General features: G+C 48.9%; 1 protein-coding gene and 2 long non-coding RNA genes across 10 annotated transcripts; 2 read left to right on the top strand and 1 right to left on the bottom strand.

Moving 5' to 3' along the window:
* The first annotated feature begins 2,741 nt into the window (after positions 1-2,741).
* Positions 2,742-131,307, top strand: LOC149859099 (uncharacterized). Of its 7 annotated transcripts, none has more exons than XR_016443768.1 (5): positions 48,181-48,821; positions 53,417-53,665; positions 123,862-123,948; positions 124,723-124,787; positions 125,632-131,307. It is a non-coding gene; the product is annotated as an uncharacterized LOC149859099 (long non-coding RNA). The 7 variants fall into 7 exon arrangements; XR_016443765.1 differs by lacking the exons at positions 48,181-48,821; positions 53,417-53,665 and adding exons at positions 122,082-122,240; positions 123,649-123,738; XR_016443763.1 differs by lacking the exons at positions 48,181-48,821; positions 53,417-53,665 and adding an exon at positions 2,742-2,893.
* SOX9 (SRY-box transcription factor 9) lies at positions 117,893-121,944 on the bottom strand. The gene is made up of 3 exons (XM_090059491.1): positions 120,981-121,944; positions 119,564-119,817; positions 117,893-118,872 (listed from the first exon to the last, which is right to left on the bottom strand). Exons 1-3 carry the CDS (start codon positions 121,409-121,411, stop codon positions 118,073-118,075), a joined length of 1,485 nt encoding a protein of 494 aa, XP_089915617.1. The 5' UTR covers positions 121,412-121,944; the 3' UTR covers positions 117,893-118,072.
* A 52,021-nt stretch (positions 131,308-183,328) lies between the features above and the next one.
* Positions 183,329-194,330, top strand: LOC149859098 (uncharacterized). 2 transcript variants are annotated; one of them, XR_016444040.1, is made up of 3 exons: positions 183,329-183,435; positions 183,949-184,198; positions 194,255-194,330. It is a non-coding gene; the product is annotated as an uncharacterized LOC149859098 (long non-coding RNA). The 2 variants fall into 2 exon arrangements; XR_016444039.1 differs by lacking the exon at positions 194,255-194,330 and adding an exon at positions 187,871-188,322.
* The last annotated feature ends 49,463 nt before the right edge of the window (positions 194,331-243,793 follow it).

Below are 243,793 nucleotides of genomic sequence, written 5' to 3'. Positions count from 1 at the left end.
GGGCACAGAAGAGACCCCTCGCAGGGTAGGACTGGACCTCCCCTACCCAGAAACATTCAGGGGTCCTTCTGGAGCCTGTGGCTTGGCTACCCTGACCCACAGTCTAATCCTTTGCCGCCTCAATCGATCGGATTTGGCGTGTTACATCTCATTGCCATGCAAAATGGCCCAGCTCTGCTGTGTGGGTCCATGCTGCCTGGACTGGAGCCAGTTTGGGACAGTTTGCCTAGGAAAGGCATTATTAAAGTACCAGTCTCTGGGTTTTGTCTCGGCGGGTTCTCGTGCGGACACCCAGGTGTGCTCCTAGTGCTCCCGCCATCGGTCCCATAGAAATCTCAAACTATTTGCAGCAAGAGACGGCCAGCTCCTTGGGGCATGGGGTTCGTCTTCCCTCTCCCACACCAACCCAGGCCCAGGGGAATTTTTCCTCCTGATTTCTGTTTATAGCCCACAAGTGCCACGGCTCAGGATCCAGAATTGAGTCATGGCTTGAATGTGACTCCAACTCCTGGATCCCTGGGCCACGACACTTGCGGGATGCGCAGATCCTTGGGGAGGGAGCAAGAATTGCTTTTGGCCGCTCCTCTCTGACAGCAGTTCATCTGCGTTTCGGCCTCCAGCCGATACGTTTTAGTTCACCCGTGTGGGCACCCGTACAGGCCCAGGGTCCCAGCAGGCGGCATGGCCCCTTACTGATGGTCGCTGATGAGGGCACAGAGCTAGAAAGAGGATTTTGAAGGAGTCTCTTCCGATCTCCTGCCCTTGGCTGGAACCACCCGACCAAGCTCTCCCCAAAGAGTTAACAGGCCGGAGGGGAAAGATGCCGAATTCCCCCTTTTCGCAGTCCCATTAACCGGCGCTTGCAAAAAAACACGCTCCCCCCATCACCCTTGAAAATAATCACAGAGCATAAGCCGGCTGCTCCGTTGCCACGGCGACGGCCCTAATTTATTTTAATCCTAATGTGCCTTCCTAGGGAGACGCTCCCCCGTAATGTTTTTAATTGTAATAACTACCGGGTTTTAGAGCACTAACTACCATGTGCGCGGAGCCGAATTGGACGCCCTCCATCCCCTGGGCTGCCCTGCGCCGCGGCGCCAGGCGCCTGGAGGAGCGCTGCGGCGATGCCGTGGGGTCGGGCGCGGATTGCCGGGAGGCGATGCCCAGCCGTCCCGGGCCCAGAGGCCAGCAGCTGCGACGTCCGTGATGGGCTGGGGCGTTCCTGCAACGGAGGAGAGCAGAGCTGCTAGGCCCCCGCCGCCTTTCCTCCCCTTGGGACCCGACTAGACCAGTCCCAGCTGAATAGTCATAAACCACGACGCGTCTAGCAGAGGGGCTTCGAAGGCCTTCTGCCACATGCCCGATAAAGGGGTGCAGCCCAGTCCGAAGCGCCCTGGTGTCAAGGGGAGTTTTCTGACCGACTTCCCTGGGCTTCTGGTCCCAGCCAGGGAAGACAAGCAGATCCTGGGGGTTCACGATACAGACGTAGCCTCCTCTCTGGCGCCATGAACTGTGCCCCCGCGAGCTGGCATCTCCCCAGCTGACCTCGGGCTGGCGTTTGGCTGCTTGCTGCAGATTGCGGGAAGTAGTGATTTTGCTCCTGTTGCACCCGCCATCGGTCCCTTCTGCACCGCTGGATCCCGCGGCACTCGGAAGCCGGGTGATGCCCACGACGCTGTGCGTTAGGGCGGATGTCTCCCTTTCCCTTCCCTTCTCTCCTTGGCGCCTACAGATTTCAGCGCCGACCTTGCAATTTGTAAAATCCCTCTGCCGACCCACGCGGCTGCAGGACAGCCCCGGCTTGTCGCCGCAGGATTTTGGTCGGCTTCGGGAGCGCGTTTTGGCGGTCGCGTGCATGCTGCCCTGTGCCTCCTGGCTGGGAATGGAGGCCAGGGCCCCGCAGGGCGCTACAGCAAGCTCCAAAATGCCGATGAGCTGACAAGCAGGTCGGCAAGGAAGGGTTTGAAGGCTGTTGCTTGTTCTTCCCCGTTTGCCCGGAAAGAAGCAAATTCCCTTCCCCTGGGAAAACCTCGGCTCCATCCCCGGGCCGTGTTTGGGGCCCATCTTCAGTTAGCAGAAGCCAAACCCTCTGGCTCCAACGAGGGCAGGTTGGAGAGCCGATGCCTTGCCCCTTTGCACCGGAGCACGGGGGTTTCTTCGCGCTGCGCCGGCTGCCCAACATTAGACGTGTGCTTCTAACAGCAAAACATTTCTGAAATTTAGGCTTCGTTTTCCCTGGTCTAATTTAATGTGCCAGACATGTCTCGCCCTAATTAAAACCAGCAAGGAGGACCAGACCGGGTTCCAGCTTTGGAGGCTGTAAAAATTCAAGGACAGTTTTATGTTGAGCAAATTAAAAAGGAGGTAAAAAAAAATTGTTGAAAAATTAAACGCTAATTACTTTTTCTTTTTCTTTCTCTCTCTTTTTTTTTTTTAACCCTGGCCGAGCTCTTTTGGCAGCGGGGCTGCGAGCGAGATGTCAGAGCAGCGAAGGTCATGCTTTGCGGCCGTAAATCATGTTGAGCAAATGTTCCCTTGCTTTCTTGCAGCGTAACTCATCTGCTGTCAATTAGCCTAAATCACGTTTTTTCAATTAAACAGGCTTAGAGGCTCAGAGGAGAAGTCTGGTAGCAAGCGGGAGGGAGCGGGGGAAGGGCCGAAGCCTGGTTGCAGGCAGCAAAGTGGAAATATCTTTTTAAAAGGTGTTACCCCATTTTAGTGTTTTCCATATAAAACGCGGTATTATTGTCTGCACTGTGGGGAGCAATAAGAGATGGAAACTGCGTGGAGGGGGAGATCCTGGGAAGCCAAGGTGGATGAAATGGCGAGCGCTGAGCTGCGGCAGTGAGACCCGTGGCCGTGTCCTTCCCCGTATAGCATGAGTGGGGCACAGGTGGGTACCAGTTCTCCTACGGGGCTCCAGGGCTGTGGGTCTGGGCCCTTGCTGATGCTGCAGCATTTGATGAAGGGATTTGCCTTTCTGGGCAGTGGCCCGTCTCACTGTCTTGCTTGTCAGGCACTTAACACAGTGGGGTCTTAGGCCGCGCGGGGCTTCAAGGTGCATCCTCAATACAAGCAGCTCCTAGTGAAACAAGATTCATATTATTTCTGGACATCATCTTAGATACCCAGGTTTTCTTTATGAACTAGCCCTGCGGGATATAGAGAGATGCAATGCAGAGTATAGAGAGATGCGATGCAGAAGTATCAAGCCTTTGATATAGAGAGATGCGATGCAGAAGTATCAAGCCTTTGATATAGAGAGATGCGATGCGGAATATAGAGATGCAATGCAGAAGTATCAAGCCAGCGTCCAGGAATTGAGCAAGTCTAATCCTACGGGGCTGCCTCAAAACAGGGTCTAGAAAGACTCTAGGCTGGGAAGTTTGAAGGAGGGGGCATCTCTATCTCATTAAATTCACTTGCAATTAAATTTTTAATTAAATTTTTGAGGCTCTCGTGAAAAACTCCAGCCTCAATTCTCTCTTGAATTCTCTTAATGCTTGGGATCCTTTCTACAGGACCTCAGCTGTTTCACATATCAGCTCACAGAAGACTTTTCCATATTGGCCTTCAAGGAATAGAGTGGAGGGGAAGAGCTGTGGCCTATCCAGCTCTTCTTTCTCCCACATAATGATTTCCAGTGGCAGATGTGGTTAAACCTGTTGTGTCCTGGCTACCAAAGGAATAGCATCTCACTTGTGCTCCTTGGGATTTAATCAGCTCGTCATTTCTACAACCCAGGGGTGGGCATAGATTCAGAGATTATCCGGGGCCAGAAGGGACCTTGTCGATCATGGGGTCCAGCCCCCTGCACTAGGCAGGAAAAGCCACCTGGGGTCAAGTGACCACAGCGGTGGCTGTCCAGTCTCCTTTAGAAGACTTCCAGGGTATGCGACTGCACCAGCCCTGGAGGGGGTTTATTGCACAGTCCAGACACCCTGACTGAAGGAGTTTTTCCTGGTATTAAGCCTGAAGCCGCTTTGCAGGCGTTTGTACCCGTTGCTCCTGGTCTTGCCCGGGGTGCCCTGGTGAACAGCTGTTCACCGAGCCCTTGATGCACTCCTCTGATGCAGCGGGAGGCTGCTACCGAGTCCCCTCTCAGCCTGCTCTTCTGTAGGCTGAAGTCTTTGCTGAAACGCGGCGCGCAGAACTGGACGCGGTACTCCCGCTGCGGTCTCACCAGCACGGAGGACAGCGGGCGTATCGCTGCCTTAGTTTTGCATGAGATGCAACGGTTGATGCATGCCAGAGTGCCACCGCCTCGCCCTGCCAGCTCGTGCTCAGGCGATGGTTGATCATTACCCCTAGGTCCCTTTGGGCCGGGGTGCAAGTCAACTTGTTGCCACCGCACCTGCAGGTATGCCGGGGGCTGTTTGCACCCAGATGGAGCACCTTACACTTCTGAGCGCCGAACTTCATCTGGGTCTGCCCAGCTCTCCCAGCCTATCCAGGGCCACCTGTATCTGCAACCTCTCTTCTGGCATGGCCGTGCTCCCCCATAACTTGGCCAGCTTGCTCATGTTGTGTTTGCACCACATTTTCCTGCTTCTTCTCCTTTGCCTTGCAGTCTCGTTTGTTCCTTCTGGTTTTCTCTCTGTGCCTTTCATGGGGTTCTGGAAAATTGTGTCTTGGAAGGAAAATGGGCCATACGCATATGTAAAGGGGGCATGAAGAAAGGAGGTATTTTGCGTGGAGCCCTTTCCTTCGTTGCCCTGTGCCTTGGGGGAGAAAAAAATGTTTCTGGGATGGGAAGGAGATGCCCAGTGGTGGATGGAGTTTGGAGAGGTGGATCTAGCTGTGGGAGGAGGATCAGCTGAGGCGTGTGTGGCCTGCTGATTAGTGTTTTAGTTTATTAAAGAGATAACTCTTCTCCCCTCCTTCCTCCTTGCTTCTTAACTGCAGTCTGGAGCAGGCTCCCCATGCAAACAGCCTTCCCTAGAGGAGGTGCTGCGACTGCAGCTGAGAAGCAGCCCTCTCTGAAAGGCAAGGAGTGCCAAATGCTGAGAGCACAGGGTGCTCACCGAACAAGCCAGGGCCTTAAAAAAAAAAAAAAAAAAGACCTTGCAAGTATTTGCCTGTTAAATTTGCAGTTTCATCTCTCTTCAGCTTATGCCTGTCTTAGTTATTTATTGCCAGGCTTTGTAGGAGGTGATGAGTTTCCCGTGGTCTTTTTGGGCACTGCTTTCCCTTCCTGTCCTCATCAAAGAGCACACAGCAACTGCAGATGCTTCCTCTCTGCCTGAAGAAGGGTGTTTGCACCCGAAAGCTTGTGAAGAAGAATTTTTCCAACTATTTTAGTTGGTCTCATAAAAGAGATTGCATTTATGCAAAAAACCTTGTCTGCCTATATCCTCATCAAAGCAATGCGAGCCATTTCCTCCATGAAGCAGCCTGCCAGCTCTCTGCACACCACAGCAAGCTGGGCCGGACTCTCGGGGCTTTGCGAGGTCCCCCCATCTGGGGTTTGAAGTGCTGGTGGATGATTACCTGCCTTGAAAGGAAAAGGTCAGGGCTCTCCATTCTGGCACCATCATTGTGCAACGAGCTCTTGCAGGCTATCCTGCTGGGAAAAGCAAGCTGCTTGTTGTGCGTGCTGTACCTTGGAGGTTGACTTCCCGTGCCTAGCAGGGTGTGTGCACAGCGCCGGTGGGGAAATGCAGCCGGTATCATTTTCCAGATGACGGCTTCCGCCACTCTCCATGTGTTGGGATGTGTTGCAATTGTAGTGACGATGCCCTGTTTATGTGGAATATTTGGACTTGTCCAAATGCCACCAAAGAGCATCTGATCCATGTGCTGTAGGAGACCAGGATACTTAAAAGCACAATGAAATGAGTACAGCTGACCTTAAAAGTACAACAAAATGAATATCCAACTAAAACGAGTTCTTCAGTGCAATCCCCTATCAGTGCCCCTGGCAGCACCAAAGGCCACACAACAGCTCTCCTCACCCTGACCTTAATAAAACAATAAAAAGGTTCAGAGCATCCTGAAGAGTGAAGGTTTGAGCTGCTCTTGAGCAGAAGACAGCGAGGGGCTATGTCCAAAGATTATTTAATAGTCTTGCATTTAATACCTGGAGGATGGGACATATTTGAGCTTTGCCAGAATACTAGCACTGGTTGGGGAGTGACAGAAAATCACTTCTCCACAATTATTGTTGCTTTATGCTAGCAGATACCTTCATAGAGATGCATGTATACCAGCAAAAACCTTGTGCCTTGTACAGGGAGCTGTTTCAAGCTGTACAGTTAAAAAACAAACGAACAAACAGAAAAAGCAAAGCAAAAACCCTAATTGACCACTATAATCGGTACTCCTGCTCTTAGAGATTCCCAGGATCTCTCTAACCCATGATGTAGTTATACCAGCACACCTGAAAAGTCGATTAACTCTAGCTGGGGTTGTGATTCCTGTCCTGCAGGTTACAACCCATCCAGCTCGCTGTCAAGGAAGTGTAATGAATCTGGGCCTCAGATCATTTCAGCTGGATGCAAGCAAGACATGGTGTTTGAAAGGCTTTGTGTCTTATTAACCACCAAAGCCACAAGCCAGCCAAAGTTTCAGGGGGGTGCTATTATCAATTGGGAGATCCAAGAGGATATTAGTAGATCCAAAAAAGTGACCCCGCAACCCCGCTGCTCTTTTTCTCCGTATTTGTTTGCAAAATAATTCTTATTCCTTTGGGTGTTTTTCTGCACCTCTACCCCAAAATACCGGATTATGAAAGAATACGTGCAACCAACTTGCAGTTCTGGCAGTTTATAACCCAACATGAATGTCCATGCTCAGTCATGTAGCCCTACAAGTATAATCACGTGCGCGTGTGAAATTAGAGGTGAAATCCAAATGAGGGCTCTGGAAATGGTCTGAGAGCTCACCTTCCGTGTGGGGCTTGTTTTTTGTAAGCTGTGAATAAAATGATGACTTCCTTGGTTTGTGCCCCTTGACTAGACGGGCAGAAGGCTAAGGGACCCCCCACCCTTCCTGCCAACCTCCGCAGACATTAGAATTTCTTTGGGGAACAGCAAGGCTGGGGAGAAAAAGTATAAATCTGATTTAATTGCAATGCCACAACCTGCATGGCCCCAGCCACTCCGGGGTTTTAATCTGATTTGCAAAGTGGAGGGGGGGTCGCAGCGGCGGATGCTGCTGGCTTTAATGCCTGTTGCACATGATAGGCTTAGGGGAGAGCCAGGCGCCGGCTATCACAGCGTCCTCCAGCTGGGAAGGATCTGGAGAGCCGTGTCGCAGCCTGGCCAGGCACGGGTGGCAGCTTGCAGGGAGGTGAAATGAAGGGAACTAATTCCTCAGCTTTCTGCTGAGCTTGGCAGTCAGCGGCCTCTAGCTGTGCGTGAGCATCCAGGGTTCAGATGCTCAGTGCAGTGGACTGTGCTTTGGGTCCCTATGTCTTTTGAACTGAGCTCCCGCAGGGAGATGGGAAAACCCATGGGTGAACAAATGGCTTGTCAGACAGGCATGTTGTACAGCAAGCTAGATGAGCTACCTGGAGGGAAAAGCCTGTAGTCAGAAAGGCTGTCACCAGACACAGGTCCTGCGGCAACACCCAGGGCCCCAGCCCCGGTGAAACCCAAGGAAAGGAGGTGGCACTGGCTTTTCAAATATGTGCTTTGGGACCTGTTTCTGGAGTGGGGCTGAACCAAGCCCCGGGCTTCTGGATCCAAATACCTCAGCTCAGGTCCATCTTTAGTAACAAATTGTTCTCTGCAAATATGCTCAGCAGGGCTCTTTGTCCCGGAGCGTAGCAGACTGCCTGTGGCTTTTATTTGGTTTTGCTAGGCAAAGGGGACTAGAAAGTCAAACAGGACCTTAGTTCAGGGAACTCCTAACCAACTGCTTGGATGACATGAACACAGTCACGCAGAGGCATGCGTCATCAGCGCGGGGGACTCATCCCTGCAACAAAGGTCGATCTCTCACCCCATGCCCCCATGTCATGGGGCCTAGCAAAATGCACAAAGCAACCAGCTTCCTTTGAGGAAAGGCGTCCAAGCCTGGAAACAGTGGGCTAATTAACTCCCCTAATGACCAGCAGCACACGAACCTGGTCCAGGTGCTTCTGGTCCAGGAGGTAGCTTGTGGTAACTGCCCGAAATGGAAGCCACGTTCACACAGCACCAGGTAGTGGCACGGTGGGCATATGTACACACCACGTTTTTTGCCCTTTCATTCGCTGCAACCGCGTGTCTATTTCCAGATGCTTTAAAAGTCTTTCTTATGCATTGAAGTAAGGTGTGCCCTCTCAGCAGACAGTGTGGGATGCTGTTTTGCACCCTGGGAGTAGGGGCTTTGGCCAGTCTGGGCCCATTTTTACAAATTCACAACAAAATGTCTGTGTTTCCTTGTTCTCCAGCACACCCCTGATTTCAGACCTGTCTCGAGACATTTGGGACAGACAGGATCTTCCAGGTGCTACTGCCGTGGACATGATAATTGGTCTGACTTTCCAGGCAATACACAGCCACTCAGCTCTGTAGCCTGGAGAGCTAAATCAGGTCGAGGCTGATGAGAAACTTCCCTTTTCCTTCCCTGCATGGACGGTTATCTTTACTTTGTGGGTTGCATTTATTTCAAGGCTGGCATTGCAGATATTTTGGGCAGAGGAAGGGATGGGGAGCAGCTGCAGCTAGTGAGCGTTGTTTCCCACGTGGAGCTCCACTGGAGACATCTAATAGAGCCCCTGCCCACAGGCTGAGCCCCTGGTAACACACGGGATGTGCACGTGCTCGGTCTCGCTCCCTGCTACCAGGATACAAAAAGTGGGAGAAAGAGAGAGAGCTGCAGAGACTCACGTGAAGCCTCCCTGAACCCACTGGTCTCTGCAAGGGGCATCCAACCCCATCAGAAGCACAAGCATCTTGCTGTAGTATTGCAGGGCCTAATATATTCTGGACTAGGACTAGATCCCTTGTCCAGTCTTCCCACACCTCCTGCTGCTCAGCCACCCGGTTGCTATTGCTCTCTGTCATCTGTGGGTAAAAGGAGGCCTGCAGCAGCTGGACGCCGGGCGGAGGTGTCACCGCCCACCCCGTCTGAGGCTTTGGCAACACCATGGGAGCAAACACACCCTCCTGGGGGCGGAGGGGAGGCCAGGGCCAAGCCCAGATTCTGCGAAGTAAGGGCTGGCAAGAGGCAGCGGGATAAGGGCAGGCGTGTAGGAGGAGGCTACAAATCCTGGTGAGGGATCTGGTGCAAGATGATGCACTGACAGCTTTGGAGCCCAGCGGCTTCCCTCCGCGGGTCCCCCAGCCTTTGATGTGCAGCGTTTGCTTGGCCGCCGACATCCTCTGCTACCAACGCCTGTTTGACGTTGCATCCCTCATTTGAGGGTGTTTTCCCCTTCCGCAGAAACTCCCATCGCAGCGGCCGTCTGCATCGTGCTCACCAGGCTCAAGCCGCTCGCTCTCTCCACTTGGCCGTGTTTCATCTTGGCCCGCGCTGCCTCTGAGCTGTGCGTGGGTCAGTGGCGTGCAGGGCCTAGTGACAGCAGCCCGTCTCCATGCTGGGGGGGCGAGCTGATCATCTACGACCGGGTTTTCAGGAATAAAGGTGGACTTGTCCTTAGTAACACACCAAAGCAGCTTGTCCCAGCAAGTTGGCTCTTGCGGTGGGGAACAACTATTCACCGCCCAGTTGTATCCTTCGAGGAGCAGGCGCTTCCTTGTCTTCTCGACACATCTCGCAGCTCGGGGGGGTCCACCGAGAAAGCCGCAGTAAGAAGGGGCATGGTATTTGAGTCCAGCCCTGTGCAAATCTCCTAGAGTGGTTTGCATCTTCATTGCAAGGGCAAAGCAAAGCTGGACTTTCTTCTGAGGTCACGCAGCAGCCGTGCGAGAGTCTCAGCTCTGGCAGCGTGCAGAGCACGCATGCAAGCACCCGAGGCAGGAAGCCGTGTCTTTTGGCTGCAGCCAAAAGTATCTGCCATTTGGGAAGCAGTAATTTTGGAGGGAGCCCAGCCAGTGGACCTCAGGGCAGAATGGGTCTGCTAATTGCCTGGCAGTTGCTATTAGCTTTACCCACCCTTGTGGTGTTGACATCTTTGCCCAAACCGAGTGCCTCTCCACACCTGTTGGCATCTCCCCAGCTGTTCATTTGAAAAAAAGAAAAGAAAAGAAACAACCCTCTGGAGTCTTTTCATCCTCCGTCATTGAGGTTTCTCTCCGGTGCCCTGCCCTCTTCTCCTGGCTTTCCTTTCCCAGCTCTCTGTTGGCAAGTCGTGACTTTCTGCCGTAACAATATCTGTGCAGAGACAAGCTAGCATTAGTGCTCAGATGCGAGTCTTGTGCAGTGTTTCCCTGATCACTCGCTCGAATCCAGGTTGCTCCTGGCTAATACTCCAAGTCGTCTCCAAGGGGGCAACAATCCTGAGTCAGGTCCCAGGACACTTAGCTAATAGCTGTGAGATGAAAAACAACAGCAGCAACAATAAAACCCATATTGAAGGTGCTTGGTATTGAATTATTGGCCTTTAAGCCATGAGGCTGGGCTTGTTTCATGTTTTCAGGCTTTCCTCTGCTACTGGGAGGGGGCAGAAGCTTTTGTGCCTGAAAAGAAAGCTGACGTGTTCACGTCTCCACGTGACTCCAGAAACTGGGGCTTTCTTAAACACACAAACACCTAAAGCTGGCAGCTCCTTGTTTCAGGAACCAAGTCTCACACCAGCCTCTTGCACAGGGGAGACTCTTCTCTTTGCTGGGTACCACAGCCACATCTATCACCCGAGAGGAGAAGATGCTGGGAGGATGTGGCGTGGGATATTTTTGCACTGCTGTATTGCAACCAAGGCGATGCTCAGCAGAGATCTGCTTCTCTGCACTAAGACTTCCTAACTTTTTTAGCTTCAGCTTTGCGCATAATAGAAACTAGCTTGGGAATCGCGAGCCAGGCGCCTTCACTTAGAGAAGGAAGCATTTAGGGGCAGCCAGAGGCCCGAATTCAGCCGTGGAGTACCCTGGATATAGTGATGTACCCAGGCCCAACAGTAACATGGATCACCAGCGCTGGTTTATAAACTGGAGCCATCTTAGGTGTCGTAGTTTCACTAAGGAATCACTAATGTAGCCTGGTGCAGGATTTCTAAAGGGAAGGGGGCTGGGAGCTTTGGCCTCTTCAGAAGCATCAGGTTTTGAGTCATCAGGATGCAGCGGTCAAATCTGGGGTGCTGGTTGTAGCCATGCTGGTCTAAAGACATAGGCAGACAAGGGTCTTTGGGTAAATCCGATATCTTTTATTACACCAACTCAAGTAGTCGGAAAAATTCTTCTTTGCGAGCTTTTGGGCAGACGTCTCCGTTTTCTCACCTGGGAAACAATGGATAATTTCACCTCTCCCTCCCACGCCATCACCACTGAAAAGTGGTTTAGGATGAAGAGCGCTTAGTGCTGGCACTTTGTGGGTATATATTTACTCATCAGATGGAAATGTCTTTAACATGTCTCTGCATTGGATGGATCCCTACCAGGAAACAAGCTTTCCTTAGTCTCCGTTGAGAGCCCTGCGAAGCAGAGACTTCCTGCATGGACACGGTCACCATCTGCTTTAATTGTGCATTGTTGCAAACACTTCTATTTGAAGAAACCAGCCCCTCATTCCTGTGCAAGTCCCAGACCCTCTTTCTTACAAAAGGCGTGTTGTGTCTCTTACCTTTTTCACATGCCCTTTAATTTTCGGCGTGCAGAGCTCGCTATGTAATCTCAAGGCGGGGGGAGCTTTCAGAGAGCTCTCACTCAATAACTCAGCCCGGCCTCCAGCCCTAGCGAGGTATTTTACACACTGCTAAGGCAGATAATTAATCATTCCTCAAGAATGAGAGGCTTTTTTCCCTCCTCCTTTTTAAGAAAAACAGAGTATTTCCAGGACCCCAATTTTCCTGGACTACGAGGTGGTGTGTTGCCTAACTGAAAAGGCCTCGAAGATGGAGAGGCCAGGCTAGATCACCTACGGGAGAGCGAGCGTAAGGAGTGACGGAGCGAGGCATTTGAGACCGCACAGCAGTGGCAGGACTCTCTTGCCAGGGCACGTGGGCTGTCCCCTCCTTATGCTTGGGTTGATGCACATTTTTTTTGTTAGCTGTGGGATATCCAAAGAAAACGGTTAAAATGCACCGGTGTGCATCTGGGTGAGAGGGTGTTTTAACTGCAAAATGCAGGCAGCAGCCCTGCAAGTAAGCAGAGCTGGGTCTAATCCCTCCTGGCAGCTAAGAGAGATTTCTTTTCACCCCCTTTCCTCAAAACACCCTTCCTCCCTCAGCCAGCGACAAGGTGGCTTCTCCCTGAAGTCACTGGTTGATTTATTCCTCCAGGAGACGCGGCGGCTCACCCAGAAATGCTGTTGGGAAACTCTCCGAGTGGGGATTTCTGGCCTGGGAGATGCTGGAGGTTAGATGGGACCGGGGTGTTTCTGTGCACCTATTGCCACGGTACGCGGGGGAGTCCTCTGTAACCTGGAGCTGTGTATGGTGCAAAGGGGCACTTATTTCTGAATGGAAAGGGAGGCACAGGTGTCCAAGCCCCTCTGTTGACCCAAGTTGTTGGCCACCATGGAGGAACGAATGCAGTGCCGTTCTGTCTCTGAGCAGGAAAGTGCTTTCTGATCTGTTTTGGTATTTTCATTTCTCCCGTTCCTTCCTCCTTCGTTGCCACCTGTCCGTGAACCGAGGTGGAGCCTCGGAGGTGAAAGGCTCCGTCTCCTGGTAACTCGCCCTGTTTATTTCTGTGTGCAACGGCTGCAGCGACTCCCAGGCGAGACCCGCGGTGAGCCTGGCCCTTCCCCAAGCTACGCGGGCACTCCCATTGACATCAGGCGATCCTAGGAACCATCCACCTGGCTTTTTTCTGAAAAAAATCTCCTTTAGTGAATGTGTCTGGTTAGCTCCTTGGGGGACAAGGTGGCTTGTGGTGCCGTTTACCTGACGCCGTCTCGCCCGTCCTGCCGGGGTGTCCGCAGGGAGGCAACGGCGCAGAAGGGCCCTTCTTCACCTGTTACTGTCACCCCTCTGACCCTCGCCTCTCCAGCTTGTGCTCCCCTTTTCTTATTTCCAAGAATAACCCAGGATCCAGAAGAAGGAGGAGAGCTTTTTAGGAGAGCTGCTGGTATTGGACCTGGCTCATAGGACTAATGGGGGAAGTTAGAGAAGCAGAAGTTGACTTTAAAACCTGATAGCATTAAGACTCCTTTGAGCACAGGCACAGATAATTTCCAGGGCTCTGCCTTCATGTTGAAAATGTAATATTTTTTATTAGACCAACTGAGTAGTCGGAAAAAAAGTTCTTAGCACACTTTTGGGCACAATCGCCCTTCTTCAACCAAAAACCCTGCTTTCGCATTCTCATTCTCCCAGCTCGGAGCTTCAGGAAACCCGTCAGGTTACCCCAGTTGTCTTGCAGACCTAAAAAAAAAAAGACCTTATATTCAAAACCAAGGCAAGAGATTCATCAGGTCTTCATTGCTGGCTTTGTCCACCTCTGTTGAAGTCAATAGCAGTCTTTCAGCTGGGCTTGAGATGGGACCAGTAGCCACGGAGTCACTTGCAGCTATGATGAACGGACTGAATACTTGTTACTCTAATCCTTCCTTGAGGGAAAATTTTGGGAATGTAACTAGAGAGAATAAAAGGCTATGAAGACAGAAATTGTTGCCTATAAGAGTGGCAAGTCCGGGGTGTTTATAATCCCTGTTAGTTGTGGGCATGGCGCTGGCTGTTGGCATCACGGGGAGATTTCTCACCTTGCACAGGCTTCTACCCGTACGGAAACCTGTTCCTCCTTTGAGCAGCCAGTGATGTAAACCCAGTGTCCCTAAAGCTACGACTCAAAAGATACAACTGCAAAGGAAAAATGTGCACAACAGATCTGGCTGCTTAGTGAGAAATTTTAGATGGAGACGTGGATCTGGGGACCCGCTCATTTGTGCTTGCTATTTGTGTTGCACGGCATCTGCGCGTGTGGGTGCTAACTTGAATACCAGCTCACTTAATTGCATTTTATGCACTTATCATTGCCCTGACTGTTTAAACAAAGTACCCGACATCCCTCGCTTCCTATCCTAAACTGCTACATCCTTGCACAGCGTGGTCCTTCTGGTACCCCCTGCCCATCTAAAAAAAATCGGTGGGAGGTTGATGTTGGGTCTACAAGACTCAGAAATCCAGTATATGATTTATTGATTTAGCGGCTGGTAACCAGACACCAGTTCTTCAGGTAAATGCAAGCCTAGTTTTTATTCATGTATCTCCTTGAACTTGACACTGTGGCTGGCTTAATTAAAATTCATTGTGCATGGGAATGAGAGTGGACTGCAGAGGTTCGGGTTTGGGAAGGATCATCCAGGCAGAAGGGTGCTGGGCCTCAGAAAACCCCTGTATCAATTCCCAACTCTGCTGCAAACTTTCTTCCTCTCTCCGTGCCTTGCTCCCCATCCGTAAAATGGAGATAATTGCATTTCCCTAGATCTCAGGGGTGTTGCATTGTAGACTGCAAGGCTCTTGGAGACTCCTGCAAGAGGTGCCATCTAAGTGCTGCAGATAGAAAACAGGGATCTCGAGTGGCAAGCCCTGCTGTGCTGATGGAGGAGATGACTCTAGCAAAGCACATTTGGCTTTGCTTGGTGAGGAATGTGAAACTTTGCCTAGAACCAGAACTGGGAGCAGGTTGATGGGAAACCAGTCCTGACCAACCGGCTTCCAAAAAGGGGAGGTTTCAACAGGCAAAGATGATCCTGGTTTAATGCAACGAAGGCGTGAGGACTGGATAGCAGGCGAGATGCTCCCACAGCGTGTGTGCAGTGTTTGCAAGCCCACAATGCTGGCATGGCTGAGCAATGACATGGTTACAAAAAGAGGTGAGATGATCCCTTCTACCTTCTCTCCCCACAAAATAAAGAGGAAGGAAAAAGGTTCCTTGTGTGGCAAGATGCTGCCTGCAGCCTGCACTGGCATCTGCACTGCTAAGCAAAGCTTCGTGTTGTCAGGGACGTCTTCTTTTTAAGTCTTTAGAAGCAAGCGCTGAGCCTGGATCCCATCAGTTGAGCTCCCTCCCGCTGGAAAAGCTCTGGGTTGTATCCAGCCCAGCTGCATTTTCTGGGCAACCGCATTACTGAAAGCTTTGCAACGTTGAGTGCATCCTTGAACATTGGCTAGATGCTGCAGTTGGTTCCTCGTACCTTTTCCCCAGAGGCTGAAGGATTAAAGGGTCCCGTGCCAATGCATATCGAGTCCTGGGGCTTGCCAAAAGAGTACTGCAATGCTTTTTTTCCTTCCCAAGTCTCCAGAGCTGCATCTTAGTTCAGTCAGTTGAACTGAGCAGTTGGAATTGAATCGGACGCTTGATTTCCTGCCTGCTCCAGGGACGCAAAAAACTTGGTTTTATTTGATTATCTGTCTCCAGTGATGGCGCCGACAGCCTACGGCCGTGCGAGGTGGCACAGTTCTCAGCTGCAGGAGTTGCTCCGCGGAGGGATGCATGGCCGATAATGTTGCCAGGGTGTCTTGAGGACAGCGGGATTATCGTTTGATCATTCTCATTTCCAAACCCGCCTAAAGTCCTTGGTATTGTATGAATCATCCCGTCCCTGTGATTCAATTTGAAAAATCCTTCCAAACCAAGACTTGGATTATTTTTTCAAGCATTCTCAGTTAAAAAATAATAATAATAAAAAAATGCTGGGGTTTTTTTTGGTTCATCCACTGTCCTGTCTTTCCAGTAAGTATTTGTCTGGAGCCATCCATCATACAATTATTTCTAGTTGATATTCGCACCTCAGGACCTCCCCCAGTTGGCTAGTGACATAGACCATGTGACACAGCTTCAGTTCTCTTAGTTGGACGAGCCATCTAATTAATGAGCACCCCTTCAATTGTGTTTCTGATGGGGGGAACCAATTCCATGCTGGCTTCAAGCTTAACGGTGCCGCTTGCAAGGATTGATGCTATCATGGGTTGATGATCCCCTGAATACATGTGGGCACAAATGCAACCACTCGACAATGAAACCAGCATGAAAATTGTAGAAATGGTAAAAATGGTATGTTTAAGGTTTTTTTGGGGGGGGAGGGGGGGTTATACTTTTGTTCCCACAGATTGCATTCAGGTCACAGGGCAAAATTCCAGCTGCAAGACCCAGAAACTTTCAGTTTTGAGAAAAAATGAAAGTTGAGAGACTCCTATGGTCCCATGAGTCCAGGAACTGGGGCTTTAAGCAGAAGTAGCGATACAGCCGTGGGAGGCAAGACTCCTGCACGCAGCGGGACTGAACTGAGTCTCCTGATGAATATTCCCAGAAAAACTTCCCACCTCTCCACTCCGGCTCCTTGTTAATAATATTAAGAAAACCCTCGCCTCTGGACCGGTTTCCAACTACGTGATTGAGAACATGTGAATCCACAAGGATTGAACTGCAAATGACCTCCGAGGAGTAAGTGGGTTAATCAAAGCTCTCCTCTTCCCTGCACTTCAGTCACTAAAGCTTCTGCATTTCCTCCTGATGGCTGATAAGAAAGGATTGAATTTATGAAAGAGATGAAGATGTTTGGATAAGCTACAGTACCAAAGCAAGCCTGCCCGACAAGTTAGAGCCTGAAGGAAGCCAGTGGAGTCTGAAAAGATCTTAGCTGGGGGAAGGGGCATGGGAAAAAAAAAAAGCCCCACCAGGAGCTGTTGAACGTGACACTTTGCAGGTGTAGCCTCAGGATTGCACACCATAGGCAGGTCATGTTGAAATGATGTGCTCTGAAAATTGGCTTGGCTCTCCTCTCACATAGTTGTGTGGGGCACAGCTGGGCCACCTGGCAGCTCGAAAAGCCTGGTGCTTGCTTCACTGCCCTTCTTATTGCATTCCTCGGGTGTGTGTACAGTAAGCAGTGCGTGTCGTCATCTCCGCAGCAAGGCGTCCCCAGCAAGGCTAGGTGGAGTTCAGAGCATCTCACCCTGCCACTGATGACTTGTGCCATTGCCTGGGCATTGGGACCATGTCCGTGTGCAGCTGCCCTCTCCTGGGTGAAATGTTGCACCTGCTTCCAGTGTGGTCCCTGGTCTGGCAGGGTATAGTAGCGACCCAATTATTGCTGCTCACGGAGATGCTCTTTGAGCTTGAGCAGCTGGCTGGAGCCCACATGGTGCATTGCTGGGAGGTCATGTGTGACCCAAGAACTGACACAGGGAATGTATTTGAACTCTGCTTCGATGTCTATCGGAGAGAGGCGTACCTAGGGTGCTTCTTATAGGATGTCCGGACTTCTCTACCATATCTTGTCTTGCTCAGCCCAGCTGATGCTGGGAGACACAGGGACACTGGTATAAAGGTGATGACAACCTACTCCATTGCTATGGGACCAGCTCCTTCCCTTCTCACATGAAAATGTGACCCCCTCCCTTCCTTCTTGCATACTATGGGACCACCTCCCTTCCTCCTTGCATGCTGTGGGACCCCCTCCCTTCCTTCTTGCATACTATGGGACCGCCTCCCTTCCTCCTTGCATGCCGTGGGACCGCCTCCCTTCCTCCTTGCATGCCGTGGGACCGCCTCCCTTCCTCCTTGCATGCCGTGGGACCGCCTCCCTTCCTCCTTGCATGCCGTGGGACCGCCTCCCTTCCTCCTTGCATGCCGTGGGACCGCCTCCCTTCCTCCTTGCATGCCGTGGGACCGCCTCCCTTCCTCCTTGCATGCCGTGGGACCGCCTCCCTTCCTCCTTGCATGCTGTGGGACCACCTCCCTTCCTCCTTGCATGCTGTGGGACCCCCTCCCTTCCTTTTTGCATGCTGTGGGATTCCTTCCCTGTTCCTTGCATACTATGGGGCCCCCTCCCTTCCTTCTGGCATGTTGTGGGACCACCTCCTTTTCTTCTGGCATGCTGTGGGACCACCTCCCTTCTTTTCTCCCACCCCCTGCAGCTACAACTCATGAAAGTAAAGCATATTAATATAGGTGCAGACCAGAGCTTTGCTCATTTCCTTGTTCTTGAGGGCTCATTCAGCCGTGACAGGGAGGCCGACACCTGTGTATCTGTGAGATCATTATCTTGGGATGTATTTTTAGACATGTCTTATCAATGCCGAAGGAACGTGGATCATGTTTACTAAATGCAGCGGCCCCTGTTCCAACGATGTTTCTGAAAATAAGTCTCAAATTACAGAGGAGGGATGGAATTGGGACGGGTGAGGTGAAAACATCCTCAAAATGAGACACTGGGTTTTGTGCCTTGGTGAGAGCAGAGGATCCAGGGATGTAAAAGGTCATAGAAGCACCCTGTCTTTGTCTGAATGTGGTGGTTGAACTTTCCAGGCCTGGCCCTGGAAAAGGAGAAGATTCTCGTTTTCGACCAAAAGTCCTTGACCTTTACTGGGGTGTCTGGAAGAAGGTCTGGTATAATGGGATCTCCCCCCACTTCTTTCCAGGCAAAGAAGTAGTGCGTGCGCGTGCATGTGTGTGTGTGCAGGAGCAAAGGGCAAGGGGAAAAGCCCCACCAGCAGCCATCAGGCATGATGCTTCGCAGGCATAGCCTCAATGATGCAAACCTCGGGCTGTTCATGCTGAAATGACGTGCTCTGCAAATTGGCTTCTGCCTTTGCTTGCCTTCCCATACCCCACTTGGCCACATGCATCTTGAAACACCCCTGTATTTCTCAGTGTTGAGGGAACGTGCTTTTTTCTGGGGCCACCCGAGTCTGTCTGATTCCCTTTTACTGAATTTAGTGTTTCTCCCAATCTCACGTGCTGGTGCTAGGGAAGGATGGTAGCATTCAGCTCCCATCCAGCAGTTCTCATCAGCATTATTACTACCTTCTCCCCGACAGGGCCTTGCACACAGCCAGCAGCATATCAGTGTTAGCTGAGCCCAGGTCTCAAGCTGGTTAAAGTCTGGAACAGGCAATTGATTTTTCCATTATGCACCAGAAATTTATGCAGTGAAGTTACAGCCTCTGGCCCTTTTTTTGAGGTTTTGGAGCATACAGATGGGTTCAAGTGCAGGCACAATGGAAGAAGATGTGAGTAGGGGTAAACTGAGGCCCAAGAAGTGGGGTAAGCCCTGATGATGCGTCTCACGGTCTGGGCGGATTATGCATATCAAGATACTATTATGCTAGGGGTTGTGGTCACATGCTATGGGAGAAGTAATGCTAGGGGTAGAGGGGTCTGGGTATACTAGGCATATAAAGAAGAAATGCTAGGGGTTGAGGTCGGAGCCTGACACTTCCCTGGATCTGAATCCTAACTCTGATTTTGTGCTGGTTGGGGTTTCCCATCCCAGAGACTGGAAGCTGGTTTCTGAGGTGGATTCTGCAGGAAATCTCCCCGCCGTCCTGGTGCACAGAGCTCGGGACAGCAATGCGTTTTGCTTTCCGTACAGCGCTATTCCACGTTTCAGAGCACCGTGCACCAGCCATCTTGTGCTGGGAGCTGCCGTAGGTGATGCACACACCCTGCGCTCTCCCACAGAGAAGTCCTTTTTTGTTCTTTCCCCTGTGGTTTTCGTTAATCCTAAAATGGGTCACTCCAGCAGATCTCTTTTATTCACTCCTTGCAAAGGGCACGCACCCCATGGGAATGCGCGGCGAGGGTCTTTGCATCCAGGCAAATTTGCAGGTGTGGACAGGGAAGACGGGAGGATCCTTGGAGCTCTAGAAAGAGTAAAGCCCCCTCTATTTCCCCCCGGGGAGGGGAGAGTGATGTTGGCTGATATCTCCATTAAAAAACCTGCAGCAGTAAATTGGTTGTTTGTGCAGAGGGGAATGCCCACAGGTAATTTATCTTGACATTTATAGAAAGCATAAGGGTTTACTCATTCATAAAATGTAGGAACAGTGTGTTTCTCGGCATTGCCCGGGCTCTGGAGCAGCTCTAACGTTATTGTAGCTGATTGTAATCGTTTCCGGACATGCCCCGAGATGCCTACGGGGGGGTTGCATGGGAACAGTAACCATGTGGGACAGGAGCACAAACCTGCTTGACAGGAACGGGACCGAGCCAGCAAGTCCTCTTCCTCCCTTGGCTTTGCTGAACGGCAGCTAGGGAAGACAGGGCTTCCCAGGATAGCACCCAGGAGCTGGGATGCGCTCAGGTGCCGGCTCGCTTTGTCAGCGGAGCAGGGACGGGGGGTAAAAGTTTCGCTTAAAAAGGAAGAAAAGGCAAAGTCGTTCTCCCTGCTCCTCCCAAGCTGCGTTTCAGAGACCTGGCGAAGCTCTGTGGCCTGGGCAAGCCTTTCCCCTCTCGCATTTTCTGATGGTGGCGGCAACTGCAGCAGCTGGAACATCTGTCCCCAGCAGCTGTTTGGCTACTCCCGAGGGGCTCCAGCTCTTGGCCCCACGGGCGGGATGGGTAGCACGGGACCGGTCCCCGAGCGAAACCCATGAGGTTATCGCGCAGGTCCCACTTCACACCACCCGCGTTGGGTCGTAGCCTGCCCAAATTCTGCCTCACACCACCACAGCCTTGCACACCCCATCTAGCATCCAGGGCCTTGCTTTCTGCCCACAAGTCTAGAAAGTTGGCATTGGGAGTGGGGATTAATGCTGCCACTTCTCTCTCGCTGCCCAGTTTCTGGCCCCGTGGAAAGCTCTGTGGGCCAGGGGCTGAATACCCCTGCATTAATCAGACATACAAAAAGCTAGTCCTCTTTGTTCCAAAATGATACCTTTTCTTAGACCAACTGGGAAATCACAAGAAAATTGTCCTTTTCTGCAGGCTTTCAGGATCAAAGTCAGACTCTGGGAAAAGTGTAGATGGTACAAGATGGTAAAAAGTCCCCATAGGCAGGACATAAACTTCATTTTTGCACAGAGGGAGCTGTCCTCTGGGTCCATGAGTGTAGTTAATCTATTTCCCCCCAAACAGAGGGCCAGATTTTTAGGTCTTGCAAACTAGTGTCTCTGGGAATGAAGCTGCTTTCAACTTATCCCAGCTGAGGATCTGGCTGCAAACGGTTTTGCTGAGTGTGCATCTGAGCTGGATTCAAAGCAGCAATCTTCTCCGTAAAGGGCTCGGTGTGTGACGACCTTTGCTCTGTGCCCTGGGCCCCCGGGAGCTGTTTGGAAGTGGTGCGACTTAGGGACAGGCGAACCAAATCCGCGTGCGCTTCACCTGCACGGAGCTGGGGCCGCATCAATCAAGCCGTTGCTGGCCCTGTCATCCGTGGAGAGGATTTAGGCAGAGATAAGCAAACAGGTCCCTTTGGTTTGTATGAATATCTTTCTTGCAATGCGGTGGTGGGAGCCCGGGTCAAGCTGCTGGAACGGCACCGGGGTGCTGCTGCGAGCGTTAGGGCAAGGAGACGTCCGCTCCTTGTCAATGCAGGAGAGCAAACGTACCGCTGGCATTTAGGGGCTTGTGCATATTAAAGTCAGCAGCCCAACTAGAAGCGTGGCCCCACCACCAAGCTCTCCAGCATGTCCGGCATGCCTGACTCGCCCTCCTGGAGGGGTAAAAGCTGTGGCTGATCCCCTCCGTGGAGGGTCATTTGGGGAAAAGCCACTCAATCCTGCAGACCAAGGGCACAAATTCTGGGACCTGAGCATCTGCCAGCTTCAGTCTCTGCCTCACTGGGATGCCAAATCTTGCAGCAGAGCTGGCTCCTGGGTGTCGTGTGGATGGGCTTTCAGCTGGAAGAGGGGCAGGAGAAGGACCAGGAGTTATTATTGGGTTTGCCATGCAGACCCGATTGTTACTGGGTTTGCTGTGCAGCACCAGGCATCTGGAGCACGGTTGGGTTCCCCCCGTGTTCGTATGCCGACCCCGTATCCGTTTTGTCTGCTGGGCACAGTGCTTGCCAGCCAGTTGGCTGCAGAAGTGCTGAGCTCAGCACGGTTTGGTGGGGCTTGCCTTTCACCAGCTCGCCCGTGTGAATAGCGCTGGCCGAGAGGCGGCCCAGCCGGCGTGCCTTGCCAAAGAGACAGCTGGGTTTCGGCAGGCCCGGCTGGCACCCTGCAGCCCAGCGACACAATCGTCCAGCTCTCCGGAAAGCCCCCGGGAAATGGAGCAAAGCAGGCTCATGCACGCTTTGCCAGGTAGGTACAGCCGGCTCACCGGAGTGTTTAATCAACAGCCGGGCTAATGAGGAGAAACCTGGCTGGAGTTGATTGATGGTGATGAAATGTCTGCCCTGCTCTTTAAAGTTACACTTGAGCACAGCTTTTGATTACCCTTGTCGGGCGACCACCGCACCCCGATGCTGACCCTTTCTCTCTTGCAATGGTTTTCTCTGGTCCTCAGACCCCTTGGGGGTGGGGGCGGGGTCCGTGCACTATGTCTGAGGGGTCTATGAATGATGACTATGATCCATCAGAAGTATGTGAATACCCACACGTACCATTCAAAGCCATCAGCACCTCCCTTTGAACGGTTTTGGGGGTTTGCAACTGCAAAAAGGTTGAAAACCGGTGCACTAGGGCTTGTGTGTTGCTGTATCTCAGTTTTACCACCTGTAGAATGGCGATAATTCATGAGGCCTGTCTTAGGCAGCGGTCGTTGGACCAGGTGCCGGGTGAGGACTGTGGCTAACGTGCTCTTTCCCGATTGCTTGAGCTACTTGTGATCCACGAGGGTCACAAATGGACCTGGCTCAGGCCTGTGGATCCCCAGGAGCTCGTGGGCACCATGATCTGGGACCGGCATTGAACAAAACCGACCTGCGACCTTTTCTCCCCACCGCTGCGTTTTGCAGCGTTGAGACGAGCCTTCGGACTGCATCTCTCTAGCTCTTGGCATTGACAGCAAGTCTCATGATGAAACATGCTGGTGTAAAGCCCCAGCTCCTGGAGTCAGTGAATAAATGCTAGCCTATCTGCCTTCATTAAAGCTGTTTCCAGGCGCCACAATTGCAGGGCAAAGCTGGAAAGTGGGATTAAGTGCGCCGTCGTGTCTCAGAAGGGAAAGGAAAAAAAAGAACCTTATTCTTAAAAGGCGTGAGGTTTTATTTTATTTTTTTATCTCTGTCCCGTGAAATCATGCAGCCTGATTTGGGATTTCTGAGTGTTTGGGGTGGCTGGAAGTACGACGACCCTGAACTTCCCGTTGTTTTAAGCGCTCCACCAGACGGTGGGGCCAGCTGGACCCCACTGGCCAGCTCCATACCCACCCCGGAGATCGAGACCCCCTCTGCACGGCCGCCCGCCCCTTTCTCAGGCCGTCCCTGGCAGAAAGCAAGCGGGAAGTGTTCATTGCCTGGACAACAAGACCCCTCCAGCCCCCCTTCTCCTCTCCGACAATATTGTCCAGCTTTGCGCCAAATATGATCCCCGCAAGGGGAGGCTTTGTGCGTGCTTGCACTTTGCTCCGGTCCAGCAGAAAGCAAACGAGGAGCGGGCGACAGGGGACGCGGCGTGCAGCGGTCCCCCCCTCCCCGCTCGCTTAGCCGCCTGATTCTTCGGGAGGTAACTTTCTGACATTTCATTCACGAGATTTTTTTATGTTTTTTTGGCAGGGGAGGGGAGGATTAAGGATAAATCTCCTCCCCCCCACCCCACAAGCCCTTTCCCATTGTGTTGGGAACCAGGGAGAGCCAAAGCTGATGACATCTTTATGAGGATGCCTCCGGTCAAGACTATTAGCATCTATTCAGGCTGCTGGAGGGGAATTTTTTCCTCTCTTCCACGCCCCTCCACCCCTCGGCCTTTCTCTTCCTTCGTAGGTTGGGGCAATATGACCTTGCTGCTGCTTCAATTCACCACACTTCTATAGTTTTGAATGGGGCCGACTCCGGGAAAGATGGGGGGAGGGAAGGAGATGACCTCACCTTCCCTGCCGCCGATTGGCTGCTTGCCTCCCACAGAGGTGACATCATCTCTGCCCCCTTCTTTATTTTCTGCCCATCTTCCCCTCCCTCCCCCTGGGATGCAAAGTTGCCAAGGAGACAGCAAGTTTTGAAGTTTGCTGTCCAAAGGAATGGCAGTTCATTATAGGCCTGACCCGGAGGGGGAGCCGGACAAGGGGGGTGGTGGGGTGAGATGGGTGGGACGGGTGGTGGGGTCAGACGCAACCCTCCAATAAATACATGTATTATTATGTTTTAAGAAACTGGACCGAGCCAAATGTGCCAAGGAGGGCGATAAACCACAGCATTTAGCAGGGTATTTAGTTACTTGCATGAATTAATTTTCAGCTCGGTGCAGAGATCTCTGCAGAGCTGGAACACTTCTGTGCGAGAAACAAAACTCCCAGCTGACGTTACAAGCAGGCTTTGATCTGATAAGTGGAAGCAGCGTTTCCAGCGCGCCGCCCGCCTTTGGAAAGGGAAGCTCGACTCGTGTAGGCAGCCAAATCACCCTCGCAAGCACAGGACCGGTTCCCCTTCCCAGCCTGGAAGCCATGTGCAATTGCTAAAGCTAAAAATCAAGGGGCACGTTAGCTCGAAATGTGGCCCGGTTTGGGAAGGGGATTCGACGTAGCTCCATCTGCCTCTGTGCTCCTCCTGCAACGAGGAGGCTGTGGGGTCATCTCTGAGCTCATCCAGTCCTGGCATTTTGCAAACTAGTTCAGAGGACCTGGGCAAGACTTACCCGAGCATGCCACTCGGACCTTGCGTTAGCAGGACGAATGCCCCCCAAAGCGGATTTCAAACGGTTAATTGTTTCTGGTTTGATTCCTTTCCTTTTCTGCTCGGCCAGCATTGCCGCCGGGAAAGGGAGAGAAACAAACAAACAAAATGGACCTAATTTTTGTGGGCACCGCTGTGGGGAAGATGACGCAGATGAATGCATCAGTGTTGTTGGAAATGCAGGACAGGGCAGACAATTGGGGCTTTATCTCCTCCCCCCTTTCTTCACAGTTTTGTCTTTACTCATTCTGGCATCTTGTTTTTAAGCTTCCCCTGAGAGGCTGAGCAGAGAAAAGCGGATGAGCTGCTTACAGCCGAAGCCATTAGGTGCATCGGTGAGACACCAGGATATGCACTGCCCCGTCTCCGGTGTTAGGAGCTCATGCCCCACGACAGATACTGCAAAACTGGAGCGTATGCAGGAGCTTTCGCAGCGGTTTGGAGCAGGACAGGGTGCATGTCATGCTCTTTTGCAAGTGTTTGGAAGGGAGGGTCTGAGTTCAGCTCTGCCACAGGCTTCCTATTTAGCCTTGGGTGATTTCCTTCACCTCTTTGTCCTGCTTGGAGCAGGGGGTTGGACTAGATGTGACCTCCTGAGGTCCCTTCCAGCCCTTATCTTTTATGATTTGTGCTGTGCTTGGCCAGCCCTTTAAAAAGGTTGAGCACGATTCTTCCTTTCTCCAACCCGTGCTTACCTAATGGTCTGGCAAAACAGGAGTGCTCTCCCAATCCAGGACAGCAGAGCTGTAGTCCTAAAGAGGGGTCTGCCTCTCTGTAATACCAGGCATACATCTTCTGCAATTCTCTCCAAAAAACTTCTGTTTCTTTCTCATCAAAAGCCAAAACGACGGCAGTTTTTTTTTCATTGAGGCCCCATGCCTTGCAGTAGCTAAAATGGGTCAAGTACATTCACAGACCGTTCCTGCCAACATTTCATCCTATTTAGTGTCCAAAGGGAAAAGAAACAACCTTAGAAACTGCAGTATCTTTTATTAGACCAAGTAAATCGTTGGAAAAATTGTTCTTTGCAAGCTTTCGGGTGCCAGCACCCTTCTTCAGGCAGAGGGAGAGTCTGGGGTTGTGGCATGTACTTTCCTGGGCGCAAGAACAGACCTGTGCTTGGAGAAGGGTGTTTGCACCCAAAAGCTTGCAAAGAACAATTTTCCCAGCGATTTACTTGGTCTAATAAAAGAGATCACATTTACCCAAAGAACCGTGCCTGCCGGTGTCCTTAGGCCAACGTGGCTGCCACCGGCAACCTTAAAAACCTGCAAAATTTCATGCCAGCATCACTCTGCTCACCTGTGCTGAAACCTCATCCGCACGGGGTTGCTACCACCACAATGAGCTACCCCCGGGTGAAAAACACACCTTTCCCCCCACCTTTTAGTGGGGAGCTCAAGCGGGGCTTGTTGTCTCCCCTCAAGCCTTGCTTTCCCTGGCGTGGCTCTCTCTGACGACGGGAATGCGCATTTTTCGCTTGTTATATAACGGGTGAGCATGACTAACAAACAATTAGCCGGGATGTTGTGTGAACCTTAATAAAAAGCTCCTCGGAGCTTCCTGGAGGGGAGGATGATATATCTCAATGACTTCCTATCTCTCCCCTTGCCAAACACCGCCTGGCGTCACCCAGCCAAGAAACATCGAGTGCGTTGTGCTTGCTCGCTGGCCTGAGCTCGCAGGAGCTGATTGATCCCTCGGGATTCGTCGGGAGACGGCGCTGAGTGCCCTCGGTGTCGACCGGCTCCTTCGAGGGGAGTCGAAGGTGTACTGGCCAACAGAGTCAAACATAAGGAAACGTGTTGAGAGAAGAGGATGCCAGCAGGACCCTTGATGATGCAGTGGGGATGCTCACAGCACCCAGCCCCATCTCCGCTGGATTTTTCCCGGGATGGGAAGGGACCCTGTGCCCACCCGTGTCCCCTTCTGCCCCTCTACGTGCCGACAGCAATCCCACATTGGTGACATCCAGCCCTCCTGCACACCTTGCATGAATTAATTTTCAGCCGGCCCTTGCCTGCCACCCTGCCTCGGCCCACTTTGTTCAGCGGCGAGGAGGAGCGGAGAGGAAGGATGCAGACGGTAACAAATCCGCAGGCCTCTTCCTGCAAGGGCTCCGGGGGAAAAAAACACCTGGGAAGCTTTGAAGCCAGCAAGGTCCCCTTTGCAACGGGATCGCCTCAAAACCAAGCATCGGGGTGAAATCCCACTGATCTTATTAGGAAGCGGTGCATGTTGGGCGCACGCTGTCAGACGCCAGTGAACAGCCCCATCGGCTCCTGGTCCACGACCGAGGCTCCGGGGTGCAGAAATCATAATCACTCGGCCCGGGGACTTCGAAAGCGCTGTTGTCTCCCTCCACCCAGCAGCTTTGCCGAGCCCGAGCCGGGGTGAAACCTGCAGGGACTTGTGCAAACCCAGGGAGATGCTCGGGGCTCAGCTCTATTTTGCTTGGCGTTTTGAGGGCTTTGGTCATATCCCAGATGCCTGCTAGGCCACGGGGCAGGGCCCGTGGGGAGAAACACAGGCAGGGAAGGAAAAGCTTGCAGGGGCAACGGAGAGCCCGACCCAGCCGAGATGGGAGGGCCTGCTTGCACCACCGCCCGCCGGGAGTAGCTGCCCTGATGCAAACCAGAGCACATTCAGGAGATTTCAGCTGTTTTTTAAACGTTTTGTATAGACCCCGTGTTATCCGCTGGGAGCCCAGGGGCAGGGGCAGGGGAGGGACAAGCCTCACGGTTTTCATCCCGGCATTACTAAGCAACCGTGCCCTGAAAATTCACAGCCCGACGCAAAGGATGTTGTTTACCAGGAAGAAAACACTTGGAAAAAAAGAGAAATCTTGGGCGGAAGCATGACTGGGATTAGCGCCGGGGTTTCTTTAGGCAGGTTTGTTGTTTTTCAGGACCTGACCCCGGCGCTTGATTCACTCCTGCCAAGCCGCTCGGTCCCTGCCTGGTTTCGGAGGGGTGGCGTGGCGGCGTGGGGCTGGGGAGCGAGGTTTAGCAGTGCAAATACGAGACCGAGATTATCTGGTTTAAGGCAGAGGGAGTTGGTCATTAGATGCCGCGCTCCTGAAAATCCTGCTGTAATTAATTTTCTCCTGAATTAATTAGAGGACTCTCAGAGGGAGGTGGAGGGGGATCAGGTGGCCTCGAGGGAAGGAATTTGGGAAGTTTTCTTCAGGGCTCGGCAGGCATTAAATGCCCCACGGGGGGCTGGAGGGAGATGCTCTTGCTGGGGAGCTGAGACGGCTCCTCCAGGGGCTGCCTGGATTTGCTCCGTCCCTCAAAGAGCGGGGTGGAAATGACAGCCCCCAGCCCCGGGCGAGGGTCCGTCCTGCCCGTGCGCGAAACGGGGACGGGGAGGGCAAGGCAGTAATTGCAATGACAAGGCCGATGCGGCACGGTAATGAGCGCTCGTGGCTCCCAGCTGGGCCTTTTTCGAGCCGCTTGTCCCTTGTTGGGGGGATCATGGACGCGCGTCGTACCCGGCCCAGCGGTAAGCTGACAGGAGAACCAATTAGGCAGAGGAGGTTTCGAGTCCCGCTCCCCCTGCTCTTGCTGGGTGCAAAGGAAAGGGACCAAAAGAGCAGACCGGGCTTTGGGGAAGTGGGTGGTGTTGCCAGGTTCGGTGCAGGAGAACACGCAAGTGGCTCCCTGCCTCAGTTTCCCCGTCCATAAAATGGGCGCTAGCATTTAATCATCTTATAGGAGACTGCGCTTCAAAACCCTCTCATATAATCCCCCAGCCAGGTGGGCAGGTGTGCTGATGGAGGCCAGCAGAGGATACCCACCTGGACGTTACCTGCTTCCCCCCCCCGTCCGAGTGCACCTCCCGCCCCCCCACAGCCACACCCCAGCCCCTGCGGCCCCGGGCTTGCAGCGAGCGGCTAATCCTTCCTCTCCGCTCCTCCTCGCCGCTGAACAAAGTGGGCCGAGGCAGGGTGGCAGGCGAGGGCAGGCTGACAAGCCTGGGAATCCGGACGGCTATTCAGCAGTAATTATCAGCCTCGATATGGAGCGAAGATGGGGAAGGAGGGGGGCGAGAGAGGGGACGGTCCGTGCAGAAAGGCGGCTGGGCCAGGCCTGCAGGAGAGAGCCCCCCTGCAAGGCTGAGAAATAGTTTGGCACGGGGGGGGGAGGCGAAGGGGGAGCGTGCCACCTGGGCGAGATGGGCACAGAGTGACCGAAAACGAGGGTCGAGGCCTTGGATTTGGCTCGGCCTCGGTGCCCACGTGCACAGCGGGCGGGGAGAGGGGGGCTGAGGAAGCAGTGCAAGGCGCTGAAAACTTCGTCTCCTCCCACGTTGGTTGGGAGTGGGAAACCCGCAGTCCTTGTCCTCCTGGTCCAGCGCTCCTGTGGGCGGCGGGGGAAGAACCTCCTCCTGTTGCAGCAGCTAACTGAGCCAGCTCAATTAGGATGGCCCATCATGCCTTCCTCGATGGCCTCTCCTCCGGCAGGCTGAGCCGGATAGTGCGTTTGGGTGAGAACACGTGCAATTCGACATTGGGCCAAACGGCAAGGGTTGGCTCCATCGGGGATAGTCCAGCCTCAGGTTGTGGTATCCCTGGGCAGGCTGTGATATCCTCAGATCATGGTACCCCGAGGCAGGTCGTAGTATCCTTCAGGTCGTGGGACCCCGAGGCAGGTCGTGGGACCCTCAGGTCCTGGGACCCCGAGGCAGAGGCTAAGGGAAACCCCCAGCACTGAAATGCAGCAGCCTCTCGAGCTGTTTGGCAGTGCATAGCAATAATTAGGGAATGGGATTTATGGCACGATAGTGTCTATGGGCTCCAGCTGAGATGGGGATCCTGTTGTGCTCAGTGCTGCACATACACAAAGCAAGAAAAGAGCCCTGCCTTGGAGGGGCAAAAAAGGATGTGCGTACTTCAGGGATGGCAGCAGATTGATGGCAGATTGATGGCAAATTGATGGCAGATAGAAAAATCTATCTGCCTCCAGACATGTGACGTACAGAGGAGCAATATCTCTACTCAGAAGCGCACAAGGTTAGGGAGGGCTGAATTTACTCAGCCGAGTCAGGGTACTCCAGGGAGCAAAACGTGCTGTACAGGTTTTAATGACCTCAAGCATTCAGGGTCTTGACCGTCTCCACCGCCCAGCGCCCCATCGCAGCCTGCCGGAGCATCCGAGCGTCAGGGCGCTCCACTTTCCTGCAGCGATCTGGCATTCGCTGAAGGTTTCTCATGCCAGGAACAAGATGCAGCCTTGTTGAGTGAGTGAGAGTTACTGAAACTTTAAAGCTACGTAACCTGCGTAGCGGTGGGAGAACTTGCAAGGTTCAAAACACGGATGTTTTAGTAGCATTTCATTCAAGTACAGCAGAAAAAAAATCAGCTTTTAGCTGTGCTTTGGCAGCAGTCCAGTCTTATTTTTATAGCAATAGGGGGCAGGCTGGAGGAGTTGTGCATCGTCTTTAAAAATTGCACACAGGCACAAAACTTTTTTGAGGGATTTTACTAAGCCTAAGGGACTTAAATAGTATTTTAGTGAAACCTATGCATCGAACTCCCAAAGTTTCCTTTGATAACCTCAGATGAATGGTCAAACGATCACGGCTTCAAATCGTATTGAAATCCAAGTATTTCAAGACCTCTCGCTTTCAAATGTTAACGTTCAGACGGGCTAAAACAAACGTGTCGCCGAAACGCCACAACGCCGGCAGCACATCGGATATTTCATTTCGCTTCTCCGCACGGACGACGCCTCTCGCCTGGAAAACCTCCTGAAAATGCTGATTTTTCTAATACGTTGTGCCGACTCGGAAAATGCAGAACTCCCTGATGGAAAAGAAGAAGAGCGCATGGCTTGCTTAAACGCTTCACAAAAAAAGCAGGGGTTGGAAATTGTAACAGCCCCCACCCCTCCCAAATCCTGAATGGCAGATAAGTTTCCATTTTGTCAGAGGTGTTTGCAGACCTATACATGTGAGCGGTCATTCAAACCACGTCCACACGAGACCAAACCCACAGGAAGGCTGCAATGCTAACGTGTCAGCTTGCATCGTAGATCATCGCGGCTATGCTTTAGGTCCCGCGGCGTATTCATGAATGGGCGAGAAGGATTGCAGTGACGGTGGCTTGATGACCATGTCCATGTATTCTGGTCGAGTTGGTTCATCTCCTTTCCCACGTGAGGTTTTCAGGACTCTTTGTACTGGGTCTACTGAGCGCCTTTGAAAAGCGCATTTGCCTCGGAGAGGCTTGAGTCACTATTTCTTAAGCACGTAGCTTCCATGCAATCTAATTACAGCGTGGGCACGACTAGTTGAGATGTGCCAAGGAGCTCCGTGTTGTGATTAATTAAGGTGGAGGGGCGATGGGTTTACTTGATACGGAGTTTGCAAACCAATGGCTATAAAAGCCTGTCGTTGAGCTGGCGCCAGGGGATGTTTCTGGGTGTAAAGCCATCACGCGCGTATTGAATCATCGGCCGGCCCTACCTGGGCTGCCTTTTCCCCTGCGCGGCATCGCTCCGACAACTCCGCTCGTGCCAGCCCCTTCCAAGACGCGGCTTCAGGCATTCATTTTTTAACACTTTCTACTTTCAAGTCAGCGAGAGAAACAGGAATTGACCTCCAAATAAGAGCTGTTTTTTTTCCCCTTCCAGACTCGGAAGATTTTCAGAGTTGCTGAAATCTCACTCAGATTTTAGCTTGGGTGTTTATATGGAGGAGGGTCAGGATTTGGGAGCGTCGAATGCCATCATTTCGGTCCTAGAAGGTAGCGAGTGGCCTTAAATTCATTGCATCATGCTTTGTTGTAAAACTACAGCTGCGGCTGTGTTAAGCATTTCAGTCAGGACCTGGATAAACTTCTAAGATCACTTATCTTCCCATCTCATCTTGTGCCCGTGGGTGTGCATGGCAGCTTTTGCAGCTCGGATCACTGCCTTTGCCATCCCGTGTCCATCAGGTAGATCCGGTAACTTCACTGGTGTGTTCTGCATTCGTTTGTCTGTCTTCTTAAGTTGGTGTTTAAATGCCCTTCCTGCCCTGGACAGGTGCCCTGCAAAGTCCCCTTTGTGCAAGGTGATGTGAAAGTCTTGCAGGCTCTTGGGCAAAGAGGCCCTGTTGGGACACTGAAGTGCATAAAGTGGTTTTTGAGGTTGAAGAGAAGGATTTGCAAACCTGGAAACTGTGAAGCGGCCAGTGGTTTACTACCGGTTTGGTGCAGGCTTTCCCTTCCCCGGGACAGGCAGAGAGGAGAAAAAATAATCACAGGCCTCCAGGAATGTTTTTAGGTTCAATTGCTATTTCTTGGACATTGGCAGGTCAGTGAGACCCTAGCAAGGCAAAGCTTGGTGGTTTTGCTGGTCCAAACGCTCTCAGCCGTTACTCAGCCCATCTCACGGTACTCTACGCCTAGCCTTGGCAGGCTATCTCATGGGATGTCTCCCAGGAGCCCACCACTGCCCACGTGCACCTTCCCAAATGACACCCGCTTTTCCCTTTAAATGAAACTCAACTTGGGCAAAGGCCTTGCCCCGCGTCCTTCTTGCCAGATCTGATGGTTTTGGAGGTTTCATGCTCCAAGGCCTAATTTTGTCTTCTGGTTTAAAGCTCAGGAGAAGCAATATCAAATGCTTTGCAGGAGTTTTAGGAACAGGCCCGGAAGGTATCAAACCAGCTCGCTTGGTTCGGACCACCTCCCGCGCGTGGGCTCTCCTTTCTCCCCCTTGTCTTTTTGCTTTACTTTTGTTGCAAAACAGAACGAGGCGCAATCCGGGCTTTCAAAGCTCGGCTCCCTTCCTGCCCAGCTGAGCTGTAAGCATCAGGTGCACGCCGCGTCCAAAGCTGTCATATCAAGCAATGCACCGAGATTTTTTTTTTTCCTCCCCCTACCTCCCTTCGTCTTCAGAGCTACAATGATTAGGGTAATGAAAAACTCTGAGGTCCCTCTTCCCGCTCTGAATAGGTGCTTTGTCTTTGCAAAGAAATGACTTGAAACCTATCCGGGCAAAGGCGATTGTTATCTGAAGGCTCCTGAACTGTTTGGATCCTGACTTTGTTAGAGATCTTGTAATTTAAACTTCAACCTGCTTATTAGAAATTTGAGATAATAGTTTAATAATAAAAAAGCAGAAGTCTTTTTTTTTTTCTCCCCGTGTTCCCTCTGTTCTCATCCTCCTTTTTCTCTCAGCTACTTCGGATGCTCAATCATTCGATACTCTTTTTTTCCTCTCCCCCTCCTCGCTCTGCTTTTTTTATTATTGGGGTTGGTTTTTTTTTTAGATCACCAGCTGAAACGTTTCCATGTTTCTTTTGAGACTTGCCAAAGACTGTTCACTCTGGGCCTGATTTCCAGAGCCCATTGAGGTCATTGCAAATCTTTTCATGACCTTTGGATCAGGCCCATAAAGGCAGGGAAAGGGTCGGGGAGGAACATACAAATTCGGAGTCCCTCTGAGCACCCCCCTGGCTGAAAACCTGCTCGAAAGCTCATGTAAAAAGGAAATAAAAGAAAATTCTCCCAATTTCTAGAGGCGAAGACCGGCTCCCAGCCACCGTCATCCGCTCCAGTTTTTAAAAGCCAAGCAGCTTCTTCCAAGAAATTTTGCTCGGCGAACTCTCCCGACTTGCAGAGCAAGCGTGTTCGGACATGTGCCGTGCGTGTCGGCTCTCTCTGGCTGCTCGTTTTTCAAGGCGAGGCAGTGGTCAGGCACCCTGCCCCACGCTGGGTTCAACCTGAACCCCGGGTGCCCCGGGCAGGTCCGAGACCTGGAGCGGAAGGAGATGGTGGGTGGCATCTAGAGACACTGCAGGACCGCCGGGGATCTCTGCATTATGAGGGTGGGCAGCTCCCCAAAAGCCCGTTTCGCTCCGTCCCGAATCCCTGCGGCTTGCCCTGATTAACACAATCTGCAGTGCGCACGGGGGCTATCGCTGCGAGGAGGGCGGCCCCGGACGGCCTTCTCCGGCGGCTCCCAGGGAGCAAGATGCACAGAGCGGAGCGGGAGGAGGAGGAAGTGCCATCTGGGTGACCCGCGTGGGTGTGGGACCGACGCGGCGGAAGCCAGCCCAGCAGACGCATGTTGCTCTCGGAGCCGTGTGTACCTTTAAGCCGCCCCCTCAGTTGCTCCCAGCAACGAGAACCGTGTTTTGCACTTCCACGGCACCTCCCATGGGAACCTTGCAAAGCACTTTGCACATGTCAGCTGTCTTGCGCAGCGAAGGGCCCCGGAGAGGTGGCTAAGGGTTGGGCCCATTTTACAGCAGGGTGACTGGCAGCACTGATGCAATACGTGGCCAGCGTGGCAGCTGCAAAAATGGAGGAAGTCCTGGTTCTCGTGCTCGCGCTCGCGCCGCCGAATTGGAAAGGCGCTCCTGGGACCCGGCTGTTGCATGCAGCTGTGGCAGATTATCTCGCGCCGAGGGCCGTAGTTTCTCAGATTGGAGGGGTCATCCAAGCCATGGCGGCCTTAGGGGAGGGCAAACCTGGCAGCCCGTGCTTTAGGGGGCCCCAAAATTTTGCAAGAAGTGTCTCACTTGCTTATAGGTCATCAAAATTAGGCCCCTTAGGGGCCCCCAAATGTCTCTCTTGCCCGGTGCCCCAACAACCCAAAGGCCTCCGCTGATTCAAGCATTGCAATCCTCCGAGATTTGCATTTCGGGCTCTTGTAACCCTGCCGGCTGAGTGATCTGAGAAACGAGTGGTCGTCCGTAGGGATTTTCATAGAGAAGGGTGGAATTTGGGTTGGGTTGTCCATATTCAACCAGGTCTTGCCTTGCCTGCGCGGGGGCTCCCAGGAAGCCGTGCTGCCATCGTAGCCAAACCATTTCTGCTATTGCACGAGACATTTCTGTTTGCTTCTGCTTTTTAATCTGCCCTCCTCTTGAATGAATGTGCAGCAGAAATGCCACGTGCTAACAAGGTGCAGAAAGACATGCTGTCATGAAAACAGAGATGATTTTCTTTTATTGAGGCTGCTGGACACCGATGGGTCCAGTGCCTCTGCCTGTGGATAGTAAAGCCTTTGTTTGAGCTGTGGAGTCATGGAAGGGCACTGCTGACCGCATCACGTAGCTCGCTGGCAATTGCCAGAGACCAAAATGTTGGGGTGTGGTGGAAGGAGCTGTTTAAACTCCGTGATCATTTTGGCCCCTTGTTAGTAGAGCAAATGCACCGGTCAAAACGAGCTGGCCTTTCTGGAGGCAGGGGTGCGTGAGTCAGAGCAAAGCATTTGCAGCCTCCCAAGCTTGAGACCCCACCAGGCAACAAAACACCGTCAGGAAATGGGGGAAATTACTGAACACCGAGCCCTGTGCTGCGGTGGCCAGACTGCTACCATCCTCGAAAACAGGCAATTTTACCACACCTCTAACTCTCCCGTGAAATATGAACTTCCATTTCTACCTAGGAGAACTTTCACAGTCTTTTCTCCTATGCCTGATGAAGGGTCTTTGGGCCTGAAAGCTTGCAATTAAAGAATTTTTTTTTGCAAAAATCTCGTTGGTCTAATAAAAGATATCACCTTTACCATGAGCTCTTTTGCACGTAAAGCTGGCACGGCTACCCTTGCACTGCACGATGGGCGCCACCGTCGTGGCCGGAGAGAGTCGATTCTGAGAGTCTTTGCTTGCACACAGCTTGAAAGGTGCAGGCAGGCCCCTGCCGGATGCCAGGAGAGCCCACGAGTTAATTGCTTGTCTGCTGTAGCCGGCATAACGAAGCCTTCGCATGTTTTTCCAGTAGGACAACCCAGGGATGGCTGTAAACCGATGGCACAAATGCCTCTTTTGTATCGAGGATTTGCTGCCCGTGCGTGTTTTTTTCAGAGCTGCTTTTGACAATGATGCACTTCGGCTCCAGAGAGCCCCGGGGACTTGAGGCAGCGATGGGAGAGGAAGCTGGACTCTTGCTCTGCCTCCTGCTGCGCATCGTCACTGATTTGCGCTCCAGACCCGCAGCGCTACTTCCCCAGGGATCATCAGCATGTTTTAATAATGAAAAGCCAGGCTAGCATTACATCATGCTTGAGCAAATATTAAATACCTAAGAGAGAATTAGTGCATGGGCTGCCTTGGTGCTACGAGCTGCTGAATGCTTAGGTTACTGGCTGTACGGAGGCTGCATCTTCCCAGCCCAAAAGGTATTTTTGAGCACAGTAGGATCCCACTGGGTCCCTGGCACATCCATGTGGCTTGGTGAGACCAAACCCCCAAGGATTTTACCTCCTTTCCTTGCTGTAAAACAACAACAGAGCCGCGTCTCCACAGGAAGTAAATCTATCCCATGCTCCTTATCTTACAGTGAAAAGGCCACATAGCTAGCCGTTAGACTGCAACTTTGCAAGGCGGTACAGCCTTCGGGACTGAAGGGCTGCCCTCTCAGGGTCTGAAGACGGCAGATTTGGGGTTTTCTGTCCGATTGCTTGTTTTTTTGGTGTGTGTGGTTATTTTATTGTTTTGCTGGTGAAAATAAACTGGCTGGAAAGCCCAGAGCTGATAGGCCTTGAGAAGGAAGCTGGGAGAGTGACTGGTCTACGCACCTGTTGGGGGCAAGATCGATAGCTTTGTTCTGCGTTGGCGAAGTGCCCGGTGCACGGGGTTTTGGGGTCCTAGGTGCTGCATTGCTAGAAGCATAAATAGCAGTGAACTTAAAACAGTAGCTCTGCCCATCAGAATGAATGGGTTTCTAACTGGCGGCTTACTTCTTGGGCTAACTCTCTACAACAGCTGCTCTCCATACCAGGTTAGCAGGTAAGAGAGGACCGACATGCTTTGTGGAGCTAGCCCAGGGCTTTGCTATGTTCTGGTGCCCCATTTGCAAGGCTACTAGGATTTGTCTTCTTAGCGGCAGCGACAGAGAAGCAATTCTCGTGTGGACCAGAGGATACTCGAACCGAGTTATGCAGATTAACACCAGCTGCATTTTTGGCCTATTGCTGAATTATTGCATTTCTTGTGGTGAAGGCAGATACCTGAAGGACCTCGCCTGCACTTTTCCAGCATGAGAAGTTGTAATTATAATGAAAAGGGAGCCTTTTCTAAAGCAAGGTGCTGCCAAGCTGGAGTCTTAATTAAGGTGATGGTTTTGCAGAGTACGCTTGTCATCGTTTCGCAAGCCTGATCTCGAAAGAGAGCCTCCCAGATACCATTTTAATGTTCCTTTTCCCAGTCTTATTGCACGGTAATGCTCAGCGATTTAATGGGGCTGTGTGTATAGCTCGGCACCCCACATCATAGGATTGAGAGCTTCAAATATGGGTGACGGGTTCAGTTTGATTTGAAGTGTCCCTGTGTTTTCCTATGGGCTTCCCCGGTGCATGCAGGCGCTCTCGGTTCGTATTTGGCTCCGGTGCTTGATGCCTCTTCCATGCCATCGCTCAGCTCCTGTAGTGAGCAGGAGGCGAGGAACTTCTGAGTTTTTATCTAGTGCAAATAGCTCCTGGCAAATAAACTCAACAAAGCATCGACACCAAGGCCACTTTTCTATGCTGTTTCCTGCTTTGCCTACCAGCCAAAGCAAGAGAAAAACCCGGAAGTTCAAGTCCGAATAGATACTTGTTGATAGAGGAGACAAGGTCCCTTTTGGTGGAAGAGTATTCACTTTGGAACATATTTATGGCATGGAGGTAAGCTGAGGCCCCAAAGGCTTGTCAATGGGGGCATGCCGGGCTGTTGTACTGTCTGCAGCTCTGCTCATAATCTCCCCGTGCCAGTTGGCATGAGCTACTGGGACTGGGAGAACTGCATTAAAGACACGGTAGGAGGTGATGATGTGTGCTTGAAATTCGGGGTGTGCTTTGTTCAATGCAGGAGATAAATAGCCATGCACTGGCACCTCATCTGAATTGGCTGTGCTCCTGATGGGGAATGCAGTCCAACCTTTTTTGGGACCTTCGACGTCTACATAGGGCATTTAAGGGTGAATATGACTGACCAGTAAGTGCTTGTGACCAACAAAAGCACTTCTACAGCGAACCGCGTGAGTTTCTACAGCAGCGGTTCTCAGCCAGGATGCCGCAGCACCCCGGGGTGTCTCGAGATCCTTTGAAGGGTGCCGCGGGGTGCCACACCATGCCAGCACTGCGAAGCATGCAAACACAATGTGCAAGTTAAACCCGGAGGTATCAAACCCCTGGTTTTAAAACCATTGACCCTCCGTGGACTTTCTGAGTACTTTGCAGCAGCAGAATTGCTCTTGTATTTTTCTGTAGTCAAGAAACGAATGAAAAACGGCGTTTTCTGGTGGGCGCCTTGGGTCTAGAAAGGTTGGGGCTGCTGTTCTACACCTGGAGTTGGAGAGCCATGCTTAGTAAAAAGGCACCTGCACCTACACATTAATTACCGGGCAATACTAATCTCCTGCCTCGCCGTCTAGCAGTGGTGTTTGGGATAAGGGACCTTACGACAACCTCCCATGGTTTGACCGCATCTTTGCTTTTTTAGGAAAATCCAACAGTGGACAAAAATAGCGGTTGCCTGCTGTCTACGTTGCACTTGGGGAATAGTGTCTCCTTCCCTTTGGCCTGCAGTATATGCATCCACGAGGCCCGCACCTATGTGAGGATTAAGCCAATCTTCTGGGGGGTGTTTTTCTGCACCAAGCCCCGCTTTTTCATGCAAAGTGTTCCTGTTTTTGGCTACAAACTAGGAAAGCCTTGCAGTTACGGCCTCAAGCTCTGGCATGCAGGCAGTGGTTTCTTTCCGAAGCATTGGTCGGCGCTGGGGAGTTTATGGGAGCCGGTCCTGTTCACTCCTTTTCTTGGAGAGAACGACACGGTGCCCTGTCCTCCTCCGCTTTCCGCAGTAAAATCTCTGCTAACCCCTCTGTCTGCCGACGTCTTAGCGAGGTGTGGACTGGTGCCAAAACCTCCTAGCGGGAATTTTCATGGACCTCGAAGGCAAAGACATCCGAAGCGCAAAAGACGGCAATCGTCTCATCAGAGGACTGCGATCTCCCGGCTCTGCGGCCAGATTTAACGCCGTGGATTTTGCAGACAGCTACCTTTGTGGTTTGCTTTGCTTCCCTTCCTTTTGCTTGGGAAGCTCCCCACTTGAGAGCGAGATCGGATTAGGCACGGGGGCTTTGGCCGCGTAGCAAAGAGCAGCCCTGATTCTGCGCACTCGGACAGGCTAACTGGAGCCAGCGGAGACTTCCAGTTGCTCAGGGGCCAGCTGCTGCCTTTGCAGGGCCCTCAGCATCACCTCGGATCACCGAGTTTCTTGCTAACGGCTTGGACGAAACCACGGGGCGCGCAGACCCTTTCGTCGCCTTCTCCCGCGAGCGGTCGCTCGGACACGCCGCCACTCTGCTTCCTTTGTGCAGCCTCCGGCGAGTGCTTTCAGCCTGGCACGGCCGTGGAGCTAAGCCTGTGATAGGTCCCTCTTAATTAAATTTGAAAACTGCTTGGATAAGAGGGCTTTCCGAGCGAGTCAGGCGATGGGCCATGGGCCTGAACAACTGTCGCAGACTAGCACTACCACCCACAGTCCTGATCCCCATGACATGTGTACAGATTATGGAGAAATCCCTCAGCAATGAGGTTGCTTTAACTCCTTAGCGCTCTTGGGTTTCTGAAGGGAGCTGGGAAAGGTCCTTTTAGCTACCCCCAGCCAGAGACGGCATAGCAAGAAAGCATCATGGGTTTCCTCCATTTCATGAGGTGGCACCAAATGGCTTGCATGGGAAACCAGGCGGAGGATTTTAAGCCGCATACTTCACGTGCTTGTAACGTGCAGGCCGGGTCCTGGTGCCGCACCGACCCGTACGGGGCAGCATGAAACCTGCCCTAAAGATAGCACCCACGGGACATAAATGTTTTCCAAGCATTGATCTGCAGGATAGCCATGTGGTTGGAGTGGGACAGAACTTGCTTGTGGACAGTGGTTAAGTGGTTTGCAACACAGGTAGGAGTGTGCAAAGAGGGTAAGGAACATAGTTTTGTGAGATCTTTAGGTCTGGTGGAGGGGCAGCCCTGCATTTTCTTGTGTAACGGGCCAGGCTGTTCCATTTTCCTCTGGAAATCCCTTATTTTAGCCACATCCAGCCTGAGGTCGAGTGGGTCCATCCCCAGCCGGAGTCAAATTCATTAGTGTCCTCAGTGGAGCTGTAAAGTGCCTTTATGGGTTCACTTCAAAGGTGCATGAGACCCACTCCCGTATTAGCCTCTTTTCCCTCATCCGAGGTCCCTCCACCGGGCTCAGACCTCCCGCAGCAGCTCCCGAAAGCATCCATCACTTCCCCTTGCTCGCTGAACCCTGTGCAGACAGGCCAGTATGAAATGCTCTTGGGCAGCTGAACCGGGTGACACCCACGTGTTGCTGGCTGCTGGTTTGGGGGGGCCAGAAGGATGAAGTCAAACCCTCTTGACCCAGCCATCTTTGGGGTTGAACTTGGGGGTCTTTTAGGGACCCCAACCCACCTTACATTTGGATTGCCCGGTCATCCCTTGGATCCTCTTTATGAACTGATCTCAGGGGGGCCTGAATTCGTGGTGGTCATAAAACTGTGTTGGTTTGCACTACCAGCTCGGAGGCGGCCAGCCGATCAGAGCACCCAGTTGGCACCGAAGCACTTGGGTCTCCTTCTTCCCAATTCCTTTCCTCTGTGGTCCACCTGGACACTAATCACCTCTGTGGCTGCCCTTGTAATCCCGCGTTAACTACAGAACCCTTTATTTGCATTTTAGTACCCAGCTGAAATCAGGGCCCCGTTGGGTCAAGCTCATGTTTTGAGACGGTGCTTGCTTCCCACCCACAGTGTTTGGCTAATGCTAGTCGAGTGAATGTATCAAATGGAGGAAAAATAGCCTGTAGTGCAGAAAAGCCTGTTTTTTTCTTCTCTTTTATTAAACATTAGGATCTGTAAAACATGGGGCAGGATTTGATACGCAGGCTATTCTAATAGCATAGCACGTGGGCTTCAGGCTCGCCGTGTCTGTAGGACGGCATCTTTAGGGATCGCTCAGTGCGGACCCATTCACCGTTGAATCGTGACCGGCGTTTCACAAGAGCTCTCGCACCTGGGTGCCAACCAGGCCTGATCCTGCTTGCAGGGAAGGGGGGTGTTGATTGGAGATGGTGTAGCCGTGCCCTACCCTGCTCCTGCCCATAACTTGGTTAGCAGCCCACGTGGCTTCCCGTTTCATCGCACCTCTTGTTTTTAACAAGCTTTAGGCGCGTGGGCATTCGTCGCAGGGGAAAAGGAGGGGTGATGAAGGAGCATTAAAAAGCAGCCACGCAGCTCATCGAACCAAAAAGAAATCACCTTCCAGCTTGCAGGTTGCTTTTCTGTTTGGATGGAGTTGGTTCTGCCTCCCCAGGACCCGTGCCGTCATAAGCCAAAACCAACAACCATCTCCAGTTTCAGGAGATTTAAAGCGGGGGTTAGCGGAGTCTTCTTGAGGACTGACAGATGACACAGGTGGCTCTGTGAGCAGCCAATGCTACACGGGCTTTTTGATGCTATTAATCATCTCGACAGGTCCGCTGCATGGCAAATTGCTGAAGGTGGGTCTCCTATTTAGGAGGTCACGGGTTCAGATCTCCAAGGAGGCTTGTATGAGCCCGGCTTGCAGCCAGCCTTGCTTTGCACCGGGGGACTTGCCATGTGGGATCAAAATGACCGGTGACATTTTTTGTCTTCTAGCATAGCTCCCTGTGTTGCCCTCCCAGTTGAGACCCATCGTGGGGACCTAGTAGAAAATGTTGGGTTATTTTCTTGAAAGCGGCCAAGCTGCATAGAAGCCAGGGTTTTACTGGGAGAGTTTGGCAACTTGGTTTTGCTGGTTTTGCTGGTTTTTCAAGTCTTATGTCAAGTCCTACCTTGACCTAAGCCAACAACAACAATCAGCATGGAGAAACATGCCATGCTCCCAACTTCTCTTTTTTTTTGGTCCCTTCTTTTTCTTTTTCCTCCAGTTACTTCTGGCATTGTCTAAACAAAAAAACCCCCCAGATTCAGAAATTTGGCAGTCTGAATATGAAGGGAGTCTCATCCCCCTCCTCACCTCCCCTGCTGTTCGGGTGGCCGAAAGCACGGGGAAATACCTCCTGAATGCAACTAAAATGAGTCTTCTTTTGCCTCTTTGCTCTAATAACATTAAGCGTGAAGAACCCTTTAGGAATTTAGGAACATAACTTGTGATTCCCTAATAATGAACCGAGGGCCTATCATATGACATTGTTTAACCAATAAATCATGTGTCAGATACGGTTATTTTGCTTCTACAATTATAGAGCTAAAATGCCAGGGCTGGGGCTGTTGGGGTTCATGTGCTGCTGTTGTCCCTTATGTAGTTCCTCTGGACTGGTGATAACCCATTTCCACTGAAACAGGGAAATGAGTGAAGAGAAGGGAGGGTTATAAAGGGGGCAGATAGGAACCACTGCTCTATAGGGTATGTTCGAGATTGAAAAGATCCTTTCCTGCCCGCTTTTCGCACAAGTTTAATGACTTTCCTGGAAATTTTTTGGAGACTGGGAAAGCGAGAATTAATCTCATGGCTGATAAGTAGCTCTTTCCAAAGGCACCTCTGCTCTTTTTGATCGGTGCAATCGTTTCCTGTCACTTTTGCAGATTGAGGCATGGCAGGGGAGGCTTGCTTTGGCAGCAGACAAGGGACATCCGAGTCCTCGCAATAACGCCGTCGCGTCCAGCAAATATCGCTGCATGGTAATAGCCACCCTCCGAGCGGCAATTGTCCGGGCTGCCTTTCTTCACGTCAGGGCTCAAGCATTTGCCGCTGTGTCTCGTCTGCATCCTGCTTGAGTCGCATCTGCCCCCTCGTCTCCTCCTCCACGGCACCTCGCTGCCGTGCTGCATCATGCCCCCCTCGCCCACGCCGCAAGCTGTGCTCTTCTCCATCCCCAATCAGCCTTTTATACACTCCTGCTAGAAACGTATCTTCTGTGATTATCTCCTCCACCTCACCGGAGCAATCCTATTCCGGGACCCGCGTATACCTGAGCAGTCCTCCCTGACCTGTCGCAAATGCCTGGCTGGATTAGGATGCTGAGCAGGGGAGTGCACATCAAGGGCATGGGTTGTGTCTGGGGAAGAGTTGTTACTAAATAGTAAAGCCCTCAGATCAAGGCACGTGGGCAGCGCTGCATGCTTATTCCACTCATGGAGACTTTCAGGACGTCCAGGGACAGGTAGTGGTGTCGCCACTTAAAAATGCGGGTCCGAGCGAACCGACTCTTGCATGCCTAAAGACAGGCATCTAAATGGGCGTCCGTATTTTGAGAGATGCCGACCACCTGAATTGCCCTTGATGTTGTTAGACGACACAAGATGCTCACCCTCCCTGAAAACCAGGGTACCTAACTATAAGCTACCCTAAGCAGGTGCCTAGTAGAAGACCCATGGAAATCATTGGGCTGAACTTGATTTTTATTAGCTTTGGGGCTGACCCACGGATGTAGAAATCTTGGCCTCGGTTCTGCAAAACTAGCTGATTCAGAGCTCATCGCTTTTGTTTCTTTTCCATTTTTTCCTTCTCTTTTCCCCGCTTCCCTGCCCATCTCAGGCTGGCTGGCTTAGCGCTCTGGGAAAATATGCAAAACCTTCCCGAGAGAACGTCGTGGCGTGGCCGCAACTTGTTAAATACGGCACTTAGAATATTTCTCTCATTAACTTGGAAATGATGTTTCTTCTTAAATTACAGCTTAGGGTTGTTTTGCTAATTAAGCTGCCAGTTTCAACAAAACTGCTTCGGACGGTTCTGCGAGCGGGAGCCTTCTTCGGCGGCGGTGCCTGGTGCAGCCACAACTATTTTTCTTTTTTGCAGGAGAGAAGAGAAGAGGTCCCAGAAACCGGGGCCCGATCAGATTTGGCAGTGGCGGCTGCTGGATGCACGGGGGGTGGAGGCAGTAGGTTGCCTCTAGACAAATGATAATGTCTATACTCGCAGAGGCTCTCCAAGTGATTTGCCCCTATGGATGCCTCACGTCTCACCCTCGTGCTTTCTGGAGGAGCATGGAAATACTTTCACTGCCTGCAGAGAGGGGCAAAGCCTCAGGTTTGCAGAAGCACTTGCTGGACTTTGGAGCCCAACTTGCATTGAAATAAAAGCGGCTTCTGGCAATCTCAAGCTAAGAAGCTTATGCAAGATTTATGCGTCGAGCCACTGCGAGACCCCAGAACGGGGCCCGGGGGTGCGAAGCGTTAACCCTGGGTGGGAACGCACGCTCAGACCGGAGCTCTGACTTGTGTCGAAGGCTGGGCTGGTGGCATCCACCTTCTCCAGGACCGTAGCTTTGCCCCACTTATATCAGGACGAGTGTGTGCAAGGGTGCTCCGGCCTCTCCGTAGTACGTCTGCTGCCTCTTCGCCCTGTGCTAGTGACCTATTGTATATCGAGCACCTGAGTTTGGCCTAATGGAAGGATTTGCATTCAACTGTTATCGCTCATTTTTGTTCAATCCCACTAACTATCTGCTGCCGTTCCTCCAGCGCCCGTGAGCAGAAGCTGTCCCAGCACCTGCAGCCAGGGGAGAGTCTCCTGCCCGCCTTGCAGAAGATGTCCAGGGCTGCTACAGTCCAGGCGGTCTAGCTCGGCCAGCTGGCACCTTTCCCCAGGAGGCTCGGCACGTCGTCTCTGATCAGCTTCCAGCGTCGCTGGCCTGTGCTTGAAGCCTGGAGTCATATTCAGAGGCGATACGCAAGGTCGTATCAGATCAATTCCTCCTGGAGCTCGACTTGCACGTTCTGGTGTACAAGGGAGCCCGTGTCCCATCCCCACGCAGATGACCTAGGAGCAGATGCAAGGGGAAGTGGGTGCAAGGGCGCACTTTCATTTCAGCCTCTCTCCCATTATCCACCGGTGATTTGCTGGTAGGAACTGCCCCAAGTTTTGCTCTGTTGCCGTGTCAGGCCAGCCCCGGCAGGTTCAGAGTCGAGGCCCCAATAAGGCTGGTGCCAGGCATGTATGAGAAAGGGCTTGCAGGTCTGGGGTGTGAAAGGGTGGCTCAAAAGCAAGCAGGGATCCCATGAGATCAGGGTCCTGCCCTCTGTTTCTGCCCCGGGCTTGGTGGGAAGGGGCCTGCAGCTGATGTGCACGCTCCCCGTCAGTGTTGCACCCCCAGCGCCGCTCTCCAGCCAGGCGTGCGATGGTGAGATTCCTTTCGAGCCAAGCCTGGGTGCAGCCCCCTGAAGATCATCTGCCTTTACAAGATCTCATCAGCCGCTGACATCACCAGCCACAGACTGAAGAAAGAAATCTTTATTTGCATTTAATTGGAAGGCACCCCTCCGTTCCCTCTCCCCACGCCCTTTTGGTTTTGGAGCCTGTCTCCTCCGAGTCCTTCCGGGCCCGGCAGCTCTGCGGGCAGGGAGGATCTGTGCACAGACCCGGCGGTGCCAGCGAGGCTGTCCCTCGGGCTCTTTCCTAGCTGTGGTTTTTCGTGATTTTTTTTCTTTCCTTCTCGGGGGGGGGAGAGCCTCCGAAGCTCCCCAGACGGGCGCAGCGAGGGAGCCCTCTCGGGTTTCTGCCTGAACAAAACGCCTCGTTGTGCTCCCCCGATGATTAGGTGTCCTTGGATCTCGAATGGGTGTTGTCTGTCAAGTCGGAGATTGCGGTTCAGAGCAAGGACAGACTTATGTACACATTGTCATGGCAACGTTTAGGTAAAAGCTGCTGCAAAGCGCTGAGCTTCCTATTATGGGCTGCTGCCTTTTTTTTTCCCCCCCAACACTAGCCTGAGGTGCTGGGAGCACCTGAGCTGGTTTAATTGGCTTTTGTGCATGTGTGTTTTTCAAATCTCAAACCTTGTATTTCTTCTGTCTCTTTTTTTTTTTTGGCTTAGTTTGGTTGCAGATATGCAAGGCTGGCCGCAGCGGGGTGGGTGTCTCAACTCCAGTTTGCAGGAGTTGACATAGGGTCCTTTAAAAGCACTTTGGGCCCAATCCAGGGCAACCCCTAGGAGTTTTTCCATTGACTTCAACCATCCCTGTGTCCTCTCATAAGCCAGTGCTGGCAGAGCTGCTTGGAAAACAGCGGGGAAATGACTGGTGAGAACCGAGATTTCCAGTTAGTGGTTTCTGCAAGGTGCTTCACCTCTTCCCGATACCCATGGGGTGGCTCGAATGAGTGAGGACTTCAGGGCTGGTTTGAGTCAATGCTTGTCTTTAGGAGAAGTGTCGGTGAGGCCAAGGCTGACTGAGCTGTATGATGCACAGAGATGTCTGATATGTGCTAAGCAGCGTGCACGCTCATAAGAAGGGACCATCCCTGTCCCCCCAAGACTTTATATTGGAAGCAGACAACACCCTCCGTCTGACAGCTCAGTCCCAGTGGGCTAGGAAAACCCCATGTACAGAGACTTAATGGCTGCATGTGTCATACAATGGCTGTAATGAGTGTGGCATCCATTCTTAGCAAGGTGATTTTGAGTATTTAAAGAGCATTGCAGAGTACTGCATCAGCTCTCACGAATGCAGGCATTCAGACCAGGCTTGGAGCAACCTCTGTTCTGCTGGTGAAGGCATTTGCATGGTTCACGGTTATTGCAGAATACACAAATAAACTCATTAACAGGTCTTAATGAAATGAAGCACGCATATGAGACCATCCATAGATTTCAGAGACGTTAGGCCTGGAAGGGACCTCGCAAGCTCATCGGGTCCGGCCCCCCGCCCCAGGGGCAGGGAGTCAGCTGGGGTCAGATCACCCCAGCAGGATAAGCATCCAAGCATTCAATTAAAAGCTATCCATTAAAAGCATTCAATTAAAAACTATCCAGTTATGGATCAAAAACTGATTTTATTTTCCTTAGTAACATTTCAAATCCCCTCATCCTAGAATATGTATAATATGTATACCAAATCTTAGCAATGGGAAATGAAGACTAGTAAAGAGCTAATGAACTGCCAAAAAAAAAAAAAAAAGCACTGGAATTCATGCTTTTTATCCCTACTTTGCTAGCGTGAGCAAGTCACTCGAACTCCTTGTATCTCAATTTCCCTTTCTCAGAAACAGAGGTAATGTCTCCCACATCTAAGCGATGAGTGAAGAACACTTTATTAATATTTGCCCCCAACTCCATACAAATAAAACACCGCATAGGCTTCATGGAGGTGTTATTACTCTCCTTTGTGGATCAGATAAAAGTGCCACCCAAAGAGATTCTTTTAAAAGTACTAGCACATTTCCGAAGAGGAAATGACATGCTCTGTCTTGCCTTGGTGCAAAACATTTTGCTCGCTCCAGCAAGGGGCATGGCATTTTATAGATCCTTGGTGGGGCTGGGAATACAGAAGTTGCCTGAGAATGGAAAGAGAGTGTTAATAATGTGGTGTCCTCCTATAACGCACCTGGAGGACCCCTTCCAAGGAAAATGAAATGCAATCCAATAAAGCCCAGTTTTGCTATTAAGTGTTGGTGATGCATAGGGACTGGGAAAATGCCAATGAAACATGTTGGCTGGTTCCTTGGCTGCTCAGGATATCAGGACGGACCTCTTTCATCTGAATCTCTGAGCAGACTGTTGTATGGGTGGCATTTGATGGATTTTATAAGCGCCGATGGGGTTGTTTCAAGGCAGGCTGTTTTGCTAGCAATATTTCATCTCAAATCCCTGATGTCAATAATTTGTAAGCAAGGGAGCTCTGAAAACCCAACCCTAGATTCAAGGAAATGATAAGCAGCTGTATCCATCCCCAAGCTCTTTCTTCCTTTTTTATTTTTTTATTTTATGTTTTGCTTGGTAAATAAATGTTGGCCTTGCCGGTACAGTGGGTGTGGAGCATCGGCCAGTTCCCTGAAAACAGTATTAGTTCTGTGCTCAGTAGCGAAACGCTGCGGTTTGGTGAGCAAACAGGGCTGACCGTTGTAAATTCCTCCAGCCATTTTTCATTCAAAAGCAAATTCTTTATTGAGCTGTTATGCAGGAATCGATATGGGCCAACAAACACGCTGGCGAGATTACAAGGGGACTGGCCATTAGACAACGCTCTGCTTGGGACGGCAATCGTGTCAGTAGAGGGAAAGGGCCAAATCCACTGTCATGGCAATTGGTGTAATTCCAGTGATCCTATCGTGATTTATCCTATGCCTCATTCAAGGCTGGATCCACCTTTGGATAATGCAAAGGGGAAAGATATCAGGAGATACCTGCTTCCACATGACATAGGAAGTAACTATGGTATCTGCGGTTTCGTGGGGAGGCAGTGATGATTGCAGGATGGGTCTGGGGCAGATTGCAGGTAGGCTATTATCGCTTCCAGTAGGGACTTTTGTCCTCAATGAGCCATGCAGAATTATTTGGACTTTAATAGACATAAAGTCCCCTTGAAATTGGCATTTGCCCTCCAAATGCCATGCTAATGCAACATTATAAGGAGGCTCAGTATGAAACCAGCTGTGCCTAATAGGCCTAATGGGTAGAGATGGCTTGAACAGGCTTGTTTGCCCATGCATAGAAAAGATATTACAAGGCTCCTGGAAGACAAAGGCATAATGAGATCTGCTGACCAGAAACCAAAGTCAGTAAACTTCAGACTGGAAATAAAGCACTTCTAAAAAAACCCAAAAACCCAGGAGCTCACTGGATTGGTTTACCAAGAGATGAGGCAGAGGATCCATCGTTTGGACCTGGAAGTAATGCTGGCAACCCAAGTGGTGAAATGGCCTTTGTTAAGCAGGTCTGGCCGGAGGATCTTTGTCTGGCTGTAACAGCTTTGGAAAACCATCTCTCCTGAAGACTATAGGTTGATCCAGCGGGCCAAATCCTCATCTGGCATTACTCCACCAGGCTTCATTGCTATTAGGGGAGCTTTGCTGCTTTATCATCTGGTCCCATTGTCCTGGGAAGAGAGCTCGTTATATAGAGTAAAGCCATTTACAGCCTAATGACATCTCCAGTCATCTCCTGTCACTGTTTTCACTCCCTTTATTGTCTAGTGACACCATCACTTTTCCTGCCTCCTTGTTTTTAGGGATTTTTTTTCCCCCCCTGACAGTTCCTCTTTATAATTGTGAAATGTTTTTTCTTTCTGTTGCTACCTGTTGGAGCCCCGAGGCAGGGAGCTCTGAAATGCATTTGTTAGGGTTTGCCCTGGCCTGTCACACACGCACGCGCCATACCACAGAAAATGGTGCTCAGCTGCTTGGCACTGTTGCAGCTTGACTTTTGCTTTCCTGCTCCTGTTGTTTTTCTTTGCTCGCAGGACTCGTCCAAACAGCAGAGCCCCTAACGTGACATCCCATTTTTGTGCATCCTCCATCGTTTCCATGCCCAAGCACAAGCCACTCCTTTGGACTATTTTTCCTTTTTGGAGACCCATAAAGACACGCAGAGAGGTAAGGGGAAAAAATACTTATGAGTGGAGGGGCTGCACCACACATAATACAGGATTCATAATCCAGCACGATGTTTCCGTTGATCTAGCCCACCCCCACACTATGGTTATTAGCAGCCAAAGGTGGTTGCCATTCGAGGACGATCCAGCATCCGATTGCTCTTTTCATCAGAGTTCAGCATTCACCAGCGATTTTCTCCCCGTGATTATTTGCTATGGCACTGTTATTTATTCTTGTGACTCCTGGGAAAACAGTGTTCTCAGATGCCCCCATGCGGCGATTGCAAACAGGTATGAACGTCTTAATGGCATGTGGGGAAAAAAAGATATTGTTGGGTTGACTCCAGGTCTAGGCAGAATTATTTCTACAAAACCAAAAAAGTTAAGGGGAAAAAATAAAAAAAGGTATGAGGGCATGCATCTTTGTCAGCGGTCTCAACAGAGAGACCTAGGGCGGGATGGTGCTACGGAGGACGATGACCTCTGGCTCACCTCCATTAAAGCCCCTTTTCATAAGGTTTAAGGATATTGGGGAGATAGCATCAGGAAGTTATTCCACCGCTACCTACGGTGTGCTCCAGTCTCCAGGGCTAGCAAACACTCTTCCTTTCCTTTTCTGGCTTATGTAATGGCCCAGGCACTTGGGTAAACTAGCATAGCTGATAGCACGATGCCTATTTTTACTAGTTGCTGATCTGGCTGGGTGGAGACGATAAAAATACGACATTAATTATTAATATAATGTCTAATATCCGCGGTTGATGAAATAGGAAACGAAGCGGTGGAGGCTCCCTCCAAAGCCTTTGAAATCAAAGAAATGCCTGTTGTCTGGGAAGGTGTTTTGGAGATCCCAAGCCAAGGCCGCCTTTCCCAGAAGCTGGAGGCTTTGCGCAATGGCAGTGTGCCTTCCCATTATAGGTGCAAATTCCCACCCTGCGCTCCTCTTTGGAAACATTGAGCTGTCACCAGCTGAAGGGCAAAAGGAACTGAGTTCACGGGAGATGGTTTTCCAATATAGATAATGATGTCTTAAACTGTATGTAATTAACTCTAAGTGATAGGTCTATAATTACTCCGTGTAAGCCCTGTGAAAAGGATTGCATTAGTCTTTATCTCATAAACTTTATTCGCCGAGGTATGTACTCCGGCAGAGAGCAGTCACCTGGCTGTCTGCAGCCAGCTTTCAATGACTCCAGATAACCTCTGCCGCCGTGGCCATGCGAAGATGTTCGGTGCCACAAAGCGCTTGCATTGTTTGCATCGAACGTCAGCTTTAGGGGGAGGGCGAACGTCTTTTCAGCCTGCTTCAAAGAGGCAGCTTTGCAAGTCCCATCCCCCTGAGAAAAGAATTGAGGCTTCTATTTCTTTTATAACAGCCCTGGAAAGCAAGCGCCCATGGATTCATGTGCTATACAGACAGGTACAGCGAGGCTAAGGAGGCCTCTTGCTGTCTTGCAGGTATGATTTGAGTTCAGAGAAATGGCAATGCACAACTTTTTTCCATGCTTTGAAGCCCAAAAAGCACTGCAGGGACAAATATGAATGCATGGATGGGTAGGAAAAATGGAGAAAGGGCTGCAGCTTGGCTGGAAATGTACTCCCAAATGACAAAACGTAGCACGTTGCGGCAGAACTCAAGCATACGCTCACTAGTCTTGTCTCTGCTTCCTACGGCGTGACTGAAAGCGTCATCCGTGCCGGAAGAAGCATCAAACCTCTTCCCTACATCCTTATTTGGCCAAAGCCCCCGCTAAAACCAAGGGAGTAAAACTGAGCATCAAGTTGGCCAAGGTCTTCAGCAGCCAGCCAGGGATGATATGATTCATTCCTGTATCTGGCTGACTCTTGCTGGCACAGAATAACCCCACCACATTTCGGTGATGGGCAAAGTCTTTAGCAAAACCAGGTGCAACCTTTCCAGGTTGATGCCCTACTGGGGGGGGGCTTATATTGTAAATGGCTTAATGAAGGAAAGTCACGTAACAGGAAAGCCACGCAGCGTCCCCTACAAGATTTTTTCCAGGGTTCCCTTCTGTGGAGTTACCCTACATATGAATTAATTCAGCCCCTTGCTTTCAGCATGATGGGATTAGTACGCAATAGCCGTGCACATATTTGGTTTCCCTACTATTGCATAATGTCTCCTTGGCTAGCACTTGAGTTTAGGATGCTCGAGGGTAATCAGTGTTTGCAAAAGCAAACCTTCACTGCGCTCCGCGTTCCCTTGCTCCTGACCCACTTGCTTTCATCCTCTGCATTGAACCTGAGTGCAAATACAGTGCACGGCTATGCCATGTCCAGATGACAAAATAATACAAGGGATCTGTTCCCCTTTCCCACCCCCCCCTCCTTTGATCACTCCCTGTCAGGGCCACAGAGCATCACATCACTCAGCAGCTTTAATCTTTTCAACACGCTGGCAGGCACATTATTAAGAAGAGATTGTAAGGGGTTGTGATGTGGAATCGATGGAAACTTTCCCTGGATAAAAAGGTCCTTGCCCGGGATTATCTTCACTTCATTTGCAGTAATCCATCTACCTCCTTGGCTTCGCTCGCCATGCTGCTTGGGCAAGGCAGATGCTGAGTTAAGCAAGTCGTGCAGTAATTGAACCTGGCTGCTGGAGCAACTGGTGCCAAGGATGGAGGCCAGTTTGCAAAAGGGTCTGGGAAGCTGGACAGCAGGTTTCCACGTCACCGGTTCTCTCGTGTTTTGGACAAAACGGTTCAGCTTTCATCGGGTGGGCCTGATAGCTGAGGCCCTCTGCGAGGGGTGCTTTTTTTTTCTTTTCTTCCTTTAATTTCTTTGTTTCAGAAAGTTCATTCCTTTTACTTCTTTGGTCCAGATTGTTTAGTTGGCCTCTTTGCATCTTTGTAATGGCATACAGTTGCTTCCACTTCCAGGCCCCATTTCTGCAGCTTCTTTAGCTTATGCCCGAGCAAGCGAGGCGTCTTTGGCCTCAGCGGGATGTCTGGTGCTGGAGTTCCTTGCAGGATCAGGGCCTGTCCTCACGTCCTGCCTCTTGTCCTCAGGTCCTCCTCATAATCTTGGATGACATGATTCAAAGCTAAGTGCAGATCCTGCTATCTGGCCTAGGAAAAGTTCCTTTTTTTTGGTGGTTCAACTTACCAGATCTCTCCTCTGGATCATAATGGTTGTGGTCCACAGCCCTGCTGTGATGATGTGCAGGATTTGACTTGTTAATTTAGTAACCTCATTGAGATAGTATTCATGGAGCATCCCTGGTCTGGTTTGTGGCCACCCACTAGCACGTGTAGAAATGGCTTGGGACGTTTCTGATTCCAGAGTCACATGTATTATTCCTTGTATGCACCGTCTTTTATTCGTATTTCAGTAGCCCTGAGGCATGTGGATCTGGAAGGAGGACTGCATTGGGCTAATCCTTGTCTGAACACAACAGAAAAAGCTTGGTCCCTGCCCTGAGGTATTCCTGGGATAGCATCCCCACCATCCTTCATGCTATTAAGGGCTCTGAGCTGGAAAGCTCAGTAGTCTCCCCCCAGATTCAGAGGGGTGCAGATCTGGAGCTGTGGGCCAGCTCTGAAGCTTGGCTCCAGACTGATGCTTCCAAAGCCTCGGGATGCTCCTATCTGTTGCGTTGGTTCAAAACCATCTCTAACCACCACGTGGTATCTTAATCCAATACGGCCTTGCCCAAATCCTCATTTTCTTTCAGTATATCAGAGATGAACTTGCACATTTGCACTCATTATGGGGATAAGCTTTTGCTGCTTTGCATCACCCAAGGTGCTAAAAGGTTTCTATGACTCATACTTGATGAACGGCTTGTCAAAACCCCTCCATAGGTCAGCCCTGCAAATTTTTTTGCAAGTATAGTAGTATTTCCATTATACAACAAGCCAAAGGGTCAAGACAGCACTCTCCCTTCAAAAGGATGCTGAGCCACACTGTAAGCGCTTCCGCTGTGGTCTTGAACTTGCAACTTCTGGGCTGTTTTCCCCCCTATATAATGCTCATGCTACATGATTTCTCATCCCCAACGCATGGGCAGCCTCAACAGGTAAACCCAGGGTTAGGAGACCACATCCACCCTTTTTCTGCACAAGTCCTTCACATTTGAGTGCCTTAGGATTTGTAAAAGCTGCATGTGTTGGATATTTTTGGGATGCCTTTGTAAACTAAACAGAGCTGTCAAAATGGCAGAAAACGTTGATTCTTTTGTGGATTATAGTCATTTTTTGGGAACACTTTTAGGTGGTTTTTTTGATTTTGAAGATAGGCTTCAGTAGAAAATAATATTTGGTTTTGGGATTGTTGGAAACAAATCCAGAGCATTCGAAATAGAATGAACATTTAAGGCCAGAAAAAAATGAAATCAAGTTGGGAAGGGCATTTCCCAGCAAAAGACTGCAATCAGTTCCAGTGAATACCTAAAAAGAATTAGGAGAAGGAAACGGTTCGATTATTTGCAAAGAGCTGCTTCCTGCTCCGTAGTCATTTGAATATGTTACTTGTGAACAGAGTACACGGGGTCTTTAGCGTGTTTGGGATTGGGTGAATGCTAAATGTTTTTGGTCTGCGCGAAGCCGAAATCACCGTCTCGTTTTATCACAGGAACGAACGTGACAGGGGCCCGACTGTCTCGAGACTGGGAATGAGAGAACAAGCAGGTTGGGAGTTTGTATAAGAGCCAAGATGCTTGATAGCCACCCAAATAGAAGCCACATTTTCAAAAGGACGCTGAGCCACACCGTAAGCACTAATGCTGTGGTCTTGAACTTGCAACTTCTGGGCTGTCTTACCCCCTGTATAATGCTCTCGCTGCATGATTTTTCATCCCCAACGCATGGGCAGCCTCAACAGGTAAACCCAGGGTTAGGAGACCACATCCACCCTTTTTCTGCACAAGCCCTTCACATTTGAGTGCCTGGGGTTTCGGGCTGCCCAAGTGCCCCGCAGGCTGCTGCGAGAGCGCAGCAATGCAAAGATACAGGTTGTACCTGTTCCAGAGGCTGGGGATATCTTTCTTCAGAGGCATCAACCAGAACATCTTCTAAGCACTACCTTCATGTTGACGGCAGTGTTTTGTTTTCTCGTGGGAGGTTTCCGAGCCAACAGCCAAAATACATCCTCATGCAAGGTGCTGCGGGTCACCGTTGTTCAAGCAGCGCTGAGCAAACGCCGCGGGCCTCTGGAGCCCTTTAAATGACTTTTTTTTTTTTTGCAAGTGGAACTGAAGCGTATTTGACTACAGGACTCTTTGATGGGGTGGGGAGTTGAATTCGAAACCAGGCAGTGATGATAAGGGCTTCCTGGTTTTCTGGGGCTGCTCTCCACCAGCAATCTGCTTTCCTGCTCTTTGCGTCTCGAGTTCCCCCTTGGGCTTGCAGATGTGTGCTGCCTTTTGGAGGTTTGTCTGCAATGCCGCTAAGCCAAGCCCCAGGCAGAAATCTGCCGCTGTTGGGTTGCTTTTTAAACAGAAAACTTGCTGTTTCTGGGGGGTTTCATGTATTTTTGGTGGGGAGAGGAGGAATATTGTGTGGGGACTGTGTGATGGAGTCCAGCCATCCCAGCTCCGCACCAGGCTTTCTCTCTCATTCAGGTCCTTGGGGTAGACAAGTTTTCCTATAAAACCCTCTGAATGTAAAAGCAAATCACTTGTAGCTCTGGATTTAGCTAATGAGATTGAGATGGGGGGGTGGGTCTCAGGACTTTGGCCATTCAGCCCTACCACATCTTTGGATGGCATTAAAGGGAGGTTGCCTTTAGCTCTGGGGTCCCTTGCCAAGAATTGGGGAGGGTGTCTCATTATTATCCTTGTCTTTGTTTTATAAACCCCCCTCCCCAAAAAGTGCAAGCAGCACTCCTCTGACCCAGGACAATAGACCTGAAACCTTTTACCTGAAGTCTTACTGGAAGTTCAGCTTCTTAAATGCCATGGGCTCTGCCAGAACACGCTTTGGGTGTTTGCTTTATTAACTTGACCAGTAAAGCTTTAAAAAGGGCTGATGATAGGTGAAGGGACTCGACCCACCCTCTCGATGTTCAGACGTTGATTCAGGAGAGCCACCGGTGTTTACAGTTCCTGGGAAGAGGACACCATGGTGAAAAGCCCGACACACCCTTACTGCAATATTATTACTCATAATTACCACTCTGCTGCTGATTAGCAAGGTGATTTCTCTCCCTTTGGAACCTCACATCTCAGCCTACCTAAGATCAGCCAGAAGCAGGTCGCTATTTTCCAGTGGCACTAGGAAAAGCCTTCTTGACCTTCAGGTCTAGGCACATCTCACTTCATGCTTCTTTCTTGCACAATGGCAGGGACACGGTTCCCCTTGACATCTGCCGTCCTCGATCCCGCGTGCTCTTCTCTATATACGTATTCTGGCAGGTGTGTCTGAATAATTGTCGCGTGTTCTCTGGTGCAAGGAGTGGTTGGTTTGCTGCAGGCCGAAGAATGTCCCCGTGCAATTAAATGAGTGGCTGAACAAGCCCAGGTCCAGGCTCCGGCAGGGTCAACTTGATGTCCAAAGCATCTCATAACTCGCTATCCTGGTGCTGCATTGAGAGTGAGATGTGATTCCTTATGGACCACTGGGATGACCATCCGGCATCTTTGTAGAAAAGACTTGATTAGCTTTTGCTGAACAAATGCTTATTGGTAATACAGCTGGGTGGAGATGGCCCAGGCCCTTTTGCAGGCATGCATTCTTATAAAAAGTACACACAGATCATTTTGGGGTAGGTTAGTGAAACTTTGCATTGGCTTCCTGAGAACATTGTACAGGCTGGTCGCGTTGTTTCCAAGATGCTTGGTGGAGCATAAAAGAGTTGCAACCACCCGGGTGCAAAATGGTTTCACGTGGGTGGTTTTTGTGTTGCCTTCTTGAAATTAGCTGAGATTTCTTGGTTCCCCTCTCCTTTGTAAAAGTTTCACTTATTCAGGGATCAGAAAACATCCCGTGTGACCTATAGGAGAAGTCATAATAAATAATGAATTGTGGGTTGTCAAACAGATCTTGTAAACAGCTCACAGGCTCGGATATGTTCCTGTAGCTTTCATTTAAAAAAAAAAAAAAACACACCCCAAAAAACCTCAGTATATTTTGAGATTACTTATGAATAGGCAAAAGAAAACCCAAGTTAAATGAAATGGATAAAGTCTTTGCTAAGTCTAGTTGGCTTTCTCTAGTCTTCACCATTTCTCTAGTCTTCACCATTGACTTTCTCTTGTCTTCACCATTTTTCAACTCATTTAAAATCCAGGTGTGGCATTATGACCAACTTTGACAAAGTTAGTAGATAGTTCAGCAATTTGGAGTCGAACCTAGAGCTCAGGAAACCAAGTCCCAGCCGTTCCTCTGCAATGGACTTTGTATGTGACCTCAGGTGAGTCACCTGGCTTTTTTGTGCCTCAGTTTCCCTACCGTAAAATGCTGACATGGGACATTTCTGTCTCAGGAGTGTCTTAAAATACGCGAATTAAAAGGCAGCGAGGCACGCTGATAGGGGGATGAGGGCAATACGAGAGAGCTGTTGGTTTGATAAGACACAGGTGCATGGCAGGGCTCGGTGTCAGCCTTATCCAGAAAGCTCAGGTGAAAGAGTTGTTCTGAGTAATAATACCTAGAACTGCTCAGATGTATATTAGCTCATCCGTATGACTCTCCTGTGAAGTCGGGACTCTTGGCACACAGTGCTGGTGCTGACGGTGCTTGTGAGAAGACAGGTGACAGAATAGAGGTGACGTGTGTGTAATTATTGGAGCTATACAGGCTGCCCAATATTCACTCCAATATTCCAGTTAAATGGCTCGTTATATCTTCAAGCCCAATGAGGAGTCAGAGGACTGAGTGGTGACTTCTCATTATAAATGGGAAGGGAAATGAACGCTCGTGCGATCTCGCGGAAGGATCTATCATGATCTCTTTTCTTGCATTTTGCTTTCTTACTGCCTCCGAGGCCTGGATGAAGTGCTTCCACTTCTACATTGGCGCTTCCAACATTTCCAGGTGAGCCCTTCGTGGGACGAGCTCGAGTTGCGAGATCCACCCGGGACTTGATGGGTCTTTCTGAAACGCTGAGGTTTCGCCACCACCTCCACTCATCCTTGTCCCTTCCCTGCCCCCTTGCCTTGGTATCAGTTCTGGAGCCTACGTGCTGAGCAGAAAAGTTAAAAAGGTAAAAGTCTGTAATCTGATGCTGTGGTGACCTGTTTCATCCTGTTCCCCGGTGCAGTAAGAGCTGAAATACCTGTACTGCAAAACAATGTCTTGAGGAGAGTTGAAATCTTCCCCCCTCCCCCTTTTCTTTGTCATTTTTGGCTTTTTCCAACAAAGGCTTGGAGGTAAAAGAGGCCTCGTGGATGGCTGTTAACCACCAGCTAATGCAATAAATGTGTTGACTCCTCTTGCACGTGCATAGCCCAAGACTAAAAGCAACAAGTGACTTGCCTTTGTCTGGCAGAACTGGTGCCTGGGGCTGGACGCAGAAGGATTTCCCCGTCTTGTGGAACTGGGCGAGATTGCAAAAATATATCCGTCTCTGCCCTTGCATCAGGAGAAAATCAAAACCTTTTGCAAGAGAGAGAGGGAGAGAGAGAGAAAAGCCTGGCAATCAGATCACCCATTTGTGACAAGGGAGACCCAGTTGCAAGCCGGACTCAGACTGGGAGTTTGGAGCTACGTGCCGTTGGCGCTATTACAGCTTATATATTTAAATGCATTCCCTCTGTTAGAGATTTGGACCCAAATCTTGCACATCCAATCTTGAACGATGGTGCCACTCTGGCCTAATGAATAGTTAATTATTTATACCTGGCAGGGTCATTCCAATGGGAAATGCCAAAAGAGCTGGGTGCAGTGGTCTTTACTGGTAAAGAGGCACCCCTGAGAAATGGGAAACCCAAGCTCCACATCCCCACTGTGCTACTCTCCCATTTTCCAGACAGCGACTTCTGTCTTCACCAGGCCATGGGCCATCCTGGTTTTTTTCAGATTTCATAGATTTCTAGGGTCAGAAGCGACCCATTAGATCATCGAGTCTGACCCCCTGCTCACGATGATCTTTCTTTTATACGCATTCTGGTTTGGATGAAAAAGACCATCCTGGACCCAAAAACTATTCTTGACGTAAGTTGAAGAAAATGCAGTCTGTTCTCGTAACCAAGTATCAGTTCTGATGAGCTGGTGTTCCCCACTGAAAAACAATTTTGTTGGACATTTTTGCTCTGCTAGAAATGTAGTTTATTGCCAAGAGCAGGCAAAGTTATCTGGGTAAATGTGATACCTGTTATTAAGCCAACTGAATTGCACAGGCATTTAACTGCATCGATGACAAGTGTCCCCCGTTATGATTTCTCTTCCCTCTGAGAAGCTTTCCCTTGAAACCCTTTCTCAGGGGTTTTCCCTGTTCCAGGCTCGCTCTTTTCCTGTCGCCGAAATGTAAAAAGTGAGTTTATTTATAAGAGTGATCAGCTTTTTAAGAACTCACCGTGTCGAGTGAGAAGCGATGGTCTCAGCCCTGCAACAGACCCCCTAAAACTTCTCTTTTTATGTTCTCTTTGAAGGTATTGCACATCATTTTTCCCTTGAAGTTCAGTGTCACCTTAAAAGACAGATGAAGTACGTGGCATTCATGAAAAAAGGGAAAATTAGAATTTTTCACTAGGTTTGAAAATGCCCATGCCGTTTTTCATTTGTCAGCAAATCAAACAAATATGCATTTTTTAAAATTCACAACGAAATGTTTACTTCCATTGGGAAAACTACATTTTTTCTTGCTGTCATTGTAGCGGAAAAAGGGAAATAAGAGAGACCTGGATTTTTGTCCCTCCCATATCAACTAAAAAATGTTGTTAGAAAAACTTTGCAATAGTTTTTCTAAACTGTCAAAAATGGCAAAGTTTCAAGGAAAGTGAGCCCTGTTTTGTAAAATTTAACTCTGTTGGAAAGAGACTTTTTTCCATCATTGGAAAACTGGGTCACCTTCTGCCTTCAAAGTGCCCGAGGGGCAGCAGTGGCATCTGTTGGTATCTTCCTTACAAACTCAGGTCTTTGTTTTAAAAAGGAATAGGATGCTAGGAAGCTCTGGGATGACTCATGAATGTCTGTTGAAAACTCCTGCGGTCTCTCTCCGGGCACTTTCACTAGTTCACTTTCTTTTGGATGGATAGCATTATTTCCTTAAAGGTGCAATACCCATCTATCCTTGTCATGCTGCTAATACATGTATTGCTAGAGTAAAGAGCACTTCAGCTATACGGTAACAGCAATGTTGAGTGGCCAGAGCAGGAACCAGATAATCCAGAAGTACTTTTCTGTGAAAGCCAGTTACTCTGGAGAGAGAGGCAGATTGCAACAATCCCTGGGGATGATCTGGATAGAGAAAGCCTATCCAGAAATATGGTCTCATGCCCTATATCAAGGAGAGAACGTTTCTCAGGGAGATCATGCAAATAGGAGCTTGTCATAGAAAACCTGCCACACCTCCTCTGTTACTGTATTACTCATGGACACCGCACTGGTAATTAGCAGTTAAAGACTAGGTTTGTTACACTTTGACTATAGCCTAATTAATTGGCATATCTGAGAGATGCATCAGAGGCAAGATGTGCTGGTTTCCCACTGTCCGTGAGAAAGGTGACCGTGCTTGGACATGGTGGGAGCTTTTATGGATCTGATGTCGCGTTGGCATGCATTGTGTCACCTACAGCAACCTGCTAAACTGCAGCACAGAGCTGAGGTTACAAGGTGGGGCAGTCTGGGATGAGGAAATAGCAAACATTAAGGGTTTTATTATACCCTACCCTGGTCACCTTGCATTTTATATTTCATCATCTACAAGTAACAGCACAAAAGGGATTAGACCCCAGCCTTTGAGGCCTTGATGGAGACACACAACTCTTGTCTCCATCAAGATATCTTGGAAGATACCACTCGACGGAGACAAGCAACTCAAATCCAGTTCAACAGGGGTTGAACTGCAGTCATGTCCAGGGAGACGTTAGCAAACGGCTGAAGTTAGGCACACGCTTCGATGCTTTGATAAAGTAGGTTGGGCATCAGCATGCACTTGAGTGTTTTTCTGAATCAGGTTGTTAAACAGGATAAGGAAAGTTTCTCTCTGTTCAGTATGGCCAAGAGAAAGTTGTTGCAAAGGACCCTGGCTCAAAAGCAACAAGTGATTTGGGATCCTTGCACTCGTGAGCATGCAACTTGACAGCCACAAGTCTGAGTAACCTTCCTTCTTCAAATCATGCATAAAGGGCATCTGCAGAATCACTCAACTACAGTGCTCCCCACATCTTATTTCTGCAAATGTCATCATTTTAAATGGGGTTGATGGACCCTCAACCTGTTTTTCAGTGCAGAGCTTTGCTAATGGACTTGAGTAGGGATTGCACATCTAGGCATTTGTGACTTCTCAGGTTCAGCCTTTCTAGTTGGCCAAGTGCAAAAGACTGTATAGAAGTTGCCTGCTGGGTGGTGTTTGACTGCGCCACATCAGTGTCTGATGTTTTGTAATGGGTGTTTGATGTATGTGCAGGATGGCCACATAACCCTTGCTCTAAAACCTCTTGGTTGAACCTCTCCCCATACCAGGGAGGGTCTCAGAGCCAGAATTCATGGGAGGAAAATGGGGTCTTAGCTTTCCCCAGAAACTTCAGCCAGATGTTCCCAAGTCTCGGGACTGCGGGGTCGCAGCTGTTTGAGAAAAAAAATGTCTGTTGTGAAGGAAGGCCCAGGGTGGTGAATTCAGAATTTGCCTTCTTTAAAAGCTCATCTCTCTTTTCAGGTTGAGTTTTCCCTTCTCTATTTAAGGAGTTTTTCAAAAGCCGGCTTTCTTCTTTGTGGGAGGTTTTCATGCAACTTGGCAGGTCCCATCGAGAGAGCGCAAGAATGACATTGCATCTCTTCTTTTCCAAGCAGAAACGGATAGTGGGCTCTCTCCTTCCAGATGCTGGAGGCAAGGAAGGAACGGAGTCCTTTTGAAACAAGTCTTCGCCAGCCAGCAAGTGACACTTTGACACCCTCCGTTTGGATAAATGGCAGTCAGCTGAGCTGCGCATTCACTGCTGACGTGCTAATCTCAGGAGGCATCTTACTTAGAAGTGGCTTTGGTTCACATGCGACACTGGGGTTACAATTGTAAGGCACTGAAAATGAGCGTGCACAGAACATAGAAGGGATCATCAGCAGGGTACTTAAAATGCTTTTAACCTCTTGAGTGCCACACTCATTTATCTTTAGCTATGCTTCCCTCTGAAGTCTTATTAGACCTGGGCCTATCCTGCAAAGCTCAGATTTTGATGGTGACCCCCCGCCCCCCTGGGAGCTTGGGGCTGCGGGGATTCAGGTGCGTTGAGTTCAGGAGTAGTGATGAGCCTGAGTGCAAGCAATGGTTTCTGGTCCCCTCCCCTTGTTATTTCCACAGGTGTTTTACGTTGTCATGGCCCCACAATGATGTTAGGAACAAAAGGATGTGAAAGTTTTGGAAATTCAGCAACATTAGAAATGCATGAGTTTTTTTCCCCTTCCATTCTAGCAAGGAATGCATGAGTTATATTGGCAGAAACCAGGGCTTTTAACTAGCACAATCCTCATCTCTCTGCACAGTTTCTGCTCAGGGGAAGTGGTAGTAGTGTCTGTACACAGAACAAAATGCTAGAAAAATACCCAGTGTGGGGAACAATTCCTTGATGGCAGGCAGAGGGTGGACTAAATAATCTGCAGTGACAACTTGAATGCTTCTTACTGATACCCCTCTCACAAATCTGCTCATGTGAACGTTCACTCTTCTTACTGCACGGTAGCATTAACTGCTAAAGGACTTAATGTCTTTTTCCCCTGAGTAGAGAAGAAGGGTGGAAAAGCATCCAAACACTTTGCATAAAAGCCCCCAAGGTCCACATTGCCAGGCAGCAGACTTTGCAAATAGGCCCAATGACAGAAGAGCTCATAAAGGTGAATACCGAGGCAGTCCAACCACGGCTGGGTGTCCCCGTAAGGCTGCACAGCCTACCTTTCTTTTGCACAACGTCAGGGGCTGCACTCACACGATGGCAGCACAGGGAAGGTGGTGGGGGAAGCTCTTTCCCGTCCCTCTAAGTAGATAATTGGCCTTCAAATTGGGGAGTGTTTTTAATTAATTCAGTGGCTGATCATTCCCATCTAGTTTGCAGTTTGAGAGCATTTCACACCCTTGTTTCCTGCCTGTTAGCATGGCCAAGGGCAGAGGGCTCACAGCACGGCCCAGGGCTCGCCTACTTGTGATAGTTAAGGGGAGGCATGGTGTCGTCTTTGTTAAAGGTTCACTCCTTTCTCAGGTACCAGAGTGGAGCCCCGCACTAGTTCTCAGTGAGCATGTCTACATGTGCATTTGCACCAGCTTAAATTTACTGCGCAGTAAGTCAAAATAGTAAGTCAAAATAGGCCGGCATCTACTCGTGCAGGCATTAAAGCACATAAATGCTGTGTGCGAATTGACTTGGGACTAAAGTTAGTCCCAAGTCAATCCACATGCACAGTGTTAGTGTGCAATAAGGCGTCTACTCGTGTGTTACTGCGCAGTAACTAATTGGGCATAAATGTGATACCTGCATGATCCAGGTATCAGATTTACACTCAAGTCAGTATAAATCGCCGTATTTACTGCGCAGTATAGGCATGCATGAGTCGGCGTAAGTCGCCATATTTGCTGTGCAGTATGGGTGTGCACGTGTAGACGTGTGCCCGTTCTGTGCAGTAATTTTGGTTACTGTGCAGTAAATGTGCATAAATAGTATGAATATACACCAAAGTCAGATCGCTCTGCCATCCCTTATGACAGGATACTGGACTGAGTGAGGCATCTGGCCAGATGTATAACAGATAGCTTTAACCTAAGCAGCTGAAGCACCAAGAGCGGTGCCACTGCAGCAGCGCAGGGTCCCCACCTAGGCCCTGGGTTTGTGCGGGGGTCAGCCCGTTGTGGAGTATCGCCTGCTGCACCTTCACTGGTGTTGATAGCTTCAGCCTGGGCAGCCGAGTCGCTGCAGGGGTGTCTGCAAGGGTGGGTGGCACATGTCCTGACTGCAGCGGAGACAGACTCTGCGTGCAAGCTGGGAGCCTTTGCTTTCTCTGCTGGCTGAATCCAAACACTGGCAGCATCTGAAAATGGAGACAGTGGCTTATCCACAAAATAGAGCAGTGATTCATGAGTGTAGCCTGCAGCTGTCTTTGAAAGGAGGTAAGGGGAGGATGTATTCACCTGGTAGTTTGGAAACAAGGCTCTTCGGTTGCTTTTTGGAGCTTTCCTCCTGACTTGTTCCACTTCCTTGTGCCTCAGTTTCTCCAGCTATGAAATGGAAGCCACCATGCCTACCTCTCTGGGCAGTGAGGTGCGGTTAATGCCTGTGTAATAGTTTTATTTGCAGCTTTCGCTAAAACAATGCAACAGAATTAACAAGAAAATGTGTTATGTAATGAGAACATCAAGTCATTTTTGGTGGTCAGTAAAAGCATGCAATGAAATGACCTGGTCTGCTACTTTAAATAAAAGTAAAATCAGACATAATATAGGACAAGATCAAACGAAACCGTATGAGGCGATCATTACAAATCAGGATTTCTGTTTCACTTCTGCCCTTTTTCTTTGTGCAAGTAGTGTAAATACACCTCCGGAGTATAGGCCAGACGTCACGAGAGAAGCCAAACTGGTTTTTAATTCATTCGCCCAGTACTTAGTATTTTCCACTAATGGAGAGATCCGCTTCTTCAAAGAGCCTCCAAGCCCCCGAGAGCGATTGAAGTTGTCTATCTCACTCGGTTAATGTTTGCGGAGAACTTTGCACTTTCTGCTGGAACGTAGATTAGTACAAAGTACTAAGAAGGCGGCGTCCGCAGCACCAGCTGTCTGGAAAATAGGGCAGGCTTTGCTGGATGTTCACCAGCAAGAATCATTAACCCATCTGAGCAAGTATTGCCCTCTTCTCAGTCCTCATCAGTCCATAAAGTCACCAGTGCATCCACACCTCTCAAATCCTATATCCTTATGCATGGCCTTTTGCATCGTATTATTCTTACTACTATGACTGCTATATCAATCCGTAGTGCCTAGGCTAGTGCCAGCGCCCTTGTGCGCTTAGATGTGGGGCAAATGCCAAACAAATGGACTATAATGCCCTTTACGGGAAAGGATAAGTATCTTAATGCTTTATTTTCCCAGAGGTTTGTAGGCTCCTGCCTTCCTTTATAATGACAGGGAAAGCCAGCATTTTAGTGGCAATCAGTCAGCAGGATGCAGTCAGTCTGAACCTCAAACCATGCCTGGAGCAGCTATTGTGTGCCTTTGCCATACCATGCCCATTTGCAATGGGGAAAACACTGCATCCCCTCACGTGAAATGAAAGCTGAAAAGGGGGTGATTTTTTGCTTGTGAGAACAGCATTCCCTCAGCTGATTTATTCATTTTTCCCTCCAGCAGCAAGGCTGTCCCAGTAGGTAGCTCCTCTATTTTAATAAGGGCTTTACCTACCAAATGACTTCATTAAGGTTGTCCTCCCAAGGGGAGGACATGCCTGTCAGTTCAAGTTTATCAGAACATGGAGAGCTGGATGGGCCGGGCTTCGGCACGAACCCTGAAGCAATGCAGAGGGCATCCCGGCAGAGCCGCAGATCCTTCTTTTGTCTGAGCCTGAAGCCTGCCCCTGATTTCCTGGGGGCCGATGAATCTGCTGAACTCCCAACCCCCTTCTTCCCACACCTCCGGCTTTTGCAAGTGTTTGGCAGGCCAAAAATTTTCTAGAAGTCAGCAAAGGTTGGGTTCCTTTGGCCTTTTTGCATTTTGCTTCTGCTTGCATTTCCCGTCCGCTGCCAGAAGCAAAGGGATGCGGCAAGAGAGGCTGCTCTTGTGGCATTTCCCTCCCAAGAAGCAGCTTGAAATGTTCGGAAAATATTGAAAGCTCGCACCCAGAGGATCCCCAGCTCGGTGCTTCACAGGTGGTAGCCAGGCCGTGGGGACTGGTAGCAAGCTCTGCAGCACCGCGCACAACTCGAGCAGCTGAGCTGAAAGAGAACATGAGTAGGCTTTTATCCTCGAATGGATAAGAGGGATGTTATGCCAATAGCATAAGCAGCCAAGTTGCAACAAGGGAGATTTAAGTTGGATATTAGGAAAAACTTTCTCACTAGGAGGGTGGTGAAGCACTGGGTTACCCAGAGAGGCGGTGGACTCTCCATCCTTGGAGGTGTTTAAGACCCGGGTAGACAAAGCCGTGGCTGGGATGATCCTGCTTGGAGGACTAGATGTGACCTCCTGAGGTCCCTTCAACCCCATGATCCGATAAATAAATGAGTGACGCGTGCGTCTGCCATTCACCTACTGCTGCAACCCTTCGCAGTTTGGAAACGATAACCAAAAGGACAGGTTCTGATGTCACTGAGGCCAGTGATGTCACTGCAGTGATGTCACCGGAGGCTGCCATTGAAGTAAGTGAGATGGGTACGTGTCTAGATTTAAACGCTTTACTTGTTCTTCCGCGTGACCCTCGGTAGACTACAGAGGCCAGAATGGGCCGCGGTAATAGCGATCTAGTCTGACGGGGCGTTGCGTTTCGTTTCTTGCTCCTCCGTTGCCCTGCCGGTTGTCCCCTTTCTGTTCACGTGCTGTGGGGCCTGTCGGGCATTTTGTTTTTCGTGTTTCCTTGGTCAGACCATACATAACAGGTTGCCTTCGTCAAAGGGGGAAAAATACAAGATGGATGAGCACAAAAGGACGGTCCGTGTTCCCCCCCAGAGTGAAAATGAAAATGCGTTTGTCCGTGCACGGTTCTGCAGCAAGGAAGCGGCTTGCTTGCAAGATGGTGTTTGACAGTCAAGTGCTGAATTGGAGGCTATTGCATCGCAGCGTGGCAGCGAAACAGGAGACCGAAGCCCATGCAATGAGATCACATTTGAATTTGGGTCACGATATTGGACCAAGCGGAGGAGCTGCTTGAAACTTGATAATGTTGATACTCAAAAACCGAAATCTGTGTAAACCTAAACCCTGCTGAATTGTAGCCTCCACTTTCCCTTCTTCCATGGGGAGAATGGCTGCTATTTCCAGTCGGCAGCGGAGCCACTGGAGGAGCTGGGAGTGGACCCGACTTCCCCGGGGTCACTCTGCAGGGCACGAGCTTGGGCCCTCGGTATAATGCTGTGCCCGGTGATGGCATGGCATTGTGTTTGCCCCCCGCCCATAATAATCATAGCAGAAAAAGAAGGGAGGCTTCTCCCCCTTGCTTTCAGATGCGCTGAATGGGCACAACAGCACGGAGAATAACCCTGCATGGGAATCCCTGCCCTGTGCGTACAGGTCTCCATCCGCTGCATGCGGATGGGCAGCTCCATGTATAGCCAGTCTGGCCCAGTCCAAGTTTTAAGCTCTTCATGGCAGGGACTGGTGCTTACTGGAGGTACAGCACCTCTGCAACCAAGTGATGATGTCAGTGGGCATTATAGTAGTAGAAATAATCCTACTACTAATATTAATACTACTAACATCAATATTACCCTCTTATTCTTTCTCTGCCCCATTGAAAGATGCAGGTCGCAGCAAAATGTTCAGCTCTCCGCTGACGGCTCCCACCCCTCAAGCACACACCAGGAGCAGTTTATTTTTCCAGCTCCAGCTTAGGAAGGATGGAAAGGATCAAGTTTGTCCTAAACTTCTCACTCCCCTTCTCTCCTAACCCCCTGAAGTGGAGGCAGAATTGGCTGATTACAGTAGTTCAACTCCAGCTTCGCTTCCCCCCCCCGCGCCTCCCCACTACCCTTTCCCATCCTCCTCTCCCTCTGCCCCTCCGCCCTGCCTTGCCCTTTTGTGGAGATTTATAGAGCTGAGTGGGCTGAGAACAAATGAGCAGACATTAAGGCGATGTGTCCTGCATACTAATGACAAGATACTGCTTCTGTACCTTGGGGCAAAGCTGGGTCAGGCCACTCGAGCCATAAACTTTATTTATGTGCTTATTACATCGCAGCTGCAGTTGGCTGGCCGGGGCTGCAGGTTGAGAGATCTGTCCAGCAATAAATTTAGCTTGTTTATTTGAAACCATCTACTCCCAGCCTCCAAAAAAAAAAAAAAGCTCCTGGCAGATTTGTGAGCATGGCCGGGAAGGTGAGACAAAGACCGAGACAGGGACCGAGGAAGTGGCGTTCAGAGGAAAGAATGACAGGGTTTTCATTGCAAGGAGATGGAGCTGACTTCATTTTAGTTCAGGTGATATAATAATAATAATAATAATAATAATAGTAATAATAATCATCATCATCATCAAGCCCTACGTGATGCATCAGCCTCACCAGGTCATGGAGAACTGTTTGTTCGTTGCCAGCAGCGTTGCTGCCTCGGTGGAGGAGGAAGGAGCAGTTTTGTGATTAAGGGACTGGACCAGCACTCGGGAGATTTGGGTTTCACCTCCTTTCGCCTCCATCTCTATAGCGAAAAAGATGCTACTGCCTTCGTCTCCTTGGGGAGACGCAGTTGCATCGATGTAAACGGGACATTTTGTTTCGTCTGCGCAGGCCCTTAGATTGCAAGCTCCTTGGGGCACCTGGGCTATAATCTGTGTTGGGCTGAAAGCAAAGGAGCCCAGGTCTGCATGCTCCCGTAATAGGGGGGGTAATAAATAGGTAAGCAAAATGGGGTTGTGCTGTATTCCTGAGGTCACGACTACAGATTGCCTTTGGGTTATGCCCTCAGCCAAGATGTTCTTCTCGCTCAGCCTCTTCTCTCTCCTTGTGCCACCACACTTCATAGGGCTGATGGCATCCAACTAACGAATGCCAATAAAGCCCCCAAATCACCATCGCTTTCCTGACATTATCTCTTTGCTCCACTCTTCGGCCTAAATCCCCTTCTTGCATAAAAATGACGGTGCCTGGTTTTGGGGCTGCACTCCCACACCCCCAAAGGAGAATTTGGGCTGCTTGTTAGTGGTGATTCCTCATGGGGTAGATTCATTGCAGTCCCTGTTTAAAACATACCGCCCCAAAGTAAACCACAAGCAGATCCCCGCTCGTGGGGCTGATGGTGGCCAGGTCGGGGGGCTGAGGTGCAAGGGGTGAAGCTGTGGTTTGAGTATGCAAGGCTGGGGGGAGAAAAGGGCAGAGGGCACAAAGTCCCAAGCAGTGGTTTCTTGCCTGATGCTTTGCAAGGGGCCTGTGAAGGCTTGCACTTAACTCTCTGCACTGTTGTGTAGCCAGATTTAATGCTCACCTCTTTTAAGGACTCAGTCCTGCAGTTTCGGTGCAGCAAAATTTCATTCTGACGTCAGCGGGAGTTTATCCCGTGATAGGGACCATAAGCTTAGTCTGTAAGTACTGTATAGGACCAATAAAAAAAGCTCTAAAAATTTCTCCCTGCATAAAAAGCTCTGTCCCCGCCTTTCTCTCCCCGCCCCCCGTCGCCTCGCATCTTTATTTCAGCCTTCCCCAATGGAAACTGTCCCAGCGGCACTGTGTTGCCATGCAGTAAACCTAAGCCCTAATTGGGATGGATTTGAGTTCCCAGGCCCTCTGGTTTGGCAAGAGCTGCTTAAGTCACAGGGGTGATGGACCAGCTCTGGGGTGGGGCTGGACGGGGAGGAGGGGCACCCTGCCATCCTAGCTGTTGCAGGAGCCTTTGCCATCTGATTCATAGAGGGGCCTTGGCAGGAGCCTTGCTGGAGCTCGTTCCTGGCTAGCATCCTGCTCTCCCAGCTGGAGGTAATGAGCCAGTCTCAAATGGCTATAAAGAGATGGAGAAAGGGGGGAGAGGATGGAGGCAAGAGAGGTATGGAAGAAAGCAGCCTTCAAAAGAACATCCTTTTTATTTTTTTAATGGGGGGAAAGGTACAGTCCTGCTGGAGACTTCTAACTAATGTCCCGCCTGCATTTCAAAGCCCAGGGATGCCAATGCAAAGCTCTCTGTAGTCCCGGCTCAGCCCCGTCCTGAGCAAGCTTGCAAGCAGCAGGGATGACGTGTGTGTGTGTGTCCAAGCATCACGTCGAAGGCATCCCTCCTTCAGGTCCCAAAGCTGCCTCCATTCCCTGCACCTTTTGGTGCTCTTTGCTGAGGACAAATCAAAAGTGAAGAAATTACAAAACAGAGAGTCTAGGCAGAGTCATTGGCACCACGGCAGCTTTATACGTTTCCAGCATGCATGCTTTTAGCCTGTTGCTCATTCCTGGGCCTTCGTCACACGTTGACATCCTGAGTTTGGGCCTTGGTGGCTATGTACTGTAGCCGGAGGTCTGTCCTCAGGGCAGTGTACCAGTCTGACTTTCAACTGACTATTGATTTAACAGGTGACTTGTGATTGAAACCACTTGGGAAGTGCAAAATGTTTCACCGGGTCATTGCAAGAAACTGCCGGACAAACTCACGGCAAACTTCCATATTTGCCACGAGGGCTTTGACCCATCTCGCTTAGCATCTTCTCTGTGGAAGTGGTTTGAGAGGTAAGCATCAAGCTCTGAGATGCACCAGATTGTCTGGTGTGTTTTGCCCCTTGGTTTTATGCCATGAAGCATGAGCACGGGTAGCTCTTAGAAAGCAGATGATCTATGAAGGGTCTTTCAGCTGAGCTCCTGCTCCTGTATAATGTTGTGAAGCAGCCAGGGTTACAGCCTGCGCTAAACACCTTGCAGAGGACACGAAGGCCTTTTTCTAAGTCGAAACACGTGAAACTCTCCATGTCTTTTGCAGCCTATATGACTTAGCAATCACACCGTTGATTTAAATACCCAATTTGGGACAGTTTATCTACAGCAAGCCCCGGACATGCTCTTTACTTAGGCCGCTCTGATCCTTTGTTGTAACGCGTTCCCCAAATGTGTCGCCACTGTATTTCCTGGCAAAGCTCATGTCGTGTCGAGATAAAGCAACCCTCTGGAGACCTTTCATTTGCAAACCTACTCAAAGGCTTGCTGGAGGCTGCTTGCCACCCACCTTCCTGCGTCCCTCTTGCTAAAGGAGGTGCTCTTGTCTTCTGCTGGACGCCTTTAGGGCTTTAACCAATCTCCCCTTATGTCCCAGCAGGCAGCGTTTGGATCTGGAGGGGAAATCAAAGCTTACCCTATGTCGGGAAGGCACAAATGGTCTGTAGAGTGACCTAACCCGGACTAGACAGTTAGCACAGTCAGACTCACCAGTGTAAATCCAGAGTAACTCTACGGCTCTCTTTGCACAGCAGCATCTGGCTCTTGAAACTTCTCGGCTCTGGCTGGCTCTGCCCCAGGGCCTGCATCGGTCCTAAGTCGCAATTTCAAAATGAAACCTTCGTTTACAGCAACTTGAGTCAAACACTGGACTTGCAAAGCTTTCTTAAGGCCCATGCCAGGAGTCATGAGTAACCTGGGCTGAGCTTGATGTGAATCTGAGTTGGGTTTTTAGTTTCGGGTAGAAAGCAAGCAACAAGCGGAGGAGCCTTGTCAGAGTTTCACTTTGAGGTTTGGGGGATTTCTACATTTTAGACACCAAAGCCCATAGGAACCAATCTCGACAGCAAAACAAAACCCCGACCCTCCATGAACTGAAAGTGAGAGCTTCCAGTCCGCTGGGCATGAACATTTTGCCAAATACTTTTCAAGCAATTGCATCTTTTCTCTGGATTTCTATTCCCATCCTGCCTCGTTTTCCAAGATCTCTTTGTGTAAAGGAAGTGTGGGATTTCCACACCCCCCCATTTTTATCTATCCGTTGCTTCCTGAGCACTTTCATTTTGTGGCCTTTTATCTACAACTGGGTGTTGGTCATCAGAGAAGTGATTTTGGAAGATAGAGTAAAGCAATGTGGAGGAAAAGAAAGAAATTTGATGGGTTTTTGGTTGGCATGACAAGAGCTGTGGGTGAAGGCAAAGGCAGATCATTGAATTAATTTGAATTTTTAGGCTGTCGGTCATATGACATGAAAAATTCATTCTAGTGGGCTTGATCTGGGACTGGAAATGGGCTAAAGGAGCACAAATAACTTAGATAAATGACTACATATGGAGCTGCAGGGAGGAAGTTGCTTGCTTTAGGATGGGCAGTCAATGGTAGCTAGCAAACTCCAGCTAAGTCTGAACTGTTTTCCTAGCCTGGACATGGGATCAGGTGAAGTGGATTCCCAAGACCGACTGGTCCAACCTTGACCATTGCAACCCACATGAAAGGTCCAAGACTGGGCAGGAGCTTGACATTATTTACTACCTATTATCTATCCCCCTGCCACTTTTTCTAATGGGAACACGGTCCTGTATAAAAAGGGCAGCTTCCCCCTGACAGGGCTGGGTGGATGTCTGTAATCATCTGGCCGCGTAGGATTTATTACAACCAGCTGGGAAGTGGCCAGGTGTTCCCCAGTGAGGCCTGAGTGGGTTATAGGAAGGAGCTATCAGAGAGAAAGAAATGCTGGACAGGATCGTGAGTCCCCTGTGGACAGCCTTACGTGTGGGGAAGAAGCCACTTACACCATTGTCAAGACTGGTTTTATTTAGACTGTCTAACCAGGGGTCTAATTAGGAGAAGCGGAGGTGAGCGATCAGCTGAATTTGGAGGTGTACATGGAGGACGTGTCTGCATGTGCTCATTTAATGCACATTGGCCCAGTTCAAGGCTCATTACGGGCATGCGTCTACCCTTCATGTGCCTTAAAAATGGTGATTTAAAGTAATTTATTCAAGCCTAAATTTGATACTTGCATAAAGCAGGTATCAAATCAATGCGCGAATGGCTAAATCGTGTTAGCAAACGTGTGGACACGTTAATGAGCATTAATGTGGTGTGTGCCTATTGACTTGGCACTAACTTTAGTTCCAAGTCAGTCTGCACACCCGCATTAATATGCACTAGCACGTCCATGTGTAAACGTGCGCTTAAATCGCCTTAATGCGCATTAGGCTAACGCGCATTAAGTTTAGGCGCACGTAAAAGCACATGTAGACGTGCCCAGAGAGTAGCTATATGAGGTTCTAGTGGGCAAGTACAAAAGCTGGTGTGCTTTGAGTGGGTATTTCCTGGCTTAATGGGAAGTGAGAGGAAAACCTGGGTGGGGGTGGTGGAAGACAGCACGGGGGAAGTGCGTTTGGGATGAACCGGGCTGCTGGAAAGGCAAGTGGTAGCGACGCCATCGCGTGGGAGGAATTGGAGGGTAGTGGGCTTTAGCAATGGGGTAAAACATGTCCAAGCATGGCTGCCTAAAGGTAGGCCTTTCCAGATAAAAGACCTGCTTTTCTGAGGTGCCGGTCACCTCCAGCCCCAGTGGTGTGCCACGCTGAAAGGGATGCAGGCCCTCTGCCTCGAGCTGACCTTGCTTTCAAAGGCTGAAAAGCTTTCCTCTGCAACTGCCTGTGTCAGCACAGCCCATGCCCAAGGCCTGGGTGCAAAGAGCCTCTTGTCTGCTCATGTTCGGAGCCTGAAACTGTGTTTTCCAGGCGAAACCCTACTCTGGAAGATGCATGCCTATCAGGTTCCCCTCCTCCCTCCCTTCTTCCTCTCCTCCCCGCCTGATCAGCTTAATTCTCAGTTTGTGTTTTCTGAACGGATATAGGAGTTTCCTCTTCAAGGCCTTCAGGTAACTTGCCCACCTGCAATATTGGACTCCAACTGAAACCTGTGATTGCAACAAGTAATAAGGAATGAGAATGCATTTTCTGAAACGCGGCTTTCCAGCAAAACCCGCCCTATTCAACCTCCCCCCTTCCCACCCACCAACCCATGACAGGCTACATAGCAGAGGGGGTGAGCAAGTAGCATTTAACTCTTGAACTTCCAAGCCAGCTACAACTTTAGGACTCAAACCCTTGGGGGAAAAAACCCATGCCCTGGCTTAGGAGGGTGCAACTCTCTTGACTTTGATGTTGCTGCACCTGCTTATCCTAGATCTGGATATATCCCTTGGTCGTATACCTGGGGAGGAGGAAGAGGGAAATGAACCCAAGGGTTAATATTTCCCCAGTGGGGAAGTTATCTCCTTTGTTGTTGGAGACAGCCTCGCAGCACTACCGAGGGGAGCTATTAGCATGCAAATGCACTTTGTCTCATGGTTTTTAATGTTTTACTCCTCGTAATTGCAGAGACCGGTTGTAATTTTTGGACGCGGCTGGGATTCAGAAAGCGGTCCCTTCCCCCTCTCCCCAAAGGTGGCTGCCGTTGCTGTTGTCTTGTTGTGCTCTGATATCTCTCCCCTACCTTTTCAGCGATCGGATCAAGTAAAACAAACCAGTTACCTGTTCACGAACAAACCCACACGGGGTGTTCGAGGACGACAAGACGCAGCAGTAAAAAATAGCAAGGGTCTTGACGACAGACCTGAGCCTCTTCTATGAGCCGTCGGTCAAGAACGGACGGGTAGCCCAGATCTTTGGCTTGCGTGAATTGGTGGAGTGCCATTCATGTCAGCGAAGTGAACATCTGGCCCATCCTCTCTTGCAGGTACCCCGAGTCCATACTGGCAATATGTATTGGTTAAACTTTTCAGTGGAAATGAGTCTTCCGGAAAACCCACATCCAAACTCTGGGTTTGAGACACCTCCTCCCCAACAGACAACACAGGTATTGCCACTCTTTGCGGCTTGCACCGGATCGTGGATTTTTGCAAAGCTTCAGCACCTGGAGTCATGCGACATAGGGACTCCTGGCTTTCATGCAACTCTCTAGCCTTGTGGTTACAGAAGTGTGATGACCGTGGACTCAACCCCCTGAAAGCAGCGCCATGGCTGAAGTTCTGGCTGCTGGGATGAAGATGCTTCAAGCTGGGGACTGGGATCCAGACCTGGATGTTTGGACCGGGGCTTATATTCCCCCATGGGTTTTTGTGCTCCTTAGAGCAGCACCAGACCTCTTTTCTCTATACTCCAGCTTTCTCTATGCACACGCCAGGGGTTGCACCTTTCTTCCTCTCTTGGGTTTCCCTTCTGAGTTGAATCCAACTCTCTATCACAGGTACTTGTTCCACGTTGCACAACCTTTCCCATGCATAGTTATGCCACTGAATTTCATGCAGCATCCCCTCAAAGCCAAGGAACAATGACTCATTTGTAGCTCCAGCCTTTTCTATGCAGTGGGTTTTGGACTTGGCCTCTGTTATCTAAAGCCTTTAAAAAATGTTGGGGTATTTTTTTGCATGCATAAACGTAAGCGAGAAGGCTCTAGCCATATCAGAGGGCCGAATCTGTGTTATGCAAACTGGAGTTGTGTGTTATGCAAGCCAGAGGAGGTGCAAAATGAGCTACTGGGAGGTGCAAAAGTGTGCGTGCATGTGCATGGGGTTGGAGAAGGCCAGTTGTGGATATCCTGAACAGCGTGCATGCATCTAGTGCTCCCATGTGCACGTTCAGGGCTGCTGTCCCTTTAGCCCCTGATCTGCATTGAGTAGGGTAAGTGTTGATATCAGTGGAGACACAGCCATCCACCTCCGCGTGCCATGGTAGAGACCTGCTGGCTAAGTCGGGCTGTAGAAGTATTAAACCCCATGGGTACCTTACTTGATGCAGAGAAGTCTGTGCGTGGCTCTGACAAAGCAGAAACACCCAGGACGTTGATCACAGGTTCCTCCTCTTTTGCTGGCCAAGATGCTTACCTGGGGCACGTCCGGGAGCATGACTTGAACCCTGAAACTACGGCGTCCCTCCTGTCTTGCATCCAAAAACCGGAGCTCGATGGCTTCGATGCAGGATGCTGCCCTGTGATCTGTGGGAGGAGCGGCGTAACAGGAAGGAAGAGCAGTCCTACCCGTGGGTGGGTCAGGAGAGGATGAAAGCAGGGACCCAGCAAAGCTGCCATCCCAGAGGAGTTTCTCTTCATTGTGCTGCAGGCAGCCGCATGTGGGCAGCCCCGCTGGGTGCGCAGTTGATCCAGGATGTGGGGGGCTAATTCTTCCCCTCACTTCTCTTACGAATCTCGAGTTTCGAGCTCAGTGGGATAGCGAAACTCAAAGGCAGGGAGGCAGAGGGGTTCATCAAAATGTTTGTTTCAGAATGAAAAAGCAGGGGCTTTTCTGATGGCCGTCTGCCTCGAGCAAGACCGGAGCAGGTGGGTGGCAGCCCTGAAAGCTGTGGTTGCTTTCACCTCCGGGTGCCTCCCACAGGGCTGCACGTGGGGTTTAAAAGGTGATCGAAGCAGGGAGGGTCCCCCTCGGCGGCTGACACTGCAAGAGCAGGGAGCGAGGCCGCACCGAACATCACGATTTCAGAGTTCACGCCAGCAGCGATATTCAGGCATCCTTCGCATGAACTGCAAAGATGCATGCGCGCTGTTCAGGATGTCCACAGCTGGCCTCCTCCAACCCCGTGCACGTGCACGCACACTTTTGCACCAACCAGTAGCTCATTTTGCACCTTCAGATAGCTCCTTGTGTGCCACGATGCAGGTTCAGGTGAAAGCGGGCACGCACCCTGGACGCAGGCCCGGCTGCTCCCGCTCGGCCCTCCCCTCCTCCCTCCCTTCCAACCACCTTCTTCCCTCCCCGACAATTTTAACTTGTTTCCTTTCCTCGGAGGAAACATGACTTTCCCATTGAGGGAATTCACTGGCCAACAATGCCGCGTGACACCATTTCCCGCTCGGAGAATGCCCTAGCTCCAGGACCGGTGCCGCAACACCGAGTAACCCTTTTCTGAGCCATCTGCATGACAATGCCGCGGTCCGTGCTGCCAGGAGCTGCCCTTTCGCTATTAGTGCCTAATGAAAATGTAACCATATTTAACCCCCCACCGTCCTAGATTAGCGCGCAAGGGGCCTAAGTGGATTTAATTCTTTTGTATGATAAGCATCAAACTCTCCATTTTGATTGCTCCGGCTTCTCCTCCTGTCCTGAGAGGGAGAGGGGGAGAGTCAGGAAAGCTGTGTAAGGCTAACTCTATCCTCTCAGCTGTCTACCACACAATGGGCAAAGTATCTTTTGTGGCATTAACGGCTTTGGTTGGGGGGTGGGAGGTAGCTGAAGAGAAGAACAATGTGTGAGAAGCTGAGGCTGTGGGTTTCCCACACGGCCCAAGATGTCTCCCCGCACCCCCCTCTGGGGCAAGCAGATCTGCCGCGGCCCAGCCCACAGCTGATCCCGGCTTGATTGGCTTTTTTCCCCCTCCTCATTGTGCTCTCAAGAGATGAAAATCCTTTCCTGGCGTGAAAGAAGAGGCATGCCTTCACTCCCCTCCCTCGGACTGACTGCCCGTGTCATATGATGGCCAAATCCACCCGGATTAGCTGTGCAACTGCATGGGTGTAGCGGTGGCGGCGGTGGTGGTGCGGGGGGATATCTATATTTTTTCTCCGTGTGGATTTCTGCCCCGATGTTTATTCATTGCACCCGCGGGCCTTTCTGCCGTCCCAGCCGCGAGGGGGAAAGGGCGAGGGGTCTGCCCCCGGGGGCGGAGCAGGGGGTCCCCTCCGTGGGTCATAGTTTCTATAGTTTGGGGTCTGCAGAGTGGGAATCGCTTTGCTCTGAGCAGAGCGGGCTGGAGGAAGGCGAGCCCTGCATTTTTGGGTCGCCTTGCTCCTGGCCGCGATGGGTAAATAGCAGGGGTGGGGGGATTTGGTTAGAGACCCACGTGCGTTGCTGCTCTTAATGCGGACCTGCGATGCTCCAGCACACGCCTGACCTCTCCCCAGGCAGAAGCCCCCAGTTGCCCCAAAGCATCCCAGTGAAAAGCCAGTTGACAGCATCATTACAGCTCAGGCGACCGTCATCTTCTCTTTCCAAGTGGGGAAACTGAGGCACGGGGGACAAAATGATGAAGCCGGTGCCACCGAGGAAGTCCGTATCAGAGCCAGGAATAGAAACCCATACACTTTCATTTCCCATTCTCCCTTTTTTTTTTTTTTTAACTGCAGCAGCTCCAGGTAGTTTGGTTTTGCTTTCACTTCTTTGAATCCTAGGATACCCCCGTTTGGCTCCAGTTGCCCTTTTTCCAAGAAAATTCGAAAAGAGATGTGTGATGCGGAAGGAGCAAATATATAAACCTCCCTGGGTCTGTGTAGGAAGAAGGGAGCAGTTATGAACACATCTGCATAGTCTGATCTCTTTGCCTTTTTCTTCTTTTCTGTTGTGGGTGAGTTTCCACCAAGACTGCGTAGTGCAGGTATCTGCATGCGCCACAGCATGGTTCGGCTAAGAAATGCTGTTGGGAAAGGCAGCCGCACTTCAGGCCTGGACTGAGCTTGAGTTGCACGTGCTAGGCTCAGGGGAAGACGAATGGTGCCAGCGGAGCCCTGGTTAGGATGGAGACCCAGCTCTGACTTCAGGGCTGTTGGCAGACGTTGGTCCCCGGTGACACTGCCACACCCAGGCTGAGCTCGCCGGGGGTGCTGCAGAAAACCAAATGCACGTGAGCGCCTCGTAAAAGAGCCCGGTGTTGTGTGAATGCCTTGTCAAAGCCTCCCGTCTCATTATCTGCAAATGCCACCGAATGCCAGGGAGACAGCCTGTTCCCTGTCTGGAGAGGCGATGCAAAAGGCCTGGGCCGGTTGTGCCGCATCGGGCGGGGGTGTGCATTGCTCGGTGGGGTGCTACCGTGGACAGTGGTCGCTCCTGCTTTGCCCATGAGAGGCGGTGAATGAACACCCCCTCGTGATCATCTGCGACCCGTGGAGTCTGCGCAGCAGATCTGCACCTGCACCCGGCACGTTCGCGGCATGCAAAACGCGCTCCCACCACGTGAAGTTGGCTCGCCCCTAGCAGAACCTGCCAGGGCCGCTCACCTTGGGGGTTGCTTTTCCTCTTCCATCACATGGACTGATTGCCTTAGGGAAAGGAGAAACCAAAGGGGCCAAAAGGCTGCTGTGGGGCAAGAGCAATAGGCAGCGTGCATCTATGAAACTATGAAACCTCGATCGGGACAGTCGCGCTCCAGGTCACAACCGGGAGGTGTGTGAGCTACTGTCCTGCCCTCCCTTTCCCCTCACCCCCCAAAGGATGGAGAGTCCTTAGCCTGCGAGCAATGCCGAGCTTCGGTGCTGCTGTCCAGGGGAGAGAGATGCCGCTCGAGCAATGGGGCCATGCCTAGCCCATGGTGCAGCTTGGAGGTGAAGTGCTGCTAAGGGCTATGGTGGGGGCAAGAGGGAGGGAGGCAGGGGACGGGGTTGCAAGGGGCTGCCAATTGTGTGAATGTGGCCGGCTTATTGTTCTGCAGCTTTATTCTCCGGGCCTTGATGGAGCTGATTTAGAAATCCTAATCAGGGAACAGTCTCAGCGCCTTCCGAGTGTGACACAACTTGAGCTGCTCCAGGGCTCCTTTGTTCTCTAATGACAGCTGACTTCATGCAGCAGTGGGAACAGTTTGAACATAACTCCACACTGCATGGGCTGGCAGCTGCAGACTTAACTCTTTCTCGCCAACCCGCACCGCTCTGGGGAAGGGTGCGGAGAAAGCAGACAGAAAGCAGGAGCTGCTCGGACTTTAGCCGAGGTGGCCGGACACGAAGGCAGGTCCTGGAAACCAGCGCAGGCTGCAGCCAACTTTGCCTTCTGGAAAAGAAAAGGCAAAAAAAAAGTCAGGAGGAAAAGCACAAAGGCGGGTGCCTCTGAAGTCGAACAGGAGTTGGTGAAAGTCTCGTGCCAGGAGGCCGTAAACACAGCTGCGTGGACCTCACGGGCGTCTGCTGCAGGGCGGGTCGTGGGAAGGAGGCACGGCTGGAAAGCAGGACAACGTTCACCTATGCTTTCTAAAATTTTTTTAGCGTTTGGCAATTCACACTTTCGGTGAACAGTTTGAAACAAGGAAAAAATCTCCCCTGAACTGAAATGTCATTAGTTTCTGGGCTTTGCCCAGGTACGTCTTCATGCCAAGCAGCTGGGCTGTTCCAACCTCTCCCAGGCACATATTTCTGGCTCTGCCGTCCAGGTGGTCAAGTGAATCACTTCCTCAGTTTCTCCTCTTGGTAGAAAGGGAAAAATAAAACCAACCTGCCTAGAGCATGGGGCTTAACTGAGCAAAAGTCAATAAAAGTTCATAGAGTCATAGAAAATTAGGGTTGGAAGTGGTTTCTCAGCTGGGAGTCTCTAGGGAAGTGCAAAGAGTTGTTTAGAAGAGGAGGTTTCATCCCCCGGCCTGACCTCCTCCTGGTTTTTAGTTTATGCTGCCACAGATGAACAGCTCCTGCTATCAGGGGCTGCACCATACTGTCCTGGCTGTTATTTGAGAGGAATGATCCTGTCACTAGGCCACTGGCCGGGGGCTTTGCAAATGGACATCCAGCCCTCTCCTCTGCTACCGATGTCCAGCATGACCTTGGGCATGTCATTTAGTCCATCTTTGTGTCTCAATTCCTCACCTTTATTGAGGAGAATGGCACTTAGGAGTGCTATAGGAGTAAATATATAGAAGACCCGAGGAGGTTGGGTCCTGGGGTAGCGGGTGGCACAGATTCAGAGGAGACTTTAGCCGTGCATGAGAACTACCTTGCCCTGTTAGTGCTCAGCTTAGGGTTCATATCCCTTCTTTGATGATGAGCCACAAGGAAAGCCAGGGTCCATGTAGGAGGCTGGGTGGACTCAGTGAACGGGGCAAAGGGATGATTGAGGCAGGTTCTCCCCTTTAATTGCTCTCTGGAAACCCCTTGACTCCAGCGTGCCCTGGCCATTAGTTGAGATGTGCTGGAGGCTGCAAGGGGCAGTGCGGGGCGGGGTGCGGGTGTGTGTGCATGTGTGTGGAGAATGGCTCTGGCAGTTCACTTTCTCCCTCTCCTTTGCTTTGTCATCCAGATAAACGAGCTTTTGCCACTCTTCTGGCTGGCCTTGGCAGGCCCAATTCCCAGATCGATCGGTATTGATTTCCTAGCACCTGTGTCCCCTCGTGCCATCCCTTACTGATGGTCCCCGATCGCCCGGCTATGCTTGGCTGGCGATGCTGTGGCAACAGGGACATGGGATGCTGTGCAGTCCATTTGTCACCAATTGTCACTGTTTTGTTCTGCCTTGTAGGCGCACTGGATTGTCACGAGGGAGCGGAGGAGGAGCAGCGTGGCCTTGTCTAATAGGCAGAGGCGGCCTGCTGCGGGGAAAAGCTGGGGAGCTGGCTGCGGAGGGAAACGAGCACCGGCGACCGTCTCGGTCTGGTCACTCAGCAGGGCATGGTCCCGGGTACCTTGACACCAGCCCCCCCACAGGTCCATGTCCGTGTGTCTGCTCTTGGCTGCTCTCGCAGCCCAAAAAACCCCCATGGATCGCACTGGACCAGGGATGAATTTGATGCATGTGGCTTTGGATATTGGAAGGGGTGGTTTGCTGGCATGAATTTAATATGCATGGCTTTGGATGTTGGAAGAGGTGGTTTGCTGGCATGAATTTGGCGGATGTGGCTTTGGATGTTGGAAGGGGTGGTTTGCTGCCCTGCCTCTGCTCCTATATGGGACTGTGCACGGTGCGGGGAGAGCAGCATACCATACTACATTGCGGGCGCTCAGTGTTCCCATCTAGTATCCCATCTCTAGCTAGTTCCCACTTCAGTGCCTCCTCTTTAGGTTGGTCCAAGCCAAGTTGTGGTGCTGCTAGTCTCCTTTTTCCCAGCCCTCTGTAATTGCAGAAAGATATAAGCTGGGGGGAAAGCGGGGGTGCTCCCTTGATGACTTGAAGACGGTCATTCAGCCAGCGGGTCATTGTGCTCAGAGGTCCCTAAGTAAGCCTGGAGCAGACTTGGGGCTGGGAGATAAGATAGGGGTAAGCAACTCTGCTTTTGGCCCCGTCAGAGTTTTGCCACGATCAGGAAGGAAGGATTTCTTCGCTGCCTTCGGCACTCCTGCTCAATCTGTATTTTTGGTCTTCCTCTGAAGCATTAGGAATAGGAGAAGCTGTGGGATACCGGGCTCGCGGCATGAATAGGACCGCCTGGTATGGCATCTACTTGGCACTTTTTCATTGTTTTCTTCTGGGTCAGAAGATAACCATGAAACTCCAAGGATCCATCTCCTCCTACCCCAGTTGAATGGTTTCCAACTTCAAGGTCTCCCACTCAAGGTGTCAAGCCACAGGCACGATTCATGTTGAGCCACATTGTATTGCTCAGACCGGCTTTTCCAAAGCATTTGCTGAGGAATAGGAGCATATTTAGAGACAGACACAGAGGAGGAGATTGAGGCTGGTCAAACCAAGGCCAGGTAGGGGAAATGTTTTGGGCATCTCTGAAGCTCAGATTGAAGTACTGAGGTGGCAGAGCTTTGCAAATTGTAAATGAATGGAAACTCCCCAGCTTTTTCACAGTGTCAGGAGTTAGGCAGGTCTCTCAGTCTTTACCCTGCTGGTCTTTTGTCCACTTCTTAAAACCATGGTGGGTAGCCATAAGTCTAAAGCAGGGCTGGGTGATACCATAGATATTTAATAACCAGGGACATCTGTACACACCACGGTTTTTGCCCTTTCTTGCACTGCGACAGCGTGACTGTTTGCACGAGCAGGTTTTCTCGCCCTGTCTTCTCGTAAAACCAATGATGTGCTTTGAGCGTGGCTCTCGGACAGAGTTGCAGACCTCCCTCCTCCTGTCTGGCTGTGCTGGTGGGTCACTCTCAGTTATCCTTTGCCACCATGTCCTGCCCACTGAATCTGCCCAGCAGTTTCCACTGCTCGCACAATCATTGCCAGCAAAAATGTGGGAAACAGAGCGCAACATCCCCGTGCAAGAGAGGTTAGGGGAGCTGAGACTGGTGGGGTAGCAAGCCGGCTGCTTGTCTGGCACTTGCTTGTGGGGGTTCAGGGTTAGCTTGACTCAACCTGTTAACAGCTGGTAGATGAAGTCAGGACGGGGTTGGGGGGGGAGGAGGAATGGGAAGGCTCCTTCGATTCTCTGAGCTGCTTTCTGATGCCATCACTCATCAGCTCTTCATTGGGAGTTGCAAAGGTAGCTGCACTGAGGCTGCACAGAGGAATGCCTGGTGCCTTTCTCTCTCCCGCGCCGATCGGGCAGTGGCTTAACCCCAGAGCTGCCAGGTGCGGTGGGGTCTGCTGTGTTAGAGAAAAAGAGTTTCAGGGTCACAGCTCTGGCACAGAGCAGGCATTTCTTTTCTCTTCTCCTGTCTGCATGGGAAGCGACGGGGATCCACAGGGAGGGAGGGGGAAGGGTTCGCCTGCACGTGCAGGCTTTGAGGATGGAGCAACAAAGGGTCCCCACGTGCCTGGGCTGCTGTGGTCTTACATGTTTTCCTCTAGTCACTGGAGCAAACACCCCCTTTCCCTCCCCAAAGTGACGGGAGAGATGTGAACCTGATGGTAGCAGGGCCTGTTGAAAACCTGGGGGACCTTTCGGCAATGGATAGGAAGACTGAAGGGTGACGGTTCCTTGGTTTTGTGAAGGGGCAGCAGACCAGGGGAGACGTGTTAGCTTCTCTTGGCATGGATGCGCATGACTAAAGGAGGCTCAAGGCAAGAGAAAACCAGGCCCAAACACTCCCAGGTGTGCAGGTTATTGACTCATCTGCTCCACGTCTCACAACTCTTCCACCTGACTCATCTGTCAGGTCTGAGAACACAAAATCCCATGACCCTGCTTCAGCCGCTGGAATTAGCGTGGGGTGGGGAGGGCACATGGCATGCAAGGTGCAGGAGGGTTTTACCAGCTGGAAGGAGTCATGCTCAGGGTGTGTCTGTCCCTGAAATGCTTTGGGGATGCCTTGCAGCCGAGGAAGGAAGGGCTGAGGGTGGCTCGGCAGGGGTTGGGAGTGGGTGAGAGCGACACTTATTATCGAGCACTATCCAGAGAGCGGGGCCAGGAGCACGCTTGAAGCTCTTTTCTGGGATCCTGAAGCATCCTCCCATTGTAGCCTGCCGAACCGAGTCAGGACTTGACGGAGGCCGGGGAAATAGGCTGGTGTGCACCCATCCTTGTGGTGCATCTCGCAGGTGTCTCCCTAGCTAGGAGCGGTCCAGCGAGGCAGGCCGGGGATGGTGCAGCGCAGGAGAGGATGTGTGCATTTGTGTGCAGTGCTGGGGTTGAGGACTGTGGGGTTATGGCTATGATTAACTTCAAAAGGGAGGGAACATAATTTATATAGGTCTTTTAAACAGAACGTAGCAATCATGAAAGGTGCCAGCTTTTCAGCCCTGGGTGAGGTTTATTTTCATCTGCTCTGTTTTCCCAGCCCTGTATTTTCCCCAAGTGCACTTCTGGGGACTTTGCTTTCAATTCAAGTCAGGCTACACTCCTGCTATTGCTACTTGGCCTGGTGGCAGAGCTGTTCAGAAATTGCCGCCGCCGCTCTTGATCTTCAGGCACTACCCTCTTTTATGGCCCTGTCCCCATAATATATTATGCACCTTGCAATTTTTATCTTAGCACTTTACCATGCAGCTCATCATTAAAATGCCAAACTCCCACAAAGAAAAAGGGGGTTTTCTTCCTAGTAAGATCCCCATCTGGTAGGAGTAGTTCTAGAACTGTTCAGTTTTTTTAAAATAAAATATTTTGGGGGATGAAAACTTGCTTTCTGTGAGCAAAATCTTTTTTGTGGTGAAAAAAATCCTTCGGATTGAAATGGTATGGGGTACTTCAATTAAAACCTGGGAGCTGAAAATATGTTGGTAGGATCTGGTAATCATTTACAGTGTCCAGAAGCAGCTGCTTGAAAATCGATTCCTGTTTGGATTTTTCAATATTTTTAAAAGGTTTAGTTTTCAAAAAATGGAAACGTTTCATTTCGTGTTTAATTTCCCAGCAAAGCTCCGCCATGGACTGTAGGAAATGATATTATATGGGGAGGTGGTAAGGCATCAGGCATCCTCTAGCTGGTACGGTCTGAGTCGGGATGTGAGAGTCTGTCTCCAGAAGTGAAAGGCCACTATAATAAGGGCATAATGCAATGCAATGCAATGCAATATAATATAAGCTTGCTGAAGCCAAAGACAGAAGCATTTCTACTGACTTTGGATCAGGTCCCCCCAGTGCTGCCTCTAGTAATGTTGGACATTGTTTCATCCCTGGGCTGTTTTTGGTGATGGTTCCTAGCATCCCTGTGTCGTGTGTGTGTCTATCACAGCTGCTCGAAGGGGCTTCCTGGTGATGTATCTGGGCACGTTGACTTATAAGGAGGCCAGTGGCTAGTCCAGTCGCTTCAAAGGGCTCTCTGCCATCTCTGGGTTTCTGAACTGGGTGCACATGGGTTTTTCTTTTGCTGCTTTAATTTCACTTAACAGGACCATAAGGTTCTCAATATGGAATGAATCAAAGCAGAAGAGGCAGCCCTGCAGCTTGTTAGCCCGGCAGGGTACAGGAATGGGCGCCCTTTCACCTCCAATTTCTGCAGACAAGAGCAGAGCAAAGGGTTGGCGTACACAGAGCTGAAAGAAAGGCAGCTGGCAATAGCAAAAGACGTTGGGTGTCCTTACCAGGCCTCTGCGATTCTCAGTCCCTCCTGTTGCAATCTGTTTTACTTAAATGACAGTCGTTTTAAGCTCTTTGCTTCCCCAAATCCAAATCACATTGCATGAATTTGGCTAAACCCTCCACACGAGTGGCTGGATTGCCATCAGCTGGACATAGCAGCAACTTGACCCGTCTTGCCACTGTCATTGATATCCTCAGCTCCTTGGTAGGTGGTTGCTTTTCTTCCATCTTTCCATCCGTACCCCATGCCTGCATTTTATTACCTTCTAGTTGTTTCGGTAGGGCTGTCATTCAGAAATATCACGGCTGTCCTTTTGGTACCTAGAGGCGTGCGAGCCTTTGGATGAGAACAGCTTAAATATCGAAGCGGCACATGTTCGAACTGCAGTGATTGCATTGTGTGCATTAGATTTCCAGCCTAGCGTGCCAAATCTATCCTCCAACATGCATGAAAGAGTTAAATACCCTGCTAATAAGTTTGCTGTGCTAGAGCAAGTATACGGGGCGCACTGTTTCCGTTCCCTGTGTCCATACCCGACGCAGCCTTGGCAAAGCTGAAATGCAGACCTCTGTATCGAGAGGTGAAAGCTGTCAGATGCCTTCAGCAGCTTCTTATTGAGAGGTGAAAGCTGCAGAAGCTGAGCATTGAGAAGTCGTGTTCCCACCCATGCAGCTCTTTCCCCGAACTGCCTTTCTCTGTTTAAATGCACATTTCCTCCTGCAAGATCCCCAAGCACTCTGCAAGTCAGTTCACAAGCGAGTTTCCTCCTGAAATGCAGCTACCTCTGGGGTGGGGCTGTTGAAACCGGGCACAGGGACAGAGCAGTCTCCGGGCAGGAGACATCCACGCTGAATTGCAAGTGCTTGGGCATGGCAGAGCGGTATATTGTCCTGGCTGGCCTGGAGCTAGACTTCCAGAACAAATAACCCCTTTTCAGTCCTGTGACAGGTTGCAGCGAGGGAAGAGGAGCCCATTGGCATTAAGGTGGTGAATCAGATGGATTTGCATTCCCAGCTGTGGGCGCCCAGGCCCTGTCGGATCGCACAGCTGCCTGGCTGTTCAGTCCGTGTCCGAGGCAGGGCCTTTCTCTGATGGCCGGGGAGAGCCGTGGGCGCGCGCACACGTGGCATGCCAGGACACGGTTGGCAGCCTTGTTGTGCAGCTGCTCTCCCGAGAGCCAGCTCCAGGAATCTGTGTTTGCTTTGGCTGCTTGCTTGACATCGAAACAGGAGTATCACCATGACTGGGGAGGAGGGGGAAGAGGGAGCCCGTGCCTTTCCAGCAGTGTCAAAGGTCTGCCTACACGTGGCATCGAGGCTCTTCTGTACGGCGTTGCGACTTGGGCGTGGGAGTCGTCGGTGGTGGGCACCGGCCGTCAGCAAGAAAGACACGGATGCAGAGTGGCTCAAAATCCTTCCTCTCCAACGTTGTTTTTTTTTTCCCCCCGGGGGAAATACAATTCCTAGGGTTTTTTTGTAAAACTAAAAGTTCTTGAAGAATATGTTTGCTTTTCTAAATGGGTTTCCCCATCTAATGACTTATTTCTCCTCCTCCCCCCCTCCTTTTTAATCATCATTGTGCCTTTCTTCTTTGCTTCCCAGCTCAAGAGAGGGGGAAGGTAATGAACAGAGTGGAAAGCTTGAATATTAAAGAAAAAACTTGGGGCTGGGAGATTCTATTTTTGGGGAAAATGTCTTCCCTCCCCATGACATTTAAAAAAAAATAAAGCATTTTGGGGAAACCCACCTCCTTTTTTTTTTAAATTTTTAACACCTCTGTTGTTTGATTGCTCTCCAGGAGAGAAATTTAGTTATTTCTTTAGTTTTCTTAAATATGTCTTTTTATTATTTATTTATTTGTCCCCTCTGACATCCTGCCAAAGTCACCCAGAAGCATGCAGAGTTTTTATGTCGTGCAAAGTGGCAGCGAAGTTGGCTGCAGGTGTGCTTTGAGAAACGCGATTTGCTTCATTTGCCTGACTTAACCCAAAGGAGCCGGATGCCTTCGAGGAGCGAAGCCCGCCGTGTCGCTGTGTTTATCGTTTGTCCCGCGGGGCCCGCGGAATGGTCCCCGCCGTGCAAGGCCCTGGACGTACACGAGCCCCTGCCTCCGATTGCGTAGGGAAGTGGTCTTCGTTCACATGTTTTGCTATATCCCAGATGATTGGACTGGGGTCTAAATAGACAATACGGATATAACAGGCAAGAAAGAAACCCTACGTTTGGGCCTCGACGGAGGACCCAAGACAGAGAATCTAAAAGCCCACGGTTGCAAAAACAGCCCGAGAGATGCAACTAAACGCAGCATAGTTGGGCCCCAGCCTCGTGCCTCCACCCAGGTCCTTCCTCCTCTCTTTCGCCCGTGGGTTGCCGCTGACCTCTCGAAACCCGTTCGCTGTGTTTCGTGCCAAATCTCAGCGACGGACAGAGGAGCACCGGTGGCTTCTCGGCAGTGTTTGTTCCTAATTTTCAGGGGCGTTTTTTATGCACGGCACCCTGGATGAGGTAAGCAAGCAGTGGCCCATCTGTTTCTCGCACCATTAAAGGCGCTTGACTGCATGGAGTCCTCCAAACTGAAATAAAAATAGGAGCTTTTGGTCTGGAAATGTCAGATGCTCTTTCATCTCGGGAGAGCTCCCGCTGGGTCCATATCCTCCCAACGCTGAGAAGCAGGAGCGGGCTCCCATCCGCGAAGGAAGGAAGGAAGGAAGGAGCTGGAAGTTCGCTCCATGCAGTGACCTCCGCGTGCCACTTCCCCGGGGCCTTCCCCTTGGCTGCTTTCCCCCAGCTCAGCTGCCTGCCGCGGCCTCAGGCCCGAAGAGGTTAACACTTCTTGTAGCAAGTGTGCGGAGGGCAGAAATGTGCTTGACAGACGTTGGGTCCAGACTGCTGGCAGGATAAGGTTAATGACCGTGCAGAGAAGATTGCTGCAAGATGGGGCTTCCCCTTCACCCCTCTTACCCCTAAACTTTGGGCGAGCTGCGATTCGTGCACAATAGCCCACCGATATCAAATGCCACGTTGCTCGCCCACGGCTCCTCCATGCAAGTGGGATGGAAATAGCGGCCTTAAAACGCACCATGTGGCAAACAACGTGCGCCCACAAATGATGACTTCAGCTAATTGGAAAAAGACTCCCCTTCCTCCCCCCGCCCCACCTTACTAATTTCATTTGTTTGAGATGTTTTTGTCAATACTCGACCACTCGGACATTGAAGGGTTGCGTGCACTGGTGGCATGGCCCGTTGGAGTTCTCCGTGACCGACCGGTATCAGAAAGGGGAAGACTATCTTAAGAGAAATCCCTTGTTTTCTTTCTCTTGCACAAAATTGTAGAAAAAAAAACCTTCATTTTTAATCTTCAAGTCCCGTAGCGTGCATCTCATTTGCATCGGTGGGTTGCTAGCCTTGACACGTTGGATTTTGGCAGGCGTGATCGTTAAAAAGAAACCAGAGGAAGTAGAGGTGGAGTTTTAAACGGTGTAAATTGGCGTGGCCTCATTGACTTCCCTGAAAGATAAGGGTTAGATCGATAAGGGTACTTCGGCATCTACACACGCAGCTGGGCGGTGATGCATCGGACTTGCTTTAACACCATCCAGGCGCCCAAATCCCTTTGTCAGTCTGGTCCGTCGTCTAATCTTAGAGGCCTGGCTGGGTGCAAACTTCCAAATCCAAATAACACTGGAGTCGTTTCAAGGGTTGTGTGGGAGCGGCAGAGGCACACATCGGTGCAGATGACAAGCGAGAAGCCTTATGGCCCCGTTGGGTATAAGAGCAGTGGCCGTCTCTGTCACATCTGGCGGGGGTCGGTGAAACTAAACACCGGTCAGAGCAGGGAATAGTTTGTTGGGGACCAGTAAGGTCAGGCATGTGTTTGTAGAAAAGCAAAGATTTGACCTCCGGCCGCTGGAGGCTTGAGACAGCGGAGGAGGGAAACGCACAGAGACCAGGTCACCGAACGCGGCGAATATTGCGGGGAAGGAAGGAAAGGGCTAATGGGGACTGGCAGCACTTGGAGCAAGGCAACATCTGTCGGCATGTCTATTCCTCCTTTCAGGACACTCGGGCTGCTCCCACGATGTGCGTTGTTCTCCCTTGGGGAGCAAGGGGAACAGAGCTATTGGAGCCAGTATTAGCGTAATACACCTGTGTGCTTCTGCAGGGCATGGGAGTCTGCTACAGCCCCAAATGAGAGGTGCATATTTTTAACTCTGGAGGTATGTGGTTTATTCCCAGATGCATTGCGTTGCATTGGTTTGGTTTGGGCACCATGGTCGCATAGGGAGCAATAACAGGGCCTGAGGAAGGGAGGTCATGTTGTCCAGGATGAGACTTGGGGTTGTATGCTTGCTTCTATGTGACGTTGGGCAGATTATTTTAATCTCCCTCTGTGCATCCCTTGTGATAATAGTGGCTCTTTTCCTCCCTGCTTTAGGTGTCTACTGGACTGCAAACTTTCGGGGACGTGGACACTCTTGCACTACATGCGTGTGCCGTGTCCAATGCGGTAGGGTCCCGATCTCGAGGTTTGACTCATCCTAGAAATAAGAGAAGCCACTTGATCCCCCTCTCTCCCCCAGCCTACTCAGGGCTTTTTAAGCTAACCAGACCTACCCAACAGCTGTTGGGTAATCAGTTCTCTCTTAAAAATAAATAAGGAGCAAGTCTGGTGGCCAAATGTTGCAGGAATATTTAATGATTGTTAGCGTGATGCACTTCCAGCCCAGGGCTGCTGGAGAGGGCAGCTGCAAGATTTGCCTTTGTTTCTCCCGTTTCTAATTGATACCAGGAAAGATTATTGCCCAGGGGGGAAAGTGTGCGCGTGGTGCCGGGTGGATCGAACGGGTTTGCGCTACGGATCCGGCAGGGTTCATTTCAAGACATTCGTTTTTGTACAGATCTGCCGCCGACCCCTGTCCTCATTAGCAGGGTTAAGGTTTTCTTTCCCCAGAGAGGGCAAAAACTCTCTTCTACATTACTGAAAACGTAAACCTCCGAAAACGCTGGTTTTCCCGATGAAATATAGGCCCGTTCCTGAGTGATGCAGCAGGTCCCTGCATGCACTCAGCAGTTGCACTGTGCAAAAAATCATTGGTTTTGGTTTGCAGCAAATTCAGGCGACTTTCCCCTGCTCCCTCTGCAGAGCGTGTGCCCACCTGAGTTTTGCACTGAACTTCAGTTTCCAGCCAACCCGAAGTCTGGGCCAAAACACTGGGGTTTTAGTTTCATATGGCTTCATAGTTGTTTGGGGCTGGAAGGGACCTTACAGATCATCGGGTCCAGCCCCCATGGTTTTGCACGGTTCCCATATGAAACGATGACTGGATTGAAGGCTCACTCAAAACGGAGCAGGGGCTCACTTGAAAGGTGACCTCAGGCTCCCAGAAATAAGGGATGTCGGGGAAAACCTGGTCTGACACAAAAAAAAAAATGCCTACAAACTCCTTCCTCCAAAAAACTTTCCCCCAAATGATTACTAATGCAGAAAAAGTAGTAGCTATTTTTCACAGTTGCTTGTGATTTCTTTTTCATTATTTTGTGAGGGAGGGGAAGGGTTCTGCTTGAATAATTCAAACAACACTGAGCAAGCATTCACATTTCTATCCCAGTTTACTTCCTTTTCCCATTTGCCAGTGGGAAATAGCATTTTGGGGCTTGCAACTGTTGCATTGCGGGTTGTGCTGAATTTTAAAATAAATATTTCGTCTGGGAGAAAAATGTTTCAGGACTTGGGAAGTGGATAGAAACACTCTGAGTTGCTAAAACCACATGGAAACCATTGAAATGACATTAAAAAAAATTCAACACAATTTTTCATAAACTTTGGTTGCGTGAGTGAAAAACGCAGGAGAAAAGAAACCTCAGGCTTTTTTTGGCCAGCTGTACTTATCTTCCGCAGTTTTGTTAAGATTTTTACTTAAAAAAAAAAGTTTTGTGTGTTGGTTTGTTTTTTACCAAGCCTGTATTTTGGGATGAAATTAGAGCTTTGCCCCCTGATCATCTCACTTTCTAGGCCCACGAGACATGATAGGAGCTTGGCTTTGCTCCGGGATTTAGGCAAAGGGTTAAAGGAAGCCTTTCCCTTCTCCTGAGTTTTTCCAACCCTAACAACAGCACGTGCGTGCACGTGTGAGGTTGTTGGCATCGGTGCGTAAGCAGGGACAGCACCACGCTGTCCCAATAGAGGAAGTATTCAGCAAGCGAAGAAATAACCTTATTAGCGCAGGATTTCGTAAGTGCAAATCCTCGCTTAGCTGAAGTTGTCTTGGTTGAGCAAGAAGACGAATGGGCACCCGGTCACTGAACCAACTGGGAGATGGAAGCATTATTCACCCCCCGAGCAAACGGCTGTGGTTATCTGTGTTTTCGTTATTCTGGAGTGGGGTTTGGTACTTGGTCTCTCTCCCTTTCTGTGCTTCTCCGTTGCTCTTTGTGCCGCCTGCGATGAGATAATCGCGCGCCCGTCCCAGAATTGTACTGAGCTGGAACGGGACCAGCGCAGCTGCTGGAGGCTGTGTGCAGTAGCCATTAGCATATGGTACCACTCGATGGAGGGGGAGGCGCCAGGGGTGGTAAGTGGGGAGAAGGGATGCCCTGGAGGGGTGGGCGGGATTGTCTTCAAGGCTGCCTGGCCTGCTGCCCTGACATCTTTACATGGGACCGGCTCCGCTTGCAATGCATTTCCTCCCTGTGTGTGCAAGCTGGGAGGGGGAGTGGGGGGGCTCGAGCATTTGCAAGACTGAACTGCTGAAATAACCCATTCTCCTTTGACGAAGTCTCCGTCGGACTGTGAGATGCAGAGGAACCGGTGGGGAATTAGCAACCGTCCATACTAACAAAGGGTTATGCATTAACATGTAGGAAGATGCTGCACAGGACTTTTATCCCACCGTCTTCTAGGAGGATTTTGCTCTTTGCAACGTTTTTCTTCTTTTTTCTGAGCAAGAGAGAGAGAGGTGACTAATGACTTGAGCAGAGGACCGGGAACAAGGCAAACCTGAACTCTAAGCTTAGACTTGAGCAGAGGACCGGGAACAAGGCAAACCTGAACTCTAAGCTTAGTTTTGACTCAGATGCTCCGGGGCTGGGACCAAAGTATTAGGCCAGTTTTTTCAAGACGGGTCTCTCGTTTCTGGTACTGGGCATCCACTTAGGTCTGCTTTTTGGGAGCGCTGAGAGTGCGCTGCTCTGTCCACGTGAGACTCAAGCATGATAGTCGGATAGCCTCAGTTGCAGGACATCCTTGAAAGTGTCATTGGTTTCACTTTTCTTGTTTTTCTCCCTTCTAATACGACTGCAAGGGGGGTAGCGGGGGCGCTCTCATTAGTGTTTGTAAAGTGAAGGGGAGTGTACTAAGTGCTGCTGTTAAGTGCATTAGTCTGTCAAGTGTATTAAGTGCAGGGCACGAGAGGAAAACATGGAAATTGCCCACCATACATTTGTCTCTTGCCTTGACATATTTGAGACCATTTGAATATCCTTAGCCTCAAGGACCAGATCCAGCCATGCAGGCATGTGCAGTTTGTGGCACTGCAAACCTCTTTGCAGCGCCATAAACCGCATCCCTTGCATGTTAAACCACATGCGGCACTGCTAATTTGCAGCGCCAGGGCAAAGTTTGCTACTGGGATTTCCTGGTAGCCATAAAATAAAATGAAATAAACCCAGAAGAAAAAAGTGGCGCAAAGCATGCCGAAGTGGTGTGTACCAGGACAAACGCGGAGACAGAGGAGCAGGCAGCCCAGGACTGCTGCTTCCCCTCGCCATGCACTTCAGCAGCACCTGCGCTAAGGCACCCTGCACCCCAGCCAGCCGCCCCCCGGCTAGGTAGGGCACGTTGTGCCTTGAGACAGGGAAGCAGGCTGCCCTGGATTGACTGTTCCCCTGGCTCCATCTGCTTCCCCGTCTCGCGGCATGCTGCAGCCCAGCCAGCTGCTCCACATCTGGCTGGGGTGCAGGGTGCCTCAGTGTAGGAGCTCCATATGTGGAGCCCCTGCAGAGCCCCCGTGCTGAGGCATGCGGGTTCACGGGAACATCCAGCCCAGTGCTGCCTGCTCCCCGCGTTGCGATGCACCCTGCACCCCAGCCACCTGCAGAGTGGCTGGCTGGGGCGCAGGGTGCTTCAGCTCACAGGCTCCGCAGCATGCATGGGGGGGAGCAAGTGGCCCGGGGCTGCCTGCTCTCCACATGAGCGCATGGGCAGGGGCGTGCACCGCGGCACAAATTTGCACCGCTACTATTTGTGCTGCTGCAAATTCACGCCCCTCCTCGTGTGGATGCGGCTGAGGAGGTTTGCTCTCCGTTCTCCTGCATCATACGGTGTGCAAAGGGCACGAAGATGTTTGCTGCTTCGAAAGCCTCGTCTCTATGTTCCTTGCCATGGGGAGTTTAGTTCTGACGTGATATTTTTTCCAACACCACGTCAGCAAGGTGCAGCTTTCTTTGCTTCTCTCTCTCTCTTTCTCTTTCTTGTGGATTCACAGCTAGGATTACGCAGGTGGCCTCGGGACCAAGCCAAGGACAAACTTTCCATATGCACTGCCTGTGTCATCTCCAGTTGAGGATTGCCTCGAATCCTGAGCTGCCTCCAGCTTCGTTACCTGCCTTGCCAGATCTGCATGCACGTGATCCCCGGTAGTATCAGGCACAGTAAGAGATGGGTGCCTACAGTTTAACACGGTGTGGCTCTTCCATGTCAGGTTTGCTTCTTTCTCCTTCAGGACAAAGAAGCACACATATCTGAGTTGCGAAGGCCTGACCCAGGCTGTTACACCCTGTGACATTTCTCAGGGGGTGGCAATTGCATGGGGCTCTGCCTTTAGGCCACCCTTCCCGACACAATTTGCTGCAAAGTTTGCAACACGCATAAAAAGAAGGAAAGAAAGAAAGAACAAAAAAAGGTAAAGAAAGGACGGGGGAAGAACTTGAAGAACAAACCCAAACCTATCACTTGTTAAACGCCCCAGGGAGACGGGGCAAGGTATGCAATGGACGGCAGCCAGCCGAGCTTCCTTTCCACGTCAAAGCCTGATGCGTTGTCTTGGAGGCATCCTGAGGAAGGCTGTTCACAGGCTCCACCTAGAGAGTTCACCCCGGGTTCCCAGCTCTGCCCAACCTGGCAGATGGTTGCAACTCTCTCCCCTTTAGGGCGCTGAGTAGGGGGTAGATGTTGGACGCGGGGAGGAACTTGGCATCTTCCCGCTGTTGTTTTTTTTTAAGTGAGCTGCAACGAGGTCTTAGGAAAGGTGGGTTGCAACTTTATTATTCCTACACTTGGGTGGCAGCGAGGGGAACAGCTGCAGGTAGCTGATTCATTGCCCATGTGCTGCAGGGCCCCCTGCCAAAAACATGAGCAATGGCTTTGCGAGCTGGAAAGGCCTTGGAAGAAAGACAGAGGGGAGGGGAGGTGGGGGGGAAAATAAGCCGAGTTATGGAAGCGGGTGCATATTTAAGAGTATTAGAGCTCCTGGGTTTCAGGCTGAGCTTTCTCAGCCTTGTCTCATTTTTTAATATTCAGGGAGTGCCCGAACGTTATGGAGAGGCTGGGGTGGTCTTATTCAGAGCTGCCTGTTTTGATCATAGGCCAGGAGCACGTTGGCTTCTCCCTCCCACCCGACCTGCACTTTGTCCATTTAGGCCAGTGCATCCCCAGGGCGTTGGGGTCCCGGGCTGGTGGGCGTGGGGTGCAAGAAGGGTCTCCTTTTGTGTCTGTTGGCTCCCGGAGACTGCTTGGCTTGCTCCGTCTGGACGCTCGCGTCCCTGCCAGGTGGCGTCTCAAGCTCTCATTTACCTGCTGTAGCCTGAGTCACGCTGTGCCTGTCTCCCAACACGTGCCCTGAGCATGGGAGCTTTGTTGCAGTCAGGAGAGCTGGTGCGGTCCATTCGTGCTGTGTCTGTGCCAGGCTCTGATCTCATTTATGCTAATGTAGGTGCACTGCGGGCAAACGTGTTTGACGGGAGGCTGGCAGGGGGTGCTCCCGAAATGCAGTCCCTTCTGGGTTGCGGGTCGTGGAAAGGGCTGAGGGGTTAGGAGGAAACTTTGCTTCCTCTTGGGGAGCGTGCCTTGAGACCTCCGTGTCCACGTGCTTTCCGGAGAACCTCCACGTCTGGCGTCTCTTGCTAAAAAGAGGAGCAACTAGCAGGAAATTCAGTCTAGCGCTCCAGGAAGGACCCGAATTCTTGCACGCTGGGTTTTTTGCTGCTCTTTCTGGTTTCTAGGGATTCAAGGTGGTTCAGACCTGACAAGCTTTCCCCTACAGCGACATCCCATTTTCTGCTGGGAGAAAGATTCACAATAGCCATGCAAACAGAGATTAAGCAGACGGCTCTAGAAGATCCTAAAACAAGGTGTTGCTTGTAGGATGGGCTTTTTCCAACAGAGCAACAGAAACGGCGTATGATTCATATCCACCCCCTGCCAGATGTGAGCAAGCCTCTTAGTCGGAGCGGTTGTCATTTTTCATTCTGCTGAAGATAGCTCATAAAGGCCGAGGGGCCGGACACACTTATTCCAGCAGCAAGATGGGTTTTCTTTGTGTCTCGGGCAGCTCAAACAAGTGAGCCCTAGACAAGATGTGGCAACCTCACCTGAAGGCAGGGCTAGGATTTAGGAGCTACCACACAGCTGTTGTTGAGTTAACAAAACCCACGCAGAAGCAGCAGTCCTAGGCAGGTAGCCCATGGGTCAGCCCCTGGGAGGAAGGGAAAGCACCTGGTTCCCAATGGGCTTCCTTTGCAAAGGCTATCCCTGCAGATAAGGGAGGAGATGCATGCCTGTAGGAAGTGGCCTGGAGAGGGTGATGCTTCCAAGGATGAAACCAAGAGGAAACTTCGGGAGAGGCAGGACGTGACAGGCGATGCAAAGCCAGGAATGGGAGAAGTGGGGCAAAGGGCTGAGGAAGAGGAAAAGTTTTGAAGTCTGGCATAGGAGGAATGAGAGAAGGGCAGGGGAAGAGGTTCAAGGTGGGCTGGGAGGGGAAAGACACAGCCAGAGCTCAGTTCCCACGGTCGCACGCAGCAAGGGATTTGTGAGCTTGAGTTCACCGGGAATCGGCTCGGTTCACGCAGAGTTTGTCCCCCGGGCTGGGCCCGGCGGAGGAAGCACTCGGGGAGCAGGGTCTTGCGGCTAAGAAACGGGACTCGGGAATCGTGGGCTGGATTTGTGGCCTCGTCAAAGGCTACGGGAAAATCACCGCATCCCTCCATGCCCTGTACCACGGGCAGCACAGTGCTCTTATCGCTCCCCCTCTCTGCCCCATTGAGATAGGCACCTCTTGAAGCAGGGGCCCTTGGCGGCCGACTCCCTCTTCGCGATAAGATGAAGCCCTCTGGCAATGCAAACAAACACAGCCTCCCGCAGGATGCGACCCACGGGCCAAACACCCCGGAGCCCACTCTCGCCGGCGCATCTCGGGGCTTGCTCCACCGTCATCCCGGCGGGCTGGCCCGCTTCCCAGCTACGTGGCTTCGCGGTGCAGTTACGCAAGGGGCTCGCTTGGAAAATAAACAGGGCTTCTCGCTCTCTCCTTTTTTTTCTTTGGCTCCGGCACGTTACTACGTCGTTGTTTTTAACAAAACAAGCAACTTCACGAGACAGAAAGCAGAAAGTAGGACGGTGGGTCCCTCCTACTGCATCGTTCACGGGAAAGCGGGGCGCCCCATCGTCACCTGGGATTTCTGGTGGGACCCTTGGAGACTGAACGGACTTTTCTAGAGCCCCAGGAGGAATATGATAGACCCATTATCTGCCAGAGGTCATTTAAAGACCTTGTTTTTCCTCTTCCCCCAGAGTGCAAAGTCACGTAGGGCCTGATTCAAAGACTCAGAGACTTCAGTGGGCTTCGGTTCAGGCCTCTAATATATGTTGTTTTGGCTTCAGCGGTGGCTCCTACACAAGTTCTTGGAAAAAGAGGATGGAGCAAGGCTGAGAGATGTCAGGAGCGGATCAACACATTCTTCTCGTGCTCTGGGGAGGAAGTGGCAAAAGAGGTCAGAGAGCAAGGATTTAATTATTTACGGCTTGCATTATGCAAGTAGCTGAAATCAGCACCCCCCGCGCAAGGTGCTGCACAACTGCCTAGCGAGAGGTAGCCTCTCTTCTCAAGAGTTTGCCGTTTGCACGGACCAGCCAGAGAAAGGATGGGAGGTTCGTGCCCAGTCGAGAGCAGAAGTTATTGGCTCATCGGCTGAGATCCGTCTCAGGGGCTCAGAGGTCTTCAACTAGTGGGTGTCTTGGACTCGACAGTAGTTCAGGATCTGCGAAGGAAACACCCCAGAGGAACAGCAACAGCATCTGGGAAGAGGGGTGCTGCTTCTAGAGGTCACCTGGGAGACAGGCGAATTGCCTGTGAGCCGACCCCCTGGTAGTAATCCCTTGCAAGAGCTTCCCACACCGTCCTAATTACCTCCCCGCCGAACCGCATGTTCGTTGCATCTGTAATTTGGAGGGAATGGCATTTGCAGCTGTTCACACTCCTTGCATAATTGTTAAATTATAACAAATTGCTTTGATGTCAATAGCTGCTTCCTAGCAAGGCATCTGGAGCCAGGGGCTGTGAGGTTTGTGGAAGCGAGATCCGCTTGCGTGCGCCTTCGCTTCCAAGCACCTGGCTTCGGAGGAGCCGCGCGGCCCTGGGAGTCGGGAGCCCCGGCCCACAAGGATCCCTGTGAGATCTTGGCCCGTGGCGCTCTGAGACGCTTGCCTTCAGGTCACACGGCCCTTGCTCAAACAGCCTCGATGCCGCCTCCTATTTACCTTGTCAAGCAACACATCTCCTTTTCTAAACACTCCTCTTAGGCAACGCGCGCACTGCCTGCTTTTCCAGCTAGAAGGGGAAGAGCTGTGCCAAATCGTGATCTAACTGCACCCTGCTCTCAGGGTTGGGTGAAGATAGAAATATGTAGCACGGGTCAGGACCTCGTACTAAAAGTGACCGGCCTTTGATTCCTTTGACCATTGAAGTACCCAGCCAAGGGTCCTCAGTGAGTTCCTTCAGGGATGTCTTATGGCCCCTTCTGGCACATACTAATTAATCACCAGATTGGTCCTAGGTGCCCTGAGACCAATGTGGCTCTTGGTGCCCTGAGTTGTTACCTTCTGTTGGCCTCCCAGTAACTCGTGGTAGCCCTGCAGAAATGCCAGGAGAGGAAAGCCGTGTAGATACCTCATTGCCAGTATTCAAGCAATGTCCAAGGGCTTCATGATTTGCAATGCATTTGCTCCCCAAGATATCTCTGTTTTACAGCTGGATTTAGAAAAGGTGACTTGGTCACGGTCAGACAGCAATTTTGTGGTGCTAAAGTCCTAGGCTAATAACATAACCGCCGAACCGTTCTCTTTTTCCTATTACATGCATGCAGTATGTGCATACATGAAGACCTCCACACGTGTGTGTAGGGGTGTGGGTGGGTGCGCGTGCATGTGCATCGGCGTTTATGTAGGTTTCTAGCCACTGTTGTTGCAGAAGACAGCTTGAACACGTGCCCCGAACTAGAAGGCACGTGCAAAGGATGTGTTATTTGATTATTTGTAGCAACTGCTTGGTTTTTCGCGTCTCGGCTTTTATTTATTTTAGGGAACGTGGGTGTTGACTCACGGTGTTTGAACCCTTGGGTTTGGCCGTGCCATTCTCGCAGCTGTCACAAGCCAGGGTGCTTCAACAAGTTGGGAGCAAATGACTCACCCCTGTGTTGAGCAAGGCAAGAGTGTGCCAGAGTATAAGGAACGAGGGCTGGGATTGCAAAGCTGTGATACAAGTGCAACAAAGCAAAGGCTGCACTAACAGGGCAGGGGTGCACGGGCAAGATAATTCGAGATAACCTGGCTGGACCCCCTTACACTGATGTTCAGCTGAATAGTGCAAGAGTGATTGCCTGTTGTTCAACAGCAGGAAAGGGAGATGTATTTTTTCCACTAGTGTTTGCTCACCCAGCTTTCTCATGCTTGCTAGGAACAGTAATTGGTTTGATTAAGATTATGGTTTCTTCATCCTGTGCCAACTTGTAGGACCACTCTCAGGGCCGTACTGCACACACACTGATGTGGAGCTTTTCATGAAGGTTGCAGAGCAAAAGCAGGCTGGATCCTTACAGGTTTGTCTGTGAGTGTTGAATTGAGATCACGGCTGTATTGCCTCAGGTGTGCTGATGAGAACAGTTTGGTTATTGCAGAGTTGTGCTACTGCTGTGGGTGTTTGCAACTGGGTGAAAAAAGTAGCTTCTCTGAATTTGCTATGGTAGGAAATCGCATGGATTTTGCAAGTTAATATATACATATTGCAATATATGCAAGCTAATATATACATATACCTGAGAAGCTGTTTTTCCTCTTAGTTCACACACGCACACATACATGTACGTATATCAGTGTCCATATATATGGCACCGATAGGAAAATATTACTCGCTGCTGGACATCCTCCAGTCTACACACACACACACACACACATACACACACACAATCCAGGCTATATATATAGGCTGGAGATACACTATCACACATGCACACTCACACACACTCAAATAATATGTTTGGCATTCTTTGCATATGTAACTTCTAGTTTGGGGCATATGTTCAAACTCTCTTCTGCAACAACAGTGGCTAGAAACCTGCGTATATACACACACATACGCATACATACATATACACATACACACACACACAAATATATACATTATAGATAGGTGTGTGTGTGTATATGTATATACACATATGGGCTGGAGGATGTCCAGCAGTGAGCAGTCTCTTCTTATCAGCGCCCCTTAAGTGTGCAGCAATGAAAATTCACTTAGCAGATCGCCCATCATTTACACTCGGGTATCATTTTTAGTTCAACGTGACACTTGCATAAAGCTTTTAAAATTAGTGTTGCCTTTCAAGCCACAAGGGCCGGAATAGAGTTTACAAGCCATAAAAGCCTCTTATCGAAGCCGATTTCCTCCAATGCACCTTTCATCTTTTATAGTATTTGCTTTGCAAATCCTTGAACTTAGAAGGATTAAACAGGAAAAGAAAGAGAGAGAAGTAGCTAGCTGGCTCGGATCTATTGAATTTAGATTGTCAGGGGACCATAAAAAATGTAGATCACAATAAAGCTAAATTAAAATGCGGTCCTCTTCCTAAACTGCGGAAAGCTAAAGCATGCTGGAGGGCTTCGCTTTATGGTCGCTTTAAGGCAACCCTTCTAGTATCTAAAATGGTTTTCTGCCAAAATACACGAGGAGGGTATGAGGTATGTGCAGTGCTCTTCTTAAGCTTGCAACCCCTATTTCCCTCCCTTTGTAGAGAGCTTTCTCCTTGAATGCAGAACACCCTGTGGTCTATGAAGCCTAATTCCTACTTGAAGAATAGACTTTGCGCAGTCAGCAAACCCCAGAGAAACAGAGCAGAGCTCTAAAGAGTGAAGAGCTGAAAACCCCCACCCCGTGTATCCCTTGTCCAAGGGCTAAATGATTTGCTCAGCTCAAAAGGGAACCGGAGAAAACACTGAAGACAATATCCAGATACCAAGCCAACCTTTCTGTATAAAATACAGATTGAACTGGTGAAGGAGGCAGCGTGGACAGGACACCTGAAGTCTGTTTGTGTCTCCATCATTGACTTGGCCCGCCCGCGCTCAAGGCCATTGCACAAGGGCCCACACAGATCACCCAATTTCTCTAACTTGTCAGAAAGGAAAGGAAGGCAGGACCCACTTCTTTCTATGCCTCGGGGATGTTTAATTCAGGAATATTGATAAAGCGCTTGGAGATCCTTGGCTGGGAGGCTGGCCGGACGCCTGTGTTCGTCGTTAGGCGACGTGTTCTGCGTCCTTTTCTGCCTGGCGGCTTTTTGAGCATCCGAGCTGCCTGGGGAGATGCTGCCTGGGGTCTCTTTTCGGCGCGCGCGACATCCAGGAGGATGATCTGAGAAGCGGTTACCCCATACAGAAGGTTGCAATCAGGCCCTCGCATGGCCCGGTTACGGGTCACCGCCAGGGTCAGCCCCTGACTTCTCCTTGTGTCCCGGCTTTTCTGGCCGAGGGCCCGGGGGCCACGCAAAGCAAACACCGGGAAAGACTGCAGTCAGAAGCCGTTTGTGACCTCCTCTGGCCCCGAGTGTCCACAGCCAGCACAACTTCCTGCGGGTCGCCCAGGGTGGCAGAGCGAGGGAAGCGTGCGTGTGAGAGACAGGAGCGTGTGCCCGTGTGGGTGTGCATGTGCACACCCATGGGAGAGTGTGTTTTGGGGGCTGCTTGAGCTCCCCGCAGCCCGCACGAAGCCTCCGAAGGTGGCTGAGCGCAGCCCGGCCGTGTTCAAGGGGCCCCGTCCCCTTTCTGTGCGGTGGGGCCGCTAACGAGCGACACGTCGCTGCCCCCGGGAGCGTGTCTAACGCGCAAGCTGATCAGCCTGCTCCTTCTGTCAGCCAATCAATTGACCAATCAATCAGCATTAAGGCACCGAGGGCTGTTGGGAATAAGCCCTGTTAGAGCCACAGCTCCACTCGGGCTGGGGGAAGGGGTCTGGTACTGTCCGGGGGGGGTTCAATTTAGGGTTAGGGGTGTTGGGGGCAGCTGAGACTCACAGCTGGGAATGAAACCCCACAGAGTGAGTGGGGACGAGTCACTGCGCCGCTCGGCGCCTCGCTTTACCCCTCTCTAAAATGGGCACAAGAGATAGCAAACAGGCAAGTGTTTTATTAAACCAACTAACGTAATGGCTGGCTAGTGCTTAATGATCCTCTGATGCTTTTTGCAGGGTTAGTATGGACTGAGCCCATGATGCAACTGTTAATCGCTAGTCCAGCACTGGCACAAGGCATTGCTCTCCAGGGAATGTCCAATCCACTCCTGTCCGTGGCCTGTTCTGAAGCCTGCTGGTTCGGCCCCTGATGATGGGAGCTGTCTTTCCCCTGCGCGGCAACCTCTGTTGCATGCCGCTCCCCAGCCCTCTTCAAAGGTGGCAGCGTCGGATTTGATAGAGGGAGGATGAACTCCCAGGGCGAAACCGGAGAGAGAAGTGGCAAGGTTAATGATTAAGCCAGAGCTCCGTGCGAAGTTTCCTGTCTTGAGCTGGCAGGATGTTCCCCGGCCCTCCGGACCCCTTCCAGGACCCAGCACGCCAGTGACTCAGCTCCGCGAGGGCCGAGCGGCGTGACTCCGGTGCCTCCAGAAGGAGGTCAGGGTCTCCCGAGGGTCGCTGGCCTCCTACGGGAAATTCAAGCCAGCTTTCTAATGAGGTGAAGTCGAGAGAGGCCTTGTTTATGAGGCATCTGAAAGCTTTCCAGAGGGGACTGCATGTCTGAGAAAAGCCCTGCGTTGGGAGGGGACATGAGTGGTGGGAAAAATCCCCCAGGAAGTGCCATTTTTTCCTCCTTCACCCCAGCAATAATCGTGGTTCAAAACAGGCCCAGACTTTTCACTTTTTAACTGAGTTATTTTTGAATCAGGAATGTTCTCACTGAGCTCAGCTCCCAGCCCTGCCACTGCTCTGCTGGCAGACTGCCCATGCTCTGTGCCTCAGTTTGCCCATCTGTAAAATGGAGCCAGTCTCCATCTGCATAACTTTTTTTTGGCGGGGGGGGGTTGTTCATAGAGAGAAAGTGCTCACTAGGAGTGAAGGTGAAGAACTCCCTTGCCCATGTATCCCGGGGGAGCCTCCGTGCCCCTCCAGGACCACATTTGGGAGTGGCCGGAAAGAAGATGAGGTTCTCAGCGTGCCCGTGGCTATTCAGGCCTCTCTTTCTCTCCCCCACTTGAAGTCCATCTGATCTCCTACATAAGTCACAGAGCTGTAATGATGCAGGAACCGGCTTTCCTAGGCCTCTCCGCTCCTCTGCAACAGAGATGCAGAGATTAGGTCTGCAGATATCCTTCCCATCCGAGTTTTAGGGCTCTGCTCTCGTGTCCCGCGCAGCTTTCATTCCCCTAGGGCTTGTCTTATGGCTTTTCCCCCGTCCGTCTTCACCTTTCTATCCTCATCCAACCCACTGCCTGCAGACCTGAGCAACCCCTCGGCACAATTTCCGCTGGGCCGAGCAGACGTTGCTCGCTGGCAGAGGCTGCGTTTGCTGTAGGTATGGCAGCCCTCCAGGCCAAATGACTGATGTTTCTGGAGGTTGCGTAGGCATGATTTAGGGCTTGCTTCTTCCCACTGGATAGGCTGAGCAGAAACCTCTGCCCTTTGCCTCGTCTCTGGGTCTGCCAGGGGCTTGTGGTGGCAGCCCCGAAGCTGAGAGCTGGCAGAAGGGAAGGGGGGGAGAGCAGTTGCCTACCAGTGCTGTCATCCGACGAGGCGCCGCTACGGTTTGCACCAGCAGATGCGTGTGAAGTACCTGCCAAGCCTGCAAAGTGCAGGGAACAGGATGATACGTGTGTTACTCGTCGCAGGAGGATTAAGCGCGCCTGCTCCCTCACTTAGCGCGGCGACATGCAGCCAGGCGGGTGGTGAGAACGGCGCTCGGAAGCTGGCAGGAAAGATGCACAGGGGACCACGGCCTGAAACGCGCTGCCCCATGCTGGGGTGATTGGCAGGATTTAAGGTACCCTGGGAGGATTCAAAGACACCAGCACATGCTGAGGTCACCACCCAAGCTTTCTGGCTTCTCGCTGCTCTCCTACCCCTGCCCTGCATGGAGGGAGGGCCATGGGGAGATCCCATGCATGCATGCACCTGCTTGGGGGTCTCAGTGCTGGGTTGCTTCTTCTTCCCGGGACTACTCGCTTCTCAGCCAGAGCCGCTGTCGCCAAGGACCTGATCCTTAGCCATATTCCCTGGGGATCCCAGACCAAATCCTTCCCCCACAGGGACAAGAATCGCTGTCCAAGGTGGAGCGCTTCCCCTCCCTTGTGCTGCTCCCAGCTGTGACCATTGGTCTTTAACAGAGCCGGGTGGGGGAAGAAAATGAAGCTTTGTTCCTCTGGAAAGGTAACTTTTCAGTGAAAAACACAAAACACGAAACAGCAAGGGGAAACCAGCAATTTGTGACCAAAAATGGCTGGGGAAAAATAAAGAAAAACAGCTTGTGGGATTTGGGTTTTCCAAAGTTGGAGCATTTCTGCAAGGAAAAGCAAAAGATGCAATCTGTGCAAATTGAACGGTTGGGGGAAAACAGGAATTGGTGCACTGAGTTAGGCTCCTAAATCCCACGTTTCAGAAGTGACTTAGGCTCGGCAGAGCCTGGGGCTCATTGGAAAGCAGCTGGGCTTAGACATCCAGGCACCCCAGGCACTACATGGGGGCCATCTAAGCGCTTTTGGAAACGTCACCCCTTCCCCATCACCTCTGCAAGCCAGTCTCTCAAGCAGGCCGCCAACCGCTCCTGTTCCCAACAGGTCGGGCGGACAGGGGATTTTTGCTTGTTCGAGTGCACACCAAGCATGTTATAAGCGACGTGGTCGCTCCATTGCCTGGGAGAGGAGTCCTTCGGGAAATGTGGCCCCATCGGTGGGTGCCAAGTACTTTTGGAAAGGGTGGGTTTCTAAACAGCTGTGGGAAGACAAGGACTCAGCGAGCTAGTAGACCCGACTGGCTGAGAAGGCGACCGTGTCTGTTCAAAGATCACACAAAAACCTTTCCAAACTTGCCTTGCTTGCTCTGGAAGATCTGGGCCCCTGCCTTGTTCCCTGCTGAAAACCCTGCAGCTTTCCAAGGGCCGCTGTGTGTTTGCTTCTGATTTAAGTGCTTGGGAATGTAAATGCATTATCAGAGCGAAGGAGCTGCTGCCCCTGCTCCATGCAAATTCGTTCTCCTATTTGTCTTCCTCTGAACACAACACTGAAACGGGAGATTACGGTTCCAGCTCATGCCAGCCAGCTTTTTTTCTAGTGCTAAGGTCAGTAAATAGACTCTCTGAGCCGCAATACTGTTCAGCTCAAGCTCAGGGCCCGATCTCGTGCATGGCTCTGCACTCGAAGAGTAAAGCCCGTGATCCCATGCGGCAGTTTCTTTTTTCCCAACTAAACCCCATCATTTTCTGAACAAGAACTTATGGGCATTGCTGCAAATGTCTTTACTGCTTCCCGTCTCACGGGCCGACTAGAGATGGGGCTGGATCCTCACTCCCCTAAAGTGGAGTGGCTCTGAGCCGGCAGACCTGTGCAGTTGGACCCGGAGATGGAAATGAATGTGTGCCTGTTCATTTGTCATTGGTTTTGTACATACTTATGAGCTTGTAGTTGATCAGGGCAGCCAAGGAAGGTTGCAGTGGAAGACGGAGACGGTCTGGGGCTTGGGGAGGACCAAGAGAAGGAGCAATTTGGGAGACGATAAAAAGCATCAGGAGATTGCATTGTCTTCTCTGATCATATATACACCAGTCTTTCTCATGGATTGGGCCATGAAATCAGGATTCTCGTATCATTTATTCCAGCTAGGTATCGCTGGAGTCACCGTTGTCAGCAGAAAAACTCCTCTTGGCCTTAGCAGGGGCTGGATTGAGTTGTATGCGACTAGCAAATCCATGAGAGAGTCCTCTTCTTTGTGCAAGCACGGAGCAGCGCAGACAGGCCCTTGTCACGGCTTCATTGCTGCAGCTGCAAATCCTCCTTGCTTTGCAGGCTGGGGGAGATACTAAATGATATGCTGCTTTTTTATTATTACTATTTATGAACTGTAACTACGAAAAAATACATAGGGATCAGCTTCGAGCAGCATGTGGGCAGCTGGCCGCCTTGCTCAGACCAGGTTGGCTGGGTGTTGGGGAGGGGAAGCACAGAGCCTTCAATTAATTAATTTTAAAACCTTGCAAATGTCCAGTTTGCATTGGCTGGAACAGTGTGAGAAACTTCCTTGCGGTATTTCTGTGTTGTCCAGGATGCAGTGTTGTCATCCGAGGCTGTTTTGCATGACAATACATTCAGCTCTAATTATGCACAAGGATGCTAATAGGCGCAGGGTGCGTTGTATCTCCATGGGAAAACTATCTTTGGAAAAAAAATCAACTCAAACAAAATAAACGGCGACAGTTTGGAAGGGGAGTGAGGGAGGCATGTTATGAATGCAGTAAAATCCAATGTCAGCTCTTTATGTGGGCCTTTTTCCATGGGAAGAAGAGCCAGTTCCTGTTGCTGGCCCTGTAGCTGTCACCTGCTGCCCAAGGAATTGAGATGGTTTGTGCACTGAGGATGGTTGAAGTAGCAATGCTGCATGTTCAAAGCCTTAACGGAGTCAACCCCATGGCGGGACAGGTCCCTTCCTTGTACGTGAGGAAATGGAGACACCAAAGCAAAGGCATTTGCCCGGGAGCATAAACAGAGTTCATGCCAGAGCTGGGAACTGCAACACAGGTCCCCATGGCACGCTCAAGCATCTGCGAACCTCAAAATCTCTCCTGGATTTACCTTCACGATGCTAAATGCTGTCTTCTAGATGCTCCAAAGACGAAGGCATGTGCCTGACGTCTTTGCAGTAGAGTCAAAAGTGAATCCCAAGCTACTATACATACGTCTCACAGGGTTGTCTCTGGTCTCCCATGTCCTTTCCCTTCTATTAGAGTTCAAATGTGTGTGTGCATCTCCCATGTTATGGAGGGAGGGTGTCTTTTCTTTGCCAGGACTACATGCTGTACATCTTGTGTCGCCTCGGGAAGCCATCACTCTAGCATCAGCCCCCAGGGGATGATTAACAAGCATCCTCCTCTTTATTTTGGATAGCAGGTAGTCAACCTACTTCCTCCGCTTTCCGGGCTTGGAGACCATTGCCTGAACTTCACCCGAGCAGTGGATACGAAGGTCAAGGTGCCTCTGGCCTGGGGAAATGGATGCGAGTCCCCAAGTCATTTTAGTGTTGAATGGTCCGGTTTTGGGACTGAGAGTTGGGCTTGTTTCTGGCCCCGGGGTCGAACTCACCCTCCCTTTGTGTTGGGGATGAATTTGATCATTCGGTGGATCCTTGATCCACAGGGAAACTGCTGCTGATGCGCAGGCCTCGCGACGCGTGTTGGCCGCAAGAGCACATGCTGCGAGGGCAAACGTGTGCATGCATTTGTTGAGAAGGACGGAGACGGCACCCAGCAGAGTGGGCTCCTGCTGCCTTTGGGCAGATGGGAAAACTGAGGCACGGAGGCCTGGTTTGCTCATGGCCACACAGGCAGAGTGGAGAATAATTCCTGGGTTTGCACGAAGGGGCCCATCCCCATGGCATCTGACCTGCCCCGGGGCTGGCAGCCAACGGGCGACAAACATTTGGGCGCCTGTTTCTGGCCGCGGTTGGTTTTAAACAGCTGGGAGAAGAGGAGCATCTGAAAGCCAGGTGCAAGGGGCGTAGGAAGCCTCCACCTTCCCGGTGCTGGTGGCATCGAGAGAACGACTGCTTTGCCTGACACTCGCATTTACCTGCCCTGTTTATGAGTCGGATGGTTATTTTTAAACCCGAACAGGCTGCGCATGTCTCTGCCGAGGGCGCTCCCCGCCCAGCCGGCGCAGGCAGCTGTGGCCAAAGAAAACACAGCTGAGAAGAGCAGGTTCCTTGTTTTCCTGCTCAGGCCAGGTGCGAAGCAGCGGCCGTCCACTCCCACTGACCCCAGCAGGGAAGAAGCATCCTGCGTGCCCCGCCGCAGCAGAACGTGCCTCGCCGCTTGCGTGCAAAAGCCCGATTGCTTTAACGACCCCGGTGCAATTAGAGTGGGGCATCGTACCAGGGTGGGCACGCTCTCCTTCGGCTGCTCTCGCTTCGTGGGAAGAATATACTGTACCTTACTGATGCATCTCTTATGTGCACTGAGACTTACTGGTATAGCTGTACTGGTTACCAACAAATTACCCTGTCCCTCCCTGAAATACGTCCTTTTTGGCTGGCAAACCGGTGGGCAGGAATTGCTGTTGGTAACGGAGAAGGAAGCAAGCAAAATAAGAGCTAGGCCTGGCTGTCTCCCCTTTATCTTACGCAACAAAAAGCCAAACCTACCTAAGGTGATGCATGTCCACCTTAACCAGGGTATCTCCAACCCCCAGTGTGAGGCAGCACCTTGGTATTCACCTCGCTTTGCAGATGGGAAGCAGGGAGACACGGTGATTAGTCTGCTTGTTTGGGACCAAGAGTGCAGGAAGGGGCTCTCGCGGCTCCTTTGCAAGCCCTATCCTTTCCTTCACTTCATCCCATGGAGAGCAGCGTGGCCAGGTCTCCCATCTCCATTGCACCTGTGCAGCGCAGCGGCCCTTTCATCCCAGCTGCTTGCAGCTCTCAGCCTCGCATGGGAAGAGGCCGCGTAGTCCGGTCCCCTGCTGTTATAGCAATATGAGGCTGGCAGAGACCTTTGGGTGCATTGAGGGGTTGCAAGCAATCCCTTCGGCTCACCCTGTGCATAAAGGATCAGGGCCCATCTGCAAAGCAAGTTTCTCCTGATTTTTCGCATCCAAGTAACTGAGGTCCAAATGTGGGCCATGCCGTCCCCTGTGAGCCCTTCTGGGATGCGGTGGGGCAAACATTACTGCTGTGAAAGCGGGTAGGGTGGGAGAAACGATCATATTTGAATGGGGGGGACTCTGGGTTTTACCCTGAGAAAGTGGGGCGGGCATGGAGGAGAGGGAAACCTGATGACAGACCAAGTTCGAAAGCACCCTCGGCCTCATTGTGCCGAGAGATCCTTTATTGTTTGATCTGGCTGTGAGACAGATTAGCAGCCCCAGGTGGAAAGTCATAATCTGCATTTAAATGGGCCCGTTATAAAAGGTAGGGAACCCAGGAGCCTGGGGCATTATGCTGTGTCTTTAGGACTCAGTAATCTCTCTTTATTTTCCCCACAGTCTGACCTGGGGGCAGAGCTTCTAATTACCAGGTCACCCTGCTAATATTGTCATTTCCAGCCAGTGGGGGTGAAACCATGGCAACACCACATTTGGCTCCAAGTTTCCAGAGGAATGAAACTTCCCTTCTAATTGCAGAAAATGACTCCGGCGTCTGTTTTCCCCCCTTCCCGGGGTTTTATTTTAATTTTTTCACCCCTCTCTCATTACCCAATGGGTTCAGTCTCTTTTCGTATCGCACCCTTTTAAGCTGCAGGCTGGGGTGATAGCATGAGACAGATGCTGTCCGCACTCCTGCTCACTGGCTAGATGGGTGGGGGTAACAAAACTTCACTGCATGCCCGTGTTGCTCAACACAAATGTATTGCAATGATGATGCATGTTGCTGCTAGAAGTCAGGAGTAAACGTGGTGCTGGTGAAAGGCAGGAGTTAGGAGCGGCTGAGCATCTCCAGGAGCCTCTGGTCCTCCTACAGCGCGAGCTGCGGCGCGGTCTCTGCTAACCCTAACACAGGCAGCCAAGGACCAGGTGATGAACTCACCTGAGCTATGTCTGAACCAAGCCCTTGTGTGGGATACGTTGTCTCCCAACTCTCCTTAGAAAAACCCAAATCAAAATCTTGTCTCCAGATAGGCTAAATGTCAGAGCAGGTCAGATCAGGGTCTATTCTGACTTGTGCATCTCGCGCCTGTCTCCAGGTCGACTGCAGTGTGAGTTCACGGGGAGTTAGACACTTCCCATCCAACAACTGAGCAACTCGCACATGAGCTGGACCCACATGGAAGTTGATTTTCCAGCTGACAGGAGTAGGTTAATTGTGAACTGTCTACTGAGGCCTTAAAACTCCTGTCCACTTATATTATTTGTAGCTTAAAATTTATGGAGTGAGACTTTCCTTTGGTTTGTGCCCAGAGAACTTAGTGTAATGAATCCCTGCACCGGGAGAAGGAAATCCAGTTTAAGACCCTTTTGCCCCTTCTCCCCCCGCCAGGTTGTTTAGTTGGTCTGCGATCCAGGTATGCTATGGGAGCATCATTTGACCATTGCTGAATAATAAGACCACCAGCGAATGATTCATCTCTCCTTTTGTCCTCTGATTGATATCCGTGGGAAATAAGTTGCTCCTTAGGGGACTTGATATCGGTATTGGAAAAAAATGGGGATTGCCTTGGCATAGTGTTTGCAACCACCGCTGTTCCAGGACCCCTATCTAAGTCTGCAATGCGCACCTGTGAGTAAAACAAGTTATACCTAGCATCGTTTGCCTTGCTGACTTCTCACCCGCCTTAAAGCTGTCCTGCAAGGTCCAGGCTGTTTTCTGATGCTTGATAGAGGTGAGAGCAGGACACTGCTTATTGCCCCTTCCTCTGCCAACACACTTAAAAGCCCAGCTGAGATCAGGGCTCCCCTGCAGTAGGTGCTGGACAAATATCAAAGAAGGGCCATTCCCTCCTATAACAGCTTTAAAGTCTAAACAGGCAGGATCTGCTTAGATCCTAGTCCCATACAGGGCAGAGACAGGAACTAGACCTAAACTTTGCAAGCACCATAAGACCACCTCACTTCATCGCCCTCGTGTCCGTCTTTTCAGGACCTCCCAACTCCTTGGACCTCCCAACTTCTGGACCTCTGTCCCAGGATGTTGTTATTTTATTTTTGGCCCATGCTAGTCTAGCTTACGGCCTGTAGGTCTGATGCGAGACAAGGAGGGGAAAGGGAAACAGATGCTCGCTCAGCCTGCTGAGGTGTTAAAAGCAGTGGCTTTTCCTTTCTCTTTCTAATGGGAAATGCATGAGAGAGGGAGAAACCTCCACCAGGCTCTCCATGAAAAACTGGGTTTTGTTTTTACCTGGAGGCACCCATATGCTCGATGGCTGTTTAGTTACTGGAAATGGGGGAGCAGCTCATGGGCAGACAGTTCGTTGAAACTCTGACTACGGAGGTTGTTTCCTGGCCCTTTGGATTAGCTGCAAATCCAGTCATCCTATCTTAGGTCCAAGCCTCTTTTTAGGAACACTTTTAACTCTCTTTTCCAGAAAGGCTGGATTTTTGTTTCCCTGCAGCTTTGCTCCTTGTATAAGCTGCTTTCTATCTCCGGGTTGTGCCTATTCCACCACCTGAAAAATGTCCCAGGTTTTCATTGCTCTGTACAAAAAATGTAGTTGCATGGTACCCAAGAAGGGTCGAGATCCAGCATTGTAGGCACTGGCCAATCTCCCCAGGATTTCAAGTGTTGTCTATTAAACCAGCCTGCAGGGTATGTCCCTGAGCAAGGTCCACTCGCATAAAGTCCACAGTGTGCAGGCTCTTCTTGCAGTATAAAAGCAGATGAATTATAAGCATCCCATCAGGACTGGTGTTTGGTCAAACCTATAAGAGAGGACCCCCTGCCCCAAATAGTGTCCATCCACGACTCCATTTGCACTTGAACATCAGTTATATATTACCATAGTGCCTCAGAGCATCGCACTTTGATGCACAGAGGTGAGATCCGGGGGGGGGGTGTTGAAATCCTCCTCTTCCATCCACCCCACACTTTCAGTGCTTGGCCTTGTCAATGCTTTCTCCCTTTTGCCATGCCACACGTCCAGCTCATCTGGTTTTGCTGTTACACAGCCTCAAAACCACTGGATTTTACAACCAGCACATTTGGGAATGTTTATTTGTCTTGCGTCTTCTTTGTACTCTGAGTTTGCAAGCTTTTCCCTTCCAGCTGGAAGAGCTAGAAATTACTTCTTCGGCTTTTTTGTTGTTGTTGTTTTAAATGCAAGCAGAGGTCCTCCTCTAATTGCATGACTCCAGAAGTTGGGGGTTTTAAAAAAACCCTTCTAAATATTGCCCCACCTAAAAATCCCAAGGCCTGGCGCGCCGTGATAGGATTTTGAAAATCGTTACAGCTGGCAGGAAGCGGAGCTGATGTCAGGATCCCGACAAACAGCTGCTGACGGGCTTGCCGTCTCATTGAGAAGAAGCCCTGTTTCTAATAGGCTGCTGCTACAACCAGCTGTCTGAAGCAATGCAAATTGGAGCTACATGTACTAGCAGCTGACCCCAGGGATCTGGCTTTTGTGTGGCTAACTGTCCAGGTTTACAATGAGGCATTATAAAGCCCAGGAGCTGCATTTTGAGAGACTGGGGCGGGGGAGCTGATTTTCAGGGGGAGCTGCCCCTTGGTTTTTCTAGAAGAAGGAAACTTGCACCGTTCAGCAGAGGAAGCAAACCAACAGCCTGCTCCTAGACACAGCTTTCCTATTTCGCTGCTCCCTGCTAATACACCTGCAGCTCAGGCCTGCCCCAGGGTCTCACCTGCTTTCCTGCTGGCCCCTGCCATCCCTCCCCAGCATACTCTGCCTGTTCTCAAACCTGCCCTGCAGCATTACCCAGGCGCCCCGTTTCCCAGCTGTCGCTGCGCCCAGCCCTGCTGTCAGCTCCGTGGCTCAAACCTGCCCTGCAGCATTGCGAGGCTTCCCCGAGACTCCCGGCTGTTTGGCTCCCCACCCTGCCTCTCCCAGCGCCTTGCTTCCTGGCTTGGACCTGCCCCTCTGGAGGACAGATCTCCAATGCTTTCCTCCCCCCCACTTCTCCCTTGGCCCACCCGCGATGCTCTGAGCCCCCCGCCGACCCAGCGTGGGAGGACGCGGCGGCTGTCGGCCTGGCATCACGGACACCCCCCACTCGTGACTCCAGCCCACCCTTTTCCCCCCAAGGCAGCGAACAGGAGCAAAACTCTCATCGGTCCTAAATCCCGAGCCAGTCCTGAGTTTGCTTTATGGCCAGAGGGGAGGGGAGTTGGCCCCAAAACCTTCTGTTGTCAGGTGCAATTGCAACCCAAAGCTGAGAGTTGCTTTTCTGGGGCGCAGCCCTCACCATCTTCCCAAATGCCGGCTGTGCGGTGGGATTAGCCTTCTCTAGTTCCCGGAGGCAACGTGGCCAAGTCCCCTCTCTTCCTTCAGTGAGAACCTCTCTTTCTGCCTAAGAAATCTGCAGAAAAAGGGAACCCAGCAGCCACCAAAGCAACGTTGTGAGAACCAGACGGGCCCGACCCACCCCCTGGATTTGCAGTGCAAAGCCCAGCCCCGTTCCCGAAGGGTTATTCAGGAACATGATTTGGGCTGGCCCCAATCAGACCAGGCGCAGGACGGGCCAAGCAGATTCCACACCGCTGTCTCACCGTGGATGGCTTAGGATTTGGGCACCTTGTGCGAGCAAGCCTGATGAGACGTGCCGCAAGATCCCCGCGGATGTGACTGCATGTACCAGGAATGGGGGAATTGGCTCAGCAAGCAAAAAAATGAGATGCAAAACACTTTCCTGATTTGGAGAGTTGATGGTTGGTCTCTCTTGTTGTCGGACAAGACCTCCACCTCTGAGCAGTGAAAGGAAACTGTCTGATGAGTTTACTCGGCAGCCGTTTTGGGAGCAGAGGCCGTCTCTTTTAGCTCTATGTGTGTACAGCACCTGGCACGATGGGGTTTTGGTTGTGACCTGGGCTCCTGGATGTTGCTCACAGATAAGAAGAACTGATGGAAGTGGATGAAACCCCCTTGCCTTGTTTTCCTTATTTATTTCTCATTTCTTATAAATATGCCAAAAATATTTGCTTAGGGAAGAACGAGTCGGCCATTTTCATGCAAAGAAAAATGTTGACCCAAAAAAACAACCCATCCAAAGCGCTAGCTCCTGCATCAAGTCCAGCGATTCCTTCCCCTTCCAGTTACAGTGATCTCTGGTGTTATTTCTAATCAGAGGAATTGCTGTATAGTGGTCCTAAGTCTTTGCGTTGTAGCGTGGTGGGAAGGCCAGGGGGAGGTTGTGCTGCACGAGGTGCGTACACGTGGGAGGAGACAGTGTCTTCCCACATGGAAAATTCAGAGGCCTGGAGAAATGAAATACTATTATTCTCCCTATTAAAAAGACAGGGAAATGCAGCATACAGAGACAACGTGACTCGCCAAGTCCGTGGCAAACCTGGGATTTACACCCACATCTCTCATGCCTTGCAGTAACATCTTCGAGATCCCCCACCCCATGGGTGGACACTGTTTCAGGCAAAAATGTCATTTTTTTAAGCAGCTCTCATCAAGTGAAGGCTGGACCCACCTTGACGTCTCTGCATGCTGTGCCCGGTGAGGTGCAGCCTCTGTACGGCGTCCCTCGGGCAGGCGCAGATGTTGCTGCCGCCTGTCAAGCAAGTATGCATGTAGCTGCAGGACATTGCTGAGCAGGTGTCCTGAGGTCACGGTGTCGCGGCAGAATCTGTGCAGCCCTCGAGACGCACTGAAACGCATGTCGGGCCGCAGCACGGGGTAGTCCCGGCGTTCCCAGGGTGACTGCTGTGTCTTTGCAGAAATGCTGGATCCAGTTCCTACGTCCGGGCAGGAGCCAGGCTTCGTAGATGACTAACAGCCATTTAAGAGAGACGTAGTGACACAGGGAGCTCATGCAATGCCCTTAACCTCATGCAATGACCTAACCCCCCCCGGGGGCCGTTGCATGAGGGAGCCTAGCTCCAGACACAAGTGCGCATGTCTCAGTGTCATCAAGCCAAGCAGACAGGCCCGGGCCTGAAGTAGGAACCGGGGCTGTAGGTTGGGACTGAGGTGTCTTGGCCCAAGCAGGCTGAGTTCCCATTCCTGGAGCAGCTGCTCAGGTGAAGGTGCCTCGGCAGGGTGCGGCGAACGTGCACATCTGGAATAGCCGGAGGCGTGCAGGTCCCTTCTCAGAGAAGTTGGGCAGCATCACTGGGCATGTTCCAGCTGTGGATTATCATGCAATCATAGAAAATGAGGGTTGAAGGGACCTCAGGAGGTCACATCCAGTCCACCCCTTGCTCCAAGCAGGACCAGCCCCAACCACGTCATCCCAGCCAAAGCTTTGGCTAGCTGCATTTTGAAACCCCACAAAGGATGGAGACACTACCACCTCTCTGAGTAACCTGTTCCAGTGTTTTACAACCCTTCTCATGAGAAAATTCTTCCTAATATCTAAGGTGAGGTTGGAAGAGCAGGTAGCCACATGAACGGGGCTCCATCAGCTGATATTAGCATCTCATTCCCATGGGCAGGAGCAGTATTTTGAACGATCGGACTCTGAAGCAGGATCCTTCATAGATGTAACAGTGGAGGTGTGGACTTGCTGAAGGACATGCACCATGCCAAAGCATATCCAAAAAGGCCTGCTCTTAAAAAAGGCCTTTTAAACTGAAGTCAGTGGGAAGCTCTCAAGATTGGCTCCTCTTGTGGGTTTGTAAAACCCTGAATGACAGGGGCGGGGGGGAGCCTGGCCCTCCAAGGCTCTTCCCTGTGCAGAAACTCGTGCTCATGTGATGTCCATGGGGTGCTTTGGTGGGCAAGGGTTTTGCAAGACCAGGAAGCTAAGCAAATCGCGTGCCGCAAGGGGAAGTGTCACAGCTTGCTTGGTGCTACCTGGAGAGCCCACTGAATGGCAAGAAGCAGCAAATGAATCCAATGGACGCATAACTCATAAAGGGTTAAAAAGCCTCCTATCAGTTCAGCCAGAAGCCTGGAGACTCCAGCAGGACAGTGGTTACATGCCCTTTAATAAGCACTATTCCTAGTGACTTAGAGGCACGAGACATCGTGATAAAGGGGATGATGCATGCTCCGCTCTGCAGTGCGAGGCAGGGAGTGATTTCATCGGTTCAGTGCAAATGACCTGAGAGGCCATCTGGTCTTGGAAACTCCCGGGTTATTCATGCCAAGCCAAACAGAGTCAGATCTCTGACCTCTCCCACCCCCGGCCCTGTGCGATAACTTTGCAGCGGTGCAATATGAATCAGTTAACGCTGGCAAGCGGTCACGGCTTGGCACGAGTTGCGGTCAGGCCCAGCTCTGACCTGGGAGGTAGGAAGCATGTTTTGGGGTACTCTGCTTAATGTCTGGAGGGGACAGCCTCTGCCTTTTAATCACCTGCGCTTCCCTGGGATGATGCCAAGGACTCAATCTGGTCACTCTGCATTGCTTCAGTCGTCATTTCTTGTTTCACATTTCTCCTTTTTCGCTCTTTGGAAGAGGCAGCAGAAAAAACAAGCTCTTTTTAGAGGCCTGAGTATCTCGAGCACCTGGCAGCTCTGCAAGCAGAGAACCCTGTGTTTATCCTCACAACAGACCCAGCCCAATGCAGTTGCAGCCTCTGCTTTCTACCCCCTCACCTGAGTCAAATAGGCCTCAGCCTTGAGCTGAGATGATCCTGTCCTCGGGGCCAGGATGGGATGGGAAGTCTCTCTCCCTCCCCCTCCTCCCCGCTTCTATCCTCAGCCACTTTTGCAACAGCTGGTCTCCGGCGCAGCTGCCTCTGTGCTGGTCCACCAAGCCTAAGGCTGCAAACTTGGATCCAGGAACAGAGCACAAGCCTGTGTGTGCCGTTCGCGGCGTGTAATGTTTTGGACTTCGCGGTGGGCTGCGATAGCCATGGCCCAGGTGGGCTGGTCCAGTCCAGTATGACTGTAGCATACGGGTGTGGATGGGGGCCGTTGAAGGCTCAACTCACCAAGCCACTTGCACGGACCCATAAGAACAGACTTCCAGCTTGCAGCTTCCCCATCCTTAATTTTCTCTGAGCCTGATGAAGGACGTGCGAGCCCAAAAGCTTGCAGAAAAAGGTCGGTTTTTTTGTGCAAATTTCTACGTGGTCTAATAGAAGGTATCACCTCTGAACCAAGAGTTGTAGATTTTTGCATTTCTTTGTGTCTCAGACCAACACGGCTGCCAAATACATCCCTTTTTCCTCTACCTTTCCTGAGGCTGGCATCAGGAAGCAGATTAGACTTCTGCTCAGTTTCTCACCCAGCTAAGGACTTGATTCTGCCTATGCAAAGCAGGTTGAATTTAATGCACCTGCTTGACTTTGCTAGCTTTACATATGCAGCTGGGGCCCAGTTCAACCCGATTAAGCAGGACAAAGCTCCAAGACACAGGTAATCAAGAAAGGAGGCAAAATAATATCAGTCACTGCAAAGACTCTTCCCTAGCTTGACAGCATCATAGTTTCATAGTTGTTAGGAGCTGGAAGGGGCCTTTCGGATCATCGGGTCCAGCCTCCCTGCACTTGGTCCCACTGTTGCAATTAATAAAACACTAGGCATTCTTTAAACTTTTAATACAATGTATATTTATTGCAAACAATAATATCCAAAAAAAAAAAAAATAAGGTAAGTTTCACAAAAGAGAACAAAGGGTCTGGCAAACAAAACTTACCTAAGACAAAATATGATTTAAAATGACAGGTCTTTTAAGTTACAGAAATACTTTAAAAAGATCTGCTTTTATACAGAAATAGAGAGATGCCGTATCGTAAGAGTGCTTTAAGATTTTTTTCCTACTGAATCCCTAAAAAAAAAAACAAACCTGTTAACAAATATATCATTTTTTTTAAATAAAAAAAAGTTTGCTGTCTTTTTTAAAAAGCAATCCTTTAACTGTTCAGCCACAGCGTCACCAATGTCAAATCTTCTCCCCACCTGAAAACAGCATCATCGAGGGGTGGAAGGCTAGAGAGTAAGACGATACACACATGCACATGTTTTGCCATTGGTGTCTTGTGTCTCATATATACACAAGCTTGTGTGTCCCGAAGAGCTGAGGCAGAAAACAAGGCAAATGATTCAGTGATACACTACATTTGCAATCTTTAGTTTGTACAAAAAAAAAAAAAAAAAAGGAACAAAAAAATTCCAGTTTATCCTTAAACAAAAGAAAAAAAAAACAAAAGGAAGAGGACACGTTTGTACAAACCTAGGACACAGATTCCAAAGAATAATAACAATAATAATAATAATAAAAAGAATTAAACAGATAAATAAAGAACGGGTTACGGTTTAGACCATAATTTAATAGGAGCCGTACCCTCCGCATAAGGTTCCAACAAATCTGAATCGGTTTTTAAAGGAGTTTGAACTGGAAGGGAGGACAATCTCGGTGAAAAGAAAAGGCTTTTCTTGCAAAATAAATAATCTAAAAGGTGTCAGATGTCTCCCATGGGCTCGAAGAGCCTGAGCAAAGACCGCGTGAGACCAAGAGGCGGCGTGTACAAGCGCTGGATCAGGCCCTGGCTGTTTGCACTGCAGGAACGTGGAAGGACTGGGAAGGCGATCCTCGGCCCCCAGCATCTGCCTCGCACATGGTGTCCCTACGCGGGAAGCCGAGGCGCTTTAGGGGGGCAGGGGACGCCGGGTCTGGCATCATCATCATCTGTGATCGTTGGTCAAAGTGTCAGACCTTAGCGTCTCCCCAGAAATCAGAGCTGCCTCCCTTCTCAGCCTGGTCTTTGTCCCGAAAGTGGGAGACCTATAACAATCGTGCAGGGACTTGGGGGTGGGGGGGCAACTATCCCAGGGCTGCTTTTAAGGCTTTGCAACAGCATTAAGGCTAAAGGTCTTTAAAATCCAAAGTGAACACTTTCTCCTCCTGGATGCAATCTTTCCTTCTTAGTTAGAAAAATAAAGCCTGCGTTACTTATTGTTTTTTACCCCGATGCAACCTCACCTGGCATCTCCCAGCTGGCACGGCTGACTATAGCTAAGCCCGATGGTGATCACTTAACAGAGCTTTTTTGTGTTCTGAGTTAACGCACACCATTTTATTTTCTTTTTATTCTTTTTTTTTTTTTGCTTGTTTTTTAAAGAAAAAAGACGCTTATCTATACAAAAATACCTCTGACTGCCAGAAAAGCTAGGACTGTTCCACTAAGTGTCATTTTAGCTGTTGGAAAAATAAGAGCATTTAAAAAAAAAAAAAATCTCTAAAAAATATGTATAAATCCCCTCAAATCGGTAACGAATCATACACAGTACATACTAAAAAATATTTAAAATAGAGAATATTCCTCACAGAGGACTCTGGGTTGTTTGTTTGCTTTTTTTTTTTTTTTTTTTTCATTTTTTTCTTTTAATTACTGCTAAAAATCATTACAAAAGTCCAAACACAGGCAGATGAGTCTGTGGGATGGAAATCTCATCTGTTTGCTCTCACCCTGGACTCAAGGTGAAAAGTCCAGTCCTTGGAAGGTCTGTACCGAGTTTTGCTGGTTCTCAGCAGAGTGGTCTGGCCACCTCCTGAAGGCTGCTGTAGTGCAGAAGGACCCTTGTGTTTTCTTTTCTTTCTTTTGTTTTTTTTCTCTCCCATCACCTTTCAGCTTGAGTGTCTCTCTCTTTCTTTTCTTGGTTCAAAGAGAACAAGTCCGTGGAAGTTTTTTTTGTGTTTTTTTTTTTTTGGCCTGCAGGTTGTTCTTTGCCTCTATGGCCTAGTGAGCTGTGTGTAGACGGGCTGTTCCCAGTGCTGCGGGCTGTGGGTCTGGGGGATGGAGGGGACCCCGGAAGTGTCTGCAATGGGGGTGTACATCGGCCTCTGGGTGGGGTTCATGTAGGTGAAGGTGGAGTAGAGGCTGGTGCTCTGGCCGGCGGCGTGGCTGTAGTAGGAGTTGGAGCTCTGGTGGTCCGTGTAGTCGTACTGCGAGCGGGTGATGGTCGGGTAGGACGAACTGTAGTGCTGGAGGTTGAAGGAGCTGTAGTTGATCTGCTGCGGCGAATGCTGCTGCTGCTCGCTGTAATGGCTGGGGCTCAGCTGCTCCGTCTTGATGTGCGGCCGCTGCTGGGGCTGCCCCTGCTCGCTGCTCAGGGGGGTCATCGTGTGCGCCGCTTGGGGCTGAGCCTGCGGCGGCGGCTGCGGCGGCTGCGGCTGCTGCGGCGGCTGCTGCTTGGACATCCACACGTGCCCAGCGCCGGCGGGGGTGGCGGCGGTGCTGCTGATCCCGTAGCTGCCAGTGTAGGTCACCTGGCCAGGCTGCCCGTGGGTAGCCGGGACGCCGGGGTGCCCGTTGGGTGGGAGGTACTGGTCGAACTCGTTGACGTCGAAGGTCTCGATGTTGGAGATGACGTCGCTGCTGAGCTCCCCGATGTCCACGTCTCGGAAGTCGATGTGGGGCGGCTGCCGCCCTCCCTCTGGCAGGGGGCGGCCTTCTCGCTTCAGGTCTTGCTTGCCAGGCTGGACGTCTGTTTTGGGGGTCGTGGGCGGCGTCGGGGGGCCTTGGGACTGCCCTGGAGAAGGAAAGACAGAGCGCAAGCCGCGGTGAGATGGCTGCCCTTCTGCAGTGGCCCCTAGTCGCCCCGTATTTGGGATGCTGATACGTCCTGCAAGCGAGCTAACACCAGCCGCTTCTATAACCGGGAGGTGTTGTATAACAGCGATAACTCGGTTAATACTTAACTCCTGATCTGTGGGGCCCGACAGATAATAATGCCTTGCCTCCGAAGGCAGTTGCATAGGGTAACACAAACATTTCCAGGTGTTGGGTATATAAATGCGATCGATAGCTGTGTCAATAGATCTTGGGGCGGAAGGGGGGGGTGGGAAGGAGTTACAGAGCTTTTCCGACCACTTGCAAAGTGGAGAAATGTGGGTTTTTTTTAAAAAGAAAAGGGTGGATCGAAATGCCTGGAAGGCTGTTTCAATTCTCTTTTTAAGGCCTCGAGTGGGACAGCGTGCATGCGTTACGTGGCAAAGGCAGCGGATGCGGTTTTCGCTGTGGGGCATGTGTATAAAAGTGCATTCACCTGTCTCTTGCTGCAGCCGGTGAGTGTTTCTCTACAGACAGGTTTCATTTTAAGTCTGGTTACCAGTAGAGAGCCACGCACCGTGCCAGCGCAGTCTGCGGGGGCACGCGCGTCCCCCTCCAGCTTCCCTCCCCATCCCGCCTGGGCAAGGCTGCAGAAGAGGCCCCGTATTTACCAGAGTGCTCCCCGGGGGAGTGCACCTCGCTCATGCTGGAAGAGGACTGCGGGGAGTCCGCCTGCAGGGCCTTGAAGATGGCATTGGGGGAGATGTGGGTTTGCTCCGAGCCCTCCTCCTGCTCCGACTGCCCGTTCTTCACCGACTTTCTCCTCCGGGGCTGGTACTTGTAGTCGGGGTGGTCCTTCTTGTGCTGCACCCGCAGCCGCTCGGCTTCCTCCACGAACGGGCGCTTCTCGCTTTCGTTCAGCAGCCTGGGGGAGAGCAGGGCAGCCACAGGTTAGCGACCTCTCCGGCGTGGCATGGTGCTTACGGCCTTCGCTCCCCCCGGGGCAACGCGGCAGGGCCCAGCTTATTGCTGCTCCTCTCCCCAGCCGGGTGCTTTGCAGCCCAACCCTCACTCCTGCAAGAGTGTCATCCTGGGAGCTTCTCCCTCCCCACCCCAGCTCAGCACCTCTCCTCTTACCCCATTGCGCCGCTTCCTAATCTCGCTGTCGGCGGTACCCCTCGACTTCCCCCTTCCCCCCCAACACCTCCTTCCCCACATTGTGGTGGCCAAACAAGGCGTCACAAAACTCCTGCCCTGTTTTCCCCCCCTGGGTTTGGTCTGAGGTGCTGCCCCTTGGACGAGAAGTGCACACACACACAGATTCAACAGGAGATGAGATGACTAACCCCCTGGATGCCTCTGGGCACCGCCTCATGCAGTCCACATTTGCTCCGAAACTTTCCCCTTTTGCTTCAAACGCCTTAATTTTTTTTTCCTGCAGTCACACGCCGCAGGGCTCGGCCAGGTGACTCACTGGAGCTCTGCTTTCCCTCCCTGCTTGGTTTGAAAGGCTGGAGGAGTTAAGCCATGCACGGCCGCTCTTCAGAGCCACACACCCACCCAGGGGCTTGGCGGGGCATTGCCAGCTCTCCCTCCGCACCCCTCCCTGCTCCCACCCCTCCTGCCACAGTCAACCCAGGCAAATCGGATGCAATCTAGAAACACCCCCGGGTCCTCCTGGAGCCCCAAACTCCCTTGTGTGGCTGGGCCTCTCGTCCCCTGCAAGCTGCGGTGGGGGTCTCTACCCCCTGAACATCTCCCGTTGCACCTAGGGCAATTGCAGTCTCCCCCCTTGCAATCTCCCATTGCATCTCACCCCCCTGAGCATCTCCCAAGGCCCCTAATTCACCTTGCAGGGGACGAGGGGTAACTCTGAAGCCAGCCATGCGTCGCACTGGGAAAATGAATGCATGCAAGAGCCGAAGGCGGGGAGAGGCAACAGGTCCCTGCTTTGCCTCTGCGCTCTTCCCTGCGTGCTTTCCCCTTGATAAATGAGTTTGCCAGCGTGCACACAGCACCCGCACATATCCTAAAGGAAGAGTTCGGGGTCTGCCACCATCATCCCCCCGCCGTTGCCCCCCAACTCACCTCCAGAGCTTGCCCAGGGTTTTGCTCAGCTCGGCGTTGTGCAGATGGGGGTACTGGTCAGCCAGCTTTCTCCGGGCAGCCTGAGCCCACACCATGAAGGCGTTCATGGGTCTTTTCACGTGCGGCTTGTTCTTGCTGGATCCGTTCACCCGGACCGGCATGGGGACCAGGGTCCAGTCGTAGCCCTTGAGGACCTGGCTGACAGCCTCCCTGATGCAAACCGGGAACTTGTCCTCGTCGCTGTCTTTCTTGAGGTCCGGGTCCCCCTTGGGGAAGGTGTTTTCTTGGGGCCGGGTGTTCTCCGTGTCCGATCCGGAGCCCGAGGGGCAGGGAGAGCCTGCAGAGTCATCCGACATAGTGGGGCTGGGGGCGCCAGAGATGCATTTCTCCTGCTCTTCTGTCATTTTCATGAAGGGGTCTAGGAGATTCATGCGAGAAGGTGGCAGAATGGGGGCAGGATGAAAACCAAAGGGTGGGGAGAGGGGAGGGGGGAGGCGGGATGACCAAATAGTAGTAATAATAAGAGGCAAAGTCCTTGCAAACCAGTGGGAAGCCTGCCGGGGTCGGGCTGGGGGAGAAAGGAGGGAGAAAGCAAGGCAGAGCTGGAGAGGAGGGGGGCGGGAAGGGAAAGCAGCCCAGCGGGGAAAAAGTTTGCAAGAGTTGGGTTTGTTAGCAGCAGCTCACAGGAGGAGGAGAAGAGACAACTGAGATGGGTCACGGGCGCCTGCAAAGTTGCAATCTGCTCTCAGAGACGTGCTCCAGCCCAGCTCGGGTGCTGCTGTGGGTAGTCAAAGTGGGGTGGGGGGGGAGGAAAAAAAATGGGGCGGTTTTTTCCCCCCCTTGCTCTCTCTGCCTCTCAGAAGAAGAATTACAAAAAGAATAATAATCATAAAAAAAAAAAAAACAAAAAACAAAAAAAAAGAGAAAAAGAATCCTTAGTTTTGGCAAGTTTGAGGCTCCCGGTTGCACCCAGTCGGTTTCCAACCCAAATCTCCAACTCTCTCTGTGTCTCTTTAATAAATAGCCTCCTCTGCTAGTTCACCTTAGAAACTTTCCACCAATGACAGCCCGGCCCTCGGGGGCTGGCAAAGAGGGGATTGGCTGCAAGTTTTTGTAGGGTGGGGAGAGCCGAGCCCAGAGCTGAGAGCTGGGGAGGGAAAAAAACACTGCAAAGTTGCAGTGCCTGAGTTGACTCTTTGTGCTGCAGACTTTTGTGATACCTTTCCAAAGCCCCTTTCTTTTTGCTCTCTGTGGGGCTAGGTAGGTTGGGGTGGGCTGGGCACGACGGCTGCCGCGCTAGAGAAGCGACTTCGGGGGTAGAAAAACCCACGGGATTGCCCAGGCTGCGCGCCGCTGAGCTGCCCCAGTCCTGCGGCGTGCCAAGGAGCAGAGCCGTCCTCCCTAGAAGTCAGAGATGTTGCTCGGTTGTGCCTCCGGCCTTATTCCCCGTCAGCCGCTCTCACTCCTTCGCTTTAAACCCACCTGGCGCCAAGGTGCGATGCCCGCCGGGCGGACGGGCCCTTCGGCCAGGTGGGGTTCGCCCACTGCGAGCGGGGATTGGCAAAGTTTTGCAGCCACTCAGTGCTGGGCAAGGTCGTTCAGAGGCAGGCCGTCTGCTCTGGGGCTGTCGTTCGAAGGTCCTGTAATAACGCGCGTGGGGTCGGTGGCTTTAAATGCAGGGATATAAGCCCTACCGAGCAACAGGGCTTTCCCTCCTATGTTACTCCGACTTCATGCAACTTTCTCTTTCCTCCCTGTAAGGAGCGGGTGTGCAACGTTTTCTCCGGCTCGACGATTGAAACAGTCTGTTTTGCACTAAGGAGTACGAGGGGGCAAATGCTATTCAGGGACACACAGATGGGCTTTCAGGTGGCAAGGATGGGGACGCTGTGGAGTCCCTTGCTTGTGTGAACAGAGAAGGGAATACCCAGCCCTGACTATGCCTAGACCCCCTCCGCAAAATCATGTCATAAAACATGACATTTATTAGCATGTCCTGGTATTTCAACCTAGATTTTCTCTCTTTCGCCCCCCGCCCCCGGGAATAACTCGCGTTCTTGCCAACTACAAATCTTTGTTTCTCTTCGAACGTGGAAGACCGATGTAATTCGATTTCCCCCACCCAGCAAATGCTGAGGTTTTCTCGAAAAAAAAGTTTCGAACGCAGCTGTGATGGCCGGAGGGTTTCGGTGGCAGGTTGCTCTTGAACGTACTTGGCTCTTAAGGGGTGAGCCCGCTTGCAGGGCGTCCGGCGGGGGTTTCTGACACGGACGCAGCGAGGTTGCCGCTCGTGAGCTGGAGAGCCTCGGAGCCCACCCACGAGAGAGAAGGGGACAATGACAGCGAGAGACTGTTAACAGCCCCCTGTCGTCATTTATTCTCACGCTAAGCCCATGCTGATGCCTCATCCTTGTATCCCCACACGCACATCCCTAGCTTGTCTCCATCCCAGACCCTCTGCCGTTTACCTGGGCAACAGCAAACGCAAGCCTGGCGGCGCTGGATGCCACTGCTGCCCGGGAACCCCTGGAGTCAGCCGCTCGGGCCCAGGCGGGCATCACCCACCGGGTCTGGCTTTGCTCTCGGCGCCTTTTCTGCGCCTCCTTTCGTCCTCCTGCTGCTTCTTTGGAACTTTTTACCTTTGTAAACACCTTTCTTTTCTTCCCAGTGCCCGAGCGAAATTCTCCTTTTCGTACCGAGAGGGCGCCAAAAGCCCAGAAACTGACCCCAAACTTTTCACTCCGGCAGCTCCCGAAGGGTTGGTTGGATGGGGATGGGAGTGGGGGGGGGATGAGTCTTCTTGCTGAACTGGGCTCATTTCTGATTGATCAGACTTTGAATCGTGACCTGCCTTTTTTTATTTATTCATTTTTTTTTACAGGATTCAGCAGCAACCGTTGCTTAGCAAACCCCGAGGGGCAGCTGATCCAAAGAGCTTTCCACCCCAGTGATCAGTGACCCTGACAAGGTATCAGACCAACATAACACTGGGCAGACACCTCTGGGTATTCACTTCTGTACCTTTAGGTGGGGGGAAATCTGCCTATCGAGTTAGCTGACTGCATCTCCCCTGCTCCCCTAGCCTTGCACCCTTTTGTGTCACTGCCTTGACGTTACATGTTGTTTCAAGAGTTGTCTTCTTTCTAAAAGTCTTTGAGGAAAGCTCAGGAATCGGATGTGCCATAACTGAGCACTTTTAAACAGCATAATTATTTCAAGACCACCGTATTTTGCCGTGCCGCAGGTTTCTCGTGTCTCTGGTTTATCACATTGGCATTTGCTTTGAGAATCGAACAATGGCACCTTTAGAGCTAGGCTTAACTCAGTCTATATATCCTGTGCCCGTCTATATATCTAGTCTGTATATCCACCGCACGGGAATTTTTCTGTGTGTGGCTGTGTCTCTGTGTTAGGGAGTTTTATGCGATGCTTAGAAAGGTTGAGATGGCTTTCCAGGGGAATGGCAGGGACTTGACTGTATAGTTTGCTGCGGTACAGACTGAAATTGTACAAGGGAGAGTTCTGAACTAGTTCCCAAACTGCCTAAGCTTCTCGTCCAAAAACTCAAACACAAGAAAGACAAAAAAAAATATTTTAAGAGCTTCAATTTTTTTTTGGGTGGGGGGAGGTGGGTGTGCTTCGAGATGGCCTTAGGAACCCCCTCCCCCAAATTTCCCCTTTCACTTGGTAGTGAAATATTTTAGCATCTGCCTTCCTAATTGCAATCTGCTTTTTCATACAGCCTGTGGATCAAGTGTCACCGATGAAAACAAAGTTATCTCCGTTCCGAATAGACCCTATCTTGTGGTAAGGAAGGATTATAAAGAAAAATTAAGGGCTAAAGATGAGAAACGAATTGGAGCAAATGCCTGTGCTTCAGCTTTACTCTCAGTCCTCCCCCCACCTCACCCGCACAGTTTCTCATCTATTCACCTCTGCTGCCGCCAAAGAAGAAGGACAGATTTTTTTGTGTGTGCAATTTTCCTTATAAAATACACAGTGCCTAATTCTGAATTCAATTCAAGCATTGCTGTTATTGCCCCCCCCCCCAGTACTTTATCGAGACTGCTTCAGTTCACAGCCTTTGTCCTGTTCAACTGCATTGTCATGCCTGGCGATAGTACGTGTGCGGGAACACATTATTCTTTTAAAATCTGCATTTAATTTTGTTGTATTGAATTGGAAATTTCACTTGCAAAAAAAAAAAAGGGGGGGGCATAAGGGGAAGGAGTGCTGAATCAACCCATTTCTAGAAGGAAATCTCCCCGCTAGACCCTTTCTGCCTGTGCTATCTTTCTCTCAGAGTTTTTACTTGCAAATCTTTGGAAAGTAGTTATCTTTGGGTGAGTGAAAAGGTAAGTGTATGTTTTATTAGCAGAGTCTTTGTCCTATAACGATAGTGGGGGGGAGTCAGAGCCAACATTTTGTTGCAAAGGGTTTTGCTTGCCTTATGTGTGTCTGCAACAAGAAAGCACATTTTCTTGCAAATTTTGGCTCTGCAAAATATTTAGCAGGGACCAAAAAAAGAAAAAGGGAGACAGTGAGATTTGCATCAACAAAAAGTTCTGCCGTAACCAGCATTTAGGTGGACATTTTTTCCCTTACCCATTTATGACGGTTTTTACAGTATTTTTTTTTTTTTTTTTTACAGATCTGTAATTTGCCATGGGGACATCAAAGCAAAATCAGCCAGTAGGTTGTTCTTATGTTAGCTGAACTGCCCTAGCCAAATGCTGGACAAAGATACCTGGGGGGGAGAGAAAAAAGAAGGTGACAAGAGATTGTTCCCTGGCGATACTGCTGATTGGCAGAGATAAACACAAATAACTTGGGAGGATAATTGAGTTAATGAAAAATGTTATAATGAGCAGAGTTTTCATTCTGAAAGTCCATCTGGTGAAAGGATTCTGCCTTTTCATGACGAGAGACTCTCTCGCAACAAAAGACCGTGGCTTAACAAGTTTGAACAGCAAACAGGAGGCAGATGCAAAGTAGCTTTCCTTGTTATGCCCTCCTCCAGTATTAGAGTTTGCGCCTCATTTTTTCTATTAAATAAATCCTCTTCCACAGAATAGGTGGAAAGGTGGGCAGCCCAGTTCACTTTTTAAGTTGACAATTTCTTTTCTCATCATCTTAACTTGCAGCAGGATGCTGGGGTTTTTTTTTTTTCAGATGTTGCATGATTTTACTATCGGTCTCCAGTCCATGGTGCAGGCAAGTTCTTTAACCAGAAGAGCATGAATTACATTTCTCATTTCGTCCCCCCTCTTCTTTGTGCCCAAAACGACTGCTCGCAGGCACTGAGCAGCGAGAGAGAAAGGCAGGCAGTTTAATAGTGAGGGGGATCATATCCATACGGGACGTTCAGAAGGATTTTTCTTTCAAACCCTACAAATATTTGCTGTGGCCATATTGACACGAATCAGACGTGTTTGCTGAGAGCTGGCTGCTGTTTCTGCATTGAAGTCAGTCGAGTTTTTATGAAGCGCGTGCACACGTGTGTGTGTGTGTGTGTGTGTGTGTGTGTGTGGAGGGGAGAGGACAAACACCCCCTGGGTTTTTTTCCTGAAATCTGAACAATGTCCACTTGTCATTTCTAAAGTCCTCCATCTCTCTCGCGCTGTTTGATCCCCTCCTTGTCACGCCGCAGACCGCTCGTTTGCATCATTTCAGGCTGTGATGTCACCCACGCCGCCGTCTGACCTCATCGCTGGATCTGAAGAGGCTCCTCAGTCGAACAAAAAGTCCTTGCCTCGTAGGAAAGGAAAGCCAGGGAAATGCTGCTTGGCTGTGTTGGTCCTGGGAGAAGTTTCCTCCTTTGCAAGTTTGCAATGGCTAATATTTAGTCTGTTGGGGCAGGGGCCAAAGCAGAGAGAATAGGCCTGTATTGCAACCCTTTTAAAAAGAAGCCCCAAGGAATTAACGTGAAAAAAACCAACCCTCTCTCATCATGCTAGAAAGAGCAGTTATTGTACCGATACAGGGCACAAAAGCCCATGCCCCTAACATCGTACCTCCTTGATTCCCCAGTAAACATTAGGCCTGGATGATAATTTTCAACGGGGAAGTTCTGGGGGTGAAGTTTATTATTTGAAAGTTATATATTCACTTCCCCCGCTTCTAGGTTAGGAAATGCTATAAATTAAGAGATCTCTGTTGGGGCTGAATGCATGCAAGGCAATGTCAGCAAGTTCGACAGGTTATGTGAGTTAGATGCCCAATTGCTCAAATAATAATAAAAAAAAGACCACGGGAAGTGTCCGGAAGACCGTTGTGAGCGGTGGCCGGTGCAGAATGTCTTTGTACGTTGATGCGAGATGGTAACAGGTTGGTCAGCCTATTTTACTGGGATTATACTTAGGGAAAAAGATCTTACATCTCCCCCCCCCGACCTCTGTCATTTTGCAAGCAGTATATCATTTCTCATAATGAGCTTTCTTTTTTGGAAACAACACAGCAGAAACAATACCACTTTGGCCTAAAGGGGCTCAAAGTGAAAAGCTCCCGTGATTCTTTGCATGCACCTCGAAAGGCAAATTTGGGGTGTGCACACTCAGGTGAGCACTGGGAACAGCTGGGGTGCCCAGGGCATCAGAGTTGTGCAAGGCCCTTGTGATGCTGCTGGGACAGCACGGCACGACGGGTGTTGGAGGGCCAAAGAGATGGGTGGCTGGGCGTGATTTGGCAGAGGAGCGGCCCATCCATCACATCCTCTCTTAGCAAAGTCTAGTGCAGTCCGAATCCAGCCAGCTCAGCAAAGTTTCCATTTCTCCCATCTGGGTTTCTTAAATGCCTTATGCCACTTTCTAATTTGCCTTTTCCCAGAGGTCTGCGTCTTGCTTAAAAATACGAGAGCCAATGAGTTGATAACGGCTTTGGAGCAGAGTTGTGCTGTGTTTTGGACATTTTAACAAGAATTTTTGGATCTTTCATTTTTGATTTAACCTGAACTTTCTTTAAAAAAATTGCTGTCTGTGCGTCTTTCTGGCTAGCTATCTAGTCATCTCAACAGTAATACACAGCCCTAAAAAGCTGCCGCTGATAAGCTGGGGAGGAAACACTGTATATTGCTTGAAGTTTGCAAATCATGACACATGAAAGCCAGTTTTTTTTCTTCGCATTGCAAAGAAAAAGGAGAGACTGAAGATCCTAGGGAGATTCCCTGAAAGACATTTAGGCGTGTGATGTTTTAATTAATCACTGTGCAAGCTTGCCTCGTTATACTTGTCAGGTAGACGAAAGCTAATCACTGTGCAAGCAAGCTTGCCTCATTATAATTGCCAGAGAGAATAAAACACAAAGATCTGGCGAGGAAGGCACTGAACAAGGAGGGATGGTGAGGTGATAAAAATATTTAAACTTCTTTTAAGGTCTGAATTTGGTGGGCCAGTGAACCGGGCTGTGCCTTTTTGCTTTTATATAGTCCATATCTAAGCATGGATCCTCATTTGCGAACTAGCATCTGTCTAACTAAAATGGATAGTTGCTACTGAAAAAATCCCAGCTCTGAATATGAATTTACTTAGGGCCAGATTCTGCTTGCAGTGAGTGGGATCAGCTTTCATGCTTGAATTTCCCAGTTGCAAGCACAATAGTAGTATCTGGTCACAAAGATTTTTTTTTTTTGCTCCAGGCCACTGGTTAGAAAAGTTTCAATAATGAGGAACAGTAATAGGGGAAAAATAGATAGGGTTTTTGAACCAGACAGTGGCTGATCAGAGAGTTTGCTGAGCTGTTAACCCGCAGGAAGGTCCAAACACTTTGATTTATTCTGTCTTGCATATCCGAGTCAAGGTGAGGATTAGTCCTCTAGGATTTTGAACACCAAAAAGTTCCCGGGCAGGCTTTACCTTTAACAAATATGTATAACCTTGCTGTTATTTTTCTTCTCCCATCCCTACAGTTCAAAACCACCGTGTACAACTTCATAACTTGCAAATGTTGTTCTCTGAAGATTAGTGAGTTATTCCCTCCCCCAAATATAGCCTGCAACATGATTTGAAAACTTGGCGAGTCAAGAAAGTCCACTGGGCTCCCTTATCAGAGTGGAAAGGGAACACCCTTGTAAAAGGAGGGTTTTATTCCCTGCATAGGGAAAGTGAAAAGATTTTGCAAGATGCACCTCAGCCTGTTTGAAAATATCTTTTCCTTTGTTTTTCTCTTTTCGGTGGTCTGGGCACACGCCTTTGTTCCTCTCTTGATGTGGACAATAGATACTTTGTTCTGAAGAAGGTCTCAAAATGTGATCCAAATATGCTACTGGGCATAAGAAACAATCCCAAAATAGCCATACGCAGCCTTCTGTTAGTTCAGAGCAATGAGCTTTGCAAAAGCATCCGGGAGCTCCTTTTTTTAACATATACTGATCACACTTCAGCTCCTACCTTGGCGAAGATGTTGGTGAGAGATGAATAGAGAGCTGCTAATGTAACCGAACGTGTTTTGAATCCCTTTCTTAGAAACCAAGCACAGAAAAAGGCAAGGCTCTGAGAATGAGGGCCAAAGACCTAGGCTGAAACTCATAAAAATATCGAGATCTCTGGGAGAGAGAATAGATGCTTATCAAGCAGCCGGTAGTTCATTAAAATCAGCTTTAAATCTTAGTAGCGCAACGTAAGTGCTGTCCCGTTTCTGATTTCTGCTGGGTTTCATTGGGATTGACCATGTTGCCAGCATCTGGATCCCTCCCTTCTGTGCTATCAGCTTCTGCTGCATGTTTGCAAGGGCACGGCACAGTCGGTTCCCCCGCAGCCTGTTGCCTTGTCCCCGATCACTAGCAAAACACCATGTGCACCGCTGCTAAGGTCTCCCTATAAAAATGCTTACGAGCTTTTAAAAATAAGTAGGATTGTTTCGAAAGACATAAAACCGCACTTCAATGAAAAATATCCATCAGCACAATAATAAATCCTGGCGGATTCATATTTTTTCTTAACCATTTACCCGGCGTTAACATGGTCTTACAAGCGGCCGTTCGGTTACGGCCCGGGCTTCGAAGCGAGCATGCCGTGGAAGCTGTACATGATGTTTCATAGTCTTATACAGATAAATAAATGGGGGTAATTTAAAACGGGCCCTATTATGTTTTCCAAGCAATAGTTCAAATTACATGGCCCGGTGATGGCTTACAAGAAATCCATCAGAATTGGAAGGGGGAATAAAACTGCCTTTCTCTCTACCTGTTTGTGCAGCTCCTGGCTAATGCCGGGAGAGCTCGACTGTTTATTTGGAGAAGTAAAGTTGTGGAAATATACTTGGAGGGTGTAATGTGGACAGCACGTGTTTCTGGGAGCTACCTGAAGCCTGGATCCTAATAGCTTGCAGATGTCCCTGGGTCACTGATTTCCTATGGGCCAAAGACCGCGGCAGCCTCCTGCTCCTCTCAGCTCTTCAAATTAAAAAAAAAGAAAAAAAGAAAGAAAAAGCAAAAGCAGGGGCGGATTCACTTCTGGAACTTGTAAAATTGTTTGTTTGGGTTGTTTCCTGCCCTCCCCCCCACCCCCAAATACCAAATCGTTTGGAAATTCAAACTGCCCGGCCCATGCCGTTTGGAGCTACGATTTATTTGAAAATGAGCAAAATCTGCGATGGGATCAGTTTTAGTTTGCCCAGGGTGGGGAGTTTATTTACACGGGGATTATTTATTTAAAAACTTCAGTTTTTCTCAACTGCGTAATAAATAGGGATTCATTATAGATGTGTGCATATGTGTTTGCATCTGCCTATATACACATTACATATGCGCGCACATGTGCGTGCATGTGTAAATAATATATGTGTGTATGAATGTACATAGATATATGTGTGTGTAAAATGTGTGTACATGTGTGTGCATACTACGTGTGTGCATAGTGTATGTATATACATAAATAAGGTGTACATGTGTGCGCGTGTGTATATATGTTTGTATGAATATATAGGTGTGTGTATGTATGCATATGCGTATAATATATACGTGTATAATGTGTGTATACATACAAACATTATACATACGCATCTATATCTACTATACATATGGGTATACGTATTTGTGCATGTGTCTATAGAGACATATATATGTAAATTGCTGTGTGTGTACGTGGGTACACACCCATACATACACACATATTATCCATACACATGTATATCTATCAATAAATATGTGCATACATATTTGCGTGTGTGAGTCTATAGGTACACGTATATGTAAGTTGCTGTTTGTGTAGGTGCGTATACACACAGGTATACACACATATTGTATATACATACATATTTATATATGCATACATATACATAGATGTGAGCATATACATATATATGTGTGTGTGGGTACGTATCTGTGTATGTGTGTGTCTCCACAGATATAAGTAAATGTAAATCGCTGTGCATGTATATGTGATATATTTTAGTGCACGTACTAGGACCAGGTGAGAAGGCAGCTGCGATGTTTCCGACATTATATCGCTTAAAAGGAGCTTTAGAAACTTTGGTGAAAATGCTGAGCCTGCAGTGATGGAAATGGCCAATCCCCAAGTGTGACCGCTGATGCGGCCTGGCATGCCGGGCATTGATCCTCCAAACTCACATCTGCCTTGGCAGCACTGCGACCCTGAGGAAGCGATGTCCATCAGCCATCCTCTAAGTGTAAGTGGGGGAGAAAGTCCATCTTTACTGAGCAAAACACACGAGTGCTTACGGTTAGAAAAGGCCTGAGGCTGATTTGGGCGCCCTCGCACGAGTTCCTCTGCTGTCACCTTTGAGGACGAGAGGAGAATGGTGTCTGGCTTTTCCTTTGGCAAGGAGGCTGCAAATAACTCCTTGGCTTCAAACGGCAGAGCCATTGTAATGCCTCGTTCAGCCTCATCCCGCCTTTTAGTGTGGTGGGAGGAAGGAGGCTGTTTGCATTTTGGTTTTGTGGAGCTGGCTGGACTGTCCAGTAAAGCCATCTGCTCATGAATTGTTGGCCAGGAGACTGATCCTGAGTTTTAGAAAGTGGCTCCCTCTGAGGCAGCACTTTGCAAATCTTCCCTTTTCTGGGCTTCATCTAAAACCCACTGAAGGCAAAGGGAGCCTCAGGCTCCCAAATCACTGCACTGTTTGCATTTTGGTTGCCCTTACAGTGGCTGTACATGCAGAGAGCAGCAGGCAGTCCCTACCCTGCAGAGCTTGCGAACGTGCAAGACAGGAGAAGGGTGGGGGAAAAAGAAGTAAAAACACAGCTTTAGAAATGGCATTTAAATGCCTTGCCCAAGATGACACTGGAGGCTTGTGGCAGAGACAGGAGCAGATCCTTACCTCCCCTCAGCACTGCCCAGTACCTTAGTCCCATTTCAGAGCCCTAACTACCAATCTGTTTCGATCAGGATTTCACCTGCGTCTCAAAGTGCAACATTTCTGCATGTCCCTTGATTGATTTTCTGAATGTAAATAGTGTGGACAGGGCACCACGGGGACTGAAATCTGCATGTGAAACGTAATACAGCAAGACTGCCAACTTCCATCACATGCCCAACATGCTACGAGGACCAGACATTAAATGATGATCTGTTAATTAAACAACTGCAACTTGCTTGGGATGTTATTTGCTCCGGAATAGAAATGGACCTATTTTCATTTGCTAGGTTTGCCAAAAATAGCTAATCTTTGCTGCAGACATGAGCATGCTGGATTTAAAGGGGACAGGGGGTGGGAAACAGCTCAAAAACCTTCAAATAAAAATGAATATAGTGAAAGGCACTGCTAATGAAGAGATTGATAAAAGAGGAAAGGAGACATTAGCAAAGAGAAGGAACTGAAAGTCTTTGACGATGTTCATTTCCAGACTCAAATAACTGGTCATTTAGCTCAACAAAAGGCATGCAATTTCTGATGACACCGCTTAAAAAAAAAATCAAATCGTCCTGTCTGCTAAGTGAGGAGGGATCATCCTGGGAATAATAGCTTCCAGGACCCGATTCTTTCCCTTGAAATGTTTGTGGCATATTAATACAAGCCCCAGATGCCATCAGAAAATGTCTTTAGGTCTGAGGGGTAATCTGTTTCTGACCAGTACGCATGCCTTGGCTCACAACTTAACTCAATCTCAGCCTAAAAACCATCCTTCAAAAAGGATCCCAGGTCCTGGTTTGTAATGCACACAAATGACTTCTGACTCAGAAGAGGGAAACAGGTGCTCCCTGAATACAAAGACTAATAGCGAATACAAGTGTCACCGTGCCTGGGAGAGAGACAGCATGGTTATATATGAAGGAGGAGGGGGAAAAAAGAGTGCTTGTGTTCCAGTTAGGATCCTTGCAATGAGGAATTTGGGGAGAAAAATGCTATTTCCCCTCCCTCCCCATGCCCCCTCTCCCCGCCCAAAAATGGATGCATAATACTACTTTCGTGGAGTAAAGGGACATGGTGGCAGAAGAAATATCAAGAGATGAAAACGTACCTTCCTGTGGGTGCCTGCCGGCTTAATTCCTTGTTGCTAACCCTCTTGTCTTTTACCAGCGCTTACGCTGAAGGGAGCTTGCTAGGAATTCAGGGGTTTCCAGGGAGAGATGACTTTTAATATGGTGTTTTTAAACATAGCCCTGCTGCTCCGAACTGGCTGTGATTATTCCCCACACAGCCTGTCCCCAGGTAGTTAACATTCACCAAAATATTGATGGCAGTCACCTTTCCTGCCAACTCTTATCTGAGTGGGCTTGAGTAGGAGCTTGGCAGGGCCTGAAAGGATGTATTGTTACCACTTCTTTTTTTTTTCTTTCTTTTTTTTGTTAAAAAAAAAAAAATCACACAGAAGAGTTTAGAAACAAAGGAGGAATTTGGATATTTTCTATCCAGGACAGCATTGCGCAGGCATTCCTTAAGAACGGCCTGTTATTCCATCCTTTTACTACTCATATAAGTCTTAGCCATGTACAAAAGTGATCTTTTGAGACTTGAGACTGAGATAAGAAGCATGCGATGACATGACCGAGCCTGGCCAGTCCTGTGCTCATTGTTTTTGTCCATATTTACATGTGTGCAGCCTTACCAGTTTTTGCTTGAATAGACTGAGACTCTGGGCACCCAGAAAGGGAAAGACACCTTGAGATTTGACCTGCATGGTCAAATCTCAAGGTGTCTTTCCCTTTCTGGGTGCCCAGCCTGGATCCTTGAAGATAGGTCAGTGTGCACACCCATAACTCACCGGGCTCTTTGGAAACCTCAGGGCCAGGTTCTTATGGGCACCGTTGTGAGGGCAGAAAAAAGACGGGGTCCTTTCCATTTCAGTTTTGGGTGCTGCGGGAGAGAAAGCCCGGCCGTGTAGTGAAATATCGACAAATGAGATGTGAACACCATCTCCAGTTGGATGATGCTCTTCAATCGTACACCAGAACTCAGTGAAACTTTTAAGACGTTACAATAGAGCTTAATGGGCATCTGAAATACCGTATTAACTTCCTACTGGGACTTTTCACCCTCTGTTTGATTCCTTCCAGGCACTCGCTTTTTTGCTTCCACTGGTGGCCAATCCTTTGAAGCCATTGGGCTTATCCTTGGAAGGTGACTGGTTTCTTCATCTTGCAAGGAGCTCCATTGCCCCCCCATGGGTGATGTTGCTTGCAAGGAGCTCCATTGCCCCCCCATGGGTGTTGCTGCTTGCAAGGAGCTCCATTGCCCCCCCCCATGGGTGTTGTTGCTTGCCAGGAGCTGCATTGCCCCCCCATGGGTGATGTTGCTTGCAAGGAGCTCCATTGACCCCCCCCCTTGGGTGTTGCTGCTTGCAAGGAGCTCCATTGCCCCCCCCCATGGATGTTGTTGCTTGCAAGGAGCTCCATTGACCCCCCCCTTGGGTGTTGCTGCTTGCAAGGAGCTCCATTGCCCCCCCCATGGGTGTCGTTGCTTGCAAGGAGCTCCATTGATCCCCCTCCATGGGTGATGTTGCTTGCAAGGAGCTCCATTGACCCCCCTCCATGGGTGATGTTGCTTGCAAGGAGCTCCATTGCCCCCCCATGGGTGTTGCTGCTTGCAAGGAGCTCCATTGACCCCCCCATGGGTGTTGCTGCTTGCAAGGAGCTCCATTGACCCCCATGGGTGTTGCTGCTTTACAGGAGACATCTTCTTGCCCTGTGCCAGGATGGCTACATTGGCCGGTTTCCCGATGAGAGTCCCGCGTGCAGGTTTCAAAAGCACAGTGTTTTGTCTAGGAAAGAAATGGTCTGTCTGGGCCTCCCCCTAACCCACCCTTCCCCCATCTGTCCCAAACAAATAGTTCACTGTCAACTCCAGATGCTGATTAATTTTCAACATCTTGGGCTTGACTTAGTGATCTAAGCCCGTTGACTCAGAAAACAGGAAAGGTCAGTTTGACTAACATCTAACCCAATGCGCCAGGCCTTGCATCCAAAACAAACAGATGTGGCAAGGGATGCAACCTCCCTGAAGACAATTCCCACGTGCAAGGCCACGCGGAAGGCTTTCTGAAGCCCTCCGGTATCACCAGGCTCTGTGTCGAGCACATGCTCCCAGGGAAGCAGCCGGGAGCAGGGGAGGATGACACCGAACGGGAAATCAAACCCACTATTGTGGAGGGATTGTTTTTGTTAATTAAAAGGAAAAATGCAATAAATCCCGCTGAGGTCCAAGACAAATAAAGCATCATTGTTTGGGGTGGAAGATCCTGGCGTTTAATCCCTTTTGCGCAACGCGGGACAACACCCCGTCCTTGTGGGATGGCAGGAATGTTGGCTCTCCTAACAAAGCCGAGGCAGGCGGACAGGTCTCCTGAAGGGGAGAGATTCCCGGTGTATTTATGGGCTGAAGAAGTTTCTGCCTTTTCGGCTGGCAGGCAGAGGGTGACAAAGGAGGTGGGTGTGTGCTGAGCTGGAAGACGCCTCTCTGTGTCTTGTTGAATGGAAAGAGGGTCTTAGGGCATAGGATGGTGATGTATGTGACGGTCACTGGTCTAGCAGAGCCCCTGGTCCCATACCACGAGTTTGGCTGGTCACTTAGGGGTAGGAATCAGGGCGGTAGGTGGGCTTTTCAAAAGCATCCTCATTTGGGAAAAAATGCAATAAATCCTGCTGAGGTCCAAGACAAGTCCCATCATTTTAGTCAAGGTTTTTCAAAAGCACCCACATGCCTGAAGCAATAGCATTTGGGTGCTTAGAGACAGCAGGAAAATGCTGCTGGTTCCTGTCTGCTTCTCTGAAAAACACAGCCTGTTTCATCTCAAATTTCATTCCAGGAGAGATTCAAGCACTGGAGAGGGCAGAGCATGCTGCTGCCCTCGGATGACTGCATGCCTTCTGCTTCAAAAGGTAGTGTGCATGGAGCTGTGCTAGTGTAGAAGAGGCATCTGGGTTAGGACTCCCGTCATTTCAGTCAATTGAACCCTTTCTTCTTCTCTGGGCTCAGTGCCTTTAGTTGCAAGGGTCCAAGGCAGCTAAGTTCAGCCTGAAGTCAGTCCTGCGGCTATGCCCGAGCTCTGAGGATGCTTAGCAGACCGCGTGCTTCTGGGGAGCCGAGTCTCCACCGTGCGCAGGTTGCATGAAATCCCAGACACCTAATTGCTCATTGTGGCTTGCTTCTGAGCATGCCTGAAAGCCCAATCGTAGGATCCCTGGGACCTTTGCAAGTGCCTGGTGAGTTTTGCAGCCACTGTTATTCTGGATGGCTTAGGTTCAACTGAGCTGCCTCATTGCAAACAAAATCCCGAGCTGGGATTTTAGGCATTTAAGTGCATTTGGAAAAGTGCTCTTCTTAAGTCTCTCTTTGTGTCTCAGGTCCCCATCTGGATCATGCAGGTAACAACAGGGCCCTGCCACATGTGGCAGTGGTGAAGATGACTGGGCTAACATGCAGTAATATAAAGCAGGAGTAATATAAAGTGCCAGGACTGTGAGAGTCTCTGCAGTGTTTCAGACACAGAAGTCCTTTGTGGCCAGGTCCTGCACAATTTAATAAATCTCTAGGACACGGCTGGAGAATTTTTAAACTAATGTAGAAAGTTTTTAATGCGCTATTCATTTTTTGCAGGAATTTTTGGAGGGAAATTTCTACACCGGCCTAGTGCACTTCTGCTTGTTTTGTCCCTATGAAGTTAGCCATAGCAGACGATGGGGAAGTGAGCATGTTCTTGGAGGCAAGGAGTGAGTGAATCAATGCTCAAGCAGGAAGGCCTGCCAGGTGAGCCCGTGCAAGGCATGCCAGCTCCTCTGTAGTGGCACAAAGAAAGAAAGAAAAGGGCTAGCCTTCACATCTAGCCAAAGCAGCCCTGTACTGCTAGGTCAGCCTTCAGCACAAGCCCAAAGCAAGCCTTAAATCCCCATCTCTGGGGGTCATCACATAGCATGAGGGTAGTAGAGTGGTTAGGGTACTATTGTGATACAGCCTCACCTACCTAGTACTTTGATCCAGCTTTGTTCGGGGCTTAATTCCCTAGGGGCTATTCACTGTGAAGCTGTAAGAGCAAATAGGCTGAGAGGTTTAGATGCTCAGGTTGCCCGCAAGGCACAGGAACATTATGTATTTTTGCATCTTACCGTGTCATTCCTCTGAGAGGTCATTATATATAGGAGGCCCTGAGCATGGTTAATTGCTACTGTTAACTTGGGTGATTTAGAGCAGGGAGCAGATGACTTTGTGAGGTCCCTTCCAGCCCCACTGTCCTACGGTACTTGGTCTACACCTGAAGTTACAGCGGCAGGATAGTCCCACTGTGGGCACGTAGATGTAGTTGCGGATGGGTCTCTTTGCTCAAGTGGGGAAGGTATAGCTGCTAGGTGTTCATTTGAACCAACGCCCAGACTGTCATAGTGCTCGCACAGCAGTCTTGTCAGTGTGGAAGAGATGCTTCTTCACATCCTAAATGCAAGCCCCTTGGAGGAAGCTTGCATTTCCAAGGTCCCCTCTGACTCAGCAGCAGGGCAGGTTTGGGGCAACATGCGTTCAGCTTGTGACCCTGGCCTGGTGACTCGGGGGGACTCGCTTGCTGGCCTCATTGTGCAGTGTTTATATTTGTAAAGGGATACTGCATTTCCACACTAATTCCAGCCAGCCCCTCCCTCCCCCTCCTCCAGATTAGATTTCCAAATGATCATAGACATTAGAGAGAAATCAGTAGCTGATTAGCCAGCCCACTTGGCTGCAATCACACCTTTCAATATTAATTATCCCCCCGATGAATTTGATGACATTGAGCATCCGCAGCCAGGGCTGCTCAGTGTTTTGCATCATTGGCCCAGGGCAGTGATTTAAAGGGACAAATTCCCTTGCTCAAGCATGGTAAGCAGGAAATGAGTGTTCATTTGCAAATATGATTGAGGAACCTGATAGGTTCTTCCAGTGGGCTTAGCCTGTGGGCGACCACTCCTTTTCTCAGATGTCATGAGATAATAGGAGGGGGGGTTTTTTTGGCTCTTTTTAATTTTGTTTTTTTGGCCGTGAAAAGCAAAGTGAGTCCACTAAGGCCGCTGGGCCTCCTATTCCACTGATAGAGCTACATTGCAATCAGTCATGCTAAGACACTATGCTTCAGCTTTGTATTTGCTGCTTATTTTCTTCACAATGGTGAACCTCAGAAAGCCTCTTAGGTTTGGGCTGGATAAATCCTTGGGAATCTGGAAGCCCATCTCAGCCTTTAGAAATCAGGGTACCATTTTCTTACTCCGTTCTCAATAGGAGTTAAACATGATGGCGAGTTTCCGGGAGAGGTGGAAGAAGTCCACGTCTCTTTGGCCCCTTAAATTCATTATTGCAAGTGAATGCAGTGAGGTGACCTTGTAGGCCTTTTATAAATATTTAAGCATGTCTGCACCATACAAGGGGGATTTTCAGGATGGATGGGCTCATGCCCCCTGGCTCCAGCACAGGTCTAAGAAATGCAGGGCATAACAGCTGGGAGTGATTGTAGCCAGGCTTTTCAGAAACGCTTCATCCCTGGGAAGCTGAGCTAGGTTTTCTAAGGAGCTCATTGCAATGGGGGATGTCTTCTGTTGCAAATCTATCTCTAGTAATTGGTGTTGAGTGGTTGGCTATCTTTCTGGCTCAGTGGCACGCTGGGGTTTTTTCGAACTCTGAAAGTAGGTTTGCAAAGCTCGGCGGTATCACATAAAGCATCCGGGTCTGCCATAATGTTTGCTTTCACACGAGGGTAGGACCCAGCAAACCTGGTCCTGCCCCAGCATGAATAAAAGTGAACAGATGGAGTTGCATTTTGGTGGCCTCTCTCACATCTGCTTTCTGGACATTGCATGTGTCGTTGCTACTCAGCAGATCCAGGTGGAGTGTTATATATTGAGTAGCTGGTAGGCGGCAGTTTGCTGCGTCCTTGAGCAGCAAAGAAAAATCCCATGTAGGCATTTTCCTGTGACCAGTTTGTCCAGCCTCAACGTTAGTGTTTGCATGACAATCGCACCTAAAGACACCACTGGAGCGGAGCACGGAGCAGGAGGCAGCTGAAGACCTCGCGGTCGAAATCAGTGATTCTCAACCAGAGAATGGTGCATCAGGGTCCTTTTAAGGGTGCTGCCCATTATTAGGTGTGCAAACACGTACGCAAGAGAAACCCAGAGATTTGCACCAGGAATCTGTAGAGTCAAAAGCATGCTGATCCGTTGCAGCCTTTGCAACAGAAAAATTGCTTTAGTTTCTCTCTGTGGTCAAGGCACGAGTGAAAGGGAAGAGCTGGCATTTTTGGAGGGGTGTCTTGAGTCTCAACAGGGTGCGCTGAGAATGGGAGGGGAAACGAGCCTTTTGTGGCACGGACATGATTCGATTGAAGCAGGGCACAGCAGTCCCCGTTCTGCTATGGATTTTTTTCATGGGGCAGAAAAGCGACCTAAATAACACAGGCCTTTGAAGTAGGGGGTATATTTGTCTTTTTTTGAAAAAAATCATCTCTTCTTTTTGTAGTATTTGCTTTCTAAGGCTAGATGTGGACAGCCTTTGCCTTGTTCCAGCTCCCGGAGGGGCGAGGAGTGGAGGGAAGAGAAAGCAGGCTGTAGTCTAGCAAACATTCATCCCAGTGTAGAGGTGGGTGAGCAACTCTGGGCTGGCTCCAGCTGAGATCTAGCTGCAGCTTCTCTCTGCTTCCAGCCCCGAAGGCAAGCTGAGGAGAAGCCAAGCCAGCAGGAACCTTCTCCAGCATTGCTTTCTGCCATTTCTTATTCATATGTTTGCTTTTTCATATGCGGAGAGCCAGCATCAGCGGTTTGCCTCCCAGAGCCAAGCTAGTCCTCTTGTCTTGGCTCGACCTTCAGGCGTACTGGCTTTCCCCCATCTACCTGGCCGGCTGCTACCTATCCTAAGTGGGCAGTTTGTTCCACTGCACCCAGCAGGAGGGAGCAGGCTGTGTGCAGCATAAGCTAGTATTTAACATGTGGTTGTGGTCAGAAAGGAGACTGTAAAAAGGACATCCTAGGGTTTTATATGCACTCCCTGTCTACTACCTTCCATAGCAAATTTGACTTCCATACAAGAGGGGGGGATTTTCACGCTCGGGCCCAGCCTAGTGCCTGGAAATGACCTTCGGCTATGCAGTACAGGTCATCATCGAGAGCAAAGCACTGCATGGGACCAAGGGCGCTGCTCTCATCATTGCTTGGGTTGCTTTGAGCGTCCAGTACTTGCACAAAACTGCGGTCCTGGCTCACTGGTGTGCATCACAGAACAGCCCGCTGAAGTCAGCGGCTGCAGTGATAGCTGCATATGACTGGTATAAATGATAGGGGAGTACCCTGGTGTGCCTGTGAGGCCAGGCAGAAGACCTGCATAGGCATTGCGCGAGCAGCAACGCTGCCATCTGATTGCAGTACGTGGGGGAGGCCTTTCATTTCCAGTCCAGCTGAATCAGTGCAGTGGTTCTCAACCTTTGCAACCCGTGTTAAAGCTATGGCAGCCCTCGGAAAATGCCAGCTCTTACTTTTCCCTCATTTTTTTTTGACTAAGGAAAAATAATACAGCAATTCTTCTGTTGCAAAGAACTCAGAAAGACCACAACAGCTTTGAGCTTTTTTTTGACACTGTTTGAAATCTCTGGATTTATCTTGTGTAATAAATAGCTGCACCCCTAATGGCATGACGTCCTTCTGCACCCTTAAAAGGGTCTCAGGGCACCTTGATTGAGACTCAGTGCTTTAAGGTGTTTCTGCCCCTGCATGGGAAGGAAGTTTCTTCCTAGCATGGACCAGGAGCTGGAAGCATTGCAGCGAACTCAGGTGTCAGGGCCTCTAAGTGCTCTGCCCAAATGAAGTGCTACAGATTTGACAAATTTGTCCGCAGCCCCAGTTCTAAGGAAGGATGCTCGGTGCTTGGTATTGCACTGATTCCTAGTGATGAGAAAGGATAGTCTTCTGCTGACCTGGCACAGCGAGCTCATGCACTGGCCCGTCGAGAGTCGTGCAAACAGCCAGGATGGGTCCTGAATTGCTAAGAAGCAACAGCACATTTGTATTGGTCGCAAGCCTGCCCCTGGCTCTGAACCTTTCTCTTAGAGGGTGGGTCGAGCGCTGGAGAGGAGCCAGATTTCATCCAGGAGTGGAAAGGTTGCAAGAAATGCTGAAATTCAAGACTGCAGAAATTGTTCAGGACCTGTAGGATCTTGGGCAGCAGAAACCTCATGAGATCAATGGCATGCACAATACGAGCTAGCATTTATGGGGGGAATCTCATAAGAAACTCTCATTTGAGAAGTGAAGCTCTCACCCTGGCTTGGTTTTGAGCATTGCTAGTGAGTGGGTCTTTCCTGCACCTATTCATAAAGCCCATCAAAGACAAGAGAGGGCTAGTTCTTCAGGCGGTGTAACTCAACTCCACTGAGTTCATGTGGTCAAAGGACCTGGCCCCCAGTTACAGAAGCTAATGGTCTAAGAGCATCCTTGGGGAGAAGTCAGGTATCCAGGTCGTAGCTGTACTGGTCTAGAAGAAAAAGCAACCAGGGCTTGTGGTAGAGGTGATACCTTTTATTAGACCAACCAGATTTTTGCAAAAAAAATTTTTGCAAAAACATTTTGTTGTTGCTGTTGCAAAAATCTGGTTGGTCTAATAAAAGATACCACCTCTGCCACGAGTGCTGCTTGCCTTTTAGGGAGAAGTGGCACTTCCCCAGCAGAGATCAGGCATGAATGCTGATGTCCTCCAGCGATGCTTAAGAAGCCAGCTGCTATATGCAGCGGTGGCCCAAAAGCACAGCCGAAAGGTAGGGGATGCTGCGACATTCCTCTCCCACCCGCCTCGCATCTCCAGGGAGGTAAAGAGCAGGGTTGGCGCTTACATGACAGACCTCTTTGCTTGGACAGGGGCTTGAGAAACTTCTCAGCTTGACTTCGAACCACTTTGTAAAAATTCAGGACAAACGTTGGAGGTAAACTGCTAAATCATGTCCGAAACCCCCTTCCTCCGGAGGCAGATTCCACCCCAGCTGCTTACCCAGAACATCTGGAGAGCGGGTGCGAAAAACTTAAATTCATGCTACCCCCAGCACACACACATGCATGCACCCCCTCTCCCTTTCCACCTCCTTTCTGCCACGGCTTGAGAGTGGTGCATGGGAAATAACAGGCATGAATGTGGTAAATAGGAATATATTATGGCATTAAAATATAGGGGTGGGTTTGTGTGCTGAGATTTGCACCTGAACAGTCCTCACCCAAGGGAGAGCCATCCATCTCAGGATCCCAAGAGGACCTGGCTAGAGGAAATACGGAGCTGCCTTTGCACATGCTAATAAAAATGCAACTCAGATGAATGGGAAACCACCACTTCTCAAATCATGCCTGACCTTATAGGTTTTATTAGCTGTGAGTTACCTCTGTCCTCTCTGGGGCTGGGCTGTTTCTTGGTTACAACAGCAAAAGATGGGTTCAAATCATATCGTTGCTCCTTCTTTTGATGCTAGCCTTGTGGGGTGGCAGCATGTGTTCAGGGACTTGCAGTTTGGCCCCGGGTGGAGGAGAAAGGCGTGACGTGGTATCCAGGTGTGAACTTGTTTTGACTCGTGTACTTGTGTACGGGGATGGGACCGATGGGCCCTCGGCGTTCAGGGCATGTTTTTCTCTTCGGAAGCTCAGCATTGCACCAACGTTTGGGTCGTGCCACCCCAAGGTTTGACTCCAATCGGAGACCCAGGTGCAGAGCAGCTTCCCTGGCCCATCCTGATGCTATGCAAAAGCTTGAAGTAATATCAAAATAATACTGGCAAGACAAAGCTTGCTTCCCGTTCTAACAAAGAGACATTGAAAGATGGCTTTAACAAACAGAGAAATCCCATTTTGCTGGCTTCCCAGAGTACGGGGGAATTAGCTTGAGAATGACTGTATTGGGTTTTGCACGCGCGTGTGTGTTTGTGCATGAACTAGTATGGATAGGATATGTACCTGTGTGTGTGTGAGAGTGCAGGTCCAACTTGTAGAAAGCCTCAGAGAAAGGTCCTGGGCAGTTAATCCTGAGTTGACCAAGGCCTGCTGTCCTTCTAATTTCTGGGGGCAGCGAGAGCCAGATCCTGGCAGTCTGTAGCAGCCATGGTTTTCCCGTCTGGTTAATGGGTCGAGTCTGCGGCAGCCATGGTTTTCCTGTCTGGCTAATGGGTTGAATTTGTGGCAGCCATGGTTTTCCTGTGTGGTTAATGGGTTGAGTCTGTGGCAGCCATGGTTTTCCCATCTGGTTAATGGGTTGAGTCTGCGGCAGCCATGGTTTTCCTGTCTGGCTAGTGGGTTGAGTCTGCGGCAGCCATGGTTTTCCCATCTGGTTAATGGGTCGAGTCTGCGGCAGCCATGGTTTTCCCATCTGGTTAATGGGTTGAGTCTGCGGCAGCCATGGTTTTCCTGTCTGGTTAATGGGTCGAGTCTGTGGCAGCCATGGTTTTCCTGTCTGGTTAATGGGTTGAGTTTGTGGCAGCCATGGTTTTCCCATCTGGTTAATGGGTTGAGTCTGTGGCAGCCATGGTTTTCCCATCTGGTTAATGGGTTGAGTCTGTGGCAGCCATGGTTTTCCTGTCTGGTTAATGGGTTGAATTTGTGGCAGCCATGGTTTTCCTGTCTGGTTAATGGGTTGAGTCTGTGGCAGCCATGGTTTTCCCATCTGGTTAATGGGTTGAGTCTGCGGCAGCCATGGTTTTCCTGTCTGGCTAATGGGTCGAGTCTGCGGCAGCCATGGTTTTCCTGTCTGGTTAATGGGTTGAGTCTGCGGCAGCCATGGTTTTCCTGTCTGGTTAATGGGTTGAGTTTGTGGCAGCCATGGTTTTCCCATCTGGTTAATGGGTTGAGTCTGTGGCAGCCATGGTTTTCCCATCTGGTTAATGGGTTGATTATTCCAGTCTGTCTTAGAAGCTGATGGAAGCCAGGCAGGGGCAGTTCTCTCAAACACTGTGAACTTACAATTCACACTGCATTTTGGGGTGTTTGGAAGACATAAAAGATTACCCATCCCTGGAGTACTTGAATGGGCTATGATCAGTGCCACAATTACTCGTGCATTTGCACTCGGATCACCTCTTTGAGGTCAGGATGTACAGCCGAGCACCTTTGATAAATACTGAATTAGGACACAAAGGCCTTTCCGTCGGAGTTAGGATCCTAAATATGACGATTGGGAGCCTCAGTGACTTGGCCAAGTTCACGCTGCCAATCAGAGGGGCTTGAACTGAGGTACCCCCCAATTTCCAGCTTCCTTCCTCTTATCTATCCTATGGCAGCTTTTGAAAGAACAGGAGTGCTTTTAATCCTCGTGTCCTGGCCGGATTCCAGCGTGGGAAATTGCATTTTACCTGGATCTGCATTCAATTGCAGATGGTATACTTTTTCACTTCCTCTCCTAAGCCATGTGCTACATTGTTATGCATTTTCTGGTGGCCCTATTCCAGCGGAGAGAGAGACAGCTGTATTTCATGTGTTGATAAAAGAGTTTTCTGTTCACTTCAACTAGCCAAGAGTGTCAAACGCGGCCTTGGAGACCAAATTAAAGGTGGATTTTCAGAGAGGGTGGAAAAACCCACCAGCAAAAGGACGGGTCCCTTTGAGGAGTGTCATGTTTATTCACTTCTCATCCCAAATCGCCAGCTCCATTTTAACGACCGAGCTTTCATTAAAGGGCTTGGGCGTCTTTCATTAGAGGGTACGTTGCTGTATTAACTATTATTCTAGGTAACTGCAAGAGACCATACAAAACAATCCTATTTTAGAAAAGAGGTGAGGAGCTGACATAATGTGCCCTAAAGATTCCTTAAAGGCCATTAAAATCTGTTGTGTAATTTTAGCAGTTAGACTATTCGAGTGGCGTGTATTAGCAGCTGCCAGAGCTTTTTATGGCTGAAAACCAAACTTAAAGCCTGAAAGCAAGACAATACAGTCAGTTTTGGTGGTGCGAAGTGTGTTGTGATAAGGGGAACAACACCTTGTTTCTGACCTTGATTTAGGAGGTACTTCAAGATGTGCCCAACTTGAAGCATAAACCTACTGACATCAGTGGGCTTGAAAGTAGTGCATGCTTAATCATTTGGCTGAATCGGGGCCCAAGGCTTCTCCAGAGGACTGGGGACCTGATGTGCTTTCCCAGAAGAGCCTGCTGAAATCATGTAAGATTTCACAAGACTGGGACCAGCTCTGACTCACGTGGCTCAGGCAAGCCCCAGAGCTTTTGTGTACATGTATTTAAACCAGACTTGCCAAGGCCTGGGAAGGGTTGTCCCATCTCTCTCCCAGCCTGCTAGGCTGCTGCGGCTGTACCGTCGCAGGGTGATGCTCTTCAAGGTAGGTCATCGGTGATGGTGTGCTCGGTTAGAGATCCTTTCCCCAGGGGAACGCTGTGATTTGGACAAGTGCTCTTTGCTCAAGTAGAGCAGTAATGTTTCTTGCTCAAGCTATTCCTGAGCTTACATAGGCTTTGTACTACAAGGATGAAACCCATTGCTTCGTAAGTCACTTCGGGAAACTTTGAATCTGGTGGGGAGGAGAAACACTTCTATTCTAAAATCTTACAAGTACTTACATGGGGCATTGTAGAAACTCAGTGGAGACAGGTTAAATTAATTACTAGGACTGGGTATATTGGTTCACAACACTTAGGACCAGAAATTAAATGCTCCTTCTTACAATAATGACATTACAGTGTTTGGGATGATTATTGAGAAAAACAGCAGTCATTTTTTTAGAAGTGTTATTCAAGGAGATGGCCTGTCTGCATGCGGGGGGAAGGGTCGGGGCACATGAAACCTGGTCAGTCCAACACACAGGTTATGAAGGGCAATGCAGACAGCCAGCCTTGGGGAGTAAGGACGTGCCTACACTGCAGAGAGCGGGTGTGATTGCAGGCAGCCCTGTGGTAGCTTGAATATAGCTGTCTCTGGTAACAGTTGGGCACGTCTACATGTGCATTTGATCTGGCCTAAGTTTACTTTGGTGTAAACTACTTTGGAGTAAGTGCTTTCAGGCAGGTGTCTACACATGGGTGGATAAGGGAGAAGATTTGCTGCTTTTTGCACCAAATTTCTTATAGCCCTACAATGGGCCCCTGTCACCATTGTGGGGAGCTCTAGCCCCCCCCGGGTGCTAGCCCAGGGGCTGGCACGAAGCGCTGGGCCAAGTTGTTTCCTGGTCCTGGGGGCTGCCTGCTGCTGGGGTAGGGATAATGTCCCCCTGTCCTGGCCTTGCTAGCCCATGCTGTTGCTTCTTCTTTGCCATTATTACTCAAGTGTGGAAACACCTGTAGACAAGCACTCACACCTCCATTTGCAATGCAAGCACATCTTACCCTGAAGACTCTTTATCTTAGTCTGCAGGCACATATTGGACAAGATGCATGTTTTGCAAGTCCCCATTTGAGGGATTTATTGCTTTTCTCTTCTACGGAGCTTCAGAGAAGTTTAGTAAATCACTTTGGCTTGTGCGCTGTTTGTGGAAGATTTCAGCTCAGGAGTCATGCCTTCCCGCCTTGCATTTTGCTGCTTGGAAACAGTGGTCTTTTTCACTACGGTGCGTGCTGTGTATTTGCAAGCAGGCCATGAAACGAAATGATCAAAACCACCCGCAAAATGAGAGGCGCGTACTTTTCCCTGCGGCATGTTGCAGTAGGAGCGATGGGCAAAGCTCGTCCTGCCGTCGTGTCTGCCGCGGTGAGAAAGTCATTTGTTATTACAGGCTTGGCAAAAAAATTAAACTCATCATAGTGCAACTTCTAGAGGCACAAACTTAGTGTGACTTTGGGACAGCTTAGGCTTTTGGCCTAACCGAGCTACTTTAAGACAGGTAACAAAATAAGACATGCCTGCAAGTTGCCTTTCCAGTCTCCTCCCAGACACACTTCCTGAAAATTGCGTAAGGTTTATGAATTTTCTTTGACGTTACAGCCAATGAGAAGGATAAGTATCTTTAACCTTGACTAAAGAAACAGTGAAGACCTGCCAAAAGACACAGAACAGGCTGTACAGTGTTTCTACCCCAATGAGTCCTCAAGGCCCAATCCAGCAAGGAGATGAAGGCTTCTTGAGAGCTGTTCAGTCCCTTTGGCTCCCCTGTCAGTAAAGGGAAGCAGACAATGCTCAGCACCGTTCATGATCATCAGGGCTTGTGAAATAAAGGAATGAGCCCTTGCTGTATCTGGGCTGCAAACAGATGGCTACTGACCGGTCGAACACAATATCTCCTTCTGGTTGCCATCCCTCATCCTCAGCCTACTATATGACAAGCATTCATACAGCTGGACCTCCTACAAGACAACGGGGGCACAGAGACTCATTTCATTTCAAGTAGCGATGAGTAAAAAGGTTGGTGTGTAATAAGAACGGCTACCAAACCTTTGGGAAGGAAAGATCTTTTTTCTGCTATGAGTTATTTTCCAATTTCAAGCCGTACATCTGAGCTTCTTTCTGGCACATGCCAAATACTGATAATAGAAGCCACTTTTTGGGTTGCTTCAACCCAACTATTCCAAGAAAGCAGGAAAGAAATCTTGTTCCCTGGATTCATGAAGCCATCAGTACTCATCAGGCTGCTGGTATGTCCAAATGTCTCTTTATCCTGGCTTGTAGTCCATAGCCATTTATATAGGCCTTGACATATCATATTCTCTGATGCCTTGCTTGCTATGGCAGAGCAAAATCCCTTCTGCCTGTCTTTGAAATCCCATTCTAGCTTGTCATCAATATGCTTAACCTGATGCCTGGAGATGCTGAGGAAGGTCTAGCATTGGAAGTGTGCATGTTCAAGTCAGACAAATATTTGCCTTGATGTAGTCAGGGCTAATCCTGCCTTGAGTAGGGGTTGGACTAGACATCCCGAGGGTCCTTCCATCCTATTTGCTCTGATTCTTCATCCCACTGGAAAATGTAAGGATCTCCTTAATTCGGAGCCCAAGTGAGGGGACTCTTTATGTCTTGACTGGAGATATGTAGATGTGCAATCCTGCATCAGAACAGGATGCTTGTCTTTCTAATACGGTAACATGAGTCTCGCTGAGGCACGGCAATGGGGAAAGGAGTTCATTTCCTTGTCTATGCCAGTCTCCAAGTCTAGTGAAAGTCTACAGAGGTGGTTTGAATGGGCATCTTCAGTGCTGCTTCCACAACAGAGCCAGAAATATCACCCAATGCACCCACAGAAGCTGCAAGTCAATGTTCATAGTTTCTTCCAGGCATGTCTTGAGAGCTGAAAAGCAATGGCCTTTTTTTTAGACCCAGGCACAAACCATTAAAGACATGAACAGGCACCACAACATTTGCACTGGAAATCAAGGACTTTAACTGTACTGTATTATATTTTATTCTCCCGTGTCCATCCATCTGATACAACCAAACTAGTTTGGGCAACCAGCATAGGTTCCCCAATCTAAGTCAGAGAGAATATTACTTCGTTACCTGAGAAAAGAAACTCCCTCTCCCCTGATAAGGAGGAAGTGATAGTTGGTTTCTCTGCCAGGGACAGATTCCTCTATGAAGTCTGCTGTTAACATGTTTGATCTGCTACATCTGCGTTTGACGTTTGCTTTGCCACATCAGTCAGTGCTTCATGGAGTGAAGGTGCACAAGTGGAAGATTTGTAGTAAATATGTGAGCCCCTATTGTACAATGATTATGAATGGATGGACAATTTAAGAGGAAACAATATGAAAGGCCAAATGCTCACAGTGGCCTTGGCCCCTTTTTCGAAAGGGCCCTTGGGACTCCAGGTCATGTACACACTTGTGAAACTTTGACACCCATTCCCATTTCCAAAAAGTAACCTGGGAATTTATTACCTCAATTCTCACTGAGTGTCCATGGCTATTATGTGCTTATATCACTTTTGCAACTAGGTTGTAGCTAATTTGGCAGGCCCTTTTGACCTCAACTCTGCACCTTCATCCTAATCTTGAACAGGAAATGTACTTCAGTTGTCCCTCAATCCGGTCTACCCGTCTTCAGAAGTAGGTAAGCTAAAATATCCAGAGGAAGACTGTTCTCACGGCAGTGTGTTTCCAGCCTGATCATAAATAGGAAACACTGGGAATCTCCTGAGAAACCTGTTCTCTTCTCATCAGATTTCTGGCCCAATTTTCCACTTAGAGAGAGAGAGAGAGAGAGATTTTTCCTACAGAAATTCACTCTCTGTTTCTTAAATTCTTCTTGCATATGCTGCTCATGTGGCCTAAAGACAATTTGGAACAGGTAATACCCATTTTTCTCTCTCTCTTGCTTTCCCCTGCCTGACACTTATTTCACAGGGAAATATCACAATGGACTCCACTGGGATCAGAAGTAACTATATCTAAAGTTCTCTGAAAGAGAGGTGATTCACTGCAGCTTTTTAGGGGATCTATCTATCTATCTACATCTACATAGATATATAGAGAGATATAGATTACATATATATAGATATCTACATATATATCCATATATATCTATATAGATATACATAATCTATATCTCTCTATACATCTATATCTATATAGATGTATAGAGAGATATAGGTTATATCTCTCTATCTATCTACATATACATCTATATCTATATAGACATATAGAGAGATAGAGATTACATATAGATATCTCCATATATATCATATACATCTATATCTATATAGCTATACATCTATAGCTATATAGATATATAGCGAGATATAGATGATATCTCTCTCTCTATCTATCTATCCTAAAGAAGCTGCAGTGAATCACTTGTCTTTCAGAAAACCTGCATCACTTTTACATGAGCTCCTCATGCTTCAGATAGAAAGCTCCAGGTCTCTGCGTGTGTAGCCAGATGCACGTGTGCCTATGCATGGACATGGCAGAGTAGACTACAGGTTAATAAATGCTGGTCATGACATGGCATCTAATCAAGGTGAGATAACAGTGGAGAGGTCAGCTTTCTACCATTTAGCCCCTTAGGCTGAGAGACTTCAGTCGCTTTTGAACTCCAATGCAGGATTTAACATTGAGGGGTCAAAAAGGTAGAAAACTGACAGGAGAGGAAGACAGGGCTGCACAATGTGAATGGCGCTCACACTCAGAGGTTGAAGCAGGTGATGCGTGTAGAAAGATAGAGAGAAAGCAAGCAAACAAGCAAGCAAGCAAACGCTATGGTGCATTGGTGCTGGTATTTCAGCCCTTTAGTAGTGTCCATCATTGTATGGGGCACATCGAGCGGCTCCTGAGCACATCTCACCTCCCCCTGCCCTTGCAGGGTGATCTCTTTCCCAGGTTTCCATCTCTGCCCTCCTCCCGTTAGCCTGAGGACATTGCACTGGCAGTCCTGGAGTCAGGTGTCGCCCTTTGCAGGTGTGAATTTTAGGGGAGGAGTGGCTGGCATGGCTGAAGTTTTAACCTGCCTCCAAGGCTGGAACGGCCGAGCGAAGGGAGAAGTCACGAAGAAGGCGGGCCAGCGTCTCTCACGGAGAAAAGTCCGACCTGACACCCCAGGGCTGGCTTATTCTAAGAGCTGTTTTAAAAAAAATAATACAAAGTCTGTTGGAATATTGTGCCCCTTATTCATAACGATGTGACAATAGCTGCACACCGGGAGCTCCCTGGGGAGCTGCCGTCCCATGCAGGGACCACCTGTGGGATGGCTCAGCATCTCCACTGTCAATGCCGTTCCACGGGAGGCCAGAAAAACACACCTTTGGCACCATTAGAAAGTCCTTGACACCCGGTGTCAAAACACTGATAAAAACGATCACAGAAAGTGTGGGAAAGCCTGCGGGATTGATTAAGCCTGGCTCCTTATCCCTGCCTACACACTCTGGCCCGGGAATGTTGCTCCCTTGTTTGATTTGAGCGGTTAAAGTCCTTGTGAAGAATGAGAGGAATTCCCCAGCCCCTCGCAGAGGTGATAAATGAGGCTGGGATTGTGTGTGTTTGCACGGGGGGTTGCAGCCACTTGGCAGGAGGGGGCCGTGCTGCTGTCCGACACCTCTGCCTCCTCTGCAGCGCTGTCTGGACAAGGGGGCTACTTTCGAGGGGGACGGCTGAGCCTTCCCCAGCAAATTTCCCGTGACCGCTATAGCACGAGTCAGGAAGGAGCGCACAGTCCAGCTTCCCAAAAGCCACAGCCCAAAAGCAACCATTTGCATCTATGAATTTGCAACCATTTTAGGGACTCCCCCCCTGCTTTCAGCCTCTAGGTTTTAGCTTCTTCAGTGAATTAAAGGCACTAGGAAGGACTCTTGGCAGAAGGGCAGAGCAATGCAATTGCAAAGGCAAGGTTTAGTTTAAGGTGCCCTCCTTGTTCTGTGTCTATTTTTAAACCAAAGTATTTCCAATATTTGTAGCTACCTGCGGTTAATAGATGACTAGGGCAAACACGCACCTCTGACCCCCCCTGACCTGAGAAGCCCCAGCAGGATCTCATGACTGGTGGCTCAAGGCCAACGAGCAACGACTGGCTGGACCAATGCAGTGTTATATATTCTTATGGTTGTCTCCCAAGTTTCATATGAGCTGACAGGTTAAGAATCAGCTCCTGGAGCCCTGGGACACTTGATTTTCATTAATACCTATTGCAACTTTCTCAAAGACCCAGCTCCCAGAGCCCTGGGACTCTTGGCTCTCATACATACTGACTGCAACATAGAATAGGTAAATGCCTAGGCCTCGTGGTGGTGGAGAGAAACCTTGGACTGAAGACACCTTAATGGCTTGGAAACCAGAAGGGAAGTAGGAAGACCTCCAGAATTGCACATTATTCATTGTGCAATAATTAATTGCACAATTCATTATTATGCAACAGTCTCATGATTTCTTTAAGCTGGCCGTGTTGTTATAGGGTGGGCCTTGTTCATGATATTTGAAAGCTTGGACCTGACACTGCGACTTACGGCATGCAGGGCTCCAAGAAGGCTGCAGTGAAGCAGAGATGCTATTTGTCTTGCTGCAGCCCATGCCGGAGGGCATAACAGCATCTTGCTCTTGCACCAGAGATGTGAATTTGGGCTTCCCTCTGCGCTCATGCCAAAGTTTCCCGCAGTTAACCCTTGCGTGTCGTTGCTGTAGAAGGTATTTTTTAAACCATACAAGTCCAATGGGGTCTCAGGCTCAGGTGGCATTTTGGGCCTCGATTGTGGGTGTCTGAGCTGCCAGTTGCTTTGCTGGAGGAGGACTTTGCCCCCCTGTATCGGGATACAAGTTCTTCCCAAGAGCCGAGGTAGGAAGAGCTGCCATATCAGCCCGGCATACTCTGAGGACTTGGCTATGGCTCAAGGGCTACATGGACATTGAATTGGCACAGAGGCAAGTTTCCTGCACACAGAGCCAATTCACAAGGGCCAGAAGCGATTGGTGGGTGGTGGGGAACGGTTCGCTACGTTAGTTTACGCTCCGTGTACTCTGCGAGCCTCGTCTGTTTTCCCAGGCCTCTTTGGGAGGGGTAGAGTAAGGGACTGAATGTGTTTGGCTTTGGCTGAGCCACTATTTATGGAAGCTTCTGGGAGTAGGATATTGAGAAATGCCAAAGTGATGAAAGTCAATAGGACTCATGCTCCGAAGTCACTCAGGCCCTAGAAAACTCCCACCTGTCTGATGGGTAGAGGGGTTATTTACAGGTAAAGCCTTTCATGTTAAATATGTTTGTCACTTAAAATCAATGCGGGAGCCTATTTTTGAACACGTCTCTACCATACCGCGGGGGACTTGCAATGCATCTAAATGAACAAATTGCTTTCTTTAAAGACAATACACTGCAGAGCACTGTGCTTTGTCTTTCTTTAGCTCCGGTTCTGCTCTCCTTCGCAGGATTCAAACTAATGCGGTTGCTTTTCATTAGGAAAGTGCTGCTTCTTTCATGTTTTTCCAGAGGGGAAACTGAGGCAGGCAGCAGGGATGCCTGAGTACAAACCAATGAAAACCAACGCCGAGTGAAACAGTCAAAACCCCAGTCGAGGTTTACACAGTGGCTTAGCAGTAGCCCACAAAAGGACGCAGGTCTCCTGGATTCACCTTATAGACTAACTGAATCGGAGAGGCATACGCCTTTGTGAGCAAGGGTGCACTTCAGCAGATGCCGCGAAATGACATGCATGGAGCAAATAGAGAAATACAAAAGACCAGGAAGGGAGGGAGGTAGCAGGGATCAAGTTCCTCCCTCCCTTCCCTGTCTTTTATGTCTCTGATTCAGTTAGTCTACAAGGTGCAACTCTGCCCTGCCTTCTGCCTGACTTCGGGCTAATGTGGCTAACTGCCTGGTAAGGGTTGTGTTGTGTTGTCCGCATGATGCATGTTGAGTTGAGGGCAGGATTTCACCCTATATGACTCGAGTGAAGCAAGACAGCGACTTCAGCTGTTCCCCTGGGGTAACTCAGGAATAGGGCTGCAGAGTGGCCTTGTATCGTGCTGACCAGCTTCAGAGAGGGGTCCCTCACTTGTGTAACGTGTCGAATGAAAACCCTCCTCTCTGCACATGTCTGCACAGGTTTCATCAAATAACGGTCGCATCTACCATCCCAAATCTACCATTGCATCTGCCGTTGCAAATCTGCCATCCCTTCCATTTTAAAATGTGTTCTTCACCCCAGTTTTGTTAAACAGCTGCTGACAAGTAACCCTGGGACGCTTACTTCCTCTGCAGCTTCAGCCAAGACTGATGTGAACTGCAATAATTGGAGGTAAAATGAGGTTGCTTTGAATTTCGACCAGTATAATGCTGTATAAGAGCAGGCTTTGGTGGTGTTCCAGTAGCAGATCCGTGTCAGAGTTTAGTCCCTCTAGTTTATCTGCTATGCTGCTAGACAGAGCCAGGATATCCCTACCCTACCTTCAGCCCATCGGCAAAGCCAACCCCTGCCTTCACCTCTCCCGCTGTACATTACTCTGAAGGCAACCTTCGAAGGCACAGCCCTATCAATTTTCCCTGCCATATGTTCTCATTAAAAACTTTATGGTGCACTTTATCTCAGGATTATTTGCCCTCAATTAATAGACCATGTTGCATGCTTCCAAGGAGCGTGCTTTTTTTTAATGAGGGAGGGAAAAAGAAAGATGGGAAAAAATGACTATGACAGATGGTGCTTTTTAAACCTTTTTTTTATTCCAATCCAAAATGTTTTTCTTGGAGTACTAACATGGTATTTTAATGTGTTACGTCATTTGAGGACGTAAGGACAAGGCTTATGGAGATCAACAGAAAGACTGTCAGATACAACGCTATGCACGTGGTAGTATGCGGCTGTCTGAACCTATTTGCACCTATCAGGCTAAGGATTGTAAAGCAGATTGTGAATGGATCAGAAATGCTCTTGGCTGGTGTCAGTAGATGCGCTGTCTCACCCTTGGCAAGAGAGCAGACCTGTCCTTTAATCATACAAGCCGCGGGTGGGCAGAGCAGAGGCAGAGATTGAAGGTGCACTAAGGTAACCGCACCTGTTTCCAAGATTTCCCCTCTCCAGATCTGCTATCCTCTTTCTCATGAAGGTTTTAGGGAGAGTAAGTTTTTCTCCTGTTATTCCAGAGTTGGGACTATGGCTCACTAGCTGGATGAGATTGCAGGAAAGGCAAATAGAAGTATGCTGTATCAGCAGCGTGCTTAGAAATGCCCTTTTGAATGGATGTGGAGCTAGTACATGATGTACTTTTGGGAGTAGTTGCTCAGTGTCTCTGCCTACCTGAAAAAAAAAATAATGATGCATGCAGCAGGCTTTCTAATGCAAACAAATGTATGGGGAAAGAGCTGGCTCTGGGAAACCTGCTGAGAAGGTCCTGTTCAGATGGGAATTGGGGAGCGAAACGTTCCCACCTCCTTTGGCCGGCGTCTCGGCTTTGATTTATACTTCTGATTGGATGTTTGCCTGGCCCGATCAGAGAGTTTGGGCATGAGCTCCTGTTGACACTTGGTATTTAGCCCTGGGTAAAGTTTAAACAGGACTTATCACAACTCTGACACTTTTGTAAGGCTCCACTGGTTTAATAGTATGCTTCAATGCCACCTCTTGCTTAATTTTTTCCCTATTACAGTTTCTAGCGCACAAGGAATTTTGGAGAAGCAAAGTACATTCGTGGAATAATTTATTCAAACCCATTCCTATTTTAAAACACCCTCTTTGTTGGCCAAGCCTCTGGTCACACACACGCGCTGATCGTGTATAAATCAAAAGTAATCAAAAGTTTCGGTTCGCTCAGAATCAGCGTCAGGATAGCCAGGTCCTCTTTCTGGTCTCTGTGACTCAGTTTCCCCACCTGCAAAACAAGGATCATGGTGATTCTGGGCAGACCCCCTGACAGTGTATGCCTCAAATGTCACCTTACGGTCTTATCCAGCACTACCGTAAAGAAGGCAGCCTGCTTTCTCTGTTCATCAAGACTTGGTGACTTTTCAAAACCATTTCTCTACTTTCTATTATTTTCATCGATTTTGAAGCAGTGCTTGGGCTTCTGCTGGAACGGGAAATGCCCCAGCCTGAAAGAAAGGCCGATATTTTGCTGTTTATGCTCCGAAGCAGACGTCACCAGAAAGCCTGCGGGAAGGCTGCCGGGGAAGGTTGGCCAAAACAAGGTATATGTGCTCATGTGAAAAATGTTATATATATATATTTTCCAAATATCTTAAAACCTTCCTCCAAATCAAAGGGTGTGCTTTTTGGTTTTTTTTCTCTCTTTCCCTTCTACCAAGCTATGGCAAAATAGAAATAAGGAAAAATGGAGAGAGAGGTTATTCCCAGCAGAGACGTTTGGGTGTCCCACCTGATTTCCATCACGGAGGGAGTCCTTACTACTGTTTTAAGTGAGGGGCACGGTGGAAATGGGGCTCGGGATAGCGGCTCCAGGCCACATTCAGGTGTTGAGGCTGGTGGGGACGTCTCATTTGGGATCACTGCAGCGGCGGCTCCTGCTAAGGCCCTTTCCCCCGGCAGAAGGAGGTTTGTGATGTGGGTCTGGCCGTCAACTGGCAGAACTGCGCCTCTCAAACCATTTTGTGAGCTGCATACTCCCAAGCTCGCACCAAGTAACGTTGAACTAATTTAATTTTATGCTTGGGCTTTTATGAGTAACAATTAAAAAAAAAAAAATCAATGGGACATAATTACAGCACCTTCAAATCTAATGTTACTAGGCCGAAGGACTGAAATGAGCTTATGATGTGACAGCCTTTTATCTTGGATCTGATAGGAGCGATTCATTGTATTAACAGTTTGCCAAAAGAACTTCACTGAAAATTAGCCCGTGTTGTCACAGTGGGGGTAATATCCTGGTTTTATCAGGTGGAATAAATAAATAACACGGACTTTATGCTTTTGCTTAATGAAGTTATACTGAGCCCAGAGCAAAGCAAACAGCGTGATCCAGAAACGCATCGATTATGAAGACATGAAATTGGAACAGAAAGTGCCTCAAGTTTTCTTGTGTAACAGCTACGCTTATGTGACTATTCATTACGTTATGTAACTGGGATTGACTGGAATTTGGTTTGAAGTAGAAATGGAGCTGGGTGAACAGTGAGAAAAGCTGTTTGCCGATCTTTCACTTTGTGCCCTCTTTCTGCTCGCTTCGTAGACTCATCGGGAAGTTGGGCTGGAGGGGACCAGAGGTCCCATCTAATCCAACGCCCTGCTTGACGCTGGATCAGCCCTACCCAAACCATCCTATACAAAGCCAGAATCGAAACCCTTTGCAAAAACTGCTTTCGACCCCGACACAGCACAACACCCGAACCGGCCGCAGGGAAAGCAGAGGAACCACGGCAGCCAACATCCTGCTCCCGGGAAAGGTTGTTACTACAGAGAGATCCCGACTTCATTGTGATGTTTGTCCGAAGCAACCATTCATTATTTAGATTTATAGTTTTGTGGTTTTTAGGGGCTGGAGGGGCCCTTATAGATCGTCGGGTCCGGCCCCACTGCACTTGGGCAGGAAAGGCTGCTGGGATCAGATGACCCCAGCAAGGTGGGCGTCAGGACATTTTCTGAAGATCTTTTAAAAGATTTGTTTATGCTGCAGTGTACAGGAGGGTGTCCGGTCATTTAGAAGCAGATGTCAGTTGTTGCCCGCAGATTTCACCCATTTCGCACCTTGCTGCAGGGGAAAAGATCAACTAAATGAGACCAAAAGCGTAAAAAGAAAAGTTCTGTTACAGACCAGGCAAGGACCAGTACCACCAGCTTTACATAGTTCAGAAAGCCAGAGTCAGGTACTCCAAAATCATACGGTTGGCTTAAAAAACTAATGTGATTATCTTAAAAAACAAACAAACCACTAAGTCCTCTTTCTGAGTCACCTGCTTTCTTTCTTTATTCCCCCGCCCCAGCCACCCAGCTATCCTTACTTCACATGTTTAAAATTTTCTCTCCAGCCCTTAGTACTAGAAACTTTGCTAGAAACTTTCCCTTTAAGTGACCGTGGAAATGCCCATGCTCCATCCTGCTTCCCAGCAGCCAGGGCTTTATGAGATGCACTCAGAAGTTATGAGCCTCAGGCAATCTGCAAAAGCTGGCGAAGCAGGGAGCACACTGGAGACCTTGGAGCCGAGTCTCATTGAATTGCAAAAAAATCAAAATCTTGCGAGCGATGGAGATGCTCGGCATAGCTGTGAGTCCAAGTGACAAGTGTCTCCATTTTCCTGAGCAGGGACCGGATCAGCCCCCCACTGGGCCCCCTCAAGCCCCAGGAGAGGCGCACCCAGGCCCAGGGTCAGGGAACGTCTGGCGGGACTGGACGTATTTAAATCAGCGGGTCCGGACGATCTCCACCCCCGAGTGCTGGGGGAATTGGCTGTGGTCATTGCGGGACCCCTGGCACGGCTGTACGAGCACTCGTGGGGCTCTGGTGTGGGGCCGGAGGACTGGACGAGGGCTAACGTGGCTCCCATCTTCAAAAAGGGAGGAAGGAGGACCCGGGGAACTATAGGCCAGTTAGTCTTACCTCGATCCTGGGCAAGCTTTTTCAGAGAGTTATCCTGGCGTGTGTCCATGAGAGGCCGGGGGGAGATGATGCTTAGGGGCAACCAGCACGGGTTCATCAGTGGCAGGTCCTGTCAGACCAACCTGGCGGCCTCTACGACCAGGTCTCCAAATCCTTAGAGGCAGGGTAGCAGTGGACATCGTCCTCCTGGACTTGCGGAGGCCTTCGACACTGTCTCTCACCCCGTTCTCGTTAAGAAACTGGGGGCTGTGGTGTCGACCCCCACAGTCAGATGTGTCGCCAGCTGGCGGGAGGGCCGCACCCAGAGAGCGGTGGTGGATGGGTTGTGTTTGACCTGGAGGGACGTGGGCAGTGGGGTCCCCCAGGGCTCGGTCCTCGGGCCCGCACTGTTCAACATCTTCATCAGTGACGTGGACGAGGAGGTAAAAAGCACCTGTTCAAGTTTGCTGATGACACTAAGATGTGGGGGGACGTGGGCACACTGGAAGGATGCAACAGGCTACAATCAGACCTAGACAGGTTACAGGGGTGGGCGGATGAGAACAGGATGGGCTTCAACACTGACAAGTGCAAGGTGCTGCACCTGGGGAGGAACAACCGGCACCACACCTACAGGCTGGGGAGCTCCCTTCGCGGCAGGGCAGAGGCAGAAAAGGATCTGGGGGTCATCACTGACTCCAAGATGAACATGGGCCGGCAGTGTGGGGACGCGGTCAGGAAGGCCACCCGCACCTTCTCCTGCATCCACAGATGCATCTCGAGCAGGTCCAGGGAGGTGATCCTCCCCCTCCATGCGGCACTGGTCAGGCCGCAGCTGGAGTCCTGCGTCCAGCTCTGGGCGCCGCACTGCAGGAGGGATGTGGACAACATGGAGAGGGTCCGGAGGAGGCCACCCACATGATCGGGGGCAGCAGGGCAGGCCCTACGAGGAGAGGTGACAGGACCTGAACCTGTTCAGCCTCCAAAAGAGAAGGCTGAGGGGGGATCTTGTGGCCTGTTATAAACTAGTCCGAGGGGATCAGCAGGCACTGGGGGAGTCCCTGTTCCCCCGAGCACCGCCAGGAGTGACCAGGAATAACGGTCACGAGCTGGCAGAGGGGAGGTTTAGGTTAGATATCAGGAGGCGCGACTTCACGGTCAGGGCGGCTAGGGCCTGGAACCAGCTTCCAAGAGAAGTGGTGCAGGCTCCTACCCGGGGGGTTTTAAGGGGAAATTAAATGAACACCTTGCTGGGGTCGTTTGACCCCAGTACTCTTTCCTGCCAGGGCAGGGGGTCGGACTCGATCTGCTCAGGTCCCTTCCGACCCTACTAAGTATGAAACTAGGACATTTCCTAAAGAGCTGGTGGTGTCCTATTCAACACAGACCCAGCAAATACGGCTCTGTCCTATGGGAAACACTTTTGGCAACGCACGGGAAGGAGGATGTGAACCAGGGGCACAAGGAGCACTCGGATATTGAAGAGAATAGAAAGCCTGGGTGCATCTCCCCCCCGAGAGGGAATGGGGTTTGATGGGATCTCTTCATTTTAAAGAGCTGATGAAGGAAGGGGCTGGCAGCTAAGGATAGAAGAGGAACGTAGCTATGCCGCTGGCTTCAGTTGCATTTGTCTGGGAGTCAATTGGGCTGATTAAGAGAAAGGAATTCTGTTTGCTCTCCTGTAATACCAGGAGATGAACAGCTCAGTGCTGGACTTCATTAGCTGGGAGCCTGACGTTGTTTCCCGTGAACAAAAGGCTAGTCCCTGAAGTTAATCTCTCACACCTGTTCAGCTTCGTTCCAGAAAGCATCCTGCCCTGGCTTGGATTGCTGCAGACTGACATGACACCGGAGGCAACCCCCCCAATCCAACAGAGGAGTTAACTGTGCTTTTCACTCATCGTGCTTAAGAGCCTGAGAGCTGGCATGGCACGTCGCCGGCTTGGCCTTCCAAACGCTGAACATGCCGGAGACTTGAGACACGGTCGTATGCCGCAAGCAAAGCTAATTGGAGCCTCCCTGGGACATGACGCCCAAACCCACTGGAATCAGTGGAAAAGTTCCCAGTGACTTCAGTGGTTTTGAATCAATCTCTGGGGTGTACTTGCTTGGCTGGATCAGACTAGTGACCTATCCCATCCTGTGCTGTATCACTGTTTGCACCCGGAAGCACTGGGCTTGATCGTACCTGGCCTACCCAGTATTGCTCCCAGTGGTAATTGCTGTTACCATAAGCAATCTGTTTTGTTTTTTAAACCCAATTCTTGCACGCACTCCCATTTTTGCTTGTATTCTTGTCTCCACCCTCCGTCCATACCCATGTCAAGGGCACCTCCCGTGACCAAGGACATGCTGACAAAGCATCTGGAAGCTGTGCCCATGAATGTGGTCTGTAACCAGCAGGATGCAACACCAAATGAGCTGGCCCTTGAGACCTCAGACCCTGCCTCCCTACCAGTGTGCTAAACAATTATTGCAAAGGGATCACCTTCGCCTCGGTTGATGGGAACAATGTCCACAGCCCATTCAGTCCTCCCCTGATGGGTGCACCCACAAATGAGGGGGTTTAAATGGTGAGTGTTCACTGTGTGCATGGGAAGGAAAGATGTTTGCATGCTAAGAACTAGCCTGAACACTTCCCTGTCAAATCGTGTCCTATAATACACCACCTGTCAGAAAACAGTGATGTTCAACCTTTGCAGTCCAACTCATTGCCCAAATCATTCCTATCACCGGTCCCCCTCCCCTGCTACCTTGTCAGAGTACAATGCCCTCTTTAATTATGACTTGCAGAGAGAAAGGGTCCATAAAAATGATACATGATGCAAGGGCTCCAAAATCTTGTGCAAGCAACTGATAATTCATGAAGCAACATCACAGAATCGGCAGTATCTTTGTTTTGCATTACCCTAGCCACTAAAGATGCTGATGACCCTCTATCCATGCTCTCCCAAGTAATGACTGTATGCATCCAAGGAGTGACTGTATTCATCCAAGGAGTGACTATATTCATCCAAGGATTGACTATATTAATCCAAGGAATGACTATATTCGTCCAAGGGGTGACTATGCTCATCCAAGGATTGACTGTATTCATCCAAGGAGTGACTATATTCATCCAAGGATTGACTATATTAATCCAAGGAGTGACTATATTCATCCAAGGAGTGACTGTATTCATCCAAGGAATGATTATATTCATCCAAGGATTGACTATACTCATCCAAGGAATGATAATATTCATCCAAGAAGTGACTATATTCATGCAAGGAATGACTATATTCTTGCTCTGGCTGAACTGTCGCAGCCTTGAGCCATGTGATCCCAGCCCAGAGATGAGCTTCCCCCTCACTCAGCAGAAGTAATTCGGTGGAAGAGTCTTGAAAAGGAAAAAAACAACCCCACTCGTCCCGTCATGCCACTGGATGTTAATAATACCAGGCATACTCTGAGTCTCCTGGTTCTCTATCATCATATATAATACCTGCAGAAATGGCTGGGATAATGATGTTTGCTCCTTCGCTTGCAGCCCTGTTCTCTCTCCAGTGCCTTCGGGGTGGGGGAAGCGGCGCAGCCCAGGAGCAGGTTCTCTAAAAGGTTCTTTGTTTTTCCTGCCCAGGTATTAAGTTGATGGCACAACAATCCCCAAGTACATTGGATTCACTTTCCTGCCCTCCCCTGCCTGAATGAAGACCTTGTCGTGCCCCTCGCCCCCACCCCGTCCACTACGGGTGCACCCTGCGCAGGCAACCTGAAGAATGGGCCGCAGGAATGCAGTCAGAACAGAGCCAAATTGTTCAAGCTGCGTGAAGAAGGGAAGGGCGAGAAGACAAGAAAAGGGGGGGAGACGGGGTGGGGAGAGAACGACGAGAACCGTCTCCAGATGGCTGACTTTCCGAGGAGATATTTGGTGGATAACATGGTTTATTTAAAAAAAAAAAAAAAAAAAAAAATTTTTTTTTTAATGGTGCAAATCAAAAGCTCCCCCATCCCCGCCTGCCCCTGCCCGCACGTCGTCCCCCCTCCCAAGAGCAGGGTTTGTCGGCACAGTGGCCTACAGAGAAAGGTGACATTTGAGAGAACAATTGCTGGGCTGTTTTACCATGCCTGCTGCTATGAATGAGGCTTAAGAAAAGGTGTCCTTGGCCTCATGCTAATAGTCATCATCTTCATCGTGCCTGCGTGCGCTCTCTAGCTAACACAGCCTTATGAAATAGGGGCACACCGCTAATAAACAAAGCACTATAAAAGATCAGATTGTTGCATGCTCTAGCCTCATTTCCTTGCTGCCGCCAGCAACCTGCTCGCTGTTCATCACTCCTGCTTGCAGCAGCGAGGAGGCCTGGGGTCCGCTCTCCCCCCCGCCTTGTCTCTCTGGGTGCTTCTGCCTTGCCCTTTTCCAGAGCAGAGAACAAACCATGGGCAAGTCCAGCAATAAAGGAATAAAGGAAATAAAGCTGGCTCGGTCCTTGAGCTAAATGACACAAGCCATGTGGTCTCTGCGAGCTAAGCGAGCAGCTGCCCACGGGGACAGGCGTAACTGCTGCCCACGGCCCTAGCTGCAGTGCTCTCTCGAGCGAACGTGCTGCAGGTGCTGGGTTTGTTAGCGGCGCTGAGACGACTTTCAATGAATCAGTTGCGGACAGGAGGAGAAAATGGTCCATCCTGTTGTCTCGGAGAGATGAAGTTGCTGCTGCCTCTGTATGACTTTCAGGTACGAAGCTATGATGGGCTGAAGAGGATGAAAATGCATCATGAGAATTTGGACTGGATCCATATTAACATCATCATCATCATCATCATCATCATCATCCCTAACTGTCTTGTGGTTCTGGTCTTCTAGACGGCTTCTCTGACGCAAAGGGCTCTTCCTATCGCCCGCACCCATTCTCCAACCTGCCTTGGGATCAGTGAAATGGGCATCGCTTGTGGACTAAGGAGCTGGAAGGTAAGGGTCGTCATTTGTAACAGGAGCTCTTAGCAGCCATTTACCCAGGATCCACCTCCACTGGGCACATCCGTGGCCAGCACGCTTGGCTGCAACCTGCCCATGCACTTGGCTCCCATGAACTGAGTCAAAATAGGCCGTGCCTGAAAGAGGATGAGCAGATGCCGAAGCACGGCGTGCTACTTTGGGCTGTTACCTGAGGTTTCTGTTTCTTCCGTGCTCCCTCTACTCTCTCCATTTTCTCAGAAAGTTTTGACTCGTTTCCCAGCATCTTGAATAACCGTCACCAAAAAAAAAAAAAGAAAAAGAAAAAGGAGCAAACTGCTATCTGGGTGAATAACACACCCCGGGTGTGTGTGTACGCACAATATGCACAACAGTCTCCATGCACTGTGTATTTAACTATTTACCTCTGCTAGTACTTAGGCTGTTCATCTTGATGTCTGTCTTTTTAGAGCCAGAGATGTGCACATTGTGTGTGTGTATTTGTTTCGAGCTATGTGCATTTTCAAGTTGTAACACAGCTCTATAGCAGTCCATCCCGCGAGGAATTTTTGCTTTTCTTTCACTACATTAATTTTATTACTCCTAAGCTTTTCTTTGTCCCCTTTCTTCAGTCTTTGAAGTGCAGTCATTACTACTATAAACGATGTTGCTGGCATGTGCCAAATGAAGGAATTACCGTGTCCCCTAAGAAAGCAGAGTGTATTGGGTCCTCTTTCTCGTCTCCCTGACTCAGTTTCCCCACCTGCCAAACAAAGATAATGCCGATTCTGTGATGTTGCTTCGTGCATTATCATTTGCTTGCAGAAGATTTTGGAGCCCTTGCAAAGAGAAAGGGTGCGTAAAAGGATACATGAGACAAGTCGTACTTAAATGAGCCCTTGTAGAAACACATTGGACACCCAACAGGGGAAAAAAAAGAGCATCAGATACTATAAAATGACAGACCCGAACAAAGGACAGCCAGAAGTTTCCCTCAGTTTGCTGCTGAAAAACATGTCTGGGGGAACTTTTCCAAGCAGCTATATTAAAAAAAAGGCATATACACGATGTCTTTCCCTGTCTTGTAGACCATATCTGATCGAATACTGCATGGACAGCCAAGCCAAGGAATCATCTGTCATTGTGGTCTTGCATTTAAAATACACCTTGACCATGAGCTCTTCAAGGTAGGAACATGTTCTCTGTGTGGCACCATTGGTGAACCGTAACCCGCTGCCATTGCTCATGGCATTACTTGCATAATGAACAATAGTAAAATGCCATGCAGATGCCAGCAGATAATGCTGATGTTAGCTGCGTCTAATGCATTATGCCTGCTTTTTAACTGATGGCGGGTGGATACAAGATCAGCATCTACAGGCAGAAAAAGCCATATGAGTACAGATTTAGCAGCTGTTTGTCTATCTGTCGCTGTTGGGTCTCTGACAACCTCACCATCCTGGGTGGATTTTATCCTCTCAGATAGAAGTTCACAGGGTATCTATCTATCTATCTATCTGTCTGTCCGCTTTTACAGCCTGCAATCACACCAACTGGATCCAGACCCGGTGCCCTCATCATACATTCCTCTTCATCTTAAAAATGGCCATGATGGGCTTAAACAGCTGCTTTCTTGCTGTTCTTTTAATGCACAAAAACCATGGGTATTTCACTTTAAGAAACTGCGAGGCCGTTTGAGCGGTGCGTGTGCAATGCTGGGGTGTGTGTAGGGGTGGACAGGAGAACAGAGCCTGGCTCGTAGCCATTTTCTGTTGGCAAATAATTCCAATAATCTTTTCCTATAGTGTGTTTATTTTTATTTTTATCAGAGAACAGGAGAGCGATGTGTTTGGGCTGCACTGTAAGACGGCTCAGGGAGTTGCTACTGAGTGGGCTGGGTGGCTAGTGGGACATAATTGGCCGTAGCCCTAGGCTATCATAAAAGAAACTGAAACCAGAGTGTTAATGCCTCGGCCAAGTTACAGTGAAATGGTTTTACTGTTCAAGGAGAAATTGAAATGGCAATAAGTCTGGGGGTGGGTTGCATCGGTGTTTAGGGATCTTGGAGGTAAGTGCAAGGCAGCAAGGGTATTTGGCTGAGCAAAGGGGGTGTGTGTGTACAACAGTGGAGACCACGGTGGGCTGAGTACTGCTTTACTGATTTGTTCGTCGTCTCAGGTGATGCAAAGAATATACTAGATTTCCCGCTGCCACTGATCCTATTAAACGGAGACAAAGGCAGAGTTATAGGAGTCTCTTATAAGCCTGGTGGATACTGAACCAGAAACAAGGCTGCTAGAGATACCATCCAGGTCCTCTCTCCTCTGCAGTCATGCAGCATCGATTCCCCCTTCCCTTTTTTTTTCACATATTCCAAAATTGTTGCTGTCCTTACTATGAACCGATTATATATTAATCAGGGGAGAGACCAAGGCTCTGAATGCCAGTTTCTGAAATTATGACGGTTCCTTTGAAACTCCAGATGCTCGCTGTGGTCACGTACAGACATTGCACTTAGACTGGTCGAAGTGAATGTAGATCAGTCTAAACCCATACATGTACAGACATTTGGTACGTGTACAGACTGGTTTAAAAGTGGTGCCAGCAACCTAAGATAGACCCGGTGAGGGGTCCATTGCACTGAAAATGATACCGATGCATTGAACTTATGTCCTGTTCCTGTGACTAGAAATGGAAAGGAAAGAGTTTTCTAGGCCTACAAAACAGTCAGAGATTTAACAATGCGCCCATGCCACAGCGAGACCAAACCAAGACCTTCCATGAACACACATGGAAAGAGAGTGAGGCCCATATCTAGACTGGTGCAAAAGTTCGGGGTTAGGGGAAGGCAGGATCATCCCTGACTAAACCATCCCAGCTTGGTGTCTGTCCAACCTGCTCTTGAAAATGTCCAGGGCTGGAGAGTCCAGGATCTGTGTTCAATGCTGGACCATCCTTATAGTCAGAAAGTTCCTCCTAATCTCCAGCCTCAGTTTCCTTTGCTGCAGTTTGAGGCCATTGCTCCTAGTTCTGTCCCTACAGCCAGGGGGAAAAGCCTGTCTCCATCCTCTCAAGTATTTATCCAACCCCCCCTCAGTCTTCTCTTCTGCAAACTAGATAACCCTAGTCTTTCAGCCTTTCCTCATAAGTCATGCTTCCCAGGCCCACGCTAATGGCTGGTCTTGTGACAAGAGCACGCTGTCGACTCATATTCATCTTACAATCCAGGACAGTCCCCAGGTTTTTTTCTGCAGTACTGCAACCCGGCCCGTCATTCCCCTGCTGTATTTATTCACGTTCAGGTCTAATGAAATAAATGGAACTGCATCGTAATATAATATAAATGGAAGCATTGAAGCTGATAGGGCTTTTCTTGTGGTTAAATTAATAGGCTATTATTAACCTGCTTTAGGACACAGTCTTGCAAACACAGATACCTATATAGGGCCCACTGGAGCAACTGGACTTCATGGTGGCTGCCTGCAATGAAACACATTGTGGGAACGGGGTCTTTGATGAACTTTATACTTGCAAACAGGCCTGTGAGCACAGTTCCTTTGCTAAGGATGTTAATAGTCACTGTTAACAGAGTATCTGCCTGCTAAAGGTTGTATGCAGTCACCATTTCTGGATCCTCATTTGAGTCCTTCAATGGGTTCAACACAATAACAACCAATCCACCTTGACCCCTTTCTCTTCAAGTAAGTACAAACTGGGTGCATGTGTATCACCCACCACTTCTCCCCATCCCCCTCTTTTTTTTTGGTCAAGAGGCTCAAAAGTGACTGGTGATTTGGGGTCTCTATTGTGAGATCCTCTAAAGGACTCTGATTTCAGAGGTGGTCCCAGCACCTGGATGGTGGAGGCCTCTTTCCAGTGTCTCATGTTGGGCAGCATCAATCACTAATCAGGTTTGAAAGCATCAGATCATTCATCTTAACGCAGACAATTTGCAATAATTAGGCTCATATAGTCAGCCTTTTTTTTTCCTCCCATGGAAAATAAGATTCTTTGCTGGAAAAAAAATCAGAAACCTACATAGTTCATCTGATGTCTGAAATATTTCTAGCTGGAATATTGCTTCATTACCGCGTGAAAGGTATAACTGGCCTCAAACAGGTGCCTTATGCATTCATTTGCTTTTGCAGACTGGGTTTGCTCATATGAGTGCCTCTCTGATGATGGACCATCATTTTCTCTCATGGGGTTGGAGCCTTTGGACACGATGCATCACAGAAGATTTAATCCAGTTTGGAGATAAGACCTATAGAGGTGAATGGGAACAGGAGACAACCATGGCAAGAGAGCTGAATCATAGTATTTCAGATTTCAGCCAACATGCTTCGGTTTTCACTCTAAAAAATCACAGTCTTCCTGGCTTGCAAACATTTCTTCATGACTTACTTAAAAAAAAAAATCAGAATTTTTGCAACCCGCCCCCCAATGGAGTTACTCAAAAACACTGATTTTCCATCCAAAGCCAGTGTTGACCAGCCCTACCAACAAGACGATCGCCAAGGGTTTGGTTCACAGACATCAGGCTAAGTATCATTTAAAAAACGACCAGGAAAAAAGTAGCATGCTTCTGCTGTACATGGCTGGTATATTTTTCCTTTGGACGTTGGCCACCCCAAGCACACACAGAGCTCTCTGTAAGCCTACCTCACCCTCCAAAAAACACCAGAGGAGAAAAACTCTTTGCGACTTGGATGGGATCCGTCTGGGGGTGCGGTGGGCTGCAGGAGGGAGGGGGGTGGCAGGGAAGCCGAGTTTTCAGCTAAGTTCCTTTTTCTATTTTATTTAGATTAGGTTCTGCTCAGCAGGGTGATTTCTTAATTAGAGCAGGCCAGTCTTGCAGGCCTGTAGCCCCAGACCCCTGCTCTGCCTTCTAAAGTTTCACGAGGGAAGTTGTCGTGCCTTATTTCCTGAGCTCCAATATTTGAGCAGTGTGCGGTGATTTCAATGGGAGGAAAAGACATGTAATTTAATCATCTTTATTAGATTTTGGGGAAGGGAGGGGGGATGGGCGGGAGGAGGCATTGGGAATTGTGTCCTCTGTCTCTCTACTTTCTATTCTTCTTCTAGTGGTCAGAGATGAGATTTCATGGTCCCCTGGCAAAGGAAAGAAGGGAGTGGAAAGCAAAAGGCTATAAAAGACTAGTTAGTGAAGGACTTTCTGTTCCACGCTGCAATTAAATCACACAAATAACCTTTATCTCTGTCTGGGCAGAATGATACCTTCGAGTGGATTTATGAATGGCTGTCTCTGAAAATGTTGGCCCCTTGGTTCTGTAGATGCTGTGCAATGGCCTCTGCAATCACGATGATGGATGTTGAGAAATGACAGTGAAGCCAGCTAACAAAAGCCACACAGAGTTAGGAGCTTTTTCTGAGCCACCTCCCCAAAAAACCAACAAAACCAAAAACCCCCCAAACCAAAAACACTTGCCCGTTCGTAAATTTTAGGAGCTTCCCAAAAAATTTCTGCAAAGCAGAATCTCTATAGAGTTGGCCATCTTGGCTTTTCTCAGGTGAGCGTTGAACTGCTACTGTTTTTAAGGCCCTCACATCTATTTAATTCACTGTTACAAAAGCCGAAAGCAAAACAGTGTCTACAGGGGAATGGGTGATAAGGATGGAAGTCATGGAGGTTTCTCAAAACAGAAAGGAAGTGAGAAATACTGGGTTGCAAAATAAGAAAGCAAGTGCCTGAATCATATCTGGGCCTCTTCTGACCGGAGTCACAAATACACATGACTGTGTACACACCATTGCACACACACACACACTCTCTAAACACACAGAAGTGGAGACAAAGATTTACGCCTGATTCAGTGTGGTACATGGTGGTCTACTGGTCCTCAATAGGATGCCATATAGATGCAAAAGTCTGGCTGTGTAAGGATCACCGTAGGCTCGGGACCATAATCTATATGTAGCTATGCATGTCAAGAGCTATGCATATGTGAATATATAGCTATGTGTATATGCCTATGTATATGTGTATGTAGATGTACTTGTGTATATGCGCATATGTGTATATAGCTGTGCATGTGTGTACATGTGTGTCTGTAGTGTAGATGCACATGTGTATATGTGCATATGTGTATGTAACTATGTGTATATAGCTATGTAGATGTGTATGTAGATGTACATGAATATATGTGCATATGTGTATGTAGCTGTGCATATTTGTATGTAGAGGTACATGTGGCTGTACTTGTGTATATGCACGTATATGTACATCACTGTGCATATGTATAAATTTATATGTAGATGAACATAAGTATATGTGTCTATAGCTGTGCATATGTGTATATAGCTATGCATATGTGCACATAATGCTCACTGAACTCAAACATATGCGATGTGGGCTGGATCCTGGGAGGGTGTAGGGATCCCTTGCTAGCAATGAGGCTAACCCAATTTACGCAACCCAAAGCTCTGGCCTTGTCTACCCCAACTGGAGAATCGTGTACTCTTATCCCATTGATCTTAAAAACTAATCAGCAAGGAGGTACCTCATTTGGAAGGGATCCAGGCTCCACATTTATGGTCAGGCCAAATGAAATGGGATCCAGACCTTTTTAAATGAAGCCAATTTATAGATAAAACCATACAGGAAAGAAACATATACGTATGATGGCACCACCTTTTCTCTCTCATATGCAGTTTAATGTGTGCATTTATGCTGCCCGCCTGAAGGACTGTGTCTGCTCCACTGATGGGTTGTAGTTGCTTTTCTTCAGCTGTGAAACATGAAAGCCTCTTGAAGATAGTGTGGGAGAAAATCTGCTTAAATAACGATATATCGAGCCGGGGTATTTGTAGCAGTTTTGGTGCCCTGGGCAGAGGTGTGTGTGTTTGTAGGTGTGTGTGAGTGCATGGAGCAGGGAGGCAGGGGTCCAGAGCTGCTGGTATCCTGCTTGCCCTGCCTAGCTCTCCTGCGGTACAGTCCATGCGTCAGACAGGTTCAAAAGTGCGGGCACATAATCACAGTGAAAGATGAGAAATCCCTTGTTTTATAATCCCCAGCAACATCTGGGAGACCCAAGCCCCTGCTGCGCTAGGCCCTGTACAAACAGAGGGAAGTGAGAAAGATGCTCACTTGCTCCTAAATGCTTACCAAATAAATGCGTGATCATCAGGAATCTTTGGACTGGCTGCACGTGAGCCTATGGTCTGGTTTTGAGGTTGGTATTAGGTCCTTACCAAACTCACCACTTATAAGGAGGGCAACATCGGGGCCTTCTGCAAAGAAGTTGATGAGTTAAGCCCTGAAACACCTTGGCGGGAGAAAAGAAGGGGTTGAACTCCAGTCCTATAATTAAAAACCAAAAAAAGATGCTTTAGTTCAATTGCAGGGGATACTGAGTTTTGCAGAGTGTCACACCAGGGTTGTCCCCACTATTTATAGGCTTGTTTGCCTTTCTCACCACCAGATCCATACATAAAATGTGGCCCTAGAGCTGCATGTGTGCGCAGTTAAATAGTAAGGCTTTGGTACTGCAGTGAGGGAAAGGGGAAGGCCTCCGGTCTATCCAGAGGAGACCACAAACAAAAAATGAGTGTCGAGGGCTCTTCCTAGGGGACCCTGCTCTGTGTCACTGAACAACCAGAGCCGTGGCAGTGACCAGCTCTGTGCAAGAGGGACTGCAGAGCCGGAGGAGGATGGGCTTCACGTGGCAGTGCTTAGGGGCTTTGGCAGAATTGAAAGCCAGTCTTAAGACGAAAATAGCTGAGGGCACTGCAGGCCACGACAGCGATACCTTAGCAAGACAGGAATAGCCAGGGCATTGGTTAGGATCAGGGCATAGCAGCCGGACAGAGTGGAAAGTTTTGCATAACTCTACCCGTGCTGTCCCTGCCTCTAGGAAATGCATTAGCAAGTCCTTCCCCTCCCTCACACTCATGCACAGCCACAGAGGTGAGTGCAATCTGCCCCATGAAGCAGGAACACTGCAGAGTACAACATCCCTTGGAAATGCCACAACCGTCCCTAAGGCTGGGGACAGACATTACACGCAAAGCGGTTTAAGTGATCAGAAACGGGTTTAAACCTGTAACAGAACAGATGTTCAGTGCGCATAAACCAGTTTGAAAGCGGCTGAAACTGGTTTGAGATAAACCCGGCTGAATGCCGTATCAGACTTAACTGATTCGGGTCAAACCGGTTTGTGCAATGTCTGTCCCCACTGGCTGGGCAAGTAGGAGCAAGTGCCAAGCAAAAGCTGCAAGGGCATCTCCCCTGATTGGGCATGCACGTGGGTGTGTGTGGGTGTGTGTGTGAAAAAGGTTGAGAAGTGGAAAGGAGATCAATTAGGACACATCAAATAAGCAATCCCCACAATTCGAAGTTATGATTAGGGCTTCAGCAGTATGGAGGCTGGGTTTCGAAGAGAGTTTGCCTTGATAGAAAGAGAGAAAGAAAATGTAAATTAAAAACAGAAAACGCTCCGATTCCCCCCACCCCCATCTGCTCTTGACTCCAGGTCTGCATAATTTGTATTTTTTAAAGGGCAAAAAGAACGGACGTGTGTTATCTCTGCAGCCCTCCTCTTAGCTCTGACTGCAGAAATGACAGCAAAGGGGAAACATTATCTGGTGGGGTCGAGCCAATTTTGGAACATTATCCCTTCCCCCCCACTTTCCTGAGACTATCGGAGCTGCAGGGGTAGGAAAGGAAGAGGAGGAAGTGAGGAAGGTCGCCTTACGCTGCCCTGGGAGGGTAACGAACCCAACGCAAAGGCCCGGGTCAGGCTCTCCAGAGTCATTATCGCAACAGCCTGTGAAAGGTTAGGGAGGAAAGAGCTTTTCGGAAGTCTTTGCCCACTAATTGATTGCGAGGGGCGGAAGGAAGGATGTATCAAAAAAAAAAAATTCAAAAAATTAAAGAGCCCCCATGCCAGGTTCAGCCCCCCCCCCCTTGCAACGTACACTATGAAAGAGGCAGCAGGTTGTGCCTTTAACCAGAACAGGGTCGACGGGAAATCAGATGCAACAGGCGCAGGGTTCCCCTTTCATCCTCGTGCCAGCGCTGGGAAATACTTTCCACGTACATTTGCAAGGATGAAATGTAGTGCCTTGAAAAGCAAAAAAGGGCCAGAACGTGCCCCATTCCTGCAGGGTCGTGAGTCCCGGGGAGTCCAGAAGGAATCATCCCTCCTTATAGCACAGAGCTGCTGCATCCTCTCACCGCCCCGTCAGGTCCCCAAAACGTGGGGCAGTATTGACCCGCGATGCACGGGCCCTTCAAGTGGTCTCATGGGCGAAGCTGCAGGTTAGAGACTGTGCCTGCCATTTTGGGGATGCAGGCAGGATTTGTGCATGCCCGAAGCAGAAGGGCCCATTGGCACCTTCAGCCGTAAGTGTTTGTGCTCATCGTGTCTCATCGCCCAGAGCTGGGTACGATGCTTCCCAGGCAAGGCTTCTGCCCAGAAGTGTGCCTAAGAACGTGTGTCCATGTGGGCCTGAATCTGCAGCGCTGAGCTCGGGAGCAATTGCGCTTTGGAGCCGAGAGGTCATAGGCAGCCTCTGTGCCTTCCCGGGAGGAAGCTGCCTTACAGGACCGAACATGATCCTAATCCCGTGTCACAGCACGCATTGCACAGGCGCAGGCTGGAAGTCTGAGATGGCTCAAACCCAGCGAGCCGGCTTAGCTGCATAGTGCAGGGGTGAGCGACTGAGCAGGAAATCCTTAAAATGATCCTGGCTGCCCAGCCAATTGTGATGCAGCGTGTAGAAAGGAAAGGCAGCTACGGGACTGCCTCCTCCTTGCCCGGGAGAAAGGAGAGACCTGTAAGGTGACACGAAGTAGAATTGATCTACTAGGTACGAGGCATCCCTGCGACAACGGCATTGCATCCATTGCTCAATCAAGCAGGTGTCCTGTTTAGTTTGCGGCCTTCCAGATCATCAATTATCCAGAGAGAAAACTGATGAGTCCTGCCAGTCTGTGGACCAGAGAGATCGTCAACCTTTCAATAAAAGATTTAGCTGGAGGAGGAAGGCTTAGCTTCCCTTTATAAATCAAAGGGTCTCAGAGCACCTCGTAGTTCATCCTTGCAATGCTGCGGTGTGATATGTAATGGTCGTTATTACCTTTGTACCGGCAAGTTAAAACCAGTAAGCGCTGCGGAGCATAAGTGATGCACCCAAGGTGACACAGTAGTTCAGTGGCAGAAGTGCCACAAGACTATATAGCCTGATGCCTTGTTTCAGCCACCAAGCCATTTATCCTGCTTAGTGAAGCCAAATGCACTATGAAAGCACTTTAAAAATGTGTTCTGCATCGAACCAGAAAGTTCTGCAGGGGAGGTGCGGAAAAAGGATGCAGTCCAAAGTTTCACTTCCAGGCAAACATTTCAAAATGGACTTATAATGTACTCTTTCATTTAGATTTTATATGAAGGGTTTTTTTTACTTGAACTTGTAATGAAGATGGAAAAATCCAAGGTTACCATGGCGACTGGCATTTTGCCTAATACGCTCAAATCTTTTTTCCCCTAATAAAATAGATTTCAGAAACCCCCCCTATAAAAAGGGAAGAGTTAAAAACCCTATAAATTTATGCAGGATGGAGAATGTTATTGGACATAAAACAGATTCTAAACATTGTTGCAATGCAGGGGGTTTTTTTGGGGTATTTTTCTCCCTACCAAGTGGGCCCCGAAAACCTCATATTTTTGGCGAGTCTTTTGCTGATAGCTTGACCCCAGTGAAAAAAGCATGAAAAATCAGGGAGAGGAAACGTCAGTAAATCACTTGGTATCTTCTTTGGGACACGTTACTGTGACTCAAGAACAGCAGCGTATTGTATATGCTCCCAAGCGAGCTTCAAATAGATTTGCATCGGACTCCATGCTTAGACAGCTAGCTGACCCTAATTTAACACATGCGCCCATGGGCCTTAACGGACCGACAGCAGTAATGCCTGTGGTGTGGATATACCCACAGAGATCACCCGAATCAATCAGATCAGCGGCCTATCTAATCCGCTCTTTTGTCTCTGTCGGATGCTTATAGTGATTTTTTCCCCTGCAGAAAAAGTTTTTCCCTAACCCAGATTAATAAGAAGCATGTAAGAAGTAAAATCTATGAAGCACAATGACTTTTATATTCTTTTTAGGGCTACTGAGACATTTGCTCCCTTAATTCCTGTTATCCATATTTAGCTTGCCTAGATCCCTGCTTCTGCTAGGATCTCATCGATTGTGGCCATGAGTTCCTCAGGGGAATCTGTTAGTTGTGTGCATGGGGTAGGGTGTGCCAGAAATGGCTTTTAATCAGTCCTTGATCCAGTCCTGATGTTGTTTTTGCATAAAATAGTCACTGAAGGAACAGACGGTGTCAGGACCCAGGATAACTTCTTTTCAAGGCAGATCCAGGACTGCTTTATCTTCTCTTCTGGGCTGGCATTGGCAGGAGGGGCGGAGGGTACTCTCTGCCCTGCCCGATCCATTGCCCGGTGTTGAGGACACTTCCCGGGTGGACTCTGATCCCACCAGATTGCACGCAACGGGATCACAGCAGATCCCGTCTGAGCGTGCCGATCTCATCACACAGAGGGGAGTAAGACCTAAATCCACATCAGTTAACCCTACATGCCACTTCTGCATCTGCGGTTAGATGTGTAGGTACCACTCAGCTGCCAAAAAAGTGGGAGGGGGAGACTGGATTTATACCTGTGTGTTCAAAGGAAGAAGAAAGTCTTCCATTTCCTGAAAGCAATCAGTTTTCAGTTTGGTGGAAGCAATGCACTGCAATCAATTCCTCTCCATGGCAAATGCTGCCTCTGCTTTTTCTTTGTCAGTCCATGCTGCATAGCTGTATCTGGATCATCAGGATGGAGCAGAAATCACAGCCCATCTCTATGTCCACATCCAGTCTCCTAGCTCATGGTCTACTGCGGATGCTTCAGAGCCAGGGGCCAAACTCCCATGCATGTGTTAGGTGCGTTATGCACTGGGAGAATATGGAAAGGAGCTGTGATGGATCTGGATGGTAGGAGCTAGGGGATTCAGTTGCTCAGGGGGTGGGGGAGAGTGGGCATGCAGTCGCTGTTCCTGCTTGGACCCTGAGACTATGCAGGTCATGCATTTGGGAGGGATGCTATCCTCCCCGGTGCCCAGTCCTGTGCATGTTCACACCCCGCAATTTGAGAACCGCTATGCAATGCAAGCATGCACCAGCAGACTTTTTTCATGAGGGCACAGAGAAACTGGAGGATGAACTGCATTGTGCTTGGACAAATGTAATGCTTAGGGCAGTCGGTTGACTTGTTCGCAGCCTCAGATGGCAGAAAACGCTTCGTGTTTTTCTACAGGCTCCAGTTGGAGCTGGTTTGGGCAGTAGGTGATAGAGGGAAACACGTACCGGCTGTCTTCACTGGAGTGGGAGGGGGCGTGCATGTGAGTTTGGGGGATGAGGAACAGAGAAGGCAAGGAAAATCCCAGGGCTAGTGAAGACATGAGCAGACTGGACAGGCTCCAGCACAGAGGATACGGCAGCGCTTGCAATCGAAGCGCCCTGCAGTATTATATTGGCAATATAGCGTCCGAGTGACAGGAGAAGCTGGGGAAGCTCTCGCTCTCACCATGCTCACCGTGCATCCTTTGAACGTAGCAGCCCTTAGGACTGGAGCAGGGGTGGCTCTCAGCCAGCACCGTTTATTGGAGACATGTGGTTCTGATTTGAAAATGTCCAGATCTAAAAAAATCTTTAATCTTCTCACACCTAGGGATTTTTTTTTTTGTTGTGTTTTGTTGTTGTAAAAGGCCGAACCACTTCCACAGAAGGACGGCTACAAAGCAGCGCGTTCTGGTAAAAAAAGAAACAGAAAGAAAGTGGTGGGGGGAAATAATAATAAACTCCATTCCAGCTGGCATCCTTCCATTATCAAAGCAAGGCAACAGACCCAGCATCGAGACTCGAGCGCTCCAACAAATAAGCCGTTAGTTTTGTTTGGAGTTCATCTTGCTACCATAAGCATCCACTCCTGATGAAATGCCTTGAAGTTTGTGCTGAAAGAGATCCTAATAAGCCCGTTGGAGAGAAAGGTAATTTGTAGGGATGAAATGCGGCGTCTTCTCGGCCCTGTACCTTCAGATCCAGAAGAGCTTTTCCATCAGACGGCATTTACTGCATGTGTCAGGGAGATTTTTTTTGGGCTTCACTCACACGTTCAGCGTCTAAGAAGGATCTCGGGCAGGGCATTTATTTAAAATGGTCATGGACGGAGTATATCAGCTGTCGGGGTCTGGGTAGGAAGATTCAGCAGGAAAAAAGACATTTGCTAGGTGTTCGATACTCTTATTATTTCTGCTGGCGGAAATGAAGAGCAGTTACACTAACATAGATGAAGTGGCTCTGGTCTAAGAACTGCATTGCAGCCCTCCAGATACAACTGGGAGAGATTTACCCCCTGACTTGGCCGTCTTGGAAGGTCACTTGATCTTCTCCGCATCTGACACTGGGGTAGGAAGGAGTGGAGGTCAGGTCAGCTTGTGGAAACCTCTCCTTGGAAGGGGACAGGAAGGGCTTGGAAATGAATCTCAGGGATAACTTCAAAGGAGGTCCCTCCTCCTCTTCCCCTTTGGAGGCCAAAGCAAGAGGAACAGCTCAGGATGAGTCCTCCCGCCGCACTCGGAGAAACAGTCCCCGGGACATTCCAGCACGAGGAGCAGGCGATGGAAATAAAAAACCCAACAGATTTCAAATAGGCCGGGGGGGGAAAATGTTATTTAGGAACTTACAATTTGCGCTCAGCTCAAAGGGACTGGCTAGATAAACAGGAGAGCACATAACCAAAGGCAGTCGTTGCAGGAGGGTGTTAGATAGGCCCAGGGTTTATTAAGGTACCTTAGTTCTGCTACATATTAGGACTATTTAGTGCTCCTCTTCAGCCCACCTGTGCTTGGTGGGCCGGCAACACCTAGCACTCTCGCAAGCCCTGCCCATCTAGGCAAGGCATTCATTTCTGCCCTGAGACCCCTGTCATTCAAGTAGCGGGTGCAGTGGTCTGGGCTGCATGCCACCAGAGATTAAATCAAACCACAGACAGAAGACTGTCTCAACACTGTTCCTCCCTATACCATTGCCAGCCAAGAACAAGCCACTGTTGGGCTGATGTTGAGCAAACATTCAACCAAATGGACACTATAGGTCAGTCGGTGCACTCTGGTTGCAGAACTAGGGGAGGCGCGAGGGCAGACACGCAACAGGCACGTTTACATGTGCACTGCTACTGTGTAGGAACTGAAAATTACTGCACCGTAGTAATGTGACCCAGGAGTAAATTTGATGCATGATGAAGGTAGCAAATTTACTCCTGAGTAGTTACTGCACAGTAAGGCACATGTAGATGCCTCCCTGCACAGTAACTCAGTTTGTGTGGAGTAACTTTACTCCCAAGCTGGTGCACGCACAGTGTTACTACACGTGTCGACACTGGTTTAACAACTGCGTAATGTGCGGTAAGTTGCTGCGCAGTAAACACACGTGTAGACACACCTACAGGGACCGTTAGTGTTAGTGTTTGAGCTCAGTCACGGGGATACATGACAACCTAGCTCAGAGCTACCGGCCTGCAGGCCACTGGCGGTGCCCTGAATGCTGTACGGTGCTAGCCTGATTGATTCTGCCGTCCATGAAGCAGCAGGGCCCCAGAACCACTCCTGTGCACTAAGAGTTAAGAGGATTGTGCTTCTTTGAAGATGGGAAACAGATGATAAAGGCTAGAGTAGGGATCACATTACCATTATGCAGCCTCTAAATGCAGACTAATTAGAATGCAGTCCTGCTTCTGGGCAAAAAAGAAAAAAAAAAAGAAAAAAGCAAAAAACAACTGAATACCAGTGTCCTGAAAACACGGAATCAAAGAACGGGACTTTGCCGTTTCACTTTGCAAAGGGGCGTTCAATACAGATATGTCCCGTGGGGGGTCAATTCCTGCTCGGCCGGAGCACACGACACGGTCCCTGATCACTGGGAGCGATGGCCCATCGCTGGGAGTTGGGCCAATAGCAATAAGCCATAAAGAGGTCCCTTCTCTGTACCGTAAAGGCAGCCTTCTTCAGTCCGTGCAGGAACAAGGGACGATGAGCTTGCCGTGCTCCAGTTGTAAGCTGGACTGATGCAGCGATAAACCCAACAAGCAGCTCTTTGCACGTGAGCAGGCTTGAAGGCTTTCTAGCTCTCATCCAGAAATGGGCAACGGCTCTCGGGCCGCTTTAAGCCTCTGCTTCAGTTTAGGCGTTAAGGACCAAACACATAAAGCTACTCAGGTGCTTACGTCCACCCCTGTTCAGCCAGGACATACAGACCTGCTTAATGCTTAAGTCCTGCTGCAGTCAAACTTAAGCATGTGCTTAAATATTTTGCTAAACTGGTGCCTGGGACTTTTGGCTAAAAGGGTCTCTCTAGATGCCAGCTTTTATGTTTGGGACTTTCAAGTCACCTATTTTAATCACTTAATTTCATAAAAGCATAGCCAAGATCTTACTGAATGTCTTAGGGACAAACCATGGCGTTGCTTTAAAAGTCTGCCGCAAGACAGAGGAATTTCCAAAAGCAAGGGTTGATTTTTATTTTAAAACTTCCTCCCCCCACCTTTTCTTTTTGTGGTTCATTAGCATCTTCCCTTTGCTTTCTTTCCCCCCTCCCCTCCTACTGGAAACTAGAAGTATTTCACTGTTGCTTGCCAAATGATTTCTATCTCGGTGAAAAAGAACTTGCTATTTCCTGAAAACCTACCACCGCTTTTTTTTTTTTTTTAAATACATTTTGAGCATTGAATCAAACCCAGGTAACTTGATAAGGAGTTAATGAAAACAACTTTGCAAAGGTGCAGTGAAGAAAAGGACAGCAGTGTTTGCAAAAGAGGAGGATCGTTGTCTCCACTGAAAAGGGGTTTCAAAGGACATTCGGCTTTGTAGTTTGGAGCATCAGATTCTTGCAGTGCCAGATCTGGTGGGGAGAAAAGGCAGGGGAGAGAGCACTGTAGTTTTCCACTTGTGCGCGCGTTGTTGTTTTAAACATTGTTTGTGAGAACAGGGTGGGATGACATTGCTGGAACGAGCTCCTTCTCTATAGAAGGCGTTTATCATTTAAAAAAAAAAGAGAGATTTACATAGTTGTTTTATGGTTCAGTTTTCGTCTCCAGGCAAATGCAATTATTATGCCATTCATTTAGGGGGAAAAAAATAAAGGGGAACCCTGGCTTCTGAATAATTTCTTGATTAGTGGAAAAAAATATCCCTGTTAAATATCACAAAAAAGTCTCTTCCCATCAAATTAAGAAACAGTAGTATATGCAAAGAGAGGCAGTCTAATAGCTAGACCATGGGGCTGAAACACGGACATGTATAGCTGTTCTTTGCTCCACTTTGTTGCTGAGCAAACTTACGTAAGGTTCATAGAGTCCGTGCCTCAGTTTCACCATTGGTAAAATGGGGCAAATAACACTGGCCTCCCTCCCGGTGGGTTTTGAAGAGTAGCTGAATATATGCGAAGCACTTTGGTCCCAAATCCTGCTTCCGGAGCTCACAAGCTTGTGGGGGCATCGCCTTGGAAAGTGGTAGAAATATAATATATTTCAGTGGAATCACAGCACCCCCAATCCTGACCACCTTGGATAGGACCTGAAATGCAGAGCCATGCACAAAGTGATGGGGTTCTCATATGGGGTGCAGGTTGCAGCTGTGTTGGTCGAAGGACACAGGTATACGAGGTTCTTTGGGTGAATCTCAGATCTTTTATTAGACCAACTTAAATAGTTGGACAAACATTTTCTTAGCAAGCTTTTGGGGTTAAAAACCCTTCGTCAGGCTGAGGAAGCCTCTGCAGTTGGTGGGTATTCTTCCTTATACTGTATTTTAGGCAGCAAATATTGCAAAGCTTTAACAAGCCAGACATCTAAACTAAAAACAACTTTGTACACATACTATCGGTTCAGACGCAGCCAAAGATGCCATTGGTTTTGCCTTTGGTTTGCAAAATGCCAGGTGACGTAAGAATGTCATCGCAGGCGCAAAATGCATTTCTGGCCATGCAGAGCTGCAGGGTTTTCAGCTAGCTTGAGGATGCAATATTGCTAATGACATCAAAGAAAACGCATCAAAGCATCGATAGGCCGGCAGAGCTTTCTGGAGTGGCCTTAATGTTTGTGAAGCACATTGGGAGTTAACACCGGCGTTACAGACTCTAGCCAGTGAAAAACCCCAACGTAGCTATTATCTGTAAGTGGTAGCAGAGTACTGGGGAGCATTTATAGAACTAAAACTGGGATTGCTGGATACTGCTTATGGCTCTGCTGTGGTTCATTATGTGGCTTTAATCAAGTCATGAAGACCTAGGCTTTAAGTTGGCTTGGCTTGTCTGAAAATCAGATTTGGAAAGAAATTTTAAAGCACCTAACTCTCAGGAAAGTCACTGCCCTTGAGGCATATCACAGCTTTGGGACATTCCCTTAGTAGGATCTCGAAGCCGCTTTAAGAGCCTTTTTCTCACAGCTGGGGAAACTGAGGCACGGTGAGCCGAAGTCACCACCACTCATCCGACGAGGCGCTAGCTCCGTGTGAGAGATCAGCATCTGAAATGTTCTTTGAAAATCTCAGCTGAAAGGCACCATAGAAATCCAGTGCCATTCAAATATCACCACCGCTTCATTATTTCAACAAATCCTTTAATAGGACGGCTTTCAGAAGACGCGGATATTTTCTGCAACATACTTTCGCTCCGTGCACAGAAAATGAGTTCATTGAACACGCTGGTTCTTTTATTAGCCTGATCTTCAATTGTGTTTTACCTTTCAGCACACGGGAAGTTTATTTTTTAAGAAGTTTATTTCTTTATCGTGGATTCATTTCCGAGGGCTTCACTGTATTTCAGGGTAGATTTCTGTTTGGCTTGGGACATAAAAATGATACTTTGAACAGATGTGTTCTGGGGTAAGGCGCTCTGTTTTTGGGGGGTTTTGTGCTGCATAATTCACAAACACCATCCAGCATTTTTTAAAAAATGTATAATCTTTTCGTGCCTTCCCCCCCCACAAAACAACCCTTCTATGCTACTTTTTTTTTTTGGTCCATGATTGGAAGCAAAAAGACTGAGGGAGAGAGGAAATCAAGCCCGTCAATAAGCGCTAAAAATATTTAGTGTGGCAGCCTCTTTATTTTCTTTTTTGTGAAACACTGATTAATATTCAGTGGTTGAAGGTTAATACCCCATTCATTTTATTCCCTTTACATCCTCTGCACAGCAGTCACCGCTCCAATTTCGACTTCTAATTCACGCAAATCTGGTTCCAATCAGGATATTAGTAACTCACTGCATAAACAGAAAGAAAAAAAATTGAAATCACATGATCGTTACGGCGATCTTTCGGCCCACGCGCGTGCATGCACGTACATGCGCACAAGCCAAAATATGAATCTAAAGGCTCGGCACCAGAAATGGATGCTTTCGGTGTATCGATCTCTGGGTTTTGTGCCATCCCTCTGGGTGACTTTGGCTCTGTCAGAAGTTACTGGGTTGAGCAGGAGTTGCTGGGTGAAAGTCTCTGGTCTGTGTTCTGCAGCTCACATTGTCATGGCTTGTTCTGGTCTTAAAACATACAGTTTGATGAATAAATTTAGGGAAATAATGAATGAAAAGAGCCTTATCTCCAGTTATTATGGTCAACACAATAACAGTAGAAGACGGAGGGCAGGGAAACAAGGCATTTTTGGCATAAAATGCAAGTATTTTCAACAGGCCCTCCATACAAATTGGGGCGGGGGGAGGGTCTGCTTTCAAGGAAGCCTCTGTGCAACGCTAACACTGTGCTTTTGGGCACACACCTCTGTTAAGGCATGCCGTTATTTATGACAGTCCGCATATTTTACACGGTCATAATTGTGCGGCACCCCAATATTTGCTTATTTGTTCAGCAAATATCTGATCTTTATACTGGCAGCCTGCTTCTTCAATGGTCCTGCACCTCAGATAGTCATTTATACTGACGAAAGGGGAGCGTATCATTCTGATCTGATTTTGCTGTCACCTTGGGTTGGGGGGGTGCAATACTGTCCTTGGGATGTGCTCATTGTTGCATTGTTTTTACTTCCTCTGAGGGCTATAAAGGAGCTCCCATTGACTTAGAAACATAGAAAATGAGGGTTGGAAGGGACCTCAGGAGATCACCCCCTTGCTCAAAGCAGGACCAGCCCCAACTATTTCATCCCAGCCAAGGCTTTGCCTACCCAGGTCTTAAAAATCTCCAGTGATGGAGATGCCGCCACCTCTCTGGGGAACCTATTCCAGTCCTTTACTACCCTCCTCATGAGACAGTTTTCCCTAATATCAAACCTCAACTTCCCTTGCTGCACTTGAGCCCATTGCTCCTTGTTCTGGGAACAGAGAGATGCCAGTGCCAGATGCCATGCAAAATCCCACATCTGCACTCAGGGAATTTGGTTCAGAGACGTGCTTGTGCCCTCAGCCCCTCACCCCATCCTCACTGGGCACTGAAGAGCTGTGCACTGGGGGAGAAGCCCATCATTTCTGCAAGTATTGCCACTGATTTGAATGGGAGCAGGAAACAGAGGATGCAATGCCGAATCCTGCGGGGCAGCTGGAGACAGCCCTACATGGAAACCCCCAGAGACTGCGGCACTTTTGGAGACGCTCAGGTGCTGATTATGCATTGTGGACTGGCACAATGTGCCATGGCTCTTTCAGTGTCTAGGCAGAGCAGACAGGCCTCCTCAAAAGGCCTCCACAGAGTAAACTGAATGGAGCTCTGTATATTTATCTTGGAAAGAGCAAAGGGCTCAGTCCACCCTACCAGGAATCTCGAGCTAGGCTGGAAGCCAGGGTAGGTATGTCAAAGCCTGATGCCTGGGGCTTCTTTGCCATCTCTTTTGGGATGCAAAATGCTGTTCTGAAGGGTGGGCATTATGGGGAGTCATAAATAAAAGAGATTTCATTGGTCCTTGAAAAAACACTGCTTCAGGCCTCTTTCCAGCTTCTTCTTTATTCAGTGGGACTATTTCCACCAAATGCAGCAGGTGTTGAAATAGCCAATCCAGCCAGCGGGTACTGCTGGACCGGGCACAACGCTTTGCAGCATGATGAAGAGGGTAGCCTTTTTCATGCCAGCCCACCGCTGCCAGCTACTTTTAGAAATTATTTGTACCTGACAAGATGGGTCCGTGGTTCCCCCTGGTCCTGCGGTTCGAATGGACGCTTCATTGGAAGGGTTAAACTCTGCATTGATCCATGGTTATCCTGTGCTGGCAGGTACTACTGAAGTTTGCTTTTTTTTGGTTTTTTTGTAGTGCTTTGTGAGTGAGAAAAAATATATACTGATTTCGTGCTTGATTAGCGAAATGGGGATTGATTAGCAAAGTTGTCCAAAGGATTGTGGGTAAAGAAATGAATTTGTAGTGGAACGGCTTTTAATTATGGGGTTCCAATCCTAAATTACTAATGCAACGCTGACGGTAATATTGACAAAAGTAATCAGGCATGGATGGAAATGAAGACAGTGTGGGATATAAAAAGCATGAACCTAATGGCAATTTCTCTTTGTGCATTGGGATCTTCTGGGCATCTCATGACAGTATCACATATATTGGAAATTGGCTCTAAGATCAAAAGCCCTACTGAAAGGAACACGGTTTGCTCCTCCAGAATATCGGGAGGAAAGTTTTAGCGTTATAATCTGACTATGGGTCAGAAGTCAGGTCTGTGTTAGTCAAGGGAAAATAGATATTATGAAATACCTAATATTGACCTGTGCAACCTCTCCAGGGTATACATGCATGCCTTCACCAGTGCTGGAAGGTGACAAGCCAACATTGAGGGTGCGACAATTATTGCAGGCTATTCCTGTGCCACACAACTGAATCAGATGTCACGGCTGTAGAAAAGAAAGCCAGAACAGCATTACTTGCTTGCTATCATCTTCCCGTGAGAGGACAAAGTGCAATGCAGTGCTGGAGAGAAGCTATCACATACCAGGTGCCAGGTCCTGGTCACAGTGATCTGGTGCCCCAAGCAGGTGAGTGGGCAACTTGTACAGCTGCCTGTGAATAAAGTCAACTATGAAGGTCTTATGAATGCTAGAAGTGGAGCAAATTATCCCATTCATTCAAAAAGTTATGCTTCTGCTACCCCAAAACTGCTCTCTCCCCAAGCAAGCATGTGGGCCCTGGGTGTTTGCAACCTCCCATCTCCTGTCGAGACACCAGCACATGAATTTCGATAGGAACATGGATAAGCTACGCATGTTAAATCCACTCCAAGAGCGTGTGACACCAAGCTTAAATTAGTGGCATCCCAAGCCACGATATTGGCTTTCAAAAAGCCTTTAGTCCCCCAACCACTCTTCCAAAGTGGAAGTGTAGACATGGCTTAAGTTATAATGGGTCTAAACCACAAAATGTATGAGCATCCCCATGCAAGGCCTGGGTTTGTGCCCGCTCTGGGGTGGAACAGATGGACCCGTAGGCACCCCCGGACGCAAATGCCCACCCAGCCGAGAAGGCGGGTGCCGCCCATTGCTTCCAAAGATGCTACCCCGTGGCATCTCCCTCCCCAGGAAACGTATAGTCTCTCTCTCGCTCTCTCTGGATCACTGGTGACTTACACTTTTAAAAATAAGCAAAGGTTTCAGCACAAGCCTGCACGGGATGTCTAGCCAAAATGCAAAAATTTACCACAGTATACAAGTGGGCTGTGTTTTTCAGCCCAGGGAACAGCGCTAGGACCCTTTCATCACCTTTCTCTGCACTTCTTTAGAAATGATTTAAATTGGAGGCAATAGCATTGACTGTTGGACATCTGAAGACTTAATGAATCACGCGCTTGAACTGCATCAGTTTTCTAGACCCACGTTGCCTGGAGCCCTTCCCCCCCACAAACATTGGGTCTTTCGGTCCTGGTCGTTCTTTACCTTCCTTGTTGAGATCCCCAAATCTTTGCTTTTTTAAAGGAGAAAGACCTAGCCGGACCCAAGCAGGCAGCTCTATGGATCCCACTCACTCTCCTACTGCTAAGACATGCAAACGTGCGAATGGAGGGGCTGGAGCTCACATGTTTTTTTATAGCGGCTTTTCCATGTAACCACATAACATTTTTGACACCCTCCATCTCCCTCCCTTGTCTCTGCTGAAGTTGCACAACATAGGGAAAAACCCCCTCAAGGCTGTTCCCAAATCACCCCCTGGAAATGCTCTAAAAACGAGGCCAGGCTCAATCAAAGCATCTGCCATTGACTTAAATGGACACCGGTGATTAACGCCCACTGAGATGCTGGCCAATCATGCACACAGACCCGATTTTGATTCAGCTGCACGAAAATGCTTGTGGGCAGCAAAAATAGCCACCGCTGAAAACCGGTGTCTGCCGAGGGTGGAAATGACTGCTAGGAGCTCAGCTGCTGGAGCTAATCATTATAACCCACGTCATAAATAATATGCGGTTGCCTTACAGTATGCTGCAGCATGCCTGCTCCCTTGTGCCACAGGCCAGCAGCATAGCCCTCGCTCTGTGCTGCCTGGAAAATGAAGCGTGCAGCATCCGAGCTCACCGGTGGGTTGTCAGCCGCAGGCGGCAGGAGAAGGGGTGTTGCCCAACTGCATTGAAAGACAAATGTGTCTAAGGATGCTGGAGACCCGATGGCCAAGAAAAGCCCCTTTGAAAACTTAAGGAATGTGCTTCCCACCGGGCCGGCCGTGTCCTGAATGCCAGCGTCTACTGGGAAGCGGGGTTATCTACAGCTCGACCCCGCACCCCATGGCTTCCTTAGGGCTGCTGGGTCCCTTGACTGCAAGCGAGACAGGGCAGCGCTTCTCACTACCTCTCCGTCCAGCTGAAGGTACCATGAACACACACCTGTGCACCTAGGTCTTCCCCATGGCCTTCCCCAGTGGAGTCTAGGCCAGCTCCTAATTCACCAGTGAGGCAGCTCAATGGGATCCTAATGCACCCTGCCCAAGCAAAGTAGCATAGGGTTGCACCTAAATCCCCATGGTCCACTGAACACCCTAGGTGGTTGATTTATTAGGGAGAAAGTGACCGTTTCTGCTCTGAAATTTTACCCGACTAAGCCTGGAATCGCTCCATGAGCTGTATAAATCTGCGGTAACAGTGGTGGTTACAGAAGGCTGCCGGGGTTACAATTTGCAGAGCAGCGTTTAGCCCTATGGGGATATGAGTGTGCTATGCAAATGTGTGTAAACCAAAATTATAAAGCCGTTGACATAATGTGTTTAAACAATATAAACCTTCAGGTCAGAACGAATGCTGTGTAAGCTTAATGCTCACACAGCTTTGCTTGTTGAACATGGTGTCCTGGCAGAATGTGCATCGAGTTCCCCGGCTGTGGCTGCTCCAGTTGTGGATAACAGACCTACTATTGCTACCGGCGCCAGAATTTCCTCCCCTGGCAAAAGCAGTAGAGGTTGGTGTTGCATTGCTCAGGGCTCTAAATTGTGCAGTACATGTGTTGCACAGTCACAGACTGGAAAATATGAAGGGGGACAGTTTCCAAGTGGCCTCTTTTGGGTCCAGGTGAATGTTTTTTGTCTACCTGCGTGCAGTCATCGACCTGGAGCGGTTTGTCAAACCTGCCCATTTGTGTGCAGATAGTCCGTCTGCTCCCCACCTTCATGGACCACGCTACTCAAAAGTGTCATGAGGTGCCAGGAGAGAGACCCAGTTTCTTTTGCTTGCCATCTACTGCTGGGATGCCAGCAGAGGGAGAGCTGGAGCACGAAACCGTGGTGCTTTGACATGGGCCACTGAAACTACGGTGAAGTTACAATTGACAAACCGCTTATCGTCCTTAGATTACAGCACTTCTAGAGAAACATCTGGATCCTAAATGAACGAGATTGTGGCTCTTAAAAGACATAGCAAGTGCATGCACATATTGCATTAGTGCACTATTTTAGTCCGTTTCCACCAATGGGTTGTGAGTGAGATCAGCCAGCACTGGATCTGGCAAGGCCATGCTTGGGTGCTTTCTGAGCTCACTGACTATAGGAAAGGAGAATATGCATCATTTCTGGGCCATTTCCTGCCACTACAGCCGATTTGCTGGATAGATTTTGGCAGATCAATGCACCTCACTGTTTCTGCACAGAACAGCTGTCATGAGGCCGATAACGCCTGTGCGTGGTTTATGGGAATAAGGTCAGATTGTGACCAGCATGTGCAAAGCGGGTGAAGGTACAAGATGCTTCTCTTGAATGCAAAGGATGGCTGCGATTATTGTCCTTATGGACCCCAGCCAGCCGTGCTAAAAGTGCGAGCCATCCCAAAGGGAAGGAAGGACCGTTGCCACATCCCCTTCCATACCAACCAGTGGTGACAGATGAAAGAAGAGAGGAGAGCATACCACAGCCTGTGTCACTGTAACACAACAGATGTGCTAGCGGGAAGTGCCATGCTGTCTCCAATACAGGGAGGTGGCTTGCGGCCAAAATGCAGCCTTTAATGTTGATCCAGTGCTTTGAAATCCTCCGAAGAAAGGTGTTTGGGAAGGGTAAAGTGTTATTGCTTTGCCAGCACAATGGCTCCTGCCCAAATTACAGAGAGGTCCTTTGTCTCCTCCCCTGTCGGACGCTGTTTTCTGCTGCTTCGTATGACATAATGACACGAAGGGGAAAGCGATCAATTCATTACCGATATCAGCTGGCTCCTAATTTTGTTTTTTTGCCGCTTCCAGAGTTGACTGCCTCCTTGGATGCCATGTGGAAGCGCTTGAACAGCCACTCGAACCCTTTCGCTGGAATAATTAGCCGCACATGGCATCTGATTCACAACATGTGGCCGACACCGTTTCTTTGCTCGAGCTGCTTGTTCGTTTCAAATCTCGGTTGGATTTCCAGCAGAGGCCGATTTGAGTTTCCTGGGGTTCGCGACCGAGCGGCAGGGTTCCTCCTCCTTCATCAAACCCGCCCTTCCACGTCCAATTTGCATCTGCAAACAGGAACAGATCAGAGACGGCTCGCTGAAACCCAGATCTTCTTCGCTACCATCTTCCTAATTGCACCGACGCTGGAGGAGAGAGTTTCAATTTTATTAACTGCTGCATTCCTTTAAGCTCAAGATCAATGCCGGTGCGTTCAGAAACAGGTGGGCAGTTGGCCACTTGAGATAAAGGCCTGAATTCAGATTACCGAGGACTAAATGGATACGTCATAAATTACCCACTTGTTGTTACAGATGTTTAAAGCCTGCCATGTCGGCCTTGGATTTGGCTTGCCCCGTGTCCTAATTGAGAACAGAAATCCAATTAGACAATAATCCTATCCTTTTTGAAGTTCCTAGCCGCAGCGTCGTATAATATTAAACTCTAGATGTTGTGCTAGTGATGGAAGCAACTGTCAGCCCTCAATTTCTTTGCCGCTCCGGGTTAGCAACAAGCATTTTTTTTAAGAGCCATCCACTACAAAGCATGCTCAAAGTCACCGTGCTGGTGGTGGAGAGCAGATGCTCTGGCAGGGGTCTCCGAAATACAAATGTCCTTATTGCTGCTCCCACCCCCAAGCTTGGTGCAGGGGACATAGCCCCTCCTTGAACCATCCAAAAATGTATTGGTGCAGATAATTTGGACGACGCCATAGAGGCGTCTCAAAAAAAATTGTGTTTTAGCAGGACTGTCAATTATTAAGCCCAGAGAGGACCACTGTGATCATCTGCTCTGATCGCTGGTTGATCACGGGCCATTGAACTTCACCCAGCGACTCGAACACCAACCCCATGCAGACCTTGTGGTCGGCCTGCCAGGCTTGCTTCAAAGACATCCAGCTAGCGCAGCGCTCAGTAACTCTGGAGCCGAAGCAGCATAGCTGTGTTTGTGCAGCTGCGCCAATTAGCCCCATCTCTCATCAGAGATCATTAGCATGCCTAGTACCAGACTGCCTCCCATGATGGAGCTAGTGCCCGTGGGCACACTGGCACTGGGGATGTTGGGGATGGCATGCCAGCTGACCCTCCTATTGCAATATCTGGCCTTATCAATGGTCCACCAGCTGAGAAACACTGGTCTGGGCTCCGGTTTAGCAGTGGGAGCTCTTATTCAGGTCACTATCCACCGTGACCAAAGTCTTTCTCCCAGCCATTGCTGGATGCAAGGATTTTGGCAGCCTTGAGGCTACTCTAGCTTTTGCTTTGGACCGGACTGGTCCCAATGGCCAGCCCCAGAATTGGGGCAAGCCAAAGGTGCTTTGACATTACCTTTATCAGCTCCCGGCCTTGGCGCTTTGCCGAGTGTACCTTCATCAGACCCATTAATAAGTGCCTTCACATGATAGACACTACAGCTCCTATAGGAAACACAGTCTTCCAGATAAAACCACCCACCCTATTTCATCCTTTCCCAGCAGGTCAGTCCTCCCTATGACTGAGAGATGTATGTGAAATTTGGTATTTACAGCACTACTTTGCCTTTCCAGCAATACAGTGCGATCGGTCAAACTGCACACACTAGGTAGTGGTATTAATGTACAGCATCCCCAGCTCTTCTCCTCATTTCCCCTTGTACAGCCCCATTTAGGTCAACTGATCCTATCATTTGACTTGCTGGTGTTTGGGGAGCAAGTTACAAGTTAGACTAAAAAGATCCCTAGCCCCCACAATTGCATCATTACTTGTTAAACAGCTTCTTCATAAGCATTAGCACAGGAGTGCTCTATACATTGGAAAAAAAATACCCGACCCGTCTTTGCTTATTTTAGCCTAAATTGGCAGAGGCCTGGAGGAGTTAATTAAGGAATGTCCTCGTTGCACTTAATGGACAGTGATGCAATCCATTCTCAAATATCAGGCTTGGTAGATTCTGGTTTCCCTAAACCCGACGAGAAGAATTAAGGTTCAGTTACATTCCTTAGGGGGTTTACCAGCTCCTTGCTGGCTGATTGCCCCAGCCCCATGCCTGCAAGACCAAAGTGCCCTTGCCAAAAAACATAACAGAGTAAACCAGGGCTGGAATTTCAAATGGGGATGCCAAATGGTAACTGGTGGGTAATTGTTGCCTCCCAGTACACACCGTCCTTAGGGCTGGACATGAAGCATGGCCTTAGTGTGATGCTGGCACTGGAGCCGTCATTGGGCTGCCATGGGACTGGGTTTGTCGGCCCAAAGAGCACAGAAGCAGCCTGGCCGTGCCTTGAGGAGCTGCTGCACTTAGTGTGGATACAGAGAATGGGAAAGCTGCATCAAATTAGTCTGCAGCAGAGCTTCCTGAAAGCCACAACATGGCAATTCGAGGCCCCGCTCTGTTACGTTTTTCCTATCCTGCAGCAGCCCCGAGTGAGTCCAGAAATCTGATTCAATGGCTCAACTTCCTGTTGTGGAAGGAGGAGAGGGAAAAATAATTAAGCAGTGGGGGCTCAATGCTCAGAGCCTCCTGTTGAATTATTTTTAGCCTCTTCTCCTCCTGGAACAACAACAAAAAAATCTATGTAATTAAATTAAGACTGAAGAGATGACAAGAATGACACTGTCCAAGACATGATGCTTTTGCATTTCATAGGAAGAGGCTGAGGTGTCTTGTTATAAGCTCTGGTGCCTTGGCCATATAAGTCTCATGATCCTTGCAGAGACTGCTGGGATCCATCCAATGTTTCAGAGCTCCCAGGATAATAACAAGGGTAAACCCAAGACCTGAAGCCATCAAGGACACCCAGAACGGCTTGAGAGCTCTTGCGAGACAGAGGATGTATACAGAAGGACCCTAGTGGATGAGCACAAGGGGAACTGAATAAAGAGGAGCTCATTTGCATGCTATTTGCATATCCATTAGTTGCATCTGTTATGTAAGACTGGGGAGCAACTTTATCACGATGCTATTCATCTTTGGAGGTGAGGGTGGGTCCGATACTATTGGTTGTGTTTGAATAAGGACACTCAACACATCGACAGGAATAACTGGATGGTATTCTCACCTAGGGAAGTTGCTCCACTCTGGAGTAAAGTGGCCCATCAGAAAGTAAGGTGTAACTATGCACCGGTGTAAGTGGTGGGCTGCTAGTTATGTGTCTGCAACTCTACTCAGCTTCATCCTGGGATAGCCATCTGCTCAACACAAAGAGGCGGGCTCCCATTTCAGCAGAGCTGGTCATGTGTCCACTCCAGACACCAACAAAGCTTTCCCCCAGGATAACTGCATCACGTGTCCATACCCTATGTCAAATGTGCTAGGGATAAGGGGTCACCCGAACCGTGCTGTGACTTGCAGCATTGAGATAAAGGAGCAAGACAAAAGGGAAGGGAGAAGAAAAAGGCTGAGGCACATACTCTAGTTGTGGGGAGTCTCTATTTTTGTGGTAGGGCCTCCGCTGAGTTCATGTCTGCTACTGACCCTTTGAAACGAGACACTGCAGATGCTGATGAGGTGGCCTGGAAAAACGGAGGTGAGGTGGACCAGTGATGACAACCTGGGAATGGCAGAGCAACGGGACAGGTTGCTCATGACAACTGGTTCAACTGGAGCAACAGCCTGGACTCCAGTGAGGGCCTCCTCACCTAACCCCAGAGCAGCCTTTGCTCTTGCTGGGAGCCGTAGCTGAGCTCCTGAAAGCTGTGCATCTCGCAGGGCCCAAAGCTAGTAGCCAGCCTGAAACTTGTGCTCCTCTGAGCTAAGACAACGGGGTGAGTGACCTAGACACGGGCGAAGAAGAAAGCGTGTAGCTGCCTCATCAGCCGGTCACACCGGTGAGAGGAAGACGGGGCCAGGACTATTGCCAAAAGACCTTGGTGGTGGCATCACCTACTTTTAATTGTAATTTATGACTCAGGTTTTCCTAAGTTGTTGTTTACTGTGTTTCCCCGTTAATAAAGCCCTGTTCGGTTAAGCCCTGGGACTCGTTGCTTGCCAGTGGGGAAGTTTTACTCATGGTGAGCGCTGGATGGTGTAATTTATTTTCCCAGGGTCCTGTCTGACAGTTTAAGATGGGATTATTTGAGTGTTAGTAGGAACCCCTGCAAATTGAACTTGGCCTTTGTTGCTTTTTAACAGTGTCTGACACAAGGGTTGCACAAGTTTCGGTTAATAACTCTCTGTACAGCGTGTACCGATGCATAGCTACAAGGCCTGCTCTTTGGTCCTCGATGCAGGAAGGGAGGTGCTAAATTGTACGCTCTCTTTTTACTTAGGTAAAAAAAAATTAAGAAAATTAATTTTCTGTCTCTGAGTGGGCTGAACATGGTTTCCTTGCAGACAGGCACCTAGAATATCAACTGCACTAATTGACCACTTCTCAGCAGAGAGATCATTTGTATAGAGATTTGACTGTGGTTCATAGCCCCTAAAATGCGGGTGGAGCCCATGTGTATGTGCTTGGCAAGCCAGAGGGAACTGGGTGATCTTTTGGAGCAGCTCATCTTGAGAAAATTGTGGGCTTTTTTTTTTTTTTTTTAATATGAGTAACATCTAGTAACAAGACACTAGATGCCATTTTAAAAAAGGAATAATTAAAAGAAAGGACACTAATTGCATTTGTGGTGCCCATAAAGGATTTTCCCAGAAACTTCCAACTGAATCCAGAACTGCCCCAAGCCAAAACCCGGAGATGCCTACAGGAACTTAAGGAGCAAAATAGTCAAATTTAATTAAAAAAATAAAATACAATATAAATCTTGGTTGAATCCAAAGAGGATCTTAGTTCAAAATGTGGGCTCCGCATTGCAGTGGTGGACGCTGTTATGCATTTCAGCCTACATTGAGTTTCATAACGTGCCAAACTGTTAAATTTCATTACAGCAGTAAAGCTCTGGTAGTGATTCTCTGAATGTCTTGGGGATTCGATGCATGCTCTGTAGCGGAGACATTTATAGATTATAAAATCCCCCGTCGTCTACCGGGAGTGCCCAAAAGTCATCATCCACATGCATTTGGAAGCTCACATGTAAGTGGTCATTATAGTGGACAGGCGCCCAAAGAAAAGACCTACCACCCCCCTAACTTCAGGTCATCACCAGAAGCCAAAGATCGAAGGTCCAGGAGATGAAACGTCATCTTCACTATTAGAGATGCTGGGTGTGCGTGTGTGAGAGACCTCGCTCTGTCGTTGCTCATATTGCATCCTATTTGTAGCAACGCAAGCCAGCCTTCATTCTCCAGAGTGGTCAGCTCAGCACTTTGCATCAAAGCCCAATTCACTTGGAAATATAAAGATAGGTTCATAATGAATACACAATAAAATGGAATCATACAGTTAAACCCCCACTGTGTGGGAGGCCCGCGAGGTTGCCAGATTTCTAGGAATAATTGAGCTATGCACCGGACGTGTTTTGGAAAGCCATGGCATGAGGCATGCAGATTATGGACTGCCTAGCACCTTCCCATCTTTAATTTAAGGGATATGCTTTTATATATACCCAGCTGACCAGCTCTGGTGTGGAGAAAAGAGAGGGGAGCGATTTTGACAGAAAAAGCAAATGAAAATGGGAGGGGAAATGGATCTTCTCCCAGAATTCAAAATTTCCCTGGAAAATTTCAGCTAAATTCTCTTGCCCAAAAACATGAAGCCAAGAAAAGCTTCACTGGCCATTGTGGTTGTGTTTGAAGGTAGCAGCAAAGGTATTAGCGTCTGGCAGGTGAAATCCAACACAACGAAATGATGGATGAGCCCTCCATGGGCATTAAGCTATCAGCACTCCTCTTTTCCCCTTTCTTTCCTCATTCCTCAATTCCAGGCCATTATGCTGCTTCCCAAATACAGCTTTTCCCAGGCACTCATGGGTTCCTTTGACTGGAAACTATTTGCATGTCTTCTTGGTTTAAATATAGTATTACACTTCACTATTTGTTTCATTCAGAAAAAAAACAACCTACGTCAATTAAGTGTCTTATTCCGGAGGGCAGATCTGCTGTCCTATGCGCAATTCATGGCGATATACCGATGACGGGCCTTCACTCAAGATTCAGCATCGCCTCGATATTAGTGGCAGTGCATCTAATAATGTTCGCTATGTTGTTAAAGTGCCACAAAGTTCTCCAGGGAACGGTGAAAACGTCGGCTAATGGGGCTCTGGGGTGGTCCTCCAGGTTGGGGGTTGTGCGGGGGGGTTGGCAGCTCACCCACGTCAAAAATTTCAATTACAGCCAACAAGAGAAGAAAGCAGATGGAAACGATGGTCTGAACGCGTTTGAAGCTGGAACAGGCAGCCATAAAGTGAAGATGGCGACGACAAGAGGTTATAACAACAACAACAAAATCAAGTTAATCGTCCGCAGTGAATCACAGGTCCAACACGTATCTATGTATTTGATGATGATGATGATTAGGTGTGCAGATTGCAGAAGGAGGAGCCAGGGTGGGATCTTTAACAAAACACCCAGGGCCCAAAGCCGAGGGGAGGAAGAGTCTCGTGAGTTCGTGATGAATTTGTGATCAGATGCTTGCTGTGTGCGAGGCGAGGCCGTGGCTGAGGCTGGGTCCGGAGGAGCTGACCTCGGATGGGGACGCGGGGGCATGGCCTAGAATGGGGACCTTGACTTGGAAGTGCCTGGCAACATCTCAGCCTCATCGTATGGACTTGTCTCTCGCTTTGGCCTCCGCTGCCAGCTTCTTGCACAGCTCCGGGCAAAACGAATGACAACACAAAGCGGAAGCCCTCAGGAGCACCAGATCTTTTCCCCAGCCTTTCAATTAGCTTTTTTAATCCCTTCACTCCTATAAAATCTCAGCTCTGGGCTGCCCCTGTTTGTGTATTTCCACTGCCCGCAAAAGCCACCTCCCTTAGCATCTGCTACTGCGGTTTTGGCTGAGACCTGTCTCTGCCGGTGGCCACACCTCTTTGCAAAGAACATGTAATTGCAAACTTGCTTTTTTTTTTTTTCCTTTCCTCCCATTTAATGTAAAACAAGCAGACATCCATCACCAGTCTCTGATGCAAACATTTTCCACCTGGCAGGGTTAGGCATTCAAAAATATAAATAAATAATTTTCTCCCTCTCTCTTTTCTTTTTCTTTTTTTGTTGTTGTGCAGAAGGCGGTCAGAGGAGATATTTTTAAAAGCATGACACAGAGGAGTGTGACACATTCGGTGTTCTCAGTGGGTGGGTGCAGTGTTATTTCATGTTTTTCTTGTCGCCGGGCCCAGCATTACAAGCGTGCACTTTATTAACTGGATCTGATAATGCCGGGCAGCAGGACGGGTTGTCTCTAATGTGGGCAAGGAGAGTGGGGGCATTTGGCAGTCAGAGGGTTGCGGGGAACGTGGGTTTGATGCCTTCAGAGAATAAGGGGCATATACCTACACGCAGCATGACTTTCAATTTGCCCCCAAGATGAGACTCATTAAACAAGGACAGGGGAGCAATTTGATCTCAGGCCCCATCTCAGTCTGCAGATCTGTATAAACCCACCTGTCTCCTCCGTCATCTGCTTGTCCAAACCTGGCCCCGATGAACGGCAGCATTGCTTCTGCTGTGCCACTACCATCTGGAGTTTGACCTTCTGGAAACTAATTTGCTCCATGTAGCGGTCCCGTTTCGTTAGGGAGGGAGCACGTGCGCGCACACCCCATCGGGTAGCCACGGTAGCGGCGGTGACGGCAGTGGCGGCAGCAGAGGCCAAGGCTGGTGACCTGTCTGAAGACCTTGACCAACTGCTTGTCCATGAACTCTTGGTTTTATAGTGCCTATAAAAGGCAGCTTGCTAAAGTGGAGCCGTTTTGGGAGATTCCAGCTGAGCTGGGTGGAGTCGGCGACGGGTCCTTCTGAAGCCGGTGCCGCGTCTCCGGGGCTGATTTGCAGCCACGACGTCAGAGAGGGAGGAAGAGAAACAGGTTGGGATTCCCAGTGTGCCAGAGGGCGGGAGCAACTTGCCTTCGCCAGCCATCACCTCTACCCTTGCCAGCTGCTCACTGCTTTCCTGGCTGGCCTCGTCGGAGAATCTGTGCAATGCTGGAAGGGCCTCTTCATCGCCTTGTGCACCGCTGGGCCGGAGCACGCCCCTCCTTCTCGGCAAGGATCCTTTGGCCTGGGTTTGCTTTTAGTTTCATTTCAGTTGCAATAACGGGCACATAAAGGATGCCAAGGAGAGGCTCCGCCGACTGTTGAGCCCTGGGTGTCTGGCCATTTCCAGGCATATCCAGACCTTTAATGCCCCCATCCCCTGCACACATCTTCAGCTCTGCTTGCAAGGTCTGAATCCTTCAGTGGTGTCATTCAGCATCACTCTAGGATGTGAGCCTGGCAGCTATTCCCCAGATCCTCCCACTTGTAAATTTTCTGTGCACGTGCCCTCTCTTCCCTGTCGCTGCTCACCCTCCATCAGGTGCATTAATAGATCTGATTGTTTAGAGCCAAGTTGCATTGCCTTTGAAGAAGAAATCCCAGCCCGTGCTGTGTCTAGGGCTGATATAACGGTGATATTGGGGCTCACTCCGGGGATCTCAGCCCTAAGTATTTGTCTTTGAGTTGCCAGGACTGCAGGCCTTTGGAGAGCAACCAGGAAAGCATGCTCAGTGCAGAGCAAAGGAAGTGCATTGGAGACAGGCTCACATCCCTCAACAGCAACTTCCCTGGGACGTTGAGCAGAGCCTGAAAATGAAGTCTCATGCACCCTCCTTGGATGGAGGGATAAGTGTAGCTGGGAAAGCCAGGATGCATACTGAAAGGGAGACGCATCCTCCATTTTCACGGAGGCTGTGGGATCCGATGGTTCAAACGGCCGTGTGAATCTCTCTTGTACACCGTCGAAACCAAAACCTGCCCTGCCAACCTGGAGGACAGACATTGCACATAAGGAGTTTGAGAGAGTAGAGGGTGATAGTATATCATTTGTGTTAAATTCTTTTGAGTGTGCTGTCAATATGCCTCTTAGTAAAGGCAACCACTTTGTATACAATTAGAGAACTGTGAGGATGCAAAATTAAGGGAATTTATCTCCTGGAAACCAAACAGGAGAATACAACACATGTAAAGCAGAGCTCGTATGGCATTCGTGTCTTTTTGTGTCCAGTCTGGATCCAGGAAGCAAGGTGGGCACCTCTTTTAAATGCCCTTCAGGGCACCTGTAGCCCCGCCAGAGAGTTACCTCGGTGGGAGCAGACAGAAGAGCGAAGCCAAAGGCATTATTTTTGTCCCACTTGCTCTCCTCCAAAATCTCGTTGGTGTTTCTGTCTCATGATCCCCCACCATGACCAATGGATCCTGGCTCTTTTTTAATGGAGACTCCCCACTGAGGTAGACGCTAGTTAAAAGGTTACTACCCAGCTGTGAAATATGTAGACAGGGTAACAGCTAAATGGTGGAGTGACCTCATATCTCATATTTATTGACTAAATGTGGCTTGAACTAGTCACCACTAGCAAAATAAACCACAGACCCAAATACTGCAGGAATATTCCATGGCAGACAGATGTCTAATACCTGCTCATGCTCTCACTTTCTCTCTCTCTCTCTAATGCAGCTTTATTTATCCTGTCCCAGCCTTATTTCCATAGCTTGGAGATCCTGCATCAGCAATCCTCAGTCTGTTTCTGAAGCCCTGTAGGGACATCTCTGACCTTGGCATACACACACACAGGATGCTGTGAAATATGTCACTGCTATTTCATCATACCAAGAAAAAGCTGGATCAGGTGAGCTAAACTCACTAGAGCTCTAGCTAGGGTCAAGGTTATTTTAGGATGTGTATGGTGGTTATACCCCTGAGTGCAGCTTTGATCATGGCATTAGATGGTGTAACCAGGGAAGACCAGGAATAGGCAATATCTGAGAGCATTTCTATATGGGGAAATTAAAATGGGTGAAAAAAGAATATGCATTTATAGCAGGGTCCCTCTTCCTGATGAACCCCCTCACTTCCAAGGACTTTTTGTTGAAATGAGTGTATCCACGCAGGGAATTGGTCAGGAATGGCTATTCTGGCATAGTTCCCTGACCTTTTCCAGTTGTATGTGTGGGCAAAGGGACTGGAAATATTGGGCGATACTTTTAATAACAAGAGCATTAGGATACTTGTGTATGAGCTCTGAACTGGCACAGCAAGGGCTGCCAAGGGTCATGCATGTTATCCGGGCCACACGGGCTCAGGCATAGCATGTTGCAGAAATGAGGTATGTCCACACGGCTGTTAAAAGAGGGGGGAAGAGAAGCTTTCACAATGCATGGCTTGAGCAGGGTTATTCATGCTCGCAGACCATAAAGACGACAAATAAGAGAGGAAAGAAGTCCTTTGCTAATGCTCTGGGGACCCTTTGGATTTACTGACGTGGTGCCTACCACTCGCCTTTACAAGAAAGAAGCAGAAGAAAGCTGGACATGAAAACACAGATTTCAAAATGTTTTTGAGAACAGCAATAAAACCTGACGTTTTTGTCTCTAGCAGCATTTAGTGAGTGAGATGAAGCTCACGCTCCGTACCGCCACATACAGCGTAATTTGAAGTGGCTTGTTCCGTTTGGTCCAAAGCCTGAGCATGAGCCCTTGCTTCCACCCTGATGCTCTTTCCTATCTCTTGTTGTGGCACTTTACAATGTCAGATTTTGCCATTCGACTTCCCTGCTATGGGCACATCCACTGCTCACATGCCCTGCCTTTTCATTGCCTTGTGACACGGACTTGTGAAGTGATATAAACCGCCTGCCTTGTAGGTTATTAGCTCACGTTGGTCTGCAGGCTCCCCAAGGGGGTAATGGGAGCCCTTCGCTGTATTAACAGTAGTCTTGGCTGGAACGGCTTTGGTGCGCTGCAGGTGTTGCTATAACGTACTGCTCAGGATTACCTTTTGGGTCAAAAATTATGATGTAGTGTTTCCCTTTGGAGATTTACTTGCATGTCGGGGGTTACCAAGTATTGGAAAAAAACACCAACTTGGCATGGAGAATGGATACAGGTGTTATTGCATCAACACTGACTCTGAGTTTGGGGATGCTAAGAGCATGGCATAGTGGACATTTAGTGCCTTAATGACACAGAAATCACTTCCCCCCCAACCTCATTTTTAACTTGGTTACTTGGGCAAAATCTAGAGACACCCAACTATCTCAGGGACGGCTGTGAGAGAATAAAGGCTTTGAGGTTGCTGATGGGATACGGGGGCCAATAAAAATACCAGCCTAACACTTTTTGCTTTTATACTGCGTAGGGATGACTCTCCTTTCCTCCTCTACAATGCTGGATTCTGCCAAGACAGGACCCCAGTGGACAGAGATGTCTCCATTGCGATGCATCACCTATTACTCCTTATAACATTGGGTCGCTGAGCCAGGGGTATTTTGCAGCTTGTGCAGGTATTTTTGAATGGGCCTAAAAAATGAGCAGCCAGCACAGACGTATTGGCATTCCTGAATATGCCATGTCCTGAGGACTGGAACTAGGGTTAGACTTACAGAAACAGAAAAAAGCTGAATAGAGGTTGAATAGTAAAACCAGCTACCTGCTGGTTTGTGATCAGACACACAACTTTCTGATGAGAAAGAAAAAAAAATCACCACAACCACAAAAACAGCATAAAACCATTGTTTGCTTGTAGCATTTTTTTTTGGGGGGGGGAGGGGGGATTAGAAGATACGTAACGATAGAGTCCCTCTCCAGCCATGCATTTTTGTGAAACAGGGTTTGCATTGAGCATTTAGAGAATAGTCATTGAAAGCATTGCAAGGTTTAATTCCTTGATGGGTGGACTGTCCCTTGATGAAATAAAGCTGCAAGTATGGAGATGGGCAATGCCCACGGCAAGCGTGCACTGCCTGCTTATCTGAACTAAAAATGTCAACGCCGAAGCTTGATTATATTGAGGACAATTATTTTACCACTGATAGTCTGAGCAGAAAATTATTGGCAAAACTTGATAAGAATACGGACATCTTTCCCCCCATATCCCTCCCCCGTCTAAATTTTGGCTGGAAGTATCCGAGACAAGTGAGACAGAAACGCAGATGGAGTTGCATGCCAATATAAATGCCTGGCAGTTGTCGTAACTGCTGTGGTTATACTTTAGTCAGGGGGGTTCAGGGTGCTCTCTGTGCCTTGGCTTCTTGGTGGGTGGGAGATGAGGCACAGACTCCTTCAGCTGAACCCAATATCCTAATTCGGTCTCCCTCGCTCAGGCGTGCATGCAGGCTAATCTCCAGATTTGCAGATTTTATTCTGGAGGAGTCAGAGCCTTTAACAATATAGCAGTAAAAAATAATGAAATGGCATCATAAAATGACATGGAAAAGCAATTATTTATTTATACCTAGGGAACTAGGAATAATACACCTGCTTTGGGGGTGGGGGGGCAGCTGGCACAGAGCTGGCATTGCACAGGGTACTTAATAATTTTTTTACCACACTTTATAGGCACTTTCCTGCAATTAATGCTAAATAAAATCAACATTTCTCCAACCGTTGCTGTGTTTCTGGCTCTCATTAACTCCTTTCTCGCCAGTCTCTCATTTTCCCTCAGTGTCTTTGTTTTTGTTGCATTGCATTTCCCCATCTTTTTTCCAGCTCCCCCTGCTCCATCGTCTGTCTGCTCCCGGTCTCTGCCAACCCTACCTGAGATTTTCTGTTCCCTCCATTTTTTTTTTTTTTTAGCTTTGGCCTGTTCATTTTCCCCATTTTATTTTCCCCTCCCCTCTCTCCTTTTCTTGCTTTGGCTCCTTGACTCAGGTGTCAAACCCTGTCACCGACCATGATGGGCATGCCTAGAGGGTCTGAACTGTACATCTCACCTGAGCGAGCAAAGGCAACAGGCCTTTGGAGGCAACATGAATGCTTTCTCCCCTATTTCTAACCTCCCCCACACTTTTATTTTTTTCTGTTGGCAATACAATAGGTTGCAAAGTATAAGTGCACCTTGCTAAAGAGAGACAAAACCCAGACCTCGCACCCCTGCAAACTCCCCTCTTCCTAACGAGAAAACAGTTCTCCATAAAGCAGGCTCTGGACTAAGCACGGGCCTCTGAGCGGGTTCTCTATCAGAAGCGTGGTGCCTCAGTTTCTGCAGCAGCAAAAACCAGACTGACCTGACCTTTATTCTTCTCCTCTTCCCAGAGGATGAATTTTGCTTGTGCATTAACACCGAACCTGCACCTTGGTCAAGCTGGAAGGGGGAACAGAAGGAAAGGAAAGGAGTAAAGCAAGATCTAGTGGGGAGGAGAACTAGATCAGAAAAAAAGCACCAGATTTTACAGGGCCAGGTGAATGTGTGGCATCTTTCCCTGACCCTAGTAAACCTTCCTGGGTTAGGATATGGAAGCTGCAGTGGAAATTGCTGTATTTTTTTTTTTAAACTTCTGGAAAGCAGAATTAAAAAAAAAAAAGTTTCACTCAAAGAGGACAAATAATTATCTTTTCATCCTCTCCTAGATTCTAGTGGGTGGCAGCTTCAAAGAGCAGGACCCCAATCCCTAATTTAATTAGCTAAGGTTTTCCAGGCTTGTTTAGGATCCTTCCAAACCATAACATTTAGCAAGGGCTGATCCTTCTAGGTAGAACATAGGCGCCCATTCACAAGGGGCTGCAGAGGCAGAAGCAAGGCAAGCCGAGGAGGATTTTTTGAAATGGAAAATGGGATGTTCGCGGTACAAGGCAAAATGCAGTCTGTGTCCAATGCTTTACGCTTCAGTTTGAATCCAGCAGCAGCGTGTGTATTTTCTTTTCGGGGCTTGGTTTCCTTCAGTTTTCCCCCCCAAACCAGTCTCAGCTTTCCAGGCTTAGTGATGCCATCAGAGGAGGTGAAGGGCTTGAGGACACGCATCCTCCCCGGCTGGCTTCAGCAGTCGCTCCCTTGCCCTGTGCAGGATGTTTGCTATGAAACATGAAGGCTGGTGAACTTCAGCGGCCCTTAGATTTCTTTGTTTGCTCCAAATTCAGTCCAAGAAAGGCCTGCTGAGACGTGTAAGCCCCCTGGGCAAAACCGAGGCAGTGTCTCAGGTGAGGAAGTGGTTGTCAGCTTGAGCAGAGCTATGCCGTGAACTCTTTCGCAGGCTTGCACAGGCTTTAAGGGAATCAGCAGAGAGAGAAGGACAGACTGCTGCAATGGGAAAGAGCTAGAATGAGGCTGAATTACAATCTTGCGGGTATAGTTAAGTGAGAATGGTAAGGAAGCAACATGGAGGGACGTAACAACTTGGGACCTAGACAACATATTGACTGTGAAATAATTGGTATTTACATGGATTAGGGTTGCCAACTCTGAACCAATTCCAGGGGTTTCTGGCATGCCAACAGGCCCACGACACACAATACCAGTGTGCCTGAATGCTTGTGTATATCAGTTATGGATCATGGTGCACAGTCTTTACATCAGGAAGACAAATGCACGTGACAATTACATTTTAAAAACCCACTGGACTACTGTATACATCAGATTCAACATTTAATATATATTTTAATGAATGCCCTATTATTTATCTCAGGGGTGACTCTCAGCAGTCTCCTGGAGACTTGGTGTGAAAGCGCCGCTTGAACGTCTCCACTTATGGGACCGTCTCCTCTTGCCTCAACGCCCTTCCGTCCCGCTGGCAAAGGGGCTGGTCTTCAGGCGGCGTACACCGGGACCGCCTGCCATGACTTTGATGATTAAATATGTTCAGTGAATTCCCCCCGGTGTTCGCCCTGCTGAGGACGAGACTGCCAATCTCCGTACTGTCCTCCCCAGAGGGGTGGTCCTTGAGGGCTCCTTCCTCCCCTACACCCTCGCCCAGGCCTCTGGGTCAGTTGGTGCCCAGTCTCTCCACGCCCACAATTCTTCAACTGAAAGGGGCGTGAGCCTATGTCCAAGCTCCGTGAGCCCCAAAGCCTCCCCGTCTGGGGGGGAGTCCTCAAGAATGTCCTAACGAGAGCCAGATTTTGGTGGCCACTGGTCCACCAGTCCGTTTGAGCCCCTATCAGTCTCTGCCACCGGGCTCTTTCTACGTCTACCCGGGAGGCCTCCTCTCTCCTGCCGGAGGTACCTCCCGAGTCTGGATGGGCTGGGTCTTACCCACTGCCTTAATGGGTCCGCGGGCTCTCACTCTAGCCCATCGAGTCAGGTCCACTGACCCCCCCCCCACAGTCTCTCCGCTGCTCGGGGCTAGAGCCCCCATCGCCTTGCCCCTTCCGGGGCCTTACCGCTGCCCCAGAACGTTCGGGGCCGTCGTGAACCGGACAGCCTCCCTCCTGTTGAATCCCAGCCGGCCGTCTTCTCCCGCACCGGGACTTCCGGTCCCTGATCTCGCTGGCTGCTTTTCCCGGAGGGGTGAGCGGGCGGTCAGCACTGGGCTTTCCAATCCCGGGGTCCCGGGGTGTGCTGGCCCCTTGACCCTCGCACACTTCCCACCCCTCAAGACGCCAACCGGCGCTCTTTCTATCCGTACATCCCTCCTTAACTGTCTTTCCTGGCTTTCCCCTTCTTCCACCTCACACCGGGACAAAAAGTCTGCTACTGTGTTTGTCTTACCCGGGCGGTAGACTACCCTAAAACGGTAAGGCTGAAGGGCTAATGTCTACCGCATTATGTGCGCATTATCAGTTTTTGCCGAGTGTAACCATCTGAGGGGAGCATGGTTGGTTATAAGGGTAAACTCCTGGCCCAGGAGATAATATCGGAAATATTCAACCCCCCATCTGATGGCTAAACACTCTCTCTCAATGGTAGAGTACCTGGTTTCCTGGTCACTCAACTGGCGGCTGGCGTAGGCTACTGGCCGATCCTCCCCATTCACTGACTGCGACAGTACCGCACCTAGGGCATATGCCGACACGTCCGTCTGTAAAGTGAAGGGGATGGTAAAGTCGGGGGTATGCAGAACCACCTTTTGGCACAACGCCCCTTTTACCTTTTCGAAGGCGGCCCGCTGCTCTTCCATCCATTCGATTGTTCCAGCCCTTCGGCCCTTGGTGGTTTCTGTCAACGGTGCTGCAATCTTCACAAATCGTGGGATAAACCGCCTGTAATAACTGGCCAACCCGAGAAATGCTCTCATCTGCCTTTTGGTAGCTGGAGCCCGGTAGTTCTTGATGGTGGCTACTTTGTCTATTAATGGCCGTACCCAGCCCTGTCCCACCAGGAAACCTAAATATTTGGCTTCTTGTTTCCCCAGCGTGCACTTCTTGGGGTTGGCTGTCAGGCCTACTCGCCTCAACTCGGACAGCACCGCTCTGAGTGCTCGTAAGTGCTGTTCCTGGGTGTCAGTAAAGACTATGATATCATCTATATAGGCCACCGCGTACTTCTGATGAGGCGCCAGCACCTCATCCATGAGCCTCTGGAAGGTGGCTGCGGCCCCGTTCAGCCCAAAAGGCATTCTCTTAAATTCAAATAAGCCCCACGGTGTCCCAAAGGCGGTTTTGGCTTGATCCTCTTTTTGGAGGGGAATCTGCCAATAGCCCTTAGACAAATCCAGTGTCGAGATGACTTTGGCCTGTCCTATGCTCTCCACCAACTCGTTTACATGAGGCATTGGAAAGGCGTCAAATTGAGTCAGTTCGTTTAGTTTCCTGAAATCTATACACAGCCTCAGGCCCCCGTCCGGCTTGTCCACTGGTACAATTGGGCTGCGTCAGGGGCTTCGGGAGGGCGTTATGATCCCCTGTTGTAACATTGCTTTAATCTCTTCCTTCACTAAGGAACATTTGTGAAATGGGATGCGATGCCACCTCTCCCAAGCTATCTGCGCCTCTCTGGTGACAATTTGATGTTCTACGCCCCTTGCCTTCCCTGGCTGCTCCGAGAAGACATCCAGGAATTCTTGAACTAATCCCTTTAGCTGTTGTCTCTGCGCCCTCCCTAGGTGCCCCCCCATAGGTACTATCTCCGGGCTATAGTCTCTACCTGGGCCCCTTATCTTTGGTCTAATATTCTCCTCTGTCTCCGACCCCGGGGAGACCACGAGCCCCTCCGGTTCCTTCCACTCTTTAAGCAAATTAATGTGGAACACCTGACGCTCCCGTCTAGCTCCCGGGCGCAGAACTTCATAATCGACTGGCTCTAACTTTCTCACTACGGTGAAGGGCCCTTGCCATCGTGTGGAGAACTTGCTTGCTGCATCGGGTAGTAGTACCAATACCTTCTGCCCTATGCTCAGCTCCCGAGCCCGCGCCTGACTATCATAATATTCCTTCTGCCTGGCTTGAGCCTGGCCTAGGTTGTGCAGTGCAATATCTTGGGCCAACCGGAGCTTTTCCCTTAACTCCCGGACATACTCTGTCGTCCTTCCCCACTGTTCAGGCGTCCCGGCCCACCCATCCTTTTTTACGTCCAACAGGCTATGGGGCCGATGTCCGAAAGTCAATTCAAATGGTGAGAAACCTAACGAGGCTTGCGGAGCATCCCTCACCGCAAATAAGAGTGGTGCAATCATCGTATCCCACTTTCGAGGTTCTGCTTGAGTGCATCGCCTCAACATACCCTTCAACGTCCCATTAAATCTCTCGACCAGCCCATTGGTCTGTGGGTGGTACACCGCTGTCCGCAGATGCTTAATACACATGACTCTACAAAATGCTTTCATAACCGTGGACATAAAATTGGGGCCTTGGTCCGTCACTATTTCCCGCGGGATCCCAAACTTGGATACCCAGCCCATTAGTGCGTCAGCTATCTTACTTGCCGTCACCACCCTCAATGGGATGGCGTCTGGAAACCGGGTGGTATAATCTATTAATATCAGGATAAATTGATGCCCTGCTACACTCTTTGGTAAGGGTCCCACTACATCTAACGCTATGCGGGAAAATGTCTCCCGTACCAGGGGCATTGGTTGAAGTGGTGCCCGATGCAGCTTATGTGCGCTCACTTTCTGACACGCATCGCAGGTACTGCAATACTTAGCAACGTTCTCATAGAGGTGGGGCCAAAAACACCAACGGATCAACCGCGCCTCGGTTTTATCCCTCCCCAGGTGCCCCCCCAGAGGGTGTTTGTGTGCCAGCCATAGAAGCTGTTCCTGGAAAGCCTTTGGGATAATCAACTGCGACACCTCACCTTCACGCCTTCCCCGGACCACCCTATAGAGCAATCCCCTTCGGACTTCTATTCGTGGGGGTGGTCTCATCCTGCCCGGGGGGCCTACCTGAGAGTCGTTTTCACATGCCTCCACCTCCCAAAAGGGGCGCAGCTCCGGGTCAGTCTCTTGTTCCCTCTGAAATTGCTCAGCCTGGGTCACCTCCTCGATGGGCAAATCACCAGACTCCTGGATGCTGGCGCCTATCAAGCTTCCCGTCTCCTTCTGGTGTTCTTTCCTTGGTGCCAGGATATCAAAAATCTCCGGCCAGTCGCGGCCCAGTATCATGGGATATAATATCCCTTCCTTTAATCCTACCGGCAGTCTTCTCTGGACTTTCCCAATCCGGACTGTCAACCAGCGACGTTCTACATAACCCCTTTCCTTATGGGGGCACAGCATACTGACTCCCTTGCATCGGGGAGCTTGTTCCCACCGGATAAGTGAGGGCCTAACTATGGATTGTGCACAGCCGGTGTCTACCACCGCCGAAATGGGCGTGCCTTCCACCCAAGCTTGAACCCTGGGTAACGGTAGAACTGGGACCAGACTGAAACTACCTACCCCACAGTCCATTGCTTCGGCCTCCGGCGAGACCTCTCATTGGTCCCGGTCTCTAAGGGGGCTCTCATGTACCCCCTGGGGGCAATTCTGGGCAAAATGTCCCACCTTCCCACACGTAAAACAGGAGGGCCCTTGGGCACTCACTTTCCTATTTCCTCTGCCCTCCCCTACCCGCCTGGATGTGGGGTCTGTCCCTCTCACCCCTTTCGCCTTGCGTCGCTCCCCCTGTGCCACGTCAAATTGTTCAGCCCATTGCAGGGCCTCTCGGGAGGATGCAGGGCAGTGGCATCTAACCCACTTCTGAGTTTCCTCTTCTAAGTCATTAATAAACTGCTCCATAACAATTTGGTCTATGATCTGTTCTTTTGAGGCCACCTCCCGTCTCAACCATCTGGCTAACAAGTCCGCCAGGGTCTGCCACAGGATCTGAGGGGATCTAACCTCACTGGCCTTTCTCTCCCTGAAGGCCTGCCTACACCTCTCTGGGGTGATGTCCAGCCAGAGGAGTATCTCCCCTTTCACCTTATCATAGTCCATCACATCCATTCTAGGCATAGTTCTGTAAGCGGCCTGGGCTTGGCCAATAAGCAAGGTGCCCAACTGTCCGGCCCATTTTGCCTTCTCCAGCCCTGCCGCCAAGGCTGCTCTCTCAAAGATCTCCAGGAAGGCCTCCGGGTCATCTTCCCGTGTCATCTTCGGTACCCGCAACTCCGCATACTCCCTAGAGGTCCTTGCTTGCTGCTGCATCAACTGCTCCTGCAGGGCGGCCTGTCGCATCGACTGTTGCTGATGCTGTTGCAATATCTGCACCATCATATTCATCAGCTGGTGCATGGGTTCCATTGCCTGCACGGTTGCCTGGTGCTCCATCGTATAATACAATCGTCCTTGAGTTGGCCACTGCCGAGTTCCCGGCCAATGCACCAAAAATGTGAAAGCGCCGCTTGAACGTCTCCACTTATGGGACCGTCTCCTCTTGCCTCAACGCCCTTCCGTCCCGCTGGCAAAGGGGCTGGTCTTCAGGCGGCGTACACCGGGACCGCCTGCCATGACTTTGATGATTAAATATGTTCAGTGAATTCCCCCCGGTGTTCGCCCTGCTGAGGACGAGACTGCCAATCTCCGTACTGTCCTCCCCAGAGGGGTGGTCCTTGAGGGCTCCTTCCTCCCCTACACCCTCGCCCAGGCCTCTGGGTCAGTTGGTGCCCAGTCTCTCCACGCCCACAATTCTTCAACTGAAAGGGGCGTGAGCCTATGTCCAAGCTCCGTGAGCCCCAAAGCCTCCCCGTCTGGGGGGGAGTCCTCAAGAATGTCCTAACGAGAGCCAGATTTTGGTGGCCACTGGTCCGCCAGTCCGTTTGAGCCCCTATCAGTCTCTGCCACCGGGCTCTTTCTACGTCTACCCGGGAGGCCTCCTCTCTCCTGCCGGAGGTACCTCCCGAGTCTGGATGGGCTGGGTCTTACCCACTGCCTTAATGGGTCCGCGGGCTCTCACTCTAGCCCATCGAGTCAGGTCCACTGACCCCCCCCCCCACAGTCTCTCCGCTGCTCGGGGCTAGAGCCCCCATCGCCTTGCCCCTTCCGGGGCCTTACCGCTGCCCCAGAACGTTCGGGGCCGTCGTGAACCGGACAGCCTCCCTCCTGTTGAATCCCAGCCGGCCGTCTTCTCCCGCACCGGGACTTCCGGTCCCTGATCTCGCTGGCTGCTTTTCCTGGAGGGGTGAGCGGGCGGTCAGCACTGGGCTTTCCAATCCCGGGGTCCCGGGGTGTGCTGGCCCCTTGACCCTCGCACACTTGGATCTAATTCCTGGAGACTCCAGGGCAATCCTGGAGGTTGGCAATCCTAACATTGATATAAAAAAGAAGAAGTGGGGATATGGATGACCTTCCTCCAGACTGGTATAGATTTACCTAGAAAGATTTAGGGGTATACCAGCAAGAGCTGTATCAGTGTATCGTCTGCCCTTAGTTTAAATAGAGGTCCCAGGTGTACAAGCAATGACTTCCTCCTCCACCACCTCATTGCCCTGAGAGAGCAGCTTACTGTCTGTGTGGCTACCCCTGATTGCTGTTTGTCTGTGCTCTAGATCCCAGAATACTTTATACCAGCATACAGGAATGTGAGTTACACCAGCAAAAATGTCTCTTTTATCCTGGTAGATGTTGGTACTGGATTTATGACCCAGGTACCTTATTCTGAGTGGATCCAAACCCTCAAACTGACCAAGACCTCTTCCATTTGATAGCAGGCAATTTTTATTCATATACAGTAATAGAAAATAAGAATAATGCAGGAAAAACAAACAAAACAACATCCCTCAACCCCTGATTCTATATCTACCAATCCTAGGGCTGTCACAGAGGCAAGGTACAGCTGGCCAGTCTGCAAGCTTCACCCTGTGGTCCTTTCTTGAATGTCAGATGTCAGCAGCCTGGAGGTTGAGGGGTGAGGCCCACTTCCCCAGTGGGGTGTGTGAGATGGGCTGGTAGTGTGCCCCCTGTGCATGGTGGTCTTGGGCTCCCCCATCTGGGGAGGACATTACGGAGATTGGCAGTCTCGTTCTCAGCAGGGCGAACACTGGGGGGAATTCACTGAACATATTTAATCATCAAAGTCATGGCAGGCGGTCCCAGTGTACGCCGCCTGAAGACCAGCCCCTTTGCCAGCGGGAAGGAAGGGCGTTGAGGCTCTGAAATCCCTGCTTTTGTCTTTTTTCTCCTCCAATGACTTCATTTCCGGGTACCATTGATTGGTTTCCCTGAGGCTGTCTTAGTGTCCATTTTCTGTCCTATCAGCATATTCCTTTGTTCCAACAAACCCAGCACATGCACATCTCTTAATTTTGTCATTTACTGGTGTCTTAATTTGGGCATGCCCCAGCCTCCTAATTTGGCCTGTCCACCAAAACTGGAAATCCCAGGGGCTCTGCAGCTGGTCACTGTGACCTAATGCCACCTCATCTCATGTTATGCGTATACTGTTCATGTTTTTAATTTCTCCAGCCTGTTTGTCTGCTAGCTTCAGGCACAGTGGACACATTTACGCATTCATTAATGTGCCTTAGATACTGCACATTTAGTTTAGTACTTGCTTAATAAAGCACTAACTAAACGCTCAGTACCTAGAGTTACTGCGTGGTAGTGCCAGTGCATAGTTATTTTGTGATGCTTACTAAGCATCACACTGTGCATTAGGCTATTAGCACAGTTTTTAACCACCACACTACTGCGCAGGGTTATTAGGCTAACGCGCAGTAAGCGTCTCGTGTAGACGTGCCCAGTAGGCCTTGAAGAAAACTTTGTCAAAGACTTTTAGAAACTAATTAATCCTTACTGTTACCCTGAACCATTCTTCTAATGCAATATCTACTTTTCGTACAAGCCAATTCCTAACAGCAAATCTTTAAATATAATTTTCTAGCCATTGGTAGACAGAGAGGGAAGGATGACTGCAGTGGAGGTGAAGGTTTGTGCATGAACAGATTGCTAGGGGCTGGAAAAGTTCATGCACAGATGGGGATGGGCTGGATGAGTTATACCATTAGAGGGAGTGAAAGGGGATAGTTGAAGAGGAGAAGGTAGACAATACAGTATGGCCCACCAATCCCATCTTTCAGAGTCTAGCAGAGAAATCTGACCTTTTTGGAGTTCATTTGGCCTCAGACTCTTATACAAATGGGTTCACTCAAGAAACGTCATGGTTCCAGATATGCTGAGAAGAAACCATTCCCAGCTCTGCAGTGTTTTTTCCACTCCCATGCAATACCCAAATAGTTTGGGAGAAATGAAAAAGAGAACCCAGTCCAAAATTTCTGTTAACATACCAATTCCCAGTGCCCTGGCGGTGTCTGTACATGAGAACTTCCCCACATGATACTTTTGCTCATTCGTAAATAAATGACAGCATGGTTTGCCTTCAGGGTTTCTGTTTTATTCTACCCTCCACACCCACGATCCTCGCACTGCAGAGCCAGATCAAAATGCAGGCCCGTTTTGATATGATCTCATACCCTCAACCACAGAAAACTAACAAGGCAAAGGGCCTGCTTCAAATCTCACTGAAGGAAATTCAGAATTAGAGCTGAAAACATAGACGGGTGGCAGGTCCAACCTCAGGGGCAGGCAATAAATAAATAGATAATGATATTTAAAAAATGAAATTCCTGGCACCATGAGGTGAGGTAAGGATACAGGCAAGCCTAACTTGATTTTTTTTTGAATGAAGAGCTGCCAACCTTTCACAGTCAATAGACAATGTGTTAGAAATATCAAGGCAACAGAAAGGATACTACTTAGGAGAAATGAGTCAAATTATTGCCTCTTGCTTTGGAGGGTTGTGCGGCCCAGTGTGGAAAAATTTATATCTTCTTGTGTCTCATTTTCCCTATTTGTAAACTAAGGAGAATGATTTGAGCAGAAAACTGGCACGATTGTTTCCCAAAAAACCCATGTGGGATGTTGTCACAGCTTTGCTTTGTAGCAAATTGGGAGTAAAGTGCAACTTTTCAAATTTTTTTGTAAAATGAAAATTCTGAAAAAAACCCACTCAAGAAAGCAGAGCAAGTTCTGCTTGGGCTTGTGAAAGATTTCGTAGTGGAAATGTCAAAATGGAATGCTTTATGGCAAAAATGACAGGATTGTATTTTGATATTACCTACTGTTTTCAACTGAAGCAAATGAAGAAAATTCAAAACACCATGCAAATAGATTCATACATTGTAAGTCTGGAAGGGACTTTGGGAGATCATCAGGTCCAGCCTCCTGCACCAAGCAGGAAAGATACCTGGGGGTCAAGCGACCCCAGCAAGGTGACTGTCTAGTCTCCTCTTGAAGATTTCCAGGGTAGGCGGTTGTGCCAACTCTGGAGGGAGTTTATTGCACAGCCTGGACACCCCGATTGTGAAGAAGTTTTTCCTAATGTTGAGCCTGAATCAGTCTTCCAGGAGTTTGTGGCCATTACTCCTGGTTTTCCCCTCGGATTCCCTGGTGAACAGTTGCTCACCGAGCCCTTGAAGTACTCCCCTAGTGTAGTGGTGAGTTGCTACCAGGTCCCCTCTCAGCCTTCTTGTCCTCAGGCTGAAGGGGCCCAGGTCCCTCAGTCTATCCTCGGATGGCTTGCTGTGCAAGACTCTGATCATACGGGTGGCTCTTCTTTGGACTCTCTCAAGCTTGTCCACATCCTTGTTAAAGTGCGGTGCCCAGACCTGGACGCAGCCCTCCAGCTGCAGTCTCACCAATGCCGAGTAGAGCGGAGAATCGCCTTCTTGGTTTTGCTGGAGATGCATCAGTGGATGCATGCCACAGTATTATTTACCCTCATGGCCGCAGCTTTGCACCGCTGGCTCATATTCATGCTGTGGTCTATTATTACCCCCAGGTCCCTTTCGTTTATGGTGTTGGTCCATTTGGTGCCTCCAAGGCTGTAGGTGCATTGGGGTTGCTCGTGCCAAGGCGGAGCACTTTACATTTCTTGATGTTGAACTTCATCAGATCTCGATCTGCCCAATTTGCCCGCCTTTCTAGATCCACCTGTACCTGTAGCCTATCTTCAAGCGCGACCACGCTTCCCCATAACTTGGTGTCATCCGCGAACTTGGCCAGTGAGCTCTTCACCCCCACATCTAAATCGTTAATAAAGATGTTGAAAAGTACTGGATGGCTAGCACTGATGCCTGTGGGACATCGCTGCCCACTTCTCACCAGGATGACACGGATCCATTCACTATGACTCTCTGATCTAGTATCCCATGATGTCCTCACGAGAAAATTGGAGGATTGTGGGCTTAACTCTGAGACAGTCAGGTGGGTGAGAAACTGGCTGCAGGATAGGACCCAAAGGCCTTTGGGAAGTCAAGGTATACAATGGCAACCTGCTCTCTCGTGTCCAGGTGGCGAGTTACCTGGTCGTAGAGGGGGATGAGGTTGGTAAGGCAAGAACTGCCCATGACGAAACCATGCTGGCTGTCATTCAAAATCTTACCTTAATAAGCAAAAAGTCAGAATGGAAAACCTGGAACAAAGGGGCGAACTCAAAGACAGAAAAAGAACCACTGAGAATGGGAGATAATTTTTAAAAAGCTGAAAAATGCTTTTTTGGGGGGAAATTTGTAAGGGATTGAATATTGTGGCCTTTTTGGCTTCAATAAAATCATCATTTGAGGCAAAAAAAAAAGTTTCTTTAAAAGTGTTTCCGTCAGCTCTAATAACAAGACCGACCTTGTTTGAAATTTTTTTTTCCAGTTTATGAGTGAAAAATGTTAGATGCAAGTTAGGTCTCCTATTCAGATAGCAGATGTCCTCTGTTCTTTATTTCTCACATCGGCTGAAGGGACTTGCACTGAGAGCCTGCAGCATTTTGGTTCAAAAGATGCCTGTTTGGTCCCAGTTTTGGCAAGGGTAACACTGTACACTGGTGCATTCCTCTTTATCAGGCATTTCTGCGGCAAAGAAGTGTGAGGGTCTAGTAGGGTTGCCGACTCTGTTTGAATCTATTCCAGGAGGTTTCGCCACGTGACGTAGTGACATTAATTATGGTGCACAGACTACATCAGGAAGGCAAATGCACATGGCAATTGTGCTGTAAAAACCCATGGGAGTACTGTATAAATCGGATTCAACATTTCATATTTATTTTAATGAATGCCCTATCATTTATCTCCTGGGTGACTCTCCGCAGCCTCCTAGAGATTTATAACTAATTGGAGACTCCAGAGCAAACCTGGAGGGTTGGCAACCCTAGAAACCCAGGCCAGACCCTGATCTGCCCCAACATAGTCTCTCCCGTCTCCTTCGGTCTAGTGAAAAATGCCTGCTGGTAGCCAAAGCTTTATTGGAGGCTGTGCAGAATGGACAGAAGAGGTCTGATGCCTGGTCCCTTGTTCTGGACCTGTTTACAGGGATAGGGGTCATACATTGATGCTGTGGTCTCTTTGCTCCAGACAAGCTAGTGCAAAGGGGCCGTCTGGAAACGATAAATCCAGGGGAGAGTCTGGCTTTATGCAAAGCAAATCCAGAGTAACTCTGCTGACATCTGGATGATTAGAAAGCAACATGTAGCCTAGGAGCATTGGCCTTCGTTCCTCTTTTTAGAAGGGGATGTTGACGGCCCATGCTGCGCCGCATTGCTCGTGGAAACATAGGTGCTCATACAGATGCATATCATTGCCCATAGATCTCAAACACTGGGGTCTTTATTGCCTGCTCCTGCTGAAGTGCAGAGGTCATTTGGCGCCCGTCGGGTCTAGTTTAGGGCCATTTGCTGGTGTTTTCAGCGGCTACGTCTTGATGAAGCAGGATGTGGCACTACTGCGCAGTAGTAACGAGCTACCGTGCAGCAATGCCAGTTACTGTGCAGTCATTTAGTACTTGTGTAGGCACAAGTCAGCATCTCGTGTGGACGTGGCCAGAGTGACACGAGCTTTGGTGTTCTGTTAGAAGAGTTGGCCGGGCCATTGTGTCTCCTCCCCTTTTGAAACTCTTTACAAAAAACGAGGAATTTTCATTTTGGTCGGGGTTTTTTCCATGAAAGAAATATTACTTTTGTCTCATTTCAAAACTGAAACATTTTGGGATTTCTGACAGATACTTTGTGGGGTTTTTGACAAAAAAGAGCATGTCTTTCCACCAAAAAAAAAAAAAAAAAAAATGGATGAAGCACTTTTTTGCTCCCAAACAACCTTTTTCATCCTGAAATATTTAACCAACATTAGTGGCAGAGATAACAAAACCATGCCAATCTCTGGGGCTGGCAGCAATGAAATTATTTGCTGTATTCAGTATAAACGTATTGAGATTAGTGAAACCGCAGGATGGAGATAATTAAAAAAAAAAAAACACTATTTTTTCCCCAAAGAGTTGTTCTAGGCAATTAGGAACTCTTTAATGGGTTTGAAATTGCTCTGTTGAATCATCAGCCCAATAAACCCTTGGTGAGGAACTGCTCTGTAAAAAAAAGGGAGCAAAACACTTTTAAGAATATGGATCACGCTGCCTAAAATTGAAATCCACCTCGGGCAGTTGCAGATGGAGTATGAGAGCCTTGCATTCATTATATTAAAAGCGTTTTTAAATCAATAGCAGTCACAAACATGCTTCCAATGCAGCGCTGCTCTATCTGCCATCTAGTTCAGATGTGAAAAGGATGTAAATAAGACCCACATGTTATCAGCTGGTACTTGAAATTTAGAGGAGATTATTACAGAGGATAAGGCCACTAAAAAAAAAAAAAAAATCAATGCCTGCTGCTCCTACCCCACTATTTTCTTCCCTCTCCCTCTTTTGTACAAACCCAGCTTAGATGAAGACAAGGCTGGATTCGAGGGTGCATGGATTTATTAGGGGAAGAACATAGTCGGGGCTGGAATTAGAGCCACGTGTTGAACATACAGGAAGATCTATCGCCCAGTTCCAGGGGATCAGCAGGAAAGTGAAATATGACTTCTTCTTTCCACCCTTCTTTAATCTCATCCCCTTCCTGCATCCCTGGACCTGCTGCCGGCTCCTTCTCCCAGGTCCGCATGTGTCTGCCATTAGCCAGACCAAATTTAGGACACCGGGCTGATTATTTCTCGTGGCGTGAGCAGTCTCTCCTCTTCTCCGGAGGCTGGTCAGAAAGCAGCTGTCTGAAAGCGGCGTTTCATTATAGTCTTTGCCGCAATCTGGCAAGAGATGAATTTGAACCAGGTTCCCTGGAAGATGTGGAGCTGATTGTGCCGTGGGTCTGGGTGTAATGTTTTAAAGGCCAGACAGACCCTTATAATCATCTAATCTGACCTCCTGCATAGTGCAGGCCATAGCGTTTCACCCAGTAATGACTGTTGTGCTGGGAATTATTCTTTCTTATTACCATTGATCAAAAGAGGCTGGAGGGAGGGAGAGACAGGGTCACTGCCCAAATCCATTCTGAGAACAGCATCCCCGCCACCCATCATTTTCCAGACACTCGTTACAGAGCTGACCAAAAGTATGGCCCGCTCGCTTACGATACAGCTTGGAACATAAAAGGTAATAGGTTTTTTTTGGCTCATTTTCCTGATTGTTAAAATGGATTAGCTGGATTCGCACTGCCTGGTCCTGGATTGCAAATCCATGCAGCGTTAGAGCTTAGGTTTCTTGGTCCAGGGCAATGTTGCACCATGCGAAGACATCCAAGGGCTTTTTCCCCTGGGTGCTTTTTCCCCCATTAGGATTCGCCCACTTGTTGGATCTACTCCATGCCCCATGTCGCACTCCTGAATCGGCACCGGGGGTTAGCACCCAGATGTGGAATCAAATTCATATCACTTATCTTGCTGGGATCCTTTGGCCCCAGCTGACTTCCTGCCCCTGGGCCGGGGGGCTGGACCCGATGATCTTCAAGGTCCCTTCCAGCCCTAACATCTATGAAATCTCTGAATTCATTTTAATAGACACATCTCCATAATGTAGTATTAACTCCTTGTCTTCTGTTTTCTATTGCCTCCCCCATCGGCCGGATGAGTGGTTCTGAGCAGGTATTGCCAGCTGCTTCCCTGCTTTTACACATGGCATGTTATAGCACGCGCCCGGTGCTTTGGATATTTTCCCTTGTCATTGATGGTCTGAAGTGGCCGTTTTGGGCATCCTCAGATGTGTTCAGACCTGAGCTTTTAGTTTGGGCTTATCCCCAATGACTATTTCCATTCCCTCCCCCATTGGAAGCTTTCTGTTCCTCCTCCAAAATAGGAACAACCCCCGCCATGCCCCAAACTTGAAGAGCCAAGAGACAGGAATATAGAAGAAGCAAGTGGGATTTTTTGCCGTTGACTTCAGGGAGAGCAAAATAGAGAGGCCAACCTTCAGGGGCAGGATTTTCCCTTGGGCTCAAGAAACCCAGCCAGCCCTTTGTGCTCCTTGCTCGGTTCCTGCCTCTTTTTGTCACTGCAGCCACCATGCTAAACTAATTATGCAATTTCCTAGCGCATTTGGAAGCTTTTTTGGTTGCAAAGAAGAAAGCGGTCAACGCTCACGGAGTTACACGGGGGAGGGCACACCGCAGAAATAAATACCAGGGGGACATTCGCAGCCCCAGATCCAGGCCTAGCCCTCCCGGGGCAGCTGACCTTTCCAAAAACGGTACCAAGAACCCGGGAGGGGTGGTCATGACAGCTCCGCAACGTGGATTTTATAGCTCGTTTGCTGGGTTTGCTCCGCCTCCGTGTGGGTTTCTGGTTATGTGGAGATGAGGCATTTGGGGCAATTGGTTCCAGTTTCAGTTCCAGTCTATTTATTTCTATTTTTATCAAGAAGGGAGAGCGCTTTCCATGCCAGCTTCCTCGGATAAATGTCATGCTTCTCCCCTAATTATGGGAATGTGTCACAGCCAGGATTTATCCTCACAACTTTTATGGGTAAGAGCGGATGGGATCATGATTATTCCCATCCTAGAAAGGAACTGAGCTTAGCAATATGAAGTGACTCACTCAAAGTCAAATCCAAGGGACGATTTGAGCAGAGGGGAATTAAGACTCAGGTTTTCTTAGTCCCCATCTTACTATAGGAGCTTTCTCCCAGTAGTTTCTCCTTCCCAGGCATTGCGTCAAATAACAATGGAAAACTCAACCTAGAAACAGCAGAGATGTTTCATGCTCGATATTTCTTTTTTCAACGAAAACCCTTTCCCCCCCACCAAAATAAACATTTGCAAAAGCTTCTGTATGATCAGGTGGTTTACTCTGGAAAAAGAAAGAAATCTGTACTGTTGAGAAGTTCCCCTCTCCTCAAAACTTGTGTTTGCCCCAAACTGAACATAAAACAGGTCTTATAGTTTTCCCATCATTTCCAAATGCAAGTATTTTGACTTTTTTGAGAAATTGGGTGGGGGGGAGGGGGATAGACATTTCTGACAAAGTGGGCAAATGCTAAAGGAAAATGTTGGTGAAAATAAAAAATAGTTTTCTTTTTCTCTGTTTTTCTTCTTTGAAGGGGCAAGAAAAGCATTTCCAGCTGTATCTATTCTTTGCCTTACTACTCTGACCTTCCCCCTCACCCCAAATTTTACTTGAATGATAATCTTGATTTCCCTGGATGGGTGATGGCAGAGTTGCCGAGTGGACACAGCAGTGAATTCTGGGAGCTGCTCCATGACCTGCTGGTGGCCTCCTGTGTGCCCATGTCAGCCTTGTGCCTCAGTTTCCCCATGTGTAAAACAGCGATCATGGTAATGACCCCCTTTAAACATACTGATGAAAACCAGAGTATAAGGTCTCCACTGGTGGGATGTTTGGGATCTCTGTCTTTCACTGATTCTGCATCTTACCAGAGACCATTTTTCATGATTTGCAATTTTGCTCCCTCTGCACGTAGCAAGGAAGATGCTTTATGCAAGGGAGCCTTTATTCCACCATTCTGTATCGTCGGCTCAAATCCATCTGCAGGGGAAAATGAACGCTGGCCTCTGGAGACTGGTATAAAATTAGGTTCAACATCATGGAAACCATGCTATACGACATGCTCTGACAGCCACTTCCAATCAGCTCAAAATGGGCATGAGCTGAAGATTGAGTCCTAAGCAACCCTGCAGGCAGCAGGACGAAGGGCCAAAGAGCTCACAAGTGCTAAAGGACCATCTAAGCAGAGCATGAAATCCTCTAAGTCAGGCTAGAAGCAGGTTGGTGAGGCCATTTGGTCGGCAAATCAACTTGCTTCTATTAAAGATACTCCCTTTGGGGGGGAAAAGATTTCATTCTCCAGGGTGTCCGGTCTAACACTTACAGAGATGCTAAATTCACGTGAAAAATGCACCAACTACACAAAAATGTGCATGCTTCTGAAATAAAACCCTCACCAATGCTTTCAGTCAGTGAGCTAGAGCTGAGAGGTAATTTAAACTCCAAAGATTAATTATTGCTAATTATTCAGATTATGGTGGAATCTCACTGTCCCCACTGAAAGGCTGCGATAGGCACTAAAGACATTTCCTGCTGGCAAAGAGTTTCTGTTATAAAGACACTAGAAAGAAATGGCAGAGCAGGGGAAAAAAGAGCCCGAGAAAGATCTCTTCCTACTTCTTCCACTTGTTACCTCAGCCAAACTGTGCCTCAGTTTGCCCTTCTTTAAAATGGGGATAACAACAATGGTGCATTCAAAAAGCATACTCTCAAGGCATCTGGGTGAAGAGTGCTGTGTAAAATCAAGGTATAATTATTAACAAACCTTCAGGAAAATGAAATTAGTAGATCTCTATAACTCCCCTGTCATTAAAACGAACCGTATGCGAATGGAAAACATGAGCGCGGAATAACATTCGGGCTAATGCAGCCTTCCACAATGAAATGCAAATGGGTGGAAGGCAGCAATGCCAAACAAGTTTTATTTTCCAGGGTTTCTTTCCCTTCACCTCCTCCCTCCCTTTCTTCAATAGCAGAGGAGTACATTGGCTTGATGAAAAGGAGGAAACTTGTCCAACTCCTGGTCTTAATGAATCGCACTCCTAAAAAACAACAACAGAATGCTCCGCTCGAGCTGGCCAGGTCTCAAGATGCTTTCAGCTTAGCTAGGCCCTCCGCCAGGCTTGCTTAATTTGTTTGCCTGAGGTTAGTACCCCAGTATTCGTCAGTCCATTTTGGACCGGGCCGGGCCTCGGATCCAGCAGATCAAAGACAGAGAGGCTGGTGATCACCTCTTTGCGTTGGACTTAAGTGAGGCTTTCCTCCGGGGAAGCCACAAAGCCATTTTTCATCGGCTTCCCAAAGCTGCCCCCTTGTTTGCTTGGGAGACAGAAATAGCTTCTGCTAAGAGGACGACAAGGTTACACATCCTGAGCTGTCCTGGTGAGTCAACAGGCCCAGAGCTGTGAGCTTTAGCTGCTTATTTGACAGATGGGTGTGGAGCGGTGATCAGGATACACCGTCTGACGGGGCCTTGCTTTCATGCATCTTCACGTGGCCTGGGCACTGAAATAGCTCCTCCACCAGCACCTCGCTAATGGTTTCCTGTCTTGTTGCTTTTCAGGCATCCCAATCCTTACCAGAGACACCCTCATTAGCTCTCTCCCAAGAGGTTTCCTTGGGAAGAGAGGAGGGAGGGGGATAACGAGCATCACCAGGACCAGAAGGACATGGGGAAAAAGTGCATAAAACTGTTGGGCCTGATCCCAGTGTCCATCTCCGTGCGTGTCTGGGTGTGTCGATCCACATTTTTATCTCTGTCTAATCTCTCCTTCTTTATGCAAACCATTCACTGTCATATCTAAGTTCAGAGACAAGCAGGGGGTGGAAAGGAAAAGGGCTGATTTGTATTTCTTTGCATCTTCTCCAGCCACCTGTGGCTGTGCAAAGTGGTTTACGTTGGAGCCATTTTGATGGTGGTGTTTGACACCAGAGTTGATATGTAATGAAATCCCAATCAGGGATCGTCGTAGAGATGGTATCTTTTTATTAGACCAAGATGATTTTTGCAAAAAAATATAAAAATCTTTTGTTGCAAATTAAAATTGAAATTTAATTGCAAATTAATTTCTTTAATTGCACATTCAAATTGAAATTGAATTGCAAATTAATTTCTTTAGTTGAAAATTAAAACGGAATTTTTTTTGCAAAAATCTTGTTGGTCTAATAAAAGATATCATCTCTACTATGAGTCCTGATTGCCTTTTCCTCTAGGCCCATATGGCTACAACCTGGATACATGAAATCCCAATACATTTTAGGATTTCCTCTGGGTTCCCCCCTCTTTTTTTCAGTGAAAAACCAAACCAAAAATATCTTTTGTTTTTTGCTCTTTCTGTACAGACGCAAACGACAATGAAGAATGATGCACGTGGTCTCCGGTGGTGGGCACTGAGAAGGAAAGCAGAGATCTTCCATGCAGCTTCACGTCAACAGGATTGTATTCTCCACACCCAGTGCAAACCCCCGTCTAGGATGCAGGAGAAGGAGACACTCAGCATCACTGAGCCCTGCACGGTTGAATCTGGAACGGGCTTCCAAGGGAGGTGGGGCTAGGAACTAGGCCTAGGCTGCAAGCTTAAGTAGCCAAGCTTTGTGTGTTGGTGCTAGAGGCCCCAGGTAGGAATGCAGCAGGGAAGTCACAGGAGCTGTAGATAAATGCCAGCAGAAAATCTCCTCCTGACATTGATCTTAGTAACTTCAATGACCCTTAAAAGCAGGAAGGCTCCAGAGCCCTTGCAGCAGGGTGGGACATCCCGCTGACGTCACCAGGCTCTCACACCGGGGTGCGATTCTTCACCTCCCGTCAAACCAAACCCTGAAAGACTGGGTGGTTTCCTGTTTGAGTTGAGCAAAGCAAACAAGGGAGTAGCAGAGGCTAAGACTAGGGCTCTGCCATGCAGCACAGGGATGAGTTCAGGCTTTGCAGAAAAACAAAACAACCCATCACGCATGTCTCCCTCTATCTGCAGTTTTTGCATTTTCTTTTGGGGGTTCATAAAATGTCCAGAAACATCAACCGTCATCTTATGGTTCAAGTCAGGCTTGGGTTTCAGGACTCCTGGGTCCCTTCGCCAGTTCTACCCCGACTTAAGTGATGACGCTTAGCTTCAGTGCTCTCCCAGCTGGATAAAATGGGTATATTAAGCTGAATAAAATGGGTATATTAATGCTTGCTTACCTCTTGGAGGGGTTGTCATGCTCAGATAATTAAGGCTGGATTGTGGCTGATCAATAGGTAGGAGAGGAAGGCAGGAGAGCCCAATATTCTCTTTTTATTGGGACCCAGTTGTGCTAAAAATGCTACAAAAACATAATAAGGGAGCTCTCCTGCACCGAAGAGCTAGTTTAAACAAGCAAGGTGCCCAAGGTCAGTAGAAAACCAAGAACGAAGCCAAAGGCAATAGGCTCCTAGGGCAATACCTCAAACTGGGGCATGGGCAGCCCACGTGAGGCATAAGACAGGCTGGGGAGGGTATAGGCAGCACCAGGCAGGGAGCAGAAAGCAGAGCAGCAGATCGGGCAGAGGAAGGAGATCAGAGTGGCACTTGGGCAGGGTGTGGGGCTGATTTGTGGCACGCCTGCCAAAAGGGTTGCCAATACCGTAAGTGCTAAGTGTCAAGCACAGCTCCAGTGCCTGGTCTCACCTGCGCGCCTTTCCCCGAAACCATTCGCAGGAGCAGTATTTTGAGCTGCGGATGCAGTTGCAACACAAGACGCCAAAGCCCCGCTTCAGTACAACAGTCTGCTAATCTCATGCCAGTTGTATTGTATCCATCCATCTCCTGACTGCATTTGTCAAAGAAATACCAAGTTATCACTTGCTAAATCAAGCATGACTTCAGTGTCTCAGAATGAAGGGCTGGTTACTCATCGTGTTTACTCTCTCCATCCAGATCGTCGCTTGGGTCTGCGTACACCTAACCCATCATGCCAGCTAACCATACCATATAAACCAAGGCGAATGGCCTTCTCACGTGCTAGATGTGTTAGGTCATGTAAACCCTTCCCAAGGGGTATAATTAGGGATACCACACCCGCCTTCTGCAGGTCGAACTTGACAAGGCTTGCACGCCCGCAACCCCCCAGTGACACCAGTAAACAGATTCTGCCCGCAGGGCCGGGGTGGCATCCCGGTGCCCTGCGCCAGGTTCCTGGCTTGGAGACGTGACAGCCAGCTGGGCCATTCACATTTGCTGGGAAAGCCTTGCCGTTCTTGCATTGACTGCATGGAGCTATTTAACATGGGACCTGAAGCAACTTGTATTACTGTGCTATTAAATATTGCTGGGGGGGAAAAAAATCTACAGCTTTTCCATTTATTGCCATTACATTTTAGGATTTCCTCTGCCTTTTTTTTAAGTGACAAACCAAACGGAAAATATCTTTTGCTTTTTGCTTCCTGCCCTCAATTTTACAGGGTGAAATGGAGCCCTGAAGTTGACAGATTATTTGGGGGAAACGGGGGAGCGATGGTTTTAAATTTTTGAATGAAATTGAAAAAAAAATGGCGAAGAAAAAGAAACATCTGGGAAGAAGTCATTTAGGACAAATAACAAAGGTTGCTTTTGCTTGGACCACATTTTTTACATCTTTTTTTAACCAGTTGTGATGATTGGGCTTATTCAATGACTGTCTGTAGTAGAAAGGGTAGCCCCAATTCCCTCCAGCCCAAGGTTTCTTTCCTTAGATCCCAGCTTTCTTCTTTTCACAGTTTCAAGATATTTTGTTGAATTATTTCAGTGGTCTTCTGCTTTTGCTCTGGTCTCTCAACGTCGCTCAGGACACCATTCTTTCAATGCACCACATTCACTGCTTCTGTTCTCATGGTATAAATGAACGTCTCAGCTCTGTGGGCAAGAGGGCTGAGGACCAGCTGTGAGTTCAAGCCTGGGATTGTGGCCTGAGCTTGGAAATGGGGGTCTTTCTGGGTTTGAGGAGTTTTGAGGGGGCGTTTGATACCAACCTTCAAGTCCCTGCAGGGTGGTGCCAAAGAGGATGGAGCTGGACTGCTCTCAGATGACAGAACAAGGAGCAACGGGATCAAGTTGCAGCCTCAAGAAACTTATTCACTAGGAGGGTAGCAAAGCACTGGGCTACCCAGAGAGGCGGTGGAGTCTCCATCCTTGGAGGTGTTGAAGACCTGGCTAGACGAAGCCTTGGCTGGGATGATGTAGTTGGGGGTGGTCCTGCTTGGAGCGGGGGGTTGGACTAGATGTGACCTCCTGGTGTCTCTTCCAACCTGAATTTTCTATGATTCTAGCATAATTGAATGTCAAAAAACTTTCCATCTGAATCAGGACATTTCAACCCGTTGACCAATTTAAGTCAAGATTTAGTAAGCTTCAGTGCTTTGACAGCATCAGAGACATATTAACTATGGCTTAGATGGACCTCTGGTTTAGTCTAGGACAGAAAATGCCCATGTTCTGGTTTCTTGTCTCAGACCCACATGGCTACCAGGTACACCCATGTTTCTCTGTCAAACTTTTCAGCATGTCTCTGATCCTTACTGTAAGAAGTCCCCACTGTTTAAGAGCTTCTCCACATTTAAGGTCCCAAAGTGATGACTTCTTAAGGCGACCAGCTTCAAAGGAAAGTTCCTAGTTCCCTGCTTATATGTGGAGTTGAACCTGAATCCAGTCCAAAATGAGGTGCCAGGGTTAGCTACAGTGGTGCAAGACATGGTTTTAAGCTGTCACGAGACGTTTGCGGTGGGACAACTTCATCAGCACATCTACAAATAACAGCAATAAATGATTTACGTTTAATGTTCTGATTTACAGGTAAAAAATAAAAGGGCTAGGCATGAGCTCAGAAAAAATGTACTCTTCATTTATTTTATTTAATTTTGTGTCCTCATAAAAAAATCCAAGGCAGCATCCAAAGAGAAACGTAAGGACCATGCCAAGGGGGTTAAATACCCAACTTACGTCAGTAAAGAACTTGCTCTTAATCAGCCATCCACCTGAACTACCTGGGGGGAAAGAAGAAGTGTGTGGGAACATGTTAGGACAGACCTGGAGAAGAACTGCCATAAAAACAGGATGCCGGAAGACAGGCAACTACGCTTCTCGGTTTCAAAAGCCACTTGTTAAATGTCTCCCGCTGCAGCCCTCTCCTCCAAAACACAGCCAAAAATATTCCTACTGAGCAAGTCCACCTCATAGCGAGAAAAGTGCAAAAGGTTTCATAGCCTAATTAACTTACAACATTCGTTTCTAAATTAGCCTGCTTGGAAATGTGATCGGCACCAGTAATTTTCCACTTCATGACATGCTTTATAATAAATAAAAAAAAAAATCATAAATAGCAATAGCATTAGATCATCTAGGCTTGAGAATGAACCTCAGTCTCAAGTATTGTACAGAAAAGAGGTTTTGCTATGGTACATCCCTAAAGCTCTATGTTAGAGTTTTGCTGTAATTCAATTATTGCTTATAAGAACTTTCACTTGGTCAAAAAAGAAGAAAAAAACAATTATAATAATTCCATTTCACTGTTTTCCATAGGTTCATCGCCAAGTTGGCTAATAACTAAGGCAGAAAAAGGTATGTATTGTATACTCACTTAAAGCTTGGCTTGAAATGACCTTTTATTGTCTAATTTTTTTTTTCCATACCCAGCTTGGCTACTGCAAACCAACTCATTGCCAACTTCCTACAGCGTGTTATTTTCCTACATGCTATATGTTAAAAACCATTAACGAGGCTGCCCCCTAAATGTTCAGCGACATGTTTGCATGGACAAAAGTAAAGAAGGCTGGGCTGTAATCTGGACTGACTCCCCCCAGTCAGCCAGGAACGCCCAGCTGCTGATACCAAAAAGACTAATACCAAAAACTGCCTGTATTTTGCTTTCTTTTCTCCCTCCCATTGCAAGGTAGCACAATGCTGAAGGATCCTTAAAATGCACAATTGCAACAAATATATCTGACTCTCTGCATCCCCGTCCAGCCACTCTGGAGTCAGCCATATGAAGTTAATATAAACCTCCACTGTCAGATTTTAGTGGCACAGCTCAATGAGGTGGCACTTGTCATCATCACTCACTGGGAGCCGTGGTCTTGTCTGCAACTCCTACATGCTGCTGGCTCTCGCCTGCCTCCCTGGATCATTGCAACGTGCTCCGTGCTGCTCGCGGGCAGAGCCGAGGCTCGTTCGTAAAAGAGGAGTCAATCAGTGAGGGCAGAACTGAAATCAGCCTCAGCGAAGTCTGTCGTTTTGTCTCCTATTGAATGAAATGGCCCTTATATCTGTGAGAGTTCATTCGGATAACATGATAAAGCCATGCATCTGTATTTAAAATGACTTTTTTTTTAAAGCTGTCTCTCTTCGTCACAACATTTTAGCTTATTTTCAAAATCCCTTTGAATTATCCTTGGGAACACTTCTAACTAGAAGAAAGAAAGAAATTTTTAGGGAAAATTGGATGCCTGCTTTGCCAGAATGTGGCTTTTTCTTTTGTTCCCCCCATTCTGTTGGCTTGCACAAGAGAAATGGGCTAGTTTCATTTCTGTTTATATCTAGCTTCATTTTCTGGCTTTTATGCTATATCATAAAATTGTTCCTCTGGGTTTCAACAACTCCAGTGAATAATAATAATCCCACGGACAGAGGATGACTATTCATTTCAACAGCAATTCGGAGAGCAAGTCTTAAGACATAAAAATGAGAGAATTTTACATGGGACCAAATGCAGCGGGGAAATCCTGGGCTGCAAATCCTTTGTAGCTCAGGATCTACCAGCTGCATTTGGTCCTGTGTAAAATTCTCTCATTTTTTTGTCTTAAGAGGTAAGTTTAGCAGAGGAAATGAAAATATACAAACTAACTGCTATTCACTCAGTCTATGGGGAAGATAAGAACTGTTTGAGACGTAAGCTAAAATATTTGTCCTTATTAAAACAAACAAAGGGTAAAACCTGCCAAAAGTACCTAAGGACCTAATCCCATAGCAAAAATGTCAAAAGTGCCCTTCAACACCCCACCAGGCATCAATTTACATCTTTAGGCACTCAAATACCTTTACAAATCCCCCCAAACAACTTAGGAGCAAAACCCATCTTGATTTAGGTTCCTAAGTCACTTAGACACTGTAAAACTTTATCTAAGGGGACACTTACTCTGTTCTCAGTGACACTGCTTTTACCCAGACTTAAAAAGAGTTACTCTGGATTTAAAGCACTGTACATGACAGCAGATTTAACCCCTTTATGTCCATTACTAGGACGGCTGGTTTATTTGAATGGGTACCCTAGGTGACACAGAAGATGAGGAAGAAGAAAGGAGGAACGGAGAAAGAAGTAAGCAGCAGGCTGTACCCCGGCAGCCCATCAGGCATATGCTGCCTGTCACAGGGGTCAGATAACAGATGCCCAATTAAAGACAAGTGATTTCTAGCTTCAACTTCAGGTGTTGGGGGCTGCTTTCTTGACGCCGGCCCCAAACTAATAACGGGTGAACCTCAAAACACCCCCAGGTCCAGTTTCAGTTTCCGCAGCCACGGACCTCTTTTGATAGTGCTGAGATTTCTGGCCCAGTTCTGAAAGCTTGTGGATTTTGGACAATTTATAAGGGACTGGAGAACTGGATGCAGACTAGGGATCCTCCATTTAGAAATCCAAGGTCCTTTGACACTGTTTCAGAGCTGATGGCTATTTTTATGGCTCTCATCCTTCAGGGTAGATTGTATTGCAGTCAGTAGAAACATGTGCATTGCTGTTGGATGGGGACACATCTTTCTGCAGCTTAGTGATTATGTAGGAGGCAAGAAGCATGCATCTGCAATTAGATCCCCCTTGGTACAGAACATGAGTAACACCTTCATCCCCTCCCAACTCTTCCAGGCCTGACCTTTCACAAGCACCATTTCCTGATCAATGACTCCAAAGAAAATACAACTCCTAGCAGGTATTTAATGGAAGTCTGCACAAAACTTGTCAAAATACACTGCCATGCCTGTCAGATGCCTGGGACAAGACCTCTACAGTAGTTTCCAGAAACCCGGCGCAATTACTTACATTTTAAATTATCTTTAATTGTCGCATGTGAGCTACAGAAACATTTCTTTCCTCCTCTGAACCAAGACCTTGCTATTAAGTGTCACCCCATAATTACAGCTTTAATAAGTGTACTGTAGCAGGTCAACAGCAGAGGTTAGCGCAGGGTGCAGCTAGGTGAAGCCAAGGGCCTAATACGAGTAAGTGAAAGTGACACATCCCAATCGTCTGATCAATTACGTCGGGGCCGTTTGGATTGTAAACTTTTTAGTGAATGTAATTACATAACCAGATGTTTTAATTCAGTCTCCCTTCCTCATCCCACCTTTTCCTTAAAATGCGTCCTTCCACCCCACCAAATTGAACCACAGCAACTACCTTCAGTTCCAACAAAGTTTCCAGAGGAAGCAAGCATGGCTTTATGAGTAGATGACATAAGCACAATGAGGACTGGGGTCTATCATTTCACTTCAATTTGTGCTGCTCCAGAATGAACATCCCTCTTGATACTGAAATCCTATTAGTCAAAAGAAAAAAACCTCTCAACATTGTGGGGAGAAGGCTGATGAACTGACTCAGGTATAATTCACATTGCAAGTAACCGCAGGTGCTTAATGGCTTGGAAAGGTGAGGAAGTGACCATCCCATGGGCATGCGCCCCTTTTTGTACTATCCTGTGCTAAGGTTTAGGGTAGGTCCACTGAATCAGAATAAATGGACGCATTCATGTCCACATGAGTTAAAAGGACATGAGTTAAAACTCATAGGGGGAATTAAAACTATATATATATAGAAATGTGATCAGGTGGAGTAAAATGACACAACTCCAGAATGGCAAATTTTAGCCTGAACATGTCAACTTTGAGCAATACTTGTTAATATGATGACATTTCCAGCACCAAAATTTCAAACGCACCCTCTAAATCAGCACCCATGCTCTTGTAGAAGCAAAATTTTGAGGGCACAGATGCAAATTGCATCAGCGATCATTTCCAATGTAAATACCTACATGCACTCAGGTTGGTAGCATGAAAAAAAAATTGGCTGTTTTCATGGTAGGGTGAGAGTAACTGCATAATGTCCATACACGTGATGTTATCTTCTAGAGGTTGAACCACTGAGAAGATTAGGAACGTATGACCAGTTAGGTCTCCTTTTCATGCAAAGAACCTGCATTTTAAGAGATGGATGAAGAGCTAGGCATGCCTATGCAACTGATTTATCAATTCGTTGTCTCCTCGGAAAATCTTGACTTTATATTTGGCAGAGTTTTTTCCTTAACTAGACTCTCAAGATTTCCTTTTACTGGAGCTGTAGTGAAATAATTTTATGTTCCTTATTTTCTCCAGCTTATCACATTAATAGCTGCTTTTCTTCTCTTTCCCCTTCCCTCCGTTTTGCTAAATGTTCGGACTGGTACCAAACACAACTTTCGTCGCACACCCTTGGTGTAGAAGCACACAGAGAAAATAACGAAACAAGACTATTTATAAAACTTTCAACACCTTAACCAGTGGAGAGGAGCCCATGTTTCCATGTAAAGTCCAAAATGGATAAGAATGACGTGAAACAAATGGAAAATATGGAAAATGTGGAATAAGTCATAAAGTTATAAATAAAACAAATACAATAAATTGGGAATACAGTTTTACTCATAATGATTTGTGTTCCTAGTAACCCAAGACTCCCTAGCCTATGGGAAATTATGTTTTTCCAGTGGGGCAACCACAGGCAGGTGAAAGACTTTAGCAGTGCATTGGTAAGTTGTATTGTTTAATGGCTGTGGCAGTTGGATTGGGCATCAAAGAGCTCTAACAATGATTTACAGCCCAGTCTTAGAAAAGACATGTATTTGTACTTGCATAGTGCATAGGGCTTGTACTGGACCTTTGGATAAGAACGACCTTCTCCTTCTGTGCTTTGCCTACATTAAGGGATTTGAACTGGTCCACCTGGACACATGCTTAATGGAGACATTGAACCACTATGAAATAGGACCTGCGGTGGCGTGGCTTATAAGAGCTGTATTTGTGCAAAAGCTTTGTCTCGTACTGCGCTTACCTTCCCTACGCTATGGACCTTGGTGTTGATGCACTGATGGAGCAGAATCTATTTAGACAACGACTAAATATAGCCACATGTCATAAGTGGGGAAATTTACTGTGACAAGTGACTTGCCTAAGCAAGAACAACAGCGGAGCCAAGGACAGAACCAAGTTCCCCTATCTCCTCCTTAAGCCATGGTGGGCGTGTCTACACGTTCATTAATGTGCTGTAATTACAGCGCATTAAGTTTAGTACCTGTAATAACTTATAGTTATAGTATAGTAATAGTAATAAGTGGTAATTAATAATAACAGATACTAAACAAAGTGCCGCAATCAGTGCTACTGTGCATTTAGGTGACACTTAATGCCCGTTGGACTAATCTACTGCGCATTAGCGTGGATGAATGTTTTTTAGGTGACGCTCAATGCCCATTGGGATAATCTACTGTGTATTAGCATAGATAAACACTTTGTAGGATTAATTTTACTGTGCATTACTGCATTAGTGCAGACGAACCCTTTTTCCCAGCCGCACCAATGTGCAGTAGTATTAGTGCAATAGGCATTAAGCGTCTTGCATAGATGTGCCCAGTGCCACCCAAAAGGTATTACTGCATTTCTCCGAGATCAAAGAGATCATCCTCTTATCACATGTGACCAACATAGCCATCACCGTTGTATCAAAGGATCCTTTTCTGAGTTTGCTAGGTTTGCAAGGAAAAGAAAGAGAAGTCTTAGCAACATATGAAGTGAGATTGTTCTTCAAGGTAAAAGATCTGCATTTCCATTTCTGTAGCCCATTAGCGCTGATAATGTTCTGACCAGCACGTAGCGAAAAAAGCCCCTCCATCTGCCAGTGTTTAAAACTGTGCGTTAGTCAGACTCCTTGCCAGTGAAGTAATATCGTCTCCTTTGTTTATTATATTGAAACGCGATAAAAGAAAACGCTGGAGGAGGAAAAAAAGTAAGTTTGCGGTGTGAAATGAGTGTTCTCGTCTGGGTTCCAGGACGCAGCCATGAGTAACGTCTGTGGCATCGCCCATGGTTCTGCTTCAGAAAAAAGGAGAAGAAATCGCTGTGCTGTGTACATAACCCAGGAGTCAATAGGAGCGAGCCGGTCTGATCAGATCCAAAGAATTGGGTAGATACAAAACAAACGATGGTCACTGTCATTGTGTGGTGACAATAGGAGCCATAGCTAATATGGACCCCCGATTAAATTCCTTGTCCACTAAGAGAAAATGAGAAACTGCTCAGAAATAGCATTCCCCCCTGCTTTTGCTGGAAAATTACAAATGGAGCAGTGTTGCTTGAAAACCCATTTTCAAACGGGACAGTTCAACTGTTTTCAGTGTGATTTCTGAATCTGAGTGGAAAAGGTGCACCGTGGTGGCTTGGAGTTACCATTACAGAGAATGCCAGGAAAAGAAAATATACCGGTGAAAAGAGTATTATGAGATTTTAAAAACGGAGGAAAAGAACAACCCCAAATGATAAGTTCTTTGGGAAAAGCACCAATTTTGACTTGCACGTGTAGACTGATCCACACAGTGATCAAAACTGTAGGTCCCACACGTTATTGTGATACAGATAATAATAATCATAGTTTTTGCAGCCAGTTTCATGTGTATCTAAGGCTGGTTCGCTGGTAGGTCAACCAATGCAGAATACAGCCTGCGCGGCTACGCTCTGTGAAGGCGCTTGGTGATGTTAACCCCCAGGAAAAACCGAGGTTGACAATTCACGTGGTGCCTTCGATCCATTTGTCATATTGGACTTTATGCTGAACTTTGCATTTCTAACTGTGCTGGAGCAGCACCTCTGAACAGACAGATGATCTCTTGCATTGCTTGAGCCTATGACTAGCCAAGCATCTACAATCTAGGCAAGCCCAAGGGTTTCAACTACGTGAGGCGATCTCCACCTCCATCCTCTGCCTCAAGTGAAACGTTTGGCATAAAACCACCGAATGCTATTTTAAAAGTTTCTGGTCTCTCTTCTTATTTGCCATCTGGTTTTTAGAGCCCCTGTGTTGTACTCCAGTCGCCTTTTCAAGCTTTCCTCCACCTGGCACTTAGGTAAAAACAAGCAGGCAAGGAAGCTGAGGTTCTCATGAATCCCCATGCTGCCCTGAGCTGGGCTTTACAAAACCCACCAAATATCATTTGACTCACGACAGCTTGCAACGTTGCGCCTGGTACATAAGGACTGTCCCTCCTGGCTCCTGGAAATGAACCTATGTTGTGTGGATCACCACTCTTCCCCACCCCATGCTGTTGAATCGGTTTTTATCTCAGGGCATCATATGCAGTAAATAAATAGGACACACCGTTAATGCAATAAGGAACAGAGGCCTGCTTCAAAAGCACCGTCTCCCAGCACCAAACAACTGCAAATAAAGCTTGGGAGTACTGATCGCTCCTCCTTTAATGCATCAGACTGCCCTGTCCCATGTTTGACGTGAAACAAGCTTTCCCTTTGTTGCTTGCCAGTGAGGTGAAGATGAACTGCGAGTCAGGCATCATGAGAGAAACACACATACGCAGGCACACTGAGCAAGTCGCTGCGATCCAGGTCATTCCAATATATCAGGAGTCTTCTTAGTTTTTCTAGTGCTAATGCAAACCAGTCCCCAAAGCAGCTGAGCCTGGGGTGGAGAGGAAAGGGGCAGGGGAAGGGTTTGCTCTCAAAGGTGTCCAGGGCTGCAGGTAGCAGTGACAGCTGATCATTTCTTAAAAGCCTGGTCCTGTGTGGTTCTGGGTAGAGAAGGCCCTGAACCGAGCCAGCCGACAGCACCGAATGCTGCGGCATGAGCGTCCCGCGGTGCGCCGTAATAGCGGGCAGGCTGGAAGGAGCTACAAGGCTCTGTTGCAGCCGGTGTAGAAAAAAAGGAAGAAAAATTCACATTTCAAGCCACCCCTTTCAAAATTCGCTGCTTTTAGGGTCCTTCCTACTTCTACAATGAGAGCACGATGAACTTAAGCAGCTGCATGATGCAGGACAGAGATGCCCCCAGACTCCTTTTCCTCCACGGGCTTTCACAATCTCTCTCCAATCCCCACCCCGCACCAGTGCACTAGTGACTTTCACCCTGAAAGAGAAGTCCCAAAAGCCTGTTTTGCAGCCCAGCCCAAGGTGGTGATTTTCCACCTCAGTGTGTGTGTGTGCTGGCACGGCTTCCCTCCTCCTGCACCTGCGAGCCCTGCCAAATCCCCCAAGGGAAAATTATACCTTTATTGTCTCCCATTCCTGGGGCCCTGGGGGCGGCACGGTGTTGCCCAAGCACGGTGAAATCAGGAGGCTCATTCCAGAGCCGTTAGCGCTGCCTCAGACATGCCACAAATTAATTGAGGAAGGCATATAAGGGGGTAAATAATGCAGGGATATGTGGATTGGCTCCGCTGCTGCATCTTCGGTGTTAAGCTGTTCCTTTACAACCCGCGGACTTTGCTTTGCTTGGCTGCGTCTTTCGGCAGCGAGACTGATTTCATGTTTTCTTTCATGAGACTTTCATGCTGGAGAAAATAACCAGACCCCAAAGATTTGAAAAGCAAAGCCTCCCTCTCCCAACGCAACCCACCTTAGCCAAGCACCCCTGGTCTCCCCTTCTAGCAGCTGTCTCGCGGCAGGATAACAGTTTACTACCGCTGCTTATCAATGAAGCCACTCCGCATCTCACCTGAGGGGATGAAATCCAAGATTCAAAAACCTGCTCATGATGCATAACAGGGACATGTGCCACTGTCCAGGCTGCTGGACTCTTCATCTCTGAGTTTCATATGCAAGTATCAGGCAACTGTTCCCAGCGTTATAAAAATGCTGGTAGCAGAAAAGAGTCTAAAATGAGCACCTTGCTCTCTAAAGCAGGAGAGTGGGCTTGGGAAACCCTAGCCAGGCTTAGTGTTTATACTGATTTCACAGGCCCCTTCCCTGCTCTTGGTACAGTACGTGGCTCATGGAAAGATACCCTCTATCATATTGCCAGTCATAAAATAAGAGGAGGCGGCTCTTACAGCAGGAAGCCTTTTGTAGCCATCATCTGCTATCACTGGGTTCACCCATTTTCCTCCAGAACATGGATTTATTAGTTCAAATGATGGGTTGTCAGGAGTTAGGAACCACTAGCACACTTCCACAACAGGGCCTGATCCTGTGCAGGGGGGATGAGCTAAACTAGAGCCAGACCAGATGCATGGGCCACGGTGATGGGTGATTTGAGGGCTTCTCTGCTGCCCTCCCAAGCTGCCGCAGCCTACATACTACCTTAGTTTATACCAGTTGCCCAAGGGTTTGCATCGGCACCTGGGAGGGCTGTAAGGGAAGGCCAGTTCAGCCATGTCCCCCTGCATGCTGGACTTACTAGGGACCTGGAAAGTTAGGGTTGGTTTCTCCAGCTAAGCCAGCTTCGGGGTTGTTCTGCGCCATGCGAGCACTGCAGAACAAGAAGAGCAGGGCTGAGGCTGTGTTTAATTAAGTCTGTCTTTAAGATTTGACTCCAGCTTTTCTGGTAACAGTAAGGTCTGTAGCAGGACTTGCAAAGCTGTTGTTCAGTCCTGGTTTCTTGAGATCCTGAAGGAAACTCAAAGCGTGCTGTTCCCAGGGTCTCTGACTCTTGAATGCCCTGGGATGGAGCTTGGCCGTTTCCTGCGCTCATTTTCTTAGGGCTGGATGTTGATCAGAGAAGGGAGCTTGAGACAGGAGGGCCTCTCAGAGATCCAGGGTCTCATGATACTGGCACTAGCTGAAATGCTGAACATTGGTTTCACCCACAAGGTCTTTATCTATTAAAACCCTTAGCATTGGACACTTCATACCTGTATTGGACCTACCGGGACTCTCTTTGGTCTTCTGGCTCATCAATCAGTAGTAGCCATAAAATACAGAATCCATTACATGAGCTTAGCAGTCCCCTGTGATATCAATATTATTTAGTATTTGTGGTGTGATGAAAACTCAATGCACAGAGAAGACACCGCCCGTGCATGCCAGGGATTCATGGCCAACCCTGTAGACCTGCATTCATGCCCATGTTGACCCATGTAGAGCTGCATTCATGCCCAACCCTACAATAACCATGAACTGTGTGTGGTTACCCCCCTAGAAACAACTGTCCTCCTGCACATATACGGCGCACAACTTAACCTCTAATTGCCAAGGATGGCATTTCTTCATTGCAGACAGACAGTTTTAATAGGCAGCTAGCAAAGTGGGAAGTACCCAACACGGCAGCGCCAGGAGAGCTTGAGTAATTTTCTTGCATTATCAGTCACATCTCTTGTGTTTACTTCTTCTGGCCTGACTCTCTGTTTGCTGAATAAATCTGCAGCTGCAGAGCCTGAGTCCTAGTACCCAGATGAAGGATTTACTTCCAGCTAGTGAAAGGTTTATAGCTGAAAAAAATGTTAAGCTGCACAGATCCTGCTATTGGAGCAGTGTCCTCCTCCACTTCCTTCCCACCCGCACGCTGCCTCAGGAGCTGAGTTAAGGGGAATATTGTGCTGGGAACGAAACTCTGCACTTCTCAGCCTCAATGCCAAATTCCACCTTAAGGATCATTTCGCAGCAATAATTCAGGGACATCATTTGTCTGAAAGACGTGTGTTGCTGCAGGGGGAAAATGTTACAGAGTGTAAATCTGGTCTAGTGCCCTGAGTGCAAAGACACCTCCTGGGCGTCATTTGAGAATGAGTAGAGATGAAAATGCCTCCATACTTTATTCCCCAAAGTCTCCACTTCCTTTGCTCCATTAACTTTGGAACTGGCTTTAAACGGCTCCACTACCAGTGTGTGTGTGTGTGTGTGTGTGTGTGTGTGCGCGCATGCGCACGTAGAAAGCACTATAGGCATTCATTTCTCTTAGCAACTAGGCACTCTGAGCTCACTTATTTAGCTACAAGGCCTTTTTCTGTACATCTCCTCAGTGCAGCCCAAATAACCCCGAGTGCATGTTTGCCTGTGAAAGATGTATAAACCATGGGGAAAGGCTGTGCTTGAATGATCGGAGGAACCATACAGGCTGGGTTTTCAAATGGAGCACTCCAGCGGTCATCACCCTGGTAAGGGCAGAGCTAAGCTGGGTCCTTGTTACAGTCATTTAATGTAGTGCACAGGTCCCAAAAGGATCTTAGAGCCCTTGACTATCCCACAGGCTAGTCTTGCAATGCTGCAGCCAGCCGTTTTCCCATAGAACCAGTGAATGGGATGTGGACCAGGAGCTTATTCATCAGCACGAACCCTTTGAGCCCCCGAAGCTATAGCTGGAAAGCCCAGAAGCTAATTCAGCCTTTCACCCTGTGAGTTCAAGACATTTTACAGACTTTTATAGGTTCTGTGAGAGGACACCTCAAAAACCCAAGGCCATGTGGTTACAGAACCCCTCGCCCAAAATATTGGCTAGACCCTGTTTTCCATGGCTGTTGGCTGCTCCATCTATTAAATCCCCAGAGGAGGCTGCATTTTTGTGGTGCTGTCTGTATACCGCCCGTGAAGCATTCAGGAAGGATGGGGGCTTAAATCGATGAAGGTTACTATTGTTTTTATCATAAGAGGTCACCTCCCCACTCCCTAAACAAAATGCATTCACTGCTGTGGGACACCTGATATTGCTTTGTGCCAGATAAACCCACCCAACAACTTCTAGCTTTAACCCTGGTGGCTCCAAGACATATGGAAAAGATTTGCAAGAAAGAACTGAAATCCCTTGTCCACGAATACCCACCTCATTGCCTTCTCTTGCCATCTCCTCTGCGCTGTTAGGATGGGAAAGAATTTGGAGACACTTTTGAAAGTCACCGCTGGGAAATTTAACAGTCTTATGGTTTGCCTTAAGTTGCAGGGGGCCGCGATGACTTTGGATGCTCTCTGTGTCTCTCAGGACTTTGGTGACAGCCAGGGCTTTCTCTCAAGCTGCCTTTATTTAGGAGTTTGTTGCTTCCCAGATTACTTCCAGCCCCCTTGAGGCTAGAAAGGCTTTTTTACCTCCTCTGGCCCCGAGACCGTTCCAACAGCTGTAACCATTTCATTTTTAATTTACTTGATACCGACTTGTCTCTGTTTAATCCATCAAGACAACTTTGACTATTCCTGGCCCATAAATTCAGAGTCCGGCGGGGGGCGAAATAAAAAAGGACGTGAAGGACTTTGAAAAATTGTCTCTAAATCGTAGCCAAATGTACTGGAGCACCCCCCTGCAAAATGGACCTGGGGTCTTCCCTGCTCGACTGTAGTGAAATGACCTTCAGCACAGCTGCTTCCTCTTATGAGATAATCAGCTTGTTAAGGCTCCTTTGGTGTCCAAGTTTCTTAATACTGATGGCTTTCAAGTGGTCATCTTCTTAGAGGTTCCTATAGCTGAGTGAATGGCCTCAGAAGTGCTTGATGTGTTTTCTTTTGGAGGAACCTCCCTCATTGCAACCTCCTGTCCCTGTTGCTGCACGATAACACCATCTTTCCCCCCAAATCCCTCGTTGCTACCTCTTCCCGCCACCCACGAGGTAGTGCTTACCTCCACTTGCCACCCTCTTGTTCTGCCATTGCCTCCTGCCAGTCTCCCCTCCCTGTGCAAAGGAAAAATAAAACCACCCTCACTGATTTTACACCTTTGCTCAGTGGTTGCATCTCTCTGTAGAAGTTCCCAAAGCAATTCTGCAGCTAACTGGTAAGTGTCTGTGGGTGTTTGGTATAAAATAACCAAGACAGATGGAAAGAGTCTTGCAGTATATTCTGGTGGTGACAGCCATTGTATTTATTTTTCGAATGACTGGAAACTTTGCCGGGATTCACTTTACTTGTTAACTGGTTCCTGTCTCTAAATCAGGAAAGAAACGCAACCCCTCCTGCATCACCCTGTATCAATGCACTGACCTACACTTGTATTCGTGGCTTTTTAAAGGCATCCCACCGCCATCTCCTTTGGGTACCACTTTCCTTCCATCACTGATGGTCAAAGGCCTTGTGTGTCTTTGACCGAGCCTTCCTGCTTTTTCTGCTGGGTGGTAGGACCGTTCTAAACTAATCAGCTGACATTAGACTAATGTCTAATTAGCCATGGGCAGGCATGTGCTTTGATTACAGGACGAACCCCAGGCAATAGCTGGTGTTTTTAAGGTCCATTTCTACACATAACAATCATCATTTGACAAGCAGCACAGGAGGGAAGAAATATAATCTACAATAAAAAATGGATGTTAGAGTATTATATCCCATATTACTCTAATGACAGCCAATGATACGAGTGGGAGCTGGATAGTGTTTGTAATTTTGGCAAAGTTGCCATTGATCAATAAAGATAGGTGCATGGGTAAATATTCTTTTCAAGAAGACAGCTCATACAGCCTGGTGATGTGGTACTTTGCCATCCAATTCTCACTATCTCCAAGAAGAAACAATGCTCTCTCAATTGGAGCTAGACAGAGATTTGCTGTCCAAACGGTTTAAGCCTACTCAAAATCTTCAGCAGGAGAGTGATGAAATTTCGCTATCTTTTGTTTCATTCCCCCTCCAGAAAATTAGTATAAAATATTTTGCTGCCGGCTAGTTCAGCTTTAATGTATATGATGTGCATAACGGCAGCTTGAAATGCAGATGCCACATGCCCTTGGTTTTCCTTACAGGTTTGACCCCTTGCATTTTGGTCTTTCCTCTAGCTGAGTGGGCATGGTACGTGATGGAGATGTAGCGTGCCGGAGGTAATACAGGGAGAGAATGGGGCACAGGGGACTTGAACTAGCATCCCTACAAGGCAACATGATGATATAGGCAGATGCAGCTTAATGTCAGAGTGACCTGAATTAAAAGGTGGTGACATTTCAAATAAAAACACTTCAATATTTTGCTTCTCCATCCTGGATTGGGTTGAAAACTAAGCATGGAAAATTGCAATGCTCCCAGGTTTGTTAATGGCTTTAGTATGCTGCTCTCATGAGTATCTAGCTGTATAACTAAATGTGGTTGTTCTCATGAGTCTCTAGCTGTATAACTATATCTGGCTGCCATCTACCCAGCCTACCAGGCATCTGGCTTAATGTCTACATAATACGTTGAGAACATTTCAAGTGTAAAAGTGTTTCCCACTCAGAAACTCTTTCCTAGAAAACCCCAACTTCTCCCTCTCTCATATTAATTTTCTCAGTATAGCTCACATACATAACAATGACTTCGTTTATTGGAAGAGACATGAGGGCTGTTTTAAGAAATCTCATGCAGATATAGAAGCTGGGTAGCAAAGTATAAGCATTAAGCTTAGAGAATAAAGGAGCACACTATGCCCAGCTAGCTCCGTGGTTAGGAGTTATGCAATATCTCAGTGTTTTAAAATGTGTGGCAAACTATGTATTTTTTTAAAGGAAGGATTATTTTTGTTTTATTAAAAACTGCCTGAACATTGTTCTTCTGTGTGTCATTGACTCCGTTACCCCTTTTTCCTGAAACCTCACTCACTTCAAGACACATAAGGAGGTTTCTATGAGACGTGCCAGAGGTATACTTTAAATAATAATAATGCAAATAGCGCTAATAATAATAAAACCCCTCTGATGGCTGTGTCTAATTGCTGTACTCCTGGCTGCTCCTGTCATTCTCTGACCACATTTTAAAATTGCAGGGTGATGATTATCTGGGGATTACGGATTAGTGTGGTGGTTTGACTGCTACTCAGAGCCTTAAAAAAATAGATTTAAATCATTTCATCTTCTTTTCCAGTTCTCATCAATATGAAGGCAGATGACTTTAGAATACATCTTTAAAATGTCAGCCCTAATGGGAAAGCCTTCTTAAATGTAATGGAAAGTGAGTGATATATTTTTTTTTTGGAACTATTCTGTATTATTTAACAGAAAACTATTTTCCCACTCTAGCATCCCAATGTAACTAGGAAAGCTGTGTTAGGTCCTGAGTTCTATCAAATGGTTAAATGATTTCTATAGGGTCCAATTAACTTTTCAAGAGTCGGCAGCCTGACAGCCATATTTAATTTGCACAAATACTGAGACTGTAAAAATAAGAGAAAATAAAGTGAATTGGAGCCTGTCCCCTACACTTCCAGAAAATGTCAATGAAACAGTCAACATTCTTTTTTGACGTTTTCCATTGAAAATTGCAACTTTTCTTCAGAAACCTGAAAATAAATTCTCCCTCCAACCCCTCCCCAAATGCTCAGTTGAAAATGGCCAGAAAGTAAAATTCAGAGAATTTCTGGTCCAGATATACATACATTCATACATATAGGTACATCCATCCATCCATCCATCCATCCATATATATATATATATATATATATATATATATACACACACACACACACACATATACATGCCTATGCATACATACATACAGGTACATACCTATATATATATATATATATATACATATATATATACACACCCCCATACATACATACATATACACACAGATACATGTGTGTGTGTATATTCCCTGATGAAAAACTATTTATTTTCCCAATGCCATTTATTGGGAGTATCCCAGTGGTACTTATTTTTCCAATGTAAAACCAAATAATTTGGCCAAAACACTTTTTGGGGGGTCAAATTCCCAATATTCCAATGGAAAAACATTATAACTTTTTTTTTTTCACCCAGACTCCAGACTATTGGCACTTGCACCTTCTTGGAAAAATGAATAGAAACGGCTTGCTGGAGAAGTCCAGCAGCAATGAAAACATGCGGTTAGCTAGCTGTGTCCTTGTTCTCTAGCTGCTGGAAGCGGAGAGAGCTGTGAACTTAAATCTAGGATTCAGGCTGCATTTGGCACCTGTGCCGAACTTCGGGTTTCTCGGTCTGAGGCTACTCTGTTTATTATTATTTCTGCATTTCTACAATTTCAGTTTGCCTAAAATGAGACAGTGTGTGCCACAAAGGAATCTATGTGCTGAAGAGGTTATAAAACAAAAGCCATGGCTGTTTCCATCCATTTGCAGAGAGAGCGAGGCTGTTTCAGAAACACCTGACTGAAGTGAGGAGCGTTACTGGCTGAAGGGACGTCTATACTGCAGACTTCATGGGGGTGTAGAGACACCTAAGCCAGCTTACAGCCAGCTAGCTTGGGCAAGAGAAGTCATCAAACCACGGCAGGCAAAAGCTCAGTACTGGCCAATTCGCTCTGCCAAGGAGCCCATTTAAAGCAAGCTGGCTATATTACACCACAGACTTTAATGTAGGCAGGGACTTAGATTGATGCAGCATGATGGGCCCCTTGGATGCTGTCAGTACAGCTGTTACCCTAAACTAGTCTATCCCAAGACCTCAACTACTTCACACTTCCTAGGCAGACAAAGTTCTTTGGGTAAATGTGATCTCTTTTATTAGAGCAACTAAATGGTTGGAAAAATTGTTCTTTGCACACTTTTGGGTACAAACATCCTTTTTCAAGAAGGGCAATTTCCCCCCAATTATTTAGTTGTCTGTTACATGCATTTGGGTACAAACACCCTTCTTTTAGTACACGAACTAAATAGTTGGAAAAAATGGTCTTTGCAAGCATTTGGGTCCAAACACCCTTCTTTTATTAGACTATTTTTTTTCAACTATTTAGTTGGTCTAATAAAAGAAGGGTGTTTGTACCCGAAAGCTTACAAAGACCAATTTTTCCAAATAAATAGTTGGAAAAATTGGTCTTTGCACGCTTTCGGGTACAAACACACTTCTTTTATTAGACCAACTAAATAGTTGGAAAAAATGGTCTTTGCAAGCTTTCAGGTACAAACACCCTTCTTTTTCCTTAATATCCATATACAAATATTCCTTTTATTAGAAGGGTGTTTGTACCCAAAAGCTTGCAAACATAGAATTTAGAGCATTATAGAGTTTATTTTATTATTTATAGTTGGTTTAATAAAAGAGATCACATTTACCCAAAGAGCCTTGCCTGCCTGTGTCCTTGGGCCAACACGGCCAGAACCACCACCCCCATTCTTCCTAGCATTTTCTAGGCAACACGGTTTGGGATATATATGGATATATATGGATATATGAATATTAGCCTGAAAACCTAATTTGGCAGTAAAATAAATCCCTATCCAGAGGGTTTTTAAAGCACCTTATAGGGGTTGAAAAAGGCAGGTTCAGAAACCCCCACACGTCAAAAGAAACCAGTATGAATCAGCCAGTTTTGTCAGATGAGGATGTTACTCTAGGGTTTTCTAAACCACCTTTTAGGGGCTGAAAAAGGCAGGTTTAAGATACACCCACACATCAAAAGGAACCAGTATGAATCAGCTGGCTTTGTCAGATGAGGATGTTAACTCTACAGGGTCTTTTTGTTGTGTTTGGTTTTGCCTTAAAAAACGCCCCCGAAGCCCCTTCCTCAAGTCCTGGATTCTGCATCCTTAAAGCTCAGTTTACTTTCTACAGCCTGACGTGCTGAGGCTTCTGGGTAGGATCATTCTGCAGATGCCTTACTTGGAAGGCAGAAATCTTAGATGCCTTTGATCTCCCACTGTTTCCTTCCACAAAAAGTAATGGATATGTTGTTCCGAGGGATACAAGATACAAGGAGTTTGGCTTTGTTACGTTTTTTTTTAAAGTCAGCTTTCTACTCTCATTGTTCGCAGGCACATTAAAACGGTCACACGCTTAGAGGGACCTGCTTAGGGCTATTTAGTGACCTCGCTGCGCTGCCGCTCTGAAAAGAGGATAGTGTTGCTAAACTTGCCATTCAACCGTGCGACTGGGCCGCCCCTCCGAGGGGACGCGGGAAGGGCCTTCCTCCACTCTTCCATGGGAGTTTTTGTGTGTGCAGGTTTGTGCTGAATGCGCGCTGCTCCGCCTCTATTCTGCTCCTGCTGAAACAGAAGAAGGCGGCGCACAATGGACGAGGCCGAAGGCGGGGGGGGGCACGCCGAAAACAGGTGCACCAAAAGATGGCTGCCGCTTTCCCACACGTATCACTCAGCCTCCCGTGGCCTCCGGAGGACCAGAAACTCAATGACCTTTGGGATCGAGTGTCTGCCAGCGAGAAGGGGCCGAGAAAACGAGCGGCAAGGGAAGCAAGGGGGAGAGGAGGAGGAGCGGGGTCTGTTTGTGCCCGCGCGGCACGGTCATTACCATCTCTAAAGCCATGCCTTGCAACATTAGCTGTGTCCTTTGGCTCTAATAGTTGCATGCTGCTGGGGTCCTGAGATCCTATCTGCACGATGAACGCAGAGACAGTTGCCATTGTGCTGCTTCTCCTTTAGTGGCGTTATCACCACTGGCTTCTCTTTAGGTAGGACTGGAAATTGCTTAGCAACCCAGGCACTGTCCCGGACAACGTGTTCCCCGCTGGATCCCTTCCAGGCACCAAGGCATGTTTCCCCCTCCTTGCTTCTGTCATCTGTTAACTGGAGGATCAGGGAATGATGCATGCCTTGTTCTTCCAGTATAGGAAAGCCCTATAGGCATGAAGGCGGACGGCATCAGTAGGGTCCCACTTTTTCTATGGAAAAAGTTTCTAGTGTCCTATAGAAAATAACAGAGAATCAGATTCTCCACGAACATTTACCGCATCCCTCTGCACAATGGTGGGGCAGGGATATAGCCCTCTTTTAAACGCTGCTTTGTGGTTTGGAGCTTGGCTAGAAATGTCCTCGTGGTCTGTTAACTTCTAGAAGTCTTTCCTATAAAGGTTAAGGCCATGATTTTCAGAAATAATTAGAGACTTGGGGGGTTCTGTACTTTCTATCAACGAAATTTGGCGATGGGGCCACAAATCAGACCCCCCCCCCCAAAAAAAAACTTGAGGTACCTGCAATCACATCAGTCGCATTGGGAAACCTTGGCCTAAGCCGACAGCCATTCTGTGCTAATACTAGGCTTTTAGCAAGCCGTGGGCGTTATAGAGTTAAAATAAACACATCACCATCACCTAGGTTGGTAGGGGAAAAAGATGATTAAAATGTTTTCATAAGAGACTTGCTACAAGTGTAAGGCAGAGAAAAAAAGCACGGCATCTTCAAAGTTTCTATGATGCAGGAAACTGATTCCTATATAGTTGTATATGTTATAATGCCAAAAGATCAAGGCTGTGATTAAGCAATATTAGGGCATCAGAAACCAAGGAATAGATGTCAGCTATGTTTGCAGCCTGTATGGTGCTTTGCCTTTTGATTCGTTACAAAGGCCTGCATTTAAATATGTTGTCTCGAGGACTGACTTTCTGCTTCTGGATGCAATTCCTTTGTCTTGCAATTGGCTTGGAGAGAGGAACATTGCCCAGGGGTTGGGGTTTGGGTCTGGGATCGGGAGTCAGGACACCTGGGCTCTGTTCGCGGCACTGTCGCTGACTCGCGGGTGACAGCTGGAAGCCGAGAGACCATTTCTTCCAGGAGCTTATTGTCAAGGGTCTGCGTTCCTCGGAAATTGGGCTGAACAACAAGGTTTTAAACAGCGAACAAAAAGGCATTGCTTAGACTACCACCAAACCCAGTCGTCTCAAGCCCAGGAGAGGAAATCCACTGTGAACTCTTGGACCCTGCAGAAAACAGCACAGACTGGGCAATTTCTCATCTGTTCTGTAGGGAAAAGGATTAAAGGGGCTTAAGACACAGCATAGACAGCAGAACTACGGCTGTGCAGATATAGTAAGTAAAATACCTTGTGAAGGGCGAGTGCAAGGCAGCGTCAGTGGGCTGGGATATGCCTGTTGCTCTGTAGAGAACCATATTACCAACCTCTTTGACTCGAACTTCATTCAAGGACTAAGCCA

The sequence above is a fragment of the Crocodylus siamensis genome, chromosome 8, assembly GCF_052110815.1.
Source record: "Crocodylus siamensis isolate JL-2025a chromosome 8, ASM5211081v1, whole genome shotgun sequence".
Taxonomy (NCBI): Eukaryota; Metazoa; Chordata; order Crocodylia; family Crocodylidae; genus Crocodylus; species Crocodylus siamensis.
Note: the sequence above shows the minus strand (reverse complement) of the source record. Positions and strands in the feature narration are given on the sequence as shown.

Excerpts from the sequence above, each read along its gene's own strand:
- SOX9 (XM_090059491.1), bottom strand. The coding sequence starts at position 121,411 with ATGAATCTCCTAGACCCCTTCATGAAAATGACAGAAGAGCAGGAGAAA. Across the intron at positions 119,818-120,980 it reads ACCCTGGGCAAGCTCTGGAG|GCTGCTGAACGAAAGCGAGA; the intron begins GTGAGTTGGGGG and ends GCTCTCCCCCAG. Across the intron at positions 118,873-119,563 it reads CTCCCCCGGGGAGCACTCTG|GGCAGTCCCAAGGCCCCCCG; the intron begins GTAAATACGGGG and ends TTCCTTCTCCAG.